We start from the raw sequence: 249,452 nt of genomic DNA, 5'->3' as shown, positions 1-249,452 counted from the left end.
ACCCAAACCTCAGACAAGAATCTCCAACCAGAGCTTTACTGTCCCAGGACTTTCCCCCTGGGACGTTACGGCATCTTCCACCTCAGCACAGCTGGAGACAATTGAAACTAATACGACTAATCCTGACAAATGAGGAACAGATTCAGTAACTGTGCTGGATTCAGGCTTTAGATTCCTTCGGTAATTGAAAAAAGAAACCACAGCATGAGATATCAAGGGTATGAAGCTTGAGTCCTAGTTGATTTTATGACCATATTCAAATGCTTGTACTATATGATATATGAAATATAACAACAGAGCAATCTACTCCCTGATTTTGTGTGATAAAGTCCATTGTTAAAACTGCTGGTGCTTTCCAATAAGCTAGCTTAAGGGGACTTTACATGATGTGACAGAATTCATATACAGCTATGACCTTTAAAAACTCTTCCAAGCGATTTTGTTCCCGCAGTTTGTCGTAATACTGCAGAATATCTGTCTCTTACTGGTGTGCACTATGTTTGGACAGCTGCTCACAGCGTTTTACTGAGATCAATGCTCATCAGATCACGGCACAGAACAACTGTTTGCGTCCTACTAACATGGATTCAATCCATCGCAGCTCAGCTAATACAACCAGACTGTCCCACTACTAACTCTCAGATGATCTAATGCACTCCCTTAATCTGTCAGATTTTAAATCATGCAAACTTGCAGAGAGGAAGATTTTTTAAAAAAAAAAAAAAGAAAAAAAAAAGGCAGACACACACTTGGATGCATCCAGACGAGCCACCGCAAAGTGTATAGAAGCGGTGGCTTGTTGTGGAGTCACAGTCTATGTTGCCACCTACAGAGCGCCTCCGTAAAGCACAGAACCTCTCGTGCTAAATCACAGCTGTGGATTTAAGTGGCTGTCCGATGGGATGACAAGTGTGTTAGGAGACAGTTTGTCAGTGTAGTTTAGATCAAAATCTGTACATACTTGTATGACAGGAAAGGTTGGTTGATCTAGGATTTTATATTTTGGTGAGGTTCAGTTCCTTCAAAAGGCAGGAATGAAGATGAGCTATAACGCATAGTAAGGCTGCAGGTTTTTTTTGGACAAGGAACGAACTAGTGACCGAAAAATAAGGATGCATGCTATGACATGCCTATCGTTTCATTATAGAAAATAGTGGGTCAATACACCCCTGATCTTGGGACACAGGCACACACTCGTGTTTTACAGGACATACCCTGACTTTAAGAAATGCCAAAAATCAAGACCTCAAGTCTTAAATGACATACTCAACTTGAAATGCAATGGTTTAAATTATGGTTTTTTTGTTTTGTTTTGTTTTTTTGTCTACAAAGGTAAGGCAAGACCCTGCAATGTGAATATGTAAACAGATTAATGATTCCACAACATGAGTAATACAAGTAAGCAGACAACTCCTGCTCCCGTCAGCTCCTGTCTCCTCCTAATCATGGTGAACCTGTGCCAAGAGATGGTGCCCCACCCACATCTGTGTAGCAGCAGCCTTGCAGCTGATTGGATGGACGGTGTGACTGCAAAGCAGGGGCCTGCTAGTAACGTTTCACCTGATAGGCTCCTGCAGGCAGCCAGTAAAGCCTGTGCTTGCATCCCTGACACAGCTGTGTCTGGATGCGCTAATGAATACTCGCAGCTGATTGGCTGCCGATCAGGAAGGTGTGTGCGAGCGTGTGGGTTTCATATTTATCTGTGAGCACACAGACGTGCTTTAAGTAACATTGCTTTGTAAATTCTTGGATCAGATGAGCGTTTCGGTCAGTGCTACAGTTGTACACGTGTAGTCTGGTTTCCATGACAACACCTCCTTGTCTCTGCAGACAGTCTCCGCGTGACACATCACAGAGCTGGAGTCAGAGATGTGAACTGGCTTCATATATAAAGCCTGATCTCTCCTTACTTCCAGCTGTGGGCATCTTAATGCGCCTCGCATCCTCTTAAAGGTCCAGAATGTGTCTGCCAACAGGTGACCTGCTCCTGTGATACACCTACTGTGCTGCGGTGTGATGCACGGCAGGGGCCTCTGACTTAAACTGCGCCTATAAAACGGACAGCATGCCCGTTCGTAGGATGCTTGACTCATCGAGCCACATCCTCTAATATCCCTGAATACGTCGCAGATGCATCACAGCAGTCTGAGCGTGTTGTGCAGCGAAGGGGCAACGCATGCTTCTGCTTACCTCATCTTCCTCCGCTGTCCGTTTGAATGAAATGCACTATTTTCTCTGAGCTCAATGTCAGAGTTCAGCCCTAATAAAAAACGATCCGGGTCCAGCGGCAGAGGTAGCAGCAGCAGCAGCAGCAGTTCTGGGTGTTTTTAAACAGAAAGCAGCAAAATCCTGCAGCCGGCTGGGTGTGCAGATGTTGAGGGTGGAAAAAGGCGACAGGGTGTGGAGAATGCTACACGGATGGTCACAGTTTTCAGGTCTGTCTCTTTAGAGAAGGAATCGCTCGTCGGTGTGTGTCGGGCGGCTGCGGTTGAGGTCGGAGCCACATCAGAGGGCTGCACGCCGCTCTCCGAGGGACAAGAAGCCGGGCGGAGTGGCTGACAGCGGCTTGTGAGGTGCCATCTTTTCCTGCCTCCAACCACTGGGAGGCTGGAAGGAGAGAGAGAGGGATAGAGAGAGAGGAGAGAGAGAGGGGGCTGCTGAAATATTCATGTCTTGCTGGTTTTCCTGCACGGCAGCGCCCTCAGTCCGGTGATGGAGCAACTGTGCAGGCAGGTGGACCAAACAAACATACATCTTCTTTGGATATTCTTCTATGCAAATGAAAGCTAGATTTGTTCTACTGTTTTAGACAATTAAACCGCACTGTCTTAAAATAACCACAGATTTTATTACACAGCAAACCTAAGCAGTTTCACCAGGAATATTAGTGATGTGAGTGGATATAAAACCACAGTCGCTGCAGATATTTTAAGCCTTTAAGACCCTGGAGAAATAATATTATATTACTGTAGGGTGGTAGGAGGAGATGGCCTGTGCCCGTGTGTGTTTGTTTGCGTGTGCTCCTCTTAATACACATTTCCACTCTTTGAAATGTGTTGCTGTCATGGCTGTTTGACCTCTTTACAGCACTGCATTTCATTTGTTTTGGGGATATCTCCTCCGTGATGAGTCTGCACGACATCAATAGGCTGCCTGACAGACAATGAAAACATGATGTGATGCATTATGCAGCGTAAAGTACAAACACAAACCTGTCAGCAGGCAGGATTGACCAGCTACAACATCTGTCTCCGTCTGCATCAGCCAGCTGCTGTTGTTTCCTAACACAGAGGACTGACAGGCTCTAATAACAGCTCCAGAGATACAGGTCCTTAGTTAGCAGTGGCCGTCCAATATGATACTAAAGCTTGAGGCGTATTATGTCAATGGAAGGCTGACACTGGGGAATCCCAGCCCATATGTTAACATGTGTTTTTCTACAGAATATTATTTTTTTATTTGCTTGAAAATCTGTAAAACCCTGTAGTGGTACAAGACAGCCCCGCTGTTGTTATGTCATTTGATTTACTGAATGATACAGCTTTTAGTTATTTTTTGATTTAATTATAAATACACTGGACTATTTTACAACTGAGACTTCTCGTGCATTAAAATCAAGAGCGGCACAGAGTGGCAGTTTTTTTTCTCAACAGCAGAGGTCCTCCTAGTTTCCACAAGAGCACAAGAATTTCCATTACAGTTCATGTGCCGGTGAGGATCCGCTTTCAGGTCACACCGACCTCGTCTGTGGACTTGGTTTTGATGACAGAGTTACATCTTTTATGAAAAGGAAGTTTTGTTTTGCTGTGTTTAAAGCCTATGTATTAATGTGTCACCCTGATTATCCACACTGCGCATTTACACCTATTGCTCCTCCTGAGGTCTCTTCCTGTTTTTTCCTCATTAAATGATTATTTGGGCAGTTTTTCTATAAAATGTTGTATAAAACGTTTTATGTGCTTTACAGCTGGTTAAACATTTTGAGGGCAAATTTTTGGTTTGGGATTTTAGAGTACATAACACTAACTTGACTATTTCATGTAGTTGAAATGGATGCACAGGTGTCACTTTAGCCCCCACGTGATATTCCCCCATTCAGTTGATGGACGCTGTTTGGGCCTGTATGTCCACCAGAGGGCGCTGAGGCTGAGCACACGTGGATCCTACTCACTTCCTCATGCCTCACCCAACTTTAAGGTCACACTGCAAGATAATCACCGCCACAGTATTTCCAGATAAGGCGGAAACGGTTTTGTCTGGACTTATTTCTGGCTGTGATCACAGGAAGCTTTTTCACACTGTATGAAAAAGTGTGCGTAGCTGTAACAACACATGGCGCTGGCTGCTGCATAAGACACCAGAACATTTTTAATGCACCCTAACATGGATTCGGCTTGGAGTGAATCATTATCTTTAAAAGGGAATTTTGCTGTGTTCACTGCAATGGTGGAAATGACTGGGCACAGATTTAGTGTTTTCCTTAAACATCCACTTTAATGTTCATTCAGCTGAAAAGGTCACTTCACCTGAATTTCAGTCATTTCCCACACACCAAAGCGTTCAGTGTGAATTTGTTCCTCGCCGTTGTAAAAGTCATCACCAGAGAAGTGCTCCAGCGTCACATTTAGGTGACTGCACTCTTCTTCTTTGCTCTCCGTGTGGCTGATTGAGCTTAACCGTGCCAGGAAAATACAGCACACGGTGTAACAGGATCTCTTTAGTCGGTTTAATGTGGCCCCAACCCCAGTCCGCCGCACACACTCTCACACATACGTAGTAGCACATACACAAACAAAAGTCATCTTTGTTAGTGATCACATTTTTATTTTTTTATTGTTTCTCCTGAATTTGAATGAGACTTTTTGGTACATGTACGGTGGAACGACTACAAAACTGAAAACATCACGGCAAACGGTTTATGAAGACACACTCAACGACATCAAACACGATTTTCCCTCGAGCACTTGACGCTCACACGCGCTGCCGAACAGACTGACTACTTCTCGTGCGGAGTGGCAGATTGAACACTAACAGTAAGCGCAGGCATTCAAGTGAGACGGTACACAGGAGTCAAACGAGGCTACAGCTAGTCTCAAGCTTTCCCACTATACTCAAAATAAATAATGATGCCATAAAACAGCATTTCTGAATTATTCAGAAATGTTGCAAGTTTCATAGGGAGAGAGTCTGTGTTTACAGTTGGAGGTGATTGATTGAGGCTTTAAATCATTCGTTTTGACTCAACATTTTGTAGTAAACAAGAGCAAATGGTTAATTTATTTAGTGGAAGAGAAGTCTGACCCCTTGCCTCTACTACTCCTGCATCAGTAACAAATCTGAAAGTACTGGCTAGGGGACTTGATGGGGCTGTAGCTGTAGGTGGACGTTTCCTGCTGCGCATTGTGGCTGGTTGAGGTTTTCTGGAGGTTCAAGGTGAAGGACGGGCTTGTTTTCCTCAACTCTGGCTTGCTGCTCCCCTTCGCCTGGGGTTGGCTCGCTGCGGCCACGGGGCCGCTCTTGGCAGGGACTGCAGACGTGGACTTGGCGGCTTCAGAAGACCCAGTCTTTTTTGCGAGGGGGCTCAGATAGATCTGCATAGTCACTAAGTGAAGTGGTGAAATGAGGTGAGGACAGTGAGAGAACAGGCAGAGCGGAGGTCGGCCAGTAGGAAAGGAGTGATTTAAGGGCAGATAGAGTGGATATTTGAAACAGAGGGGGTTGAGGAAATGCAAGGGGAGAGGAAATGCATACAAGTCATGGTGAGATGTGAAAAATGAAGGATGAAACAGGAGCTCAATCACAATTCTCTTTTCTTGAGATGTTAAAAAAAATAAATTTCCTTAATAGTCAGGGACGAAGCCTACCTTTGCAGTGCGTCACACGCCTTGACCCTGCAGAAAAACAAGAGAAGAACACACAGGTCACTCAAGTCTTTTGCTTAAACCGCTGTGCTATTTTTTTTTAGCTGTGGTTTCCCTTTCCTATAACCAACACAGCCAGTTAGAGCATTAAAACGTTGCTGCAGGCAGCTGGAGATGATGCTCTCTTACCTACACTTACTGCAGCCTCCTTGGACTTGCCACTGTTATAATGAGAAAGAAAGCAAAAATGATACAGAGGACATGAGAAGGAGCGAGAAACCAGAGAAACAAAACAGTCAATCTGAAAGAAAGATCTGTGCAGAATAAGAGCCGTTGCGCTGGTTTCAGGTTGAGTAAACGGTTAGAAGGCTGCGCTGGCGATTGTCATGTTCCTCGGTGGTTTGAGGTGTGAGTTCACTTTAAACAGGATGTTTGGTTTTTGGAAATAACCTCTGTCTGATTTCAGTGATTTGTTTGCAACTTGAGTGGTATAAATGAAAAAGAAAACTTAGGAGAAAGGGGGAGGATTCAGAAATACATACACTTGGCAGTTGATTAGGTACACTAGTGAAAACAACTGCATTCTAATATAACAATCCTGCACGAAATCTTCGAAAAGCAGGTATTCAGCATTTGTTAATAACCAAGGCTAATATTGGAGGAATATTGGTGTACTTATTGAAGAAAGACTTAAGTGTATATTTCATGATCAAACAAAGACGGACACTAATGCAACAACTGGGGCATTTTGATATAGTTGCTTACCCTTCCTGAGGTTTCTTGCAGCTAGAGGCTGCAGGGACGGGCCGTGTTTTAGTGGTCTTACATGGACTGTCCTTCACACTACCCAGAGGGCTCTTTACACCACTGAAAAGAAGGAAAAACACAGTGAGGCTTAGTTTTTTTTTTTTCTGATGTGACCACTTGAGAAAAATGGAGAAAATACAGATGGGAAACAACTGAAAGCAATAAGTAATAAAGATTAAAAAACAAAAGAAGTGGACAGCAGATGAGGAAGAGAAGACAGAAGGTACGTTGAGATTAATTAGAGCATGTGAAATGAGAGAGGAGAGATATGATGACTGTGATGGTGATTCTGCTCCTCGCTTTATCCCAATAATGAATGGACAGCCTTAAGTGAATGGAGATTTACCTCTCTCTGTGTAATTATGTCCGTGTGCTCTAGATATAGCTGCAGTGCATTAAGGTACCATAGAGACACCCTATCGTGCTCTTTGACTAATACTATCTAATGGCAGTATCATCTGAAAGGTAATTGAGAGGAAGAGATCTGCAGAAAATGGTTCGCTGCTTTATTGCTTTGAAATAAAGGCGAGCGTTTGGAATAATTATTGAGCATCCATGTGCAGTGTTTCTTAGGTAATGGAGGGAGTCTGCTGATTGCTTTTGCACCTTAGATAATGAGAAGTGAAGCTTGAGATCTAAGACTGGAGCTTGGCTGAGAGCTGCTTGATTAGAATGGTTTCCCATTAGCACTGGACGCGGTATCTCTCTCACTGAGTGTGCTTCATCGTGGGTGGTGTCGGAGACGAGAGGAATGCCATTGTGGTTTTTAATTTTTTTTTCCATAGTGAGTGATGAAGAAATCAATTAACAAGTTTTACCTTTGTACTTTGTACAATGCTGAAAAATAACATGTTTCATTTGAGTGCTTACTGTCACGTTTAAAATCAGCTTGAACGATAAACAACATCTTTTGAAATTTCCAATTAGTCTAGAAAATGAAATTAATCTTGTATGTTCCAGGTACAAAATGTCATGAAATAATATAAAGCAGACTGAGATTTCTCTCTTTTCACCTTCGGGGTGGCGTTGGGCTGTAGTTCCTGGCTACGGAGCTGGAGGGCAGCGTGGAGCTCTTCTTCAGAGAAGCAGCGCTGGAGGTCACCATGGGCGGTCTGGAGGGCAGAGCGAGAGACACTGGCCTGGCTGTGAGAACACACACACACATACACACACACACAAGAGGGAGTTTTAATCTTAATTCTGTGGACTGAGATTACTATTGTGGCTGCTTTGCTTGTTGTCTACGTAAATAAAGTCACTTGGGGATATAAAATAATTGGATTGTATGTGTGTGTTTTTTATATACATAAAGGGTTAGGCATTATACACGTAGTATCAAGACATTTAAACTAAATACGTTTTACATACATTAATCCGTGAAAGAAGAAATAGTATACTGTACTTAAGTAAAAGTTAAAAAAAAAGTATGAATGTAAAAGTATTCATTACCAAAATGTGCCCTGTCTATACTGTCATATGGTATAATTTATAACAGAGTGTTGTATTATATGTGATTTTTTTCATAACATTTAAAGTCACACTCTGGTGTAAATTAACTACAGCGGTCAGATAAATGTGGCAGAGTAAAAAGTACATGAAATATACGAGTTGAAGCAGTAGGAACTATAACACTGAGCTACAAGCACCATAAAGTATGGTACAGTTCTAGTAGTTGCCATTAAGAATAAATTATCAATACACAGCTTCAGCGCCAACAATCAACAGAAAACTCCACCAGTGCGGGCTGATATTATATCAGTCCTTCACCTGACACATGGACAATAATGAGAATTCACACAGAGATCTTTGCTCACCTTTGGTCCCCGATGTTCTCCTGCCTCCAGCAGCAGCCGCAGCAGCTGCTTGGTGCTCCTCAGAGATGTTGAGTCTCTTGAGGACATCGGCCAAGGCCATCTTCAATAGCTGGATTTCATCTTCTTGCATTTGCATCCTCTGCTCTAGATAAGTGAGCCGGTCGGCCACATCCAAGCCGCTCGCTGCTGAGCTCCGGTCATCTGAAGGAGAAACAGTTCAGAGTTCAGAAAGTGAACACAGTATCATGTGTTCTTCCAGGATGCAGATTCTGTTCAACTAAATTACATAACTGATTGCCTGCTTTAAAGGTGGTTCAACTCCATTAAAGAAACACTGAATGTTTGCTCGCTTCCACACAAGATGTTCAAATGTGCAGATTTTGTAGCACAAAAGCAAGAGCAAACTCCCCAAACAGTCATAAAGACCTGATGGTTCAGAGGATGACATGAAACACTATACACAACAGATGGGGAGGGAAAGATGACAAGAACATAATATGTATGCAGTTGACGGGGCAACAAGATCACAGAAAGCTCCTTAACATCCCTTGTATAGCAGAAATCAAGGTAATGAGGTCACAGCACAGCTGGACACTGCAGATCATAAACACTGTCATCCCATAGTAGCATGTAAACAAAGGTGTCGAAGCACATATCCAAAGCAAAACACACCAAACCACATCTACTTGACTTTTAAAAAATTATTTTACTGCAATCAAAACAGTGAAAAGTGGTGCAATGCAATGATTCAGTAGAAGGTACCATGGGAGACACTGGACGCTGATGAATAGTCAAGGTTTCTCTGCAGGCGAGTTGGGCCTTCTTCCACCACCCCGGATGTCTTCCTCCTCTTCCTCTCCTCTCGCGAGCATAGCCTTTCATTACTCTTACCTCCTCTGGCTCCGGTTGGATAGGTCAACTCTCTCTCCATCAGATTTTGATCCACTAGCTGGTGTCCACTAAGATCTCATCTCTTTTGCTCCGCTTATGTCACACTCACAGATCTCCTGTGTTGTCCGACTCCGTTTACTGCATCCAAATAGTATTACAGCATCAGCAGCGGGAGACAAAGGTACTGGTGTTTTGATTCTCTGATGGTCTGCTGGCACGTTCTGGGATGTGGTGATGTGCATGACGGAGATTAAAGCCCTTTCCTCAGGGTGTGTGTGTATAAAGGTGGGGGCGGGGTTGATAATGCTTAAAAACTCTGCGGTTGTCCAATTCAGCCTAAATTGTCCGTGCACGTGTGTGTATTTGCATGTGTGTGTGTGTGTGTGTGTGTGTGTGTGTGTGGGTGGGTGGGTGTACACTGTACAATGTTAATCCTGCAGACTGAGCCTCTTTGACCCCGCCCCCACACATAAGCCTCATGTCACTATGAGAGATGGAGAGGCACAGAGGAAGCAGCAGAAGTAAACCTGAAATGTGGCCTGTTCTCGTAAACATCTTGTGCATCCACTTAGCTGTGGAGGTTACACAGCAGGTGAGTAACAGGGACAATGAGGCAGACGCAAAATAAAAATCAATGCATGTTTGTAGCTGCACACTGAACATAAGTCTTAAAAAAACTGGTAATCAGCTGAAGTGAATGGCGCTATGAAGCGTTATTTCCCAGCAGTTTTCAGCCAAGGCCTATGAGGAGCAGTAGGCATCTGTTGCGTAATGTGTCCATGTGATCCCAAGAAAAGGTGGGTATTTGTGGAGTAGCTCAACTAATTTGATTAAACAAAAGTTTTAGTTGAATTAAAGAGTATTTTTAGTAGCGTGCATTTGAAGCTGAAACATTAAAGCTACATTTAATGCATACATGTTTAAATTAGACAGTTGACAGAACAAATGGTAAACGTAAGTGGATAAATGGTTACAACAGAAAAGCAATGCATAAAAGGCACCAAGAGTTAAAATGAAGGCATAAATAGCTGAAACTGCTTGCTGGAAGTAATGGATGGAAATATAATTTTTAATTTAAAGGTAGAAAACAAGATTAAAAATGGATATGATTAATAAATAAAGGAACTAAAATTAACAGTTTAGCTAAAACTAAAGAATGCTGATATAGCTAAAAGCAGCAAAATGTTTGAAGTAGCCAGTTAGCTAAAAGTCATAAGTGACTGAAATCTTTAGCTAAAGCTATAAAATTTGTTAACCAAAACCAAGAAATGATAAAAGCAAAATGTCTGAAATAGCTAGATAGTTAAATGTTAGCTATCTTAGTTAATCAAAAGTAACCAATAAACGCTGAAATAAAATGATTAGATAAACAATTAATATATAATCAGCTAAAGGTATTTGATCCATAGTTGATATAGCTATCTTAAAGTATCCTAATATATATTTGTTTAGTTTGATTAGGGCTAAACAAGCTAGAGCTAGTGAGTTAGCGGCTTGAGCAATACCACAAACAACACTATGAGTAGATTAAAGTTAGCATTTCAAGATGAATCACTAAATGAAACGTATAAATGGTTGAAATGGGCACATGAAAGGAATGGACAGGTGGTAAATGTAAGCAGAAGAATGGTTAAAAATTTGTTCTATGGCGCTACAAAATACATTTTGGTACATTCCGAAGGAAGACAACTGAAAAAGGAGTCTTAAGTTTCACAATGTGTCACCAACCCAGCAGTTTGTTATGAAAGTAATGCAGTTACAATTTCAAGATGCTCCAAACACTTCCAAGCAGTTTTCAAACCTTAAAAAACCACCACATTAAAATTCAGGAGTTTTAAAAGATTGAGCTAAACCATTGCTTGATCCAGTGATATTTAAAGACTTTTCTGAGTTTAGTGTCTGTAAGGCCACGAAATGTGCTGTAAATGTTCCTCAGTGTAAACACTGTTTTTTCTGCCATTTTGCTGTAACCCTTCTGAGACTTGATCTTTTCTTCCAAACAGTGATCATCTGCTGTGGCCCGAGACTCTCAGTGTAATCATTGGAGCATGCAGCCTGCAGTAATCTGTCTCTCATGGAGAGCTGTGATTCTGTGTAGGCAAGTGATCTCCTGTTTCTCCTCTTGTCCTGGCCATGACATCACCCTCGTGCCACCTCCACACCCCCATATGGGATTGGGATTAGAATAGCACATAATCCTGGTGCTGTAAAAGGGAATTAGCGACCCAAAGCTCAGTCTCTGCACTAACTCAGCTATACAAAGAACAGGCGAGCTCCCTGGATGCAGTTTGTGGGAATGTAAACACACACTTGAATACATGCATGAAGTCTTTGACTCTCTCACACGCAGTGCCAATTTTTTTTTTGGTTACAAAATTCACATAACTATTACGTCTTTGAACAAAATGGGAATGCATTAAGGTATAACTGCAGCGCAGAGAGCGAGTGGAGTGTTTAATCTCTGCTCACAGATGGTGTTTCTTCAATGAAGGAACAGCATCTGTCTGCTCATATCAGCACCCTGCACCCTGACACACACAGGCCACGTGTGCACAAGCACACATTAGTCCACTGATACTAATATCCCCTGAAGGGACAGTGCATTTCCCTAAATCTTCTCAGCTGAGGCACATTCCATAACATCCACAATTTGACTACGTGGCATGCAAGAAGTCAGGCAGATATTTGGGATTAGAGTTTATCTTGTTTGGGAACAATGTGAGCAATCTAACGGTTAGGAAATGCTATCTGTCTGTGAAAGTTCTATTTTATGGTCAGTGTATCTGACCAGAAATAAGGCTGCATATTTTGACACTGCAAAATCTCCAGCTAAAAAGTGGCATTAAAATGTTTTTGTAGGGATAAAACTCAAACCCTACAAAAAAAAAAAATCTTGTTTAAAGTTGTACATGAAAAAAGTTGAAAAAAAACTGGAGCAGACACACCTGTTGAGTATCAAGCCTTACTTTAGCCATATTTTTATATCTAACTCCTTTTGTTAAGTTTTGTTATCTGGGGACAAATCAAAAGTAAATATTTTGAAATCTGCAAAACTGCAAATCTGTCCAAACCACCCATTTTGTGACAAGTGGCACGAAGCGCATCTCATTTTGCTGGTTGCAAGTGCACACTCACTCCTTAAGTGTTCACATTTGTTACTCGCGTCGAGTCGTACCCCTCTGAGTATTGATGTATTTTAATTGCACTTGTTCAAAACAAAACTGCATAAACCACCGTACACTGTGCAAACAGACCTTTTTCAAGGCAGACATTTTGACTTCTCATAACAGGAAGAGGACAGGTGAGGTTAATTTAGTTAACAATGGCTCAGTTCCATTAAATGTCCCACTAAGCCGTGACGCTGAGTACGACTGCACGCGGTAAATGGGATGCAGTCATTTTTAATCTCACGTGTGCTTTTAAAACCTATGCGTCTATAAAAACAAAACCCTCTGCAAGGCAAGTGATGTCAGTGAGAAAATCTCCTCTGTTGACCCTTCATCATCTAAACTCACTGAACTCTACCTGTCATGAAGTCAGTGTCTGGAGCCAGCAGGCAGTCGCCGCGGTAGTTCTGCTTCAGTGAGGGTCTCCTCAGCAGGTCGTGGGCCGTCTCCTCCATCCCTAGACCGTGGTCCACCAGCTCCTCCATGTGCGCGTCTCCGTCCTCTGTGCCCGCTGCCATGGCCTCGACCGAGTGTGTCAGCGTGTCTCACCGTGTCTGCTGAACTTCACTGTGGAGCTTACTCACCTTCCCAAGCACACCAGTGGCCACCAGCTTCTGCTTTCCTACCTCCCTCCCTCCCTCCCTCTCGCCTGCTGTCCTGTGAGGAGTGTGTGGAAGCTGCAGGGAGAGGGTGATGTCACTCAGAGGACAGATTAAGGACCTGGTAAGCCTGAAGCTCAGAGGAGGATTCTTTAATGTGTGCGTGGTCTTGTTTTTATTAAGTCGTGTGGGCAAAACTCTTGTGGAATACCAACGTTGTGGCGTCATGTTGTCTTTGTGAGGCCATTTTTCTGGGCATATCAACATTTTCGGGGTTAAAATTTGTTAAGACTCGGTTTAGGGTTAGGGTTAAGTTTAGGATTAGCATATAGAGAATGCATTATGTCGATGTAAAGTCATTTCAAAGACAGAAACATGAGCTTGGGTATGTGTAGGTGATGGTCAGTGATGACCCCAGACGGGGAAAGAACTTTTATGTTAAATCTTAAAATAACTTCCTGAAAGATAAGTTGTATAACTCTTTTCTGCAAGCATACAGCTTCCAGCAGGAAAAGATGAGTATCCAACCTGTGTGCTGGGGAAAAAACACACTCCTTAAAAAACCTAAACGAACACACACAGCAGGGCAGCAGGGTTGGGCCATGCAATTTGCTGTTGCACGCAAACTTGCAGACAAGCACACAATTACACTCCCCAAAAGAGCTTACATCAGGCTACCATCCGGTGTGGCCAGCCCTGGTGTACTGTAAGGATGATGAGATTCAGAGATTAGGGAGCAGAACTTGATTAATTACAGTCATCAAGAGGACAATAAGCCGGACATGGTAATTAGACCAGCAGAGAAAGAAACGGGAGCAGATGAAAAGCTAGTTAGGCGATTGTGTCGGGGTCTTCCCCCGGTGTAAGCTGGCTTTCTGTCTATTTTGCATTTGCTGGATTGATTCCTTGGGCAGCAGATGCTTCCACTTGCTGATCTGTCAAAGCTTCAACCAGAACGTTTTGTTTTTACATTTTTTTTGGCTCTATATTTATTTCCCTAATGTTTCACAATGTTTCGCTTCTCTTCACATTTCTTTTTCGTCTTCCATCAGACTTCCTGTTTCCATTTCTGCTTGGCTATGTGTGGGAGAAATAGTGAGATAGCAGAAATACTAGGCGTTATCGCTAAAATGTATTTGGGGCATAATATTAATGTAATATTACATTAATGGATTATTACTACAGATGCTGGTTTGTACATGAGCAGGATGAGCAGGATGAGTGAGTTGTTTAATATTTAATATTACATAATATTTTATTAGTTACTCATATATTGTGATGATATAGGGTCAGAAGAAAATCATTTTCCTCTGAACTTCAGTGGATGATAAATGTCAAGTAGCATTCAATGAAAATAACCAAGCACCTAAATGTTATACTCAAGTAAATGTGCTTAGATTACATGACTTGATCATATTCACATGTAAAAGAGACAGTGTTACTTATAATGTGTTTATAGATGATTTGCCCAGAACTCGAATGATAGTATTGTGCCATGATGCTACCATAATGATCATAATTTGGATATAATTATAGTTATTACTAGGCCTGCAGCCGTTATTATGAATATGGCAACGATGGGAGGGAAAAAATAAAATCCAATAATAACCATTGAGGAAATAAACAACAGCAGGAGAAAAAGAAGAAATGTGGAAATGCTGAATGAGTGCGTCAGAGAGAATAAACACACATTTAAAGATTAGAAAATAGATTAGCAAATAAAGATTAGAATTAAAACTGTGACTTTATCGTCATTATTATCATTATCCGCAATCTATTGATTACTGTGCAAACCATGACTGTACATAAGCATCTATATATTACATAGTTGTAAATATCTGTTTACATTACATTTGCCATTTTTGATATTCACCTATGAGATATACTGTTACACAATATACTGTGTAACAGAGTTCGACTAATAATGCTCATTTATATTTCATTAGGTGCTATCATCATCTATATTTGTGTATTTGGTCATAGTTGTGGTTAATATTTAGTTCTTCACATTTCTAATAATCTACTTCACTGGATATCTAATGCTGAATTTTTCCACTGTTTATCTGTTATCCAGGTAATTTATTAACCTAACGACACAATGAGTGGGCACTGACATAAAACGTGCGATAGCGTAGGCCAGTTATACTTAAATTAAGTATGAAATACTTAATTACTAAGTATGAAATACTTAAATTGGGTTTATTGGGTTAATAAAATAGAGTGCAAAATATCATTATACGTCATTAAAAGACCAGTGGTAAGATGATAACATGTGGTAGTTATGAATAAAATGCTTTTTTATTAAGAGAAGCTATTCTGAAAAATCAGTCTTCAAGGTTCATTCATCTCGTTCACGCTGAAGTTTTAATCTACTGCCTCCTGTCGAGCAGCCAATAGACCTGGAGCAAACCAGCTCACTCGAGACGCCACTCAGGTCCAGTGCGTAGCTAGTTATATTATTATGACACGCTAATCGCCTGCGCTGGCCGCTGTTATCCTTGTGTAACAGACACTAAGGCCGTGCGCCGGTGCTTGGATGTGTGCTGAACGTTCCTAATGCCCTGCAGGCTCGAACAGGGATAGAGGCCAAAGGCAGATAATGACTCCGCTGACAGAGGGCATTGGGGGAGAGGGAAAGGAAACATGGAGGACGGACAGGAGGGGGTGGAAACCTTTCTCCTCCTGTATTCAAATGAATAGATGACCATGTACCGTGTGCCCTGATTAGTATTTAAATGTGGAGGTCAAAAAAAAAAAAAGTTTGACCCTGACCTGTACATGGTTTCTCAATACTGACCTCCTGTGGACATTAAACAGAATTACAGTTGATTGGAACTTTTACATTGTTCCTATTGATCACATGCTGTTTGAAAAATGACCCCTTGCTGAAATGATGCTTAAATGATTTACACACTTGAATTATTTGTAAGAATAAGAAGAATACATTTATAAGATGAGCTCTAAATACTATAAAGAGAATGAAAGAAAAACTCCCACACAGCTTTTCACAAAGGACTTAAAATTTATAAATATTCTCTCAATGGAACATTAATTCAGTTGGGATGTTATATAATTCTTCCAAAAAATCAGAGAGATTTTCAGAGTGCATGACAAAGTGACAATAATCCGATACACACATTTCTTCTCTACTCCAAAAATATCTAGACTTTTTTTTCTCCTAAATATATCAAAATATATGCAAACAATAAGCATCAGTACAGACCACACAGAAAGCAGAATCTCATGGGTTGGTCAAGTGCTTTTGTTTTGACTCATTGAGTGAACGCACATTTCGTGTGGCATCAGTAAATGTTACTCAGTGTCTGGACCACTGCCACCGTGGGAACACCATGAGTACGCAGAAACATTCTCTCTCCCGAGTGCCGGCCCTGCCCTGTTGTCATGGTAACAAAGGATGCAACTGCGTCCATGCAAAGCTGCTAGGAAATTGAGTAATGGAACTGGAACATACTTTCGAGCCCATGCTCTTCTGCAAGGCTGGGCCAGCACTCGGGAGAGTAAGACATGGCAGCCTCCTCACTCAGCTTTCTTCATCTCCTCCTCCAGGAAGTTCCCGCATCTTTCTCAGTAGCAAAAGAATAAGGGAGCAAGGAGGGAAAGCCGTTTAACAGATCTGGGATGAGGCCATGAGACGGTTTCCTGCCCTCTAGGGGACAAAAAGGTCAGTGCTCATCTGGGAGAAAGGCAACAGTGGCCTGCTGATTTGGATGGAGGGAGAAGCTGTGGAGCAAATCCTTAATTTGATCTGCTCATTAAATATACTGAATCCCTAAATTTCATCTGAGCTCAATGGAAACCTATATAGTTTTAATCACTCAAATAAGGGACTGTATCAAAATTACTAGTGTGAGTAGAGGTGTAATCTTGCATTTTATTTTTGTTAAATAATAAAAAATTCAGAAACCTGCAATAGCTTCCCATTAACATATCATAAAATTACAGCAAGAATGCACCCGCACTTTTTTTTTTTTTTTTTTTTTTAAAGGTAAAGCCTCTATCAGCTATCACATAAGTAAACCGGGACTTGATAGCAACTTTGTTGGTGTTTATAAACCAAACAAAATGAAAAATTTGAAGCTAAAACTAATATAGAATTTATAATAATTAACAATTACAAACACACTCACATGCTTCTCCTCCCTGATAATTTTCATACAGTCCCTAATTCTTGACCACCCTCTCTAATTAAATTCAAACGCTGAAAAACTGGTCAGCATCTGAAGGGACCTTCTATCTGACACCCGGGAGACGTCCTGTCCCCTCTGTCCTGTCTCAGATAAACCGTCTGTCTCTTCCCTATCAGGACCGATCAATAAAAGCTCAGGTGACCAAGTCGCATTCTCCCAAACGGCACACTTAAGGTCGCTCAGGTTGGACAGGAGAGCTAGAAGTCGTCTCTCAAGACTTGTATATATGTGTATATCGTGTCCACTCCTGCTCTCCTGTCTGCTGGGGTGTGCTTCTGTCTGGTCTCCACCCCATAATAACAAAACAAACTAAACAACATTTACACCTCTGTCACCGTCACTCAGTCATTTATTCTCTAAACTCTTTAAAAGTTACAACCGAACAGAAATCATTTCCATCCTGGAGCACAAAGAAACAGGATATAGTTCATCAATTAGACAACAGTATTTCCAAATAAGTTAAATTGAAATCTTAATATATTTTATTGTTTACTCCATTTAAATATTTTCTTTCTTACTTTAAATATAATTACTACAGATCTTGCAAAAATACTACACTGTGCATTGGCTGTCTGCTTGTTTAAAGAGTGCCCGGTGCTTCCTGGATTCAGATATGTACACTTCATTAGAAATTGCCCGGAGGGGAGATTCTCACTGGCTATTTATTCTACAACCTTGGGTCACATGATGGCATTGGGTCGCTCCGCTTTCTCTCATTTGGTCAAATCTCAATTAGCGTTGCGGTGATTTAACTTAAATAAATGAAATATAATGCATATTCTTTTCTTGATCTGTTCTTTTTCCAAAAATAGTTAAGTCTAAAAATATATTGCATATGCCATCTTAGGAAAATCGACATAATAAAATATTCTTAATAAGGAGAGATTGTAAAGTAGGAGAATATATATATATCTATATATTACCTCTTTGAAGAACCTGGGGGATTCATATAAATAAATGTTGGGGATTTGATTCTGCTTCAGGTTTAGAATTCATGCTGCTCAAATAGAGAAACAAGATGGCTTCTGCATGTTTTGAAGGCTCATCCAATGTCGAAGGAAGGGGTGTTTTTGCCGTGTAGGAAAGCGATCGGGTACTCTTTCTGTTTTTAAAAGGTACACACACGCACGCACGCACGCACACACACACTCCAACACAACTCGTTCTCTGAGTGACAGTAAAACACTTGCAGGTTAAAAGGCAATGAAAGAGAGCGGCTTCAAATCCACCACAACTCAGTTTAAAGTATCAGTCGAACCCCCACCCCACCCCAATCCCCTTCAGCTCAAATACACGTCTAACGTGGTGCTACGTTCGTCCGCACAGCAAGTCAGGCTTCCATCCAGGTGCCTTTTAGAGCTCTAATCACATTAACAGTGTGGATACATACATACGTGTGTGTGTGTGTGTGTGTGTGTGTATATATATATATATATATATACACACACACACACACACACACACACACACACACACACACACATATATATATATACTGTATATTTATATAAGGGCTGATCAAGCACTCAAAAGGAATGACTCGAGTAATACATATATATATACTGTATATATTCCATGAGATTCATCACGCCGACGAACACGTTGGCCGACTCCTCTACCGCTGAAATAACAGAAAGACACAGTTTGCACTGACAAAAGCAGCCATGAAGTCCTTACTGTTCCCTTCTAAAGGTACAACACACACACTCACACACACAAGCAAGGGATATACAGTGAGCCCCCACCTCGCTAAGATATTAGTAGCCGGAACTGAACCAAGTGAAAACATGTTTGATGTAATTAAGGAATGGATTAGTGCAATATAAAGAGGGAAGAAGGACAGAAGTGCTGACGAGGAGGAGGAGGAGAAGTGCGAGGGAGGAGACGGGAATTCTGGCTTGTTTGACATCCTTTGGTTTATCGTGGTGGTGGTGGGTGGGGGGGTGGGGGTGGAGGGATAAGTCTGGGTGTAGAATTGGACTGGGTAGAAAAGACATTTCCCAGACGAAAGGCTGGATCGACTTCATGAAAACTGTACTGTATTTGTGGCCAGTGTTGAGCTGCAACAATTGGTTAATCCAATTTTTTTTTTTTTTTTGGGAGAAGGCGAAAAAATGACAAATATTACTGTGTGCTGGCCTCTTAATGTGACCACTTGGCGCTTCTGTTTGTCGTAACTGTTGGTAAATTGAATATCTTTCCACTTTTGACAAGACAAGACATTCAAAATGCAAAGCCAAACTGCTTTTCAAAGCATTATTCGCAGCCCTAAACCAGCACATTCTCCATGTGCGTCTCCACTGATCGAGTTCAGTTAGTCCGCAGACAAATGAAACCTATCTTTTGGGACAACAGGTACACCCGTTCTACCACTTCCTAGTTGTATGTGGTGAGAATAGCTGCCTGAAGGTCTCCCTGCAAGTCATAAGGCAAGTCACAGAGAGCGGTAAAGGTGGTCATTCTAGGACAAAAACAACGACAACGCCTTAGCAGAGCCTTTCTAGAACAAGGCTTCTTCAAGACAGACCAATGTGGCTCAGAAGATGGTTGTTGTTGTCGTGTGTTTTATCTAATTAAATCAATTACATGCCAATTTAATGTCCTGATGTGAAGCTGAAGAAGCCCTGCTCTTGGGCCAAGTTCATAAGGAAAGCTCCGCCTCACAATCTCTCTTCAGGTACAGTGTTTTAGTTTCAGCATCACTCCAGATGAAAGCGTTTCTGTCAGTTTCAGGAGAAGGGACTTAGTAATAGAGAGAGCTCCACTTGCTCTAAAGCTGCTTGTTTGGTTTGATTGCCTGAAAGCCTCCTAAAAAACCACCACACGCGCCCACGTTTATCCGTCTGTCCTCACTGACAACCCTCCGTTCTCTCACAGAGACAAATCAGGAGAAATGAGACGACACTCTCCATTAGCTGCTCCTTCGGCTTGGCTGGTTGACCACCGTTAACATTGAGCTGACAGTGCAGGCTTGTGTTCCCCGGAAGCACCTTAGCACCGGACCATCCCTGAGCCATTGGCTTACAAATGGTACAGACATGATTGTTGTGCTGCGATGCTTCGGGGAAAACACGAAGACAAGTAGCCCAGATTAGCCTGGTGTTCAGAATTCCTGCAGGGAAAGGATCGGGGTGGAAGGAGGGGGGTACACAAGCCTCCGTTAAACTTGTGGCAGAAGCTGAAAAATCAGCCAGGAAATATTGGTGCTCTAACCGAGATGGATTTAATTATGACATTCTAACCCTTCTGTGGTCAACTAAAGGGATCTGTGCTTTAAAATGTGTCACTATGTTTGCCTCGCCAAAGACAGCCCCATCCCATCACCCTCCTTCCTTCTGACTGTGAGGTGCTCAGCAGTAAAGACAGGGGTGTTCAGTCCTTCAGCCTACCCTCCTATGTGCAGGAGGGGGAGCTACGTGATGATTAATTCATAGGTACGACAGCCCCTCCACCCTCTACTGCAGGTTCTTCAAGATGCGTCCGTAGCGGTAGTCGTAGACGTGCCGGCAGAGATACACCAACTCGGGGTCGACGTCTGTGGGCACACAGCGGTGGGAAGGGGGGGCGAAGTCAGGGCGGCAGGGCACCATGCTGGCACTGCCAGGTGGAGTGCCTTCGGCACGCCGCTTCACCAAGGCACAAAATCTAAGGGAGGACAAGAATCAAAAGGTGATACTCTTGGCTGTGAAATCAAGAATAAATCATCGATATCATCAGCCTGCTGAAACTGGATAATCACGAATTATGTCTATGCACATTTTCATGTCCTCATGTTCCCTCAAAGTCATTAACAGTTGCAGAGTCACCAATGTGTGACTAGAAAAACAGGCCTCCACGCATCTCAGTAGCTGAGGTGTTAATTAAAAGGAATGGCTCCAGACCTTCTGAAAAGACTTGCTAACAACTCTCACTGAAGTGTTTGTGTGCACGTTACTTACCTACAGTACTGGGCTAAAGGGAGAACGTAGCATCTGTCTTCAATGCAGGCCACACTATTCTCATCCTGATGCCGAGAGGCGAAAATCTCATTCTGAAACCAACAGTGGGTGTACAGTGTCACTTCATCACAAGTGTTTCCTATTGTGCTGAACAAATGACAACTCTTTTCAACTGTGAGGACAGAAGGAATTGTAACATGTTCATGTGCAACAGAACTGAGCCTGTGTGTACTAGTTTTGGTGGCGCCATACAAGGAAAACCCCAATCTTTTGGGGTTCACCCTTAAGGAAAGGGTGAACCGTTACATTCATCCTAAACACAACTCCATTTTCTAGCAGAGAAACTGTGTTTTTCCCTCATCTTGGTCTGTGTAAGACTGAGGTCGGAGAGATATCATCATTTCTGGCACTGTGGTTAGACTGAACCAACTATCAACTGCTTCAAGGCTGCTGAATGAAAGATAATGATGTCTCCAACAACAGTCTGCATCTCAATATTTGTGCACAGACAAGCACGGTCATTTTTAATGTGTTATATCCTGTATGTGAGGACATCATGTAAATATCTGTTTTAGAACACAACATTTTTTAGACAAGTAATGAAAATTTGAACACCTCGCTATAATTTACTTGTCTAATTATGGTGGCAGTTAATCAGCTGACCAAGACTTAGTGATGATCAAACTCATTTGAAATAAATAATAACTGAAATAAATACTCTACTAAATTTTATGGTTACATCACGTGTTTTGACATTTATTAACTTGGGTCGACTAATTACAACTAATTAAATGAATCAAACAGAATTGAGATTTTTCATTTTGCCTGGTTTTCTTCCTGTGAATGTTTGTTTATTTGTTTGTCGCGCGCAAACAATTGTTCGGTGTGCTACTGCTGTTTGCCTGCACAACTGGGGAAAATGTCATCTTTGCTCCGGTCCATTCCAGCCTCACCTCACAGTGTGCGCTGGGATCTCGTCCTCCCTGCGTGTGCTCAGGTCGGTAGTACCAGAAGAGACTCATCATTAGCTCTCCTGTGGCAGCACATTGACACAAACACACACACACGGGTAAACAATCTCGACCATATGTCCCTTCGACCATCCATCCATGAACATATGCCGCTGTATCTGTTCAACATCTCCCTCTCCCCTCGTTTCCGTTACCTGTTTTGGGATCTTCCCACAGCGCTGATATCTTGGCAACATATGGGAGAGATTTCTTCCTGGGGCCTGATCGTAGCAGCACCGTGTCCCTGACACGTATCACTTCACCGTCTCTCTCGACTCCTTCGTAACATTGCCGTAGGGCAGTCTCATCCTCTCCCTGAGACACAAACGCACACACACACACACACAAACAACAAGAGCAGATATAATTCTCATTATAAGGACAAAAGAAGAATGTGAGGAATCTGTCAGACGAAGCTGTATGGTCAAAACACAATTATCTTCTTCCCTCTAGAGCTGATTTTTTTTGTCCTTCTGCGAGGCAGCTGCATGCATGCTAAGGTTTCTACTAGCAGGGTGTCGTTAAGTATTGGAATACAAGAGACTAAAGAGACAACCAGACGAGACGCTCTCTGATCTCTTGCACATCCTCACTGTAAAATGTTGTGGTGACAATAACCTACCGCGATGAAGACCTCCCTCTCTGTGGGCATGCCAACAGGCCGCCAGCCGTTGGTAGCGCGCCTCCGGCTGACTCTCTTTTGTTTGGTGGTGCTGAGGCTTGGCACGGGGGGCGTCTGTTTCGTCACCAGCCGAGTGCGGCCCGTGGACAGGGAGCCGTTGGAGGCCTTGGTGCTCTGCGGGCATTCCTTGGCTAGCTTCAACCTGGGCTGGGGCTGGTCTCGCCCAGACAGGGGGTTCAGCAGGTGGGGTTTAGTCTGGGTGGAAGTGGGCACGCTGGATAGAGGGCAGCTGGAGATGGGCATGGTGGGGGGAACCAGATGGGAGGGGCTGTGGTCACCCTGAGGGGAGGAGTAACCCTCTGGGAAAGTAAAGGGTGAAAGTAATACTGAGAAAAGGCGCTTTTGAATTCATAAACAGTGAAAAGCATTTTCATATTAGCCAGGTTCAGTCGCTTTTGTTACTGGATTGCATGGTTCCCCGGTAAATCTGCTTAAAAGAAACCTCAGTCTTTTATCTTATTCATCAGTCAACTATATATAAACACATTTGCTACGGAAAACATTACAACCTGCCTGCAGCTCCTTATCAAAAATACTGTATACCTAAGTCGGCCCCTCAAGCTATAAGCACTTTGAAAGCTCATGCCCACAAAAAAGGACAACATAAAACAGAAATGTTCACACTTGTTGGCCCTCACAATTTGCTCGCGGCACATCATTTAATAACAAAGGACTCTTTGGTTCTGTACGTAATAACGTGATCCAAGTAGAACAGTGGGATAAAGGTTTCTTTCATAATGACAGCTGTACAAAGAAGGCTAAAGACGACTGAAGCAAACAAGCGACGCCACAGAGGAGAAAACATTGAGCTTGCTCCAAAGAAAAAGGCCTATTTTTTCATTAAGAAACATGGTAGCACATGGTTTTATTGCAGGTGAAACAGTTCTATCAACCAACTTTCCTCTCACCTGTTTTGATGCTGTGGGTGCATCCAGTGCATCCTGTGCTGAAAGAACAACCCCTGCTAGTGACGGGAGGCATGGCCCTGTAAGTGTAGCCACCAATCCCGCAGGCTTCGCCATAACAGGGCGAAGTCACAGAGTTGCAGCAGGCGGGGTGGCCTATCCCAGAGGCGTGGGACACCTGCTGTCCCAGCAGTTTGGAACCAGTCATACGACTAGGGCACAAACCAGAGGAGGAAAAGTTCAGAGGTCTCGAGGCCAGGGTAGCTGAAGTTGTTCCAGTGTGCGTTGGGTGGGCAATGTGAACGTAATAGCTGGAGAAGCAGTGGTCTGCGGTGCAGAGGCAGGGGTGAGGGCTGAGGGTGAGGGCTGTGTGCGGGTGGGAATGTGTCAGGGACGGTGAGGTTACTAGGCACTCGCGCTTCACAGGGGTCATAGCTGAGTTAAGAGGCTGATCATCTGATTCTCCGTAGGGCTGCTGGCCTAGGAAGAAGGCCAAGCGGTGGCAGTATTCCACTGAGCCCTCTGGAGGACAGCAGTAGTATGGGCTCAGTTCGGTCTCCAGCTGCTCTTCCTTCACTTGTTTCAGTGGGTACGCTAGCATACTGCGTGACTGGTAGCCTGGTTTGGTCAGTCGATGGGTGCAGCTGCCTGTCTCCCACTCAACCTTGGGCTCAAAGTCTGCCTTCTTCTTGCAGGCTGCACAGCCACTATGCATGGGAGGGACCTTTTTCCCATCCTGCTTTTGTGTGCGTCCCTTGTGTTGGAGTTTGACCCTGGTGTGCTGCTTTGGGGTCGAGACCGCAGCAGGAGCCTTAGAGTCTGATGTGATAGTAGCCGTGGGTGCAGCCTTAACTCTCTGTTTACTGGTGGCAGAGGTACTGGTTAACTTCAGCAGGGCCGCGGCATTGAGTCCAGCCAGTCGTCTGGGCGTGGGGGCATGTAGACATTCGAGACTCATCCCCACACTCTCGTCACCTCTGTTAACTTTGGTCTTCTTGACCGCCTTAGAGCTTTGGCACAGTTCAAGTTCGTGAGATGTTGAGACTTTACTAACGTTGCCTCGTGAAGCCTTCAGACTTCCAGGTACACCACTTCTGGATGGATCTGCATCCAGAGATGACCCTTCGTTCGTGGTTTCTTCCTGTCTCCTGGCCTGTTTGACTGCAGGCTGGGGGTCAGTGGCTCTTTCAAGAAGGAGACTGTTTACTGCCTCAGCATTGAGAGAGGCCAGTCTACGCTTCCGTGGTTGCAGGACTCCCAAACCAATACACTCGTCATAACTTAAGCAGCTTGGTTTTAATTTGGTTTTTGGTAATGACTTCTTTGTCTCTTTTCTTTCACTGTTTTTCCCTTTTTTGGATTTGGACTTGAGCACTAACTGTTTGCGGCTGTCTTTTCGCTCCCTTTCCTTAGAACTCTCCTTTTCCCGAATGCTTTCCTCCAGTCGGGTAAGGAGGACATGACAGCTGAGCCCTTCCCCATCTGAATTCCCAGCCCTCCCCCGCAAAGGATACAACTTTCTGTCCCGTTTCTTGTCGCGCCTTCGGTCCAGCTTCCGCTTCTGATCCGATCTTTCTGCTTTTCCTTTCTTGTTGTTCATCTTCCTCGAAATATCCTTCTCTTGTTTGATGATCTCATTTATCTTCTTTGTCCTGCCGAATCGTAACGTGCGCTCAGTCCAGGCGCCGCCCATGGCGCCACCATGTGGCCACAGATGCCTGTCGTCCAACCACTCAGAACTGCTGTGGCTCTGCTTTAGGGAACCTTTCTGCCTTGCGTGAGTCATCACATGCTTCTCCACAGGGCCTAGAGATAAGAAACAGACAAGTGGTCAAAAATCCAGTTTGTCCTAGTTTTAATATCTACATGCTGTACCAGTAGGCGGCTAGTAAATTACACTTCAAATTACCTACAAAGTTTTTAATTGGATCCCTGCAGAGCTGGTTTCTAAACATGTTCAAGATCTTTTTGACTTAACACAGTTTTGTCTACTTCTGGATCAGAACAGAATTGATCATCAAGCAGTCAGGAAGTGATGTCAATGATATGTATATTAACATACATGTAGGGACCATTTACGGCCATGACTTAAACCTTGACAAAGCTTGGTCATCTGTGTTGTAGTGACAAAGACACTGACCATCTTACATAAGCCTTCAGCTTGGATTTAAACATGACATCTGATTCAGCACATAAAGGAGCTTAATGATGAATAAATTCAGCTGAATGGTTTTGTAATCAGGCTTTATTTGATCATATGGGGAGCTCCAGCTATGGTACGGGATCCTCTCGCTATGATGGGTTTTATACTGCACTAGAGAAGCCGATGCACTCTGTCATTCATTCACCACACTCTTTGCCTTATCACCTAGCATGCACGCAGCATGCAAGTAACAGCTTGTTAAGGCCAATTGTGAAGTCTGAAATGTTTGGTCTGAAAAGCAAAATGCCAAAACGGCCTCACTCCAACAATGAGCTCAACAGAGGAGGAAAGAAAATACAAACAAACAAAGCTGACTAAATGCCAATTTAAAAACTTGACATTTTTAATCATTTTAGTTTAATTGCTTACATTTCTTGTCTCAGTATCGATATTATTTAGAGGAGTTTTTTATTTCTACCGTACGACATTATCACCAGAGCTCACTGTGAAATCATGGAGCAATTAAAGTCAATTAGCAGCAAACAGTCAGCTGGAGAGTATTTGTGAAAATGCTCCATTTAAATGACTCATACGGCATATGTTTAACTGTTCAGACCTTGACTTTACTGTAGTGTTTAGGGGAAAGGGGAAAGCAGTGTATTGGTACACTGGAGGTGGTTAGAGGTTTAAATACCAGTTTGCACCACAAAGATAAAAACTGCATCGAGCCCACTACACCGAATGTAAAAAGACATTCCCATCATTCAACTCTCCTTTTGAAAAATGTCCTCCGCCTTAAAAACACAAACATACACTTCTTTAAAGTATGTACTGACCTCTTTATTCTCCTCATGTTAAACTGTGAACAGATACTTTGTCATGCAAAGTTACTCTAATCATTCCCTGTATGAGCTTTAGATCAGATTGAAGATTTTAAAAAAGAAAAAAATAGTCACAGGTCTTATCACTGTAAGGTTTTCTAGTTTCTTCTCTCTGTAGCTGAACAGGCCAGGGCATCTGTTCAGACTAGTAAGGCTGCACGAAGCACCGAGAGGTCTGATGCCTGGTGCAGATTTGTCTGCAGCCTGGCGGCCTGAGACTTTAGCCCAACTGACGACTCATTAACAGTCCATGCCTGACAAGATTTTTCAAACATGTTGGATTTTGTCGGCCCCAGTCTGACTGGGCTTGCGCACCGCGAAGGCAGATCAAGGCTGCAGCGTGAGTGTTCCTGGCAATGGCCAATACGATATCAGCTCCGGGGCTCTGAGGTTCCTTTTCCATAGTGTTTAAGAGCGGTTTGCATTTCTATGCTATGCTACACCGCAGAAAACCAGAGCATATAATGCCTTGAAATAAAAGATAATGTATCAATTATCCGCGATCTGCTCACGGACAACGACAGCATGTTAATGAATGACAAACTCAGGCAGCGTCTCCCTCCGTCTTTCCAATGTCACAGGACATCTAACTCCAGGCTGTGCTTCTCAGACCAGATGTAATTAGTTTAGTGGTGCGACCTTGCTGGCTAAGACTGCAATTCAATACCTGAATGACATACTTCCTACCTAAAATCCTTTATTCATTAGAATTCAAGAAAACCACAGAATGTGCCAGTTTCATGTAAAGTACCACAATAATCAGAGAATTCATTTTTATTTTTATTTAAAGTAACTTTAAAGCCTGTATTTATCCTTAAACTAACCCCAGTTCAAAAGCTGTCTGCGCTTTTATGCTGTTTCCAAAACCACAAAGTCCACCAGCAGTCTGGGGTCACTGCTAAGGAGTGGAGGTGGGTAACCTGTGGGAAGAATAACCTGCGAGATATTATCTCGTTCGGCAGTGCACTGGACAAACGGCAATTTGGTTCTTTAAACACAGGCTGGCCGGGTGATTCTCAGGAAGTAATTTCACATTTACGGGAAGATCAATGACCCCCGCTCTGTATCTAATTGGTTAGAAAACAGATCATCAGTTCCTCTCAGAGCATCAAGCAGTGATCGCACCGGGAGACTTTTTATGATGAGACTTATGATGATTTCTCAAGACTCTTAAGACCGTCTGCGTCACGCAGCAGCCCAGATGGATTTAAACGAGGAATCGACAGCATCAGAGAGGACCCACAATTTAAAGTCGGTTATAAGTTCAAATCAGCCGTGAGTTAAAAGTCCAGTGCAGCGCAGCAAACAATAATCAAACACCACACACATCACAGTTACTACTGAGCACAAAGGTTCAATTCTAAATTCCCCACTGCTGAAAGCCATACAACTGCCACACAATTTCAAGCAGCCACTCCAAACACAGAAACGAAAACCACGCACAAATTGAGAGTCATTCTGAGACTTGCACATGAAATGCGATAACAGGCCCCGTGTTCAAAGCGATAGCCTGTGGATCCAAACGTATGGGTTACCTCCAACGGGTCCCAAGATAAAGATTAAAGGGATAACAACATCATAAAAGCAGAAGAGAAACCAAATCTGATACTGAAAGTAGATGATTAATACACAGTGGATTATCCCCTATGCAAACATGAAAAATGAACGCCGTAATGTAGTTTGAAAAGTGTTTGTTAATGTCTCTGTGCAACTCCACCTGGATCCATTCCTAACTAGTGTACAAACACGTACTGAATGCTATTAAGAAGGATACCCATATGAAATATTTCTGACAAATGACTATTATAAGACATTTACATATTTACGTATTTACAGGCATGTTTAGTAGGTTTGAACACATTCTTCATGTTTTAAGTACAGTATAGTATGTAATTAAGCATTTTTAGACCAGTGATGAATATGTTAACAATAATTATATCATGGCCACTGGAAACTCTGGATTCTGATTGGTTGGAAGGTGTGCATTAACTTTTAGTAACCGCACAGTTTAACCAGATGCAAGAGACGGTTCTGTGCTATAAATTAACGTAATCATAGATAAGTACCGCATTCAAGTGACTATCTAAGTACAGTTCAACTTAAATGAAGAGCTAGCCCGAGGCTAAGGGGCAGCTGCAGAGCGGACTCAAACTGCACAGAAAATATTAAGAGATGGAGCGAGGGAGGCACGAGTGAGAACGAGACACCGGGGGAGAGAGAGAGAAGGCAGGCTGTGCGTGTGTGACAGACAAAGAGTGCCATGTAACCTCTCCTCGGCTCTTTTAATAATTGCTGCAGAACACGCCGATGTTCGGTTGTTCAGACTGACAGCAATCAGTGTAAATTTCTCTTTTCTTGTCTTACGACTTGTCGGGATTATAACGACTCCTGGCCGAGCCTTGCAAACAGCATCCTGTTTGGTTGGATGTTGCCAAGCAACTCAGACACCGTTTGGTAGGCCCCTGGAAGTATAAAATATGACAGCTATTTGAAAGGGAGAAGCTAAATAAAAATGAGCTCACTTGTTTGTGCAAATGATGTTTTTAGTTTGATTACATGTGATATTTTCTTAGTGAAAAGTCAGATAGTACTCTTCAAGTGTGTTGCACATGCTAAACAGGAGGGTTCAAATAAAATTTTACTGTTTTATTCCCCTGTGAGGAGCCATATGAAAATTACTGATGTTTATACACTGATCAGGCATAACATTATGACCACCTTCCTAATATTGTGTAGGTCTCCCTTGTGCCTCCAAAACAGTTGTGACCCATCAGAGAATGGACATGGGCCTTCTGAGGGTGTCCTGTGGTGTCTGGCAACAGAATGTTGTTAGTGGGGTCTTTGAGTCCTATGGCTTAAGGGGAGGGGCCTCTGTGGATCATCCCACAGATACTTGATCAGTTTGGGATCTAGTGAATTTGGAGGACAGGTCAAGGCCTCATGCTAAAGCGTTTTTGTGTGTGTGTCTGTGTCAGGCTGCAACCTGCTGGGGATCAAGCAGTGTCATTGCTATGGGGTGGGGGTGCCTGGTCTGGTCTAGGTGGGCGGTACACGTCTAAGTAATATCTACATGAATGCCAGGTCCAAAAGTTTCCCAGCAGAACATTGAATTGTCAGTCAATGTCATTTACTTCACCTGTCAGTGGTTTTAATGTTGTGGCTGATCAGTGTATCTGAAAACTTTTATATTATTTAACAAAAAAAAAAAAACAAGTTCAAGGTGACCCTCCCCCTAAATCAAGCCAGCAATATCTTACAACGCAACAAAACAGCACAGAATAGCCACTTTGTTTTTGAGTAATGAGCTGCTAAACGGTTAGGCCTGTTAACAGGCTCCAGCAGCCTGAACCAGGCCCTGGTGTCAGCAACTGTAGATGCTAATGAACTTAAGCAACACAACAAAATCTTCGCTGCAGAATGAACGAAAAAACAACATCACCTAGAGATGAAAGAAGTTTAAACAACTTCTTCCGCTCAATAACAAATATACAACCCAGAAAATAGCCACATAACCCAACTACCTTTCTTTCTTTTTTTTTTTTGTACACTCCCATCTCTAATAATTTTGCACGACCCCCAGTATTTTGCATTTTCTTGTTGAACACTGTATATTTCAAGCATCCAAACATCCTTCTGAGGACGAATCACATTTTAGATGATCTCATCTCAAAATTAGACAACATGAGGTCACAAGTGCTTCAGTTTAAGCTCCAAGAAACACAGCACGGCCCTCAACTAAGCCGCATGACAAACACCTTGCAGAGTAAAACATTAGTTATGCAGGGAACCATTGTAATCACCTGTGATTATACCTCACCCACTTCATTTTTAAAAAAAAAAAAAAGGATTCTACCTCTAACTTTCAGGTGGAGCCGCTGACACCCTTAAAACACACATCAAAAATAAATAAGGGGTGGCAGCATTCGGATCAGACTCGTCGGCTCTTATTTTACATTTTCCATGTCGGGGCCGGTGGCAGGCAGGTTAAACAGGAGGCGCTGCCACGCTGAGGTTCACGGAGAACAGATAAAACACTACAAGAATTTGAAACATCGCTGTCTTTATGTTTTGTTTTGCACAGCAGCCTCGGGCTTGATCTCCAACGCGATCGGCTTGAGGTGTCGAGGATATCAAGACGCGCAAACCTAAAGGCACACATTTACACTGCGTGCGTTAATATATATATAAATATATACATACAGTGGCCGAGGAATTACAGTAGGATGGGATACAGTACGGCTTGACGTAGCTGCCCATCTGAAGTAGCCAGCCAGGCTCTAAATACGGGCTGGAGAGGGGAGGAGGGGGTGCTACCCGAATACACACGGATACACGCACACAACAAGCAAAATAAAGGGTAGTCAGCCCCTCCTGATCACATTTTCTGACCGGATTCCTTATTAGCGACTCGCTGGCTGTTCCGATCGCAGTCCTAGTTGAGCGCTGGGAGGTTACGGCACGTATAGCAGCAGCCCCAGTGTATCGCTTCTTCTGGTGCACGAAGCGAAAAATGGGTTCTGCGCTCCTCTCTGGACGGCTGGCCAGCCGGAGCAACTTCAAACATTCGGGGGCGAAATAGCAGCGGAAAACCAAGAAGGGGAGGAAAAAACATCGAGGTGCTAACTTACGGCTCGCCGCCACGCGTCCTCCTGCCAGCCGGGAGCCGTCGAAGAAATCTGCGGGGAAGGAGGGGTGTAGAGGGGGAGAGAGTCGGTCGGACTGGTGCGATGGAAGAGCTCCTTAAACTGGGAGAGCTGGGGAGGAGTGGAGAGAGGACGGTCGGTGGCGCTGCCTGCGAGATGTGTGTGTGTGTGTATGTGTGTGTGTGTGTGTGTGCTCTTCCTGGTTGGGCTTCCACCGATTTGCAGAAACTTAATCTGAACCAATTGCCACACGGACCAGCCTCGCTTGACACCCCCGTCCTCCAATGACGGACAAACAGCTGTTTATCGTGAAGAGGGGCGGGGGTGTGGGGGGGCCGAGAGAAATCAGAAACTAAATATTTGCAGTATCCGAGCTAAGTTGGTTCGAGCGCATTAAAAACACACGGCGCTACATCACGGGCGATGGATGTTATAGGGCCCCCCCACTACGGCGACGGCGGACAGCCTCACCCTGTCATCTGTCGTGACCGAACCACGACCAGCCAACCACAAGACAAGACTGTACGAAACGCGTCCAGAGAAATTCACACGACGCCCCATCGGGGCTTTAAAGACGGTGTCAGCAGTGTCCCGTGTGGTGCATGGCATATGTGGTGTTTAAATGCTCCTCCTTTACCCAAGTTTAACAAGTTCCAAGATGTACAAGACAGCAAACGCACTCAAAACTTACACTTAAAGTCACATTTTACTCATCCTTATGAATTAATGCTGATTTCATAGATGCACAAGGCTTTAAAGGGTTGCATTTCAACTCTTATTTATTTGATTCATTAAATAAATTAAGTTGAAAACATTAAGGTAATAAACTGCCTTAACAATGGTGGACAGTAACGAGATGAACCCATGAGGCTATACATCAAGTCCGTCCATCTACTGTAAATGAATAAGAGAGGTGTTCCTCCCTCCAACAGTTATACTTCCTTTCAAACTAACCCTACTGTCCATTATTGGGACATGTTCTCCAACTATGATACACATGCCAGACAAAAGGAGTTTCGTATTCTGAACACTGCTAAGTAAAACACTCATCGTGCATTGCATTACGTGGCAGTTTAGTTTAGTGTTGCAGCTGATGGAAACTACAGTAAAATCATATTTTATAGCCTCATTAGGATCTTAGAAAAACCCATCTCCACCCACATCCTCCAGCAGCCATTAAAATTCAGTCAGTGTAAATGCTAAATATATATATTTTTTAAAGTTCGTTTATAATTTTCCATGCCTTCTAAATGTTTCAAAGGCTCCACCACGCTGCTAATAAAATTCTAGTGGAGGCATTCTGAATAATCGATTTAAAATCCCACCTAGAAATGCCCATTTTGACATAAACAGTGCTTTCGTTTAATGAGAAAAGAGCTAATATTGTGCTAAGGTGAGTGGATTCATCAAGATGGACAAGTTGTGTGTGTGTGTGTCTTGCGACAACCCAGTGCCACATTACCTACACCTCTCTGTCTGAAAGCATGCTCCCTGTCTCACAATGAGTTGCTATACCTCATTAAAACTCAGTTGTGCATTGTTGGGATGTGTTGCTTAACTTTAGTACACATATTGGCAGTGGCAGGGGGAAGCAACACTGTAATAAATGACATGAGTCCTCATGATGTATTTCGTTAAGCAGAAGTTTAAGGTTGCAGCTGATGGAAACTACAGTAAGATCATATTTCATAGCCTCATTAGGGTCACAGCCAGGGCCAGAGAAAATCATGTTATCGATTTCTCAAATATGACTTTTTCAGGTTATAGTTTATTTATAATTGTCCAACATGCATTTTAAATGCTGTTTCAAAGCCTTCTCCATGCTGCTATGTATTGAGTCAGATTGGTCAAAAGATCTACATAATCAAGTTAAACGATAAACTAAAAGGCCACATAGAAATGTTTGCGCATAAACTTAAGTTTTGACATCAAGCCTTCTTTTATTATTAATAAAAGAAGATGCAGCAGCAGAGTGGAGGTTTACATTGCTGGGATCTTGCTGGTGTGAGATGGACACGTTCTGTGTGTGGCTTGCGACAATAACTGTCATAATATCCACACTTCTCTGTCAAAGGCATGCTTCCTGTATAAAAAATGAGTTGCTATGCCTCATTAAAGCTCTAGTGTACATTGTCGGGATATGTCGCTTAACTCTAGTACACATATTGAAAGTGACAGAGGAAGCACTGCAAGTGCACAAAAAAAAAAACACATGACAAAAGAGTCCAGCATGGAAAAAAAAAAAAACTGTAGGAAGTCGTTATGATGCATTTCATTAAGCAGCGGTTCTATGTTGCAACTGAAACTACGGTAATGTTACAGTCACTGAATAGATTTTACATAACTTACTTAATCACATAATTGTTCATTTAAAACTGCCCAACATACATGATAAATGCCGTTTCAAAGCCTTCTCAGCATTGCTAGGGAAGTTCTGGAGGGGGTATTCTGAATCCTTTATATATTTATTTTGTCAGATTGATCAAAAATCTGCATAATTAAAGTGTGTCTTAACCAATGAAGAAAGAGGCATCTGCACTGTAGGGGTTTACATGGCTGGGATCTTAGAAGCATCCTTTCAACAAGATGTACAGGTTGTGCTTGCTGCTTGCCACCATCCAGTGCCATTATATCCGCACTATTCCATCCAGAAGCATGCCTCATGTATTGAATGAGTTGCTGTACCTCATTAAAAAAGTCTGACAGACTTTGTCACTCCATGTCCTGCCAGTTGACAGTGTTTGGCAATGAGCACTTTCTTGATAATTAGAACTTAAGTACGTACTAACATTTAAAACTCATCAGTGGCAGTATATTTTATTTGGTTTGTCATAACGGTCAAAAAAATGGCCTCTGCAGCACCAAATCAATGTAACACATGCAGTCGCTTGATCGTTGAAACACCCGGACACAAACAGGTACATACTCTTAGCTTCTTTGCGCCTTGGAAGCATTTGTTGACTGCTTAAAAACACAGATCATCCATTTTAATTGCTTTGGGTCTGTAAAAAGCATCTGCGACAGTTTTTTTCCCCATTTCACTCAAGAAGGGTTGAAAAGACGTTTTATTCTAAAGGGTTATGCAATCTGAAAGAAAAAGAACCCGCTGTCGATAAAAGCAGCCACTTTGCCACTTAATCCAAAACCCAGTCTTTATTTAATGGCAAGAAATGGTGAAGAAAGTCAGAAAAGGTGAAAGAGCTGAATTAGACACAAAATGCAGAGTTAATGGACCTATTCAAACTCTCCAAACAATGCCTAAATGCCAAGCTGTTTGTGCAACTTAAGTGATTGTCGCATTGTGCAATGTCAAATAATCAATACCTCCACGTTTCAGGGAAGCTGATCCAATCAGCTGTATTGTTACATGAAAAACTAATCACATTTTTTTAACCACAGATGGTGGAGAGTGTAGATTTGATATGAGAACACCTGTCCGCCAAAGCTGCAAAGCTAACAAGTAAACTGGTTTGTATTGATGACTCCACTTGGGCAAAGGAGGGTGTTCATCCATTGATCCTGTACATAAGAGATAACTACGACTTTCTATTTAAAATTAAAAAAAAACAGTGAAATGTTAACATTTGAATTGAGAATAGAGACCGTAGCTTAGACCCACAGATAAAAGTAATGAAATGTTAACAGAAACTCACAGTAAAACTGCTCTGCTGGACACCCTTACACTCAGCATGTCTTTTCATTACATTCATATTCACTGGAATTACATTCACATTAGATAGCCATGCTCTGAATGATTCTAAATCTGACGCCAGTATTTTGTACCAACACAGTGTGTTTCATTTAAGCACATTTTCAGATCAATTAGTTAGTTTAGTAGTTAGTTTAAATGATCAACCATACTTCATAATCAAAAGCAACAGGTTTATATTTCTGCAAAAAGTCTACACGGAGACTACATCGTAGCCTACGCGAGTGGCCTACACCGGTATAGACATTTGTACTTGTGCACTGGTGTGTTGGCATCGCTCTGCAATTACACAGCTAAAGTGCTAGTTGTGTCGAATTTCTCTGTGTAATTCAAACAAAGGTGATTGGAACCAAGCAGCTCATGATGCCGTTGGATCAACAGTGACTTTTACTGAAATCACTGCAACGTGGGAAAGAGAGAAGACGTCCGAGAAACATAGGAGGCAAAAGGTTGGAGAATGTTCTGCACTTGTCCGGCAAGTGGTCAGCTATAAGTTCCCTGAGGTCACACCAGTCATTAAAAAAAAAAAAAAAATTCGTCTCCACATGCCTCCCCAGCCATCACTTGAGATCAGATCTCAAGCTCTGTTTGCAAATAAACACATTTGTGGAGTAGCTGATTATTAGAAGCTGTCTCTAATGGAACAGCTGTGTGTGCGTGTCATGACTTGGGGAGATTTCAATTATTTTGGAACAAGCTGTAAAGTCTCTCTCTCTCTCATTGAAAGCACTTGGATTATTATTAATTTATTGATCTTTGCCCTGACATTAGTTATTTTAGAAAGCTGCACAAATCTCAGATTATAATTTAACCCTGACAACTTCCATGCACACTGGAATATCACCGCTATGCTGTTTGAAGCTGTGAGAGATTTTCCCGGTGTCAACATAATCCCATCGATAGCTAACCACATGCCACCACGTATTTTAATGACAGAATCACACACAGTGTATTGATATGAAATGAATTAACTTGTATAAATATATCTGTCATTCAGTTAGTTAACAGCTACAAGGACAGAATATTTTTAAAGGCTCTGTCTGTTCGAACAGACCAGTCCTCAATGTGAATCCACACTACCAAAGGAATTCAGTCAAATGTTTCCCAGACCACCCCCAAATGCGGCCTGAGATCAGATCATTCAAATGTGTTCTCAACACATTCTGGATGTGTTCACACCTGTACTCGAAGATGGCCACTTGTCATCCGATTGCTCAGGAAGGGTGTTAATGCATTTCAGACCTATTACTGTTGCGACATGTAGATACATTTCTGGAAAGGTGTATGCCAGGCTACGTTGCAGGATACAGAGCTACCTAAGGCTCAGATCTGACGCAGAAGCATAAATCTAACTTAACTACAGCACAGCCGGTTATGTCTTCAAAGAGCTGCTGGAGGCGAAAACAGACCAAAGAAAAGATGTGTCCATGCGCATGAGTCCAAATCATTAACGCAACATTCACATTATAGTCTTCACTTTCTAACTATGGCGAACTAAAACAGAGTTAATCGGGCACCTAACTTCAGAGGTGTGTTAGGATTTGGGACAGCATATTTATTGAACTGGAACTTGTGGTTACAACAAATTCAACTCAGTGTAAACATATACCTTCACATGGTATTACTCCGGATACATAATACAGCTAAAGTACGTAATTAAGATTCTAATAATAATAATAATGGCTGTGATATAGCCAGAATAAAAGGACAAAAGGATCATTTGATACAGATTTCACCATGAGAAGATTTTTTATAATTAGATTATAGAAGTTATGCAAGGGATTCTGTTTAAAGAAACCCAATACAGCTTTTTACAGCCGTCGATAACTCAATTGGAGTTGAATGTTTCATGCTGGAAAGGCAAATTCTGTGAGAAGCATCACTTCAAAGTAAGTTTTAGTTTCTCTTTCGCGGATTCCCTTTGACATACTTCACAGCAGCCAGAGAGGCAAACGAAGCTTCACTACCAGCACGTGTTGCAAACATATTACCAGAAATATGCTTTCGTCAAAACATTTAGCAAAATATGCATCTTAATGTTTGATTATGTATAATGGTTCTGTCCATTCCGGTGGACCATCTTGAGACCAAAAACAAATATTCCTCAGTTAGATTACTTTCTGATCCTGTTTGAACTGTGCAATTAGTTAAACATGTGGTGTTTGCCAATTTAAAAGATGATTTTGCAAGTCACTAAAGTGCTGTAAAGACGGTAAAATATGGTATGGTTTTGTGTGAAACAGCTCGGTGATTTACATTCGTTTCACACAATATATAACACTAACATGGCCGCCATTCTGGCAAATGTCAGGTGTTACAAGAGGTAGAAGTCAGTATCTATCATCCCTCTGTCTGGATCTTCAGCAGCTCTGGACAGCTAAACTTTCTAAAGAAAGTTATCATGCCATCGCTTACACAGCTTTTGGGCGTGCTGCGCTTTACAATATTGTGTTTTACATTTTTGTTTTCAGTTTCATCCTTCATCACTTTTACTTCAAACTGCAACTTTCTTGACAAACATCATACATGTAATTCATGGACAATTTACATGGGATAAAAAACATTCATCTCACAACACTGACTATCAGGTCATGTAAATGGTGTAGTTTTTTTTCGCACATTTAGCATTCTTCAGTTATGACGTCTGCTATGTCAGGAGTTTTTTGGTCATAGGAGCATTCATTGGACATGTATACAGCGCACTCAGAATATGCATCTCACTTTTGGGTTTTTTACAGCAGTGCACAACACACAGTGTGCAAGCAGCTCTATGCATTTTACCAAAATAAACACCAGTTTGCAAGGCTGGAGCAGAATGTAAAACATTATGAAAGCCTTAGATAAAAACAGGCTTTTGGATGCATAAATATCATAACATTACACTTATCCAGAAGATGGTTAAAGGAACAAAAGAGGGAGTTCATGAGTTTGCATGAACAAGTCCACCACTTGTGGAAAAATACTGCATGTAAATGGTGTATTAGCAGAACATTTACCCTCATCAGCCATGCAGGCAGCCGAGTATGATATAGTTGTTTTTTTTGTGTGTGTGAATGAGGGCAAAAACCTGTAATATATTTGCAACATGCAGTCACTGACACAAGATCAGTCGGTGTATGATTTGGTTAACAGATTCAACAGCAAAAGTGTTTCTCTATTAGTGAGCTTCGAATACAGAAGAAGAGTCCAATTATAGAGCCTACCCAGCAAACATCCTTTCACTAGACTACAGGAAGAGAGAGTAGGTGGTGAACAGTTTTTTTTTCTTCTTCCAAAGAAAAGCAAAGATGTTCACAGACTTGAGAAAACACAAAAAGTGACACACCTTGATATTCGAACCTCTGTCCACACGTCCCTGAAGGATGACACACACACACACACTGTCCCAAGTCAAATATTTTGGTAATTAAAATTTCAAAGTGACAACGGATTTGACAGTGTCAGAGTTACCGTGGCGACCAGAGCACGATAAGGCAATAAAAAATGAATTCAACAATCAGGGCAGTGCTTTCCTAGTAAAAGGGCCAGCGTATAGGTTAATTATGAAATTATGCACATACCGTAAAAACAAAGCTGCCCCTCGTTTTGAGGCGGCATCATTCACAGCCGCCGACATTAAAAGGTAAAGATAAATATATGTACAATAAAAGGCATTAATGAGGTATGAAAACTGTTCAGCAGATGTGATTAATCTAACATAGCATATAGGTAAAAGGTTTGTTCGGGGCAATGACAGCAAATGAACATAAACAAGCCTCTCCCAATGAAACCAAGCAACCATGACAGTAATCTGGCTTCTCATCAGAAGCTGCTCCTGTATGGGGCTGTTGAAATGACAGCCAGAGTAAACACACACACACACACACACACACACGGGTGCACAAAACATTTGACTAAGTATTACACCCAAATGAAATGAAAGTTATAGTCATTCAAATATGGATTCAGACATTTTGCAAAGACTATACACGGAAATCTGCTCTAGCTCTTTGAGACATTACAGGTAAAGTTGTTAGTTGGGGTATATAGTAGCAAAGTGCACAATTAAAAATGGAATGCCCTGTAACCTCCATTACACCTTACTGGAGAGGGTAACATGTTTACGGAAGCAAAAGTAGCACAACAGCTATTTAAAATATCCTTAAATGAAACTCTGTACCTTTCAAGCGCTTCTTAAATGAGTTTATACAATGCTAATTAAGCAAATCAGTACTAGGTTAACCTCTCTGCATTTCACACTATACAGGGGTTTTAAATCTGGTGTCTGTGGTGACATTCACAAGCTGGTGCAACAAACACGAGTATGGCAGACCAAGCCATCCAACAAAGTTTGTGATGCTCCAGATAAAAAGGAATGAAGCACTGCAGTCCTCTAAAAGAGAAAGCGATAGATGGGGAGGACTTACACCAAATGGGGTTGTGTTTGCAGCGTTCACGACAAGGGTCAATATGAACGCCCCTCTCTTCTGGTATTCACAGGCTCTGAATACCACAGAGGTCGAATTTTCTGAGAGCCCACAGTATACAAGTCTCTTTGCTGAGATTTTCAGAAGTGGCGGAAGCCATGTAAGCAATTTTTTTAGTAAATGTATAGTAGCCGTACAGAGGCTTTACTCATAATTTGAGGAAAATGTTGATAATCCTAACAGCCACACCTTTTTATTAGGTCGTAGCATTTTTTTATCCGCTTGTTAGCATGACAAACTGATAGCCTTGGTTGCTTCTACATCCTGATAGTTGTCTTGCAGAAATATGATCACAATTTACGGCAGATCAACCCCAAGCATTTTGTGCGCATGAATGTGGAGCCACTTTTAGCTGCTTTACATTCTACTGTAGGGGTCTCCAATCTGAGGGTGTGACCTCCTCTAAAGGGCTACAAGATAAATCTGTTTTGGGGAGTCGTGATGTGACCCATAGGAGAGGAAATTGCAGCGCTTTTGTTTCTTCCGCAATCTGCATTTTGATTAGTTTTTTTGCAAGATATTGCATTTTGGATTGGATTTTACGTCCTGGTCCCTCAAAGAGTTGTTGAAATAAAATCACCCGAGAGGTTTAGAGGGGAAATGTTGGTCTTTTTGTTGAAAAATGCGATCTCTGCTTTTGTGTACTGTGTTTTGTAAGGTTATCATATTTTTTTTTCTTCTCTTGAAATTTAACTAGCGACACAAAATGCAATTGTAAAAGTAAATCGTTGCATGTCGAGTTATGTAAAGGCTTCAAAACTGTAGCTAAGGAAGCTCTTAGTTTTTTTTCCACTCTACAATTGTGTCATTTGTTATGGAACTATGCAGAAAATAAAACGAAGGCCAAGATATTGTAAAGGATTAGTGCTGCTGAATGATGAGGCACAGAGCTGGAATAAAATAAACAAATATAAGCACAGATTTATTAAATATCCAAAACCTGGTTAATATCCCTAATCCAGAAAGATCCTAATGGCACGTATTTCATTGATGATTTAAGCATTAGATTTGCAAGTTGGCAGAAATCCACTGCTAACTCACAGTGGATTGCCTTTACGGCCCAGTTATTAGTCCTGCATGGCTATTTAATGACGGGTCTAGGTGTGAGTCATTAAGAGACTTCTACATTAAGTTTTATGACATTTATGATGGTTTAGTGAGGCGGGGCGCGGGTGTGTCGGATCAAAGAGAAAACGTGGTGAAGAATGGGCCTCCTGAAGAAAATCCAAAGGATTAATGTTCAACCACAATAAAGGAGCGTGTCACAGAGCAGCCTGGCAGATCAGTGCTCTGCAGGACAGACTCGCGGCAGCCCTGGAAAATTAGACTTGTCAGAAAGCAGAACCCATTCAAAAACATTTATTTGTGATTGTGCAAGCAGGGGGAAAGAAAATCATAAATGCTAAAGGTCATTCCTAGCGACTACTAAACAATGTAGAAAAGGGCTTCAATGCAACTAGCAACAATCAACTAGTTGAGGAACTTCTCCTTTATCAGTGACAAAACCAAACCAAAAAACATTCTCATCACATGGTGTCATTCAAACAACTACAGTCCAAGGAAGTACAATTATGAACGATTTCAAATTAAAGATTTAATCCACAAACTATTATTAACTATTATTATTACTACTATGTTAATCATCTCACGATCCCTGAGATCTATCTGTGAGTCTTTGTGGAGATCTGACCTGGATTGGAAATGGTAAATGGCCTTGCTTTTATATAGCGCTTTTCTACCTATTGGTACTCAAAGCGCTTTACAGTCACAGACACATCTACCCATTCACTCACACAAGCACACACACATTCACACCCCAGTGGGAGCAACCGGGGGTTCAGTGTCTTGCTCAAGGACACTTCGGCATGTGGCACATTCTGGGGGTTGAACAGCTAACCCTGTGGTTCATGGACAACCCGCTCTACCTACTGAGCCACAGCCAAAGTGACGTCAATGAAGGCCACGAGCCGAACCGTGTCCGTCTAGTATAGTTGTTCTGTACACTACATGTGCTGCTGGAGTCTTGACCTTTCTACAATTTCTTTTCCTCACCCATGCACCTTGGTATCAGGTCACGCCAGATTGGGAAGTCAAATGTGGTTACACCTCATCCAGCCACACCTAATAATGTAATACATAATCATGGCCTATATTAGGAGCATGATTGATTTTTCTGCACAACCAGTATCTTCACTTTTGATTCTTTGAGTGAATTCAGTAACCCAGCTTCAGTACTTTTACTCAAATAAAAGTTTAAAGCAAGGACTTGGCACTTAAGTTTATGATCTGAACATTTATTTCACCACGGCTGATCGGGTGCTTGTCTATACAGCAGGTTTGTGAGGCGCTATTCAAAACAACCATTACTGTATGTTTCTCCAGATCTGGTTAAGAACTTGTAAAGCACTCAGTCATTCCATATGCTACGCCAGAGCAACTGTAATTTAAAGGGCTGCTATATGAAATATTTACACTCGACTGATTTCATCTTACTTTTTCAATCTATTCCTGGCAAAATTTATTCAAGTATGAAAAGACTGTGTGAAGAGAAACCTCTGCTGCCTCTCTCTGAAACAGTGCTGAGGATCATTGGTGGACAACTCGGCCTTGGGGAGCTTTATCAGTGATGTCATAACAGCAGCATCCCTTATGAGCTCACTGTCTTAACTCTTAATTGCTGTGGCATTTATTGTTTAGCCTATTCATTCATCTCAGTGAATGCTGGACCCCCCTCTCTTTTAGTTGATTATTTCTGCACAAACCCGAAGTAGATTCATATGCAACGAGCAACCTAGTGAATGCCACAGGCGTGTGAGCCATAAAGTTTGCAACCCATCATGCGCACGCACAGTGGCACTGACATCCAGGTGCGCATCCTTCCAGATAACCAGAATATTAGTGAGTTCACAAGCTCCTTGTCACTTCAGTCTGTTCACATTATCGCTTGGCATTACACTTTTGTTGCTGGAAGTGGAGGTGGTGGTGATGGTGATGGTGGAGGAGTAGAAGAAGAAGGAGGAGGAGGAGGAGGAGGAGGAGGAGGAGGAGAAGAGGGGGTAGTGGTATGATAACACACATTGCACGGCCAGTCCGACTGAGTACCACTCCCTGGGAATCTCCTCCATCATCATGGCCATTATCTGCCTCTGCAACGTCCTCCAGACATGACTAAAAAAAAAAGCGTGCACAAAAGAGTGCCGTGCAACCCTTACTCTGCCTGAATAAAAAAAAAAAAAAAAAAAACGCAAAGAAAGAAAGCTCAAAGAGGAGAGATAATGTGGAGCAGCAGCTACTTACCGTAACGCAGGTCTGTGTGGCAGGAAAGGCAAGGCACTACGTCCTCGTCTGATTTTCGCTGGTGCTGGGAGCCAGTCGGGGCACCTTATTTTTTTTTCCCCAAACGGCTAGGTAAGACAAGTCGGAATCATCCGACTGGTTAAGCGATGCGGCTCAAGTGGAGAGAAATAGAGCGCGAATTCGCCGATGTTCCGCCGCTCCACTCGAGGGGAACCCCTTTTTTGGGAAATCAGCGAGAGGAGGAGAAAAGAGACGGAGCAAACAACTCTCCTCTCTCGCAAGAAGAAGCAGCACTCCTCGTTCTCTCTCTCTCTCTCTCTCTCTCTTGCTCTCTCTCTCTCTCTCTCTTTCTCTCTCTATCCCATCCGATCGCCCAGCCACAGCACGACTGCAAACCCCGAGCCGCCTGTAGCCCGCACCGCACGTCGCTTATATCCGTCACTTGGTATTAACCCAGTACGCAGCTTTCAGTTTGCGCACCAGTCGAACAACAACATGACTGGCTGGCTGGCTGGCTGACTGACTGACTGACTGACTGCAGGGCTGACAGACTGGGTGGGCTGGGCCCCCGCCACCAACACCTCCTCCTCCGCCTGCCACGCGAAGTGAAGAAACCCTCCACGAAAGTCTCCCCACGCTTCTTTTGTAAATCTAAGTAACGAATATGCTTTACATAACGACAACGGGAACATCCACGTCCGACTTTTGTGCTGGAGCATGTGATGGCAACATGGTGAGCCTTTTAAAGGGGTATCCACGCGTTAACTGCAGGCAGGAGTTGTCTCGTCGGAGCCACTCCTCCTGAACTTTCTTCGGAGGGATGCGCCGCGGCGTTAATTGGACGCGGTGATGGGTGTCAGGCGGCCTGGGAGCACCTGTACACAAACCAGTGGGATTCAGGCCAGGAAAAGCAAATCCACTGCTTCTGGGGCTTTCACGGGCTCTCTGCCCAACACATCTGAGTAACCAGTATAACCACACATCACCCCTTAGACAAGAACCTAGGATTTACTGAGGTTTGACTTCTCTCCATGCATGTGCACAGAGCTAAATAGTAATGAACTGGTGATCATTTATTTGAAACTGATTTGTTTTTAAGATTTCATTATCCAAAGGGCAAATGGAGAAACTGTTCAAGGTCCAGAAACACTTGGATTTTCTCTTTGAAATTATCAAATTAAATTCTATTAAAATTAAAAAAGAATATGCACCATAAACATAGCATTTGCTTTGCATGTCCTTTATCTGCTTGCTGCTGCTCTCTTTTTCTCCGCTCATCCCTTCTGTTCTGTCCTACCGCCGTCTTTTTTCTGTCTCTACCCGGCCGGCCTCAAGCAGATGGGTCCACTCGCTTATAAGCTGGGTTCTGCTCAAGGTTTCTTCCCGTTAAAGAGAGTTTTTCTTGCCACTGTTGCCTCATGCTTGATCTGGGGCTTTAGGTAAAGCACCATGAGACAATTTGGGTTGTTGACCAGGATGACCAGGATTAGAAAATTGGCCCGGCAACATTTTCCCCTGAGACCTCCTAAGAGTTTAATCAAGCCATGTTTGTTTGACCAGTGATGGTAATCAAATAATAATTGGATGCCTTCGTTAACCCCCTTGTAAAATTAATTTTCCATTTAATTTTCTTTTCCACCAGGAGAGTGGAGAATCCACGTGAGAGATGTGAGAATCATTTTTAAACGACACTTGGAGTTATATTCTGTGCATATGGTAGACAAGAGTGTGCGGGAAAAGAAGCGAAACCGAAGACAGGATGATTTCCCTCTCACATTCCCCCTTGTGGAGTTTCCAAATTAGGCATTTTAGTGTTTGTCTGCCTTTTCCATAACTCTGTTTCACACGCTTAATTAACTCCACACAGATAAGTGATTTTGTTTAATAGCTAAGAGTTCACCACAAGTGTCAAACACATCTTTTATTTCCATTAACTGGTAATTAAATGTAATTCTTCCACTGAGCAATTTCTTCCTCTACTGTAGCTTAAATTGATTGGCAAGCGATGCATTTTGATTGCCGCAGCTCCTGCATATTAACATTTTAATGACATTTTTTTGCAGGATTGCAGCTGAGGCGCCACAGCTCAAATTCGGTCCTATGCGTCACATTTCACAGATTTAATTTTAAATTGTCAAGGTCATGTACAACTTCAGTATTTAGTAGGTCAAGCCCAAGTCCCGGATTCTACCTTGAATAGACAGACTCATGTGCAGCGTAAGCCGCTTTTATAGCAGACGTTTAAGTTAGAAAAACACTGGTTTCGATAATGCTGTCAAAAACAGCTGTTTTAAATGGAAATTAGCAAATGCTAGCATGCTAAGATTTGCTAAACTAAGCTGTGGAACATGGAAAATGTTCTGGTAAGCATTCTCGTTTCATGTTGCAGTGCATGCCTAAGTGTTGCAGTGCAAACAGAATTGTTCTGTATATACGTACAGCTTTATGAAGCTGCTGGTGTGACTGTGGACTTGTTGCATGCTAACGGCTAAAACTAATTCTGTGGTTCCAAACCAAAGAAATGTTTCAGTGTCCTAAAGGGGGTTATAGTTGGGGCTTTCCAGTAAATATGATCCAGTGAGTGTGTATACTAAATAAAAAAAGACAATGGACTATGATTTGTGGGAAACCCATGATACACAGTAAGTGGCAATAAAAAATACCCTCCTTGAATGCAATACTACTTCAACATAGCACAACAAAAATGGCCAGTGATCTTTCACTCATTAGGATGAACCACTGAAAGTAGTGGATGCCATTTGAGCAAGGCTCTGATCGATAATTCCATGGTGGTTATAAAAGACAACTTGCTAAGCTGTCCAGGCTCATTACGCAACACTTAGTTTACCCATTTACTGCCAGTGTAGGGCTTATCCTTAATTACATGCACACTGTGGGATTCACAATTAAGCTGAATCAGGATGCAGGGCTTGGTTAAAGAGGACGACTGCTAACTAGACAGAGCACTGACGACGAAAAGAGACAAGTTGGAACATGAACCGGTCCTGTGGCGACGGAAGAGTCCAGAACCCCACGTCCTATCCTCTGTTTGTCCACCACGCTCAAAGCATGACATGCAGTTTTAGTGCAACTTAAGTACACTTCATAAGAGAAAGAGGTTAACTGTAAGTTAAAGCATGTTGAGTTTTTATCCAAACCTCAGCACCCTGGTTTTTCCTAACTGACCACATTTGCAAGGATGTGCAGTTCTTCTTCTCTCAAAACATAACGATTATTTTACTCAGAAACAGGAAGTAGTCACCAGTATATAGAGCTTAAAGTGCGAACTCTATGGAGGTTCAGTTAAAACACCACTAATTGATTATTACACTAACACACGTACAAGATGCTTAGTATAATAGGTCAAACAATTTCTATTAATTTGTAACTCTTGCGCTGATCAGTCAAAGGTCTTACTTTCTAAGTATGCACATTAAATGTCTTAACAGCCTATCAGGAACATTTTACATCATTCCAATTCCCAATTCAGTGTGCATATAAATTTATAAGAGTTAACTGCCAACTGCTTTTTTTTTTGGTATGCCACAGTAGTGTTTTGTAGCTAAAATGATAACGGGCCAGTTGACTGCAAAATGACAGATATGAAGTGGAGAACATAATGTCTAACGATATAAATGAGCTGTTGTGATAACTGGTGCTAACCAGTGGAAAAACATGTCCCTGCTTCAAGTCAGACCCTGTGTTGGTCTCAAGATGAAGCTTTGAAAAGCTCAGAGGTAAAACTTTAATGACTCCCAGCCTTCTTGTTTTTCCTTTCTCTATAATGAGCACAGCCCGTCACCAATCGAGATTCTTTGAGAACTTGATAACAAGGGTTATCTGGTCAGTGGCGCAGTGAGGTAGTGAGCAACGAAAGACATCACAACCTTCACTGGAAAGTCGTATGCCTATTCCTGTGTGATCCGACTGACTTTGAACGATGGCTGCTTTTTCTGCAGACCTCCTGGGCGTGAGAGTCACTATTTCGTGTATAGGACTTGTGGGTAATGTATTTCTCATCATTTCCATCCTTCACAACAGGTTGTCCAGAGTTAAATCATTTGAGTTGTTTCTCCTGGGACTGGCTGCAGCTAACTTGGAGGAAATTGTCATCATAAACATTTATGATGCTATCATTCTTCAGACTTCCTCCACCATTATCGGCACATGGTCCTGTCGTTTACTGAAGTTCATGACTGTGTTTGGGGAAATTACCAGCATCCTCTTCACTGTCCTCATCAGCATCTTCCGCTACCAGAAGTTAAGAGATGTGAACAAAAGGGCCAACCTCCCAATTTACCTGGATAACCTTGGATCAGCCTGCTTAATGAGTGGGGTTTGTGTGGCGCTCTCCACTCTATTCAGTCTCCCCATTTTTGTCATGAACCTTCAAGACTCTGCGGGAAACATCACAGGAATCAGCAGCAGGTGCCCTCCAGACTTCTTTCAGTGTAGTATAGATAATTGTCCACTACTCAACCGTTTATATAAATACGTGTTCATGCTGGTGTGCCACCTGCTGCCCTTGATCATTGTCACAGTCACCGGCTGCCTCATCATCACAGTGCTGCTGGGCCAGAAGAAGACGGTGATACCAATAGATAGTGTGAGCGGGTCAAGGCAGCTCGGCAGGACGAATAAGGACACAAGGTTCCAGCGAAGCACGGTAGCTGTACTGGCAGCCATGGGGCTGTTCCAGGTGGACTGGACTTTGTACCTGATCTTCCAACTGACTTTTAGCCAAACCAGCGTTCCTTTTTGGGCTGAAATTGAGTTCTTTATCTCAACGTCCTACACATCCATCAGTCCTTATGTGTACGGGGTAGGAAATAACCTGTTCTCTCTCAAGAACTTTCTAAAGAATTAATTTAAAGCTTTTCTTCAGGCCACACGTGTTGAAACCGCGCTCATTTTTAGTCATGTAATGTAATTATGCAGAAACAAATTGCCTTTTTAGCTGTGGGTCAAATAAAAATACTTTTCATAATTACTGTTATAAACTGACAACAATATTTTTATTCTATACTCCAAGGGAAAAGAGGGTGATATTTTCAAAATTGACTTGCACTTACCTTGAACAATCTCTTATCATTGTTCTTATCATTCTTCAGTAAACAGATTGCAGCATTGTGTTGCAGTTTAATTTAAATCTTTATCCATGTCTATATAAAATTTTGAATATTGCTTTAGTGCAAGCTTTGTTTTTTCAGTTTGTTAAAAAAAAGGGAGTACCAGTGTTTAGTCAATTTTTAATTTGCTTTATTGCAAATTTTTGTATGCACTGTGGTTTGAACTGAAAATTGTTTTGCTCTTGGAGATGCCTTTCCTTATGTGGTGCAGTGTAACCTAAAATAAATTCACTCTGAAAAATGAATTTACATGTCATTTCTATATATTACAGCAGTATTTATAAGCTGAGTGAAGAAACCGTTCTGTTCCTCACAGCATTTGACATCTGTTTGGCCATAAACTGTATGGTTTTGATGAAAGAAACTTTAGCTGGCGTCTGTAAAACTGTAAAACTCTCACTGGTTTCTACTGAAAGCGAAAGTTGCCACACAGACAGTAGGTCACATATTAGTCATGGTGACAGTGTAGTTGGTTTTATTTAGATTTGGGTGACATGACATGAATATGGGATTAATCTGCCTTTGACTTGTGGCAGTTTCTATATACTTCACAGCAAATGTATGTATTGTGAAAGTACATCAAACCCCATATAAAACACTAAAGATGTGTCTGTAATGTGAAGTCATTATTCATCTCTGTCTTGACATCTTAATTTGTACCTCTAGTGTATGACAACATATGGATCACTATTCAAATGCAAGCACCATATTAGCAGTGGTTTTAAAATGGCGATGATAGACTAAATATTATGTCTCTTTAAACTGTATTTGACAGATGTAACAGAACTCACAAAGGCCTTACAAAGTATGTACACTACTTATTGTCTGTGCTGCCACTGCAGATTTAACATTAAAGTGATGTGAAGATTCAGTAGCTGTAAAAAACTAAAATAGGGAAAATGTAAAAAATTTAAATAATTTTGATCATGTGGAAAATAGGTTATTTTGGATAGACTACATTGTCATCATATCAGTAATTTCCCCACTCAAACTTCAGATATTGCATTTTACACACACCGTCATCAGTTAAGACATTTTTTCATTTTTAAACTGCATAATTAATGCATTTTTTTCCCGTTTACTGGGGAAACTGCTTCAAGGTGCAGGAAAACTGGCGATTGCGTTGCTTTCTTCCGACGGACTGTGCATCATTTTAACATTAAACGTGCAGCTATATGAAAAATCCGTCCCTGAATCCATCCCTAGCGACCCCCGTCAGTGCAGCGCTCCTCAGCAGGAACTCGTCCGCTTGCACATCACCACGAGATTTCCACGTGGAACACAAAGGACGGTAAGCTCGTGTGGGATGTTTTCCCACTTCCTAGTCCTGGTTAGCCCCGCCCTGTTTGCCCGATCGCACACCACTTGTCATATTCTACTTCTTCTTCTTCTTTTTTTAAAAAAAAAAATAATTTGCATAGGTCGAAATGTACGTCTACATTGAAAATGAAGCTTTGAAGGCAATTCGGGTTGCCTATTATTCTGTTGTTGTTTTAAAGCCACATCTTTTTTTACAATGCTGTTTGCTGTCTGTGGTATGTGTATGTATTGTTAGTTGATGCAGTAACTTCCCTTATACCCGATACAAATTTCTCCCTGGGGAGACGAAATAAAGTGACTTGACTTGACTTTGAAATATGAAATTGAAACAACCCACAACAACATGTAAGCAAACAGCTGTGATACGTAGCCTACCAATTGTATTTATTGGTATATTCATTACTTTCTAAGCATTTTCAAAAACGTATTTATTTTATTTTTTACCTACATCATTAAGTATTGGCTTTAACTCCATACTCCATTCAGAAGTGGTGCAAATGATAACCACATTTCTACTACATTTGTTATTTTACTTCAGTAAACAGTCATTCTCACTCTGGCATTTAGATATTAGTGTATGTAAGGCAAATCAATGAGTAGCCTTCACTTTTGGTAATTTATTTACAGTAGGAGGCCATTATTCGCCATATGTGTTGTAACTGACACAGATTAGCAGTTTATGAAAGACACAAGACAGTTAGCCAAAAGATGGTTAGTGCATGCTTTCTGTTTTTCGGCAAAACCTTGTCCGACATGCGTCCTCCGATTTCATATGTTAGAAAATATCTAGGTGAATCACAGATTTATTTGGGTTTGTATATATGTATTTGTTTACTGCAACGCCGCGCCGCCATCTTGTCCCGGAAACAAAGCCAATCGGCCTTCTAATGCGCCTTCTTTTGTAAATAACATAAACTCATTTATTTAAGGGTGGTGTAGAAAAATGTTGATACATTGTATCGCAAAGAAATTTAACTAATTGTTCCCACTCAAAAAAATCAACTTTTAATGGTTGTCGTTGGTTGGTATTTGTATCGGGCCACAGACACCATGATGAAACAACTAACTGGTAAAGTCGTCCAGAGGGAGCTTGCGCATTGGCTACTGGAGCTCTACCGCCATGGCGAACGTGTTACGTCACGGCCCGAGAGCGCGGATGTGTGTGTATGTGTGTGTGGGGGAGATCGAGGGACAGAGAGGAGAGTGCGTGTCTGTGTCTCACAGGGGGTGAGAATGGAAACGTGATCGAAAAGGTAGAAGAAGTAAAGGAAATAAACAGGAAGAGAGAGAAAGTCTCGCGCCTCTGCTCTCGGCTCAGGAATTACACATCTTACAAGGGGTTTCGCGCAAAACTTGCAGAGAGTTGTCCTTACCGGCGCGCGGACTGAGCTGGAGGTGGGAACAAGCGAGAGAGGAGAAAAAAAAATCTCCGGGATGGTGGACTCCCGCTTCGCTCGCGCTGGCGGCCCGGGAATCACGCGCCATTGAAGGGGGGTGTTATTGTGCATGCGCTTTGGCTCCACTGCGTGCACTCTCGGGTCGGTCGATGCGAGCACAGTGGCGTGGCTCTCGGCCTCCATTTGCCAGTTTGTGTTTATGTTCGAGGGATTCAGCAAGGCCCTTTTAGCGACGACGACGACGGCGACGTGCAACAGTTGGAGTTTCACCGCGGATGTTATTGTCACATCGCTTCCATTGGCCACGAGGCGTTCGACCGAACGTTGAAAGGTGAGGCTTCAGTGAAACCTGCAACTTTTCCAACTTGGTGAGTGGTGGAGCCTGGAGCGGACGGCCTTCCTCCCCGCGGTGTGTGAGGAAGACCCGCTGTCTAACAACTTAAATTCTTAACGTGGCTTTTTATTTTATAGGGAAATAGTCACGGCTCTGGCAGTTGGTAGTTTATGTTAACGTGCCGGTAATAACCCGTTTGATGCTCTCGCTCGGCTTATTAACACCTTTAGACTGCAGCATCTGTGGGCTGGTGTGAATGCGATAATCCGACGTGGAAGGAAGAAGGACAGGTTACATTTAAATCTTGTCGTGTGTGATTAAGACAGTTTTATTTGCATAACCAAGGCATAAAGAATTTCAACGTACGTTTAAAAACAGGCCCGTCTTTCAGCCATGTCTTCTTCTGGGTGACATCGGGCAGCCTATTGGTCAGTCAGGCCAGAGAGGTCTCACAGCCTCATGAAGGCAAAGTCCACTTTTGTCAGACTGCAAAGAAAAATTACTAAGCTAAACTTAAAAATACCCAGACGACAAGACGTTTATATGCCGCTTTTTAATAACCTTAAGTGATATAATTATCTTTTTAATGGGGTTAACCAAGGAGAATGGCAAATGATTGTTTTTCATGAAACATAATTCAAGTAGGCTAGTAGTTAAAGAGCATCACTTCAAATTTAACGTGATCTCATCCTTAAAGTCAGGTTTGACAAATATATATAAGCTTCTTCAGTTTATTGGATATTCCTGAGTCAAATCAGACTCAGAGTTATCCAATAATAATACAAATTTATAAATGATATCTGTTGTACATTTTCCAACACACTCTTAATAAAAATGTGTTGTTTGCTGACACAATTTGTGTGTTATCACCAAGCAGACACATATTGTGTTGTTTTCTACACATTATGTGTTGTCTGATTGAGATGATTAGACACACAACATGTGTTAATCCATTGACCAATCACATCGTGATGTCATCATCTCTTCTTTCACGCTTAATTTTCGAAAACTAACCGGTAATGGTCACCAGCTGGTGCCCTCAAAGTTGGAAACCCAAGGCAAATGTCTTTATTTAACTTTATTTGCTTTAGTGAAAATAAAAAGACAAATAATATAGCTTTTTATGTACATTGTCATTATGTAATGTCACTGTGTAATGCTGTAATTGCCCAGTACTTTAAGTTATTTAGTATGTCATAGGATTACATCGTGTTAAAGGCATAGACTGGCTGGAGATAGTGAGATGTGAGATAAGATGCGTGTGGAGCCCTATTTTTTCTTTATTAAATCACCAAAGACAAGCTATTTATGCCCAAACAGCGTTAGTTCTAAGAAAAGGACCCGGACCCCGTCCAGTAGAATGACTATGACTCGGTTAGCACTGAACTGAATCGAGTCTTTGCTAGCTAAAAAGGCGGACGTTAGCATAGAGGTACCAAGCTTAGCCAGCTACTGAGACCATCCGGCTAATTTCCTATTTCCTGTTTAGCACTGAGCCAGGTTGAACGTAACTTAGAGAAGTGGACCTAATGAACCTAAGTGGGCTAATGTCTTTTTACCATGCATGGCAAAAGGACATTAGCCCGAGGTTGTAAATAAATGATAATTTCCCCATCAGTCAATTTATTTTTCAGAAGGGTACGGCCTGTCCCAAAATTTGTCTGCAATGTGTTGATTATTATTGTGTACGACGCAAAGCTCTTCTGTTCTTCAAGCAGATCAGATATCTTTGAAATTTGGTCCTGGTGCTCTATGGCTTAAGAAACATTTACACAGCTAGCAACAGGAGAAACCACTGGTTGAATGTCCTTTCATTTTTTATGGTATAAAATCAATGCTTGTTGACTATGGTCATCTCACTTCTTCATTTGATTTCATAGTGGTTCCACTTTAAATTTAGGGTTTATTTGCAGCTAGATATATTGTGGAACTCACTTTTACACCTAACACAGAATGTAGCAACACTACACGCAGCTGTGTGTAGCACATAGTAGCTTTGTGGAACGTTGTTGTTGCAATCACACGTTCTCCATAAATGGAGACCTATTTGAAAATGATCCAGTCAGTATAAAAAAATCCATAACTAAATATTTTAATAAAGAATTGAGTTGTGCTAGTTGTATACCAATTTCATGCCGCCCATTTTTGGTTATAGCGATTACTGGGTGTGCTCTATTTACATTTCTCTGTGCATCTTTTCTGGCTCTTATTTCCTTTCCGTCGGTGTTCTGCTTGAATAAACTCTAACTGCAATCCTTTGTCAGCACTGCCTGTATTGTTTTTGTCCCACTTTTTATTTTCTGTCTTGTGATTCTGTCTGAATTAATTCATCTGTTTAGAATGAATCTGTGTAGTGCGCATCGTAGCTCTAAAATGTGTTGTATTATTTAAAACCTTATTATTTCATTATTTTTTTGTGTAGGTTTCGAATGCAGTCTGATGACCAGAGCCGTTGGTGATGTCAGCGTCAGACTCTAAACTCTCATCCATGGAGGACAACCAGGCTGTGGAGGATGTAGAGGGGAGCTTGCTCAACGTCCCCTCCACAGCCTCTCCTGTCTCCATGCCTTCTTTAACACCACAATTTCCAACTACTACAAGACCTGATTTCACTGGTGAGACAGTGATTGAAAGTAAAGCCGTGTCCATGGCCAGCAATGATTGTAGCACTGCTCTCTCTTCACCTGCTGAAGCTAGCCCAGCCAAGCCTACTGTAACGTCAACTTCTACTTTAGAAGGGACCACTGAAACAAGCCCAGCTACCTCACATATAGCATCTGCATCAGACTCCCTACCGTGTAGAGGGACGACCTTTGTCAACGCGACAGAATCAGCGCCCATGTTGTCATCTACCTTTGGGAGTCCAGACTTGGAACGTGACTTCCCTGCTCTACTGACCTTCAAAGGTGTCACTGTCACTTTGGAGAATAACAGTGTGTGGAAGCAGTTCTACAGCTGTGGAACTGAGATGATTCTCACTAAACCAGGGCGTCGAATGTTCCCGTACTGCCGATATCGCCTGTCTGGCCTAGATCCTGAACGGCTGTACAGTCTGGTCCTATCCATAGTTCCATCAGGTCAGTACAAGTACCGCTGGAGCACGTCCAAATGGGAGGTCAATGGACCAGCAGAACACCAAGCCCAGGGCCTTATCAGAGCTTTTTCTCACCATTACTCACCCTGTAAAGGCTCAGAGTGGATGAGTAGCTTGGTGTCTTTCTACAAGCTCAAACTGACCAATAACTGCCAAGACCAGGATGGTCATATAATCTTACACTCCATGCATCGCTACATTCCGAGGCTACATGTAATACCTGTTCCGAATGGGGTGACACCCACATCTGACAAGCCTGTAGTTATGGGACCAGAGAGCATAACCTTTACTTTTCCTCAAACTGAATTCATGGCTGTGACGACATATCAGAACTTTCGGATCACCCAACTGAAAATTAATCACAACCCGTTTGCAAAGGGCTTTAGGGAAGACGGGAACAATCCTCGTCTCAATAGAGTTACCACAGTTAGACCTGTGGTGAAGACAGACACTGAGCCGCCAGTTTTAAAACCTGAACCTGACGGAAACAAGGAGGTTGTGATGGAGCCGAGGTAAGTTTTGACTGGTTTCATATTTGTTTTGATCGCTGTATTGATGTTGAAAATATTTCAGTTAATAATAAGTGCGTTAATAACTTGAAAAAACACACGCCCTTACTTGGTATGAAAATAACAAAGCACAATCATTCAACATAGAAAAGAAGTGTGTTTTTGTTTTTTTTTGTTTGTTTTTTTGGCACATGTAACTAAATTTAGTTAAACACAATAATGCATCCTGAAGGATGCAAGCTACGTGTTACACATTATACAGGCCGGTACTGTAGACAGTAGTACACTTAGTTGGAACATTTTCTTAATTTGTCATTAAATAATTTCGCCAACCTCAAGGTTATGTCTACGCAACATAGCAACATAATAATGCTGGAATGACTCTATTAAAGTGCCTTAGCCAGTTGCCTCACCGTCACAGTTTTATGTACTGATTAATAGGGTTGCATATAAATCAGTTTTCCAATTCAAATCGGTCTTCATTTGAAAGATCCGATATTCATTCATGAAATCGTTGATTTTGTTTTTATTTTTAATATTTCACATCGGGGTGGCACAGTGGTGTGGTGGTTAGCACTGAGCACAAGAAGGTTCTGGGGCCTATCTGTGTGGTGCTGCATGTTCTCTCTGTGTCTGCATGGTTTCTCTCCGGGTACTTCGGCTTCCTCCCACCGGCCAAATACATGCTTGTAGGTTAATTGGCGATTCTACGTTGCAGTGGGTGTGCACGTGAGTGTGAATGATTGTCTCTCTCTCTGTGTTAGCCCTGCGATAGATACCCTCTCGTCCAATGACAGCTGGGATTGTCCTCCAGAGGACAAGCGTTTACAGAAAATGAATGAATGAATGAATGAAATATTTCACAGCCTGAATATTCTTGTTAGAAACCTGGCTTTGGTCTCGCAAAGCTAGTCATGAAACTTCACAATAAGATTAGTCCATGTGTGAGGGTGATCCACAACTGATGTGAGGATGACGTTTTGGATTTAAAAAGTATAGTGTACAAAAGCAAAGCCGTGCCCAAAAATGTGCCATTTAAAAGTAATTCAGTAATCATTAAATTATTTTCACTTTTTGTATGCCTATTGTCAATGAACATTATTCCCTCTTATGTGTCTTACAGTGCAAAGAATCACATTGTCCCTGCCTCTGTGTCAAATGTGCAAGAAACCAGATTGGTGCTGAAGCCCATAATGTCTAACCCTGCTGGTAAAGATGACTCCTATGTCCCCTGTATAAGAGGTAAACATGCACTTGGTGAGCTTGTGCTTGTCCAAAAACGCCCACTTATTGAACCCAAGGAAGAAAACGACAGCATCAGTGTCACCCCTGATGCGCAGCACGGCTCAAAAGTACGGACAACACCAAAAACAAAATCCACAAGCCCTGCTTCCTCAAGGTCTACCCCGGGATCGTCACCTCACAAGAAGAGGAAGAGGGTGAACAGACGTTGGGCAAATTCCCGGGGAAGAGACTGGAAAGCTACGGACTCTTCCCCCGCAGTAGTCCACAGCCCATCATTGACTGTCGCTATGCAACCAGAGCTGGATGATGTAGAAGGCCTGCTGTTCGTGTCATTTACCTCAAAGGTAAAATACTTCAAATCACTGCAAAGAATGCTCACCTCACATTGGCGCGTCTCCAAAGTCTGCATTTCCATCAACAATCCAGCTTTTATAAAGTGCCATAAGTTGAGTTTTCACTGTAGCTGCTCATGTTCTGGTAAAGTCTTTAAGCTTTAATGTTCTTTGATGTGACAGGAAGCTCTTGAGGTTCATGTCAGGGACAAGCCAGCCACTACCTCATCATCAGCTTCTCCAGTTTCAGCAACGACACTGATCCAGTCAAAGCAACCAAGTAAGCAACATAAAGATCTTTAAAATTTGTTGTGCAGCAAAAAAATGTGCATTGCTTTTTAAAGAGTAAATGAAAGAAGGGAGCAGGAAACAAACATTTCTGTGGTGTTTCAGCGGAGGTGAATTTTGAGGAGAAGCTGGCTCGCTTGGAGGCTACCCTGCTGAATGACCTCGGAGTTCTCAAGCACAGACAGGTCATCCATCCTGTCCTGCAGGCGGGTGAGTTCACACAACCACACACATATTTCACAGTGACTGAGCAGATTATACCAAGTAGAATATTTATCTCAATTTGACTCCTTTTTTTGTCTATTTCCTAGTGGGCTTGAAGTTGAGCTCACTAGACCCCTGTAAGTCCATTGACCTGCAGTATCTGGGGGTTTGTCTGCCACTTCCTCCAAAGCTAGACCAAAGCAAAGCCGCAGCTCTGTCTCCTGGTGGTAAGTTGGACAGATCTTTGGTAGTTTCTGCATGCTTTATGTTCTTGTCTCAAGGAATTTAATTGGATCTCATTGGACACAAAATTTAACAATATCAGCTTTATGCAATATGTGTAGTGTATAGGCGACCATACTTCTGAACTGTGTAGTCCTCAGTTCAGTACAGCCCGTGAGCCAAACAATTACTCAGGAGTCTATTTATGTCGACATATTTGCACTCCTTGAGCAAAAATTCTTGAGCTCCAGCTCCACCCAAATGTTTTGACAGAGCACCAGTTGTTGCCCATGCCACCAACATTATCCTTGAAAGGTGAGCGGACACTGTGCTGATGCTACTAAATAAGTATGCGTTAACTCGCACTACACACTGAGTTTGAGTTTTCATCAGCCTTCTTACGCTGCCTGTACTGTGCTTATCAGTCAATAAGCCACTATATGGAGCTCACACTGAGCGCAAATACTAAACATATTTCCAGTTTTTTATTTTTATTTTTTTTTTTCAAACAAGAGAATTGTGTCTGCAGTGTAGTGATTTATTATGGAATTTAATTATGAATATGTTGTTCTTTTCTTAATGGACATTTTTTATTTGATTAATCTTACACTCAAGAGCAAACAGCTCAGTCTTTTCTTATTGCTCTAATAGTTACTATTCAAATTACTCTGTCAGTTTAATATGTTGTCCGTTATAAATGATTGGTTACTTCAGTCTTGTTGTCATAGTGCAAAAATTAAACAGATTAAGAGATTTGGGGTTAGATGTTATGGCAGTTTGATTTGTTTTTTTTAGTCGTCTAAGCTTCTTGGAAAATGTAATCAATTAAGGAAAAGTCTGAGCCCTGATGTTTTTCAGGTGTTACAGTAGCTTAGTAGGTTGAGTGAGTTCATGCTTGACCCACTCGTGCAAACACTGCCATATACAATAAAACTAACTGTGGATGTAATCAGTAGTTAAAAGTTTTGTTATATTTTCACCTGAGGGCAGATGAGACAAAGCCTGTCTTGTCTTGCATGTGAAACCTGTGTAGTTCCTCATGTAGGATTGTGTTCAGAATGATACAGATGCTAATAACGGCGCTAATCAACCATGAGCCGAACCAATGCAGCGAGTATGTTTCCTCCATAGACACATAAGGGAAAAGCGATAAGGGCTGTGTGTAATTATACCCTGTATTTCAGTAATGAAGTTGTGATATTGAGCTTGGGTTTTTTTGCACGCTCCTTCTCCGTGGAATTACCCACCTCTCTAAATTTAGATGGCAGATTTACAAGGTAGTCTGCTGTATTTAGAAGGATAAATTACAATAGACAGAATAACAATTTCCTTCTTCCTGCAAGCCTTGTGTAGGTTGTCAGTCATGTCACATTAAAGCCTTGAATGATGTCAAGACATAGAAATTGAGGTAAAGCTGAACAGGATCTTTTACTGTCTTGAAATTGTTTTGAAATTGTCTTATGTTTCACATTAAAGTGCTCAGTCAAACCACTGAACAGACCAGCGTGTCTGGCACTGTGAGAAACACCTTTATTCTTCATACAAGATGAAAATAGTGTTGATCAGGGTTCTGTATCCGTAAAGCCTCCACAGTAATGATCTCAGCAGGTAATAGTGATCCAGATCTTGTTTCCCAGTGGAAAGCTCTTAACATTGTGTATTCTTAAAATAATCAATTTTTCTCTTCAACAAAATTATGAATGTGTATCAAATTCATTCTGAGCAGCATTGTAAAACACTGAATACAAGTGTGCTGTGCCCTTTAACTGAAGGCTAACACAGTATGTTTCCTTCACAGATGAGGGATTACCCTTCATCTCCCGAACAGGAAAGACAAGTGACATGACAAAAATAAAGGGATGGAAAAACAAGTTTATAAGAGGCAAAGAAACCTCTCCTAACTGTGACGGTAAGGTTTGCTCGTCTCGTTGTAGCTGCAGCATCCCTTTTAACATGCAATGGGATTAATATAGTCATTCCAATTAGCACAAAATGAACTCAGCTGAAACCAGCCAAATGTACCAATGACTGATTAAGTTTTCTTCCTTGATAAATTAAAATCTCCTTATTCTTTTTCTCCAAAAGGATTACAAAAGAACCTATCTGCCTTCTGCAGCAACATGTTGGATGAGTACTTGGAAAGTGAGGCTCAGCAAATCAGTGAGCGCGCTGCTGCCTTCTCCACATATCCAGAGGACTCGGTGGCCTATCAGTTGCCAGCTAAAAGTTCCAGTTACGTGAAGACACTGGACAGTGTACTTAAGCATCGAAGCGCTGCTTCCAAATTTCCAGCGGGGGTCAATAGACCGTGCCCGCTGTCCCACAAACCCCTTCTCTACTCTGCTCTGACGTCACCGCCTCCTCCACTAGCCAGCGCTGCAACTCCCAGTCAGTCAGAAGCTCCGTCCAGACACCAGTCATCATCCTCGCACACACACCCAGATTCTACTCCTCTGTCTAGTTATCCTAGTGAAGTTTCACAGAGGTAAGGATGTGTTTGTGACTTGCCGTCTTTTACGTTTAATCACATTTTCTAGTTTCTAAATAATGATGTATTTTTTGGGACGGCAGCTGTTGGTGAAACCAACATTTGAGTGATGAAGCCATTCATTGTTTGGTATATTTGTGATAAAATAATAATTTCTTGAGGTGACATTTCTGTCTTTCTTTTCTCAAATGTGCAAAACAAACCATTTTCAGTAAAAAAGCAATTTTTATTTCAAATGATTCATCAAAACGGTCGCCAATTAACTTTGAAATTGATTGACTTCTCATTTGAGCAAAATCAAAGTTACTTGTTAAATGAATCAGTCACAAATAATATTATTTTACGTTTATCTTATTTGGTATCCCTTGTTGGGTGTTAACACAACAATCAAACCTCACTCATCAAGCAAAAGAATGTGAGTGAGTGTCTGAACAAGCTAGAGTGAATGAAGAGAAGGAGCGCTCTTAGTGATAAGAGTGATTGAGTGGCATAAATCACCATTCCCCAATCATCCCTGAACTATACATCCAACCTTAACATAACATTAAAATTATAATGTACGTATGTTATTACAATTGTTGGGGCATGTTAGGATCCTGTTTCCTTTACCCTACATTTACACTTTATTGGTAGTTAATAACACCAACTTCCTTGCTCTTCTTGCTCTTTCAGATCATCTACATGCCAGCCAGAAGTCAGTCAGAGACCAGCAGGAAGCTTTGGTCACAACCACGGCGTTACTCTCAAAGTCGCAGGCCTCACCAAATTTCAGCTCCGCATGTTGAGGATGGAGTCAGAAGCCCTGAACCAGGGTCTGAACAGAACACATCTGACTCCCGACAGGCTGTCAGTGGCTCTGTCTGTTATGCTGACAAAAGAGGTATGCAGCATAATATATTAGTGTACTCTGTGTAGCTAGCTAAACTGATGTCAGTGTTGGACTGTATCAGTGCTGACTGCATTTTATGGTATGTTTCAACACTGATTTAATGTATGTATCTTGGTGTGCAGCCTTCTCATAGCAGCTTTCCCTGCTATGAGATGCATAACAAACGCACAACCTGACATGTGTTACATAGAGAAAAGACATATTATTGTTTTTTTTTGTTTTTTTTTGACTCACATTGTCTCCCTTCCTTTTAATTAGATGATGCCCCATCAGGTCTTGAAAGTAGCACCAAAAATTGCAACTGCAGGACCTGAATGTGGCCAAGAGTTCTGCAGACTGGGTTGTGTGTGTTCCAGTCTACAGCAGCTGAGCAGAGGGCCCCTCCACTGTAGGCGGCCTGAATGCATGTTTGGCTGTGCCTGCTTCAAACGAAAGATCACCAAGCAACTGAGCATTGAGGAGAGTGACCAACAGACCCATCCTGTTTACTGTAAGATCCGGTTATCATTTAGTATCGCGTGTCTTCCATACCTCTACTGAATTAGTACAGAATCACTCTTTAACATAAAAGAACGTTTTTTTTTTTTTAATAATACATTTTTTTCTGGAAGTGTTAATGAGATGCATTTATCCCTCCCCAGCTATGACTAGTATGGAACATGTGGTCCAGCCTTGCCCAGGCTCTTTTGTTAATAAACTGTGGGAGCGCAACATTCATGACGTGGATCCAGAGCCTCTTTTTGCTCCCAAAACTGCTCGTCTCCATGCGGTCTCAGCAAAGGTCCAAAAACGCTGTAGTGCACCTCGCCCAACACAACCGGTAAAATACACTGCTGTTTAATTTGGTTTGGATTCATGTAGAGTTACTGCTAATTGGGTTACTGATTATTGTGCCAATTATTTTCTCATGTATTAGTATACATGATAGTTTATTAAATGTTAGACTGTACTTTAAAAATGATCTAGGTTTTTACAGTCTAAGAGTCTGCAGTTTAGCAAGTGTAACAATTATTATTTTATTATTTATTTCCTATTATTAATTATAATTATTTAATTGTAATTGCAGATACGTGAAGAGGATAAAGACCCTGTGTATAAATATTTTGAGAGCATGATGACTTGTGCTCGTGTAAGAGAGTTCAACAGCAAGCCTCCTCCTGAAGTCATAGAGCCTAAGATCACTGCTTCCCCTGCACCAAGAGCCACAACAACACCGCTGACAACCACTGACAATCTGCTGAAAAACAACCACAGCACTACACTGACTGTTAAGAAACCAGGTAGATAATAACATGGTACAGTGGTACAATGGCTGCTTTGTAAATGTTTTACCAGCCACCAATTTTTTATTAAATTTAAAGATATTTGTTGCTGCACATAACGCCCTTGTTTCTGATTATTCTTCAGCAGATAAGACATCTCAAGGAAACGCATCTATTGAAGCACAAGCACGGAAGCAAGTACAGATCCAGTCAGAGTGCCAATGGATGAAGGATCGCACAATGGTCCTGGAAGCTTTATGTCAGCGCATGAATGACAATAGGCTATCACGCCGTTTCTGCGTAGGACCTTACTGCGTAAACCCAGTCGCCAAGGTCTTCATGCAGAAGCCCAGCGGCTCCATTGTCACCTACAGGGTAGGTCCCTGAGGAATGGTCAAACATGTTGCACATATATAAATATGTGATTTATCTTGGCCAGTTTCAATATTTATAAGACAAGGCAGGATATGTCAGTGCACCCTCTGCAAATTCTGTTATTATTACAAATGTTTGTAAGCATTTTATGAGAAAACCCTTTTAAAGAATGGACTGTTATATTCTGCTTTCTTCTTCTACTCTCTCCCTTGCTGCTTCTTTTAATGCGGTTCATTGTGATGAAATGCTGTGTGTCTGTGTGTTCCAGTTGCCTCTTTGACAAAATCTCCTGCTGCATTCTTCCCTTTTCCAGGTACTCATTACTAAACCATCAAAAGCCAGTGATTGTGATGAGGATGAGCTTGATGATAGTGAGGATGACAAGCATAGCTTTGATGGGTACTCTGATGCAGACGAGGATGATGGCAGAGTAGAAGAACCAAAGATGAAACTTGGAGTCACACCCTTCCTGAGTGGAGTGATACCTGCTGGCAGACTGAAAGCCAGGACAAAACCTGTTGGCCTCCAAGCAGCTGGACTTATACAGGTACGGCCATTTAAGAACCATTTGTTTAAGTACCACAAAAGCTGCCTTAAAGGAACAGTATGTAAGAAATGTATTTCAATTAATCATAAAATGGCCCTGATGTGTCACTAGACATGAAGAAATCATGTTCATTTCAAATACTTATATCACTGACAGCAGTGGTCCGGCCAGGATATTGCCATTTAAAAGTGAGAGTTGCAGCCCTCAACTGATGTTATTGTTGTCATGTTGTGTTTTGGCCTGAGGCGCCACCCTCCACCTATCTACTAATCACGAAGTCAGTAGAGTTTCGTCATCCGGGTTGCCAGCTCTGCTCTAGTTACCGCAGCTGCAGCTACGAACGTGTCGGATAAAACATGTATAACGTTACGAAACCTAAGACCTCGTTATGAATCCGAACTACGTCGTGACAAAGTCCGAAATAAAACAAGGATTTGTATAGGAGATGCCTTTGAAAGATGGAGACGGCTGAAAACGGAGAAGAATTTGAAGACAGACGCCAACGCTGCTAATTTTCTCCTGGCTAACTTACTTGTACATAATGTAAATGGACATTTCAAATATTCACGACAGTCGAACAAAGTTATGCATGTTCGTGCAAACTAACGTTACGTTAGCGCATACAGAGAAGGTGGGTCATCGAATTGAAAAGGTAAGGAATTGTTTGGGAAATAAAAACGGCGAGTCGTCATTGCTAACATTAGCAATGCATTATGAGCCCGTTTCTCTGTCATTATGCTGAAACGCCGAGGAAAACAACATTAGCACGTCGATTATGGCAATGTGAAACATAATTGAGACGTATTGAGTAGCCTAACATTACCTCGGTAACCTGGCAACCTCGAGTCAGGGGGGGGGTTTGGAGGGGATACACCGTTCTACAGTATTTTGAAAGTGATTGCAGTACCAGTTTTGGCCACAATCTTACATACTGTTCCTTTAAAGTAATTATTAACTGGGATGTAAATACAAATATTAGTATTTGTTAATAACTACTTTAGTAAAAGCATATACGTACAGGAAACTGACACATAATTTCCTTTACAGGTAAATGGAAAGTCTTACAATCAAGCCAGACTGCTGCTTGGAAAAATGGGGTCGCTGCATCCAGCAAACCGCCTCGCGGCCTATGTTACAGGCCGACTAAAAGTTGATATCAAAAACTTCGTAATCAAAAACAACGCTCCCAAACCTCCCCAGATAAAAGTTGCAGGAACTGTGTTCCCTTCAAATTTCACTGCAAAAAAAATCACAGCTCTGAAGCTACCAACACAACAACCAGGTAAGATTGTCTCTGTGTTCCTGCACCACCAGACAAGCACTTTTTTTTTAATATACTGATTGTCCCCGAAAGAAGGTAGAAATTTTCGCCACCTATATACTTCAATCTATTGCGGAACATTATCCAAGACTACCATCACCTAGATATGCCAATTAAACATCTCGTCAAGGAGATGACTCTAAAAAAATGGTACTGTCAGTTTGGCTGAGTAAATATGAGGTTTTCGCACAGTATACCGAAATCGTAAATCAATCAATATTTCAGTATCGCCATGGCAATTTCGCAGATTCTTCAAATTAAAAAACATATTTTGGACTTAACTCAAGCATCATATTTTAAGGCTTTGATGCATATATCGCTATCTGAGCAGTCATACAACTATTGTAATGATTGTAATTCTAGTAGACGGTTAGAGAAGCAGCTTTGGAACTGAAGGGTCACAGGTACACATCACCCACGTGTCCATGGCTGAGGTGCCTTGAGCAAGCACCTGCTCCCCGGGCGCTACCCAAGTGGCAGTCCACACTGAACGAATGGATGGGTCAAATGCAGAGATAGAATTTCCCCATGTGGGATCAATAAAAGATGAATTCTTCTTCTTCTTGATATTCTTATAATTATTATTATAGTTACTAGTGTAAACAAAAAGTGATGGTAATAATTTACAACATAAGAAACAATGTTTTCTATTCCTCAGGATTTACCTTTAAAGATTAACTTTTTTCATTGTGTAAAGATGTAATAAATGAGCAGTTATGTTTAAATATTTTTTTCTTTCTTCAGGTCAAGTTTTCGCAGAACCTTGGAGAAAGCAATCCATCAGTTTGCCACAACAATCACAAAACACCTCCACCATTAACCCTGCCCAGTCATTTCTCTCAAACCAGCTCACCTCATCAAGCTCCTTCCAGACCAGCTCCACAACCTCACCCGTCTCTCTCACTGTCTCACCGTCACTGAAGAGCCCCAGCTTCCTGGGTCAGAGTGGAACTTATTCATTCAGGATCTGCCCTCCATCCAATCAGGGAGCCAGAGACCAGAAGCTACCTGGTGTTACCCTGCCTGGGGGCTTCACCCTCATTCAACTCCCAAAGCCTGGAGCTGATGGAGCTGCACAACAGTCCGAACCTCTAAACACTACAAACAAACAAAAAGAGGGTCTCTTCAGCTTTAGTCACTTAGCAGCTCAATGGTTTGGTTTGGACAGCCTTAATAAACTTGGGAGCAAGTCAGTAGAGCCTGGTTCCCCCACTGAGTTAGTTTGTGAGGAGAAGATGCCAACGGATGAGAGTGATGAGGTCAACAAGCAAATGGAATCAAACTTAGACATTGCTTCAGATGACTTCGGCTCTGACTCATCAGACTACAGTGCAGATGGTGACGAAGATGTAAGGATTATGTTTTGTCTTTTATTACATTCATTCAGTATGGTTTTAAACACTTTTATACATTGTCAAAGGTAACATAAACCCTTTAAACGTATGTTACGTTATGAAAAATCAGTTTAATTGTGTCCTGGGATTATTGTAAGTTTGTCCGTGTTGTGTTCTTCAGGACGATCCAGTGGACATTGAGACTGTAGAAGAAGTAAAACAAGAAATGACCATTCACAAGGCATTACTGGCATCACGGTAATACATGTGCAAAAAAGCATGCGTGCGGACATATGGATACTTTCTGCTATGGAATAAGAAGTGTAATGGTTCATATGTGACCCTCAAGGTTTTCTGTTTTGTCTTTTTAGAGAATCCAGTGATGATCTTGGATCACTGAGGGAGTTTGATGTCCAGGTACGACCCATCTACCTTGCTTTATGTTAAGGCAGCATGTACCGTATGTTTTGAGTGTTGCATCTGTGTTCACGTATTTATTATGGCCACTGTCTCTCAATTCCGACGACAAACAGGATAAATCAAAAGGCAACAAGAGGCGCCAGAACCACACCGTGCTAGAAAGGCTGAGACGCAATGAACAGAGAGTCCTCTTCGACAAACTCCAGACTGTTCTTAAGTGTGACCCCAGAACCCCGAGATTCAGCCTCCTTTCAATGGTCAGTCATGCATCCTTTTCAGGCCTGAGCCACAACCTGCAAGAAAACTACTAGATGCAAATTTACAAGAAACAAGATCCGGATCTCATTATTAAATCCCTGCATGTATCCAAATGAAAAGATTTGCAGATCTATAAACAGCCTTCGAATCAGGCCCTGCACATACTTGGTATTGGCATGTGATCCAATTTGCAGTGTGAACACACCCAATCCATTCTGTTAGTCACACTGACAGACCACCCACTCAAACATCCTCTGCAAAAGCATAGTTCTGCCTCCATTTTGTCATACAGTTTCACGTTTTGATTTAAAGTATAGGAATACTTCAAATGATTGCAAAAGTACAACATGGATTGTACCCTGAGCTAGCTAAAGAGAAAACACACAGTCACCATCATGATTGATGGACCACCAGAGGAGGCAAAAGCACCATAATGCTTTTGTTGTTTAGACTTAGACTGAGATAAACTTTATTGATTCACAAGGGAAGTTGCTTGGTCACAGTAGCTTAGTTGCACATAAAAAAACACTCTTAACAACTACAGTAAAAGAAAGATTAAATAAAATAAAATATAAAAAAGTAAACTCTAGTAAAATAAAAATAGTATAAAAAATGTACAGAATTAGCATGACTCCAGCAACTTGCTGCATACATTGAAAAACTTGAGCTTCCTCAAGAAGTAGAGTACTCAGGTCCCTCCAGTCCAGTCTGCTGTTCATGTGGACTCCCAGGTATTTACAGTGGTCCACTACTTCCACCTCCAGGCCCTGGATGGTGATGAGCTCTGCTGGTGTCCTCTTCCTCCTGAAGTCAATGACCAGTTCTTGGTCTTGTCCACATTCAGGAGTAGGTGGTTTGCCTGGCACCACTCTACAAAGTCGCCGATCAGTGTCCTATACTCCACCTCCTGTCCATCTCTGATAGAGTCATCAGAGAACTTCCGCAGGTGGCAGGACCCAGAGCTGTACTGGAAATCGAGAGGCGTAAAGAGTGAACATAAATGCAGTATTGGACAGGGAGCTTCCCAGCTGCACAAACTGGGGCCTGTCAGACAATCAGTAATCAGTAATCCTGGAGACAGTATAGGAGCTGACACCCATCCTGAGCACCTTCTCACTCACTGGAAAGGGCTGAATGGTGTTAAAAGTACTGATCATCACAGAGCCCATCCCACCATCCAGGTGAGAGTGAGCGAGCTGCAGCAGATAGATGACGGCATCAGCCACGCCAACATGAGGCTGATACACAAACTGAAGTGTGTCCAGAGAGTCTCTCCATGACCTTTATGATATGTGACGTTAGTGCATCTGAGTGGTCTGAAAGTGATCTGAAGTCGTTGAGGCTTCAGACTCAGGTTGAAGATGAAGTGCAGGATGCTAGTCAGCTGTGAAGCGCAAGTCCTCCGGACCCGGGGGTTGACACGGTCCAGGCCTGCTGTCTTGCCTTGCTTGACTTTCTCCAGCTGCCTGCTCATCTGGCCAGGTATCACAGTTATAGTGGTGCGTTCTATTTGTCTTGTAAGCGCGACTTGCAACTCGGGAGTGACGTCACATCCGTGTCGGAAAACAAGTTACAGCGGATTTTTGCGTTCTGTTTTGTACACAACATGACAGGTCGGAGAAAAGATGTTTATAGTGTTTATCTCGTTTACAGTGCAACCACGGCGGATTTCACATGTTCACTACATATTACACAAACATATTTCACAGTTTGATATCTGAATATTCCGTTTTGATTAAAGTTAACGATAGGCTACTGCTCCGCTTTCTGCTCAAGACTCGGCATTGTTGTCATAGCAACATGGAGCGTCTCTAGCCAATTTAAACTGCACAAGCTACAAAATAACTTATTAAGCGGTATTTAGCTGTAGCGACATGCCTATTAGGTAACCGTATACACTGCTACGTGTACGACTTCTACATTTGGTTACAACAAAGACAAAAGTGCTTAAAATAGTAGAAAACCACAATGTTTACTACGTGTGATGCTCGTGGTAGCCATCTTGGAAACTGAACTCTGGGTCCTCTGAGCTTCGACGAGTTGACGACTTGTATATACGACCTCGGGGGCGTTCTATTTGCAACTTCCGGTTCGTAACTCGGGAAAACAACTCGGAAAACGAGTTCGGTGGACAAATAGAACGCCCCATAGGGCTGGTCTCCTCAGTGGGGGAGGGAGTTGGGGGGAGAGCAGAGGTGATCGGCAGGAAGGGGTCTGTGGTGAGTGGTGGATCGGCCGCCTGGCCGCCTGGCCGCCTGGCTGCCTGGCGGGTGTAAAGACTGGAGTGGTGGGGGGTGGAGGGCCAGCAGGGGTTTCAGTGCTGAATCTATTGAAAAAGACATTCAGCTCGTTGGCTCTATCTGGGCCGCCGTCCTGCTGCTTGGCTTTGATGTTGAAGTCGGTGATCAGCTTCATGCCTCTCTGCAGATCTCGGGGGTTGTTCTGCTGGAGCTTGGCCTCCAGCTTCCTCCTGTATGCGCCCTTACACTCCCTCAGCTTGCCCTCAAGTTGCCACTGTATCCTCTTCAACTCGTCCTTATTTGCAGATCTGAAGGCCTGCTTCTTCTTGTTCGCAGCTCCTTCAGCTGGCTGGTGATCCAGGGCTTGTTGTTAGGATAACAGCGTACAGTCCTTGTAGGGATGGCTGTATCCTTGCAGAAGTTGATACAAAAGCACCATAAGTGTTTTTTAATTAGGATTAGCGCTTTTTGATATCCTCTCTCCATGTATCTGTTAAGTAATTAAACCAAAAGTACATAATAATAGATTGGCAAATTCAATGTTTGAATGTATGTAGGCTCTATGTAAATGAGTACTGACGTGATTAATAAGCCATGTGTTCATGTTGATGTACAGTAGCGACGAGGCGTTAAGTTATTGTATTGTATTTCATCAGTAATGACCACGGTTTTTATTTATCTTCAGAGATCATCATCAGAGATTTCAGTGTAAACAGTTCAGCAGTGATGATTGCTTCTAGGGTTCGAGCTGTGAGCTTTGTGCATGTCTCTAAAATAACGCCTGGGTCAGAAATCAATAAATAATAACCTAACAGGTGAGCATCCAGTGAGGCAGAGACCTAACTGATCATTACACACTCCGACGTGTTCTGTAGCATCCTCTGGTCTACTGATGTCGGCGCGCAAAAAACTGCACCGTTAATTGTTCTGAAACAGCAGTAGTTAGGGATCTGTTGTTTTGAAACCACAGCTGTTTGCACAATATTTTACTGCCCCAAATGATGTACATGTTTATTTGCAAGACAAGATCTCAAATAGTTACTGAGACACTTGTGGAGAAAGATTGTGATGGTAGAGAGTTGCCAGTCCTGGCAACAAAGAAAACCGTCTCACTCTATTCGAAAATTACTTAGATGGAGAAGCAGCCGGAAATACTAAAGTGGAAACATGCTACTACCAAGCGGACCAATCACAGCTCTTGTGGTCTGCGTCACCATGCTGCGTAGTTGCATCTCTGGGGAGGTGCGCGTCAGGCTTCGGCATTAGGGTCTGGGCTGTAGGCGTAGCTACGCTATCAAATTGACGCAGAAGCATAAACCGCCAATCAGCCTGTAAAAGACTGGCAAAACTTCCAAATCAGTTAAAATCCAAAATTCATGCTTGATAATATAACCTAGTCAGAACCTTGTCACAGTCATCACCCTGTATGTTTTGCTCTGTTGTATTTTTAGGCCGTAAAAGAAATCCATCATCTGGTCAAGAACTCTAAATGTCTAGAGGAGAAGAAGGGGATGCTGACAAAGATGCAGTCTGCTTATGTGAAGAAGCTTTCCCGTTTGTCTGGTATGTACACTCTATGTTGTACATACTCTCATTTTGTGTTGGTTCATAACTGCCATCAGACCTGCTGTCTGTCTCCACTTGTACTGACGCTGTCTTGAATTGTCAGGAGTAATGAACATCCAAACAAATTCCAAATGTTGGCTACCTAAACATTTAAAAACAACTACTGAGATTTCACCTGCTCATAAATAGATGCTGTTTGTCGCCACCTTTACTAAAACTTGAAATGTCACCTTTTAAGGGAAGTCAGAGACGCTGATTACACACAAGCTGAAGGAGATCTGCGACAGAGAGAAGAGGAGAGAGAAGATGATGAAATGGAGGCCTGTTTTTTCTCAGCTACTACAGTCGAAAGCTGCTCTTCTGCAAGCTATCGCTCCCGAGCCTAAGCACCAGCCTCCACCCCAGCCACAGTCTGACAGCCTGACTCCAGTTCAGGCTAACTCACCCATCACTGTATCCAAAAACAATATACACAGCTTTCTATCCCTGCTTCAGGCTAGGCTTCAAAACGCTGCAGCCCATTCCCGTGTAAACACACACATACCCACGCCACAGTCTCTGCCCCAAGCAGCGTCGTCTGAGGCGGCTCCCTCCTCCTCAGCAGGTGAACATGTGGCTTCCGTCCAAGTCAGTCAACATCCATTTAAGGAAGCATGTGGGGATCCAGACAAGGTCATCATGATCAACTCCCAAACAGAGCGCCAGCCTCAAGCCCCCTCAGCATCAACTACACTTCAGGTCACTGCAGCTCAGGATGGAGCTTCACCACCCAACTGTAACGACTCCGAAGCTCGCCCTCCACTGTCCGTCACGGTTCCTCTTATTCGATCCAAGACTGGCAGAATCATACTTCCCTCATCTCTGAAACCAAGTAAGCGGCCTGTTAATACATTCAAATTTCTGTCTCATTTAAATATGTTGATATGCATCACTATAAAATTACTGTTTTTTTCTTTTCACAACTGGTCAAGGGTTCTATACACTCGTGGTCGTGAAAGCAAAGGAGATGGGAGAGGATGGTGAGGTTAGCTCTTCAGTTGACCCTGCATCCAACAAACCTTTAGAGGACAAATCTGCATGTTCAGGTGCAGAAAGCCTGGTTAAGCTTGCCTTTATAAACAAATCAATCTCCGTGCCCAAGTCTGAGTCCAAGCCTGAGCCCAGTCCTCCTGTTTCCAGGCGCCAAAGGGGCGGGCCTCAAAAGAACCCTGTTCCTTCTGTTGGTAAAGATGAAAAGCCGACTGTGGAAGAAGAGACCAGGAAAGCTGAGAAAAGTGAAGTATCTATGCTGGTTGAAGAGAGACAAGGAAGAAAAATGAGGGCGAAGAGAAAACCAGTCGACACCAGCAAAGTAGCAGATAACCCTGTGCAAGTCAAACGACGCAGAGGACGGCCTCCAAAGCAGGGTTCCCCAGTTAAGCAAGCAGCAGAAAGTCCCTCAATATCCAGTGAGGACAGCCCTGTAAGGCTTCCAGGTGGTTTAAAAGACATCAGCTCATCTCGGCCATTAACGCGTGGTGCTTTAGGAAAGGACTTCCCCAGTGCAAAGAAACGGTCGTGGATAGACGTGGAAAAGGAACTGGAACCTGATGTGGAATCTGAATAGTCCCCATATCTTCCTGCGGCTATAAAAGCCAATGCACACAGTCATTTGAGCTCAGTTAGTCTGACACTGAAACCTCACACCTCTATGAGGCAGCAGCATCCGTTCTAGCATTATCCTCTCAGTCTACTTAGAGGAGCTCCTCTGCTCTGCATTCTGCTTAGTGGTGGAAACTCAAAGTCACACAGTTCATTGAAAGCTTCACCAAACGTGCCTGCCTGTCTGAAAAGCCAAAGGACCCAGGGCCCAGTAAAGTACTTAATGCTGCTCTTTTCTGAATATGCTAGCACAAAACTCAGTGGACTGATTTTATAGTACGGAGAAAGGCTGTTTTCTGCTATAAAGAACACAAAATAGCATTAAATGACCTGTTGAATGTGTGATTGAAATTGGTGGTAAATCCCACTATCATGACTGATATAGATGATTTCTAAAGTGAATTTAATTCATGTTTTTTTTCTTGTTGTTTTTTTTTTTTCTTGTCACAAACAGATCCAGCATTTTGGAACCCTCAGGCATCATTAGGGACATTTTTGTCCATTTGGGCAATTCTTTCCTCTTCACTCAGCAGTCATTTTGGCTGTGTTAGTGCATGTGGCACAACTTTTTGTAACAAAGCCCACTCTCTACACAAAGTTTGAAATTGAAAAAAAAAATTAATTATAAAAGGTCAACAACACTGTGAAAATAAAATTAAGGTAGTAAATTAAACTGATGCCTGAGGGTTAACTCATAAGTATTAACATATCTCATTTTTATTAAGAGCTAGATTTGTGTATAATATCATTTGGATGTCTTTGCATTGTTACTGACAGTGAAAATAATCTGTAGTTGCACTTTATATTTTTGTTAGAAACCACCAATGATGTCATATACTTGCTTTACATGGACGTTATTGATCTGCGTTTGGAGATGTTAGTAACAATAGCAATACGCATATAAACCTCGTGTGTCACGAGCGCTCCAGATAAATATTAGCCATGTATTGTAACTATGAAAATAACCTCCGTGATTTTTGAAACACTGGTTGTCTTATTACTGGAGTCGAATGTATGAAAGCTTATATATAAATTACACCTATGTTTAGAATGACACCCAACAGTTTGCTCTGAAATTAAAATGTTTTAGTTTTGACACACAATGTGGCTGTTTTTGTGTAAATGGTATTAAACGCTCCTGTTTTGAAACGTAATTTCAAAAATACTTGATTTTTCTTTCATGCACACCAATCAGCCATAACATTATAATCACTAGCAAGTCAAGTGAATATCTGGTTATTATGGCACGTGTCATTTGTTTTCCCTCAAAGTGGATGTGTTATAGAAGCAGGAAATGGACAAGTGGAAGTGGTTTTTAGTAACTTAAGCAATGGCCAAATGATGATGATGATGATGATGGCTAGATGACTGGGTCAGAGCGTCTCCAGAACTGCAGCTCTTGTGGGATTCCTCTGGTCTCCAGTGGTCCAAGGAAGGAAAAGCTGTGAACCAGCGACAAGGTTAGTTGTCAGTAAAATGATTTTACATCGTCTTTGCATCACACACCAGAGTGACATATATATATATATATAATTAAAAAACGGTTAAAGCAAACTATAGCCTACACCCACTGTGATGGTTTGCATAAACAAATGGAAATGTCAACCACAGACTTGAAGTTTGCCCTGGAAACCATCAGTAAATCATCACAGCATGTTTGTGGTAAATGCGAAAAGCAATCTTGGAGAAGCTGTCACAAAAAAAAAAAAAAAAAAAAATTGATGAAGGAAGAAACTCTGGCCGGAGCTTAAAAGTGCAGACCACGGTCACACTCGCTGCGTCATTATTGCGTTTTTATTTATTGCCGTTTCCCTCACATTTAAATTAAAAGCTCCAGGAGTGTCCTCTGCTGCTTTGCATCCCTTCATGTTGGCACTTCTAACCTCTGGCTTTTGCAAGAAGCTCCAGCGTTGTCCATGTGTGCTCTCAGCACTGCATCTCTGGCTGCGGAGAAGAACAGTGCCTTCAAGATGAATGGAACCCATTTGCGTTCTGTAATTGTTTTAAGAAAAATCAAAGAAACAAATGATGCTTTTCTATCTAAGGCTGCTGTATAATGGTTACTGCTAATGAGGACAATCAGTGTGAGGAAGCATTTTCAGGAGTTAGTTTGTAAAGTTGGTCAATAATGAGTACAGGCCAGAGAAATCCTCTATAGGTCAAATTGGACAAAGCTACTGCAACCGTAAGCATAGAATCTATATAGAATCTATCAAATAAAAGTGCTCAAAAGCTCAACAAAATAAATGATGAATGTATAGACGGCCGTTTAATTCATTATTTATCAATGGACTTAATTAATGGGTGAAGCATTGAAACACCTCTTTCAATGCCTCTCAGTTTAACGCTTACAGTAATTGAGACCTCAACACACGAACGCTTACTTTCAGCACAGCTTGTGCATAATGACATTACATGGCCACGTTAAAAAAGAAAGAAGAACTGCTTTATCTTAAGCAAACAAACCCATGAGATGAATGATAAGTGAGCCTTTGTGGCCCGATCAGCTGTGCGGCACCCAAACATCCTGCCACTCAGTTTTGGCGCTTGCCACGCTCCTTCCCTCTAATCCTATTAAATCACAACAGCGATCATTGATGTAATCATGAGACCGGCGCAGGTTCAGATTAGACTGCCATCCAGGCAGCGAACAGCTGAGCGGCGGCTTTCCTCACTTATCGGCGCAAAACGCAGCGCGCAGAGACGGAGGCGTGAGCGCAGAAGCGGACAGAAGCAGAGGCACAGGAAGCAGCGCTTGATGTATAGATCGACGGAGGAGGAAGAAGAGAGAGGAGTTAACCCACTCAGGAGATTAGTTTCCACATGTCCCTGCAGCAGACGCACTGTGTGGCTGTGTGAAGCTCTGTCTCTGGAGGAGGCTTGGATCATTACGCGCGCCACTTAACTTCTTCTCTCGTCCCCGCGTGTCTCGCTCGGCTGGCTGCCTCTCCGGTGGCGTGTCACAGTGGATGGTCAGACAGCAGTCCCCCGAGCAGTGCCTCAAGGCTGCAACCAAGATGCCAGGCGATGGATTCACTATCAAAAGCCGCATTAGGAATTTGCTGCGTTCTCCATCGATCAAGATCAAGCAGAACACCAAAGAAAATCTCACCAGCAAGGTACGAGCTCATCATACATCTCTCTTTAGAAGCAGAGTCGCTTTCATGTCTGAGCAGAATAACTTGAGAATAAAAGTAGTTGTCGGCTGCAGACTATTCCTGTATGTAGGGTAATAGAAATGTTCCATCAATATTTTAGACTAATCTCTGGGAAACATATGGAAAGTGCAGAGGTACAAGAGTATACTTGATTTATCTGTAATCACTGATAAATAATTTACTAACTCTTCATAGATCTGTTGTAAGACATTGTGTAAAAATCCATTTGATTGGCTGGACTGTTTGAAAAAATGCCTTAAGCAAGTATAAATGGATTTCTAACATCAATAACATTAGAATGCCAAATACTTTTTCTTTCAACCTGGCAACCCAAACGTTGTTCTTATGATTTATAACAGATCTAGTTCTTTCTTTGTGTTTGTGTTAATAAAGTTATTAGAAAGCGTACCTGATGCTTTTTATTGTTTGCTCTTTGCCATGTGTGTTAGTAGGACACTGTTGACTCAGGTACATACTCCAGACTAATGAATGAACAGCTGTGTTATAATTCCCAAGACAGACAGACAGACAGACAGGAGGCAGGACTTGCCAAGCCATCTGTCACATCCTATTTTTGATTACTTCCCGAGTTAAACCTCATCTTAAACATTCTCATTTTTGCCCCTCAAAAACAGAAAGATAAAACAATGTGATCACTGATCATATATTTTTGTTTCAAGCTTGTTGTTTAAGATGTGGAATCAAGAACATGCCCCATGCTGTGTGCCAGCGGCCAGAGCAAACGTGTTTCTGTGCTGGTGTGCACTAACTAAATCACTCCTAAATCAGCGTTATGCGATCTGGCTGCTGTCACAAGTCACCACATTCTTGTGAGAAAATAATTTGATTATGTGTCTGTTTAAAGTGTCAGAAAAGACTGGGTTTTGGGATAACGTCTGATAATGACTTGAACCTGAGCGGTTGACCCTTAGCCGCTCTCTTGACATGTTGTAACCCCCAAATCTGTCTTAGTTGCATCACCGTTTATTCGACAGAGGCAGCCAGCTTTCCTGTGCCTATCACCGTGACAAAATCCGCCAAACTAAAGCCATGCCTTGTGTCAGTACAGGTGACTTTGGAGAAGGTGCTGGGAATCACCGCTTCAGGAAACAGCGGACTGGCCTGCGACCCTCGATCTGGACTCGTGGCCTATCCTGCAGGGTGAGAGGAGAGAGACAGATTATGCATTGTTATCTCAGCAGCTGACCTCTGACTTATCAGCACTGCCGGCTTCCTTATCATATCTGCCGTGTGCAGAGGTTTAGTGTGCAAATTTCTGTGTTTGCGTGTTATCTTTGCATCATCTCACTGGAGCCGAGGAGGGGAGCTCAATGAGCGCTCCCATCTGAGAAACTCCAAGGCTTCTTATTATCCCGTCCTAAGGGAGACATTTTTGACTCTTTCTGTGAAACACTGATGCAAAGTGTTGTGTAGTATTATTAATCCTGTGCAAATGCCAACGCTAGCTGTTTAAGTTTACTCAGTTTGGGATATTGTATCTACAGTGGGGATGCTCGAGGCCTCAGAGCTGCATCACACTAGGGTGAAAGCTTAAGTTTAAAAACAAGCACGGGGCAAAGCTGTAACACAACCCGTGCACTTGAGCTGATTTAGTGTCGCTCTCAAATCTCCTGAAAAAGCTGCATTTAGAAGGTTAGTGGCTGAAAAAACAAGAGAACAGAGCTGTTTACAGAATCACCGCAGCATGTCGAGGAGTGTGCGAGCGTGTGATTGTGTCTGTGAGTCTTTGCCAGACTTATACTTCCTAAACTGAGCGCAGTCTGGAAATCCACCTGCTGTCTCAGTTTAAGTCTGTACAAGCTGAGGTACTGGGAATGCAGTTTCCTGGCACAGAACTAGAGAACATGTAGACAAGTTGACAAAGCGGACTGCGTGCTGCTTGTGAGCCAGCAGTAAAGTGGAAGTGTTATTAACAGGAAACGGTTTGGTTATATCCGGGTTATTTGAATACGGAAAAGAATAACTGCATAAACAAGAGAGGTTATGCAAACTATACAAGCTAAAGACTGATAAAAATGATGATTTAAGTTATGTTTATTAACTCTTTACAGCACAGATTGTATTCTCATATATATACACTGCCTAGCCAAAAAATAATTTGCCACCAAAAAAAAGGTCACACACTTCGTCGGACCGCCTTTAGCTGTGATTACAGCACACATTCTCTGTGGCATTGTTTCAATAAGCTTCTGCAATGTCACAAGATTTATTTCCATCCAGTGTTGCATTAAGTTTTCACCAAGATCTTGTACTGATGATGGGACCACTGCACAAAGCCTTCTCCAGCACATCCCAAAGATTCTCAGTGGGGTTAAGGTCTGGACTCTGTGGTGGCCAATCCATGTGTGAAAATGATGTCTCATGCTCCCTGAACCACTCTTTCACAATTTGAGCCCAATGAATCCTGGCATTGTCATCTTAGAATATGCCCGTGCCATCAGGGAAGAAAAAATCCATTGATTTCCATCAATGGATTTTAACCTGGTCATTCAGTATATTCAGGTGGTCAGCTGACCTCATTCTTTGGGCACATAATGTTGTTGAACCTAGACCTGAGCAACTGCAGCAACCCCAGATCATAGCACTGTCCCCACAGGCTTGTACAGTAGACACTAGGCATGATGGGTGCATCACTTCATCTGCCTCTCTTCTTACCCTGATGCCCCCATCATCTGGACTCATCAGACCACATGACCTTCTTCCATTGCTCCAGAGCCCAATCTTTATGCTCCCTAGCAATTTGAGTCCCAATCCCTTGAGTTCCCTTCTCATTGTACGCGTGGAGATGCTCTTCCTTTCTCTATTAAACATAGCCCTGAGTTCTACTGTTGTTTTTCTTCCATTTGATTTCACCAAACGTTTAAGTGATCTCAATCAGGATTTTTTTCCAACCACATTTCTTCCTGGAAGACGATGGTTCCCCACTATCCTTCCAGTTTTTAATAATGCGTTGGACAGTTCTTAACTCAGTTTCAGTAGTTTCTCCAATCTCCTTAGATGTTTTCTCCGCTTGATGCATGCCAATGATTTGACCCTTCTCAAACAGACATCTTTTCCACAACCACGGGATGTGTCTTTCGACGTGGATGTTTCTTTTTGCCAGCTGAAAGATAATCGTCCACGCAGTAACTAGGAGGCTCATACCTATTTGCTTAGATAAATCCAGGTGGTGACTTTGTATATAGGCAGTGTGTATATAGAACCCACGCAGACACAGGGAGAACATGCAAACTCCACACAGAAAGGCCCCAGTTGGCCCATGGATTCAAACACAGAACCTTCTTGCTGTGAGGCATCAGTGTTAACCATTACCCCACTGTGCCGCCCAAAAAGTGTTTTAATGAAAAAATTATTATATTGTTTTTCTTAATTAACAAAATCCCACAAACTGTATTTCAGATACATTGTCTTATATCTGTGAAGCGTTCAACAGCGTTGGACTAAACATACAACAATATTGCAATGTCCAGCAGAAAGACTACAAGTCCTGAGGTGCCTGTGAAAAGCTGACAAACAAATAACATTCATTCATTCATTCATCTTCTATACCCGCTTAGTCCTGTTAAGGGTCGCGGGGGTCTGCTGGAGCCTATCCCAACTGTCATCGGGCGAGAGGCAGGGGTACACCCTGGACAGGTCACCAGTCCATCACAGGGCTAACATAGAGAGACAGACAACCATTCACATTCACACCTACGGACAATTTAGAATCACCAATTAACCTAATGAGCATGTCTTTGGACGGTGGGAGGAAGCTGGAGTACCTGGAGAGAACCCACACAGACACAGGGAGAACATGCAAACTCCACACAGAAAGGCCCAGCCGGCCCATGGACCTTCTCGCTGTGAGGCATCAGTGCTAACCACCTCGCCACTGTGCCGCCCCGAACAAATAACAATGAAATGAGATTGTTTTAGATAAATGATCTATCTTGAACTGTATTGACAAAATCTGTGGTGTATTAGAGTGTGTCATTTCTGGGAAAACCATTTTAAAATGTTAATGACTCATCTTGCACTAGTGGACGTGCACTAATTGTGGGGAAACAAATACCTTTCCACATTCAAACACAAACAAAGATTAGTTGTGTTAAGCTTTCTATGTAGTTGCTATTAGAACAAGGTTTTATGCATTCCAGTATTACATCACAGTTTATAGTCTGGGCGTGTAATCTGTGAGCCGTACTATAAGCTATGCCACAAGTACTCGAAATGAGAGGTGAATAATTCATTTGTTTGTGAATTTATTTCTAACACCCTGACGAAGGCTGGAACTCTTACATCATATATAATGTAACTGCAATGTTCTCAGACCCTTAAAATGAAATACGTATGTGGATTATTATATTTCTTCCCTTGTCCTCATGTAGGTGTGTGGTGGTCTTGCTGAACCCGAGAAAGAGCAGACAGCACCACATTATCAACACCTCAAGGTGAGTCGCACACGGATCCAGTCGCACAACATCAAACTGTCAAAACCACCGGTGCACCAGGACACGAGTCACACTGAGATGTTATCCTTTGTCTCTCGCACTTTCACAGAAAAACCATCACAGCCCTGTCCTTTTCCCCTGATGGCAAGTACTTGGTGACAGGAGAGGTGAGTCTCCTCGCTTACAGGTTTCTCGTTCTTTGCCTCTGCAGTTAACCCGTTTGTGCATAAATTGAAAGCCTGCCCTCATTTTTCTTTGGATCTTGTCATCTTGTCTGTTCAAACTCACGCCTACGTATTCTTCCTAGGATTTTGTTGTCGGTCTTTATTACGACAGGATTAGTGATTAGGTTTACATGCTTATTGCAGTATTTAGTGCATTAGATCCTTCCAGACTGAGGTTATCCTTTGATACAAGTAGGAGTTAGCATGTTTAACTGAAAATATCTCGCCAGGCTACAAGGTTTAGTGCAGAAAACCAATTACTTAATGGTGACTCTGTAGTCTCCATGTGTTTTATAGCCTCACCTTTGAAAGGGCTTGAGTTTTGTCGTGCCACAGTGTAACATGTCCTTTTAGTTGGGCGTCTTGACTCAGTTTTGTTGTGGTCACTGCGTGGACCTCACCACAACACACTACTTTAATCCTCCCCGGCCAATCAAAGCTGATTAAAGACTTCTCTGGGTCGTAGTTGCCATGACAGCAGAGACCAAAGTTCAAAAGACCACAGAGAATAGGCTGCCATTTAAGGGAATACCAAAAGCCATATTTTAACCCCCACCATTAATATGCTATAATTTAATGAAATGTGTTACAGGTCAAAACAGATTTATAGAGAAAATTTAGATCTACATGTCTGTAATCCAGGCCAGTGTTTCCACTGCAGTCAGCAACCAGAAATATTAAAGCTGCTGTGCTCTCACAGCTGAGAGCATCGCTCCTCCGTCAGAGGATTCCCTGTAAGCCTTTAAAGAGGTGGGGTCAAAGACATTCCCCGGAGAATCATCTGATAAGAAATGTCCCCCACATGCTCTCATTCATCAAATACCGACTAATTTACATACAAGAACAGGCTGGCAGCAGACATGCTATCCTTTCTTTATCATGTCTGTTTCTTTTTCATGCTGCTCCCTCTTCAGCTGAATGTCGTCTGTTTTCAGCGTCCTTCAGGCAGCCCCTCCTCGCACCTATTAACTCTGACCGCTGAAAGGTCGTTCTGCCTTATTATAATAAGAGACTGCACAAATAGCTCGCTGACCTTTTGATCCCTAGCAGGGAATAAAGAGAGCAGGTCGAGGGACAAGTAGCTGCATTAGAGAGGGCAGAGAGGATAATGTCTTAGAGAGCTGGATAGATCGGCCTGACATGTGTCTATTGTATGAAGCCTGTTCCAGGGGGCTTCCAGAGTGGAGTCAATAAAAGTAATACACTATATACTCAATAGATGTAGGAATGAACACATTTCTCTCAATTGACTGCTTCAATCCCTCTTTTCTTTTCGTCAGAGTGGTCACCTACCAGCAGTGAGACTATGGGACGTGGCAGAACGAAGGCAGGTGGCAGAGCTCCAGAAGCACAAATATGGCGTCTCCTGCGTGGCCTTCTCCCCCAACAGCAAATACATAGTCAGTGTGGGAAACCAGCATGACATGATGGTCAACGTCTGGGCATGGAAGGTTTGTCTTTCGTTTCGAAGGTTTTGTAAAGCCTGCTGAGGCTTATGTTATTTTAGTGGCAGGCGAACACTGGGTGCAGTGTTTGTCCTTCAAGCTGCTCTCGGTCCTTGTGCTATGCTAGGCTAACTTACTGCTGACCATCTTCATTTTTAATGTACGGCTGGAGGACTGTGAGAATAAAATATCACAATACCTGTATGTGAAATAAAACGTTCAGAAGAACTTGTCAAATTGGATGTCTTTGCAGGGATTTGTCAGAAACGAGTTGTTTTCTTGTTCTCTTGCAGAAAGATGTAGTAGTGGCTGCAAACAAGGTGTCCAGTAAGGTGACAGGTGTGTCTTTCTCTGAGGACAGCTCCTACTTTGTAACCGTCGGGAACAGGCACGTCAAGTTCTGGTACCTGGAACACTGCAAGGCCAACAAGGTATAAAAGAAGAAATGCTGTCTTGTGTCCTTTATAAAGTTTTTCCTTTTGTCATGCTTCTTCCAAACATGTTTTGACTCCATGAAACATTGCCTTAGAATAATCCTGGTACCTATTTCTTTGCTTCAGCTTCACAATTGCATGGCCAGTGCACAGTTTCTGACAGTTAAATAAATCTGTTAAAAATAGCATGGGAAATCTAAACTTTTTACAGCTACACTCATGTGCAGATTTTTAGGAAGTCCAGTGTTTTAACCACTTGAGTATGGGCTTTATCAGCTAACCCTTAGCTCTCTGTGGTATGTAGGCCAGTGCTCCTGTGCCTCTGCTGGGCCGCTCTGGGCTGCTGGGAGAGCTAAGAAACAACTTCTTCTGTGATGTGGTCTGTGGGCGGGGGTCTCAATCCGACTCCACCTTCTGCATTACCTCCTCCGGCCTGCTGTGTGAGTTTAACAGCAAGAGGATGCTGGACAAATGGGTGGACCTGCGGGTGAGTAATGGCCCAGAGGGTTGTTTGGACTCCACTGCTTTTAATCCTGCGCATTCATTTTACCTCTGTCTAACAGAGTGGGTATTGTTAGACATTATCTGTGTAAGCTGACTTGCAAGACTGCTCTGATTTGGATGAATCCGTGTGTTCAGGAACTCTACAGCATAGTCATTTAGTCATTAATGTAGGTTCAGGGAGCTGGACAGTCAGTAACGCTGCAGGTCAGTGTCCAGCTGTGGCGTTTAATCAAGAGGTGAAGATGAAGCCGTGTTGGTCCAGTTCCTGCCTCCTGTCAGAGGATCAAAGAAGAATTAGCAGCAAGAACAAGTACAGGATGTATCTGGAAGGGTTCCAGTGAGGACGCTTTTATGTTCCTCTGTAACCTTTTGGCAGGACTCCTGTGGGCTCGCCTAAGCTGTGTTACAGGAGCCAATATACAGACCTGAATGAGGATGAATAGAACTTATCATTTTATAGTTTGCTATTTGTTAATGCAAGTTTTAGTTTACCTGTGTTTGTCACTACATGTGACTTTTCCACCTAGGCCTTCAATGCCCTCCAACTTTATTCAAAACAGCTCCAGCTGCGCTACAGCTACACAGCACATATGTTAAATCCATCAGAAGCATCGATGTCAGCAATAATATACACAAAAGATGTAAATATAATTCATTTTACTCACCAGAACTTAAGAAACAATAGAGTTCTCCTTGGAGCCTGTCAACCAAGGGTAGCGCTCATAGTCGCTGTCTTGAAAGTTTCCCCGGCGGGTCAGGCTAGCTAGCTCCAGGATTGGGTGGCCTTTCCTCACAATATCCAGCTTTTCCTTCAAAGCCCACCGTGAAAATGGTTTTCTGCAACCAGATCAATAGCCTCTCCTCCTTCCGCCATCATGGGTTCAAAAAATAGCTTGAAAATGTTCAGCAGCTCACAAGAGATGAACGTGAACCGCTAGCTTAAACGCAGCGGCTCTCTGACCCTCCAGCCAGAGGACGCGAAAATGCTGACGTGACCGTGGGCCACAGAGAAGGCCTAAGACTACGAACTTGAAATGTGCAATGTATTTCAGGCTTTAGCTGCCTGCAGTTTTAATTGTGAAGGCCCAGGGCCAGCACATGTTGGCTGAAATATGATTGGATAAAAGCTCTAATGCAGAGTTACACTGCTGGAATCACCGCAGCTGAGGTGATTCCATAAAATTAAAAGAACAGACTATTGATAAATATTTAATAAGATTAATGGGAAAATATTAAAATGTAAGTCAGTGATTTTGATAAAGTTTAGGCCATCAGAGAAGGCTTTGCTGGCCCTGACGGCCCGCCACTGATTAGTTGTATGCTCCAGAGGGTTTATCATTAAATTAGAGAGCTGTGTCTGTCCTTTCTAGACTGGCGTGGCTCAGTCCCTGTCTCTCTCTGAGGATATGATCTTCTGTGGCTGCGCTGATGGGACGGTGCGAGTCTTCAGCCCAACTGACCTTCACTTTGTCTACACACTGCCGCGGCCACACCCCCTCGGGTCTGACGTCTCTGCCGTCACTGAGGCCAGGTGAGGAAGAGCTCAGGAGTAACAGAGCCTTTCCTTGGCAGTGATCCACCGCGGGATCAAATGTGCTCTATTTATAGAGCACGCTGTCTCAAGCTGCACCTTCTCACGGCTTAAATTTTGCCTAAATGTAACTTATTAAAAAAAAAAAAAAAGATTGAGTTTACATGTGTAACTGTTTTTGTTATTCCATGATCTTCTCCCTGCAGCCATTTATTTAACAACAAAGCGGACGCCTCTTACCCAGATGCCATTGCTGTTACGTATGACCCTGTCAGCCGCTGGCTCAGCTGTGTCTATAATGACCACAGCCTGTATGTGTGGGATGTGAGAGACCTACACAGGGTGGGGAAGGTGTACTCTGCCCTATTCCATGCTTCCTGTGTCTGGGACCTAGAGGTAAACATTTGCAAGAGGAAACGTTAACAAAGATAAAGATTATGAACAACAAAGCTAAAACAAATGCAAAGGTCGCCTTTGTTTTAGATTGGATTCTGGTCATTGATTAGGTTACTGATTAGTGGGACATTCTGGAATTGATCTGTTCCAAACCAATCATATCCTTAATCCATAATTGGACCTTTTCACTGTGGGAATTTAATTTCCCTACTGTACAAGACATATTGTTATTGTTACACTCTCTTATTGCTCATTAGACAGCGTAAGCTTTATAAGCTGTATTGATATTATAGAATGTCCAATTCACAACAAATGTGAAGGCCAAATATATGGTTTATTTATAATGGTAACACCTATAGGGGGATGTAGATCTATGGTAAAGTCTTTGTTTCATGTAAGTCCATACTGTCTGGCATAGTGTAATCAAAATTCCCTCTTCAGATGTTTCCAGATGTTCCCGGAGAATCGGTTGCTGGTCTGTCATCAGGCACGTTCCTTACTTGTTCAGCTGATAACACAATAAGAATGTGGCGCACAGAGGACGGGACACAAACCCGTGTTCATTCCCAGAATATCCTCAGCAGCGTGAGTTTGGCGTCGAACACCATATTCCCCCACGTTGTTCGAAAGATACAAGTACAAATTCTCCCTATAATGTGTTGTTTCTCTCTTCATCATTGCTTTGCAGGATCTCTTGAATACGGTCTACGTAGATGGAAACACCAGCGCCCTGCTGGATCCAGAATGTATAACAAATGTGCATGCAGACAAATCAGGGGATGGACAGACAGCGGAAAACAGGACAGGCATCAGGACCATCTGTGTCAGTCCAGACGGCAGACACCTTGCATCTGGGGACCGCAGCGGGATGCTGAGGTAGGACGAGATGAGTCAAACTGAGACTGTTGTTTGACTGAGGTGACCTCCACTCTAAAAGTGTGAATTTAAATTCTGCAGGGTTTATGACCTTAGCAGCAAGGAGGAGATCCTGAAGGTGGACGCTCATGATGCTGAGATCCTCTGTCTTGAATACAGTAAACCAGAAACAGGTCAGCGGGTGTGACTGTAATGATGGCCTGTTTTAAGAGTATTTGGCGCATTTGCTTAATAATTAAATGCTCTCTTTGCTGTCAGGCCTGAAGCTACTGGCTACAGCTAGCAGGGACCGCCTGATCCACGTCTTGGACGCGGACAACGACTACAGTCTGGTGCAGACGCTCGACGAGCACTCTTCATCCATAACAGCCGTACGCTTTGCTGGTAAGCCACTTGAGACACTGTCAACATTTGACGGCTAATCTTTTCCTAATCCTCGCTTTCGTCTCCACTCAGTCCCACACAAAGTCCCCCTTTTATTTTGCTCTCGCAGCACTCCTTGTTTAAATAATTGATGGCATGTGAATATGGTGGAGTTTTGTTTGGCTGAGCAAAGCCTTCTCGGTTGCTCTTCATTTTCTCTCTTTCATCGAACATATTTGCAACATTTACTCTCCCAGATTTTGAAATTTGGATTAAGTTACTGTATGATTTGTGAGTCCACTTTAATCCGTTATCTCTGGACTTTCTTCCTCTACTATACTCTGTGATAGTAGTTAAATGAGTAGCAGGACATCTACACAGTCTACAGGCCTTAATTTGTTTGTAAAGTTAGAAAAAAAGTTTGATTAAATCATTATTATTTTTTTTTAGCTAATGACAACAAGGTGAGGATGATCAGCTGTGGGGCGGACAAGAGCATCTATTTTCACACCGCGCACAAGGTAACATCTGAGCAAGATTCAGTCCATCAGTTCTCACATTTTATGTGTTGTATAATATCCAATACACAACTGTATAAACTGACATAAACCTAAATGAGAGCTACTGTAGACATGAAGCTGAAGGCAGGAGACATTTATTCTGCCTTCCAGTGGTCAGTCATGGGAAGCCGTGTACACAAAATTCTTAGCGTTCAAGTGGTAACATCAGGCGGAAAACACTGCTGCAAGGCACGCCACTGAGGCTAATGGTTTAGCAAGCTAATGACCAGGTCAGGTCACTTAGCGTAGGAAATGCAAAAGTAAAAGGATGAGGCCGTTGGAAATGCTAACTCTTTTCTTGGACATACAGTATTATAAAATTACCAATAAAACTATACAGTGCAACTGAATTACAATATGTAAATTTTCCCTTCACTTCCGCCATTTCCGAAAATGCCAGCAAGATGCCACAACTCCTGAGGTTGTGAATACCAGTGGGGGCGCTGTTCATCTGGAGTTTACTCTTGAACGCAGTCAATGCAGAAGTTAATGTTCTGAGCAGTGGCCTGAATCGTGTCTTTAGTTTAAGAAGAATGTTTTAACGTATTTGATGCCAACATTAGCTTAGCTTAACGTAAGGACTGGAAACGAGGAAAGCCTGGCTCTGTCTAAAACCTCTAAACATCACTAATAAATATATATATATATAAATATTGTACGCAATAAATAAAATAGCTAGGCAGCTGTTAGAAGGTTGTGTTGTGGTTTTACAGCCCAAATGCGCTTGCTAGCCAGGTTAGCTGTTTCTCCTCCTCCTGTTAATATACATCAGACCCTACATGTGGTAACTTTGGCTTAAAACTCGCCCTGTTTTGATCGGAAACCAGTGACATTTTCCACATACCTTACTGTAAAATAGCAGTACAAACAAAACAAAAAGAAAGACACCTGAATATTCATATTCAATCTCACAGCATCAGCCTGCTGCAATAACTCCACTCAGTGGCCAGTTGTCCTAACCAGACATCTATTATGACTGTGAGTATGACCCTATTATACAACAAAGGTTACAGGAGGCTATGAGTTTTTATTAATACAATTATTAGCTTTCTTTATACTGCAAAGCCGATTAGTGCATGCAGGCTTGTAGCCACTGTCGTGCTATTGCAATTTGTATTGTGCCTGACAAACATCTGTGCTAGTGCAAATTGTTATTAATTTAAACTGCTCTGTTGAAAATTGGATGTGGATGTTGCCTGTCTGATGCTAACAGGTTGCTGGATTCCACTATGTTTTTACCATACACATATGATAGCAGGTAATGTAGCTACTTCTAGTTTAGGATTATGATGAAACAGCAGTTACTGTATATGCTATATCAATAGCATTTATCTTTATTCTTTCTGGCCATAAAATACATAATGAGGGACTGATCCTGATTCATTGTGATTCATTGCACAACATAAAACCTATTAAGCATCTGTTTGTGAATACAGTTCTACAGCATGTACCACAAAAGGAACATTTGTACAACAAGTTGTATAACTATTGTTTCATTATTCCCTTTAGGATTGCTTCTGGGTCACTGCACCGGTTGTGCGTTCAGTCATAGTTGCATAAGTTACAACATTCTTCTGAAACTTTAGACATGATTCAGGCCACTACTGTGATTCAGAACATTTTTATAGAGCACAGTAAACAATGGCTTGTTAGTCTCAAGTAGAACTTAATCTGAGCGACTAGACATTTACGGAGCGCTCGTTTTGGAAAGTTATTGTGACAGATTTGTGCTCCCGTAGAGCATAAATGAGCATCTTAAGTGCTGCTTTTTGCCTTGATCGATGTTTCTAAGGACTCTAAATGAACTGACCACGTCAAAACTGATTTTATACGGTCTGAACCTCAAAAGGATTTGAAGTTTGGGTCTTTGCCAAGAATATTAGTTCCACATACTTATAATGAAGGCAAATACTTCTACAGAGAAAACAAAGTTATATTGATACTAAAGCAAACATATTTCTGCAACTTAAATGAAACAAAGAATTTATAGGTCACATTTACATTTACTTCCTAAACTCCATGCAAGTATGAAATACATCTTGCTGTTATGAGGTTATCTGGTATGGCATGCTAAGAATTACGCTAGTGTCTGACCAGACTGCGTATCTTTCTGCTTCACAGACCGACAGAGGAGCGGAGTTCAGGCGTTCTCACCACACGGTGAGGAAGACCACTCTTTATGACATGTGCATAGATGCCACCTGCAAGTATGCTGCCGTTGGCTGTCAGGACCGCTGCATCAGGTGAGTGTGTGGGCAGGTGTTTTTTGGTGCTTCACGAGGTGGGAAAGTTGGATCTAATTTTTAACATTTTGGTGGTTTATCTTCCATGTGACTCCAGGATTTTCAACATCAGCAGTGGCAAACAAAAAAAGGTCTACAAAGGATCACTGAGTGAAGATGGCAGTTTGCTCAGGGTAAATTTCCCTCTGCAGTTCACACTCCAGAAGCCATTGCTTTTTGTATACAGTGCACACTGTATATATAACTTATGAACTATGGAACTCTTTTGTACTTTGTCTGGCAGGTTCAGATCGATCCTTCGGGTCAATATGTGGCCACCAGCTGCTCCAATAAAAACATCAGCATCTTTGACTTCTACACTGGGGAGTGTGTCGCCACTATGTTTGGACATTCTGGTAACGGAACCAACACTTAATGCCTCGCATCTTATTTACTGTAGCCAAACTGTGATATGGATGTGGCAGTCAAGGAAGACAATATAACTAACAAGCCTTATTTTTTTGTTTTGCAGAAATCGTCACTGGGATGAAGTTTACCAATGACTGCAAGCATTTGATTTCCGTATCAGGGGACAGGTGAGAAACCGTCTTGTATGTGTGGTCACACAAGCAATCTTTAATTAAGTTTACCAGAGAAAATATTCAGATTAAAACCCTTAAGATATCAACTATAATTCCGTTCTCAACAGCAAACAGTATCTGCTACATATTTAAACATCAGACATATAAAATGATCAAATATTCAAGTGAATTTAGTAGCTGCACTAGAAAGAAATTAAGAGCAAGACCTGGATGGGAGCAGCACCCAAATTGAATTGAAATCATCTTCAGCCTCTGCAGCTGGAGGAAATGACTGTGGAAATATGTTTGCAGACAGCTTCCTCAATGGCCGCGCTGAAATGAAATCTTGAATATTTAATGCCTGAATGCTTTTATCTCCCAGCTGTATCTTTGTGTGGAGACTGGCTCCAGAACTGACAATCACTATGCGAGAGCGGCTCTGCCAACTCCGACAGAACCCAAACACGCCGCCCTGCAGGACCCCCAGTCTCAGGTGACTGCTAACTGATTACATTCATTCCACAAACCCAGCTCTGATGATAAAGAGCCCACATGGAGAAAACATACCTACGTGTAATGATATACTAATGCTCACGGAATACTCATCATCTTGACTCTATCACTGTGTTACTCTAGACGGGAGGCGTATAGCGCTCCTAGTCTTGGTGGTCTGTCCTCTGACAGTGACCGTGAGCATGAGGAGGAGGAGGAGGAAGAGGACAGAGTGGAGAATGAAGAGGCCAATGACCCAGAAGAAAACACGACCAATACTTCTTCTGACAGCAGTCAGGGAGAGGAGGACACAGGTACTATGTGATCATTAACCACACGAGAATATAAGCATCCGGTAGAGCTTCCATTGAGGGAATCAGAAGTCTGTAACAGTACCAGCCAAGTTTGTTAACATCTGCCCTGATACATTATCCCTTACTTCTGCTATATGGCGTGCACAGTACACATGATGTTAATTATTTTACTCTTTTCTGCAACAGGAGGCTCAGATGAAGGACAGGTCTGGGATCTGAAAAAGGTAGGCATTAATAAGTCTGATATTGTTTTAAATTAGAATTTAAGTCTAAATTCTGATAGAATTTTGTCCTCAAAACCATCCCATCGCTTTTACATTCTGATTTTACATTGAAATAAAATGGATACATTCAAATTTGCCAGTGTACATTTTTAACAGTGTAATAATAAAACATGTTTAATAGCAACAAGTGACTATATATATCTTGTATCTGTGAAGGTTCTCAGTCATCCAGGTCATGGTATATCCAAAAAAGTTCAAAAAAGCCAACTGGACTTGTAGAGTTTTTTGAAAAGACGTTTCACCACGTTTCACCTCTCATCCGAGTAAAACTACAAGAAAAACTCTACAAGTCCAGCTGCCTTTTTTGAACTTTTTTGGATATATGTATCCTGATCAACCACAACATCAAACAACCTGTGAAGTGAATAACACTGATGATCTCATGACGATGTAATTTTCTCCCGGGAAACCTGGCTCCTAACATTTATATGGATGAACTTTGATATGTACCACCACCAGCCAGTTGTTGCAGAATAAGCAGACGCCATGGCAACTGCAAGGGGGTGTTCCTTGCATACTGGTGCCATATGTTATCCAGATATGCACCAGGCCAGACATATGATGTGAAAGAAAATGTGCTCTGCACATGCATCAGAAGGTTTTGCCTTAGTGGCGCCAGCTCATCATTTTTCCTTCCTTGGATCACTTTTGATGGGTACTAACCACTGAAGACCGGGAGCACCACAACAGGGCTGCAGTTTTGGAAATGCTCTCTTCGTTGTCCAGCAATCAAGATTTGGACCTTTTCCCTGCCCATTTTTCTTGCCTCTAACACTTTGAGGACAAAATGTTCACTTGCCGCCTAATATATCCCACCCACTAACAAGTGCCATGATAACAAGATGATCAGTCTTATTCACTTGACCAGTGATTGTGACCAAGTGGTCATTACGTTATGGCTGATTGATGTATACCTTATTTATCTCCTGTTTTTCTTTCCCAGCATGGAGTAGTCAACCAGGTCATTCCTGACTCCTCTAAACGCCCTCGGAGGCGTTGGTCTCATCGTATGGGCTCGCTGGAACTCATGGTTAAATCCATGCTGGACCTGAGGCAACTGGAGACCTTTGCTCACAAGAAAACCCCCAACTGCCCCTCTCATGACAGAGAGAGATGGAGCACGTCCAGCCTTCAAGAGTCCCCGGTACGTGGGATTATATGTCTATGAAAGAGAAAGCGGCTCACATGGATCATGTTTGTGTAAATGCCGTTTTTTTTTTCCTGCAACAGCAGTTGGACGAGAGATCCAGGGGGCATCGGGCCCGGTCGCACGCTGACTGGATGTCCTCACATTCCTCCAAGGGCATCAAAGAGACTGATGGAGCTGTGTTGTTCCCTGAGGAAAATGAGGACGAGACAAGTCCACTGAGCAGGTACAGTATATCCCAGCCTGGTACGCAGAGTTTTACCACCCAAGTGATTGTGAAAAAGAACACAAGTGCTTTTTTTCTGTATTTCTCTCTATGTGTCCATGTTCCTCATTGCCGCCACATCTCTGTTTCTGTGCATCAGTGATTGCACGGAGAAGGAGCAGCACTGCACGATGCAAGGTCGAGGGATGCGCAGTGGGAGCCAGGACAGCCGCAGCCCGGACAGTGCTTGCTCCCTGGGCTATGACAGCATGGGGTCCAGCCTGGATGGTGTCCTGGATGGTGAGGTCTCACTTTGGATTAAAAAAAAAAGACAGAATGTACAGATTGAGACTGACTCGATTTAACATTTTGTTCAAATGAAAATTAGCATTAACTGACACTTTTTGACAAAGACAAAAAAGTCTGCTGCTCCCCCAGACTGCTCAGAATCAGCCATGATTGTACTTTAATGACAAGCAAAAACTAATACCATAAAATGATTCATAAGATTCTGAACATTTATCGGTTTAAGAGGCTAAAATCATAAGATTTCTACTCATTCAAGCTTCCCATGAGGGTTTTTCTTGCTGCAGCTTAAAGGCGGTGCAAAAGCAATGCTTGAGAAATAAAAGACTAATGTCAAAGGGATTTTACAGATATCTAAGTTACACTGGTGCACCAATTTCTGTACTTTTATCTGAGATTTCTTTTTCAAGTTACACATTTCTCCTCAAAGTGTGTCAGGTACACGATTTAAAATGAAAAGCTGGAATGTTCATGAAAGCCATGATATCTCTTCAACATGCAGTAAAGTTGGTGCCCACCGAGAGGGATTTGAGCACACTGAGTGCAAGATTTTTGATGGGAATATGCCGGATAATACTAGCACATAAGCCCCGGTGATCAGGCTGGTAATTTCTCTGGAATTATCTGGTAACCTACCTGCCTTATGCAGTGGATGTACCAAGGTCAGGTGGGGGGGTTTGAGAAAGGTTTTCACTTTCACTTTTGCTTTCAGATTCTGCAGATGTAAGTCAGGCCAGCTCTGACGTGGAGAGTGAAGAGAAGGAGGACCAAACGGCAGCAGTGACGAGTATGGACGAGGCTCTGAGGACAGTGTCTGCTGACCACAGTGAGGTGGATTTCCTTAAGCAGAACTTTGAGACCCTGGCAGAGAGCAGCAGCACAGGTAGGGCAGGAAAAATTCTCACATACAGTTTTTCCTCTGTGAAATTTAGATAAGATGCCACTCTAGAGCCTCTAGCTGTAAAACCAGTTTCCAGTCATAATGCTAAGCTAAGCTCCTTTACAGCCAGATAGAAAGAACACACCTTCTCATCTAACTCTTCACAAGAAATTAAACAATCACCTTTAAGTCAGCCTATGCTTGAAGGTTTTTATTTCTCACAATATCTCACTATGTCTTTAAATGATCTCAGACTCCAGTGCAGACAGTATTGATTTATCCTTTTAGTTTCACTTCCACTTTCTGCTTTTGCCTCCATCATCTTTGTGTGTGTGTGTGTGTGTGTGTGTGTGTGTTTGTTTGTTTTTTTTTGCCATCCATCCACAGCTGAGCAGAGCAGAGTCCCCCGGCTCAGTATGTCTTCACGCTTCCTGGCCAGAGGACATAATAACAGGTAAGGCTGACCACTTGAGACCAGTGTGGACTCACGGCTATAATTACAAACCCGTGTGGAGCCTCGCATGCTGCTCCGCTAAACCATCTGCGTACCTTCCTGATCTAGCCAAGCCTATCAGTTTAAGGTGGCGCGGCTAATGCCTGGGAGGATTTTTTTTAGCCCTGGAGGTGGGGCTTTGTATTTTTTTAATGTAGACATGCGCAGGGTTGTTTAAATGGGAATGTGGATGTTTTACATAGTGGGAAATGTGCTTGTTTGCTTTCTTGCTGTGTGTTAAAAGAGATGACTGATCCCACTTTAATGCCTGTATGTTAAATATAAAACTGCATCAAGCAGCTCTGTGCAAAGGTCACTAAATCCCCCTGCACCCCGAAAGCTGTCTGATTAACGTGGTATATCTTGTTTAAGCAATACAAAAACTGTTTACAGCCTTGATGCTAAGCTCACCAATGTCAGTCAATTCCTTCACATACCTCACAGGACTAAATCTGTCCTTTCCTCATCTGCTTCTCTACCTGTGTGATGCCTCCTCTCTGTTTAGAGCGGTGCCTTTGTTTGCCAAAGTGAATGGAAAGGAGCAAAGCAGCCGCTCTCCAAAGCCTCCGGTGTCAAAAGTACGGCCCTTGATGGAAGACAGTGAGAGCAGAAACGCAGAAGATAAGACCCCCGAGTCTCCCGGCAGGACAGAGGGTCCAAGGTAATAATGAGAAAAAAGGTCGCTACAAGTGGCGTCGGGTTTGTTTTCAGATTAGCGCAGATTGCAGATTTGAGTCAAGGGAAGTTCAAAATGCTTAAAAGGTACTCAGAGTACAAAACATCCGAGATGAATAGGATTTTGCTGCGCTCACGCAAATTCCAAAAATCCAAAAATCTAGTTTAAAAATAATCATTCTCATGCAAATGTGTAATATTAATTCACCACACTGTACCCAAGCACAAAACGAAATTTTATTTTAATTTGGCTTTCTATTTGTCGTTTTTAATGACAAAATAACGGCAACGTTTGCTCTGCTGCGTCTTCTCAGGGTTTCCGATAGAGACTGCCCTCCTGCGCTAAGACCCCTGAAGAAGAAGACTGCCGGCCCCCACCTCTGGAGGATGTCCAACCCCCCACCCAAAGCTCCGCTGCTGCTGGACACAACGTTGTGTTTGCAGAAATCACACTCAGCCCAGAACTTGGCCATGGACTGTACGTTGCATCATTATTTAGTTCATATTTGCTGCCATATCTGTTAGTTTGAATATAACTTGCATTGCCAAGCCTACATTTTCTTTTAAATACTACTTCTTTGTCTGTAAGTAACTGCTTTGAAGTAATCTAAATGAATTTCTAAAAAATATTGCCTACATAACTCAGTGTACTTCTCTTTTTTAAGTCATTCACTTCCTCATCTTTTCTCCAGCTCTTCACTCCCCTGCGCCATCTAGTGACCGAAGAGAGTTGCACAAGAGACCTCAGCAGCTCTCCCTGGATCATGACACTCCCAAACCCTCCTTCCAGATTTCTTCACCTTCCACCAGGTCCCCGCAGTCTCCCCTGCCATGGGAGAGCCCCAAACTCAAGCCCCAGCACTCCTACATGAACCCCACCGCCAGCTCCATGGCCAAAAGCAGCCGCTCCTCCTCTCTGGGAGACGGCATCCAGCTGGCCTCTCCTCCTTCCTCCCCCTGCCTCCCCAAGGGCAGGGCGTCATCTGAGGAGCTTGAGGTCGAGCCTCCTCTGCTCACCTCATCTCCTGTGACCATTTTCCCGTCATCTGCCTCCTTCCCATTGTCATCAAGCAGTCCCCTCCTCACGCCCCCTCATGCTACAGCTACAGTTTCACCAGCTCCTTTTACCCAGAATGCCCTGCCCTCTCGCATCCCGCTTCCCAAGCAGCCTCTAAGCCCCCGACGCAGCCTCTGCCTGGAGGTGAAGCCGAGCTTGAGTCTGTCTGCAGGCGCGTCGAGGGCTTCTACTCCGACAACAGACGCTGCGTGTGATGTTACACCTGCTCCAGGAATCAAACAAGGTTAGACAGCCAGTCAGCCGCACACTGTAGATGTGTCACCAGCACCACAGAGCTACATGTGTTTTATTCTGTTTTCGTCTTGTTATTTTCAGCACGAAGCAGGCCTATGTCTCTAAGTTTAGATTCTTCTCTGCCCGTGAAGCAGAAAAGGGATTCAGTGTCTGAGAGGTACGATTTTACCTCACTTGTAAACTTTTAACTAGATTTTTTACAGCAGTCACAAGCAGCTGTAAATGTTTCTTTACCAGAACTGAATAGGTTCCTCTAATCATTATTTAACTGCCTTATACACACAGTGTTATTTGTTCCTTGCTTCAATTCCAATCTGTTCATTTTATATTTCAGGATTAGTATTATTATTGTTACTAACGTCCATTTCTGACATTTTTTACCCTCAGTGCCAAGGAGCCAGGTCAGGTGGCGTTGGCTAAAGAGTGCCCTCTGGTGCCTGAACAGACGGCGAGCATCCATCCAGGTCTGGCCTCCCTGAACTCTTAAATAAGCCTCCCTGTCGCTAATGCAGCCCCTCTTCATCACTGCATCCCCTCACATTCCTCCCCTTTTTGCCTCCTGGCCTGTCAGTCAGTCTGCTTGTTTGTCTCAAACCCCGCTGTCTGTCTCGGTGCCCTTCTGCTGTGAAGACAAGGATGAGTCCACAGATGAAGGGACAGTAGAAGGTTTTGAATCCTATTTGCTGTTTTTTCCAAGGTCTGTTTGTAAAAGTGAGCTAAGAGGGCAATGCTTTTCACTCCTTTTATTCCTCTCTTTGGTGTCATTGACATACGACCTCTTTGCAACGGCCCTCTAGTATCAAATAGTATCAGATGATTTTCATTCATCCTAAAAGGATTGCCCCTTTCCATTCTGTCATCCACGTTGCATCTGCACAGAACATATTGCATTTTATAATCTAAAAGAAAGATTTCAGACTGTGCACTCATTAATGCTCCATAGTTCCAGTCTATTATTTATCGTTATGCTTTGAAATGCAGTGCAGAGTTAAAGGAGGCAACCACTGCAGAGTGTTTTCCTCACGTTGCTCACTAGTGCAGTATACAAAGGTATCTAACAGATTTAAAATTCTGTGGTGAATCCTTTCCGTCGCGCTTCTCCTCCGCTGTTTCCTGAATAATACCCACCTCTCAAAGGCAATACATTTTATTTCATTTCAGTTCAGAAAACACAGAAAGCACGAATGCCGTTAAGCGCTATCTAGTCCGCATTCGTACTCACAACTGTTTTTTGCTGGAGGATATAAACTGGGAAATCGTTTTGTTTTTTTTTCTCAGTTTCCCAGCTCACACTGTTACTTTGTGCAGCGGCCCTCTCATGTATCTTTCTGTAGTTTTGTTTCTGAAGTTTTTGTGGAGTTTTTTTTTTCTCTCTGATGCTCTTCAACCTTCTGCTCAGCGTTTATTGTGCTCCTACCCCGCTCTGTACCAGTTGGTGTGTATTTATTGTGCTCCTGTGTGCGTGCACTTAGATTTGACAGATGCTCTGCTGTGCTTGAAAGTTCTCTCTGTCACTCTCTGCAGATCACGCAGTCACCTTGGAAACTTGTAGACAGGCCATCACAGACCTTCACAGCAGTCTGAGGAAAACAGTCCTCCTTTATACTACGGTCAGTGACTGTGCCTCTGTTTGTATTTATGTACTGTTTCATCTACCATCCTGAAATGTCTTCTTATGCTACTGACAATCCATAACACATGGACTCTGTCATCAGTGCAATTTAAAAATCAAAGATTCAACAATAACAAAATAGTCATTTCACTGACAAAGACCACGCCTTCATTGATGCAAGGAACATAGGGAGCCAGGACATCAGGGAAATGGATGACGGGATGAGAGGGTTCAAGGGGAAATAATGGGAGGGGTTGAATGCATGACAGATGATAGTCTTCAGACAAAGAAGAACACAGGGAGTAAGATTCAGGGTGGGGGCACATCTCAGGAAGCTTCGACTTCTTGTCCCTCTGGTTCCTGTAATCAAAGATGAAAGAGGAAGAAAAGAAAAGAGAGAGATGGGAGGGTGGTGGTTAAGAACTGAGACGAACAGAGATGAAAATAGAATGACATGGGGCGTGGTCTTGTTCTTGAACTTGAGCTTGACTAACTTCATTAGTTGCTGCCCTTTTAGACTGTTTTTATGTTGTATTAGTTCAGGATGCAGGTGCACACAATGAATCTCTAATTGGATGGATAAAGACTAAATAAAGACTCAGACAGAAAGCCTGCACATCTCTGTCTCACTTGCTTCCTGGATGACTGCCCCACTGAATGTGTTCATTACCTACAGGTGCTACAGAGCGACCAACAGCCAGGGGAAGAGCAGCAGGAGATGAGGAGCATCTTGTCCGACGCCCTGCTCACGGTGAAGGCCGAGCTGGACTCGCTGCCTCACCCCACCCCACAGTGTGAAGGTCCCCGAGGGGGCCAGGGGCCCAAAGGTGAGGGAGAGAAGGCCCTGGCTCTGCTGGAGCAGTACGCTGAGCTGCTCCTGAAGTCTGTGGAGAGGAGACTAGATACCAAGACCTAAAGACATGGACTAGTGTTTGCCTGGCGCACACAGTATGATATGCTAGGAGGAGGTAGTCACAACAGCACTGTGGATTGCACACTTATTATTTGCACAGAGATCTTTTGGAACTTTATTTATAGATTGAAAGAAGATGGGATGTCAATATGTTTGGGAAAGATGAATAAATGAATGTTGAGTACTATGCACTGAAAAAAAAAACAATTAGTGTACGAAAAAAGGTTGCCTTATTTTTAAGTTGCCATAGCTCTTCTTTGTCTGTGCTCTTGTGTTTCTAAAATCAAATGGCATCGGTGTAACGAATCACAAAATGTTTCAAACACTACAGGGGCAAAGATGATGTAGTGTCTTAATGGTTTTTCTTATTTTCTCAGTTCATGCTCTTGGGGATGTAAATGTTCTCAACTGCCACGGTTTAATTTGTTGATTACATCCCATTTCATTAGGATAATACATATTTTCTGGTTAACATTGCTATTCTGTCCAATTTATGACAAACAAGGATAGCTGAGAAAGGTAATTTAAAAGGTTCATCCTCTAGGGAACAGAGAGAATTACGATTCTGCATATTTGGTTTTGTGAATCTTGTGTGTAGCTTAAAGTCATGGCCCAAATTAACTGTTAGTTGAAAAGGTTTGAGAACAATAAATATATTTACGCTGGGAACCATGAATATTCTTACCAGTTCTCAGTTTGACCAGACATCTTCTCTGAACAAAAGACAGAAAACATGGAGGAGAGAGCGTGCTTGAGTAGGAGGGTTGGAGGAAGGGAAGCTCAGATTCAAGAATAAGATACAGAGGTATGAGGTTACAGATGAAGTGTCAGTTGAAGGACCTAGAAATACGTATGCTAGCCACTGATGTATTAAGGCTTCCTCTGTCATCAGTGCAATTCAGATGTTTGTTCACACTTTGTTGTAAATGTAGCTTTGGTGCAATAATTATGTTATTTGTGCTGATTTTTATGTTCTATTGAAATTTTGTATTTCTCCGAAAGAGATTTTTTTTTTCTTCTTTTTACAGTTTCAAGCTGTTGCACTGTTGTCTTAAAAATAAATAGTTAAGACGCTGGATAGGATTTCTTACATTTTATTTAGGTATCACTGCAGTTAACAGAACCCATCTTATAGACATAATTTGTATTTTAATACTAAAATGCACATAATTCTTTGTTATATACATATTTCAGTTAGTAGCGTTTTAATAATAAAGAAAATATTCTACACAATAAATACAGTAGTAGCATTAGCATCTTTTTTTGTGACAAAGTAATGCATGTATGTATTAATAGATTAGGCACAGGAAGTCATTGAGCTTCTTATTATAGAATGAGCTCAGCTCATGTCTTTATTAATAACATGTAACACACCAACACTCTTACTTGTTCCTTCTTTAAGTATCATGATAAATTAATTGCAAAGTTTTAGTTCCTACAGGCTTCAGCATATCAATGGTGTATAATGTATTTTTGCTGCATTGACAACACATTGGTATACACAAAGTCACACTCTGATACATGCTCCTGTATCAGTTACGCTGTATTTCTTAAGGAAGTGTCTCCACGTTGACGTAGGTGAGGACGACGTCATGTAAGATGTTGATTCTGTCGATCCGGTTGAGCTCTCTGACGCGGTGACGGAACTCAAACAGCGGGATGTTGTTGACCGCCACCCTGAAGGCTTCAGGAGTGCACAGGATCTTCATCTGGAAGAGAGCAAACCGTAAACAGTGTAGCACTGCCATCAAGGTTGTGAGCTGACATGCATGCCATGCCCAAGTAATGTACACGATACACAGTTCAGTTGTATTATTTAAAGACAGTTATTTAGTAGGGCCAAATCTTCACCTGACATTCCATAATAACGTAATAATGTATGGGTTACAATGAAGAACAAAATCCAAGAATTTAAATTTAACATAAATTTAGAGTAAGTTAGAAAATTCTTAAGGTTACAGGGCTAATGTGATTACCCATCAAGTAGGTTGATGATTTAACTCGTGCCATATACTGCACATTATTATGGCACTATGGTATTATGATTTAGGAGAGACTATGAACACACTGCAGTGGTAATTGGAGCCAGTAAACGTAGACACAAAGACTGCTGGACATGAAGACAGGATTAGCTCTTCAGATTAGTCACCTCTTTGCGATGCATGTTAGACATGATAGTTATTGATGTTATTGAGCAACATGAGACCCCCACTGACCTCCAGGAGCCTCCCTGCAGTACAGCAGCTCCATTATCTAGGACCTGCTTGCACAAGTGGCTATCCAAGCCTTGCCATCTTTTCCAAGCGTTAGCCTGACGTTAACCATGAGAAAGTGGCCTAGAGTCAGTTAAATGCACCACGTGTAGATTTTTTTGAAACATGTCATTGTACAACTTTGACTGCACCTTTTGTAAGGTTGTTAGTTTTAGTTAGTATCACTTTATTAGTTATTATTAGCACTAATATTGTGTGGTGTTTAAATCTCTCTGCAATCTAATGAATACCTGTCCAAATAAATGTGGCAATCATTTATTGATTAGCATATTACACTAGCATCTCTACACCTATTTTCTGAATCCACTGCCCCGTGTCAGATTCCTGTTTCTTCTACTCACCTCAAAAGGGCTCCCGAGAGCAAAAGGGAACGGCCCTTTGAGGTCCCTCTCTTCCGGGCCCCAGCGCTCACCCAGTTTGTGGTTACGGACCACAACCTGTTTGCCCCCCTCACTGAAGCGGGGGTTGATGTGAAAGGCAATGTCGTTGCCTCTCAGAAAGTTCACTGTAAACCTGTGGGAGACCAAGCTGATTATTATTATTTTTTTCTTTCTGTGTATGCTACATGAAATTCAGTACTTCTGTGTAACATCTGTATCCACTACGTTATGGTAAAATATTTATTGGGTCCATATATTTAATTCAACAAAAATTCAAGTATATTAGCAACTAAAGATACATATTAATAGGAATAAGCTTACATTTTAGCATTAGGCTTCACATGGCCCAAGATAGTCATCATCATTTTGTCATACACCCCTCGGGCCAGGTTCAAGTTGTATGGCACGCTCTAAACAGCAAAGAGACAAGCACAGTTAAACAACCTAATGCACTGTGAGATGTGTACAATTCAGATTCCTCGCTTTTGACTCACTAGAGGTCCAGATGTGGGTGGGAGCCAGTGTGGAGGCATGAAAGATGGATTCTGGCCAGGCCAACCTGACTGTCCTGGGTTGTAAGGCCAACCAGGGTGGCCAGGCCAGCCTGGTGCACTTGGATGGATGCTGGTAGCAGGGGTAGGTGCTGCAACTGGAACTGCAGCTGGAGCTGGAACTTGAGCTTGAATGGGAGCTGGTGGCTGGAGAGGCTGGTATTGGGTACCAGGCCAGCATGGTTGGCAAGGCTGCACTGGAGCTGGAGCAAAAACTTGAGCTGGAACTTGAACTGGAACTTGAGCTGAAGTTGGGACCATAGTTGTGGTTGGTGCTGGAGGCGGTGTTATGACTTGAGTGGGAGCTGAAACCGCAACTGGACCAGGGACAGAGACCTGAGCTGGTTGTGTCCCAGGCCAGCAGGGTGTGTTTGGCTGGCCAGTCCAGCACGGTGCAGGCTGAGTGGGCTGTCCTGGCCACGCAGGGAACCCACCCCCTGACTGTTGCATGTTAGGCCAGAGGCCGTTAGGCTGTGGGGCAGAACCAGACGACGGGCAGGTGCCACACAGAGAGTCAGAGTGCTGAGACAGAGGAGGAGGAGATGGTGAGGATGGAGAAAGAGAAGGGTCAGGAGCCAGCAGGGACATACGTGGAAGAGAGAGGGTGGATAGGATGGAGGACACCAACTTGCAGTTGCAAACATGGCCATTCGACATAAGCAAAGAGTTACGCATTTATATTTAGATAGCAATGGTTTGTCATTCTTACCAGTGTAGAGATCTGAGAATATGGCGAAGTACTTACATCCATGCTGCCTGCCAGAACAAGATCAAGTTCACTTTTACTTATATGACATTTCCTTAAACCATAAACAAGCCTCAGAGGACTTTATTAGGACAGAAAAATAAACAACAAAACAAATAAAATGTCATTAAAGGACAAAGCTAAAACAAACTTTTAAAGTTTGTTTTTAACAAAGGTAAGGAAACGGAATGATAAAAACTGATCTGAGCACAATCTCCAGAGAAAAGAACTAGTTCACCAGGCGGCCACCAGAGGACTCTACAGCTTTTCAAGATGCCAAAGTGCCAGCTAATGTGAACACTGGAGGATTGTCCTGACTCCATATCCATTGACAGCTAAAGCTAACTGAACACCATGGGATGCTGTAATTGACTGATGACCACAGAAAACTTCCTGAGTCATGCAGAAACACAATGGCACATTTTGTCTGAGTTATATCAGTGACTTATGGGCAGGAATGTGCAACAGCAACGATTCTTTAGAATCCACTATAGACCTCTAATATATAGCTGACCTTGTGAGTAGACTCAGTTATTATGTAACTATCTAGACGCTTGTATTTCATGCTTCTTAATGTTTGCTATTGCTGAGACAATTCTACTTCCTGTATTTAATGTATAATAGTTGCTTTTCTCACAAAGTAATATGAGTGATCTAAATGGATGTTAAGGGAGAACTTTTAACATGTTATATGTAATTGTATATGTTGATCGTTTGCCTTGATTTTGATTACACACATACATACATTTGATTACATCACCTTCATAACTGACATTTTCAATTAATCAAAATCAATCTCCCCAATATGCTACATACGTATATAATATTTAAATAAATGTTTTGTTAATTTTTCATGTGCACTGCCTCGCTGTGCACACGTCTCACTTTATAGCATAAGATTTGGGGCAACATTTAAAACGTTATCCCAGGATTCAGACAGGGAATGAGTTCTTCTCCTGTTGCTCAGCGCAAATGTTTGAGTATTCAATTAAATGTACCACTTTGGCTCTGATCCACTAAACTGTTTTTTTATGAAAGCTGCGACGGATAAAAAGAAGAATAGGAGTTTACCTTTTCTTGTCTCAGTCCTCAGGTGCACACAGGAGCAGGCTGCAGGCTGGAGAGCAGTCGGTCAGTCGGCTTGGGTTGGCCAACACAAAGAAGCACTCTTTTATAGCATGAAATCCTCTCAGCAGTCGGCCCCTCCTCACTTATCACTCCGTTGTCAGGGTAACGCCACTCCCTGTGTGTCAAAAAATATGTAAAAAAACATATTGTGCGTTGCTGAGATTTTTAAGGTGCAGGAGAGGGGGATTTTAATTTTGTCCATGTTATTTTTATTATATGCATGTGACACCATGTAAGAAGTTTTGTTAAGTTTTGTTGTTGAATGGAAGACAGCAAGAAAAACTGTAATGCATCATTTTTTAAAAAAGAGTTTTGACTTTGCAAACTGTTGATGCTGATGAAAAATGTTGTGTCCGCCAGATGACATTCCCTTTATTTTACCTAAAGTAGGCCCAGAGACAGCACAATGGCTCGTTTTTGTGCTGACGTGGTTCACTTCACCGTTGAGCAGTCATGGGACTGTGCAACAGTCATGCCATGTCTCTCTAGGCCACACAGAGTAACACAATTACTGCGAATACACAAATAAGTGTCAAGGCTCAATGCGGCCCTCTGTATGGATAAATGATCCAGGCACTGACAGCTAAAAATCTGGTTCATCCCCAGGTGAATTTTATGTTTGATTCTAAGTGTTGGGAGTTTCTGAGTTTGTGAACAGTGGATTAACTAAGTGCCTGACCTCATGAGGGAATACCGATTCTGGTATTTTGATAAACAAGAAAGATCTCAGGGCACACGCCATCATCCAATAAATCCCCAAGGCAACGGCATCATAACAGAAAACACTTATATATTTGGACTCACACAACTGCTGTGGCTGTCCTGACAACATTATTAGATTACCCATCATCTGAGCAGAAAAATGTCAGACATGGCTGAACCTCTCAGAATGCAAAGACATAATGCTCCATAATGCTGGGGGAGTAGCCATCCTGGTTTTTAACCTACAAGTATAACTTACTGCTGCAGTCACTTGAAAAAGTCTGAGTAAAGTACAGCCACTTAGCACACTCTCCTCTACTCGTGCAAAAGTTGACTTTTATGCAAATGCTTACATTCATCAATGCAATGATTTATGTCCAGCCTCGGTCCACTTCGTTTCTCTCACTTTTTCCATCGGCTACATTTCTCACTGGTAGGAGTTTGGTTTTATAAATAGACGCTTCCCTGTTTGCAGGTGGTTGCATCATGGGGCATTAGAGTATACTGACTCCAAGGATCCAAGCAACAATCGCTAAACACCTATACACTTCAGCAAACATGAGTTCTTTTTAGTAAGATTTTTGTAGTTCCTCATAAAAAAAAAAAACACTGTGGAACGTTAGCTAGCTTAGACGGAATGATTTTAATTTTTTTGTGATGTCAGTGTTCCTCTCTTATGGCACATTAAAGTGATAAACCATTGCTAATGTGTAAGACTTTGCCACACTGATGTTTGTTGTTTATGATATTTTGAACAGTAAAATTCAATTGAAACTTAACATCTGTTTCTGCCGATACAAACAGCCACAACGTTGTGCAAACGCTTACAACACAAAGACACGTGTTCACACCAGCAGTCACACTCATTAATTCTTCATGAGTGTATGAGAGCACCCTTTGGCCTGACCTCGGGAGCCCAGCTGTAGCCACTGTCACCACGCATAAGAGGACTAAAGGGCGTGGCCATGTTTTCAGAAGTCAGTTTTTATGAAGTTGCAGCCTCTGGCATTGTGCGTATGTGCGTGGCAGCAGTAGGATCGGTTGAATTGAGCATGTGGGCTGATTAAATTCTAATGTCTCATCGTCTCCCATAAGCCATTACGAGGCAAATTGTGCAGCTCTTTTTCTATTGTTTTTTAATTGTTTCCAGAATTAGATAATAAACAGATGAACGTCTGTCATTTGGCCAAGCGCAACAGGACTGTCTTACAGCAAACAGTGAACAATGCAGAAAATATAACAGCAGTAATTATTTAGCTGTCAGTATCTTGGTTTATTAATATGCTATATTTGCCATCACATGAAAAAGGCAGACATATTACTTGTCATTTAGAGCAGCATATCATTTTTGCTGAGTACAACTTAAAGTTGCAAGTCCATATTTTTATATTTTTAATAACACAAAAAAAATATAATTTATATTTAAATGGATTGCTTGTCATCAGGCATACAACAACAGATATTTACTGAATTCTGCTCTGTAGCCTGGAAGTAACCTTGAAGTTCCCCTGCCCATAAAATTTTACTGGGCGAATTTTGGTCTCTTGGAGTCGCTCCGTTTGGAACTCATCATTTCTGGTTAAAGGTGAGATCTGCTGGGCCAATCAAATCGTTTGTGTGGGCCTCATCTAGGTGTAATTAAGTTGGCTTTGTTTCCATTAAATTCTGTTAGAATCTAAAAGTATTAGTTTCCTTTGTTGTGTCTGTTGTAAAAGGCATTGACAACGAAATGTAAAGCATGAAAAATTAACAGCAATTAAGACATTTGTGGAGAAGCATACGTATAATACTCCAGTGGGACGGTTCAAACACTCCCCATAATGAAATCCGAATAGCTGGCTACTGCAGGCTAGTTCTGGTATGTTTTTTTTTTTAGCATTTATTTATTTTTTTTCATTTTTTTAACCTTTTTTTTTTACTTCTTGATTTGCTCTCGCTGTTCTCATCAACCTGAAGTTGGTGGGGACCAAAACGGGAACAAGACTTAATACTGGACTGACATTAATCAGGTTGCCAGGAACACAACTCCAAATACTAGCAATTCACATGGATTGCTCGTTGTGTTAACAGGAAACTACTTCCTAGTAAATTTTTTACATCAGGTTTAGAGGGTCACCGTTCACTGCTTGTTTCGCTGCCCCTAAGTGGCTAACAAAATGGACCATAGTTAAAAGTCTGACCTCACAGTTACAAATGACTTTCTTAGGCCAAATAAAAGACTTTGCTGGTAAGTGTGTATTTCTCTATGCAAGGCACCAGATCAGTATCAATAACCTTGGATGCATCAATGAAACTGCGGCTCAAGGACACTTTTGCAGTGTGAACATTTATTGAGCCCAGACTTGGGCCATAGCTGCACACTCACCACATGTTGCTTTGTTGCCCTTATGTAATATACTCAACACACAATCAGCTGTTTGTCACACTGACCACCACAAAATGAAACATCCTGTGAGGATCGTAGGGAATTGTTTTGCTTGAGCAGCATATTGTCAGAATAGGCTTCTTGCCAAGAAATGATCCAGAAAATTTTGTTGATGGTTTGTCTCCTCTTTGGCCCGTCAAGAGCCTGAACTGGCAACACACGCTTCCTCGACCTTCAGTTTATTCAGTCCATCATAATATGATTGAAAGAAAAAAAAAGATTCAATAAAAATTCAACCCAGTATGCCGCAAATGCAGCTCAATTAGAATTTGAGAGCACATTACTGCCTTCATTTGAGTGGATGTTTACCATGTGGTCATGACATATGCTGTTTGATGGGAGAGGGAGTAATGATGTCTCTTGCAGGAGATCTCCTTCTGTAGTGTCGACCAATGAGGGAGCTGTGGAAAAAGGAGGGAAGCGTGAGGCATGCTGCTGTTAGGCAGAAGAGAACATCCTGGCAGGAGCAGGGTTTACCAAAGTGACGGTGGCATTAGCCTCTGATAAGCTCTGGGCCGTGTTCCAACACTCGTAAGCCGTGCCTCTCTTTACATGTTCCCTTAACCACTTCTTTCCTATTAAATGCACAATAACTGGATGATTGAAGTATAAAGAGACAGCTATACAAGGCAATCCCAGTGGGTAACAGTGGGTAACGTTTATACTGTAAGTGTGTGCCCGCAGTCAAAGTGGTTATTAATAAGGTGTGGCAGCTCTCACCAAGAGCTAAAGATGCTTTTGTGCCTTCAAAGAATGAGTTAAAAAGAGAGATAATATCAAAGAGTGGGTAAGAGGGAGTAAGAGTGAGGGAGATGGTTTCAGACAGTGATATTACTACAGTTGCCATGGGGACAGTAGCATGTTTTTGAAGGGACCTGAGGGTGTTTATGTGTGCATAAAAAATCATCATCATGTCGACTATCCACTGCGAGAACAGATTTATGCCACAAAGGATTGAAGTGTTTTACTCCGAGAGGCCTTGGCTTCTGTCTCAGTCATACCCAACAGCCATAAATAAAACTTACAGCCGGCTGCACTCTGGAAACCTCCCACAATCCACCACTAGATGGGGATGTCAAATTCTCCCGGGTGGTTGTAGTCATGTGGTAACTACAATCTTGTTCCATGAAAGGCCAAAAGGATTGTCTGTTTACTCTATGCAGCTGACACCTTCACAGTAATCATAACAAACCACCAGTGTACCCGAGGAGGCTGAAAGCAAAAACAATGATCAGATGACGCACTGTAATCCATAAAAAAGTGATAATGCACACCAAAATGTATTGAGACAACACCCTGTATGTGGATTGTTTGCAATGTGGTTGGTTTAGTGGTTTTCACTGGTGTCACACTATCAGCATAATCCACTTCAACTGTCTTGCTTGTTGTCTTTCTTTTGGAACTAGGATTTTTTGATAGTAACACCTCAATGGAGTGCATGAACACACTTCAGAGATGTTATGTGTGTTTAGGGCTCACATATCTCGCAAATATTTCTAATGATTTTCATTCCTGAGAGGTAAAAATAGTAACAGAAAGCAAATACTCTTCATCTCTAGCTCACCATGACAACCTGTCGATCCACCCCAAATAAAGTAGTTCAGTAGTTCATGTACACCGATCAGCCACAACATTATGACCACTGACAGGAGAAATAAATAACATGAGAAATAAACAGGAGAAATAAATAACATTTCTCATCTTGTGACAATACAATGTTCTGCTGGGAAACTTTTGGACCTGGTATTCATGTGGCTGTCACTTAGACATGTACCACCCACCTAGACCAGACCAGGCACACACATCCTATAGCAATGACACTCCTTGATGGCAGCAGCACAAGGTGTTGACCTGGCCTCCAAATTCCTTAGATCCCAAACTGATCAAGTATCTGTGGGATGTACTGGAACAAGCCTGATCCACAGAGGCCCCTCCCCTCAACCCATAGGACCCAGAAGCCCCCTACTAACAACACCACAGGACACCCTCAGAAGGCCCATGTCCATTCTCTGATGAGTCACAACTGTTTTGGAGGAACAAGGGAGACCTACACAATATTAGGAAGATGGTCATAATGTTACGCCTGATCGGTGTATGGTATGACTGAAAGCTCATTTACTGTAAAAAAACAAAAAAAAACAAAAACAAAAAAAAAACATTCATGCCCCCCCCCCCCAACCCCCCTTCACCCCCCATGTGGCTATATGAGAAGGATAGATGTGGCTGTCCATAAAGCCCATAATAAGTGTTGCTTAGCCTGGAATAGTCCCGAGCTCAAGGGGTGTTCCCACTGCTCAGAGACCAGGCTCACATTTCCCAATGGGATTTATGGGTGGCAGGGAGGCTGCATGGGAGACAGAGCAGGCAAGGGCAGTATAATCAAAAGAGGACAAATCAGTGGGGCAAGGGAGAAGGTAATATTGAGGAAGAGTGTGTACGTTTTAAAAGTTATTTTTGCAAGCATGGATCTACAGTACAGTGGTTTGACATATGTAGCACATATGTATAGTGAGAGAAGGAATGCACTTCTCATACATTCTATGCATTCTCCACCTGTATGACCTGCTGGTAAAAAATATCAGCCAATCACGCAGTGTTGAACTTCATCTAGCTCTTGAGCCAAAGGAAAAGAACCACGTATAATAACAACTCCTTCACTGATCCCAGTGTTTAACAACACAGGGACTTGTTGGCCACCTCATCCGTTTTCCTCCTCAGTTAAAAAGGACACATCAGACATTAAGGACACAAACCGACTGGTGCCCTTCCACATTTACTCACTGTCTGGGGAAGAGCCCTGCGCCACAAACAGCATGCCAGAAACCAAGATGGGAGATCAATGAGGGCTGTGACACTGTGGGAACTGGCAGAGGCTGTCACAGTCTCCTCAAAGCTCTAGGACTGCAGCCTGTGTCTACCGTCACTTGAGAAACACTTGTCTAGGATATGTTTATCAGCTGCTGAAAATGACACAACTTTTAAATCTGAGATAACAGTTATTTAAGAATTAAGACTTACAACAAAGAAATATTTAGAATGCTTTGTTACTCATTTATTTCAGTTTTGCCAAATCTGTGTAAGATCTATATTTAACACATTAAGAATGGGAGACATGTAAGAAAACTTGAAGTTATCACAAAACAAATCTGGGGCCAGGCACTTCTACATTTTGCAAAGAGACTGGAAGCCAGTGTATTTAAATAACTGAAATTGTCATAATGCATTCATTTATCAGCCCTACCCAATTCTGTCTGGGAGTGTTTTAAGATAAAGATGTCCAAAGTTGTTTGTGGCTTTCAACTTTTGTCTTCTGATGTGCCTCATTAGCATTAGTTGGGTATCAACCATTTAACATTCAGAACATTTAAAAAATTTATGTGTTCCTTTTTGCTGGTTTATCATGTATGCATTACTAATGAGCATATTTTCACTAGGTATTTATTGTTAGCATTTTTGCATTAAATACAACTCTCATTTTCCTTTATCAGTTACTCCTTTGCCTCACTATTCAGCTACATTTCTCTTATGTTTATCTATTACTATTAGCCGCTTTTCAACATTATCCATCAGCTAAAAGTAATGTTGAGCCTATTCTTGTGGGCCATCTAGGTTATTAGCTATGTACTTAATCTATTTATTAGTTATATCAATCATTTATCAATTTAAGCGAAACGTTTCAACCATTTACATTACTTTAAGCTAACTTTCAATCATGTACACTACTTTAAGCTAACTACTTCAATCATTTGTCATTATTTTAAACTGTTTCAACCATTTATATTACTTTAAGCTAACTATTTCTACAATTTGTCATTACTTTAAGCTCAACCGTTTATATTACTTTAATCTAAATTTCAACCATATAGGCTACTACTTTAAGCAAACTATTTGTCATTACTTTCAGCTAACTATTTCTACATTTGTCATTACTTTAAGCTAACTATTTCTACATTTGTCATTACTTTAAGCTACTATTTCAACTATTTGTCATTAAGCTATTTCTACCAGTTGTCATTACTTTAAGCTATTTCAACCAATTGCATTTAAGCTATTGCCTAACTATTTCAACTAAATATTTTAAGCATTTAGCTACTTTAAGCCTAATATTTCAACAGTTTATGATTACGATAAGCTAGCGATCATTTGTCATTACTTTAAGCTAAATATTCCAATCATTTATCATTACTTTAAGCTAGCTAACTATTTCAACCAACCATTTATCATGACTTTAAGCTAACAGTTCATTTATCCATTACTTTAAGCTGTTTCCACCATTTATCATTGGTTATTAAGGCAACATTTACTGTAAACCAGGCTCCCCAAGCAACTAAAGCAGTTGTATGACGGACAGTGCTTTATTGTAAATGTGTGTGTGGGTCTGGTTGAGGTGCACTGTACACCGACGTGACTGGTTGAGGTGCACAGTACACCGACGTGACTGGAAGTTGTCCCTTCTCTGCTGCACAGGTGCTCTACATATCCAGAACGCTCTCCGCCCTCTCCGCCGCCACGAACTGCGCTCATTCGCTCTCCTCAACAGCCCGGATGTAGCGCACAGGACCGCACAGTCCTCCACTTAGTGATAATAACATGGCGCTGGCAGACACATAACGGTGCCCACCATACTACCAATATCCACAATAGCAGACCAAAATAAGCCGCGGGACATGTGAGCTCTTCGACCCCGAGACAAGCAGGTAGGTGCGGAACGTTTTACTCGAAAGACGCGCTTTGACGATGCGATTTGGCGAAAATGTGGCTGCTGCCTCTTCTTGCAGGGGGGTAAAAAAAAAAAAAAAAAAAAAAAAAAAAAGCCGCCGTAGCTAGGCGAAATGCTCGTCTGAGGGTTTACTTTGTGTCTCTAGCTTTCTGTCCGAGGGTTTAATGCCTCACGCTGAAACAGCACTGTCATTCGGGGCAGGTTCGTGTCGCTGCTTACGATGCATCCGTGCAGAAATAAATCTGTCATTTTGTAGTGCATGTGTTGTCATGGCTGTCAGGCTCTCCGTGCGTCGACCGCTGTCCTTGGTATTGAACTGGGTGGGCATCACACCTTATGCATCTTGCAAACAGATTCCGAAGGCCTGTGCGTGCCTTATTTCTTTCAGTTCTGTCATTGTTGCTTAATCGAGGAGGTTTTGTTGTCAGTGGCTGGAGGTCGAAGGGAAAAAAAAAAAAAAACATGAATGTGATGCATCTTCAGCCGTACAGGGGCTCTCAGTGTGTGTGTGCTTCTCAGTGGTGAGTTAACAGCCTTTTAACTCTCACGCTGCTACATTTCTTCACTGTTACCGTGACAGCATCCCTTCTTATTGTAGCACTACTGTATTCCCTCCACTGTATGACAGTGATGATGACAGTGCAGGACGGGTATTTGCTTCCTTGCAGCCAGCCAGAGTTGGAGTGTGCTCGGGCTAATGTAGGCCAGGTGAGGGCTGGAACAGATGGCTTGTTTTCAACTTGAGAGTGGCTTTCGGATTAGAATGTGTAGACGAAAATTAAAAGTGGTGGCTTGGCCGTCTGAGCTGGGGTTCCCCTCCTAAGCTCATAATCGCCCTAACAGCAACACTCTATTAATAGGGGTAATAATAACATGTTGTACAAAACCTCTAATGCTGACTATGTTTTGTCCTAGAACAGGGGACATATACCGGTGGTGGTGGTTAATAAAGTTCAGCCTCCATGATTTGGAGGTGCAGTGGATGTGGGTTGCAGATTATCTTTGTTTTGTCACTGATACATATAAAGGATGCAACTAGCCGGTGATCAGGGTAGTGTTAACAGCTTGAGTTGGTGCATTTGTGTAGATTAATGGATTATCGTAGCAGGAAATTACTCTGCAATTATGTTGAAAGTTTTTTTTTTTTTTACTGCTGAAGATTTGCTGCTTTCTTTGTGGTTGTAACTAAACGTTTATGGGTTTTAGATGGTTGGTTGTACAAATCCTATGGCTTCGGAGGTCATAGTCAGTCATGTTGTGTGGTACGGGGGAACCATGATGGGCATTTTTCCTTTTCTTTTCCTACATTTTATTGACAAATCATTCATTATGTGCTAGATAATCTTATCAATGATAGTTTTCCAACATTTGGCATTTACTCCCCTCCTAAATCAATTGCAATAAGGCAGCAGATTGTACATCAAGGCTGGCCCTGCCAAAACATAGTTGCCATTTATCTGCACATTAATTCATAGTGAATGTAATCATTAATTTAAGTCTGATAAACAAGGAGGAAGTTACAGTGCAGTTAGCCTGCCGTAGCTAGACTCAACCTTTATCATAATATGAGTCCGGTAACATGGCCATTTGGATTTCATTATGGGTCAGTTTCAACCAGTACAGAGAAGAAAATAAATCTGCACGCAATTTGAGAGCCCTACAACCAATCAGAGCCATCGTGTTTAAAAAAAAAAAATCAGCTCCATGCTGCTCAGATTATGTGTATGACAACTATTGCTGTTACTTTGTTACTCTGCCCATCACCACACAAAATGATTTGATTAGTCAGAGCATAATCAGTTCCCAACAGAGTGACTCCAGGCCAAGTTTGTTGGATGGGGACGTTAGTTTCCTTTCAGGCTACAGTGCAATTGTACTATATAGAATAATAAGAAATAACATATCCCATGTTAAGAAAAAAATCTAATTTTCTATTGGGTCATGGTGCATTTTGATACCAGCTACCTACCCTCCCCTGCACGCTAATGGCCACTATTTGAGTCCCCATTCATCCAGTTTTTCATTTCAGGCTGTCTGTTACAAATGTGACTTCAAATTAAATCTGAGTAGTAATATTCTCAGACTTGACAAAACTCCTCCAGAACCAAAGTAGACATTCTCTCTCTATACGTACACCGATCTAAATGTGTAAAACTGATGGACTACCTCTTTAAATATCAACCTCTCCAGTCCTCTTGTCCAGATCACACATCAAGGTGAGATTAATGTTGCTCTTTGTTTGTCCTTTAGAGATGATGCTGTGTGTTATTTTAAAATCGGAAGACACTTAGGAGCTGAGTCAATGTGTTGGTCCATGTGCGCTTGCTTGCACACTCCCTGGTTATCCACTCTGTAATGTATTCAGTGCCAGCACCGAGCACAACAGCTTTACATAATGATCAAAGCTTGAGGGATGCCAGAGCATGGCTTCAGCCTGCAGTAATAATAATAATAACCTTTGAAGTTATCACAATCCCACAACCTCATTCCCCCTCTCTCTTTCTGTTTCTCGTTCTCTCCCTGTCTCGCTCGCACACACCCACACTTGCACGGACCCACTCGAAGGTCCTCTTCTCTTTAATGTTTCTGGATACGAGGTGAGCACTTAAAAGAGGATAGCGATAATGAACACATGACTAACTATTTTAGTCCCTGTGGCTGTGCATTAGACTGCTCTTGCTGTCTATGAGGAGACAGGCTTCGTTGCTTGCACAAATTGTCGATTACGTAAGAGTCCGAGTTGTACATTGAATAAAGTGGCCAGAACAAGACAATCTAGCTCTCCTTTGCTATCCACGCTGAAGTACGTCCTCTGTGCTGCTGCTGTTTCCTCAACCTTCAAGGCTGACCTCATGTGTCACTGGCCCGCATCTCTGTTTTCTCTCCCTGTGGTTAAATAGTGTTTGAAATGCAAGGGTGGGAACGTGTTATCTGTAATTGAAGAGTTGGATTCAGCCCTCTATTTACGTGGGAACCTCTTGAAAGACTCATTGGCTATTTTACCCAGTGTCTGGCAGACTCGTGCTGGTCGATCTTCCTAATCAAGAAGCAGAGTCAAGAAGCATGCAAACAAGGTTTAGATAGAGAGGGGAGATGAAGAGAGTAAAAGAGAGGGGAGGAGGAAGGCGGAATAGATGAGACAAAAGAAGAACGGATATGGGAGGAGAGCAAACGAAGGGGAGCAAAGAAAAGGTTGGCCATGGATAAGGTGTGAAAAAGATGTAGAGACACCAGAGGTGGTGGTCTAAGGCCACGTCCACACGTACGAAAACGATCTTTTCCCCCTCCGTTTTCCCTGGCATCGTTTCAAGAATATCTGCGTCCACACGGATCCGTTTCAACACGACTGAAAACGCTACTTCATAATCCAGGCCTATAGGTGGCGCTGTTTCAGTTTCAGAAATTCACCAAAAACGGAGAGGAAGAGGCGGAGCATGCGCATAAAGCTTGAGCGCTGTTTACAAATCGGCGTTAGAAGAAACCAAACTCAAGGAGAAATGATATTTTGCCCTAGTAACCATAATAGGCTCAATATCTTCTCCAGCAGGAAGATATTGATATGTAGTCCGCCATTGTTGTTGATGTTGTTATGAGACGTCTCGCGGGATATAAGAGGTGGAAGGCTGCTCGAGGGGTGTGGCGATGACATCATTGAAACGCACTTCTCAGTTTTTCCCTGTCCACACGAAAACGCAAGAGGTGCGTTTGCGAAGTGCGTTTTAGGGCAATGCGTTTACAGGATTCGTGTGGACGATCGGCCAAAACGATGCAAAACATCTGTGTTTAGACCAAAAAGCGTCTCCGTGTGGACGGCCCCTAACTGGAAATGGAGTGTCATTGCTATGGGGTGGGGGTGTCTGGTCTGGTCTAGGTGGGTGCTACATGTCTAAGTAACATCCACATTAATGCCAGGTCCAAAAGTTTCCCAGCAGAACATTGAACTGTCACAAGATGGTCAATGTTATTGCCTTCTCCCGTCAGTGGTCATAATGTTATGCCTGATTGTTGTATATATACACACATATACATATATGTTCTCTTCATTTATTGCATCCAAGTGAGCACACTTCAAGGCACCCAGTGAGCAGTTTGAGGCTTGTAGGTGCTTGCTCAAGGCGCCTCAGCCATGGACGTAGAAGGTATCGAACCAGTCCCCTCACTGTCCCAAAGCTGTTTCTCTTACCACTATTCCACAGTTCTTAAAAGGCATAGTGAAAGGGGTAGGTTCCCTCAGTACTGTCTCTTCTGTTCATTTCATCTGCAGCCTAGCAGTCCAAGCCAGCATGCCAAAGTCATCTTCAGATGTCAGCACTTTTGTCCCAGGTTATTACATTTTGCTGTTTGTGTCCCAGGATTAAAAATAAGGAATAAAAGCTTCCCTTGTGTTTTCTGCATGACTTGGTATGTCGGTAACAAAACAGGGTTTGTGTGCGAGAGCGGGAAGACAGAGGGAGAGATTGAGCGTATGAAAGAGACATTATGACAGAGGAAGAGACATGAACATAAGCACTTGAGAGAGAGAGAGCGATATAGGCAGAAGCTGTGTAGGCGTGTGTGTATATGTGTGTGCGGATAAAGGTTAGATGTTGGCGTCTTAATTCCACTATGCCGCTCTTTACATGTCACTTATGAAAATAAATGGCGCGGGTGTTGTGTCGTGCCTTTATAATGTGATTTGTAGAATAAACCCATGTTGTACAGCGGTGGTGAAATTACAGTTAAACTTTACAAATCACAGTAGATATGTACAGCATCTGGTGTTATCTGACATGCAGAAACCTGATGACTGGGATGGACAACATGGATGTAAATGTTGTGCCGACTGTTATTAGGGCTGTTATACGTGTGTCTTTTCTCTGCATGAAAACACACATAAAGAATGAGTTAACCTAGATGCTCCTATAAACCACCATAACCTACATCCTCTACAGTTTTCTCAGTCTAAGCTCAATGAGCCTGTTCTACTTCTTTCCCAATTCGTCTCTTCTCCGATGCTGGAGATGCCTGACTGTGCTGGATGTGTGTGGATGTGTGTGCTGGTCATGGGGCTAAGGCATCAGAGGGCACTGATGAAGAAGGAAGCCTCGTGAAGCTTGAATACCCAATGATGCCCCCGGGCCTCTGAATGCTGCATCTGCCTCTTCTGCTGCCCAACGCAGTGCTGGCCCTTGCAGCTCTGTCATCCACCCTCCAGGCTAAGGGAGTTGCATTATTTCTGTGCAAGTGTGTGTGGTGAATTTGTGAAGCGTTACCATGCTTTAGCTTCCCTGTACTTTAGCAAAGGGTGGTTGATTCTACGAGGTTCTAAATGTGCGATAAGTCTTTTGCACGTGTGTGTTTACATTTCAAGCTTTGTCTGTGTGTTTACTAGTACTAGCTGCGGTAACCAGTTGGAGACTAATTCCAATGTAATCGCTATTAAAGCGATACCTGTTTAGAATGGGCGGTCTCCGAAAGCCAGTTCCTGTGTCTGCACCCTTCCCTCAAAGCGCTTTTTGAAACTGTGCTTTAGGGCCAAGAGTTAGCAAAGCATCCTCATCTGTGTGGATGCAAAACAAAACTGGAGTCAATTATTTGTTTCATGTGAATTGTGTTTTTAAAGGCATATTCTGACCCTTTTGGGATTAACACATAAAGAGGCAGATAAGGAGTACCTGTTACACCTGTAAAACAAAGACTGTTTTGCTTTTGGTGATGTATGGTGGCATATAAACTTTTAAAGCTCCCTAAATGTCTTGTGTGTGTAATTTGTATGTGTAAAAATTTTTACGTGGCCTTTACATGTAAGACAGTTTATTAGCCACAACGGGACTTCCGGTGACTTCTGTAATCTTGTCATTACCATGAGGTTTTTAGGCAAAGAGTGGTATTGATCTTCTCATCTATCTCTGAGCAACAAAGCAAATAAGTACATTTTCCATGACCTCAAAACTCTTCCTTTACAGGAATTGTTACCGAAATCTAATTATTCTGAAATTATGTTTTAAGGCAGTGTATAGACCTTAGTCAACACAAAAGCTTCAATCTACTTTATTACATCCCTGTTGCTCAACTTAATTTTGACTTAATCCACTTTTTTTCACGTCGATCTTTTGAGTATAATCTTCACATAGACCTGCTTTTATTGTCCCTTTAAAGGCTGTTTTACTGCGTTGTTACAAGTCCCATTAAAAACCAAAAGTTGGATAGCAGACCTCACATAACACAACTCATATCCTGAAGCAGCAGCAGCAGCAGCAGTTGGTCTTATCCACAGCTAAATGCTTTTGGCAGTCCTTTGCACGCTTTGTCTATGACATCTCTCTCTCTATAATTACCTACTTCTTTTGTTACTCCTGGCAGTATTTTTTTTTTACCTATCTTAAACACTGTAAGCTTGCAGATGTGCCCCAGACTTCTGCAAAACATTGTGAGAGTGCATTAGCACCTCATTACATTTGAAGAGGAAAAAAGCCAAATTTTCAGGGACAACTGCAGCACACAGACTATGGCTTTACGCTCAGTTGTGTGATTGCAGCCTGTAATCTATTTATTAGTTTAGCTTTGTTGGAAGTTGCTGTTTTTTAGTGTATTTTCTTATGTTTCAGTATGTTATTTACACTGCACACTGTAGTAGTGCACTAGTGAATGGACAAGGCTCCCACTAAACTGAGTTTCTGACACACAATCCCTTTTTATGAATACAACCTCCTGCTGCCAAAAATAATTGATCAAAGAATTTTCTACATCACGACTTGATTTATGTTTTTTTTTTTAAGTAATTGAGTTGTCAAGCAGTGAGGATGGTTTTGGGGTCCTCTTACTTACTGAAAGTAGGAAAAAGAAAAAGAAGTCTTTGGGTCCAGACAGTTTTGAGAAGATGTCAAGAGCAATGACAGTTTCATCTCCTGATAAAGGAGCTTCTGAATTATCCCAATCTTCTCCATATGTCAGGACAGCCCATCGCTAGCAATACAGGAACAACATGTTAAATGAAGACAACCAATTAACGTGATTGGATTGATCCTGAATAGTAGCTGGTGGTTTCTAAAATATGACTGATTGACAATTGTTTCGGAGTCGCCGTGCAAATGTGGTTGACACAACATAAGATTGGATTTATGTTTAAGCCTGAGACAATTTTGGATGATTGATACGGGCGTAAAGGGCAAACTCCCTAATCAAGGCTATTGATGTAGTGCTTTTCTACCCATGTCAAACCAATGAGAATCTGGCCAGACAAGAACGTATTGACCCAACAATCCACCAGTCAACAGCGAGACCACAGCCCTAATTCTTACATACATGCCTCATTGTGGTGTATTAAGGAGGCGTGCCAATCGTGTTTTACTGAAGAATTTGACTTTGAAATGCAAGTGCAACTGCAGACTCACTCATCTGATTTCATCCCACTCAGTGATCATAGGGGAATGGAAGATGAAGCAAAGGGAACAAACAGAGTAAAGTATCCTGACAGGATCCTTGGAGCCACTCAATATTCTCCATCATCTTGCCAGTCTGTATAGCTTTCATAACAGTTGTCAGCAAGCGCTAACTGTTTTGTTCTGTGATTTGAGATCAGTCAGGTGGAATTTCATCAAAGCAGACTTGAATAAGGACATTCATTATGGCTCAGCTTGAGTCATTACCAACGCCCAGCTCCCACACCCCCATGGGGAGATTTCAAAGGAAACGGAGAGGTTGAAGATGCAGGCTGCTATCGCACTGAGGCTTACATCATAGCATCCTCTTCATATCCACTCTGTATCCACCATCTGGGAGGTAATTATGAGACAACGTGCAACAGTGGCTCAGTCTGACCATTGTGCATTTGAACAAGTTCAGTCCTACCGTTGAACTTGATGAACTGCACAGATGTGATAGTGTGGAGCAAAAGGCAGTTGATGTTACATAAAGAAAACACTGGAAATAAAGAGCATCGTTCTTTTATTGCAGAGTAAATATAGTCAATGGTGCCATTTAATATGCAATGGAAAAAAAATGTCTCTTTCTTGCACAATGCCCACCTGAATGTTTTCACTTTTATCATTAAAAGAGAAAAGACTTCCTGGAGGAAGAGTAAAACCGTTTTGGCATCTCAGACACCAAGTTAGGCTTCTCTACAGCAAATGGGCAGGACTCCTTACGTTGAAAACATCCAGGGCAGTGTATGTGCTGCTCGTGCTAAACCATAATTGGACTTTTGTTGTTCAAGGAAGATATATGTCAACAGGAATACAGACTGAAAATGCTATGGTCTAATTTAAAGCAACATAGCACATAGTTAGTCAAATCCATTGCTAGGACAGGACGCTGACAGAGAATTGCTCTCCCATTGACCAGAAAGTGCTTGGAATCCTATTTGTCCTGACCAAATGAGTGAAATCCATTCAATCAGCATTGCACAAGACAAATAGCGTCCTGTTGTTAAGCTAATTATACAGAATAGATTACTTTCTGATTGGACGTAGTCAGTTGACAATGATTTATATGAGGCAAGACAATCTAATCTGTCTCAACATTTGGTTTGTGGCTCTATAAAAATTGACTCCATTCAGTTCCCACAGTCACTTTTGCAGTCAGGATTCCTGCCATGCTTTTGGTCGACACAGTGGATGTGTTCACATGTCAGCTTGTTTTACAGGACAACTGTGTTGAAACAGTATTAATATTGGTATGCTGGATGAGGGATTCTGTGACTCGTGGTGATCTCTTGCACTTCTTTTCTCGCCATCTGCTCTTCTTCTTCACCCTTCTTTTTGACTGTGAAGAATGTTGTTTCTCATCCCTCGTCAGTCAAAAGCAGCAACCCGGACCTAAATTTAGTACGGCTTGGAAACTTGACCATCACATAGATTAGTGTCTGCGATGTGAAGTCTTAACGTGGCCCTGAGCCAGAAAACCCAACATAATTTTGGGGATGGCATGAAAAATTCTCTCATTAGACTCTCACATCATCTTTTGTGCCTGTGTGCGTTGCGTTTAGTGATCGCTGCATGAGACACGAGAGGGCCTACTGTATGTGTGCATGACTGAATGCATATGCACTCGCATGAATACTCACATAGCACAAAAGTGCACACTGTGAGGCGGGCATCTAATGACGTAGCATAAGACGGAGCGCACAGATGCACTAGCTGAATAGATTAAAGCATTGGTCCAATGGCACAGCTGTGCTCTCTTTGATGCCTGGCCACGAAACTGCAGGAAATGACAACAAAGGGGGATGCAAATACATAGCTGATATTTAAAAAAGGGATCCACTCTGTCGTTTATAGTATGATAATGCTGTGTAACTTGTCACAGCAGCTGCAGTTAAATGCTCTTCAAGTGTGCCTATTAGACTGATTGATATACTTTATACTCTTTGTGGAGCAGCATTACAACACTATATGAAATCTTGAACCATTTATTTTTATGCTGACCAACTATTCAAGCTATCATTCCCTTTAGTATTCTGCATTCTTGTCTACTCTTGTTCCATTCCAAAGCCAGACTTTTAATTGTATGCAGTTATACCGACTGGGCATAACATTATGACCCCCTTCCTAATATAGTGTAGGTCTCTCTTGTGCTTCCAAAACAGTTCTGATTCATCAGAGAATGGACTAGGGCCTTCTGGGGGTGTCCTGTAGTGTCTGGCAACAGAATGTTGTCAGTGGGGGTCTTATGGTGCTATGAGTTGAAGAGAGGGTCCTCTGTGGATCAGGCTTGTTCCATTGCATCCTACAGATACTTTGGGATCTTGTGAATTTGGAGGCCAGGTCAACACCTGGTGCTGTTCTTCATGTTTTTTGAGTTGTTCCTAAACTGTTTTTGTGCATCCTGCTGGGGATGGCTGGTCCCATCAGTGTCATTGCTATGGGGTGGGGGTGCCTGGTCTGGTCTAGGTGGGTGCTACATGTCTAAGTAACATCCACATGAATGCCAGGTCCAAACGTTTCCGAGCAGAACATTGAATTGTCACACAATAGTCAATGTTATTCACTTCTCCTGTCTGTGGTTTTAATGTTGTGGCTGATCGGTGTATATTCTCATGCATTGTGACTGACTTTCTAATCTGTGAGTGTGAAAAGATGCAAATATCTGCATCATGTAGGCCTGTTGGCTGTATGCACTCCACGGGGGGTTGTTCTGTTAATGCTTGCCAGGCCTTTTTTTTTCCAGAGGTGCTCCAGCAGCCTTGCATGGTTCTGATTTTAGAGCATTCACCCTGCCAGTGTAGCTCTAATTAAGCCAAGCAAGAGCTTTTTTTAAACCCCCGGTGCGTTTAAGACAACTCCTCAAGTCAGTCGTGAGATGCAGGAAAAAGAGGAATTGGAGGAGGAGGGAGCTACATGCCGCTGAAATATAAATGGGCTGCACATCTTTGTTTTACTGCAACAGAGCAAACAAAATGGTGGACCCCTTTAATGGCAACAGTTAGATTTCTATGTAGTTACCAGTTGTTTTGCCGCCCATGCGTTCCACATTGTCTTCTAAAGATAACGTGACCTCCTTCACCTAAACAGCCAGCAGCAGAAACTAGGTCCTCCACCTTTTTCAGCCCTGTAAGCACCTGTCTCATCTCTTGTGTAACGCTCCAGGAAAAAGGCAGTTCTCCTGATTGTGCAGTTATGCGGCATGCTCCAATACATTATGAACTATTTGGCTTTGTTTTTTTTTACTCTGTCATTCTATTATCCTCTCAGCTAAGCCTCTTCATTTCCTTTGCCTCGGACGTCTGTGCCACTGTACATTTCCCTCCATGTAATTTATCCATCTGCAGAAATGGATCATGCACGAGTGTGTGTATTTATATATGTGTGTGTTTGTGCACTGAGTAATAGGAAACGTTGTGTTTAAGGGTGATGATTACTCTGGCTCATGTGGTTTACAAGCAGACAAGGTAATGATGACTGGTACTTTCTCTGCTATCTCCAGTCAATCCTCCTGAAGTAAGTGAGTGTGCGAACGTGTCTGCGTGCTGATTAGTAGGAAATGGACCTGTAAGCTTGGGGGTATTGCTTTACGTGTTCATGAACAACATTGTCTCTGAATGACAATGAATCGCAACGGTCATTTAGTAGCTCTTGTGGAGCTTTGAGTCTTCTCGTTTCCAATCTGCAATTATTGATATTACTGATTGAAAGGACCAAGGTCTTATGCAGCTAACTAATTATACACATGTTGACCTTTAATTGGTTGAAAACGCTGTCTCAAGCTGTCTTTCCCTCTTAGGGAACTCATCAATAAATGCAACCTTAGCTCCACAAACTACTATGGCTGTTAATGATATCTTCCTTGGTCTTAGAAGTAAATTGCCTCTTGTAGCACTTATGCTACAGCCCTGGTTGAAAACCAAAGTTTGACTTGACTGATCAAGGATCTCTTTGTGCCATTAGTTAATCTAATCTGTCATACTTCAGTTGGGTTCAGTAAGTCTTGAGTTGGTTTGATATTGATATGAAATATAACTACATTCCTATTAGCTTTTTTTTTTGACAGACTGCCCTTGAAAAAAATAGACATGATGGCTGCTGCATCTCACTTTGATCATGCCAGTCACCGTCTCTTTCAGCACATGTGTGCGACGCGTGTGTGGTTGTGCTACAGTGTATTTATAGCCTTATTATATTGAACTGTGTGATGATCATGTTCATTTGTAATCTACAATCCTGTCTGTGTAAACCATGCAATTTACTTTGCAGTCACATACTGTGTAATCGAGACTCTAAAGCAAAACCCTTTAATGAAATGATACTTTTAATGACTTGATAAGACACAATTAGAGCAAAGTAAAGACAGAAAAACTAAATAAGAGAAATAGACGGAGGACAATGTTCTTAGTTTAACTCTGTGTTGTCAGAGACCAAGAACATACCCAGTCTCACTTGAGTTGTACGTCTGATTGTAACAGGCTGTAACAGTATTATCTGCTCCTACTATTTGTCCTGGAATACCATGATTAAAGCCAGGGTAGTGTATTCCTTTTACACTTTTGTACCAAGAAGCAAGGTTTGCATTGGCCATGGACACATTTTCAACAGAAAAGGAGTGCTTTAGTTTCAGTCTGACATCATTTTGCAGCGTAAGCACCAAGTAGTGACCCAATTGTCACTACCTGTGCGTTTTTGGCTTGTGACCCTTTAATGCAAAATAAGCAAAAGGAAGTTTTAAAATTGAGAGTATTTTATGGAGAAGAATTGTATCTTTACTGCTCCTGGTTAACATCGTGTGTCACATTAGATTTATCTGGCTACCCCTTTGGTGTAGTTTGGAAACCACTGCCACCGACTCACTGGAATCTGGTCACATACCATCTTGCTGGAGGCGTGCTGGGGGCAGGGATCAGTGCTTATACGGGGTGCGCATATCTGCGGCTTTTCCGTGGATCTTAGGCCTGAGAACAGACGCACACATTTATGTACACACTCACATCTCGACACACAGTGGTCTTAATCCCAGCACGTTATCAGCAAGCATCAGCGTGTGAAGTCATGTGGACTGGTATGAGTCTGTGGCTGAGCCTCCAACGCTGCGCAGCTGAGATCCGCTGATGAGAGCATCTCCACTGGACGCATGTCATCCTTTCACACCCCGACCCACTACTGCCTGACGGCCCACATTAGCTCAGATGCTATTTGGTGGAAAGAAAAGACAGGTTATATTTGGCGTTACATGTAGTCAAGAGACTCTATTGTCAGGAGACCAGCCTAAATTACGATGTAGCCAAAATTGTCCTCACCACTCTGCTACTGCAGTACTCCGGTGTTGTTTCCTAGCTTCCCAAATGCAAAAAGACACTTTGTTAAGTCCTCTATTGACTAGATACATCATTTTTTTTTATCCTCAGATGTTTCTTTCAGCTTGTATTGAACTTCATTTCAGTGAAGTAAACCAGAAAAATATCCGTATTGATTTGTCATTTGGATATTTATGGAGCGGTAAAGGATTTGTCCCACTCTGTTACTCAGCTGCATCTATTCAGTCTTTCAGTGTTGTTTTGATTTTAATTATTCAACACGAGATACAATAGATTAAGCTCAACCCTTTGTCTCCAGTTGTTTGGTTTTCTGGAACATGACTACATGGAACACTACAAACTAGCAAAGTAGCACCGACCACTTTATAAATTTAACCACTGGCCTCTGTGTTGATTACCTAACGGACCTTAACTTTTTTAAGTATTCATCAGTAACGTTTTCACACAAACACATTTGGTATCAATAAGTCTGTCAGCCTGCACAGCTGCCTTGAAGTACCTACACAAAGTGAATGTGCATTAACAGAAAAATTCAAGGGACAAAAGCTCTTTTAGAATAAAGTGAGGCTGCTGAAATGAAAGGGAATATTTCAAAGACAAAAATAAAGCGAACATCGGCATTATCTTTCCGAGATGAAAGGAGTCATTCAGATGTGACTTACTGACTGCTGCTGAAACTGGTGCACATTTTTGGACTGGTTTGATTGTTAGTAGTAGCGTATATTGATCAACTACTGTTTTAGAGTTGGTGTATGATACCTTTAAGTAGTGACTGATGCTTTTCCACTGCCACTGTTTTTCTTGGTCCTTTTTACTGTTTACTTTTGCCAACGCCAATGAAGTCTGTTACACAACATCTAGTGTAGATATTAGTTTCTCTAGGTAGTTTTGTATTTTCAGACTTACAGTGCGCTGCGTGTTTTGTTTGTATGCCAGCACCGAAGAAGTATATTACAGAATCCAATATTATTTGATACAGTGCAGTTTATTCAGATTGCAGATCGAGCCTTTGGGGAACATTGTTTGTGACACCAGTGAGTGAAACCAATGAGCATTGACTATTTGTCCATAAATGGCACTGGGCCTTGTTTTCATACAGCTCGTTTCTTCTCTTGTGGTAGTCAGTGAGATGTAGGTCAACATTTTTAGGGTGCTGAGCAATGTTCACTGCCATCACAACAGCTGCTGAGGCACAGAAAAAAAATAATATGTGAGAGAGCATGTGGATAACTGGTCTGGCCAATTGCATTAACTTTTTGAGTTATGTGCAAAATTAACAAAAAAAAAAAATCATAAAATAGCGAATATGGGTATATTTTCTGGGGTGATGCTTTCATTCTCTGGTTTTGTCAGATCAGATCTGTGTTTCCAGACATCACCAAACTATCTGTGCGGGTTGCTGTGGTAACAATGTAGGTGTCAGTAACTAAAAGGGACTATATGAACAGTACAGAAAGCAGAGGGTACCAGAATGCAGTGACCATCAATGGGAGGCCTTCCCCAAATGTTCTTCTGTTCAGTCAGACTACCATAGATACTTTGCTTATCAGCAGCACCTGAAACGAACCCATTCTGTAAACGTGTAGCTGCCTTTTGCCTCTGAAATAAAACCCCTTTGGTAAAATGTTCTCGTGTCTTTCTGCTGTCACCTCATGACATGCAGAACGTACTTGATTGAAACCAGATAGTTCAGCCAAAGGACTACTGCTATGCTCCAAATGGGATAGAAGCTGCCTCCTCTTTTCAGTCCTGGCAAGACAGCGGTAATGTAGGTCGACAGGTATATGCTTCCATTTACCATCTGCAGCTGAAGACAAGCGGGGTGGAAGAGACAGTAGTGGGATGTAAGTATTATACATTGAATGGATTGTAGAGGGGGAGGAGAGAGGAATGATGGCAAATGATTGGTCCACTGACTATAGTGGTGGCCTGATCAATGTTTTATAAGCATCACTACTCAGTTTGTAGGTTAGACTTATCTTTCCTCTCCCATGTGTGGGCTAATGGTGGAGCTGTGAGTCACACTGGGCTGTGTTGTTGAGATAACTCCCTGTATTGTGTGTGCGACTGTGTTGTTTATTCCAGTACAATTAACCAGCAATACAATCAAGCGACATTACTTTTAATTTAGAGAGCGCAAAACCATTTAATTTATAAAATTTGAGGCTGAACAGCAATCTTGACAGATTTGTTTATGTTGCCATGGTAGCAGTTCTGCTGTTGTGTAGAGCAGAGGCAGATGTGTTTACACACGCTTTCCTGCAGGAAGATTTTATTGTTTTAACAAAAGGTTGCAAATGACTGAAGCTCATATGTAAATTGTTTTACTTAACAAATGGTTCATATCTTTGGGAAGTAGCATTCAGTCAGACTGACATTGTTGCAAAATCGAGATCATGATGTCTGACCGACCCCATTCTTTATCTTTTCTTTCGGTCCACATGTGGATGATTAAATGACCTTTTTCTCTTTAAAATGAGGTCACACTTGTGCCCCTCTGCTGCCTATGTTTGGCTCTCTGAGGATTAATAGTCATAGTAGAAGTGATGTGGTGTAAACTGGATAGTCCTCTGCTGTTATGGTGAAAATCCCAGGCTGCATCATCTGTCAAAGCTGACGTTTTCCTGGGTGTCCTTGGTTAAAATGTGATTGACTGATATGCCGTCAGTGTCATGCTCTCCAGTTCATAAACAGTTGACCTTGCCTCACTTGTACAGAGGCATAACCCCCAGTAGCGCATCCCACACAAAGACCCTGTCCTACATCTTCACAGGTCTCAGACAGAAAGTTAAGCTACCAAATGGCTGTTGAATAACTGGATTGCTTATCAGTTAACCATTGACAAGCAGGTGCAGGTGAGCGTGAATGAATGTTTATCACTTTTTGTTAGCTCTGGTAAGGTCTGCCGACCTGTCCAGGATGTACCCAGCCTCTTCCCCAATGCCAGCTAGGATAGGCTCCAACCCAAGGCAACTCTAAACAGGAAATGCTTATAGATTATTGATGATTGATATTTTCATTAGTATTATCACCTGAAAATAAGAATTGTTGCGTTTTTGTTTCATTTTGAAAGAGGCCTTTATATCTACAGAGGGTGTAGGACAGCTTGTTCTCCACCATGTTGTAACCGAAATATTTCTGCCCTTGCCAAGAGCGCGCTATAGACTGTATAAGATGGAACAACCACACTGATGTCACATTTGTTTGTGGACTACCATTTGAACCCTAGAGTTTGGTATGTGGCTGTTGCTATTATGTTATTTTTGAATTAGCATGAAGCTAATTTTCACTTAATTAACTGGCTAACTACTGCTGAAAAATCTCCTGGCAACAGTTCAGGCATATGAGCTGACAGAATCAACCACTGCTTGGTTGAAATGAAAAGCCTGCTTTTATCTACTTCAGACTTAAATCAGACTTAAAAAAAAATAATAATTTTACTGTTTCAAACATTGGGCATTTGTGTTTGGTTGATCAATCTGACACGCTGGAGTTTGCAGCACCAAAAGAGACAACAATGGTCACTGACAGGATATAGAATTTAAAATGTAGCATGATACCTAAACATTATTTCTGATATGAAAATATTATCTTCATTCTAGTTTTCTTTATGTATTATGTTATATCACTGTAAAACACACATATATGTACTTTGTCATCTGCACATTCACACTAACATCAAGGAAAAGTGATGGGTTGTTCATTTAAAACACACCATTCATACATCGCTCACATAAACATGTCTAGTGCAGCCCTGCCCAGTCAAAAGGCTGTCCTGCTGTGCACTGGCTGACTTCACAACTCCTTAACCCACATCTTTTACATCTCCGCCTTAACCATTTTCCCATAACACCGGGAGAGAAGGCTTCGTGCCGAGCTTTCAATAATAAACGATTAAGTTGAGGGTTTAACATGCTCGTGTAGATAATGGGGTGGAAAGGAGGAGGCTTTCAAAGAACAGAGTGCTTTTAGCCCAGAAAACCACCAGCAGGAAGTACATGGTTTTTAATGGCTGGGATCTGTGGGCTCTGGGCTACATTCCAAGTGACATCTGTTATATATTGGTTAATGACTTATTTCATATTAGCATAAGACCAAAATATTTTAATGCAGTGTAATACATTTATTCAGATCAACATGTACTATTATTGATATGAAACATTAGATAACAATACTGTGAGTGAAATTGATAAACATTAAATCATAAAAAAACACTTAAAGAATATGCTTTACAAAGAGATAAGTTAATCGATACTATACCCAAAAACTGGCCAGCACATCTTTCTCCAAATCTCCAATTCAGCCACAGTTTCAAATATCTGGGATGAACTCACACTCAGGCACGCTTATTTAATTGTATTGTAGACCTAACCGCGAGCTGTTATGTAGTTAGATTTACCTCGTGATGTGATGACCAAAAATCTTTAATGTTCCTGTGGCTTATTGCAATAGCGCTTTGGAGAACTGCTAAGAAACAGAAAGAAGAAACTGAGTTCAAATACAGCGTGTTGCAGAAGCTGAAGCCTCCTCTTCTTCTGTTGTTCAGGTTATTTTCTGAAAAGTGAGAACTCTGGAAGGAAGGAAGTACTATGTGATATACAATATATGACATATCCAGCCAGAATCAACTCTCTAGGGGAAAAGAAATGGCATCCGTTATTTAAACTATATACTGTGCAGTGTGTCTTAATTCAACTAGAGCTACAACCAACTGCAAATCATATTTGAGTGGGCTTTGGTTGCATACAGATAAACAGTCCTCGTGGACAGCAAAAGAGCCATAATTTCTGTCCTGTCGGCACGAAAGCTAATGTCTTGTTTGTCAAGCAAATACCTTAAGCAAAGAAGTTGTACTAGTTTTAAACTGTTAACTGAGTGTCAACCATCTGGTCATAGGCGTTGTCTCTCTCAACTCTCCCAACACCATACGGAGAGCGAAATCAAAAAGACAAGAAGAGCACAGACAAACAGCAAAGAACAGATTGAAACAACATGAACAGAGTAAGTCAATGAATCTCCTTGGAATATTTAAAGTAGTGAGGGATTTTTTTGTAAATTTTCCCCTGACATCAGCTCTACTCCACCAATCCAAGGGGTAGTGATGTTACAGGCCACCTGCAGCCTGTAACCATCAACGGGAAGTGTATAGAGGTGGTTTCAGACCTATAACTACCTGGGTCTACATCTAGATCTCAAACTGGATTGGTCGGCTAACATAGACTCAAAAGTAGACTCATAGTATACAAAAAAGGTCAGAGCCGTCTTTATGGCCATTTCTATGTCCAGCAGCTTCTGGCATATTCATATTATTATATAATTTACAAATCTTTATTTCTATGTGATGAAGCTACTGGACACTGAATTTCCCATGGGATAAATAAAGTATCTATCTAATCTAATCTAGTCTACCAAACATGTATACATACATACACCCACATATATCTGTCATGGATACTTTTTATCTGTAATCCAGATATCGACTGGAAGCCCCGAAACATGTTGACCTCAAAGGCTAAATCATTAGACAGTGGACGGTGGGTTGTCTTCACAACCCATCGTCCAATCCTCAAATCATCCAATCCTAGGAATACAGTGCCTGGAGGGTCTGGGTTAAATCTGGAGGACTGCTGAGGACAGTTAGTTAAGCACTTAATCTCAACAATGCCAATGAAATGGCTGAGAGATTGATATATAAAATGATTCAACAGGTGTTGGATTCGTTAGGGTTGTGACTCCTCTTGCCCTCGATGCTCCCTGAGAGCAAACACGGTTGAACTCAGGAGTGTAGCTAGCCAAATGAACACACTATTTGAATCCTTGATAACCACGCGCACAAGAGTGAATAGTAATAAAACCTAAATGGACACTGCTGACTCTATGACCATAAAATAAAAACACTAAGTTCTTATTGAAAAGAGAATACAGTTGCATTGTTTTACAAGAAGCCATTTTATTGTGATTACATGCTCTGTTTTCACACATTATTTGCCCTAACGTCTTGACTAATCCAAAATCATTCTCCACTTTTGCTGTGGCGTACTGGGCATCAATAGACACACACATATACACACTCAGATGCTAACATAAACAAATAGTTGTAGTATGCCTTGCGGTGTTGCCCGTCATTCTCTTTATGTCTGACTGCTTTGCAATGGCAAGTCTATGAAAAGACTGCTCTCAGTTTTAAAAAAAACAAATAAAAAAAAACAATTAGTCTCTTCATTGTGCACGTGGACGCTGTCTGCATACAGATGTTAGCCCTGGGGCACTGAAACTAACACCATATGGCAGACCCTTCTTTTGCTGTGCTTGATAGTGTTGATTTCTGGGCTGAAAAATGATTATTCCTTCGTTCTTTATCAGTGTACAGGTTCTATTGTTCAGATAAGGAGCTTAATCTTTTCTTGTTGACACATCCAATATTAAGTCTTGTTTTTTGTTCATTTTAGATCACAGTGGAGCGTCTTGTTTTTGTTGCGTTATTATTCCACATCTCAAACCCTGCAAATTCTTTCTGGACGGACGTGTTGGAAAGGCGCATTTTTCCAAGTCTGGGCTCAGACCAGGAGGTGGGATGCAGGGAAACAATGCACCACTGGTGAACTGGAAAACTTGATCTTTCATGAATAGATGCATGTAACTGTCTAATGTTTCATCAGAGATATACTGATTAGGCAAAACATTATGACCCCCTAGCTGGTGTCTGGCAACAGAATGTTGTTAGTGGCGGCCTTTTGGTCCTATGGGTTGAGGGGAGGGGCCTCTGTGGATCATCCCACAGATACTTGACCAGTTTTGGGATCTAGTGAATTTGATGACCAGGCAACATTGCATTATCACAAGATGGTCAATGTTATTTACTTCTCCTGTCAGTGGTTTTAATGTTTTGGCAGATCGGTGTATGCACAAAGTCAAAAGAAGAGACACTATCAGAGACTTAGGTTTAGGTCACTCTTTGCTGTAATGTGCTTTTACATTTGGGACACACAACTGCGTGCACACACATGGTCACGCATGTGCACACATTTCTGTCCTCCGAAGATCTAATTTAGATAACTTTCCTGATCTCTCAGCGCCTCAAAGAGCCACCCTTCCCTGCTATATTCATCCATTATGTTACCTTTCCACACGAGCAGATAACAACTGTAGCTGATCCTTTCCCTCGATAGTGAAAGATCAGTGACAGACTTGAAGACAGTGTCTGAACTGGATACCTCCCTTTCGCAAATTGTCCATCTTTTGCAGCAACTTTGAGCGTTAACGCTGCCAAAGAATTACAGTCTGTACTTTGCTCTAAAATACTTTGCAGGAATTAGCATTTATCTCACTAACAAGTCTTCATCTTGTGACAGTTATGAGGTAACCGCCCATTAGCCACGCGGAGGGTGCTGTATTGATGCTCTTAAAGTGCGGGGTACTTAGCATAGCCAAATCAGCCTCAACTGCCATAATTCTAGTTGTCTCTTTCTCTATTTAGTCTGCAGCTCCCCTCCTCCAGAGCGCTTACACTACTCCTCTGCATGTGTGTTTGGCAGAGTATGAGAGAGAGAGAGACCCTTGGAGGTGTATTTATATCCAGTGATACTTGTGGAGGGGTGTGTCTGTCTTTTAACCATCAAACACATTCCCTCGTCTCGTTGCGCTCCAGCAACTTTGTGCAGAAAGTGGGCTGTTAACCTAAAGATTGGGATTCATGTTTTACACAATTGTAAATGCAACCATGGTTACATTTTTTGTCCATTTTCGCAAAGTCTTCTGTCTTCACCATATGTCATTACTTATTAATATATATATGATAACTCCCTTGCGCTTTTCGCTGGGTTTTTACCTCCCACAGTCCAGTAACATTCATGTCAGGTTAATGATTGCTAAATTCGCCGTAGGTGTAAGTGTGAATGACTGTTTGTCTCTTTGTGTTAGTCCTGTTATGGATTGATGACCAGTCCAGGTTGTTCCCCACCTCTTGCCTGCTGACAGCTGGGATAGTCTCTAGCCCACACGTCCCTCTAGAGGAAGCGGTTATGGATAAGTGGGTGGATTGGTTCGTCGATTTGCTCTTGTCCAACCATATTGTCATTGGTCAGGCAATCTGTGGTGTTGCATTCATAAGGAGAAATGCACTGCATTCATAGACTCCTGGAGTTAATGCCTTATTTTTGGTAGTAGGAGTGATAGAGCACCCATTGTGAAGGTCCAACTTATTTAACGTTTGCTGAACTTTCTTATTTCCTTATTGGCACTGTGAAAGAAGTCGCTGGTTTGGTGGCATTTTGTTACAACTGATGATCAAAAATTCAGGAATACTCTTTACAAACACTTTATACATGAGTTTTAGATGAAGTAAACCAAGGGTTTTTCTTGGTTTCATGAATCTAATCATATTGTGTTATTATATTGTTGAGTTGCAGTCTAAAATGGGCCTTATGGTCAACAAATCATCAGATTTGCAGATTATGGTTTGACTTTTTCTCAACGATTGACAGACAAGACTGCAAAGGGAATTCCTTCGATTAGTCTTGCAAAAATAAATGTGTTTATTAAATGACCCCCACCTTGCAAACCACCTCTACCTATATAAAAAAGGAAGAATACTCTATACTGTGATCCTGACAGCCTTGCACTGTTTCAGTGAGTGTGTGTTTGCCCTCAGCAAAGGGCCTGTCCGTGGCTGCCACCGCTGAATGTCCTCTTAGCATCGGCAAACGGCCAGGCTCTGTCACAGCCGCTGAATGGACCAGCTGTTTCATTCTCTTTCTTCCATCTTATCTCCTCCGTCACACTATCTGTCTCCCTCCCTCTGACTTGCCTTGTGAAAGAGGCAGTGATAGGACACATGGTGGAGTAGCCCTTGACACCGCCGTTGATGTCCACACATGCTGGCATCAGTGGGAGACAGTTGTGTGTGCGAGCAGGTGTGTGTTTGACCGGGACACAAACACCGCCCCGTGGATTGTACGAACATAGAGGACGCTTGCACTCTGTTGTTTGTGTTGACCGACACATATGTGGGTGGAGGACAGTGAAGGTCAGAGGGTGCAGAGTTCGGGACGTGGCTGGTCAAACCCAGTTAGGCGAACAATCAAAGTGAAATGGGATGGGTCCAGGCTTAAGCTGTCTGGCCGTGCCTCGACGCGGGCTGCTGGCGTAGGCACTTTTTCGTGTCCTGTGTATCTCACATTGGGAGTTATCAGAGCATGCAGGCAGGGTAGCAGTAGTAGTGGCAGCTCGCAGGGGACTGCATAGGGTCCTGGATCTGACCTGATTTGTCAATTTGATGACTTCACAGAAGTGTCGCCCCTCCAGGGGATCATTGGCTTACAATTCGAGCAGCAGGCTTGCTGTTTCATGTTCTTGCTGAAAGAAAATTGAGGTGCATAATGGATTTATCAGGAGCACAATTTGACATCAAAGCGCAACATCTGAGGAGGCTCTAATTGCCTCAGACTTTTTACTATGGCTTATCCCGATTTCGATTGGTTGAAGGAAACTGTCAGTTTGTTTCCAGGTAAGAGCAGTGATTCACTGAGGAGGATTGGCATAAAAATGTAAGAAGACTAAGAGGAGAAATATCCATCATCAGAGCTAAATTGAAACATACCAAAGCTCCCTGATTATCTCAAGTCTTTAAACATAATTTAAATGAAGGATGTTACAAACTTCTCTGCATGTTGTGAACAGTGTGCAAATGAGGATGCCTCTTCATCAGCAGAAGTTGTTTACCGTTCTACAAATGCATCCACGGGGAATGGAAGGTGAAATGCATGTCTGTGTAAACAGTTTTTGAGCCAATTAAATCATCTGAAAGAACAGGGTCTAGAGAGAACAAGTGAATGCAAATGGGAGAGAAATGAACAGCAGACAACAAAGCGGGGCAGGACAAAAGAGGCGAGGAGTAACAGGGCTAAGAAAGACACCACAGATGAGGACGCGGAGACAAAGTCGGTCTCACTTTGTGCTGTTTCTGTCACTCAAACCAAGTGAAGCCGCAATGAGCGAAGGATGATACCTTGAACAAAAATGCCACCACCTGTCTTTTACTCTGAAACATTTGACCTTTTAATTAAATTCAGGAATTCCTCCTCTTCCTGGTAGCGGCAAATGAAGGAGAGAACATTGCCCTTCCCTCGACTTGTTTATCAGAAGGAATTTGTGTCCTTTTCATGTTGCATTTTAAATTATGTATGAAATGTAGGTATTTGCATATTTGTGCATGAGTGAGTGCTCTGCATCTCAAAAGCAAATTACGCCTCTAAATTACAATCTAAGGGATACAAAATGAATGTGGTGTCTCGAAAAACACACAAACGCGCCGCCCTTAGACAGAATGTCAGCACGCAGTTTGGAACCAAAAATAGACATAAAATAGTGCAGATATACAAGGCACAGTCAACACAAATACCAATGCACACTCACATGTGCAGAGTCCCTGTGTCACTGCAGTGCGTGTCTATTGAGGTGTTGCTGTACAGCAAGGGAAATGCCTGTGGAGGCTCAGAGGGTGACAGATGGTTTGGAGACAAATCAGCCTGGGAGTCAGGATCTCTGCCCTGGGACCTGTAGCCCCTTTAAGTATGTTTGTGTCAGTGTATATAGTCTGTCTATGTAGAGTGCGTGTGTTCTTATGAACCCCTTGGTTTGCATTTCAGTTTAGATAAAGTGAATATTCATGCGTATGCGTGGCTGAGCATCCCTCTCTATTTTGTGTGTGCAGGATGTTATGTAATGCTTCCCCTTGCATCAAAATATATTACTTTCACAAATTTAAAGGGAACATACTCATGTAGGACAACGGTATGCATCTTTATTTGTTCCATCTTAGAGCTGAATACACTGGCTTTTTCCACTTGCACGGGTTGCCCCGCTTTAACGGTGCTGAGCCAACCCTTGATGACATGCATTTCCACGGCATCTCTGTTTGTCTCCGTGTGCTTTCAGTCGGTTTGAAGCTTCTACCTCAAGGTCTGTGCATATATTTGGATTTAAGCCTTATCTTACTGTTTACTAATCATCTTTAGCCAGATAATCACTGTTGTGTGAAGGTTCGGTAAACGCAACCCTTCCTGCTGTTGCTGCCTCACACTAAGAGGTATTGTAAAGGAGTTATAATAGTTCATCAGCTGTACACGGGAAACCGCTTCACCTTTCTGTGCAGTGATCGTGGCTGTTCACGCCACACGCTGTTGTAGCTCACTCCGGTCTCACTAGTAATGCTGGAGTCCACAATCTCCAATCACTGCCATATATTTCCCAGTGCAATATCTCATCAGAGTGACATTGTTACTCACTGGTAGAATAACCTTGCAGGCATTAGTCTGAAACTTCACAAAGTGCTTTACAATCCGCCCGTGATTTACAGCACAAGAGGTGCTTATGTGGCAGCCAGGAGAATTGAACAGTAAGTAGTTCCTCAGGGCTCTGCTTGGAAGTAATTCTCTACATCTCAGTCCAAACTTGTTTGGAGAGAGCCTGCTAAAAGCTCTGCAGGAGTACGTTTGGACCATGCAAGTGCGCAAACATGTGTCTCCATCTGCTGGCTTACATGCATTCAGTGGTGTCCATGTGTGTCTGCATGTGCTGCTGTGTCTGTTTACAGTTGAGCTTGGCCTAGACGACTTAAGCTCCGCTAGCCTTTAATAATCTCATTCCCGAGACATACCATGTAGGTCAGGAGTTTTTTTATCCTTACTATGGCTGCTTAAAGACCACAGGTGCAAGACGGTGCATCACAGACGCTTTGTCTGTCATAAAATGAATGCTCTTTAAAAGCTCTTGTTGGGCTACAACATGTGGCAGATTCACCTCTCAGAATCCACAGTCATTTTTGAATCAACTGGTCTCTAATTTCACACAGAAAAACAAATAAAAGTGCACTTCTCATTTCTAGCTGATGAATGTGGATGTTGTCTGTTGCTTGCTAATTTCCTCAGCAATAGCGATAGCAGTTGCTAATTGCTCCCATTGTTAGTGGGTTGAAAACGCTGTCTGTCAAGGACTTTTGTGCTCAGTTTCAAGGTAGACAGCAGCTGCATACATGATGTAATGATAAAGCACTGTCTTTTTTTTTTTCTTTTTTTTTTTTTTTTTTTGATCAAATTTTTATTTAACAAGAATACAAGTTACAACCAAGAAACATGACTCATTAATGACAATAGAGACAGTACAAAAATTGACTGTAACAACTAAATCAAGTAAAGTAAAAAAAAAAAAAAAAAATAGACAGAAAAAAAAAAAAAAAAAGGAAAAGGAAAAGGAAAATGGGCACCACCCACCCCCCACCCCCCACCCCAACAGCACACTCACAGTGGTACGCTCTCTAGCACCCTATGGAGTATAGATCTGACGTGACACACACGCAAACAAACCCATTCAGGAAAAACAAGGTTAGAGTCTCATTGAGCTTATCTTATAAGTTCTTTCAGTGCGTCAGCTGCTGCACGCCAGTTGTTTATGGAAGCCTCACTAGCGCCATTAATTCTAGCAGTTGACAGTTCTAGATAAATTACATCTAGGAAAGTAAGTGCCCAGTGTCTGATGGTGAGAGAATGGGGAGGTTTCCATCTTAAGGCTATCAACTTCTTGGCAGCTGTTAAGCCAGCTAGTACAGTGCGCTTTTTAAGTTTAGTAATATTAACTTGTGACAGATCAATTAGCAAAAGGACAGGTATAGTCACTGGTATGGTCACTGATACTAATTCAGAAAGCTTGGCTGCCACCTTGGACCAGAACTGTGAAACCGGAGGGCAGTTCCACATCATATGCAAAAAAGTTCCAGAGGCCTTCATAGAACATAGGCCACACAAGGGATCAGGTATCAACTTCATACAATGGAGTTTGCGAGGGGTCAAATACGTTCTGTGTACATAGTTAAAGTGGATCTGCTGGTGGTCGGGGTTACGGGAAGCCTCTCTAATATTTGCCCAGACCTGTGACCAATCAAAATCAGAGTCCAAATTAGGGCAATCATACCTCCATATTCTGTCAAGTGGTAGTTCATTATAGGAGGCCTCCAGGAAGAAATGATAAAGTGCGGATACTAACCCTCTCTTTTTAATTCGAGTGGCAAGTACTTTGTATAGTGGGTGAATGGGCAATGGTTGTTGTACCGGAGCACCATGCGCCTGTAAAGATGATCTAAGTTGCAGATAGAAGAAGAACGAGTTTGCAGGCAAATTGTGCCTGTCTCTAATATCTTGAAAGGTGCGCAGCCCCGTGTCACTATATACCTTGTCTAAAGTGCGAATATTACTGTTATACCAGGCAGCACAAGAGATCGGTCTCCCTCCGATTAATAGGCCATTGTTTTTAAAGATCGGTGTAAGTGTATGCCACTTACAGGAGATTTTACACTGAAGCTCAGCCGCACGCCATGTCTGAATGAGTTGCGAGACTATTGGACCAAAACGTAATTGGCATTGTTTATTGGATATGTTAGCAAAAAGAACCTCCTGCAAGTTCCAGGGTCTCACACAGTTTTCTTCTAGCCTGCGCCAGGAAACTGAGGCATCAGAGTCACGCCACACAAGTAATGGTCTAAGTACGAATGACCAGAAATAAAACTTAAAATTTGGTACAGATAAGCCACCACTGGCCACTCCTCTTTGTGTGATGGACAGTTTAAGGCGGGGGCGCTTTCTGTTCCAAATAAATTGAGACACACAAGAATGTATTTTGTTCCAATAATTGACAGGAGGAGAGAGGGGAATCATTGAGCTGGTAAAATTAATCCTGGGTAAAATGTTCATTTTGACTATAGAGACACGGGCTCTAAGAGAGTTAGGGAGATTCATCCACCTATCCAAGTCTGCTTTAACTTTATTAAATGTTTTTGAGTAGTTGTGCGTTACAATACGGTTCAAGGACGGAAAAATTTGTATTCCGAGGTATTTAAAATCCTGGACAACTGGGATGCCAACTGGAAATTGCAACCCTTTAGCCGAATCATTAAGGGGGAGTAACGCAGATTTGGTCCAGTTGATCTTAAAACCTGAGAGACAGCTAAATTCTTCACAAATGGACAGTAAGTTTGGAATAGATTGTAGTGGCTTCTCCATGAAGACCAACACGTCATCAGCATACAATGATACGTGGTGATCTGAATCCCGAACTGAAATAGGATGCACATTGGGGGACTGACGAATCATCTGAGCTAGTGGCTCGAGAGAAAGTGCAAAAAGTGCCGGTGACAGGGGACAGCCCTGTCGGGACGATCTGGTGACAGGGAACAGCACAGAGGATAGTTGCCCGGTGAGTACCAGAGCTGAGGGATTTGAATACAGGACCTTTATCATATGAATAAAGTTATTTCCGAAACCCATTTTTCCTAAGACCGCCCACAAAAAGGACCACTCCAGCCTATCAAAGGCTTTCATAGCGTCAAGGGATAGCACTGCAGCTGGTGCTGTTTTGTCTACTGCTGCATCGACTATATGGAGAAGTCGTCTGACATTGTCTGCAGCTAGCCTAGACTTTATAAATCCAGTCTGATCACAACTGACTAATGTCGGCATGTGATTCTGAATGCGTCTGGCTAGCACCTTTGCATATATTTTAAGATCTGCGTTTAATAAACTGAGAGGTCTATAACTACTGCAGTCTACAGGGTCCTTATCTTTCTTTAAGAGTAAGGATATTAGAGCTATATTGACATCTCGTGAAAAACTTCCTTTGTCTATAGATGTCATGATCATGTCTAGAAGTAGCGGACTCAGCATGTCCCAGAATTCCACATATACCTCTGGAGGTATTCCATCAAACCCTGGAGATTTGTTTCTTTGCATGTCGAGAGCTGCTGCCTTAAGTTCTTCCAGTGATATGGGTGCGTCCAGATGCGTAGAGTCAGCCACTGCCAATTGTGGTAGATCTAGTTGGCCAAGGAAGTTCTGACACTTATCTCTATCCAACTGTATCTCTGATTGGTATAAATTAGAATAATATGTGCGAAAGGTCTCATTCACCTGCTTAGGATCAGTTAGAATTTGGCCTGTTGTTGACCTGACAGAAGGAATGTCAGCAAAGTATTCGTTGGTCCTTATTTTGGAAGCTAAGAGATGGCTGGGTCTAGACCCCTGAAAATAGTAACGCTGTCTAGTCCTATGTATCAGGAATTCTGACTGTTGTTTTAAAATATTATTAATTTCCTTTTTAATGATTTCCCGTTGTAATTCAACCTGTTGGGAATAGTTATTTTGTAAAGTCAATTCTATTCTAGCCAAGTCAGCTTCCAAAGCTTGTAATTTGGCTGTTCTATCCTTACGCAGATTTGAGGCAAAACGGATGGCGTTACTTCGTATAAACCCTTTGACTGCATCCCATAAAATCCTGGGGTCATTGACTGAGCCTAAATTAAAGTCCAAAAATTCCTTTAGATGGGACAAAAACTGAGATTTATAATCATCATTTTTTAACAAAGTGGTATTAAAGCGCCACCTAGCAGCACGTTTGGATAAGCAGCCCAAGGTCGCACAGCAAAATACTCCTTTATGGTCTGATAATGCAATAGGTAGTAAGGCAGCATCATTTACTTTTTGAAAAAGTTGTGGTGAAGTGAAAAGAAAATCTATCCGTGAAAATGATTTATGTCTGGCTGAAAAAAAGGAGTAATCTTTCATGGTTGGATTGAAGGAACGCCATACATCTGTCAGGCCAAGGGTCTTGGCCCATGACTGTAAAGCTGCAGTTGCTAGCTGTTGATCTTTGGAGGCGCTCAAGCTAGATCGATCATCTGTATGCCACACCGCATTCATATCTGCCCCCACAATGAGAGAATATTCAGATAGTTCTAACAACTTCTGTGTAAGCATGTCATAGAAAGTCTTGTCAAATTTGTTTGGAGCGTAAGCAGAAATAACAGCTACCTTCCTCCCATACAATTCCACCTTGGCTACTGCTATCCTTCCTGCGGTGTCCGCCCATACGTCCAACACCTTAATATTTAGATTACGTTTACAAACAATAGCTACTCCTTTACTTTTCGCTTCAGCTGAAGAGGAAGCAATTGTGTGGTAAAATCTGTTGGCCATCCGACCAGAGTCTCTGCTTAACAAGTGCGTCTCCTGTAGGAGAGCCAGGTCAATTTTCCGCCGACGCAAAAGAGTAAGGACGCTGGTCCTCTTGTGTGGTGTATTTAACCCATCACAGTTCCAAACCAAAACGGATAAATCACCCATTACTGCATGCTGAACTCAAAGTTAACGACCATGTACCCAAAGATAAAATATAGAGCCAGCAGATAAAGCACTGTCATGCTAAGGCTAAATGTCCTTGAGGACCAAATAGCCTCCTCACAATTTCCATATGGAAGATCATTTTACTATTATTTGTGAAGGTGAAACAGCCCAATTTGTCCAATATACACAAAATGGGAAGAAGTTAAAGTTATAAGTTAAAGTTATGCATTTCCGCTTTGAGTGACAGGTGGCAAGCTGTCTGACTAGGTTTGACCTTTTTTGGATTATCTGGGTGTAAGGTGAAGTCGGGTTGTGTCAAGATGGCTACCACACTGAGCTTCAAAACTTCATGTGTGTGTGCAGTCAATGATAGATATACAGTTCATACTAGTATGATTATTTTTATTCTACTGCATTTCAAATCTGGTTCTTTGGATGTGGCTTTATGGGATGTGTTTTTGTTTTTGTTTATGTGTAGCTCTACGGTAACGTGGGCTTTGGCTGCTTTATAAGTCAACTAATGATTCAGTACAACTGCCATCAAGCCCCGTTTAGTCACTGTGGTGACTGCAGAAGGCCACTTTGAAGAGGAGTCCTCCTCTCCTTGGAGCTTATTTTCACCTCCATCCTTGATGTTGTCTTTATCGACTTTATCTTGTGCGTGTCACTTCTAATCAGCATAATGTTTAGCGTGAAACAGACTCCACTTTCTGCAGAGGCTCTAAAAATAGTAACGAGTTTGGAAACCTTGGGTCGATTTGCGGAGGTTTAAGTGGACATCAGCCAAAAGTGGAAAGGGTTGCTGACATGTACTCATTACATAAGAGATTTGTAGCTCAGCACAAAATGAAAAAGATGAAGGTTGGGGATTGTTTGGCGTTTGTCAGGGATTTTGTGAACCAGGCAACGTGATAGACCAGGAGATAGTCAAAGAGCAATCCTTTGTGACCTGCCTCTCTGATAAACGTTTCCACCAGTTAAATATATTCACTAGATGAGGTTATTGTATCTGATAGTTGCATAAAAAGTTCCCTATAAGCTAGTGTATTTGTCCCTTCAGGACTCTAATGTAATATGCCGCTGTGGAAGTTCTTGATGGATGCATCCTGCACTTTGATGTAATTTTCCTGTGACTCACACGGCTCACAGTTTTAGAGTTAAACGTTAAGCCTCAGTGTTTTGCAAATTTGAATCCTAATAGCATCATAATAAATATAAAATGATATCCTGTGGCTTTGCATAAACTCTGTCTGTGTGTTCTTTTTACTGAAAATAGCATATTTTTACTCACAAATGATTCAGTACGTCCTTGATCCGAGGCTTACAGTGAATGCAGCGTAGAAGGCAGAGTTGTGTAAACATGCCTGTGGGACGAGGTTTCTATGACTTAAAACCCTTTTGATCCAGCATTGAGTTTTCTAAAGGCAGCTGTGTGCTGCATAATAATCTCTTGTGCTGCATTTGTGCTGCGCTGCATGCATCACAAAAGCCTTAAGGTTTCCTTCCTCTTTCCACAACTCTTTAGGTTTTTTGCCCGTTTCTCTTTTTTTGTATCCTCTGTTTGTTATTTTTTTAGATCTCTCCTTAACCTCCTCTCTCTGCTTCCTTTCTGCTCTCATGTTCTGCTCCCATCTGCCCCCGCCCCACCCACCACCGCCCATCTCCCTCTCCCATCAATCTATCTCTCCATCTTTCCTGTTTGAGGCCACTAATTTGGTCTGTCTGGCTCTCCTGCTGGGCAGCAAAGGAAATGACTGAGAAAGATTTCCATGATTAAATTTTTTTGCCTTGTCTGTTTAAACTTACGTTTGGAAATAGACTCTTTGTAGACTTCTGCCACTGTATCTGAAGAGGCTCTGCCTAGTCAATAGACTTCACAACAAACACTGATTTAACATACTGCTGTGCAAATCATTTGACACCTTTCTGGAAGTAACCCGCAATGTTTGCAGTATCTTGAACTGCTTATTCTACATGTGTTGAAGCACGGGCACTAATTATAACAACACTATAGTGTTTTAGAGGGTGTTTTCTTTTTTTTAGCTCTCGTCCAAAACCAAAAACACTGTATTTAAAGTGAGAGGGATAAATCAAACAGTGTGTTTATCAGCTATAAATAAGCTCCACATGTCATTATGCCTACTCAGGTTGCTACCTGAAGTAGAGACTTAGCATTTATTTTGCATATCGTTAGCTAACCAAATTATTCTGTGGAGTTTCAGGTTTAGAAAAATGCCTGAAACAGCATTAGTGTTAGTTAGTTGTTCTTTGTTTGGTTTAAGGACATTTGTATTCAAGCAAATCCAGCCAAACTGTAACCACTGCACTTGCTTAAAGACCAGAATTGAATTAAATTCCATATTTTGTCTGCTGTTATTCACTTGTCTGATGTTTGATGGAACACCATTTTGAAAACCTTACGCTGAGAGCCACAGACTTTAAACATCTTACACCAGGTTTCCTGCTAAAGTCTTCTTCTTATCTAACACAGCATACAATTTGTCTTTCATCTTAACTTGTTGAATGACCCAGGAAGCAAACATTTACTGTGGAAAATTGCACTGCTGTTGTCAGTCTACATGCTGAGAACATTAGAGAGCAAGGGAAACATACATGCATGTGTCCGGCATGATGCTGATGTGATCCTTACTCTTCAGCACTCGTAACAGTATGCTGTCCGGCCATGACACATAGGCCACAGCACAATTTGTTTACTTAGTCTCTTGCTCCCGACAGTGTAACACCAGCCCTCAGGCAGCCTGCCAGTTCTAGCCAATCAAATGTAGACAACAACAGTTTTGAATCTTACAGTTTTTCTTTCCTTTTAACAATACAAGACTTTTACCACATTAAAAATAAGTGCTTGTTAAAAGTAAGCAAACAGCCAAATCATCCAAGGGCTATGCTGGAACAAATCATGTTACCCCTATTTCCATGCCATCAAAATGGATTAAGTGGAAAGAGTTGTGATTTTTTTTTTCTGCAGCTTCACTCATTCATCTTTGTATCATATGCATATCATCTTGTGCATATTTAATGTGGTGATCTCTAAGATCCATGTTTTGTTCTAATGTGCAGTAATTGCAGGTGTGTCTATGAGGGATCTCAGTCACCCAGGTCATGGTATATCCCAAAAAACCAAGCTAAGACAAGGGCAACTAGACTTGTTGAGTTTCTTGAAGGAGCCAAGGAGCTTCTTCAGTTCTAAAAGACTGGTGTGGAGTTGGGATCTAAATAATTTGAACGGGATGGGATTTAATAATGTTAACAACCAGATACGTCCCTGTAGTTGGAGGAAACAGTTCTGATCCTGTTTTCTTGCAGGTGTGTTTTTGAGCCTCACTTCCCAGAGATCCAAACTGTGTTGCCTGTGTGATGTGTTCAGTCAGTTAAAACATTAGCTCCGTCCACCCGCTCTGGCAGAAAGATGACTTCTGATTGATGGACCACGAGTCTGACTGTTTGTGACATGTGATTTAGCACAGGAATGTCTCTACAGACGCCCAGTTTGTAATACTGTAGATGTCAGGACTTTCTTATACAATACTTTCATCAGTAGTTTATGGACTTGTTCACCGGTTTGCTACCCTGTTCCATGACTGATAGTGATTTTACAGACAGTTATTCAAATGAAAATCTTCAAAACTGCCCTTTCAAGGCAGTTTTATTATTATCATTTTCATGAAAATTAAAGCATTGAAATCTCAGAGAGACATGTTATCAAAGTTACATGTTACTATTGACTTATGCTAGTTTGCTGTTATATTTTGCAAATAGCAGTTGTAATTTCAGTTCTTAAAGAGTGTCAGTTACATGTGCTTACTAGAGTGAACAGAGGCACCGGGTGCTTTTTTCCTTAAGAAGATCAATCCTCAAATACTTGTGTTGCGCATAATGCACATGTACTGTATAATACATGCCTGTAAAACCATGAATGTGTGGCATGAACTGGCACAACAAACATTGCCATAACAGAGCGGGAGAGAGAAAACTAGAGGTCGAGAGAGAAAACTAGGGTGTTTTTCTCAGAGGACAATGTCTTCTAGAGAGGACTCACACAATAGACTCCATTCACAGCCACGCCAACAACATTATGACATTTTGTTCCGATGACTGGACATTATGCATACACCCAAACCACCAGTATCGCAGTGAGATTTCCAAACCGCTCCAAAAAGCTCAGACAGGAGCTTCTATGTGTGCCTCTGAAAGTAGCTCCTTACTATCAAACATCCCAGCTTGGCATCTTCTTCCTTCTTTTCCTCTTCACCATAGCGCATCAGTTATTTATTCCCCCGTTGTTGATGTTACATAACCAAAGTGGACACTTGGTTTTTGTAGCATGTTTGGACATTTTTGCTTGTTCATTCCTTGTTTGTATCCTGCAGCGTTGTGCTATTACAGAGCAGAGTGCATAAATGCCCAGCACAATATAAAGCATCAGCAAACACTGATAGTCACAGTCAGATTCATACTTCAACCCTGCCATGTGAAGAGAAACAAATAAAGCACATGCTGCTCTATATTTATTTAGTCCTCATTTTAATTAGTGCCTGCTTTTAATGTCACAGTTTGCTGTAGTATAAAAGAATTCATTGTCGGATTGAAAGGCTTGCGAGACATAGGCAGTTATTGGAAGATCCTGAGGCATCTACTTCGGGTGTTGCTGCACACCAAAGCTCTACAAATAATTCTTTACTTTAGCATGATGTACGTTTTATGTATTTCAGTTGAGAGGGATCGAACAAACCTTTGACAACAATGCAGCCTATGTCTACTTATGGATGACAAAAAATTACATAAACCATTATATGGTTCATGCATGACAAATGTTCACCACACAGCTGAAGCGCACCACTAAAGATAATTGAACAGCATGTGCTGTATAAATGTAAAAACTTGTCTTGTTCTGTATTTTCAGAGTAACAGTGCACATTTAATTATGCAATGATATTAATTAGATCAATTTTACGTATGTGTGTATCCACTCAACATGATGTAGTTTCACACCGCTCATATACGATCAAATGCATAAATGAATATATGCAAGATTATACAGGACAACTGATAAGTCAACCAACAGTACACATTAATGTTTTATACCTATGTGTATTTAATTAAAGTCAATCAATCTGACCTGAGAATGTTAATCAGGCGCTGTCTCCTTTGGGTTGCCAGGTTTGCCAGGGTTTTCCAGCATGTTTGGGAAGAAGAAGAAACGGCTGGAGATCTCAGCTCCGTCTAACTTCGAGCACCGGGTCCACACGGGCTTCGACCCGCGGGAGCAGAAGTTCACCGGGCTGCCGCAGCAATGGCAGAGCCTCCTGGCGGACACTGCCAACCGTCCCAAGCCCATGGTGGACCCCTCCTACATTACCCCCATCCAGCTGGCACCAATGAAGGTAGAGCGATAACAGACAGAGGGTGTCGCGCCTCAGTACCGAGGACGGACCTTTGTCATTTCCAGTCCCTCACTCACCTCACTTTTCTCGCACCTTTCTCCTGCTCATCGTTCCTCACTTCGTCCTCCGCTTTCTCCAACACCCCTACTCTAACTCTGTATGCACTTACTTAGGAACAGGCCTTTATTTCTTTCAGCCTGTTCTTTTTGTTTTCCCGTCTTTGCATTTTCACTCTATGTAGGCGTCTGTCATTTCTGTGTTGTTGTCTCTCACTGCTTCTCTCTCCACCTGTTACACTCTTTCCTCTGAGGCAACATCGATAATTCTGCATACCATCTGGACACTTCGCACTATTCAAATGTCCCCATCGTGTCTGAAATTAAAGTCATATTTGTGTACATTGTTTTGCTTTAAACCTGCATTAAGCAATTTTGTAATGAATGACTCTTTTGCCAGACTGTTAAACAACCAGTTTAAATAAACTTTATAAAATTTAGCAGGGAAAAATCACATAGAAACATTGCATTTGTAAGCCATAGATTGTAAAACACACAATTTTGTCTTACTTGGTCAGATGTGAGCAGTAGATTTAAGTGAAGTAAGTAAAACAGTACTAACACCCTACTGAATATAAAACCAATAGAGTTCAACTATTTCTACCTCTTGATGTGAATGAGCTGATTGATAGAAGGTTGCTGGTCAGATTTTAGACAATGAAATTATATAGTTTGACATGCCTCCTTTGTTGGTGTTATTAACTAATGAAGAGAAGCAAACCTTTTTCTGAGCAGCTGAGACTAAACCAGAGGGCAGAGATTATGATTTGCATGCAGGCGTACAGTGTGTATAAGTCTGAAAACCCCCTTAAAAATGACCACCTATGCAGTGCCATGAAATACCAATGTGATGCATTTCAGAGAAAAAGTCAAAAATAAAGAGCCTAACTGCGTGAGTTCATCCTAATTTGGAGCTGTTGTTCGACAGATAGAACTGGGGCCTCAGTGAATGTGGAGGGAATCATGAGTAGCCCCAGGTACCAGTCAGTTTTGGAACAGAACCTCCTGTTGACTGCCAGAAAGCTGGAAATAAAGAGAACTTTTACCTATCAGCGTGACAGACATCCAAAGTATGCATCGAAATCAGCGAAAGAACAGCTTCAGCAAAAAAAAAGATAAAAAAAGATTAGCGTTTCAGAATGACGCAGCCAGAGGCCTGACCTGAATCCTATAGAAAAACTGTGGGGAGGGGGATCTAAAGAGACATGTTCAGAGGAGATGCCTTCAAAATTTGATAGATCAGGACCTTATCCTACTTCTAATTCAGGGTTGTGTTCACGCTTATGCAGCTACTTTATTCTGCGATTTTTTTTTATTCCTATATTTTTTCTCTAAAATGTGTCATATTGGTTTTAGCTGCATTGCACAGGTTGTGATTGTGATTTTTAAAATAAAGTACAAAACTGTTTATATAAATTAAATTTCCTTGCTTAGTTTATATCAGAAAAATCTTTCTGATTTCACAGCGGTGTTCTTTTTATATGCCCATTGCAGAATTTACTGCATTGGCTAAATATGTGCACATTTCCACCACTGCTGTCCGCCCCTGGAGTCCATCAACTTCTTGCTTGTCCTAAATTGTTTAATGTAGCTTCAAAGCCTTTCAGTAATTTTACAGCCGTCAGAAAGCATACTGAAAACAGATGTTTCTCTATCATTCTGCCGTGTGACTTCTCCTCTGTGAATGTGATTGTGTGTCTCCTCTTCTCTCTGAGTGTCTCCTCTGATGTGTTGTTGTTCATTGGTTCTTCTTAACATTTCACACTGACACATTTGATCAACTAGAAAAGGGCTGTTTATAGTTATAACCACCTACAGACCTGAACATTTGATAAGTTGCTTCTTAATATGTCTCTGCACCTGTCTCTGGGTGGTAGCAGAACATAGCAATAGAATAGTTTGTATGCCGAGGGCCTTACCTAGCCCTCTGTATGATGTATTGGGCTGAATGGGTCTTTGCAGGGTCACTGCTTAAAATGTGACATTTATTCTTCTTCAGTGCACATGTGTGGTCCCTGCATGCTGCAAGTGTGACCCAAACTATGACCCCCAAAGGACCAGGGCCCTTCAGTTTTTAAATCTGCGACCCTTTTTCTCATGTGTGTTGCAGTACAACACCTGCTTCTGTTGACCGTGATAAAATATGCTAAGAATGATCACACAAGAAACGTGTCAACTGAAAGCTCATATATAACACCGCAGTTCTTGGGCGGATTTGAATACATCTACGAAAAGTTAGACTAAATGTACTGTTAGTGTCTGAGGAACCGCTTACAGCTCCTGCTGACAGTGAAATCTGTGATCAGACAAACTTCTGTAATAGAGAACAGCAATATGCCACAGGAGATATCTCTGAAGAGGGGGAAACAAGAAAAATAATTCTCTTGCTCTCTTCACAGATATCTCCCAAGAAAGCCCGGTCATCCGAAACGCCGTTGCCCAAAGTATGACTTCCTCTTCCCTTCTGTTTTCACCCCCCTCCCTTTCTTTTGTAATGGTTGCTCTCACACAATCACAGCGCCGCTGCCTGCTGCCATGCATTCAGGTGGAGGTGGCGTGTCAGCAGGAACAGGCAGAAACGCAGAGAATGACTCCACACATGACATAACTACATCGCCCCGCCACGTATTTCCTGAGATCTCATCTCCACTCTTCTTTTGTTTCATTCGCATGAGTCCCCCTAGAATAGATGAGATTAACTGCCGTGGCATGTTCCCCTTGTTTCTCCCCTTGCTATGGAGCGCCATTGATAATGATGACGATGATAATCATAATGATGATAATGATGATGGGCTCCGAGATGTGAAGTGCATGTTGCCATGACAGCTGATTCTGCTCTGCTGGAGGCCACCACGAAAGTAGGTCATCAAGGGTTTGCATGTGTTTGAAGAACCCTTCAATCCACGATTTGATTTGACCTAAACCAACTTCTCCTCTCCTCTCCTCTCCTCTCCTCTCCTCTCCTCTCCTCTCCTATCCTCTCCTCTCTGTTAACAACATGAATCAAAATGAATGAATTAAAAATATATTATATATATTCAGATGAAGCTGAAGTAGATTTTGGAGTAGAGCTCAGAGTCTTCATTCAGTATATTCCTGTTTTGGAAGTGTCTGTGCTCTTAAGAAAGTTACTTTGTGTTTTCTTTAATTAACCATCTGCAACAGTTTATGTCCGACTCTCCCACCTCTTGTTGTAGCTCAGTACTGAAGACCTAAAAATCAAGGAAATGGACAGTAACACGTTTTCCTTGATCCTCCTCAGTCTCTAAACATATAGGTATTCAGACAAGCTTTTAGCCATTGGCTGCTGGTAGGTGTTAATTTGTAATACACAAGGATATTTTAGGGGAAACCTTTGTCACACACTCAAAAGACAAATTAAAAATGCTGACAGACTTATCATATCCAAAGCATTTTAAATTGCTTTCACTCTCAGGGTCCATGGACACACATCTAGTTTAAATTCTGTGATGCAGATGAAGGAAGCAACGTTGTCAAATTTTGCAACATCAGTGACTCAAACAATTCGACTTTCAGATTGCCACTGTGGTACTTGTGTTGCGGTGACTTCTTTTGGGTACATAAATCCAGTCCTCATAACATAAATCATTAAATGATGGGATGAAGATGTTGGTTCAGGGTTAGCATTTGGCATCTAGTGTTGTTCCTTTGTTTAGACTAAGTCTCCAGGAAACAAATGCAAAATCATTGTCCTCTGAAGTGATGGAAACATGACTGTGTGGGTGTGTGTATGTGTGCATATGTATGTGTGTGTGTTTGTGACCCTGACTCCCAAGGTGGGCTGGGTTATTTATAGTGTCTCACCCATGGCCTGATATCCTTCTCCCCTGGTTGCCCTGACACTTGATTGACATACGGCTTCCTCTGCATGGCAGACTCCCCCAGCTCTGTCGACTGTGTATGTGTGTGTGCGTGTGTGTTTATGCACACACACCAGGTGGGCATGGATGAAGCGGTCTCCTGTCTGGCAGAAGTCCAGTCCTGTCCTGGCCAAACAGAGGGTCAGGACATGAGGAATGCTAATACAATCGCCTGCCTGCGCTTGTATTGGCATTCATATTTTTGTGTGACTGTGTGCGTGTTAAGCAGTTAGAGAGGTCGGCTCAGTCATCGCGCTGAAATAACTGCTACCTCTGCCCCCTGGCTTGTGTGCTCATCGTTTATTCACAAGGCTTGTAGCCTTGTTGTCAGACTGCTCATCTCAGCTGAGCATTAGTATTGCTCAAAGCGTTGACTCTCATCTCTGTTCTCCCCCTCCTCCTCCAGCCCTTAGAACACATGCTAATCCAGAAGTATAGGCTAACACTGTGCCCTAACAGCATTTCCATGTTTTAAACATTGTGCTCTTAAAGCTTCTGCAGTCTGAGAGAGTTTGAAGTGTGTGGTGGTGCATGGGTAAGTGCACTATAACTACCTCTCTGCAAAACGTCTTCACAGTTATATTGTATTTCTTGTTCTGATGTTGAGGGTTTAAGCGTGTGCGTATGCATATGTGTGTGTGTGTGTGATGCGAGGTCATGTGTGTGTTAATGTGTTGCATTCATTAGCGCTAGCAGGGCCAGTGTGTTGGCTATTATTAATGTCAGGCTCATATTACACCTTGACTTTGACACCCTCAAATTGCAGACCCTCATGGGACTACGGGGGTAATTTACCGTAATGGCGTGCGTTTGTGCGTGTTAGTGTGGGTATTTGTGTGCATTTGTGTGGGCCAATATTAGATGTCTTGTTTCATGTGAATCTGGCCTGTGTAGGAAAGTTGACACAGGATGTTAGTGTGGGCAGATTCTTCTTAAAGCGTGACTCTTGAGCTACCTTAGCTTACAGGAGGCCGCCTTCTTAGTGTTGCATCGGGTTTTTAGATGATCCAGAAAACTTAGAATATGTTCAGCAAAAGAATGAAACATCTGAATGACAAGTCCATATTTATCGTATTGATTTTTTGAGATTCGTCATCAAATAAAAATCGCTAGACACAAAAACCCTGCGCATTGAATCCGAGGGGTTTTATTATTTCTGTCTGTTGCCAAAATTCGCAGTACAAGACAAAGTCATCAAGCTGCGATTTAGTTGTTTGCATTCTTCCTTAAAGTCCACAATTTCCTCAATATGACTGATCTAGAATGGCGACTAGCAGTAAGTGCCCACTTCATAATGGTCAAAAAGAGCTTCTCACAGGAGCAGAAAAACAATGAAAAAGAAACAATTGAAAATGTTTCTAAGGTCGCTGTGTAAAAAGGAATGGACGTGCAACGTTTGAGTATGAAGAATTAAGCTGTTCCAGTGACAGAGAGGCAAAGCTTTAACATCTCAGACTTTGTCAAAGTAAATCTATCTCCTGATATCCTGTATAAGTATCCCAGAACTGAAGGCTGGTCTGTGAGTGGTCCCCCTGACTTTTCCCAGAATCAGTTATTATAACGGTAGGGAAACTACTTTTAAAATGACCTTAGAATCATTGCAGACAAGATTATTCATGGTCGCCTTTGTGTCTTCATATATTTAAATCCCAGTATTGGATATCTATCCGTAGAGATTAACATAAGAAATGAAACGCACTAAAACCGCTTGGTACCTGGATAGGCCGCACGCTATTTAAGTGTTGTTCAAACCTACTGTAAATGAAAGCTGGCTTTATTTAGATGACACACTTACATCTTGTGGCTATTCTTACTCGTGGTGACGGTCAGCGGAAATAGCATGACGGATCGTGTTGGTACAAATGAATAAAGTGGCATTTTGAGAGAGGATGTTGTGTAGTGTGACTGCTGCTGCTGCTGGAGGTGCAGGAGGAGAGCCACGTTGTCATGAGCCTGTGACGTGTCAGGTGTGAACTGCACTGGTTTGCATAAAAAGTACATCTCTACTTTGGTTCACCACTGAATACTGCCACGCATATGACTAAGATCTGTGCTGAAGGATATTTTCTGTAATGAAGACTAACAGGTAAAAATTGGACACATCAATCCCTGATGAACATTGTATTCTAGGAGCTATTATGCAATGAAAGTGTACTTTACATTTTTTCTTCTCTTCAGCCCTTTTTGTCATCCTCTTCTCTTGTTTCTAGTTTCCCAGTATGACTACTGCCACTCCAGGCCCAAACTTGCATTTCAGCTGTGGGTTACTTGAACTATAGGTGGTGTAGGTGGACCTTTCCCAGAACGATTTCTCCCTCCAGTGATGTAGAGAATGCAGACGTGACTGTTAATGCCTCCTCAGTGGCATGTGTTGCAATCACTGACAGTACGGTTGCAATGCTTCATCTACCCACAGCGAGATGCCGTGAGGCGGCTACGGAAGCCTAAACGGTTTACTGCCATGAAAGCGCCAATAGATGTCACATTCACAGAGCTGCATGAAAAATGATGGGTGTGTGTGAGCATGGGTGTGTGCCTACAGCAACTGTGCAGCTCAGCTGTTGTTAACAATGCATAGTGTAGAAAGTTATGTAATAAGTTGCACATGTATATCTGTCTATATATGGAATTGAACCTCTGACAATACAATTTTTGTACACAGTGCATTCAAAAACATGCAAAATAAACAACTTAAGTAAAGTTTAGCCAACATTTTAAACATGAATTTTCCATTCCTGCGTTTGAGTGTGTGATTTGGCTCGGTATGAATTCCTGTCATTATTTCGCCAGACACGGCAGAGCGCTGCTTGCCTGTTTCCTAAAAATAAAACATTAGAGTACTTTGTATTTTCACCCAAGGTAGTTAATTTTCGCCCTGAATTATGTACACGTGTGACACTTACAGTACGGCCTCATATCGCTGTCGCTCTCACGCCATGTGAGTGGAATGTTAATGTGGTACGTAGCTTAATGGCTCGAGTTGATCCACAGATTTTTCACAGATGAATCACACGAGGGCAGCGATGAATGGAGACATTTGAAGGCATGCAGACAGTACTGAATCAGCGAGGGAGCTTCATAGTTGTTTTAACGCTTAAAGCCTGAGAGTGTTTTGTCTGTGTCTGCATTGCTCTGTTTGTCGAAGACCAGTACAGTACAACCTAATCATCACAATTAAATAATCATTTTCTGAATTCTAATCCACTATACTGACTAAACCGAAGCTAAAACAAACTAAAACCAGAAAATACTGAACGTTATATTGATGCCAAACTTCCAAACACACATATTAAAACTGACACACACTCTATATACTGTTGAAGCAAATGAGACTAACACTAGCTACATACAGTTCTTTATCTTTGAAAACTGGTCTAAATGAAGTATTTGTCATTTCTTTCTTTTGATAAACATAAAGATTCTATTAGATTCAAATGACACAACACACCTACATGTAGTAAAATTAATTATATGGTCTAACAATCCAACTACACATCCATCCATACAGTTTCTGTCCAAGTATAAGCACTTTCAGGGAGTTGTGTCACATACACACAGTTCTGTCAACGTCTGCACCCCTTTTCAAAGTCCCTTTAGAGCACTATTTTTAAAATCCTGTAAATGGAAACATGAATACTTACAGTGTTTTCCCTAGAATTCTTTTCTGCTGTGTTGCTGGATGTCCACAAACATGCCACATCAGGCCATAGTCACGTGTGTTAGAATAGCTTAGAAGTTCAGCCCTCTCTCAGAAAGGAGGGGAGAGAGTGTCCTCCCTCGAGAAAATGTTACATATTTAAATAAATAAATAGGCATTTTCACGTCACATTGCAACGTTATTGCTATAACGATAGCTGTGGACAAAATGTTGGAAAAGTTGGAGCAGATAATACATTAGAAAAAATAAAAAAGCTTTAAGACAAAACTTTCTGAAGAAGTCAACTGGGGATAAACGACAACCAGTAGATCTGGGAAAGGTCATTTAGTTCATTTTGTTTCTCTCACATTGATTTTTACATTCATTCTGTTTAGACGGTGCCCTTTCAGCTTCAGCCTCATAACTGTAGGAAAACCCCTTTTAAAATGACCTCAGAATCATTACAGACAGGGTTACTCATGGTTGCCTTTGTGTACTGAAAACATGAAATGCACTAAAACAGCTTGGTACCTGGATAGGCCGCATGTTATTTAAGTGTTGTTCAAACCTACTGTAAACAAAAGCTGGCTTTATTTAGATGACACACTCACATCTTGTGACTGTTTTCTTATTCGTGGTGAAGGTCAGGGGAAATAGCATGACGGATTGTGTTGATAAAGTGGCATTTTGAGAGAGGATGTTGTGTAGTGTGACTGCTGCTGCTGCTGGAGGTGCAGGAAGAGAACCACTCTGTCATGAGTCTGTGACGTGTCAGGTGTGAACTGCACTGGTTTACATTAGAAGTAACATTTACATCTCTACTTTGGTTCGCTACTGAATGCTACCACGCATATGAAGAATATTTCCTGTAATGAAGACTAACAGGTAAAAATTGGACGGATCAATCCCTGATGAACAGTGTGTTTGAGGATCTATTATGCAATGAAAGTGTACTTTACATTTTTTTTCTCTTCAGCCTGTTTTTGTCTTCCTCTTCTTCAGTTTTTCAGCTTTTAACGGTTCCCAGAATGACGGCTGACACTCTCCAGAGTCCACACCTAAACTTCTTGCATTTCAGCTGAGGGCTCCATGTACTGTAGGTAGTGTAGGTGGAGAGGACTCTGGTGATATTTTAGGTAGCTGAACATCTCCCTGCTGTCAAACCCATTATAGCTGCGCTGAAAATATCTCAGCCTTACATCACACTGTAACACTGGAAATATGCGACAAAATGCACCATGAATTCAAAGGTAAATGTGTTATTTAAGAGTGCGTTCTGTTTTGCTTGATTTGTTCAGTGATTCAACTTTATTAGAAAGGTGATAGTGTAGAGAGACAGGAAATGATTAGGTGGCAGAAAGGCAACGACATGCAGCAAAAGGTGCAGACTGTGACTGAAGCTGCACCACTGCAGTGAAAACTATGGCCTTAATTTATAGGGGCTTCAGCTCGACCAGGAGAGCTATTGGGAGAACCCTGAATCTTAATTCTATCAGTATGCTCATTTAGTCTGAATCAGAAAGATCCAAGGGCATTGCAGTGTGTGTAAAACCAAGACAAAGGGCTGACTGGCATAGTCAACCGCACGTGACATCGGGCATGACTGTAAATGTCACTGGGTCAGTGATCGCAGTGCACAGCCGCCCACCTTCCCCCACCAGCTTATTGGCAGTTGACAGAGGGGGAAACTTGATCATTAAGTCTCTCAGTGGTTGGCTTTGCTGGGTGCAGAGTCAGACTTACAGTCTGTTGGGCTGCATCCGGGCAGAGCTACTTATTAGGATTGGCAGACCTCTGGGCCGGAGCGAGCGGGCAGATTGAGGTGTTTGAAGAAGCCAGGGAAACTGAGACAGGTCGCTGTAGTGATGAAGACTGAGGAGGCAGTGGTGCTTAAACCCCAGGCGCAGACGATTCATAAACAGTTACAGGTGGGGTGTTCAACTCTTTCTGTTTCTGGTGAGCCAAGACTGCATGCTGGTATGCTAGCTATGCATATTTGTCTGTGCAACAGGTCTGTGTTGACTGCCAGCAGTTCCAGGCACTTAGTGAAAACATATCAAACTAAACAGTGATGGTAGGAGTCTTTTTTTTATTGCTGACATTACAGAGACCACTTGTATAAAATGTCACATATTGGGGCATGTCTTCTTGTTGCATTTTTAACCTGAACTATTCTAGCTGCTCAGAGTGCAGGTTGTTTTCTCATGTTTCTTGAGAGAGTGCAGGCTTGCGCTCTATAAGCACTCCATGGCAGCTGTTTTTGTAGCTTTGCTGGGTTTGCTGTGTGCTTGTATACATATAGATCTCAGAGAGATAGTGTTTCTGTTTAAGCAGGCTCACCCGGTCCTTGCCTCGGGGGTCGACACACAAACCTGTGTCCTTATTGAAAAGGGAAGCCGGTGATTATGGTTCTGACATGAGCTCCAAGAGAGCTGCTAATTTGAGGAGGTGTTTTATTGCAGCGGCTATAAATGATACTGGGTGAGCTCCAAGGAAGTAGACGGTCCAGACTGAGAGTGAATGAGGTCCAGACAAGGTCTTAGATGTGGAGCAAGCCCAGAAACTCTTAGCATCTCTTGTCCCCTTGCTGCAAGTCTACTGTTTAGTGGAGTGGAGTATTTCTTTGCTCATATCAAAGAAGCTGCATCAACAAGTAGATTGTCATGCACAATAATGTTCATGCAACGTTTTAACAAACAGAACAGAAAGTTAAGTGTTGCAATCCATATGCATTTCATTTCAAGTTTAATTTGCTTTTGACTTAGTATGCATCACATCTTATATTGATTAAACTGGTCAAAGCAGAAATAGACTAGAGGGAAAAATAACTCCTGATTGATGTGTGTCTTGTCAGCCATGCACCCTCACACAGATAGAGAGAGCATCTGTCTTTCTTGGCACCGATCTGAAGTGGATGGCATTGATTTAGACCTCTCTCGTTCCTTCCTCCACTCTGTTCCTCATCCTCCTCCTCCTCCTCCTCCTCCTCTGCTTTCTCACTTTGTCTTCTCGTGCGGCTGCCATTCACAGTCACACTCTGCAAATCACCTCTCAGAGCCACAGTCAGCATGGGGAATTTTGGCTTTCAGCAACATGCGCTCTACTCTGCCAGGGCAGCTCAAAATGTCCTGGCTAACAACCATCCTTCAGTGTCTGAATGTGGGTTTTCTGGAAGGACATTTAGGCTGTGAATTTTAAACAGGGAAGGATTGTTGCAGGGTGTAATAAAATGATTTGAGGCGACTGGTGTCGTATGCTTTAAAAGTTAATAGTGGATTAAAAATGCTTCCCAATTTCTTGATGAAGTGACTTTTTAAAATCCTAATCTTCTCAAGCACATAAGATTATTTTTTTACTGCTTCTCAGTAGTAAAAATAATCAGCAGCAGCTTCTCAATCAGCATGTGCTGCTTTACACTTGATGTGAGGTTATTTAATGACTGGACTTGTAGTATCCTCGTGTGGCCAGATAACAAACTGCAACTCACAGCTGAAATCCTGCAATGTGGAAGATTACTGAATGAAAATCCTTTTTGGATCCGTCCATCAGCATTAGAGGGGCATCATTTTTATTATTTGATAAGTCTACTCTTATTCTGACTCTATTTTGATGAAGCGGACCTGATTGCTCATAAATGCTCTTACATAACCAAAATATAATAAGCAGTCAAGTTTATTTTCTGATCATATTTATATTTATAAAAATGAGTTAACTGAAGAATTTAAACTGGCTGTACTCTGATAACATGTCAGAATAGATCTGTGTTGCAGAGACAGAAGTGAAACTGAACTATTAGCTGGGGTCTGATTTTGATGCTTAATACTGATTGTGTTACTTTCACGATATCAATCTGGGATCTAATTCTGGGATTCAATTTAATTTTTATATCTTCTACAACAACACAAATTGTGTCAAGAATCTTTACAAAACCCAGCCTGAGACCCCAGAGCAGGCATTAAGGTGACGGTGGCTTTAACAGGAAGAAACCTTTAGCAGAACCCAGCTCATATGAGGAGTCGAATCTGACTGAGTCCAGCTGGGTAGAGATAGAAAAAGAGAGAGGAAAGGATGAGAGGAGATCAGCAGGAGGAACGAGATAAACTACACCTGTCATACATACACCAATCAGCCACAACATTAAAACCACTGACAGGAGAAGTAAATAACATTGACCATCTTGTGACAGTTCAGTGTTCTGCTGGGAAACTTTTGGACCTGGCATTCATGTGGATGTTACTTAGACATGTAGCACCCACCTAGACCAGACCAGGAACCCCCACCCCATAGCAATGACACTCCTTGATGGCAGCAGCCATCCCCAGCCGGATGCAGCCTGACACAGGCACACACACAAAAACGATTTAGGAACAACTCAAAAAAACATGAAGAACAGCACAAGGTGTTGACCTGGCCTCCAAATTCACTAGATCCCAAACTGATCAAGTGTCTGTGGGATGATCCACAGAGGCTCCACCCATAGGACCCAAAGGCCCTCGCCCTCAGAGGGCCCATGTCCATTCTCTGATGAGTCACAACTGTTTTTGAAGGCACAAGGTAGACCTACACAATATTAGGAAGGTGGTCATGCCTGATCAGGATAAAGTATGATTGTAAACAAGTTCACCTTCATGATATAATGTCTCTTCAGTGTGTCTTTTAATAGCAATCTTGATGATGCCAATTGTAAAAATATAGGTTGAAAGCATGCATGTGTGGGGAATAGAGGGGTAAAAGTGACAAGAGTTGAACAGACATGAGGGGATAAACAGTCTAACGAGAAGAAACTGAAGGAGGATGGAAGGGGGCGGCAGTGTGTTGTAGGGGCCTATAACTGGCTGACAGGGCTCAGATTAATGAGCACTGGTGTGTAATTAATCTATAGCGGGCAGCTGTCTGTTTATCTGTCTCCAAATTGACAAGAAGATAACTGGGACATCAGATTGATCTCCTCCTCCTCCTCCACTAGCTCTCTGCCTCCTCTCCCCTCTCCTCTTTTATATCAGAAAGTTTCTCAGACAGTGACAGACTCACTCGCGAACTCTCTGAAAAGGACAGGCGCACCGAAAACCATTTAGATCAAATGAATGGTTCCTCTTGCAAAGGCAGTTTATCGACCGTGTCCTCTTCATATTATATTTTCTAGACATTTCTGCTGTCTCTGAATCCGCCTTAATCTGCCAGTGCTTAGAGGGATGGATAATAACGAAGGGTGTCCAGGCTTTACTGCATTAATATGCTTAAGGTCAGGGGATTTGCTCTGACTGTATGTTTGTATTTCATTATGCCTATACCACTAATCCATTTTGCTGGAAATCATTCCTGATTCCATGCATTACACACTGTGTAAGTCATGGATCCTGGAGCTTGTAGCTGAGCCTTTAAGGTCAAAGGTCACTGGGTCACGCTGGTCTGAGCCGCCGTATGGGGAGTTGTGGGGGTCGGCGGTATAATTTCACTGGTGGACAACAGAGCTTGACAATAACATTTTTCTTTAACTGATGTGTGTACGCTAAATACAACGTGCACATATCATTACCTTGGACTGAGGAATCACAGTCCTAGGTCTATGTGGGATAAGGGTACTGTATACGAATGTATATGTTATCCTACTGACATATAAAGTAGTTCCCAATCTTATTTTGCTTATGACTTCAAATAATTCAATGCTATTCTTGCTTTCACCATTCTCCACTTTAAAGAAAAATGCTTTGCTGCTCAATCTGCATTCAGATGACATTCCAAGCCTGTTATGTTGCAAGAAGAGGTTGCTCTTCAACAGTAAAGTCTTATATGGAGTTGTAAACTAAAAATGATTTCAAACAAAGTGGCACATCTCAAACTTCCAAATAACTAAGGCCAAAATACAAACATTGATAGATGTTGGAGATGTGCTCCAAGCCAGCTATCAGCACAATGAATTTGGTACTAAGTGCCATAGTTGTGGAGGGTATTTTCTTGCAGTAAATGTTTGAAGTTTGACATCATCATATGTCAATCAGCTGTATTAGTCGCTCCTTTTAGTCATCACCTCAGTTATGTTGCCTGGTTTAAATAATTTGGTACTTGCCCATTTCTGGCTATCATTACTACAACTCGCTTAATATTATTAATAATCCACAGTCTTAGTTGATGGTTCTAGTCAGCTTTCATTATTACATATTGCATGATGCTATCTACTTATTTAATGAAACCCTCCGTCAACAGGCTCTCCTCAGCAGGATGAGATGATGATTATTAGCCACTGTAACTAACAGGCAGCAGGATGGCCTGAGGAAACAGGTCAGCTCATAGCCTATTAATCATGGAAATGCTCCAAAATCCACTCCTTGAATAATCCTGTTCATATTTGCTGCAGCCTCGTCTGTAGTTCTGCTAATAACGTGTCAAAATCTTCCACTAAATAATACAGGTGTGTTAACCTGTCAGGCTGCATACCAATCTGAGGTCAGATTTGACTGGGTTTTGAGGTCAGAGTTAGTCGTTCTAATTAATAGCTGACATACAAGATACTTGCCTCAGGGAATTCTATTACCAGAAGCCTCACTGTACTTTGTTCCTTTATCAGTGAAATTAACATCCACATCATTTTAATTCACGGTTGACACAGTTCGCGATTAATATGCTTGTTCAGACTAGACATACAGAGTCTGACCAGCAGAGAGCAGCAGAGCACAGAGCGACTCTTCCTGCTTCATTTCTGACTCATTTTGAGGTTCCTTGATGTAACATAACAACTTCTTGTCTAAGGAAACACATGAAAATGTAATTTCATTCATCCATCTAAGTTTTTTCTTGCATATTTGTAAGTGTAAAGTAATGTGAGGATGGTAGTAATGAGACATTTTCTTGGTAATCAACAAAAACAGATCAGCTAGCTAAACAGAAAGATTAAAAATGTGTTCCTGTTTTAACTATTTTACTTAGTACCAAATAGAAAACTTCCCTCCACTAAATGTCCAAGGAAATTTGGGGAAAATAGCAACATTTACTCTATAATAAAGTGTTAACATACTTCTTGATTAAATAATCTGCTTTGAAATAGCTATTAAGAAATTAGAGTAGGACTTAACTTAAAACCTGATTTAATGTCGATCATTTTAAATCAATTATTCATTTATTTTTTTCTGCCAGTGTTAACACATACAATTACACAATTCAAGGATACATTTACATTTAAGATATTCCCTGAATAAATTTAGGAGCTCCTTGATGATATTTACACATTTACTGTATATTTAACTGTATTCTACAATGAGGTGTTTGAATAGTACATTAACTAAATAAAATAGTTAGACTAGATTATTTTTATTTTTTAACATAAAAACACCGCTAGAACGTGTTTTTTATAGGCAGACCACAGTGCCGTGGTGGTTAGCACTGATGCCTCACGACAAGAAGTTTCTGGATTCGAATCCAGGCCGACTGGGGCCTTTCTGTGTGGAGTTTGCATGTTCTCACCCTGTCTGCATGGGTTCTTTCCAGGTACCCCCCCACCCAATTTCTTACCGTCCAAAGACTTGGTTTTAGGTTAATTGGTGATTCTAAATTAGCTGTATGTAAGTGTGAATGGTTGTCTGTCTCTCCGCGTTAGCCCTGCGATAGACTGGTGACCTGTCCAGGGTGTACCCCGCCTCTCGCCCAATGACAGCTTGGAAATGATCCAGCCCCCCTGCAATTCTCCAGAGGACAAGTGGTTATAGAAAATGAATGAATATGTTTTTTGCTGGAGCATTTTGTGCTCTAGTACCTTGTTGCTTTTACCACTTCCATCCAGCAGATGGAGCTGAAGGATAAGAAAAAGTTAATCTCAGCATTTACCTGAACTGAGTGAGATGATCTATTTAAATTCCAGTTTATTGAGGATTTGTGCTTTGTTGTTAAAGATAGGAACCTTTGTCTTGTGTACAAAAAGATACTGTGAATGATGGATGCTTGATCTTATACAAACAATATCTTCACCCCGTTTATGTGTCAAGTGTGGTAGTAAATTTGATCATTCATTAATCAGGGCTGTAGGTCGTTTGGTCCTTCTCAAGACAGTCAAAGGAGAGTCGTGAGCAGTCTCTTTATCTGCTGTCTCAAGGGCTCTTGGATATTATCTTTCTCACGCAGCAGTGAATAAGCTTCTGTTCACGAATTGGTCACTGACGCAGAAGGATACTGCACTTCAGCAACAGCAGCAGCAGTAGTAGTAGTAGAAGTGCGTGTGCGTGTCTGTGTATAAATACCCATGCATGCTCACCCTCCGCAGTGTGAGTCGTGACAGAGCTTCACAGAGTGGAGATGGTGCCTTAGATTTAATATACACGGCAGAGAGAGAGAGAGAGAGCACAGAGATGAGGATGAAAAATGTTTCCATTCACACGTTCTCTCATTCTACTTAATTATATTACTACATATCAGCAATTACATCCACGTCAAAAAAAAAAAAGAAAAAAAAACACAGTTTGGATGGTTATGTTCTGGCAGGAGAGCCAGGTGTGGGTGTGCTGAGTAGGTGATGTTCTGCAGCGCGTGTGTTCTGTGAAGCTGAAAGATAGCTTGTGAACTTTAATGGACTGAAACGTGCAGCATGTCATCTGTCACTTCAAACATCCAAATATACGCACAATATAAAGTGAACGGCTGTAGGTTAGGTCTGTTGGTAGGGCTAGGAAAAGTTATTTTGGAGATGTCACCTTGTGCTGTTGGAATTTGTGCACATCAGCACGTTCACTATTAGTGATGATGATGTTTGTTAGTTGCAGTCCACTGCCTTCTCCTCATTTGGCAAAAGGCTATCAGTCCATATACAGGAGTAACAACACTGATGACGTCGTGCTGAAGTGTTTTTGAGCTAACCGGGTGGCTTAGACCTTACTCACCAACTGGGGTAATCATGAGCGCAAATCATTTTAAGCAGTTTCTCCTGTACCTATGTGTGTGGCAGTCGCGTCTGTATGATTATGAAGAAAGTCACCAGAGCAGACGATCTAAAAATGAGTCATATTTGACTTTTTCAACACTTACCCAAGGCTTTTATTCATTTAAAACACAACTAACTTTCAACATAAAAAATAACTAAATTCACCTTATACAGCAGTTTTAGAAGCAAACCCAAGTGTAGCAGTCGTGCAAAGGAGCCATGCAGTTGAGGAACTGAGACACTCCTCCTCCTTTTCCTTTTCCTCTTCCTCCGGTCCCTCAGTCGTCCCGGGACCCTGCTGGCCAGTGAAGCGCAGCCTCCAAACCAGGGTTCTAGCAAGGAGTCACAGGAAGGGCAAGCTCATTAATTATCTCTCCCTCTCTTCCTCCCTCCGTCCGCCCATCACACCCTCCCTTCATTACCAGCAAGGTTAATCCCCCCTTATCTCCCAATGAGCCTCATTTTTCACTGCTCCTTTTCTACGACACTCCCTCCCTTGCCCCTTCTCCGTCCTCCCTTTTATGGGATTCTTCTTCTTTCTTCACAGCTGCTTCTTGGGTTCTCATTCTGCTTTACTGTTTCCCACCATACTTTACTGTTTGCTCACTGCCCCAGTACTCATTTCCATTTTTCTTACATCCTGTCATCCTGTTCTTTTGTATCATTTCTTATTAATTTTCTCTTCTGGTTTCCTTTGCTTTATATTTCTTTGCTCTCTTTCCTTCTCCCTTTTCCTCTCCCCTCTCCCGTGCTTACCTTGAACAGGCCGTGGTGAGTTGAGAGAGTAGATCTATTACAGCTTATCACTAAAGGACAGGCCAACGCTGCACGCTGGTGAAATATGGCTGCTGTCACAGACGCCGCCGAACGCGACCCGTGCACAAGGCTCACAGAGCAGTAAGGACAGAGGGGGAAGGGGGGAGAGGAAGGGGATGGTGAGGTGAGAATGCCGGTATCAGCCCCCTAATTCAAATTAATGGGAAGATTTCCAGGCTTGATGCCGGCCGCTTGACAGTGATTTGGCACACAATTAACCTTGTCTCCCTCTCCCCTCTGCACCCTCGTCACCTCCTCAGCTTCACCCTCCGCCTTGCTCTCCCTGACTCTCTCTATCCCCTGTACCTGTCACGCTCCTTGACACAGTCTTATTGATTAGGAACCAAATGGAGATGATGATGTTTTATGAGATAACTGACACTCCCTACTGTTGTATGCCAATTGAATTAGTTCTGAATCACCAACATCCGCGGAGCATAACGCGATGTGACTCGGCCTCATTTTAGGTTGCGCACAAACCATTCACAAATTCATAGCACAGTTTAGGTGAGGTGTGGGGAAAATCCTGATGAGAGTAATGGCTGCAGTGATGATGAAGCAGCAGTTTTATTGGTTTCTTTTTAAAAAGAAAAACGCACCTTACTAATGTGAAAAGCCGACACGTGTGGTGTTACTCATGAGTATGTCTTGCAGATTTTATTATTTTTTTTAACGTGAACCCAGACCTGCTCTGTGAACTGCAACATCTGTCCAGAGCGTGATTGATTTCCATTCACCGACCTCTTTAAAAGACCATCCGTCCTGGAGCCTCAGCCCTTCAGCTGGATTTTACTCACTGCTTTTATAGGCCATTTCACCTTGGGTTCCAGTTCACGGCACCAAACAGCCTATAGCTTTCTAACAGAGGAGAACAACTGGAGTGTTAAAGGGAGAGAGGGGAAGTGTACCAAAATAGGAAGGAGAGACCGTGTGAGAGGACCACCCTCAGTAAGACATGAAGCATCTGAAGATTTAAGACTTTAAGAGGCATAGTAGGTATCTATTTGCTAGATAAAACTATGGTGGCTGAGAGAGCTCAATGCACTACAAGACAAAACCCACGCAAAGTAAGAAAATATCTTTATCATATTGACGCTACATGTGCTGCAAATACCTGCAACACCACAAATGTTTCAGGGCACCGGAAACGTTTTGTAACTTGCAGTTGCTGACATTTGCTAATCGTCACTAGTGTTGGAAGTGTTGTTGGGCTGTATTTGTTCTTTGTTTTAAGATCCTGATTGCATGATTCCATATAAGCGTTTTGCTTTATATTAGCTTGTAAATTCAATTAATCTGACGACATATACAATTCACTGGTAGGTTCACAGCATTAGTACCATTTATTCTGAGCCTTTTCATAATTTCTTGGGGTCTCCTAGAAACGTTTCCATTGTCGTTTGTGCAGGTATTTGCAAGTGTTGAGAATATTTGTCGTGAGTATTTCCTGTCGAGGTGTTTTCTTTGTTTCTATTCGCATGTGTTTTCTTAAGTTGCAGTGCGTTGAACTCCTGTTTAAAATACCTCAGCAGTTATTAGCAGAGTCCCGGTTAAGATCACCAGTGTGAAGGCTGGAACAGGAGAGATAATAGTATTTTGTAGTAGTCGTGTAGAAGAATGACGTAACTATACAGAGGGTGTTTGCAGGTAGCTAAGAGAAGCAGTCTGGACGTATCCCTGCGTCTGCACAATGCTGCTGCGAGCTGACGATTATCCGGGGTTTTCTAACAGCCTCAGCACATGTGACATGGACAAACCAGAGCAGGGACAAGTATGACAGTTATGTGACAGACAGCAAGGCGTGAGCGCTGTCAAAGGGTCTGAGAACTTGCTGACGTGACACTGTTGGGTTTAAAAGGGTTCGACAAACACTTACAGAGGTGGAATGCAAACCGTGTTGTCAGGTTGGCTGCTGTAATCCTTTGCAAATTTAAAGATATACGATTTTTAGCTCTGAATGGTAAGTTAACATTGCATACCAAATACCATACAGTCAATTCTACCCCAGTGAGAAGAACATCTGTTGGTCATGGGAAAACTGAAACCCTGAACACCATAAATGACTAAACTATGATGGGCACATACTAGTAAAACGCCACTGACATGCTGTCAGATGTAGATTTGTTTGATCATCTCCAATAGCTCTCCAATACATTATGCAAGAGTTTGAAATTCTAATAATCCCTGCAGCTCAGCCTCCTTTCAGCACTCAGTGGTCACGCAACATGTTTCCATTGTTCTAACTCACTGTTTCGTGATATGTTCAAGTGGCGGGGAGGCCGGCATATAAAAGGTGTGTGTCTGGCTTTTGCCATCATGCGCATAATTTGGAGGTGGTCCACACTACACACAACACGCAGCAAGCACGCTCACAGACTGTAGTTTAAAGAAGTACTACTGTAGCAGCAGCTCCCTGTGACTCACGACACAGCCATATAAAGGGCTTAACACAAGGTGGGAGGGGATAAGCAGCATCCCTGATGTTTAAGCTGCCTTCGCTTTGAAGCAGATGTGAGAATGTGTGTGTTTCACTCCTGTGTGTGTGTGTAAGAGCACGTCGGTGTGCTCGTGCGCCTCGCGAGCACTAAACCAAACTTCACGACTATTAATGTATCCTGATCAGCCCACTGAAAATGAAGCTAATCTGTTGCGAGGGAAATGGGGCAGGAATTAGCTTGCTCAATCCACCACTGGTTTCCTTTTAGCATCTGAGGTATGCCGTCATTTATCTCCATGCATTTTCTTTCATCTCACAACAACTAGTGTTTGTGTAGACCGATGCCTGCCGTTCTTTCAGAGGACTAATACCGACGTTCATTTACTGCAAGTGATGATTAATTTCATACTTGTTCCAAAGCCCTGATATGCATGAATTGAAATTCCTGCTTGAAAATGTTTGTGATGGCAGTTAATTGAAGCTGATTCAACAGGAATTTTAATTCATCTCATTCAGTTTTCAACCAGGAATGATTAAACTGAAATTGAATGTACTGCAACCCAAGTATCAGGGAAATTTCCATCAAGTCTCGACATGAGACTGTCATGTATGTTAAGTGTAAATGTGTTTGTTCTTCTCGTAGACCATTGTTCGAGGGAACCGGCCACCCAAAGATGCCTCCATCAACGGCCTGCTGGAGGAGTTTGACAACATCTCGGTAACTCGTTCCAACTCCCTTCGTAAAGAGAGCCCACCGGGCCCTCATCAGGCTGGAAGCAGCTCCAAACCCTTGGGCAGTGGTCATCCCGCTGCTCCAGAGGAGAATGGATTTCACCACTATTACTCCCGCTACTCCTGTGACCTGGACACCTCCAGCAGGGACTTTTCTCTGGATCCCAGCAAGCCAGGATTCTCCATAGATGGGGACTGGGCAGTTGGGAGGCACTATCGATTCACCAAGCAGAACGGCCACTCACACCCCATACGCAGCCCCTTCTACCCAGATGCCATGCCTCAAAAATCAGACTATGGCAAGCTTCCCCCAGACTATCACACCTACCTAGAGAGCAAAGGGCGCTCAGCTGATGAGGTGGCCTCTACGGTAGGGAGTGGAGTGGGCTCCAGTGGCTACTACCGGGCGTCAGTGGGCGGCTCATCCAGCCAGGACTATCGGGACACATCCGTAGGCACACCATCTCGTGCCTCACTACACAGCGAGCAGATCAACTACCCAGACAGTGAGTGGAGCTACGGCGGCCTGCGGGACGAATACGAAAAGCGGCCCAAGAGTTCATATGTGACCCAGACCAGCCCCACACCAGCTATCAGGCAGCGATCTCGGTCAGGCTCTGGGCTGCAGGAGCCAAATGTCCCCTATGCGGCCAGTGGGGCTTTCAAGAACCCTCCACAGGCCCACCCATACAGCTCCTACACCTACCCTCGGCTGTCAGAGAGTCTCGCTAACTCACAGACCTTAGCCAAGGTAACTAAAACACAAAAGCTATCCATTCTAGGAACCACCTCTAATAACAAAAACATTTGTTTATGAAAATAATTGTGACAGGGGCGTAGACTGTGTTTGCACGCATATTGTACAAGCTATCCAATTACAGTGGCTGTCCAGGAAGTACTCCACAGTCACACCTGACAAGCCTGTAGAAACATTTCAGAGAAAATTACACAGATTTGTCTTCGCATTTAGTCCAACCTCCTCTTCATCTGCTCTCCCTTTCAAATGTTTTGTCCTTTTCCTTTTTCCTCTTTTTCTCCTTCACCATCAGTTTCTAGTTCTTTCTGATCCTTGATCTATTTGTCTTTTTTTCCGGCCACTGTGCCAGATAGATGGTGTCAGCTGTTAATCTACTCTTCCTTGAGGGAGGCAGGCGCTGCCACATACAGAATTACCCCTCTGCAGTGGCCACTGTCTCTGCACACAGATCAATTATTGCCCATGCTGACCATTGACCGGAAAGCTGTGGATCAAAGAAAGAGTTACAGAGACCAGACAAAGAGAGGAACAAAGGAATGCAGTGATTAAAAAAAGTCAGAGGTGCTGACATGTCAGGAAGAAAGCGAAAATGAAATCGCCTGTGCTGGAGGAAGTAGACATGAATAAACCAGAGTAGAAATGGCAATAATGATAATATAACATGTGATGCTCTTGAGATTTTTTTGCATGAGGACGAGATTAGTCACTGATATGACTCAATATTAACATTAGTTTATTTTATATGAAGGACATAAACACATATTAGTATGAACTGCAATCTCAGTGAAATATTATAAGACAGATGTGATTGTAGCAAAGCAGTATGATTATAAATTTACATATAATTATAACTACAAACACTGTAGGCAGCTACAACTGCTGTAATGTATGAGTTTAGCTTAATAGCTCAAGGGAAAACAGGCAAGCTTTATTTCAGGTTAAATAGTCTGCTTACATTTGCACAAATGTGTATCATCTGTATAGAAGCTGAATTAAGATGACACCCACAAGCTACACACGGTATTAAGTGCTTGGCAAACAACACTGGCAACATGTAGTCATATTAAACACTTCCAGAAACAAGCGTACTAGCCCATTATTTTATGTAAAGATGCCACACACGCAAAATCAAACAAAGCAGCTTGTGGTAAATGTAACTTGATATCGATGTAATGTGTCATAGCTTATAGATTTCCATAGTACATGAAACAGCTGCACTGTATATTTGTTGGCTCCAGGATAGATGTGCAGCCTATGTCGTGCTCCACTGGAGCATTGGTTAGAGACACCCAAGAGACTTCTCCATACAATAAGAGCAAACAAACCATCCATGCCTTACTGGCCATATGTTTTCAGTATAAGTTACCTGTAGTGAATCTTTTGTACCAACATTATTCTTGTAAAGAGCTGCACCTGCCACAGATGCCAAGAGAATAGAATTGTAGAAACTAGCAAAAGATGATATTGGCAAGTGATTAGCCGGGGCAAGTCAGAGTGGTCATTCTATAAGGTGTTCACGCGTTCATACTGTGACTTTATATAGGCTGCATACGATTCTTCAAAGCTTTCAGAGCATCATTAAGCCCATTATGCGGTGAGTACCACTATCACGGCCCTCCGCCATCCCTCCTTCACACACAGTAAGTCTGGTAGCTCTGAGGAAAACTGGGTTTGCTGATGTAGATCCCAGGGTGCCTTGATGAAAAACCATTTAACCTGCACGCCTCAGTAAATTGCCACTCGCAGAAAAAAACAGCCACGGAGAATGCAAGAGTAGCAGGAAATCAAAGTGATGCAGGAAAAGGTCATTTTTCTTTTATATTGTTTATTATAGCCACCTTCTCAATTGTTGTGCTTGAAGAGGCACATTTGCTTTTCTAAAAGTGAACAGTATGTGTAGGGAACGTAGAGAGTCGAGGTAGTGGATCTGAGCAGCAAGCAAGCTGTGGTTGAAGTATATTAGATGATGTATTGCATTTATTTCTTATTTGAATCTAAAATCTAGTCTTAGTCATGTTTGGTGCGCTGATAAAATGGTTATTGTTTAGTCAATTGATGCCATAGGAATCAGTGAACCACATTTCTTCCTTGCAGTGTTTGAAGATGTTGTAGTAGTAGTTAAAACAAAACAAAAAAAAAAGATATTTGGAGTCATCTGACAGCTTAAGAATCACCATTCTTCTGGACTCATGGACGATGTAACAAACCCACCCCTCTCTCTCGTTGTTCATTCTCTGCCTTTTCTTCTCTTTCCCTCATTCAGCCCACTCACACCACTGAAGCAAATCCTTCTTTCCCCCCACACTGTTGTCGGGAGCCGGTGGGGATGTAACAGTAGACATCACGGAGACTTGGCCACACACACAGACAAAGACACAAACGCACACACTTCCCCTCTCTCACTGCCTTCTTCCCTCTTTCTCTTTCTCTCTCTGTGTTCTGTGGCGGGTGTGAGCTCAGTGCCGCAGCTCTCAGTGACAAATTGATGTTGCGGCACTTTCCCTTTCTGCAGCCTTAGCATAAAACTGGCCGAACGATGTTCCACCACGGAATTCAATTTCACAGTTGAGTTAGGTTGTTGATTACCCTGCCAAACTCAGATTAATGCGCGTTTAACCAACATGGATCAGGAGACCCTTGGCTGACAGCCAGCTAGCGGCGCCGGCCAACGATAGAGGGGCACGAGACTGGGCCTCCCAGCACCCCCACACGCACCTGCCTGAGAGTGATTGATTAAAAGAGTTCACACCATGTAATTATACAACATCCCAACACATCAGGGCTCCTCCTCCTACCCTGTCTATACACGCGCGTGTGTGTATGTGAGAGAGTGTGTGTGTCTTTTTGTGTAAGTGGAAAAAGAATAAGGCGTGCAGAAAGAAACTGATAAAAGGGCGGAGAAACTGTTTTTTAATATACTCTCAGTCTCTTGAGAATTTGAAGATCATTTTTGGGAGGCGTGGCAAAGGTAGTTTAATAGTCCCTGCAAGGTGAAGGCAGCTTTATCTTCTAATGTTTGTATATTTTGGGGGGATGTTCTGTTTAGTTCACTCTTGATTTCATTGATATTTACCCATTACAATGATAGATGAATTTAAACAAAGTAAACTTCATGAAAGCCGTCATCCCTCTAATAACGTAAAAGTGAGACTGATAATATGACAGTTAAACATTTCTTGCTGTTATGCACGTAAGACACATCAATGAAGATCAAATACCACATGATTTTTTATAAACTGACTGTATGAATACACCACTACTACACTCATTTGTGCTTCGACATTCTCCTCAAAGTTTGCGTTTGTACGTTTGTGTGTTTACACCATGTCTATTATGAGTCATGTCGTATAAGTGGAGTAATGCTGAGCTTTTAATAGGTCTCTCCGAGTTAAGTTCTGTTTCACCGTGTGTGTTGCGCACGCTCCAGCACAACTTTGCTCCCCTGGCTCTTGGTTGATAAATGGAATAGCTGAGGAGCATTGTAGGATGATAATGATAAAGTACGGTGCCTGTCGTGTGGACTAAATGTTCTCCGTTGGGTTTGTTCAAGGCTACCAGCAGACATAGCGTACTGCACGGCTATGCTAGTACATTTTGACAGCTAACACAATAAAATCCTTCAGTAGAAAATATATAGAATAAAACTGCTGTGATATACAGGAACATGAGACTTATGTCCATAAATCTATTGCCTCAGTGCATACTGGTAGCTGGTACAATCACATAATCACCTCTAAGCCAATCACAAAAAAACCTGAGCATGATTTCCCTCATTTCATTTCAAGTTCTTCCAATTCTCAAATTTAGCTTGGAGAGATTTTACAGTATCAGTTTCATTTCATATTAGCATGTTAGCCTGGATTAGTTAAGCAACATTTGAAGATCCCAGGTTAATGTTCATTTGGATTATCTCCTGCATTAACTTCTGTCACATTTTCTGCTCTTGCGTCTGTCCTCACTCTTTCAGGGCGACTACGAGCGTCCGTCACGTGATGACAGTCCCCAGGTCACAGGGGGTGACACTTACCCCCGAGGGCCTCTTAAGCTACCTCAGAGCCACACCAAGCCCCCTGGCTACCCCCCAGCACACCTGCCGTACCCGCCTATCTTTCACCATTACAAACCCTCGCCCTACCATCATCCCCCCTCTCAGCCCAGCCCACCATACACCCCTCAGGTACAGTATATTCATTGTCTCCCAGTATAAATATTTAATTACTGAAATGCCTCAGTCTGAGTTTTTGGCACCAATCATGATCAGATGAATGGCATCGGCTGCATATAGCAGGCAGAAAGTTACCGCGCTGAGAAGTTGTAAGTGTGCTGCCTGCCATTTGCAGCTCTTCATCTGACAGATCATTGTGGTTGCTCCTTCTTGTTTTATTACTCCCTGGAATATTTCAATAAAGTAATTTACTGTCAAAAACAACAAAAACATAAAAATGAATATCCATTGTCCTGTTTTGTAGAAGCATTTTTAATGAATAATAGCAGTAAGTGCTAAGTTTATGGACAAACACGTTGCATTTCCTGTGACTGCTTAATAATAAAAGCCAGCTTGTGTCTTTCCAACTAAATGCGTTCAATGTGGAGCTGCAGCAGTAGGAAATGTTTGGTTTGCAATATCAGCAGTCTCTGAACCCACCGCCTGTTGTCTGATGACAATTTAGAAATCTATTTATAGTGATGACATTAGCTGTATCTTCATACAGCATTTTTACAGGATTGGAACCACAGACACCTATTCAATAAAACATTAAATATATAAATACTGCAGTACTTTCTTCAGTGGGCCATATGCTCAGTCACCGCATTGTTATCTCATTCACCAATGGGTAGTGATTAAGAGTCTTCATTTCAAGCTCTCACTTGTATCCCTATGTGTTTGATTTTCATACAGGGGGCCTACTCACAGCCTTCATCACCCTACATCCCTCCGGGGGCTTATCCGCCTCCTTCCTGGGGTTCAAGCTCTGACACTCAACCTTCCAGAGTCTCCCACGAGCAGTTCAGAGCTGCACTTCAACTGGTGGTCAACCCAGGTAAATAATGCGGGAACCTGAAAACTGACACGAGAACGTGTATTTTGTGGTGCTGCGTCAAATTTGAGAAAGGTATGTTTGCCATAGGTGACCCTCGGGAATACTTGGACAGCTTTATCAAGATCGGAGAGGGCTCCACTGGTATCGTGTGCATCGCCAGCGAGAAACACAGTGGCAAGCAGGTGGCCGTAAAGAAGATGGACCTCAGGAAACAGCAGAGGAGAGAGCTACTCTTTAATGAGGTGTGCTGGGCATAACTGCACTACATTTGTCTCGAGAAACGTCTCGCCTGAAGGACTGCATGTTTACTGATGTTCATAGCTTACACAATAATCCAGGTAGCTTTGTTGGTGTTGCATTCACTTGGCTGTTGTAAATTAGGCTGCCTGCAGAGCTAACATTTGTAACATACTGTTGATAGCTGAAACAAACAGAAGCAGAGATGACATTTATTTAAATAGCATCATTAAACAAGCCACTTTATTTAAATCTTAGTTGCAAATTAATGAAAAAACACGAGTTCAGCTTGCCTCTGGATCCCTGACATATATCCATTTTATTGCATTCATTTTCTAAATTTAAGATGTGTTCACAGTGAAAACCCAAGGCAAGAAATTTATTCATAGCTGTTGATATTCACGGTGTGCTAACCATGAGAAATGAGCTACATATCATTTGCAGGCAAACTGCTTGTGTAGCACAAACATGCGAATTGAGTAAAGGTTGATCCTTGGATTGTGTTTTTGCTGTGATTTCTATTTTGGGTCTGTGTGTTTGTGCAGGAGAGAGAAAGAGAAAGTGAGTGTATGTTGCATGTGTGTGTGTGTGTGTGTGGTGAACACAGATGTGAAGCAGTGGGCGTTCAGTTGGGAACTAATTTGCTGCATATAATCCTATTAATTTCTGAATGTAATCCTTTTATAGTTAAGCCTCTAGAACATGTTCACATTAGACAAAGAAAAGTTAAATTAATAATAAAAGAAATGAAATAACATGAATACATTTAATAAATCACTAAAATAGTAGATTACTTTTTGTAACACATTTAACAGGCATACCTAAATACTGTATTGAATCCAGCAGTCAATAATAATGGTGTTTTATATTAGAGGAGTGCAACCCCATTTTGTGGATGAAAATATTTTGATTAGGACCTGGGGTTTTATAGAGTAAAATACACATTGTGTATCATGTGCTATCCCAGTAAAATCATCACATCATTATACAAATATATGATAAAAGCTCTTTAATTCTCTTCTAGGTGGTCATCATGAGGGACTACCATCATGAAAATGTTGTGGACATGTACAACAGTTACCTGGTGGGAGACGAGCTGTGGGTCGTCATGGAGTTCCTCGAGGGCGGAGCGCTCACTGACATTGTGACTCACACCAGGTAGCCATTAATTTTTCTTGAATATAATTTTACACCATATGAATGTTGAAGCATAACAAATTGCGTTAAGTGTATGTTAAAAGGAACAAAAAAAAGCTCTGATGATGTAAAAATGCTAGCTTATATATCTTATTATATATTAGACACCAATGTCTAATATACTGTAGCAATTATATTTAAATGCTTATATTTGAAAAAGGCAGTGCTGCATGAAAGTATTGCAATATTTATGTACACCAATCAGGCATAACCAATATTGTGTAGGTCTCCCTTGTGCCTCCAAAACAGTTGTGACTCATCAGAGAATGGACATGGGCCTTCTGAGGGTGTCCTGTGGTGTCTGGCAGCACAGTGTTGTTAGTGGGGGCCTTTGGGTCCTATGGGTTGAGGGGAGGGGCCTCTGTGGATCATCCCACAGATACTTGATCAGTTTGGGATCTAGTGAATTTGGAGGCCAGATCAACACCTTGTGCTGTTCTTCATGTTTTTTGAGTTGTTCCGACGATAGCAGAGGGGTTCAGAGATTATCGCTAATGCAAACACTTGCTATCGAGGCAGCTTCGTAATTAAAGCATGTAACTGGCAATACACGAGCTGACTTTTATTATGAAAGTAAAAGCAGCAAATGTGATGTGCTTGTCCGAGCTTAGAAACGCCATTTTTGTCATTTGTGGATTAGATTTAAATATTTCAGGGAATAATGGAACAAGAAGGAGCTGTCTCTATCTGTAGACATGAGAGTGTCATTCATGAGTGAATCTCATCAAATGCTTTAAAGAAATGGAATAATCATATTTCCTAAATTGACAAACTAGTCCTTTAAAACCTCAACAGCCATGTTTTAAGTGTCTGTCTGCATTGTGACCCAAAAGGATGATAAGACATTACATATAAAGATTAAATAACAAATGTGCCAGAAATCAGGTCACGGTTTTGTGTGTGTCTGTGTGTGTGCTAGTAGAATAAACTGGCCTCCAGTATGTATTTGACCACTGAAACAGACAAAGGGAGCAGCCATATGGAGAAAGATTCATGTCCTCCATTGTTGTTGAATGTGCTGCGATGGCGCCGACATCAAATTAATTTAAATGGTAACTACCAAGAAAATATGTGATATTATGATTTCCGAGGACAACCAGACAGATGGGCTGTAATCCAGCCTTGGCTTTGTTACATTCAGGATTATTTTCCTCCAACTTTTTCAAATTGCTGCTGCGTCGTCGAGTCGTGTTCCTAAGCTGCCGCCTCATTGTTTTAAGCTTACTTTGTGCTTGGTGTTTAATTACAGTCATTTGCGTGGAGTGTCAGCATTAGCGCTGCGCGGTGTCGGGTGCTAATAACACGCTTTGGTGAGGCTGAGCACCGCTGCTGCCGTGAAGTATTTTGAACAGTCTCCCACACAGATGTTTGGCCGTTTGTGTGTTCAGTGTGTGTGTGTTTCGGAGAAAGTTTCATTTTGCACGAGTGCGTTTAGATGTACTAACTCAGAAATCTCAATAAACAGGATATTATTGGACATGTTTTCTTTTTAATTCCAGCCAGTCACCCTACGTGGCGTTGTTGAATTTTAAGCGGAATGATGTTTGATTATTATCCACACAAACTGATCACTTGATTAGGCATTACTGAGAAAATCTAAGGAATACCAATATATTTTCTTCCTCCGTAATTTCAGCCATATTTGCCCAGGTGAAAGCTTTGTGCTATTTCTGTTGAGCCTTTTGTTGTGGAAATAACTGCTGCCTGCCTCGCATTGTGCGAGCCTCATCAGCTTGCTGTGCTCTTGGCAGCAAACGCACACACTGAGATATATATGAACACACACTCAATTCTAAGACACACACACACAGGCGAGTCAGCAGTGGCAGAATGGGCGTCTCCACACCTCAGCCGCATTCAGATTTCAATTATACTTTAGAAGTTGGTTAATGAGCTGCACTTCACGGGGATTTTATCCAGTGTAACCGCATACACATATGTATTTGTGTGTGTAAATGCCTGCAGGGTTTTGTGTGTGCGTAGGTTCCTGGGTAATTTGCCTCCCTTTGACAACCTCTACAGGTTCATTAAAATTGTATTTCAGTGATCATGTTTTCCATTCAGTCGTGTGTGTTTATTTGTGTATGTATGAAGGGCTAAAGATATTGTGAGGTAAGGGGCGGTGCTAAGAGGTGAATTGTTTCGCGTGCACGTCTCCACCCCGTTCACTTTACGTTAGCCAGTTGTTTTTCCATTAGCAGAAAGCTCATTTATCTCTCGTGATTGTAAAAGCATACATGTGTGACAATAAAATCTGCTGCAATCTGCAGTGTGGAATGTGTGTGTGTCTGATATGTGTGTGTGTGTGTGTAGCTCAGGGCTCATTTCTTATAATACAAGTTTGAAAGTGACTGCTCAACAGTGGCATTTATCAGATTGAGCAATAAAGTGAAGTGCATGCCAAGTGAGAAAGAGAGTTTGTGTGTAACCATGTGCTCATATACTTTATATACATGAACATGTACATGTACTACATGTATGTTGTTTTTCCTTGTAGCTTAGAATGAGTGTGTCTACTGTACGTGATGGGAGGGCACACATGCACATACTCATAAACACAGCATGGCCTGGCCAGCTGGGTCTAGATGTTGATGTTCAGTGGAGCCGTGAGTTTCTGTGTGAGCTCAGTCAGACGCACTGCATCGCCCCATCTCTCCATATGGGACCCTCCTGCCTGATCTGCACATCACATCTACAGCCGCTGCAGGCTACTAGAGGATATTTTCAAACCGGATTTCTACTCCATCTCTGTTATGTTGGACTGTAATCTCTTTAGGATGACACCAAAATGTAAAACTGGAGTGCAGCTTGATAAGCAATAATCATTTCTACCAACAACAAAATGTATCATTAGTGGAAATTTAATATATGTCTATTAAGTTGCTATCTGTTGCCAAATTGGATAACAATTGGTGTTTGAGCATATGGATCGCTGACCGCTGAAATTCCATAAAAGTCCTTGCATTCACCGTATTCAGATCTGGGTGTCTGTGGAGACACTCCACTGTAAAATTACAAGTCATCTACAGTTTAGGCACAGACAAACCGACATCACAAAACAATGCCAAGGAGGCCAACTAACATCACCTCATGACGTCTCAGACGAACACCGGCACTCGAACAAACCTCAAAGACTACAGCTAACTAGCACACACATTCCATGTCAGCTTGAGATAAAAAAAAAAAAAACTCACTGTACCTGCAGGTGGAAGTAGTCTGTAATCACCATTCAAAACAGGAAACCAGAAGAAGGAGGGAAGCAAGGAAGAATTACAGGCCATAGTACAGAACAGAGATGAACGTGTCATTGTGAAACTATCTGCATATTGAAATGTTTAGTTGAGAGGAAGATGAAAAATGACAAGAACTCTCTGTGCATGTACTTAAGTTAAGGCATTTACTTGCTTTCATCATTTCAGTTTCTCTGCTTATACACTGGTTGTCTAATCTGAACAGCCAGTCAGAGTAATCTCTCTCACCAGTGCTTGAACACTTCAGCAGCGTTTCCACAAAAATGTATGTTGATAAACACCTATAGTGTCTCTGAGGATGGATGTAATTTCTTTAGAAACAGGTCTGCTTTTACAGACACAATTCTACAGAAATACAAATGTGTTTTAACATATTTTTTCCACAATGCACCACACAGAAAGAAAGCACACATAAAAATAATAAATAGGACAAATCAAGTGTTGAGGATAGCTCATTCAGTCTTTTTATGAGGTCACCAAATTTAAAATGACCATTATTGTTGACGCGTGTTTGTGTTCTGTGTCCTTACAGGATGAATGAGGAGCAGATTGCTACGGTGTGTCTGTCGGTGCTGAGGGCTCTGTCCTACCTGCACACACAGGGCGTCATTCACCGTGACATTAAGAGTGACTCCATTCTCCTGACCAGCGACGGCAGGGTAAGTTCTGATGAATGTGTGTCTGTATGTGTGTTTAGATCCATTATTCTGCCATTAAAACAGTGAACTGACTTATACGCCAGGTATTAATAACCAGCGCTGCCGCCTTTGTTCCTGTCACTGGTGATTTCACACTTACTCTCACACACTCTCTGACCTTCTCCACGAGTGCCACTCCTGCCACTTGTCAACAGCCAGTGCCAGAAACTCATCATCATCAATTACCACTCGTGCCCCAGTAATTAAATCCTGCCTAATGCCTCCTAACGAGTTGATAAGACATGATTAATTGAAGCATAATTAACTGCTAATATGGGAGATTAGTGTCTTCTGTAAAAGCTCTTCATCACAAGGGGTCAGTGCACTTCTGAACTAATGTATTCTACTGTACGTCTACACGCTTCCATGATAGAGAGTAGAACCTGATCATGGTGTATGTGTGTGTCTGCAGATCAAGCTATCAGACTTTGGCTTTTGTGCCCAAGTTTCCAAAGAGGTGCCCAAGAGGAAGTCCCTCGTGGGAACGCCCTACTGGATGGCTCCCGAGGTCATCTCAAGACTACCTTATGGGACTGAGGTGAGGATGATGCACTCACACAGGTTAACATTCCTCTACACTTGTCCCACTGCACAGTGTGTTTATCTTCTCAATGCTTTACCACTCTGACATGAGTTCCAGCTGACAGAATGACTGTTTTTTTTGGGGGGTTTTTTGTGTGTGTGTGTGACTCCAGGTGGACATCTGGTCTTTAGGCATCATGGTGATTGAGATGGTGGACGGAGAGCCCCCTTACTTCAACGAGCCCCCTCTGCAGGCCATGAGGAGGATACGAGACAACCTGCCACCGAGGCTAAAAGAGTCACACAAGGTAACAAAGTTTTTAATGTAAGGCAACCGTAGTCTGCAGCCAAATTGTCAAGAAAATAAACTATAAATTAATATTTTGACTATCGTTTTTTATTTTATCTTTGCTGACATCACCAATCACTGTTGCATCAAGGCTTCTCTTTTAATTCGGATTTTAAAAAGATTGCATTTGCTAAATGCAGAATGCTAGACTTGCTGGGGTCCACATTTACAAAAACATGTTCTGTACATATATCAGCTAATAAATAACATAGATTAAATCCATACACAATGAATACATTTAAACACACATATCTGACATCAGTCAAAATACATTTCAAATCTAAGACATATTCTTCACAAATTGCAATGTTTATCCACCGTTAGCAGGGTACCAGACAGAACAAAAACCTCAGTGATGGTATAATGTTTAGCATGTTCACTGTCTAAGCTTAGCATGTTAGCATGCACATTTTCTAATTAGCACAAAACACAACGTACAGCTGAGGCTGAGGGTAATTTCATTAGTTTTAGTCATAAAGTACTGGATAGTTAACGTTTAGCATAGATGGTGGTGATAGATTGGAAGTAAAGGGATCACCAAAGCTAAGAGTTCATCCTAAGGGCGACAGGAAGGCGTTCCATCCAACATTTGAATGTCAACCTCATGTTGGTGTTCGTTTATGAATATCACAGTCATTCAAAGTTAAACTCACTAGGTTTCATCCTCTGGATACCATGAATGAAATTAGATCAAAAGATCAATACTGTCACTATAAATGTGTGTACTGTATTCTTTATGCTAGGCATTAATTTGGCTGATAAATCTAACAGTTTAATGATACATTTAATGGTGTAACATTTTTTGTTTTAATCCAAAATCTTTATTGCATGTCCCTAGCAAAATCCTTTACAATCAATAGTCAAATATTAAATGCATTAATGCATTTCTGTCCTTCCTCCAGGTATCATCTGTGCTTCGCTCCTTCCTGGACTTGATGCTGGTGAGGGAGCCGTCACAGAGAGCCACAGCCCAGGAACTCCTCCAGCACCCCTTCCTCAAGATGTCGGGACCCCCTTCCTGCATCGTCCCTCTCATGAGACACTACCGCCATCGCTGACCTGCTGGCCTGAACCCCGCCCTCTTCTTCACTAAAAACACACATATACCCACACCACCAGGGTGGCACTGCCCTCACCCAGCCAAAACACCCCCACCGCTTGGTGGCACGCCACTAACACTCACACCTGTAACCGTGAAGTAGATTAGCTAGAGGAATATCTAAGAAATACATTTTAAAAAAAAATACACAACAGAGAAAATAAGAAAAAAATCATCTACTATTTTGACACTACGAACTGGAGTAGAAGAGCGTCACGTGTTGGAGGAACTCGTTAGACGTCCAGTAGAAACATGTGGGCTGGCTCGCCCCGCTGCAGTCTTCTTCCTTCCTAGACTTTAAAGTCTCCATGTAGACTTGTAGTAGCCATCAGCCTTCAAGAGCTTCAGAGGAGTGTGGCGAGTGGCTGACGAGTTGGAGGCACCCAGGTGACCAGCGCAATGCTCCAGAGCAGAGCAGCGGCGTGTGCAGAGAGGCTTTTGACTGGTAATGACTGTCATATGGTCAATAGTCCGTCATGAGGACAGGCTGCTGCTGCTCAAGCTGGTCAAACAGAGACAAGCTCTCCTGCATCTCACACACTAACAGTGAAAATGTATTTTAGAGAAACTTGTAAGTTTTTCTGTACAGTTTTGATAATTTGCAGTATTTTATCGTGTCGTAACCATTGTGATATGAGCAGTATTAAATAGAGTTTCTGCAGAGATCTTTCCTACTGTTTATAATCCAGTTTTTGCTTAAAGATATAAGAGATATCCCAAATAAACCCACCTAAACTTAACTGTTACTAAAAATACTAAATATATTTATTATCTCACATTTGTAGACAGAACTTCCATTAAATGTTGGAAAAAAAGGGTAATGTCAGAATTTTGTATGACGTTTTAAAGTATTTATTTATTTATTGCAATTGAGGTATATATTTTTTTTTGGTAGTGTGGCCTTTTTTGGTTTATTTCGTTCTGTTTTTTTTTTTTTGTTTTTTTTTGTTGGGTTTTGATTTACATTTTAAAGGCAGACAGTGACATCATCCAAGCAATACCCCAAACCTGTTTATGAAACCATGAAGCCGTGTATTTATGATACTGTAAAACCACCATTTAAATGTAGCACAGACTGAGTGGATTTGACAGAAGACGGAAAAAAAAAAATCTTCGCAGACCTGTATTCTTTTATATTAACAGTCTCGCTGTGTTTCATCAAAATGCTAAGAGGCGCCCATCCAGGACGCCTCCCTACCGCGTGGAGTTTAGGATGCTGATAAAAGGTCTCGTTTTCTACTCACATCCTCACTGTCATCATCTCACTCCTTATCCCACCTCAGTCAGACACACACTCGCTATCACCGGAACTGTGCTGCCATTCTCATCTCTAGTTGGACCAGGAGAACAGTGTAATCCTCCTCCCCGCATCGTTTTTACCCATCATTCACTGTGATATGTAAATATGACGTGTGCGCGTGAGTGTCTGTGTATGTCAAAGGGCAAAAGAGGTGGAGCGTGTTTATCTCTGTACAGCATCTGAAAGTGTGTGTTTGTGTGTGCGTGTGCAGTGTGCCGCTGGCTAATCCTTGACAACGTGTCAAGATTTGAATGAGTAACACTTATCTGTGGTGTTGGCTTGTACAGTGATATTGCATGTTTGTTATCGGTGGAGCTGGTTTCAATTAAAAAACGCCCATAAAAACATTGAGATGTGTTGCATGGATTTTTCCTTCATCACCCTCTACAGTCTTTCTCTCAGTGTCTCATATCAAGCAGTTTATTTATTTATTTATTTTTTTAAACAGCACAATGTCGATTCTTCCAGGGAGGTCTTTTCAATCATCAACAGTTTATTTTCTCTTTGTTGTTTGGGTCTTCCATATTCTCTAAATTCAACAGCTCTCATTTTCAACAATCTCACCCTAACTTCACCTCCAAACAAAGAAGCAAAAAAACATATCCATGGATCCGTGTTACCATAATATATTGGGTTATTTCTCTTTCTTTCCTCTAAGCCATTTTCCTCTGAAACACTATAATGGAATATTGATTTGGCTTGGACAGACAGCGGAGCATCTTTCTCAGAGAAAGACACCTCTGGCAATGGCCCAGTAAATAAAAACTCGACTGCTGGAGCCAGTGGGACTGCGGGGCATTGGCGAGTAGGAATTGGAAGACAGTGTTGGAGTTGAAGGCCATTAATATAATAAATCCACACATTCGTACACACTCAACTGCGAATACAACAAGTCAGTGCTGTGTTAAGGGTGCAGGTGACGCCAAATTGCAAATCTGTACGTAAGTGGGTGTGTCATTTGTGTTGTTTTTAAGTTTAACAACCAAGAAAATCTCTTTAAATGTGGCAGTTTTAGGCAAATTAATGAATAAATTGATTTAAAATAATAAAAAAAAAAAAATAAAACATGAGAAAATTTAGTAAGCCTACCTCAAATTCTGATCAATTCTTTGATCTAAGATTTAGAGCTAACTACTTAAGGGTAAGGTCAAACAGGTGTATTCTTGCCATTTGGCCCTGGCTGCGTTCAATTAAGCTGTATATGGTCAAAGGCCCAGGTATAGGGTACACTGGTCACCTGATGTTTCTCACTGGGACAGAAATGGAATGGAGCCTTAATTAATGGTATTTATCACACCTGTGCGTCCCTTTCTATGATGACACTGCATTTCAGAGGCAAATAAAAACATTTTAAAAGATAACCGAAGCGTCAAAATATGAATTATGTTGATTACGTTGTGTTTACTTTGAGTTTACGGATGGGTCATTAGCCCCATTAGCCACATTGGCTATAGTTTGTGGTAAAGGAAATGGCGACTAGCCGATTTTGTGTTTACGGTTGAACAGTGAAAGGAATAGCAACTTCTGCTGGAGGAACTCCAAGAAGAAGACGGGTATCTGTCTTTCCTTCTTTTGGACCACAACGAAAGGAAACACAACATTGTTGGGACCCTGAAGCTCACCAACAGGTGAGTTTACCTGTAATACTATATTTGTTCCTTTAGCTAATGTAATTTTGGCTGCACATGTATGCTAACTTGTTGGCAGCTAGTTAGCATCCCTAAATAAGGCTCAACCCGTTTTTTTTTTTTTTTTTTTTTTTTTTTTTTTCTGGGCTACACAAGCGCTCACTCAGCCTGCCTTTTGTTGTCAGCCATGCGTTGGTTGTACTGATGTAGAGTGTGTAAGCATACAAAGTGCCACTTGTCTGTATGGTCTATATAGATGCTGCTTTGTTGTATGTTTGTTTCATTGTGCTAGCTGGCTAAACCTGCAGCCGTGAGTTTGCGTTCCCCTTTACGTATTGCCATGGCAACCTCAGTCACGTCAGGTGTGGCGATTTGCTGCCAGCTCTCTGATTTTGTGGACTATGTGCTTTGGCTTATGTGCCAGCCTTTCCATATTTGTTACAGTGCACAACCTGTGTGCCACCTCCAATATTCACCACCCATGTGACATTGCTGATTTTTAGACATTCTGGTGGACAAAGAGGACAATCAGGTGATGATATAGGTTCAAATAAACATTGCAGCACACTGTGAATCACTATTAGGGTTAGAGGAGTAGCACAGTTAGCTGGAGGGTAGTCTGTCTATATATCAGAAATTTGTAGTATTTTTTATGTATAATTTAATAATAATAACGTATTTTGTAACAATAAAGATAAATCCTTATTACCTTGTATCTAAAACAAAAGGAAAAAGTGTAACAAAGAAATCTGTTACAGCCTTTTGCACTACACACAGTACTGAAAAATGTGTCATGTACACAAATGTGCACGTGCTTACATGTCAGTGCTCGGTGTGATTTTTAATAAGGCAGTTAAACAGGAGCGCAGGAATAGTGTAGATCTTGTCTCAGGTCTTTTATAACAGCCAGTCTGAATGGAAAACGGGATTAGGAGGCTCAGTCATTGATGTGTTACGACTGAGGATGATGAATGACGTCCATGCCGCCGAAGCGAATAGGTGTAAGAGACACAAATGTTCTATTTATTTTCAATTAGACTTGTTCATATTGTGTTTTCTTTTACGACCCAGAGTCTGCAGAACAAAATCAATACTTCATCTCAACAGTGTCTCCTCTGACAGGTGTATCAGTCACCTTTTTTTTCCCTAGTTACCCTGTCCCATTCATTTTTTTCCCCCTTATTTCCAATATTTATCCCACATGTAGGAAATAAAATAGTGCTTCTATCCCATTAGGGTTGAAAAATGTCTGAGGTGTATTCAAGTACTGTGATTAATAGTAGAAATAAATTGACAAGCGTGTATGGATGATTCCAGCAATTTATTTCAAACAGAACAGACAATACTGCACAGGATTGCATCAGCAGAGGTTTATGCATAGACTTTGATTCTGAAAATATTTTACACATTGTTTTTTTGTGTGTGTGTTTTGTTTAATAGCCGCTCTGCATTCTCATAAACACTCAAAACACACCTTTATGGCATTCTGATAGATTATTCACAAATGTCAGATGTTTGTTTCGTCCTTATGATATGTTCCATACATTGAAAAGATTTGTTGAAGCAAAAACACTGCTACTCTGAATGCCACTGCACTGCACACTACAAGACTGTCCACTGTCGACACGATGGTTGCATTCAAATGTATAAATAAAAGGACTGAAAAGAAAAGGTTAGCAAATACCCAACCAATGAAAGGAAAAATTTCAGCAGCAATTTCTGAGAGAAAGAGAGGCAGAGGGGAGTAGACGGCAAAATGTTGGCAAGTGAAAGCAGAAGCTCAGGGTTTTCAGAAATTTCTTTCAGAGACAAGTTTGATAAACTGGTTCAGGTGGATTTATGGGGAAAAACAGGTAAATTAGAAATTTTCAGAAGACTAACCCGAACAGAAATCTTTTCATATTATTTTCATTAAAATTCTAAACACTTTAATGCAGACTATTTAGGGCAATAAGATTCATTTCAGCAGGTAATGTAGGTTTTGGTGGGTTTACCCTCCAACTGCATCCATGCTAGGCCCCAAGCTGTCCCATTAACTTGTGTTTTAGCTGTTCAGGAATTCCAGTGGGCAGTACAGCACAGGCTACACACATTTGTCAATCAGGGATTCAGTCCAGCGCAGGGCACAATCCTCTCTGGTGTTAGAGGCCCGCAACATTGAGCAGTCTTTTATCAGGTTAGTTTTGGAGAGGGCCGAGGGAGCCGTCGCCGCTGCTCACTACATGTTCTTGTACATGGAGCGATCTCTGGGAAGCTGGGGCTGAGTCGCTGTCAGCTTGAGGTGGAAGTGGTAGACCGTGAGTGTGATGACAATTATTAGGCCCAAAATGAAACCCAGAACGAGGGGGAGGGTCTCCTCTAGGCGCTCCCGCTGGTCGGTGATGCACTTGTAAGCTGTGAAAAGTGGAATGATAAACACAGTCAGCGTGCACAGGTGACTGAACATGACTGACAAAGGTGCCTAAAGGCCTAAGATAGTGTGTAGATTTATTCTGAAATAAAGTTTTATCAGGCTGATAATTATCTTTCCGTATTGTAATATTTGTTTCCTTTCCTCAGTTTATTTCCTGTAGCCTGTAGGGGTTGTCTACAGATTTTCATATTTGTTTTGCTTGGTCAAAACTCCAAAACTTAAATATATTCAGTTTAATGTGAGATGTGAAATATCGCTAAGTCGTATAGTTGTTGATTAATTTTCCATTTAATTTAGTGACTCCAGATAAACTGATATGTTACTAAGTGAATTGTTAAAGTTTATGTTACACGTATAAAATGTTTTGGTGTTTTTTTCCTCATGCAATACATATATTTGCATATATTTGAATGTGGCCCCACGCATGTTTCCTCAAATTGCTTTCAGCTGCTGGTGCTAATGCATTCCTTATGTGTGTGGAAAAGTGGCAGTAGACTTTTTGTGTTTGTTTTTTCAGCTTATATTTGCTAAATGGCACAGATTACACACAGATATTCTGTAAACAGCATTTTTATCTGTGCTCAGTTTAATGCAGATTAGTATGCACAACATATTGGGAGAAATAGGACTCCTAATTCAGAGCTGGCTGCATATGTACTGTATAGTGTGAAGGCTTTTCTCCCAGTGGACAGCAATAATACACACTAGGAGGAATGCAGAGGAGCATAGTACAGCCTAGTCTACAGCAGCTCATGGCGAATGATTCTTCCAAGGTGATTGGACTTCCAGGTACGTTGAGTGTGTCTATAAAAGCTGTATTCAGGGAGATATGACTACACTCATAAAGTCCTAATGACCCCCACCCCTTCTCTTTGTGTCTCACTCTCTGCATTGCTGCATTTGTCACCCTGTCTTCCTCTTCGCAGCCTTATGTACTCCTTATACTGCAGCAATAACCCCCCAAGAGAGCTGTGTGTGTCACAAAGAGAGAGTTGACAGCCTCGTCCCCAGGATTTCTCATTATCATCATCTTATGTATAGAGTGCGACCGGGAAAATGTGGCTGTGTGAGGGAAAGATTGGTCAGTTTTTTATGGCAGTGCTCAGAAAGGCGTCTTCTGTTGTTGCTCTTACGTTCACTGAACATGAAGTCAGAGGCGATGTCAAAGGGCTGGATCTGAATGTCATACATGGAGACGGTGATGGGCTTCTGGTGGTCACTGGAGATGAGGGTCAAGGTCTGCTGTGCTGTGCACACAAAAGAGTGCCCGGCTGGGGTCACCAGGGCCGACAGGCGGTGGGTGCTGGCTGTGTGCTTCCCCGCTGTATAGAAAGGAAGAGGGTGGTTCTGACTGAATTGTGATGTGAAGGTGCTTGTGTGTGGCTGTATGTAATTGTGTAATAATTTATGGGAGGCTACAATTTAGTCTATGTTAAATAGAAATAACTAAATGATAGAAAACATCCACCGCAATAAATTAATAAATTGATAAATAGTACACATAACTGAAGCCAAAAGGCACATGGATAAAAATCTAAAACCTATAAAAAATTTTGCTTAAAACTGTGAGATCATTGGTGGGCGAATCTCGTAAAGCTCTGCATGAATCATCCCTCTGATTCCAGCTGAAGGCTGATGTGAAATGAACAGGACAAGTTGCGTTCAAAGCAGGCGGGATGGAAATGTGCTGAGTAGCTACTGTACACAGTCTCAGCGGGAGACTCACGGTTGTATGCGTTCATGAAATGCGATGTCTCCGAGGTGTCGTAGACAAACTGGACCTTGCTGATCTTCCACACTTCAATGTCCTTGTCACGGAACTCCTGCAACACGCAGAGAGACACTAACCGTAAAACCAGACTGTCCCGGCATGGAGAGGGCGCGTCGGCCTACACTCCCGTTGACATTTTTGGAAAATGTTTACATTTTTTTTCCATGACTGTAGTAATTCTTTCAACATAAATGCTTCCTGTAAGTCTGGACAATAAAGGAAATTCGACGGTTTATATAATAGCATCGAAGGTAAAATGTCAGGATTTGAAATATACTTGACACACCGCAGACTACATTTCCTTGTGTAAAAATATGACTTTGTGATATTCCCAGAGAATTCAGTGAATTTGATTGCAGATAATAATACTAAATTTGCACTATTTCGGATTACTCGCCCACCTTAGAGAAGTAGATGCGGAGCGTGTAGGCGTTGTTCTTCCAGGAGATGTGGATCTCTGACTCCATGCTCCCACATTTCCCCTCGATTTCTGCACTACGGGGCAGAGTGAACGACGCCTGCTCTGTGATCAGCTACAAAAAAAATCAGCAATGTGGGAAAAGTTGACAGATTAATGACTGGATTGTAAAAGGAAGCAGCTTTTTGCGGCACGCCACGATTTTTACGCGTAAGCGTACAGTGTAACCAAATATATAATACCAATGGATAATACGAAATAGTTTTAAAACTACTCTTGCAGTTCATAACAGCTGGCTGTCCGATTTAATTAATAAGAAAAGTTTGATAAGGAACATGTTTTACCGTTTTGTATCGTTTATTTTTATCATAATGGAACGTCAGTGGTTTACGCACCACCACAAATTGTAGCCTCAGATTTAAAGTATTCGATTTGAAGAAGACGTCTTTTCTTAATAAGATGTTTATTTAAGAAAGGTGTTTAAATAGTTTAATAAATAATTAAAATTTTAAACTCTCGTTTTGCACGGCTTCAGTCCGTTTTACGCACAGCGATTTGGTCCAATGTAAGTCTTGTCCAATTTTACGCAGCCGAATTTCATTTTAAAGCATCGCATGTATTAAAATGCACCGGGGATTCCTTACGTCTATCCCGTTGAGCGCCAGCACGTCATATGGCACAAGGAATTTCACGGCGAACTCCACCATCAGGCATGTTGTACCGTTCTCCCGGACCGCGAAGATGGCTTTGTCTGGGTTGTTGGAGAGACCGGACAGGTTCTCCCCCTCCTGCTCCGCCGACACCGCGGACAGCGCCAGTACACCTGACAACAGACAGGAACAGGATGTGAGATGAAAAGTCCAAGGTGAAGGCTCTCACACAGACACACCGCCAAAACATGCAGAATCAGCAGAACCAGCCACGTACGGGACCAATTAAGAGTTTAGCTGAAGGCCTCTCGCGTCTTTAGACCACTCATATCACCTCTGTTCCTTAAGGCAAAGTCAAAATCAGGTGAAAACACTGGAGAGTAAAATCTGCAGTATCAGGGGAAACGGCGCTGACTGCAGAATGAACAGCAGCAGAAAGTGATCTACGAACTCTGATCATGGTGAACGACTTTAATGTTTCATGAGGAGAAATCAGGGAATATGCCAACTCATGGAAAATGAAACTCGACACACACACACACACACACACACACAATGCCTAGGCACTCGCAGTAGATGCACACACGCGCACGCCCGTACACGTATACACACTGCAGTAAGGAGTCACGACACTTCACATACACACTCTCTCTCTCTTACCGAACACACATAGCAGCAAAAGTCGGGCGCTCTCCGTGGTGCTGAAACTGAGTCGTATCATCTCTATCGGCTTCCCCGGTGCTGAAAAAAGGGACTAAGTGACTGGACAGCTTGTGTTCAATCCAGCAAAAGAAAAAGGAGACAGAAAGACAGGGAGGAAATTCGGGAGAGAAAGAAAGGGAAGAGAGGGAGGGGATTGCCTCTACTCAGCGACAAGAAGTCACGCTCAGATCATCGTGAATGCAGCAAAATATGTCTCCAGGTTGGACGTGAGATCCGGATTGCGCTGCAAGAGCAGCCGGCACACAGGAGTTCTGTCTGTCCGAACCGACCTCCGCCTTCAAGGTTGACAGGTTTTAACGCAGTGACAGCTGCAAGATTGGGCTCCTTCTGCGCATATTATCACTAATGACTAAAGAAAAAGTCAGGTAACTGAACTGATCCCCTGTATGGAGGACTCGACACGTAGGTTCTGTTATCCCCGCAATGCTGTAGTCTCCATCTCTGTGGTCGCAGCTGCAGGTTGGGCTGAAATGATGTATGTCTGGAGGGAACCGCCGACAACTCCTCCCTCCCTCTCTCAAACTCCACTTCTGCAAGGCTGCAGCTGAGTGTGTGCGAGGGAAAGCTTTAAAACACGTAATCTCACACCGAGCTTAAAATAAACGCTTCATCCTGTGGTACATGAATGTAAATTAAAGTATAGTTCCTACTTTTACTTATGAATTTGTTGTGTTGGGTAAAGATATCTTTGTACCTGAGTCAACATACAAGAAAACGTCTTTAGAAGTTGTGACTGAAGTGAAGCTGGCGCTGGAAGCACAAGTGCATGTTTGTTTCAAGATCAAACCAAAGTCAGCACTTACTGAGGTTTTAGATCAACTAACCTGCAGACTGACACAGTGACCCCTTTAAAATGTACTGCAAATGCTGCACACTGATGTCATCTGCTTGAGTACCTTTCTCCCACACACACTCATCCAACACAGGACATCATCTTCAGTTCAGATTTTATTCGCTGTTATCGACTTTTAAAGTAACTGAAGATGCAGACCAATAGAATAGGCTGTTGTGTTTAAAGATACAGACACGCAAAACCTTTTTACATTGCACATCACACATAAATGCGATAGATAATATTAAATCATTACTTGCGCATCACCTCTCCATCCATGATCAGCCCACCCACCCCAAAAGGAGTGGCAAATGCCGTTGAACATAGAAGCGACCATATATAGTGAAACCAAAGTTACACATTGCGTTTAGTCTTGTAGCTGCAGCATGAAACTGTTAGGTCCTCATCTACGCACATAGCGATGGATATTTTCTGGATGATCTGGTCACTTGCACACAGGGAGGTTTAAAGGTCAATGGGGACCACGAAAAGCACATTTAAGATGGAATGAGACAGAGCGCGAACGAGTCTAAAATATTATCTCTTTGTGAAGTTGTATTGGACTGGTTTTACGCACGGCCCATCCTGGCTTTTATGAGTTTTGTTGTCTGAAATGAAAATCAAACTCGCATTTCACGGAGCTGATGCTGTCGATGCTGGGTTTACTGTCGACTTGGGGATGTTTCATGCTCTGGGGAAAAGTTTCTGATCGCGGAATCCGCCCTGAAATCAGTACCGGATCCTGTCCCAGCTCTTTCGTGTCCTTTTTAAATTCGGGGGAGGTAAATCTGCGTAAGAGTTTGTTGCTTAACACTGAGAACGTTGTGGCTGCAGAGGGGCCAGCCGGTGGGTTAAACTGAAGAGGTTCAGTCTTGCTGGGAGACGCTTCACGCATCCTCACGGTTCTGGATGTACGCAAAGGCACCAGAGTGCGCTCCGGAGGTGTGGGGCTGAGCATGCTAGTCGGTAAACTACATCTTTTCTTATAATAGCTATCGTGAAATCTTTGCGCACCAAAGTCTAACACTTTCGATCTTTCGGTTCCAAACTCGTTCTCACTTTTGTTGGTAAGAATGGGAGTCAGCAAGATGCCCAGGGCAGAGGGCGCGCTGAGATTGTGTGTGTTTCTGCTGGGCCTGGGTGAGCAGAAAATAGATTTCTGGACCTCACCGCTCTGTGTAAGAGGGGGGAGGTGATCACCAGAGACGCTCAGCCTTTGTCGGGGTTTTAGATGCTTAGAGTTGGGAAGATGGTTGTAAGTCAGCGGAATAGGATCAGGGTTTGGCACTCTAGATGAGACCAGATCCTGTGGTGCAGAGGAAGCATCATTCTCCCGTTCAAACTCCTCTATAGAGTCCATCGAAGGCAACCGGCTCTGCTTCAACCGAGGTCTTGTTTGCCAGGTGCAATTTTGAAGCAGTGCGCAGCGTGCATGGTCACACGGTCGGATGACTTCAAGTTTATCCACTAAATGCCCAACTTTTTTCTCAAACTCATTTTCCAAACTGGCTGGCGACTGCGCATTTCCCTGAGCGCCTCCGTCCTCCGTCCTGGGAGCCTCGCGGCCCTTCTTGGAGTTGTTAGTGAGCGCAGAAATGCACTCCGTGTGGCCCAGAAACTTTGCCACCCCGATAGCAGAGTTTCCAACTTTATTTTGCCTGTCTATCTGAAGACCCAGCCTCTTGAAAGCTCGCACCAAAAACTCGACAACGGGGGAGTGACCTGCTACTGCGGCGTACATCAGCCCGGTGTTTCCCCAAGAGTCCACAATCTCCGGGTCCGCGTTGTTTCGGACCAGAATCTTCACAGCATCCAGGTATCCTTTCTCACAGGCGTAACTGAGCGCGGTGCGCCCATTCACGTCCTGACAGTTGACACTGGCCCCTCTCTGCAGCAGAAGCTCTACAAACTTACACCGAGTCTGGCCATCAGGTAACAGCACAGAAGAGATGAGAGGAGTCTGTGCGTCCTCCGTTTTGGAGTCCACGATTTCCCCATCCAGTGCGTCCAGAACAAACCTGGCCAGGTGGACTTTATCCTTGGACATCGCCTCCAGGAGGATCCTGGTGCCTGTTCGACCGTTAGACTTCCCTGGAGGTTTGAGCATGTCTCTGAAATGGCTCATGAATTTATCCTAGAATACTCATCTTTCTCTGTTAGCTGGAGCAGGTTTGAAAACCCTCGGAACAAGTGCTGGCGAACAAACCCTACATCCTTGTTTTATACTGTAAGGGGAACTACAGTGTTGCCGGGCAACGCAAACTAAATTACGGCGCTTTGTTCACCTTTCTAATGGAAATCGGCTGCTTTGCTTATAATAACAACAAAGAGCTGCCTGTGTCCAAGGGGGGATCTGGAATATGAATTCATCCCGCACTTGTTGAATGTGATGAGACAGCAGTGGCCATTGTTTGGAAAATAAGTGCGTGGGGTGTGTGTGTGTGTGTGTTCTCCTTGTTTACAATAAATCATACTTAGGCCCCAGGGATCAAATCTCAGAAGATATGGAACATTTCCAAAGACATTACTGTTAAAGTACAAAACAATGCAAGCACTTTTTTAAATACCTAGTTGACATTTCAGTATCCCAACTAATGAAATCTCACCCTTTTTTTAATTGAAAATGTCATGCCATGATTTCCCCTAATTTAACAAAGCTCAGCCACAAGTCAACCACAGTCTGAGAAATAAGATAATGATGTTGGAAGAAACACAAATGAGCCACATAATCATTTCCCGTTTTACACCTGGATTTATTGATACACATACTATAAAACAGTATTAAAGGAGCTGGATAACAACAGTATTTTCATTGCTATAAGTCCAACAGTACAATATAAATACAAAAACACGCACAGAATGTCTGTTGACAAGCTACAATTCAAATAGAAAACAAAGAGGAGATACAGTAGAAACCGAGGAAATGAAATCAGTGATGTTGCTCTGCAAAAATAATCTGCTTTTTCTGACAAACCCAAGAGCCAATACATGTAATCACACAACAGAAACATTCAACTAGTGCAAAAAAGCCTCTAACAGAATAATCTTAAACTACACGTTATCTAATATATATAATATATATTCATTTATTTATATATACCTTCATATAAATAACCCCTTAATTTGGCATTTTATCATTCATAAAATAATTTAAACGTCCTAACAGACACTGAGTGGCACATTTTAAAGCAATGGAATAAATTTAAAAGCACTTTTACTCATTTATCTCTGCACTAGATATGTGGTGAGATCTTTATATTGTGTTGTGTGGTGCAGTAAGGGCAGACTGGAGAACAGAAAAGCAATGAATAAACAAGAAAAACCCCAGTGGTTGATAAATATCTTTCCCCAAAATCCAACAAGACCCTCTCTATCCCCAAGCCCTTGATGACAGAACACAACTGGTCAAAAAGTAAACTACATACATTTCAGTATATACAAGAACACCCCGTCTACCCTTTACATGTAATACAGCAGAAAACAAAAACAGAAAAGAAGTATTTTTAAAAAGGCCAAAATACCAACAGGTGCTTTTATCCCCATGTTTTTGACTTCATTAATATGACTTTTTGGTCAATCTTTGTCATCATCCACGCTGGATTTTGTCCAGCACTGACAATGCTTCTTCAAACCATCTGAAGGCCTGTAACATTTAGAGGGACACATAGTGACATGAGTGTTCTGTGAAATCCTTGGTGTGTATACCGTGCAGAAGCCATGTCTCAGAATTCTTTTGTTAGAGATCTGCTGTAATTATTCAGTCTGATCTCCCCTCTCTGACCAAAACTGAACAGGCAGGATTACAAGCTGAGGTTGCTAAGGTGCAGTCAAGAACCTATTAAGGGAGCACTTAACTTCAACAGTGCCTTAATGAGTGTATTACTGAAGAGATGGGTTCAGCTTCTGTCAATTAAAAAAAGTTTAGTACAGATTTGGCTCTCAAGAGTTTTAAGTGTATGACCTCTCAATGCCGAATACATTTAAATCTCACTTTGACTTACTAGTAGATGTCCAGTTGATCAGATTTTCACGTAGGTACCTACTAAATGTTATTGCCTCTGGTTGTCACAGTACAAAAAAAAAATTTAACTGTAATATTTTCACGTATTTTTTTAGTTACTATTACAGCAAAGTTGAGAACCTTAAACCTATCTTTTTTGCATAGTCCACATAATTTGGAGTTTCAATTTGGAAGTCTTGATAGTTTTGCAGTTTGAATCCTGAATCATGGAAACTGATAATAATCTATTACAAACCAAGTGTGTAATCTTCAGAGGAAACAGTGAATACACCGTCTCTTGGGGGTTTTTTTCTCCTCGTAATTAAAACTAAATTTAACTGAGACGTTGGCTGTAACAATCAAAGTCAACGTCCTTGTGATCCCTTTATAGTATTCTGACTGACTGTAACATTGTTGGGACAATCAAAAAAGGGTGTTTTGCCACTCTTTCATACAGTGATTTTATATATTTTTAAAATACATTCTTACTGAAAAACAGAAATTCTACAGTAGTGCACCGCTACATTTTCCACGTTTTTTTGACGGCCTATCACATACAAAGTGCTCAGGACAGGACTGGTGTGTAGCGTACAGTGTATTTCACAAAGTTTATTCATTTGTGCTGAGACAACACTAAATCTTATACATACTCTTCTCCCCTCTTACACACTGAGTGATTAACTGGGTACTGTTTTAAATAAAAAGTCAAAAAGGGAACAAATCTCTTTATCTGAACGTGTGTATGTGTGCTTGGATCCACCAATAGCTGCAGCTTTTGTTGCCCATAAAATGCAGAGAACATTGAAAGTGACAGTTTAGATCTACGTACAGTGGAGGAGGGGATGCGTTTGACTCCGTGTTGCTTCATCTCTGAGGTAATTTCCTGTCTCTTTAAGTGGTTAAGCCCCCTGTCAAACAGTGACAAGCACCAATGGCTCAGTGGTATCAAGTTAGTGGGTGGGTGGGATAAAGGTGCAGAGAACGCAAGGAGGAAAGGAGTGAGGAGAGCTACGCTACTTTGCATTTGTGAGTGAACATAACATGAATAATAGTGAGACAGACAGAGATGTAGGCAGGGGCTCTTCTCTGGATTGTACAGGGCGTCCTGTGGTGGAGTGTTTCTGTGTATACGAGTGTAAGTGTATGCGTTTGTGTCTCGGTCTCAGTCGCTCACACCACCGTGGCAGGTCTGCGGTCCATCTCCTCCTCCAACTTCACCATCTGCTGCATGTCCTTGGCCTTCGAGGAGATGGAAGAGAGTCAAACTCACAAGCACAACTGAAACTCATGCTAAATGTACATGAAGTTTGAATGCTTTATTACGAAGAGACAACATCTGTGTCTAATTCTCTAGTGAATTGAATACTTAAGCAGGTAATATCAACCACACGCTCAGAGTGATAGTTGCCACAAAATATCATATACTACTACATACTATGAAAGCCAATGAGTTGGAGTGAAAGCACAGTGGGGCAGGTTTGGAGCTGGCTGTTTTTGCTTAGTAATAGCTGGTGAGTCATGCTGATAAATGACTCAAGCTGCTAGTTGGCACTCCTGAAACCAGAGCTGCAGGCTGAGAATGTGGGAGTGGAAATGAAACAATACAGTGGAAACAATTACTTTCTTCTTCAAACTGTAATGGTGTAAAAAGACAGCGTAACATTTGCTTGCTTTATTCAGTGATGAGTCACTTTAAATGCTCATTATAGTGGTAAACTAAGCAGTAGACCAGTCAGCAGAAAACTGAGGTGATGAAAACATGACTAAGAGGTCAAAGACATGGACGAAAACATGAGTGATGCACTGACAGAAAGGTGGTACCAGATGTAGAGGGAGATGGAGATGCCTACCTTGAACCTGTTTGTTTGCATGGTGTGATTTCAAAAGCTGTGCCGGAAGAAGCAAATCATATTAAAAACTAATGAAAATGTACATACATGTAAGACATGTACAGGTACTATGACAGATGGTAAAGTAAAATGCAAAGATGGGGACACGTGGTGTTCACAGACAAACCTTTACTATTTGACTTGTAGGCTTTAAATGTGCAGAGCTATGCAACTATAAGAAGAAAGGAACTGATATGAATTCAAATATGAACTTTGTATTTATTCTTCAGAGTCCCTTGAGATGTCCTGCAAAAACTAATTACAGTTTACATCACCAAGTGATACAAACTGCAGTCATTATCTAAAGATGGAATCATTCAGAGAACTGCACTATTCCCCAGCCTAGTTTCATCAATCACACTGACAAAGTAGAGTAAGATGGGATGCTGTCAGTTGTGCAGGAAGTGGGTCTAATAAATGCTTAAATGTTAAACATTTTAGCAGTTCAGACGGAGAACCATGACCCTGTTATTTTCCTCTAAAAGCTGCAGTGTATCTGACTCTGAAGTTCATATTTAGTGGAATACCTGCTCATTGAACTTCTCCAGTTTCTCCAACTGTTCTCTCTGGTTTTTCTCCAGCTGTTCCATCTCCTTCTGATGCTTCATGGCCAACTGCGGACATACCAAGACAAACACTATCCAGTTAGTGTCTAATACTAGACATAATTGCTAACTTCTATGATACTGATATTACTCTCTGGACCACTGCTGTCAAAAATGCAAAACTAAATCAATACAAAGAAGATTATGTTTGGTTAGACAAGAAATTTCTGTAAAATTCAACTACCATCATCAGCATTCAAAACATCTGCATGCCAATAGTGCATGTATAGGCAAAAAATGAGAATGCTTTGTATATTTTTTATCTGAGTAATACAAATGAATTGTAAAACCTACCCTCTTCCTCTCATCCAGGAACTTTTTGGTGTTGCTGCTGTTTAACTCCCGCACTCTCCTTATGAAAGGTACAAGACAATCACATTAGTCAACAATAATTAAACATTTAACAGCCAACTCAACTACTGAATAATCACATCATATACATGGGACTTACCTCTCTCTCTCAGCCTTGTTTTTGATAGTCTTGTCCTGGCTGATGGCTTTACTGTTTTCCATGGACATTTTGGCCTGGTTGGCACGCATCTCTTTGCTCTGCCTAAATTGTAGAACAAGCAGCCACATGAAGGACACTTCCAACAACAGCAACACATGATTCTCAAGCAGCATTATGCCAACCAAGGCTCCAGTTTAGTAGTACAAATCTGTATTTCTGCCCCTCCAGTAGTGGGTGTAGGATTGGCCTCTCACCGTTCATGTATGAGTTTGAGCTGCATGGTCTGCTGCTCCTGGACAGAGGTCAGCAGCTTCTTGAGGTGTTCACACTGCTGGGTGACATGGCTGTCCTTCATCTCCTGTTCCTCGCTGCTGTGACTGCTGATCAGCTCTGACCACTCTTTAGTGTGCTGTGCTGTGATGTCCTTTACCTGCAGACACACAGCATACATTCACACCTTGGTCAGTTATTCATAGTCATCCTCACAGCTATAACATAAGAGAAAACCATGTTCCTTTTGTGTTACCTTGGCTTTATGATCAGCGATTAGTGTTTGGATTTTATCCTCTGTCTCTTTTTTCAGCTCTTGGCAGTTGTTTTCCCTGTAAGGAAATCAAATGTGACGGTCAAAGCCAATGTCTGCAATGTGCTTTCATGTCATAAGAAAAAAAAGTATTTTTAAGAGGAATGTCTTAAGGTTGACTTATGGCTCTGCTTTGGTGTCTTTCTGAGTAGCTGTCGGTCTACACACAGTGAAGGATTATGAGAATTCAACCAATGAAGAGGCTACAGAGACATGCTTGTGTGCAGTGAATCAAATGCTAATTGGTGGAAAGGCTGTCTTGAACCAGAAAGGAAACATCCAGAGGAGAGTTTACAAACGAGAGAGGCACAGACTTTGTCTACATATTAAATTTTGATTTCACTCCACTGGAAAGAAATCCTTTCTCTAGTCTTTTCCATGGAAAGCTCCGTGTAAGTAGCCGGAAGCCCAACTTCCTGTCTGGGGCATATACGATAAAGATCTAGAGTCGCTCCATTAAGAAGTGACTACGCTCTGGCAAACATCTGCCAAATCATTTGGGCTGGGCTATATGTTGTGATGGACAGCAGCATAGTCATTCACATCATCTGAGTGCCGTGGATCTGAATTTGTTATCAACAAAACGGGTATTTTTTTTCTCTGTATTGGTTGAAAATCGCCCCATAATAGAATCAAAATGACGTGTTACCAGACTCATATTCTGAGAATTTTGAGAATATGAGTCTGGCTACACCAGGCCACTGCATAGCACCAATAAAGTAACAAAGTATTAACACAGAACCATGCTGGAGTCTTTTACATGGAAAAGTCTAAGGGCAAAACCCAAATGCAAATACAGACCTAACACTGCGTCAGAAATAAAGAACTTCTATAATGCAGTTGCAGTATAATGCAACTCAAAAAAAAAGTGTATCCTCTTTGAAGGTGTAAAAGTTAGTGACTTTAACATGTTTGGTTTTCCTTTTATTTCCACTTACCCTCGTTTCTTAATGGCTTTCTCTAGTAGTTTCTCCACGGTTGTCTTCTCCTTGTCGTGCTGCGACACCATCTTATCCACCTGGGTGCAGTGGGCTTTCTGCATTACATTTTGATCCTATTAGAAAAAAAACATGTATTATTTAAGTATTTATTGATACTGTACAACTGCAATTTTAAAGCCAATCTTTAAAACCTAAAACTAATTTTGAAATTAGTGAAACAGGCAACAGCAATACACAACTGTGTAATTCAAATACATTCATATGATGATTTGTCTACACTGAGTAATGAGCCAGCAGCCATTTTTATTCAGTCAACAGATGGGTCTGGATGGTATTAATATACATGTGCAGCACAATAGGACTTAATGCTGTGATAATTAATTAACCTCTATGAATGAGCCAGCACCCACCGTTGTCTCTATGGTGATCTCTGGTCAAAGGAAAAGGAACTTTAGCAAGTCTAATTTCTTTCAAACATGGATTCAGTGGCTGCATCTATGTGTGTTTGCAACAGACAGATGTGTTTCTGTGTGAGTGTGTGTGCATGCGTATATAATGATGAAGTAGTGGTCTGTTGAAGATGAAAGGTGCAACCGCCCTCCCTCGCTCTGTTTCTGTCCCTCTGAGCATCATTGACTGTCGAGCATAAGCAGCAGCCTCTTTGCATTACCAACAGACAAGCTCGCACCCACCTTTGAGTGTTTTTTCTTTAAAGTGTTGAGCTCCTTCTGTTGCTTTTTAATCAGTTTAAGGTAGGTCTGCAGAGGGAAAGGTACATGTTTAGATATCTTGTACAGTCATTTTGACAAGAGGACTTGAATATATCCAGACTATCCAGAAAAGAGCTGGCTAGAGGTGTTTTCTGCATACATATAGTACAGTAGTTACTTCAATTAACTCAATGTAAGTTAGGCATCGTGAGACAAGTAGTGACACAGAGTAGTTGGTACTTTTTAGTCCAAGCATGAAACCCTGACAATCACTGTGGGCTACTTGCTAATCCTTCCACATCCATCTTTACAGACTGAAATACAGACTGCCTTGCTAATGGAGAGTCAGGAGTTAAAATACCAACCTTCATTTGTTTTAAGTCTTCAATGCTGACATTAGGCACAAGTGCATTATCTAAAACATCAGCAAAAAAAAGACATTCAGCTGCGTTAACATAGTGTATGTACAGCATGCATAACATTTTTTTATTGAATTCTGTAAATACCCTTCTTAGTCTCTGTTGTGTTATTTTGAGCAGAGTTGGAGGTCTGGGCCATGTCTGAACTGGCTTGTGGCGTCACACTGGCTTTCACTGTGTCTCCTTTCCCCTTTCCCTTTTTGTCGTTTTTTGAGCTTCCACTAGGAACATCTGCTATGTCATTCTACAACAGAGAGAGAATGGATTTAATTTGTTTTATTGTATGAAAGAAGCTTTCTATGCATACAGAGTTAACACTACGACATTTACAGCAGTATTTCATTAATAATCAGAACAACAGCTCATTCAAAACACAAATGCTTAATGTAACCACCTCAATGAGAACAGACTGGGCCAATACAATTAAACTGAATGTTTCAATGAGTGTGTACATACCAATTGGATGTTGAAAAAGTTGGAGGAAAATGGCCGTAACTGAATGACTGACTGTGTGTGTGTGTGTGTCAAAAATGTTATAGTTTTAATAATTTTAATTTTATTTAGCATCCAAATAAACAGTCAGTGATAATTCTGATCAGAGATCGCTTGGGTTGAAGAAATATTGTCCACGTAAATATAACCACTGACTGACCTGTAATCCAGCACTGTTTATCGATCTACTATTGTAATACAGAGTGTTTGTCATCCATACCGTGTCAATGCCCAGTGCCTTCATCTGGTCAGCCCTCTTTTCTGCTATGGTCAAAAACTTCTTTGGGTCCGATAGAGCATCCACGATCGCTGTAACATCACAAGATTGAGTCGTACATTAAAGGAAAAAGCAATAAGCCCAGTGGGTTGAATTTAAAGCTACAGTGGAGAAGTCAACACTAAAACGTATCATTCAGTTCCAACTTTGTATGAAACATCTCCATCTGACTCCCCTTCTTGCTTAAATAAGTGTTACTAAAGGACGGACTAGCTCTCCCTACAGAGCTATGTGTCTGCTGGGGAAGTGATTTTGGGCCAACAGATCTTCCAGAAGAAAGCTAATGGTTACAGTAATGGTTCCTCAGCGTAGGCCCCTTGGCTTTATTTAATGGCAACTCCAATTGTCCTGCTCATTTGTATTCTTGTGCTGGTTTTAAACTGTCTATAACTGCAGATTCACTGTCATCATCATTTGCACCATGCCATTACAGTCAATGTTAAACCAAGGCAGAAAACAAGTGAGCGGGAGAGAGTTGCTTTCTTTTTTCCTCTCCTCTGCCTCGAGGCTACAGAAGCCACTTTATTATCAGAAATAAATAATCTGAGAGCAGTAAAATTAAGCATGTCAGTAAAAAATAAACCTGTTATTCTCTTTTCTAGACATTACAGAACATTCGGCAGTAAATATAAAGCTGTGTGTGTGTGCGTTTCTGCTCCCCTCACCTCCAAAGCCGTCGGGCACGTAGGTCTTGAGGATGATTTGGCAGAAGATGGTGGGCAACGACAGGGGTTTGTTGCCTTCGTTCCTCAGAGAGATATGACGGTAGCCAGCCTGTAGGCCGTCTAAAGGCAGGAGGCGCTGCCCAATCAGCTTGTTGTTGTCGTCGTAGACTCCAATGCGCAACACTGCCAGATCCGGTAAGATCACCTACAAGGGAGGGATGAAGTGAAAAGGGAGGAGACAGGGAGAAGGTACCAGAATTTATCAGAAAAAAAAGTTGAAGTGAGGGACAAAGGAGGCCAAAAAGTGTGGGGACCGAAGGACAGGAAAGAAAAGTCACAGAAGTTAGTCTTCAGTCCTGGGAAATTGTGGGAAGTCTACTTAATTTATTCTGGTATGAAAAAAAGGTAAACTATCAGTAAGACATTGCAGCAAAATGGCTTCTTTTTTAGCTAAAGTAGAAACAGCATCATTGAAGGGGAAGGTCAAGGATGAAACTGCAGGGGACATTATCAGGGGACAGTCACTGTGTGATAGAGGAAAAGGTATGATAGCAGAGCAACACACAGCATATCTGACCACTGACAAGGCCATCTCCGCAGCTAGTGCGCATCCAGGGAGTGGAGTATATCTTGTGTATATATGTATGTATGTGTAACTTGTAGATGCGCTTATGTGTGCACTCCCTTTGGAGAAGCAGTGAGAATCTTAACTGGCCGTGCGTGTGGAGATAAGTGAACAGAGAGAGGAGGAGATTAATATAAAGACGAAGGGGAAGGTAAGAGATAAGACTGAAGAATACTCACTGGAGATGAATGGGTAGCAGCGCAGCGTGTGCTGATGTGCCGTGTGTGAGTTCTGCTGATGTCTATTGTTCGCTCTGAGTCATCTTGATAGTGGTATGTATGCATGCAGTAAGTGTGGCAGTATTTGAGGGCATTTGCGTGTAAGTCTTGCCAGCAGCTCTGCTCATGATGCCCCTCTTAGATAGCACCGTGTAAGCTTATGCGTGCGTGTGTGTGAGCAGAGCAGCACTGCGGCAGGCTGTGATTGATGGTGTGTGTTAGGAAGCTGGAGTCACAGTCATGGCTGAGAGACTTCTTATTCTGCTGAGAGCAGCACTATTACACGTTTCTCTCTCCAATCTCTTTCATTCTTCCTTTATTTTTCTCCTCCACTTTGTTTTTTTTTTTTGTTTGTCCTTTCTCTGGTTCCTTTCTTCTTTTCCAAAACACAACTGATTGTAGATTGCCTGTTCTCGTTCGATTTTCTTGATTTATTTAGAGCGTATTCCAAATCACCAGCAGTTAGTGTATTCTTTGTTGGCCTCTAGATTAAAAAAAAACCCTCTTGCTACTACTGCTACCTTATGTTTTGTCTTTTCTCAAGGACGATTAGCTCCTATTTTCACTGAGATCTTTCTTTCAACCCAAATCCTCACTTTTTTTTCCATCTGGTTCCTCAGACTATTGCAATGCAGAATGTGAATCTTCTCACTACCTTTCTGAAAACGAAGGGCTCCTCGTTGTATGCAGGGTTCAGTCCATTGTTCATCACCATGCGTGTGCGGAACTCCTTCCGAATGGTGTCGGTCGGCAGCCCGTACATGTCTACCTCAACATAGGTGCCAATTTTCTTGTCAGAGAGAAACTGTCCTGAGAACACCTTAAATGAAGAGGAGACCCTTGTGTAAACAGGGCATCGTATTCACCATAATGGATGAGCTTCATGCTAAAATCATGTTAGGCTGCTTGTGTTTGATGGATTTGAACAGTTTTCCCAGAAGGGTGAAGTGTTACATGATCTAACCTGTACACTGCAGGTAGCAGCGATGACGCCATCCACTGGTGTCTCTGAGAAAGGGTCAAACATCCTGTCTGACCGCCGCATAAAGTCAGGCTTCAGTAGGTACCTGAATCACACATGCACAGGAAATGATGAATATGATTAAAATGCTCACACAGCTAGACCAGATGATGGAACGATCATGTTTTGTAATATCATTTCAGATTTTGTTTTACATTTTTCTAGTAATTTTTCTACTGAGATGCAGCATAAGAAGGTACTTTCTGTGTGTGTGCTAGACAGGAAGGCCATCAGAGCAACATTAGTAATGATGGTCGTCTCCAAAAGCCCTGATCTCTCCTCACATGATATTTCCCGCATTAGCAGTAAAATCTCTGCCCTCAGGGACTGTATTAGAGCTGAGGGACGGAGACAACGATGGAGGGAGGAAGAGACAGATGACTGCAGAGAGAGACGAGTGGTGAGGAGCCACCCTCTCCAAAGCACTCATTGGCTCTTAGGGCAGATAGTAGCTACAGTCGCTTCTGGCAACCACTAATGAGATGTGACAAGCTATAATTGATTAGCTTCAGAGAGGGGCGGAGAAGGGAGGGGTGAGAATGAGCTAAGGACAGGAGTGAGAAGCTCTTCTCACCCGCAGGAGCCGTTGTACTCAAACTTTCCCTGGTTCAACTGCATGGCCAGATCTGAGAGACAGAAACAGTGAGAATAAGAGGTAGTTAGTAACTGCAACACAGGTTTTACAATTAACATCGCATAAAAACAAAGCAGTTAGCACTCACAACAATTTACACGTAATGGGTTGATGTTTTGTTGATTTCTTTCTTGTCTGAAAGCAAGATATGTTTTTCATTCTCCCTAACATCTCTCGTCTTCCTCCCTTCAAACCACGTATCCCACAGAAGCTCCACCTTTACTCGCTGCCTCCAGCTGTGCACATGTCCCACACACAGCAGACCATATGGACCAGCCCCTCTCGCCTCTGGACATAGGGCAGCAGCTGTTTTACAACAGGCATCACTCACTGTGTGTGTGCGTACGTGTGTGGCAGCGACAGTTTGAAAATGAGTGCATAAGTCTGATGCTGAAAATGAACTAAACAAACATTCTCAACAGGCTGGGTGGGAGCTTCATAAATAAAATCAATAAACAATTAGACCTCTGCACATCTTCTAAATGGAAAGTTCGTCCAAATCAAGCCTGATACATTTGTACAATTAGATAATTCACTCAAGACATATAGAACTTCCTTTCTACGACTGAATATTTGCTGGGAAATTGTTGCTGTCAATAATTTAACGTTCCACTCACCCGCAGTGTAATGGAGTTTCAGGATTCAGTTCATATATTCAAAACCCCACAAAAGCCATGCTATCAGCACCGCTAAACACTGACAGTAAGTGATTAAATGTGCTGACCCTTAAAACACACACTGCTGTCCAGACTTGATCATTGTCAAATAAAAATGCCTTTCTTATTGTTGTTCTTGTCATGTGTATATCTGGATGTGTGCAGGTACATGGTGGTGCTGATTAGTAGGTCCATGTTCAGCCACACAGCACATGCAGAAAATATTTACTGAATGAAGTGACTTAATGAGATCGGAGGTTCTGTCTTTGATCAGATGGTAAACTTGGGGCTTGCAGTGAGATGCATGTGTGTTTGTAATATATATGTATATACAGTATGTGGAGATGCTGGGTGTGTGTGTGTGAGGTCAGAGGTCCCATGTTGCATGCTGTGGTACCTGGGGTCTGGAAGTTGAGCGAGACCATCTGGCAGCCTGCGTTCCAGAAGATCTGAGGCATGTAATTACTGGAGTCCACCCGACCCCCTTTGGGGTAGATACGGCTCATCTGACGCTTGTTGTAGCTGTGCTGACGCTCAGGAAAATTTGAAAAAAAGAGGGAGAGCATGTGTGTTCCAGCACATGTGTGTTTGTGTGTGTGTGTGCGCATTTGAGTGCTTGTGTGTATCAAACAGGCTGGCGGACTATTTTTAGTGTGAACAGCTTGGGTCAAGCAGTCCCACTAGAGAGAGATAGGCAAAGTGTATGTGAATGTCAAGCCAAGCTACAGAGTCCAAAAGCACACGAGGCTCTAGAGGCCTCCAGTTCTTTTCCGAGAGCAGAGCGGAAACAAACATGGCGGAAAACATCAGCACTGACCTGTCATTCAGCTCTCATTTAAATGACCTCAATCTGCTATGGTATAACTGTATAACTCAGATTTTATAGAAACTACATATTGCAGCTGTGCTCTAACACAGTGTAGATGTGCTCTATGTGGAACAGATGAACTCTCATTAATGATGGGCCTGACAAAACATCCAGAGTGTTTTCCTTGTAAATGAAAACAACTTGTTAAGTCTCCAGTAAATAGGACAGTATCCAGTATACGTTTCTCTGGATTAGCTGAGACAGGGTGGTAATTAAGATTTTCTAAAAAACAAGCTACACTTTCCTTACTGTGGTCTGAATTTAAAAGTTTTACTTAAAGCCGATGCAACTGACTATAAATTCACAACAGCTCAAAGGATACTTGACAAACTCGATGGCATTAGTCTTCAGGTAACCCAGGCCAACTGACTCATTGAAAGATGACATGTTATGGTGGATATTCCTCTCTGGAAGACAGGAGTGAAAAGAAGTCAATTAAAGCAGTACTCTTCATTGTGACAGTGTCTTTTGTGTCTTTTATACAGAGCAACACACACGATACAACTAACATCTGAATTAAACTACTCAGCTGAGAGATAAAACTAAATGAGGAGGAACTCGAGGCTCACCCTCTGCCACATCAAAGCTTTGGAACTTGACAGGCTGTGCATAGTTGACCATGGCAGAGAGATACGGGTGGATGTTAGTGGTGGCTCCCACGTAGGTGTACTGAGCTATCAGAGCTTCTTCAAGGTCTTCTGCCACCTCTCCTCCCTGCACAGCACAGGTACATTTACACAGATGTGTTATAAGCACATGTAGATTAGTCTTATGCATCACTGCTCAGCTGACTTTTCTTATTTACTAAGAAGTGAGAGTAGGCAGGTGTGTACTTGCCTTCTTGTTGTTGTCTTGGTCAGATGCTTCGGAGATATCTGTGGCATCTGTTGCTTCAGTAGCTTCAGACATCTCTGTCACTTCATCATCAGGTACCTGGACACATAGATAACGTGAGCCAGTGGTTGAGTGGTTAGAATGGACTGGTTTGATCCCAGCCAGCTTCAGCCTTTTATCCCTGCTGAAAAATATTCTTTGACATTTTAACTTGAACGTTTTCCATTCGTCTTTATATTTCCGTGTCACTTAAAAACAGGAGGTTTTTGTTTGTATAGCTGAAGGTGAAGATGCTATGCTCCTACCATACCACTGACCTCCACATTACTGTCCACTTTTTCAGCTATTTTACATTAAAGGACCCAAACATTAAGGCAATTCTTCAAAGTCCTACAGAAGGACGGGGGACAAGACATATTTTAGGAATCTTCAAAGTGCCAGCCCACCTTCTTGATGCTGTTGCTACGTTCCTCTTCTTTCCTTGAGCTGACAGCGTTACTCTGGGAAACACTGTTGGCTTCTTTCTCACTGGTTGCTTCTGACAGACTGCTGGGTGCCTCTGAATTTAAATCCTTCTCCTCAGCCTCTTTTTCTCCTGTACACATATACACAGAAAACAGACAAAAGGACTGTTTAACATTTTTGCCATGTTTTGTACTTGTCAGCATAAACTCAGGCATCTCAGATCTAAGAGTGCTGATACACTCACATATTACATATAAAAAAAATATAGAGTTTCAGGCAGCTGACCGTTCTCTGTCTCGTCTTCATTTTCCTCCCCCATAATGATGGCAGGGGTGTTGGTCTCTCCTGCTTCCATGTGTTTCTTAAAGGCTTCAAGCTGCTCTGTGTTGCACACACACATACACATGTTTAACACAAAATGGTTTCCCCTCATAGATGCATACATAAAAGAAATGTACAGGCTCAGCTATGTACATACTCTGTTCAACTTCCGGTTTCAAACGTTTGTTTTTGATGAGGATTTTCCTTTTCAGGTCAGTTGGAGAAGGTAATGGACGTCCAGCTTCAATCTGCACATGAGAATATAATTACATTAAATATTTATGGCTTTCATCAAATTGTAATAAACGCTGAGAGTCACTCTGCTACTGAAAGAGAGGATTCACCGGGTAGTTCTCCAGAGGCTGTTTGAGGAGGAAGTCGCCAAAGGTCTCCTCACAGTACTTGGCCATCTTGTACTGCTGTGGTTTACTAGTGATACACAGAATGCATTGTGTTTACGTACTGGATATGCACATCACATTTCTGCACATCATCGCACAAGAAAAATAATTGTGCATTAAGCTTTTTACTGACTGAAGATATACCTGCAATGATTTTCAAAGGACAAAATAACAGGGTAGTCTGATGTGACAAATGCAGTCTCCTTGATAGCTTGGATGACATCCTGTGGTGAAAGAAAGGAGACAAAAAAACAGGATGGAAGATAAAAATGTGAAACGTGAGCAAGAGCTGATAGATGCAATACCACAGCCTCAACACAAGGGGGCAGGTGAACATTATGAAATAAAATTGAGACCGATAGAGAAAGGCTCCTGCAACTGTTGCAGTGACGAGAGCAGCCTGTTGTGGACTGCTGTGTGCATTCACCTTGAACAGGATATCTGTGCACATGGCTTTGCCATGAGTAATGATGGGTTCCTGGTCCTCTCCTTTCCCATCCCAGCAGTCCAGCTCCACACATCTGATGGAAAGCACACAGAAACCTCACTGGAGTGTCCAAAACCGTGAATGTTGGCATCCACAGATGTACAGACAGATCTCAACAGATGATGAAGCATTTGTGTACCTGCATCCAGACAGCAGGACTTGGCGGTACATCTCTACCGAAGACTTCCCTCCAAACTGTCGGCCTGTCAGGTAGGTGTTGTGGGAGGAGCTGATGAAATAGTGGGCCAGCGGCTGGTCCATGTCTTGGTACAGCTCCAGACGGTCCAGGAACACAGGGGCATTTTCGTCTGACATTAGGTACCGGCAGAACCCATCACTGGACATGTGCCCTGGAAAAGAAGGACAAGGGGGGTGGAACTTAAAGACAATGACGTTATCTAACTTAAAAAATAAACTCCATCAGTTCTCAGGTTGCCTAATAATTGGACTGCTCCATTTAATGGATTCAGTTCTATATGTACTAATTTTATCACCTACTAATACAATAATTAACAGTTAATAAAGCTGTACATGAACATAATATGAAGGCTTTCCGACAGTACATATCTGAAAATCACTTGCTGGCAGATCTCTGTGTGGCTTTGTCCTGCTTTGGCCTGCATTGACTGTTGTGGCCTCCTGAGTGTGTACTTTGTCTGGTACAGCGCTTTGTAAACTTGTCAAGATAATGAGAACAGGGAAAATAACCATGAATACCTATTTCAGGAGAAAACCTTGCCAGCAGTTTGGTCTGATACCTTGCAGTGGCAGGTTGACACAGGCAGATGGCAGCACAGCTTAAAATATCTCTCCTGTGCCTGTTTCCCTTCAAACCTCTTCTTTACCTTTCTTTTTCAGATCTTCATCTCTCTCGTATTTGTCGATAATCTGCATGGCTCTCTTTGGGTCGTAGAACGGAAACAGAATCTCATTTAACCTTGGGTCACGCTGGTTCTGTGAAGCAACATGCAAATAGTGTCACACACACACACACGTACTGTACACAGTTCTGTCCAAACAAAAACCGGTTCTAGTACAAACACTTCTTGCACTCACACACGGGATGGGAGTAAAGTTACAGCAATATGTTTCTACACTTTTATCATTTGTTACCTGCTAGCAGGAGGATTATGTGAATGGCGTCTATCATGATTACCAAAATATATTATATTTACAAATACATAAAAGGTTCTAAAAGCATTCATTTTAAAAATTGCCATTTTATTCCTACTATGTCTTTAAAAGTCAGTTATTCTCTGGTTTTAAATAGCTTAATTACTGCTGGATTATATAGTGGTATGTATTATATAGTGCTATAGGTATGTTTCAGTCTACTGTAAATTTACAAAAAGAACTCGTGCAGTGTCTAAATGTGGCTTAAAAGCAAAGGACGTTATGTGTGTTGGAGGGGTTCAAGACAGCTTTAACAAAACAACAGCATCAAAACATCGTTACAGTGTCACTGCCCACTCACAAAGCCAGGTGGGAATTAATCTGATTGGCGAGTCCAGAGCACGAAGCGGCACACACGTGACTGCACAGTAGCAGGACTAAGCAGGTAGTCAGCCACACACAAGAGCAGGGCCGTACAACAAAGACACACAGGAGGAAGCGAGATGTACCAAGCAGGAAGCAACAGGACGGAAACCTCTACCCTCCCGTTGCTATGGCAACACCAATCAGACACGGGGAGGCAAGCCACGGTAGGGAGAACATGGGGAATGGGATGAGGGCGAGCATGCAGAATTGGGATGGTTGAAGTTGCCCTTGCAGGCCGACTGAAAGTTAAGCATCTTATCCGTCTCATTAATGGAGTTTTAATGAGAGTGGTGTAACCTGCAGTCAGGGCTGGAGGGCAACTTCTACCCAGAGCAGGATGGGAGTAAAAGTTGGGGAGGGGAGCACGCAAGCCAAATACACAGAAGTTAATGAATGATAAAGAGCTTACTTCATTCAGAAAGCTGACTAACTGGTCTACAGTTAAATAATCAGTTTTGTTCCCATTGCTGCAAAGGAATTAATTAGAAAAACAAAACAAAATGTTATGTTTCTTAAAATAGACACCCTCACAGTCATTCACACAGTCAGTCAGTTAAATTAGGAAGCAGTCTGTACAAGGGCTCATACTTTTAACACTTTTAGTAATACCATGTTAATCATCCGTCTGTTTTAAAATGTTGTCATTAGGTTGAATATAATTAATGTTGAACTGTGGAAGCAGGTTAGGCTGTCCAGACATAGTTAGTGCAGCAGGCGCAGAAACATTTGTCCTGATTACATCCAACAAGATGCAGCGGCTCACACTCTGGGAATGTTTTAACAGTGGATATCATTGCTCTATTTAGGCATGAGAAAACACAAGTACAATATAGTTCGGAGGTTATGTTATTTATCTGAAGGATGTATTATGTTCTGTTTTTCTTTCTGGAGCACTAAATCAGTAAGCAATTACAAAGCAAGAGAGCAGGCAGGTTTAAAAAAGGAAACTTACATTTTCTTGAAGAGTTCCTCTATGTCTGTGCGAGGGCAGATCTTCTGTGTGAGTGCGTAGAAAATGTCGAAAGTGAAGTCTGAATGTTCAATCTCATCGTTCTGTGGATGACAAAATAAGACAGGCTTTTACTTATAGTTTTCTTTTACAGTAGCAAATTGGATTATTGCATCTGACTGCATGTTTACATGCACGCTAATGTTCCACTATTATTCAATTTATGACAATATTCTTAATTTAATAGGGTTTTAGGAGAATCATACGGATGCACTCGGCATATGTGTCTTAGTCTGAGTTGTTCACTGTATGTAAAGATGGACACATTCTCGGTTACGTGTAGGATTTCCAAACAGCGGTTTTGAATAGCGTGGCCATCGCCATATTGGATTGACTCCATCAAACTCCTGCTACTTGAAGCAGACGGCTAGCAATGTGTGAGTTCGCCAAACTGTCACTCAAGACAGTTACAGTCCTAAATGATTCACAATTTAAACCATGGTATTTAAACAGCTCAATTACATAAAAATTCTAAAATAGCCTGAAGCTTCACTTGTTTAGAAGGTTAATGAAAGAATGGCAGAATGTGTTTGCCCAGTCAAACAAGTCTCTTACCAGTCGAAAAACTGCTACATGTAAATATGAATATTAGCAGTGTCAACAGCTCAGTAGGAATATTGTCTTTTTTCAGAATAAATAAGTTGTACATGTGAACGTAGTGAACGCTGTCGCACCTTTCCACTAGGAAGGCCCAGATCCTTCAGAGCCTGAAAGATCCCCTTCTCTGTCTTCCCTGATGCAAACGTTCGAGTAATGCTACAAAAGAGGAGACAAAGACAAGAGGATCAGGGGAGTGAATCATACTAGTATAAACTGGGTTCAGGTACATTTACTCATGCACTTACCCTCTCACAGGGATCTTCCCATTCACATTAGTCAGGAAGCACATTCTCATCCAACTAAACAGGAAAAGAACGTAAAAAAAAAAAAAACAGACCAGAGAATGGTTAATAAAGAGTAGTGATAGTGCTAACTGGTGAAATAGAAACTAGAAGCATATTTTTGAACTTCAGACCACTATACATTGCAGATGTAGGTACATACAGCATGCTGTCCATGTGCCGTAGAAATGTACTCACTGTTTCTTGAGGCATGTCATTGGACAGACGTTGTTGGCCTTAAAGTTGTGAATCACTGACCTCAAACCCTCGATCCATTTCTGCAAACAAACAGACACAAGTATTCAGGACACATTCACCAACACCGACCTACATATACACAGCAGCCACAAGACTCTCAGCTTTACATAGTGTTTAAAAGTGAGTGTCTTTGGGGAAATAAACACAAGCAAATGAATTGCATCTTAATGCACACACATGGGCAAAAGCCTTGACAGGATATTCGGACACACACATGAAAACATACACACAGCGATAAATACAGCGAGCTGCCTCGAGGCTATGAGCAGTAGTGATAAACAAGAGACGGCCTTGTGGGAAACATGACGCATCAACACAAACATAATAACGTGAACAGTTTTGAACCTCCTGTCTTTTCATCTGTGAATGTTGGTGCTGTCCCTCCTTGTGCTTTGCCTCCTCAGCTTCCACGGCAAATTATTACTGACGTTATTATAAAAACATTAAACAGGATAACTGGTGCAGCAGGGGTAGTCTGTTTGGGCATGTGGTCTGTCTGATGTAAATAAATCTGTCATCTCCCGTGGTCTGCTACTTAGGGCCACCTGCATGCGAGGAGGTGCTGATGGAGTCATGGTGTGTGTGTGTGTGTGTGTGTGTGTGTGTGTGTGTGTGTGTGTGTGTGAGAGAGAGAGAGAGAGAGAGAGAGAGAGAGAGAAATAACAGGAATGAATGTGTTTTAAACAGAGAGGTGGGTGTGTGTGTGGGTGTGGGGTATACCTGAATATGTGTGTGTTTCAAACATCAGGCCTCCCTGCTGAAGGTAGTTGCCTTAATATTGTTGGCAGCCCTGTGGCAGCGAGCTCTCTGGAGCACAAACAGCATTTATAACACCCATCACACCCCCCATGGGAAATGAATGAACACCAACACCGCAGTGCCAAACAATAGATTCATGCTGAGATAAAAGTGCTGGTGAATTCTCTGCCCAGCTCTTTAAATGTATTGTATAAAATCTTTTCCATCACGACTAGATGTGACCTGCCATGCTTGTAGCTGTATTTTAATTTTTCTCAGCACTTCATCATTTTCACTGGCACCAAACAGAGGACTCTCTCCATAGTTTTTTGTCTGCCTTTAATCTCATGCAGCCATCCTAACCTTTGCTGAAATCAAAATGGATTCTACATCTCCCTCACTGTCAAGAGAGAATAAAACAAAGTCAATAAAAAAAAATGATCTGACAAACACATATTATCTGTGCAGAGTACGCCTATAGGACCTTACTCCTCTATGCTATAGGCCTAGCACACACTGGTTTAGGTCTTCAGGCTAAACAAAAGAACACACAGGACACATCACCACCTTTGAAATAATAATAAACACCGACTTTAATGTCTGTTAGTGTGAAGCATTGATATTATGGAACCAATAATAGTGTAATTTTGGCAGCATCTAAGAATGAAACAAAAAGAGAAAAACAACTGCAAAGCAGGAGTGCAGGAGATACACGGGAGGATAGAGACGAGATGAGACAGAGAAAATGAGTCATTCCAAATGTGTTTATTTATCAGAATGAAACAAGGCCTTGTGCAAGAGCTGGCAAATAAACCATTCTCCTGGCTATTTCTTTTATAAATATTTCTTGTGCTGGGTGATCTTTTAGTCTTTATATAGTGTATAATGTTGTGGAAATTGATTTAGGGGCCGTGACACATTTTGTTGTGTAGCATAATTATAAAAAGCGTCCTATTATACAGATCAAGAGGAAGCCAACTAGTGCATTTAGCTACTGCAACAATGGACAGAATGTGTGCTAAGACAAGTTCTACTTATCTCAGTGGCATATTAGTATACACAGATACATAGCACTGGGTTAAGTTTGTCCTAGTCTCTATAAACAGATATCTGCATATGAACATACAGAATCTCTAGGCAAGGGGCAAGCTTTTGGTTCAATAAGTTTTATGGTTTCAATTTGTAGCTTTGAGTAGTATTGACCAACCACAGTTGAGCCATCTTTGGCTGCCTCTGGGTAAACACACATGGAGCGCAAAAGAGGTGGGAACACTACATCAAACTGTGTCTGCAAGCAAGCTAACACGGCGCGTTTATTGAAGAAATACCTCTGAACAAAGACATTGTACTGGTTTTAAGCTGTTGCTAGTCACACCAAAAAGGAAGACTAAATTACCACTTGACACTCATAAGGTTCCCAGCTATCTTATTAGAATATGAAATACTTTTAAAACATTTTAAAGTGCACTTGAAAACTCATAAAATTCGAACTCAAGGTCAGCACTCCATCTCGATCCCTAGGCAATTTCACATCCTCAGCCATACTTACCCTAGCTGTGTCTGGGTTCTCTGCCACCATGAACATGAAGTTGAGGTTGACCAGGTCTGTGCCACTGCAGATGCAGATGATGCATCCTTCCAGGTCGGCCTCTGTCTTTCCAGCGGCCTCGAACGACGACAATATCTTCGGGTCCTTAGGAAAGAGGGTTAAAGAAAGAAGGTAAGAGATGAATAGGGAAAATGATGGACGAATAGTGATTAAAAAACACACTGGGACAAACACAAAGAAATTAAAAAGAAAAAGGCTCACAGAGAAATGAAATGTGGGCTGAGACAAAGCAGTGAGGCAACCATTTTAGACATTTTCAATTTAAGGCTAAATGACATGTAACAGACTATTTCAATGACATTTCTGTCTTCTAAGGAACCACGGTTACAATAGGTACTTACCTCGGTATAATCTACAGCTTCCAACACAAGACTACTAACTCCTGTTTAATAAGTGCAACAGAAAATCCACAAAAATTATATTGATCCACATATGACTATTAAAAATCACTCTTTCAGTGTGCCACCACCGTCACCATGGAAGACAGTAATGCATGTCTGCTTGTGCTGAATTATCAGCAACAGACTATGTTGTTGGAAAATCCCAGGCAGCAATCATCCAATCCCATTCATCTTTTCTCACTCATTGGATTATTTGAAACAGCTCTCAGGGCTCGTGTAATGACGTTAGCCTCTGAGGAGAAGCCCTGCTATCGGTCGTCTGCTACTTACAAAGCAGCATCTGAACAAACAGGTGGAGCTGCTACCAACCTGCAGTATCTGTATACGTGCCCCTATACATGTACGTATACAAACCATTCTGCTGTCAACAGTACTTGAAACCACCCAGGACTGCCTATGTACACAGCACTCAACACAGTCTCCTGTCAGGTTTCTGACTTTTAGTGGTTTGATGATTTTACATCCTAATTAGAATTCAGCAACCACACAGGCATTGCTTTAATAATTCATATGGGCGGCATGAAGTCAAATACTACGAAATATCGTGCCACTACTCTGCACCAATCAATAGAGACCATACAGGTTTGTGTTTGTGTGCATCAGACCCCTATCTGCTAAAAAGAGAATGTGTGGTCGATACACTATTTCAAAAACCAGCTCCCTATTACAGGATAGTCATTCTGACAGAGACAGAACGTCTTATACCTGTGAGCTTTTGATCCTGTAGTGTGAACTCTGTAACTCAGTGGCTCTCTGAGAGCCCATCTTCACAGGGCTGAAAGCACAATTTTCAATATTGCTATCTGGGTCAAAAGCACAAGCAACGGCTTAAAAGAAAAAAACAAAACAAAAAACCCTGGTTCAGACACAACCTGCAGCTAAACCCGTTCATAAATATAAATACTGGTCATTTAAATATTCCATGTTTATCCAGCATCCATAGTGAATCTGGTCATTTATAAATTGAGAATAAAAGCTCATCAGTGAGAACTCAACTAGGTGTCCTAGATCAGTCACTGCATTGATAGAATACATGCCGTCAGCCTTGGCTGATATGAGCATGAATAACATGCCATTTTAGCAGAAAGTCTCTGTGGGAGTAAAGGTCTCAGTGTGGTTTGAGATGAGCTGAGGGTATGAATTCTGTGAAAGCAGAAGTGAGGAAATTGTCTTTCCCGAGGTCTCACCTTTGGGACGGCACCAACACGGATACTGTTGATGAGAGAACACTCAAGAACCTGGCCTTCCTGCAGGAGACATAAACAAGAGTAAAAGATGATCAAAGACAGATAGGTGGAGAAAAGACTGACCGGTCAAGATTGGATCAACTTTTGAATGAATCTCCAGAATACACAGGATGAACAAGCTAACAGGATTTGTTCTACAAGTTCATTCACCAGCCATGAGAATGTTAAACATGGTATAAAGACATTTTTTTTTTCTTTTTGTGAAAAGCTTTAGTCATAGCAACACATCAAGTCTGACAAAAGCAAAATGAAGCAGACTCCTGTAAGCGTTGACTGTGATAGAGACATATCTTGGTTGATTTGAATTGTATATATTGTTACTTAAAAACAGTGGCTGCCTTAATGTAGGAAATCAATCTAGAAGTCTGTTTTATGCTTTAGAAAATGCCAGCTGAAGGGTGAATGGCATTCCAGTGTTATGGAGGTTGAGATTATTTGCACTTTCACATGTTTTTCTGTGAGTTTACAGACACCAAGCAATAAAAAGTATTTTTGAAAAACACCCTTTTCCCTCCTGACTACTAAATAAGAATATGTTTTTCTTTGAAGGAGCCCCTGACAGAGGTGGAAATTGTACCTTTCCCTCACTCTTCCAGGTGATGAAAAAGCCATACTCGTCCACTTTCACATGACAGTTGGGCTCGAAGATGTACGGGTCCTGCAGAGAGTAAAAAAAATATTTTTGTAAAAGAGGGGGCTTCATCAATCACAGGCTCTTATTTGACAAGGCCAGACATCAAATAGTAAACCCTCTGAAAGTAACAGACACACAGAGATTACGCAATCAGAACCAGATGTACCTCTAATTCATTTTATAAGATATACCTACCTGCTCAAAAACACACAGGCAAAAACACACACATAAAGTGTGTGCAAACACATTTAGTATGTACACACATGTTGCGTGCAGAAGGGATGAAACCTATTGCTAAGGTAAACACAGAGTGATATAAATGTTTCTACCATTAACTGCTGAATGCAAACACAATTTGGCTGGAACACAGTGCTGTGCTGTAGAGACAGGACGACCCCGACGGAAGTGTGCGTCTGTGCATGAACTACATGGGTCTAAGAAGGACCCAAGTACTGCACTCACGTACTGTAGCTCCTCATCTACCAGCTGGTGTGCCACATGCAGCCGTCGAGGCAGCAAAACTACTAACGTCAGCCTGCATACTCAAACATGTTTCGCTCAGTTCACTCAGCTGGAAGGTGACAAATGACTGCGTCAAAGTGTGTGTGGTTTTTTTTTCTATAAAAATCACACATTAGAGAAGTCTAAAATAATAAGAGAGAAAAAAAAAAAGAATAGGAGATGGCAGCTAGGTCACTCCAACTCTAATATTAGCAATAGGGAACAGGGTGACACACTCGCACACACACCAGAGTATAATTTATTATTTCAGGATGTTGCTGCCATGAGATACACAGCTGCAAATAGGACTGAGCTGGGTTGTTATTTGGCTCCATCCTGACATCTAAAGCCACTATAAAAACCAGGAGAACAATCCTATTTTCCATTTAGGAAAAAGTGAGACTGCTCTAAGTGCAGTTAAAAGCTTGTCTCTCTTTCATCCAAATTAGGACTGGCAAAGGTTTCAGTTATACATAGTGTGGCCGGCTCTATGAAGGAGATGGTCTCAAATGAGCCCTGACTGTTGGGAACATACAACAGGCTACTGTTACACTATCAGACAGCCTGTTAGTGTGCAGCTAAAAGCAAGGGAACGTTCAGCCAAGCCTCTGTCAGCGGATGGCCGGAGACGGACACCCCTACAGTCCCAGCTCCACCTCAGCATTTTTGCATTCTTTCTAAGCGCCAGTCTAAGAGCAGCTGTGTGTGTGTTGTGTGCGTGCTGCCTGTTGATCCTCTTTTTTATTTTGAACCACCCATCACAAAGCAAGTTCATATTATGCATGTATAATGTGACTTGTAATCTAGTTTTGTCGTTCTTGCTGAAGCAGTTCCTTTGTCAAGGAGAGAGTAATTACAGTCACACCGTACAACATGCATAATCGTTTCATGTTGTCTCACAGTATTACTCTTTAGTAATCTTTCCATCAACAAGGACGCAAAGCTTTATCCACGAGGTAAGAATATTTCATGAATGGAACAGATCATTTTGGGTATTTTACCCTCTGTCTTTGGAGAGGTTATAGCTGTGCTGTGTTCCCTGCTGAAACATGAAGAAGGCAACAGAAATGCTTATATGTTTTCTCTGACTGCCTATTCTCTGCCTCCATCAGCTGTCGGTATGGGGCTGCTTAGTCCCCATGGTAACCAAACACCAACCAGATCTTAATTGATTGATTTCCAGTCAGTGAGATAATGAATGAAACACACACACTGCAAATTGATTGCAAGTTTTTTTTTCATAGTATTAATTATTAAATAGTAAAGGGTAAAGAAAAACAAGCATACAAAAAACAAAATTGGAAAGTTCCTGCTTCTATTCAAAGAGAGGATTATAACCAAAGCATTCTGGGATTTGAGGCTGCATTTACAAACTAGTCATGTTTTTATTTTAGACAGCTCAGTATTAACTACATGTGGCACTGGCACACTCTGTGTAATGATAGCCATTGCCTGTTAAGCTTTGAAATGCACTGTACGCACATGCACACGCATTAACACACATCACCTGCCTCTACCATCTGTCACTCAGTGGGGTTTCCGTCAGTGGAGAATGTTTTGTGGAAAAAATCCATGCTGTTTAGCATATCTGCCTGGGGCTGCTGCAGAGCATGTCTATGTCATTTCAGTCGATGCCAATCTGCCCTGTAGCCTTTGGAAACAGAGCTATTCAAGCACACAAACATGCACAAAGTGATACAAAGTAGGATTTTTAAAAAGGAGACTTGTTTACAATGACAACACAAGCAACAGGTTGGAGGGCAGTGGTTCGCTCCAAAGGACATCATTAATTCTAAGCTTCTAGGCTACTGAAGAAGTTGACCTTATTACCATCAAGGCCAGTCCTAACCTTGTCCTGCCTGAGCTTGGCTCACATTCACAGCAGCAACACACTGAGGACTTTCTTCAGAAGCATGCCGGCCCACTTTCATTGCTCTTTACTCTGACACGGCTGCGGATTTGATGATGCCTTTCCGTGTGCTCTGTCAAGTTTTCCTCTCTGCCTATGAAGGATCCTCCTCCCTCCACCGATGCCCACATAAACGGAGAGGGCTGAGGGGATTTCCTGATGTGTGCAGGGGTACGTGTCTGTCTGTGTGTGTGCCTGTGGGTGACACACTTTGCTTTCGCTCGTCAAATGTCCTAGCTAAGTGTCCTGATTAGGTCTGTCAGAAGAAGTGTGGGCAAACAGCCAGGAAGATATACACGGGGGTCATATATATAGATCTTGACGTATTATGCACCCGAGGCCAGAAAAATATTTGGTGACACTAATAATGATATTGGTAAATATTTTCTAAATCTATTTATGTATACAAGCACTTGATAGATATGAAATAAACTTGCTTGTGACAGAATCTAAGCAATGACTGATATTATTGTGTTTTAAATCAGATTTTCCTCAAAAAGCTCACAGGCATTCATATTTTCTATTTAATGTTTTGTTACAGTAAAGCACTTTGTAATAGTTAAATCATGGATATGGTCATACATTTCATAAACATTCCAACAACAGCGTCATTGCTAGCTTTTCAGCGTGCTGGTTAAGACCCTCAATGGATGTGTTGCAGACGGACAGTCGCCATGTCGAAGCTTCTTAATGAGCCTGATCAATGTGGCCAGCCTACAGCTAGCACTCTGACTACAACAGTGACGCATCGGGTTATAAAGGAGACGCCTCTGCTCTGTGTGTGCATGCGTGTGTGTAATTGTATTACTCATTCTGTGGGTAATACAACATGAGTACACACTGGGGACCCACCTCGCTGTAGGGGACAAAAAGCTAATGTGAATCCATACATTTTAATATGAACGTGCAACTGCGTGTACATGTGCACGTGTGCTCCAGAGCCCACTACATATTTGGGAACTTTAAATTAGGGTTGAGACTTGGTTATGGGGTTAGAGTTAGATTTAGATTTGGCCTGCAGCTGTGATGGTTAGCATAAGGACGAAGGGAGGGCATTATGTCAAAGCAGTGTCCTCGCAAAGACAGTAAAGCAGGGATGCATGCGTGTTTGTGTAGGAACGGCTAATGAGCCAAGCACAGTCATTAAGATAAAGGATGGCAACAGGGATAATAAATAATCTATATCAGTATCAGCAGGGTTATTGACAGTCTCAGACAGCTTGCAAAATAGGCTGAAGCTTCATCTCCCTACCAATGATATTAAACTCAAGAGGCTCTTTATTATTTATTGGTGGACTGATTACCCGGTGTAGAAATGCGTCATATTTACCTCATCAAACCTGTCGAAGGAGGCACCTTCCTGCATGAACTCAGGCAGGTGCTTCTGCCAGTTGAACTCGTAGGACTTTGTCATGGCTGCTCACAAGCCTGACACACAAATGAAGGAGGGATAAAGAAAGAGACAGAAAGGAGAAAATTAGTGACAATCTGCTTGAAAGCTCCAATATTGATTCTAAAAATCCTTGGATCGATTTTTTAAATACATTCCATTTCCTGCATCCTCTTATTAGAAATCTCGCTGTCGTTTCCCGACACTGGTTTCGCATGACTAGCCTTGTGAGACCACACAACAAGAAAAATCCACATGTCAGGGAGATCTAAAATATGACAGAACTACGACCCTAAGTGCATCAACATTCCTGAAAGCTGATTGGATTTGCCAAGTATGACGACAGAGAGGAGCTGGATAAAAGCAAAGCCATAATCAAGATGTGAAATTAGAGGTAAAATATTGTGGAAATACCACAATAAAAACCTCGTTCCTAAGTAAGCCTTTTCTCAAAACTGAAATATCTCTAAATCAAACGATACTGAATGAAAACAGGACCTTGTGAATCAGAATCAGCTTAGAAAATCAGTAGCATTACAGAGCCTTAATAAGCAGTGTGATTCCACGTCCAGTCTGACATCAGTAAACAGGTTGTAAAAATAGAAACAAATCAATCACTGCTCGAGTCAGAAAATCTCATTTCTCTTGTCTTGTAATCGCAGTCATTTGGTTAAGCAGCTGTTGACAATGCAGCAGCAGAAGTGATAAATGCAGACGCAGATTCACTGGCAGCAGCCTCGCCATGGGAGACTGCACTGGAGCTGTAACATGTACAATATAAGTAGCGAGACAGGGCAGCCTGAGGGAACGTAGGGGCATCACATCTTCACAGGACAACCCCAGGGTGGGACAGAACAATGCAGGTTGAGCGTATCTGACAGCTGAAAGGTATCTGAGGGTGGAATTTTCCATTTGGGCTACTTTAATCTTGCACTTGGCTTGAAACCGTCTGGATGTACACCCCGTTCTCCTCTTCAAACACAAATGGCAAGTCAGGCTTGTTTCATGTGACACACCTGCACGTGTATGATCACGCGACAGATCCAGCTCAGGCAGGGGAGGGGGTCCTGACAGGAAACTGTAATATTACTGATGACACTACCCAAATATAGGCTCCCTTTACGTCAGTCTCAAATGTGTCAAGCAAAACTGAGAGGGAGAAGTGCACTTGAGAACGTGATTATACTATGTATAGTCTAAGAGCTCAGTAGGTATGTAGTCTTCAGCCTTTACAGCTACAGAATATATTTTGTCTTATATATAGAAAATCAACTGCAACCATGCATTAAAATACAGAACAATCACCTACACTCCAGATAGCATGTCTGTATCTTCTGTATCTTCACCATAAGTAATACTAGTGTAACTCTCCACCTGCAGGAGTGAGTATATCTGTGTGTCTAACTACCCTGCAGAGCATGCAGCAATTGAAGTCCTACATTTCAGGCAGAAACCACCCATTTTCCTCCCAGGGATAAACAAAGAGAAACTGACAGTGAGATGACAAAGATGGAAACAGAGGGGGGTTGATAGAAACAGAGCAAAAAATAGGGACAAGCAGAAAGAGAGTGATAGAGGGAGATGGGAGGAGATGAAGATGAAGGCGCAGGGTAAAGTGAATGAAAGGGAAAAGTAAAATCGCTGAACTAAAAGTGAGAGCCAGTGAGAGGTAAGAAGAGGCGAGAGACAGAAAGATGTGAGAGAGATGTGAGGTGAGGAGACTGTGACATGAGAAGCACAGAGATAAAACGGAGCAGTGGTGGGCAGGGTGAGATGGAAGAGTGAAACAGCTGTGCGTGACAGAAGCTCGCTTGAGAGGCTGGGGGTACAGTGTGGGGAGTACAGCAGGGGGATGTCTGCTTTTGATGTGAGGAACACAGATCAGAGACAACATCAACAGGGGTTAGAGAAAACTACTGGCTAGGTGGGCTCCAGTCCATTCCTGGAATGACAAATCCAGACGAGGCATTGCTTCTCAGATGTCTGAAGGCTGTCATTACAGAATTACAGCGTGGTTCAGAAAGGCAACACAATTATACAGAGGTCAATACCAGCTAATTTCACCTCTAAATACACAGTCAATGAAAGATATACAATTACAGAATACAGCAGCAACGCCCATCATAAAGTTACAAAATGTACTCCTTGCACTACTACTATGGGTGATGTCTGTGACTAGTGGATACCTGAGGAACAGTTTTGAAGCTCAGAGTGGGCGGCTCTGGCTGTTGCCAACTTGGCAGCAACTGATTCTGCTAAGCTCCCTAAATAAATAAAATAAAAATGGTCTATGAGGTGGCGTGTGAGTTGAAGCACTTGGGTGACACTGTGGCAAACAGTTGGCAATTTGTGAATAAAAACGCTGAACTAAAAGTAAGAACCAGTGAGAGGTTAACATGCTTTTTTTTTTTCTGTAAACTTGTGCATTTTAACATAGAAGTCTATGGGTATTAACTGCCTTTAAGGGCTGCCTCAAGAGGTCATTCCAGGAACTGCGTTTTTTTTCCACTACCAATATGGATTGGGCTCATTTTTCAGGCCTGCAAGTCATTTTGGTCCTACCATAGATCAAAACATCATACTGCTACATACCATGCTGCATTCAGGCCCAGACGATAAACCGACTGATGTTCAACAAAAGGGACAACCTCATCAAACCCAACAAATCACCATCTGTGGTGTCCAGCAGAGGACAGTACTGCAGATACACACACCCTGTCAAGGAAATTAAACTACAAATGCACACTTCCAGGGTAAATTAAATTAAGAACCAAGGCTGTCCACGTGGTTTAATAATACTACCACCAAAGCTCAAAGACATGTTCTATACATGTCAGATCAGATTCAGATAGGACTCATCTCTAATTTGGACTAACTAGGTTGTTCGGTGCTGTCTGATGTTAGCCTAGATCTTTCCACCGTATGCATTAGATAACATTTTCCTCAGTGGGATGAAAGCTGTCCAATAGCAGTGCAGCAGCTGAGGTTCTGTAAGGCCAAGCCGGCGTGCACACCGGGCCTCTGAGCTCCTGGATGTGTGAGTGTGCACGTGAGGAGCTGAGGGAAGCAAAAGGAAGTCAGTGAGGTCCGAGCCCCTTGTCCAACCCCTGACAACGAGATAATTACGATAGATAGGAGCCCCGTGAGGAACACTGTTCCCAGCCTCCTCATCTAAAATGGCAGCTAGGGTAACACCCAGCGGTCCCACACCTCATAAACTAAAATTAGGCTACAGCTACATCAGTCAGCCAGTGGTGGAAGGGTTGACTGGGGACACACTCAAATGGACACAAGTGAATAACAGAGAGAGAGAGGCACATGTTACGTGGCTGTCACAATAACCAAAGCTCTTGTTTATTGTGTAATCCTTGACAGGTACTAACTATGGGCTATAACATTAGAAATGACCATGACTCATGTGATCTATCAGCACATCATCACTTCATGTTTTTGGTGTTTTTTACATGTAACCATGCATATATTTTGCCATCATGCATTCATTTAAAAATACATGCTTCAGTGGTAGAAAACAAACCATCTGTTGCTATTATAGCAGAGTTAGAGCGAGAGGTAAATGGTGTGTATACATTGGTCTTCATCGTGCAGTTTGACAAGTGCTCACTGATTATATAAAGTCCTACTAAAATTCCTAAAGATATGTCTTTAGGAGTTGTGGCTTTGTGTGATTTGGTGTTGAGAGACAATTGTACATCATAGACTTTTGCCACGCATATAAAACCTGTGACAGTTTTGCATCCTGTAAGTCCATAATTTGCCATAAGCATAGTATTCTTGTCTGTGGTGGTCAAGTATTGAAGGCTTTAAAAATGACATGTCTGGAAATCTGAATGTCCTTTCCTTTTGGGACTGATGGACAGCAGTTTGTGGTTTACCAAATGCTGAGCCCAACTGCGAGTGACATTAATGAATGAGTGAAATGCGTCGTCTCTAATAGATCTCAGATTGTAAATGTATTGAAGGAATGAAAAGTATGTGTGGATTAGATGTATGTACACTGGCTAATGTCAATCTTGAACTTTTCAGGCCTGGTTGAACTTTTCAGTCCTGGTTGAATTGGCAACACCTGTAAGCACTTTGCATGCATAGTTCACAATAAAGCACATATAGAAATGTTGCCATGCTTTCATCAGTGGACCATAGGCTCAGTCACCATTGTGTATTCAGCGATAGATATTTATATAAATGAGAATCTTTGATTAGAGAATACAGTACAGACATTTTCAGTATTTCATTACACCCCCTTTCAGTCTGCATGTGGGTGGACTTGGCTGCTTAAAAGAGAAAAAAACATATCCTACCATAATTGTCGACGTAGAGCCATGTGTAGATAACCACACAGTCACGGGAGAAGATGTAATTAGCTAAAGCACAAACAGCTGTGTCAGCGTGTATATGCCGAGGTCATGTGATTATTGCTACTTAAAAGCAATGTTGAAAAAAAGCAGCACTGAAAACAGGAATCTGTTCATGAAACGGAGGCCTAACCTCATCCTCTTATCCTCACATTACTAAAAACCACCACCTGCTCTGGAAAGAACGGAGTCCCATAGATTAACAAATAACAAAAAAGTTTTAATTTATTATTTCTCAGTTACTGCTGAGTAGAGACTTTACTGATGGACATTCACACCCACTCTTTTACTATCTCTGATTAACAAGTGTCGGCCCCACCGCAGCAGGCCTCACAGATCTCAACGGGGTAAAACGTTCTGTATGTTCGGTTATTCATTGGATCTGAAGAAATTGGATCAAAGAAATAAACAAACTATTTGAAACTACCAACTAAAATGAATGCCTTCACGTTCACACACAAACTGTTAATGTTGGCAAACAACCCACTAAAAAGGAAGCAGATTTTTCAAAAATTTAAGAGCTGCTCGTTGAAACTTAGGAGTGTCAAGAGAATTAAGTTTGTTTAAACACCAGCTAAGCTTTGTGTACACACCAAGTCTGCACACACAGTAATGCAGTGTATTTTTCACTGTTCTGCAGTCACACTGCTTGGTTAGTGTTTGTGGAAGTCAAACATGACATAACAACAATGTTGGGTTTTATAGCAGCATATGGTCCTTATTTTAGGCTTGGACTGTGTACAAACTGTTTAAATGCATTTCTACATACAGTCATATTACCGTCTCAATGTGTCGCCCCAGTGTTTAAGCTAAATGGTACATATGACAAAGTGTCATCATGTCCTTTTATGTGTTTGTCTTGGTATTTGCCTTGCCTTGAGGCTATGATACTGTGAAAGTTAAGGCATGAAGGTAGTTTTGTAGGGTTCCGGTATTTTGGATCCGGCTCACAGCTTTAAAGAAGACATGCAGGCAATGTTAGCTCCTCCGGTTTACAGCCAGAACTGACCATACAGAGAAAAAAATACCTCTGCACACAATTGGATAGTCCTACAATCAACCACAGCAACAAATTATGGGACTTAAATGCGTTAATCACTGGTAACTTAGAGTTATTTCACTGTCAATATGTTTTACAACAGACACAATAAAACATCTAGCTTCTCTGACATTAGCCATTTTGTCAATAATAAAATCAACTCAAGGGTGCTCGGATGACGTCTATGACTATGTCACTGTTACTCTTCTGCATAAACCCCACCCAAACCATTTGATTGGCTCGGCAGATCTTTGTCACCAGGCAAAACGAATTACAAACAGACTGGCTCCAAACGTAAACTCTTTAGGTAAAATTTTGTGGGCGCGGGAAAGACAGACTGTCTTTCTGGCTGAAGGTGTAAAAGGTGTAAAAGTCCAGACTAAGGTAAAGTCCAATTGCTCTATAAAAAAAACAATATCAATCAATAAGCAACATTTCATATCTGCTTTGGGGTTGGATCTACAGATTGTGATGACTAACATAATTAATGTATATGTTGATTAATAAAGCAGCTAACACTAGGGCTTCTTGCTCAGCAGCAGCTGATTTAAAGTGAACCTTTGAACTGTTATTTATTCCTCAGATTATCTGGTAATGATAAAAAAAAAAAAAACTAAACTTAATGAAACTGTACAAGGGATTTGAAAAGATTGATGTCCAAACCTAAATCACATAACATTACTCTAATATTTTTACATACATAATAGCACAAACTACTGACAAACTGCAAGAGCTTGTGAATTTAGCTTTTGTTTGTGACCAACACAGAGATAAAAAGTGATATTAAAAATCATCACCCTCAAATGTGCATATCTACTGGAAGGTCCATTATGACGCCTCTTTTTCAATAATATCCTCAATTTTCCTCTCACTATTAGGGTCATGACTGCCCTTGAGGCTGAACCCATCTCAGGACACACACACACACATTTACAAACTCACCTACACTGTCTCTCTGCAAAACAAATCCCCTGTCACTAAGAACAATTTTCTTCATGCCCATTATGTCCAAATCCCTGTATTATGAAAAAGCCAAGATGGGAACCTTCATCTTTTTAATAGCACTGACAAAAACGTTCATAGACAGTATACCACAGAGTTTACAGTCCAACACAGCATCAAAAGAAACTACTCCACAATCACAGAACACTGTAAATGATAAGACAATTAACTGCAACGCAATTTTAACCTTAATTTTAACCTACTAAAGCAACTAACTGTGGTTGTCGATCCACTGATGACTTTTCCTTTTTCGGCAAAAATACATATAACAATACGAATGTAGATGAATTGGCCGTAGGTGTGCATGTGAGTGTGAATGGCTGTCTGTCTTTGTGTTAGCCCTGCGATAGACTGGGGACCTGTCCAGGGTGTACCCCGCCTCTCACCTGATGACAGCTGGGATAGGCTCCAGGAGACCCCGCGACCCTTAACAGGAATAAGCGGTTACAGAAGATGAATGAATGAATGAATACGAACGTACATGTACAGTACATCTATAAATATCATTATACAAGTACCCTGTCAGATGTTTTGAATACACCAGGATCCTCTGGAGACCTCAGTCATAACTCAGTACGTTTGCCTTGCATTTCTTTACTCTCATAGCCCCAACTGACATCAGGGCAGGGAGCACAAGACTAACAATGTTCCAGGCCCACGGTTCCCAACATGGGTTTTGAGGCCCCCCAGAAGTAGAGCACCAATCGCACAAACTAAATCATAACGACACATTTGCTGGACAGTCAAAACTATGTATGTAGTGTAGTATTTTATAAAATAAGCTTTTGGTTCTACACCAAAAGCTAATAGGCTATTTGGTATGCCACTGTGACTCCTTAAACTCCGTGACACAACTCTCAGTCAGTTTTATCAGGTCAGCTAGGAACAGGCTGACAAGTTCATCCCAGTTAGCAAATGACAGTTGGAGACCAAAACGCACACGCATCAGACATCACACAGTGCAAATGCTATGGTTTTGGGCGCAAACTGGAGTGTTTTTGTGTCAAATGAGGGGTGCTCAGCTGTTATTAGATACTTGTAAGGGGGCTCCAAGGACAAAAAGGTAGATCCACTGTTCTAAGCTACCTTTTGATCTTCAGAACAAACATCCTTTATTTTATTTTTTTGTAATTTATAATTAATAAATTACCTTCAGCCAGAAAGTAATTTATATTTTTTCTCAAATATTACTTGCTACAGTACAGAATTAAAACAGAGGAAAATATTCATAATTTGGCTGCATCACATCATATTGTAAATAAAGCTGTATCTTCAGAACAAAGATATGAACAGCACTTTGGCAGGGAAGGTCTTCTTCCTCCCTTTATTTTAATGAACAGTGAAAGAGGACAGCAGAGTGAGGCTTGGAGAGCATGAGATCCAGGATGAAAGGGGAGCACACTTTGAAATGTCTTAGAGCTTTTATTGGATTACAGCTATGGATGTTGGGCATACATTAGGAGAACATCAAGTTATAAACTAGTCTAACACATGCAGAAACACTGATGTCTGTGTACTTATTTAACAACAGTCTGGTGTTTGGTGCAAACTACTTAAGTGTGACTACTGAGCCACGATTCTGAGCCAGTTTCCACCAAGTTGTGAACACCCTGTCTCGAACTACCTCCTCTGCAACAAAGTCCCTTTCATTCTACCTTTATACATGCATGCATGACAAATCCCATTTAATAAGCCTGAAGAAGATTAACTTTACAAAGTCCCTAGAGTCCCTATAGTGTCCACATACAGTGAACACCTGCATGCGTGCCAGACAGAGTTAACTCCTATAGACACAGAAGAGTTTATGGTGTTACTGAGAAAAAAAATAACATGAACAACTTTTACAATATTCCAGTCTGCTATACTATTGCTATACTATTGCCTCAGAATGTGTTGTTTTGTTGGAATGGATTAAATAACAATAATTATAAGTAGTATTTATACACTAAGATAAAAATCAAGTGGAGAAATAAAAAACCCTCAGCTCACCTGATTTAGTCAAGCAAGATTTCTAACAGAAGAAAAACACAATGCACAATGTCCAGGGGAAGCATTGCAATAGGTTGCTGCTCTGAGACATTCCTGCAACATTCATTCAATATCACAACCAGACCACAACATTCTGTTGGCGGCAGGTTTGTTCAACTGCATGACCGTCTACTAGATTAAACCTTACCGTATGAGATAGTATCCACTTAGCAGTTCATGTTTATGTCAGCCACACAGCACTCATGCTGAGATACAGAGCAGTATCACAAAGAGAGGGAAATGTGTCTAATAACAAAGATAAATAGCCTACATGCTTGTGTACGAGTGTGCATGATTTCTGATTTTACTGACTGTCACACCTCCTCATTTCTAACTGCACCTCAGTATACCATGTCAACTTTGATCTATATGCTATTATACAAAACCTAGAAAACCAGGGAACAGATTCCTGAACATTTTCAGTCCGAAAAGCTGCACAACTGAAGGAAGAGCATAGAGGAGGGAGTGGAAAACAAACGGCTAATCAGAACTGAAGTTCTATGAAATACCCTTTTTGCTTGTGCCAACTGATCGATATTTGGGTGCCACTTTGCTCAGTGAGTGAGAGTCAACTGAGTGCCCCTCCAGCAGTGTTACTTTGTCTGTGTATGCGAGTGGCTGTGTAGTGTATGCCTGTGTCTGCATTTATGTAAATGTCCATATTTTTCTATGTCCAGACTTGTGGCAACCTTATTTCACTTTGACTTCTTATCCCAAAAAGTTACTAATAGGAACATACTGTATTTAACACATACTGTACACTTCAGACAACAGAGTCTGATAAAATAAGTAGGATCGTGATGAGAAGATAACAATTTTGAATCAGCAGGCTGTCTTGGAAAAACAGGGTGTTCAAAATATAAATGTACAACATTTTTTCCTAATTCTACAATCAAGAACTGTTGGCAACCTCCATGGCTGAAATATTGAGCCTATCCTGGCCACTTGAGGCTGACTCCAAAATGCCCAACCAAACACCAAAAATAAACAGTTTTTACAGCCAGGTTAAAAAAAAAAAAGTTTGGTCTCTAGAGCTAATTTCCCCTTTCTTGGCCATTTAAATTATATCAAGGCTTAAAGTTCTGCATAACTAAAGGCATGGTTGCTTTGAGTAACAGGTGGGTGCCCTCACAGGTTGCTAGCTGTCTGCTAGGCGTCGGCCACCGGCCTCAGCTCCCCTCATGGTCTTAATGAATCCTATGGCTGATGTCACCGAAGGTTCATCCTTACATACAGTTGCATCCTGCATGTGTCCTTCAAAAACCAACCATAGATATTCCCTTGAGCAAGACACACAACCCACAGTAAACAACTGCTCATGTGAAAGTGGTAATTAGTAGATTATGTCTCACTCCCAGGTGTGAATGTGTCCAAGAGAGGGAAAACAAGAAGTGAATACTGTGGTATTGCGATGAACTATATACAATAATTTACATTTATTGCTGACATACCATTTTCAATTAAAAAATCCAATGTAACACTGTGAATATATTGATTGTCCCTACATTATTGTGCAATTGATAAAAAAAACAGATAGGAAGAAAAGGTTCAAATGTCAGCCGACTGATATATGCTCTTCTGTGGATGTACAGTATGTACAGAATTCTGTAATCCCAATTTATTTCTCTGGGACTGCAGCTGTTTTGCTGTAGAAGGGAAGAATGTCTTTTTCCGAGGCAAATGACTCTTCTACCCTCTTCTTTGCCTTTTATAGTCGAGGATCATCCAGCTCCTTGGTCCCGGGTTACATAATTAGCTGACTGTCTTTCAGTCACACACACTGCCGTCCAATTGTGGTCAAACACACCATATGCGCACATGTACTAATACAAAAATCACACATAAGGAACACAGCTGTCAGTACAAATATGATGAATAATACAAATACAGCAAATAGGATCGTACTCACTTTCAAGCAGAAACACTTTTTTGTCCATACTAAATCAGTTCAGAAAACACTCATGCTAGGACACATACATCCACATAGTCAATGAGTTCTATATATAGTCATCCACATCACCCTCCTGCCAAACTGAGTTATACAAAGAATTTAACACATGTCCTAATGGACAGAGCTTCCACCTAATAAATGATGGCCTAAAGCCTGTGCCAAATTGCTGATATTACTGTGTGTGTGTGTGCGTGACAAGGAGAGACTGTTGACCTGAGGGCCAATAATTACCCTCACTGAGAGAACACTGAGGCCCTTCAAAGGGAGAGAAAGAGAGGAAGGGAAGGCCAAGAGGAGGAAAAAAGGGAGGGAAGGCCATAGAGGGCTATCCCCGGGTTATCAGCAATGTTCATCAGAGGTATTTAGACTATTGCGTGTTTGACTGTGTGTACATGCATTTGTGTGTCTGTTTCAAACAGGGAGTCACTCAGGGAGTTCCCTGAATGCAGTGAGGACGGGGCCAAGATGACGCATCAACACACTTAATCCAATCCTGAGACTGGGACACAGTCACACATCTACTTTTGTTTGTGCAAGAAATCTGACAAGGAAGTTAATTGAGGGCAGATAAATTACAAGAGAATGAAACAAAGCCAGGCCAACAACTGAGGCAGAAATAAAACGCAGAAAAGACTTTCACATTCCTTGGGAAATCCTTATTTCTGTGATACTTCAAGAAGCTTTGCATCGGAAAAATGTTGAATAACATAACTAGAAATCCTGCAGTCTTTGTGCAACGACGAATAAGTGTGACTGAAGCCACCAAATGGAAGATGGAAAAGACCATTTTTCACAAGGTGATAGTGAAGAGCTGGTGTCCGTGTCTGGTTAATAATAGAAACATCACCGGAAGACGGGTATTAGAAGGAGAACTCTACGCAATTGATTTTAAATGCCATTATTGCAGAAACAAAGACAAAATATTTAAAAATGTCAAAAGAAAGATGACTTCAGTGACTTCTGAAGTAAACTTTCTCTGGCTTCACATCTGTTTTCGTTCTAAGAGCTGCTGGGAACGATGCTGAAAATGTTGGTTCTGTTATTAGCAGAAATCAGGTTTCTATTTTTTAATGTAGAGCTGTGTCTGCCACAAACAGAATACAAACGTTGCTGACTAGATACTTTAGGTATGGTATCCATACTACTGAAGGCATGTAAGGACATAACCAAACACAAGGCTTAGTCTAATTTTAAATGTATTGATGTTTCACTTTGTGATGAAGGTAGGTGCAGCCTGTTTGGGGATGAAAAGTTAGGTAACTGGCCTTTGCAGGGAGATGCCTGCAGAGTGAAAATACCAAATTATTTCAAAAGGACTATGTTACATCACAGACTCAGTGCTGCTCTGCACTGCGCACCACTGTGTTGTGTGCACGAAGTTCTCATTTAGACCAGATTAGGAGGTCAGAGGTTTGGTTTGCCCTGTTACACATACACTGCAAGGGGCACTTGTGGGCCAGGTTTCTCCAAATATGGTCAAAAATACAGAGGATACACATCCACACAACATATTCCGGGTGACCTATGAGAAGAGTTTGAGGGCTGCTGAATTTCATTTGAAAAAGACTCAATTTTACTCAGATAATCTCAAGCCTGTTGGACTTTCATCACAGTAAACATTAGAACCCGTTGTGCTGACTACTGCAAAGCAGCACCATACGGAGGCAGAGACAATACTTTGAGGGGATGAAAAGGTTCCATGTTAATGAATACTGAAAAGACGAAATTCAATTTGGGGAGTGCTATGTCACATCTGGCATGTTTGCCAAAGACGCAGGCTTCCACCCACTCTCCTTTTTGCTCGCCATCTGAAAGGGTTACAGGAAAATGAAGGATAACCTAGCAAGAGAAAATGTGTAATAAATAGAAGCTTGAGGGTTTGAGACAACGAGAAATGAACAGGAGGACGGGGGGAGAGAGTGGGGGTTGCTCATAAATATGGGACTTCTCCTATTGCCCAAATAAGTACCTATTAAAAGAGAATTTGTGCCCTGCTGAGCTGCCGATAAGGCAGCCAGTAGAAAGACGCTGTGGAAATAGAACATGTCCATATAGAGAGGGGAGCTGTGGAGTGAGGGAGCAGGAAGGGGCATGGGTTAAATGCTTCCCCAGAATGTGAGCTTTTCACTGGCGTAAACCCAGTGAAGAGTCCCCCGTAGTCCCTGCTGACTGACAGCCTGAGGGCCTACTGTGAGCATGATTGAGCATAGGGAGCTGAACTATGTCCCAAGGAAATAGAGATTACAAATCAGTTTCATATTCAAGTGCCATGTTTACCAAAACACTAATGACGGGAGACTGGGGATTCTGCGTGAGACTTTATAGCTTCAGTCAGCATTAGGCTTTCCCTGGCAGTGACAGTGAGTTTTTGACTGAGGAAAAGTGAAAGGCGAGACAGAAAGAGGAAAACCTGTCTTGACAAACAAACACCCCACAGATGTTGCTCTTCTCTGACACCACTGGTCTCCATAGCAACCCTGCTGGCCAGTAATAGCCTCTAGCTTGCCTGGCTGCAGCGGCGTCATGCAGACGCACACACAAATAGGCACATTTCAGCCTCTGAATGGGATCCCAGTGTGTATTTATAGAGACACAGGGACTCACTAGCCCATCCAGCCTAACCAACTCCCCTCAGGCATTACCAGAGAACACACATCTCTTAACAGAGGCCATCTACTCCTATCATTAAAAGCTGCAGTCACACACATACACACACCCATAAGAACAGATTCACCAAGTCCCTCAATTCTAGTAAACAAGCCCCGTAATTGGCGATAACAGATAGCTGGGATTTATACATTAAGGCTGGCTTGTGTTGTTGCTTTCCTGGCCACATGTACAAAGCACTGGCTGAGTTGTCTGCTTAATATTAGGACACACAATGATTCTAATATTTCTCTATATTTGGTTAGGATGCACCATGACACAGAAGATACTGTACCTTATCCTAACCACTGCTAGGGTGTTCCCATATTCAGATTCTGCACAGGACAGTTTTCAGTCTAAACAACATGTTGAATGCATAGCAGATTATTTCCCAAACTATTATAACATAGATCTAATGACCATTTCTTGTTATGTCATCTTTGTCACTGAGGTGTAAGACAGGCCTCGATGGGTGATGGAAAACTCTTCCATGTTTGTTATTTATTTGTAGATCAAGTCTGTAACAACTGTCGCTCTAGTGCTCCAACAGAAGACCTTGACTAGCTTTTATTACCTTCACATGAAACACGTGTAACTCTGTTTTGGTCAGAATAATACAAACATATAATTGAGTTGAAATGTATTAGTCATGATGCTGTTGTCAGGCCAGCTGGCATTTTAATGAAAAGCCTACTGTTATGTCTTCTGTGGCAAAATTACCTGTGTGTGACAGGGATTTGAAAACAGCTACGTGTGCTATAATATAGAGAGACACTTTGTGATAATGATGTGAAATTTTATCTGAAAAAATAATGCGCTTTCACTGAACGGAGAGGCGGATCCTGCCCCTTCCAGTGGACCACCATGGGAATTTAATTTGAAAAAAAAAAAAAATTGTACAGTCAATGGCGAGAGACAAATAATTTTTTAACCAGTTTATGATGATGTTTGTCAATTTAAAGTTTCACAAGTCAAAGAAGTTGCAGTTTATTGTTGTTTCTAATAAATCTGAAAGACACAGCCAATGTTGCTTATGTGCCTTCTATAACTTTCTACCTCCACAAGTTCCACAGAGCTGCCGAATATCTAGATAGATAGCAATGTTGGGGTTGATGATATATTATATTATTATATACAAAATGAGCAGTCACACACAAATCTAAATGGCTCTTTACAATCTTCTCAACAAACTGCAACATCTTTGATTTAATAATAATATTTTAAAATGACAAAACATCACATGTGTAATTCATGGCATGGTCAAACAGGACCAAAAAAAGAATTTGTCCTGTACTTTTTTTCCTGAAATATGGTCCCACGATAGTCCACCAGAAAATATGTCCATTTTGTTTTCCTCTTATGTCTTTCTTGTATACACTGTAGCAGACTCTCACGCATTATTTTAGAATATGTCTTTTTATTTTGACTCTTCAAGAGTGTCGTCTTTCAGGAAAACATTGGTTAGTTTTGTTGGGAAAAAGGGAAACTGTGTCTGTTTTCTAGTAAGTTTGACATTATTCTAATTAAACTAATACTCATCACACTCATGTAAACCAGCATGCATGTCATGTGCTACAGGAAGTGGTGACTTCACACAATGCCTTTTCATATACAGTACATTAACAAGAAATTATGGCCTGTTCTGTAAAGGTGACAGCAATTTGCAGTTCAATAAGCTGGTGATTACGTAAAGGATTGAAAAACACTGAAGGTCTCTGTACTGAATATGTGGGAGGTGAGTCTGAGTGTACTTACCAGGTGACAGACAGAGGGACAGAAAACTGAGGGAAGGGGAAACACTGGAAGATAGCACTGGACCTCTCTGAAAAGAGAAAGCAGACACAAAAAAAGAATGAAAAAGTGTAATTTGCATATATTCAATGTGCTAAGTAACACTATTCAGCTTGTACACTTACAGTAATGCTACAGATGCATGCGATGCCTTCAGGGGAGACACAGACACACAGACTAAGCACGCGCAACACACTACCTACTGAGGTGTAATCACTCGTTCCCCACAATGCTCTTCATCCTGTTTGGTTAGTGCAGAATTTTAATCATTCCTCTGGCTTCTGCTAAATAAACTTTTAATAGGAAGCCGCTTCCCTAAAGGAAGGCTGCGTTCGTCAGAGAGTGGTGGAAATGAGCTGGCAAATTAGACAAACGGCACCACCTCCACATCTGCTCTGCTGTAGCCTTTGAATGGCAGGTATGTCAGCGCGAATGAGCTAAAAGCTTATAATGCAGATGTAAAGTACAGAACGGGTCAAAGAGATAGAGGCCGAGAGACAATGTGAGGGAGTGGAACAGGAACAAAACTATAGATGGAAAGGACGATAATCCTCCTCTTGGCAAGGCATCTTATATCCTTATGTCTGCACCAAAGACAAGACAAATTCCTCAGCGTTTCCTGTACTTAGCAGTGACTGTGATTCTGCTGGTGTCTCCCCTCACCTCATCATCATAGCTCCGTCTTGCTTTGCCCAGAGCAGGACAGGAACAGGGCAGTAATGGTTTCTTTATACAATCACTTTGGAAGATAAACTTTGCCAGATAAGTGTAGACAGCTCAGGAAAGATTTCAGCAACTAAGTGAGGAAAAGTTGCTGTTCCGCACACAGTATTTACATCTGGGATTTTCTTTGCTTATTAAGGCTGAAATTCTGAAAGCGGTGAAAAAAATGTATCCTGTGACGGGCCCTTCTGTTTCAGTTTTGCAGAAGACATATTATACAGTGTATTTCTGGGAGGGTACACTCTTAAGAGAATTAAAGGCTATTAACTACTCTGCATCAACCACTCATTCACTTTGTTTATATGGAAATCAATACTGTAACATTAACCTAATGACTGAACATATTGTATGTTCTAATTTTAATATACTTTCAGGCCAAATTACATTTACACATGCAACAATCACAGCCATCAAACACTGACCATTTGAATTAATGCACATCTGAGACATTACTCTGGAACAATCTGCCACTTCATTTGATTGTTGGTAGTTTACACAAGCTCTCTGCCCATTAACTCCAATGTGGCCATTTCCTGAACAATGAGTGTTTCCCAGGAAAGAGACCTCTCATTAGTTATGCTCAACTATCTGAATCTCACGTATACCAGTAAAAGAATGTTTCATTGTTGTTTTGCAAACATGGGACAAATACCATAGTAATAGAAAAATGCACATTTTCAGGCCAACTGATGAGAGGAAATCCTGAAACCTTAATGTACAACAAAGGAGGAAATCCATGACTTTGAACAAGGCTACAGGATTATGAAAGATATGGCTTTGTGAATAGCACGTTTATATGCAAGGACTGTCTATGTCTCTCTCGAACCATCCTCTCCGTGTGACTGGGCTTTTCCCACAGTGGCAGCTTTTGTGGATCTACTATTCCACATGTCAAGTGGCCTCACTGGACAAGAGTTGTTCACAGGCCTCTTCAACCAGGGGAGAGGATTAGGGGGTACACTCTGCACCAAAAAAGGAAAGCCTTGTCTCACATACAGAGACCAATATTTATGTTCTGCTCAGCATTTCGGTAAGAACACAACAGCAGGACATACACAAAGGACAATGTTTTGGTCATACTTTTTCATCCTCTGTCTATCAAAACGAGAGGGAACTAGCCCCAGTAAAGACAGCTGTTTCTGAGATGCTACTGAGTACATATGTCAGAATTTCTATCGGTTTATTTAAAAAGAAAGTTTAGTTCAGTTCTTACACAGAAATCTTGCAAACGGGAGCTCAAAAGTGCTACCATGGAAACCCAAGCACCACAGCAAGGATGGTTCAGTGGAAAATACACAACATCAAACAAAGGAGAAATGTACTTTGCTAACTGAAAGGCTCTCTCCTCCTGCACCTTCTGTGTGTATGTGTTGTGAGTATGCATGTATTTTAAGAAGGTACTATTTCAAGTAACATCCAGCAGTGCTGTAATAATTCCTTTGATTAGGGCATCAGGTAAGGGGCTGGTAATCTCACTCCTGCCTGTCACAGGATTTAAACGGGGCAAACAGTGGCGGTTCCATCGTCATCTCTCAACAAATGACAGCTCTACAGGGGAAACACACAGGGGTGCTGATTAAAAGGACAACACTGTTAACACAGCCAACCCAAAGCAATCCCACAGGTATCACAAGATGGAATATGGCAGGGGGAATGACATTATCCATGTTACCTGGAATAGCCTAAAGTAGATCTATACATTGGAGATATGTTGTATATATTTTCAAATCTTTCATAAAACCACAAGGGCTGGTAGGGTGACAACAAGGTCTCTTATGAGCTGGTTTAGAAGTGAAGAGAACGACTACAGTTCAAGTGATAACTTGTCCCCACCTCAGGAAATCGACCCAACCCAAAGCCTTGCATGCAGCTCTCTGTGGGGACTCACTCTTGGCTGCTTTGCTGGCACGAACAGCACCTGTCACAGCATTGTGAAATAACTCTCATTTTGTTCCTGATGTCAGTTATGTTCCTCTTCAATATTGTTCTTTTGAGAGTCACTGTGAGAGGACATCAAACAACATCATCTATCTGGCCCGAGGAGCATTGTGAGTTAAAAAAAAAAAAAAAAAAAAGTCCTCCCTGTTTATCATGCAGCTGTGTCCCACAGGGAGGCGGGGTTTCTGAGAAGACTGAAGCAGGGTTACCAGACTGGAAAATAAAAGATAGAAAATATCTGGACAGACAGGAACATTAAACTGATTGAACTGCATGAATGAAATTTGATTCCTCCTAATGCAGTACAACTTGAGAAAATGAGACAATTCTGTACACAGCAATTAAGAAGCTGCAATTGGCAGCTAATTAGCAAAATGGCTAAAAGATGGGAAAGAGCTTGACAGCAAGCTCAGTGTAAAAGTCACACCCTGTTTATAGACCTTATGCTGAGCTAACTGGCAATAGATTGATGTTTAACATACAGAGAGACTGCGATGACAGTGAAAGTGTCAAACCGTTATTTAAAACATACAACTTTACATCTAGTGATATCCAAAAAACAATGATATGAAATGAAGTATCTGACCATTACAGACAAATTAAGAAGAGGAAATAGAGGAGTAGCTGTAGATTTAGCTAATGTGAACATGGAGAATTTGATGAAGGGTGTTTTTCAGTTTGTGGGAACAGGTTGTTAACCCATTAGCTAGCTATCATTACTTACATCACTTAACTGAGCACTGAAGGGAGAAGTGTGTTTGTTTTGCTGATGAGTTCAAATATGAACAGTCTCTCAGGAATGACTAACTCCACCATTAAATAAAAACTACGGACAAAGAACAATGATGCTGTTTCTGCCATTAAGTGCGCCCCACACACAACTTAACGAATATATCAACAATCACCAGTTGTCAGACAGACGGTGGCCACTTAACATATCGACCAAGCCTATGAGGAATCAAAACACTTGCCCATGCACTTTGACGTTTCAATTTTATCCTTTCTGTGTGATGCTGTCAGGAGCCAGCTCCCTGAGGGCCAAAGAGAGAGAGGCAGCCAGAGGGAGTGAAATCCAGGCAGAGAGAAAAGGTGAGAGGGATTTGACTGCTAAATGAGTCAGCGACACGACACAGAGAGAACATCACTCCTTTTGCTTTGGAGAATGATGGACGACTGTCTTTAACAAGGACAAAATTAGGTCTGGGTCGCTCAGCCCGAACATATCACACACACACAAGGAGGGCACTTTTCCCCTTCCAACATTGTGCTCGCTAATTGGTGGATTACAATAGAGGCACCAATGACAGGAAGCTATTCAACCTGAGCTAATACTGACAGCTATTATAGTATAATTTGTACCAGTATGACATGACATACTGTGGGGATAAATACTCTCTGCAAAGCTGAAAACATGCAGCACTTTAGTGTTTCTTTAACATGTGTTAGACCAAGAATCTCTAACACTGGATTTATCTATCTACGTAATAACCGTTTTGGTATTAAAACATAGGTCTCTGTCAAATAAATAGTCCATTAGGATGCAGCTCAGACATGACATGTTCATTGCAGATGGAGCAGTTATTTATAAACGATATTTAGTTCATGGTACACAAAAAGGTGTGTGGCACTGCTCTGGTGACTCTGGTGAGATGAAAAAAATTAAAGATGGCTAATTGTTTGTGACTGAAATTTGCACTTGCTAACGTAAAATCATAATGTCATGTAAGCCAATACCGTTTTTCATAATACTTAGTTTTTTGAAATTCTTGTTGAGCGCTCACGTCAACCACATATGGAGTCAAGGGTCCCAAACCTGAATCTCTTAGCACCACAGTCCCCAGACCCAACAAATAAGTTCCCATACCGGGAGTTGAACCCGGGCCGCCTGGGTGAAAACCAGGAATCCTAACCGCTAGACCATATGTGACTGCTGCAATATCAAATAAAGCTTGTGTACAAAATACCCGGTGAACTTTATATTTGTTTTTGGGTCGATTGTGGTGAAATTCTTCAACTATATCGTCCCATTTTAAGAAATGCATTGTTAAGCTTTTTGAATTCGGTGATTCCTGCCTTTTGCTAGCCGCCTTTCCATGAAAACGGCAGCTAACGTATATGATATCAGCAGTCATGCTAAAAATTTTGTTTAAATACTAGTGGTAGTTGTCTGGTAGAATCTTATCTTTGTATATTAAGCAACAGGGAAGACATTATGAAAAGAATACAAAATAAATGTACACAGGAAAAAACACCCCTGTAATTTGCAACTCCTCCCACTTCACAAATGTTTTACAATTCCAAATATTTGTTTTTATTCTTAGAGGTGGTGTTGGCCATTCCTGGGTTGGATTACATTTCTTATTTTGACAAAGGGGATTTACAAGAAACAATGTATGCATGGGAATCCAGCATGTTTTAACTCACTGGTATCTGCTGAACTCTCCCACAGTTGTCATATCCACGCTGTATTACAAGCTAATGGCACTAAAACATTAAAAGAGCTCAACCGACAGTGGGTTGCCTTTTAATGTGAAATAAATGATCATTTTTAAATTTAACAAGGGAATAGAGAGCATGATCAACCACAGTGAGCTGTTAGATTAAAACTCGGAGGCTGCAACCCCAACTCCTCAGCAAGGTATCCATACTGTGCTCTGCTGTTGAACAGAAAATTCTTCACGCTGTGTGCAGCATGAAATCAGATTGCAGTTGCAATTACTTTTGACTACTGACTACATAATTACAGTAACATGCATTTGGCACCGCTATAAAAAAAGATCCCCCAGTTGCTCTGCAAGGGTATATATGACAGAGTATTTGCTTGTCTAATATTCACTGTGTATTGAACTGAACTTGATGTTGCCACAGTAAATGTGTGCGCTACCAAATTGAACAGGACTGCAATCGTATGGATTTCCTCTCCTTGATGTTCAAACTCTAAGCTGCCGTTGAGGAGGAAAGTTTAGGAATACGTACCTAAGATGTTAACATCATTGTGGCTTTTTAAAAAGAAAGAATAATTACGTTTATATTATGTTTACAGACTTTAGTTTACACACTTTTGCAGAAATTTGACGAGGCTTATTTAAACCTGATAATTACATAAAATTGGCAGTACAACTGTAAGAGATATACAGGTCTGAAAGAGGAAACATCTAAGAGGAAAATAACTACAACAATTCCTTTCGGTGTTTTCTACTACAATGAAGCAAGTCATACAGGTTTTTCTTCTCATTGTAAATGAAAACTACGGAAACTCAACTGATAATATTTTAAACAGCAGAGGCTGACATTTACAAAATGACTGATTCAAGAAAGACAAACTTTGTTAAGAAACCACCTCAGCATTTGACATCAAAGCTTGCCCAAGGGAAGCAAACCCTATGAGTGGAAGGCTTCATGCTGTTCTGTGCTGAAAACCGTTATTGTTGTTGCTAGCAGTCCACTAGCTGTCTATGATGCCTTGGGGTTGAGTCTGTGTCAGAGGCTGTGTTGCTGACTGAATTATTTTGGAGCGTATCAGTTGAAGAATGTAACGTTGACGTAAAGCTATGGCGGCATTACAATGTGAACATCCGATTGCTAGAATGTTAAGAAGCACTAGCAACAAGAACATCACAGTTTTCTGTATAATCGTCATCTGTCATTTTTAAATTTTGAGTATTACTTGCTTTCTAACAACCCCTGCAGTGACCCCTAAGTTTCAACTAGATAAAAAAAATAAAAAAAATGTCTCCATTGTTCACTATTTTTAAATCTCAGTCACATAACAGTAGTTGATAGATATCATTTTCATTCAATGTTTTGATAGGTCTGTATTTTCTGTTCCAAGTAAGTTGTTGTAAAATATCTCAGCCACTTGCCTTCGGGCAGATGTCTGAAAAAGCTAAATGTGAAGCCTTGCAACTTTTGGTGAAACACAAAAAATATTGTTTTTATGCCAGACACACACAACTCTCCTACTTTGTTTCAGTCATCATATTTTCATGTCATTGCTGTCTTGATGGGATTTCTCAGTCAACTTATTCTAAATACAGCTTATCATTTTCATGTAGCAGATCAAAAGTAGTCACTAGAGGGATACAGAAGCAAAACATGTCGAAGCTGCTATTCTTTGTCATGTGGTATAATATTGTCACTGAGGAAAAAATGTCCCCCAGCCTAGGCCAAAAATAAGATTTACAATACTCCTCTCATGATGTGCTTTGATTATGACACTTTTCTAAACTTTACATTACTTCCACAGTTTGTTATGATAGCCATCTAAAGGAGTTATGTGCTAACCCCAGAGGTTTGTTTAAAAGACATGTGAGAAGTGGCTAATGAAAAATGGATATGGTCCATTGACCAATATCTGGCAGAGGTTGGACATCCATGTGCAGGAACCATTTGCCTGTTATACTGTGTGTTTATACTCTGTTTAAAATTAGTTTGTTTCTCTGCCAGTGCTTCTTATTGTACAAGTTGAAAAATTCAAAGAACGCCTGACAAAAATGCCATTAAAACCCACTTTGTCTTTCAAATCATAAAACAAATAAAGTCATAAATTAGGACCGTATTAAATACTTCATGCTGTTCCACTTGGGGATGTCGGCATAAAACCAGGCATTCCCTTCCAGCCATTAGATTATGCAAGTCAATAACAAAATAGACACAATCGTGTCATGCTCTGCAGTCGGCTTTTTAACTTAGCTGAGCAGGGTTTGTGATAAGCTCAGCTGTTAAATGTTACATAATTGCTTGGACTTGTTATCTTGTACAGTAGTGGGCTGATTAAAGACGCTCTTCTGACACACACTCACACACACAGTAATGTTTTCATCTCTCGAGAGAACTTTACGTTGACTTACATCCACTTCCTGGATGGAACCATAATTTGAACTTATACTTTCCTTAAACTAGTCCTTTTCCCAACTGTCACCTAAACAGATTTTTGTCCCCACAGCTTACTTAATACAACTACACATACACACACACACACACACCCCAACTCTCTCTGCCATCCCAGACAGAACAGCAGCACTGTACAAAGAGGAAGAAGCAACATTCCTGCTGTTTATCTAGTCATCTGATCTGGCCAGCAAGTCATGTGTTGGAGCTGTGTTAGAGGCTCGGCAGGATGCTTTAGGCTAACTCTAGCCTAATGTATTCTGCTATGTCTTCAGCATCTTAACTCATTCTTTCACAGTGTTCTCTGTCCTCAGAAAACACGTTCTTCTTGCACCAGACAAAAGCTAAATAAGTTTTCTTATAACACAAGTTCAAAATACTACATACATAAATCCCAATTGATCAATGTCTCAAATGTCTCTTAATTTCCCACCTCAAATATTGACAGTGTGATATTTGCAATAATTTTGCTGACTTCAATGATCTTCGTCAGTGTGTTGTAAAGCCTTATTCTCTCTATTATTGGCCTGGCTGGGTAATAATAGCTATCCAGGAGAGGATGGTACGAAATCAAGTTCTGCATTCTGGAGCGAAGGTCGACAGTTTAATTGGAAGTGCAAATTGCGTTCACGTGTATCCCCATAGTGGATCGAGCCATGGGTAAAGTGAATGTGCACATTGCAGTCGTGTGTGCATTTAACAGAAGCAATGGGAGGGTTAGCTCCAATGTATTTTTAGACCCACGCGCGTAGCCAAGCTACAATCATTATCACTGAAGTGTTGATTTTACTCCTTAAAGCGTATTTCACACAAACTATGCCACTCCTGTCGCCGGCTACTGAATCAGCTAAGCTAATGCTGCCAATTTTTTGTTAAGAAAGAGTAAATATTGACTTGATGACTGCAGCTCCCATCTGTTGGCGTGAGAGTCTCCCTCGCTTTCTGTCCGGCTTGCTTTCACTCGCCATTTCCCTCCCTCTATGTCTGCTGCTGGCAGAGAATCTGCAGAGAATACCCCGTCATTATATTCGCCCTCCAGTCACACTTACCCTTGTAGTGAAGACACCCTCTAATCACTAATCTTTCTTTCTTTAAGCTACAAACAGTGCTCCAGCATATCTTTAAAATCTACAGCATCTGCACCAGTAAGGGGCTGAGGCCAGATTTTGATCTGCAATCCAGCATTTGAAGCCTAAAGAGTGGACTTGAGTGGTTTAAAAGAGGAGGGTGACGCTTGGATATACTGAGCCTTTCAGCAGCGGCACGGGCCAGTAGAACTGAACATCCATGATGATTAAGTGTCTCTTGAAGTATCTTAGAAATTGTCTCCACCAGTGCACAACCTGAATGACCTTGTTGTAGTTATGTCAGATCTTAAAAACACAAAGTTCTTTAAATGAAGTCACTGCAAATAGAAGATTTATACATCCAGCGCAGGGGTGCCCATTACGTCGATCGTGATCGACGGTAGATTGCGAAGCCAGTGCGGGTAGATTGCGTGCCATTGAAAAAAAATTTTTGGATGATAGTCTAATCATCTAATCAAAATAAACAGCAAGACAAACATTCATCTTTATTTATTTTTACTTGCAACATGCCCTCAGTTCAGCGGCACACATCCACAGCCACGCACAACTTCAACAACTCAAGACTATCGTCTTTCTTAAAGAGACAGCGCTATTTTTCAAAAGGTGCAGTGCACCAATTTTTCTTGATAAAAATAAAAACAAAGATGGATAGAGCTTTTAACACTGATGGATAGAGCTTTTAACACTGATGGATAGAGCTTTTAACACTGATGGATAGAGCTTTTAACACTGTAGCAACAATTTATATGACTTAGGATATATATATACGGGTAGATCACTTTGACTTGGTCATTGTAAAAGTAGCTTGCAAGCCAAAAAAGTGTGGGCACCCCTGATCTAGCGTGTCAGTGCGGCTGAAGTTGATGTCGACATTTTAATTTAATTTTGATCACATCATCATCCGTTCTCTTTCAATAATGAATAACATATTATTAACAGCGAAAAAGCAATATCCTTGACACTGTTCCTAACACTTTGCACATTACAGAGCAAGCTGCTTCACCACATTTAAAAGTACATTACGCTACTTTAAGAGGGCCCATATCTAATTGGATTACGTTTAAAGATGTTGTTCCTTAAAGCGACACTTCCCCCGCCTGGGTGCAGCCTTAAGTGACTGTCACATCCATATTTTCAATGAATGTCAAGGTCTGAAAATGCAGCAGAGGGTAGGACAAGGTTCCACGGTGCAGGATCCATGCACACTTTTGCGAGGGGATTTTAGGTGTGCTGACACTGCTGATGCTAAACCTAATAGCACTGGAGTTTTCTCTATTTAGAACGAATGAAAGAACACTGACTTCTATTATTTCTAGTATTCTTTTTTTTTTTCCATAGAAGGGACAATATTATGCAGGAATGCTCTGTAATGTTTTGACGGTGTTCTCTTCTTTCATATCTGTGCTACCATGCAACCAAAATGGAGGAACTGCAAACATAAGGCCAGACTGCTCCTTCCTTTTATGCTGAGTGGTTCAATCTATCAGTGAATTTGAGAACATGTTTTCAGAAATCATAACAAGAGCAAACAGTGATCAGAGTTTGTCAGGCCCTATGACCTGCTAATGTTAAAGTAATATAAAGTCCCATGATACGATATTAGGTACAAAACAAAAAATGGGCAAAAATAAATTGTACTAAAAATACATTATGGGTAATGATGCACTAACTTGCACAGGATTTAAAAGGAATTGTTAGAGTTATATCATTCTCCCCTCAGCACATAGAGCACCATATCGCTACACTGCGCAGTTATTTGAATATTAATGTAAACTATAATGTAAATGTGGTGTAAATATATGGGTTCCAGTTAGAGTGGCCAACACAGACATTTCAAGAGTATGTTAGAGAACCCCAGAGTATTTATGAATGGCAGTGAAATGAGTTTATAGAGTGTATGATGTTTGGTTTTTTCTTCCTTCATTTTTTCTACTGTATTTAATGCTTTGCCCCTGTATTGCTGTATTTCTCATGATATAAATAATAATGCTATTTCTGGGACATCTGTGAGATTTAAGCAATTGCGATTTATTATATCTTTAAAACTAAACAAAAGATATGTCCTTTTTTTAAATTAAAAACAACTTAACAGTATTATAGTAGTGTTTTTCCTATTAATCGTCTCATCATTTTCAAAAGGTGTTTCCGTGAGCAATTATAATTGAGGGATAATGAAAATGTAAACCTCTCTATTCTATAAAAGCAAAGCTCGAAGCATATGAAGCTTAATCAGGCACAGCCAACAGGCAGCCTTCATGCCACACTTTACATTATTAATGCAAATTTCATCATTAATACAGAGAATATTACACAGAGCAATCACATCTCAGCTCCATTACAGTGCGCTTGGCACGAGGGAGCATAGAGCAGCAGCAGCAGCAGCAACAGCGGCAGCAGCAGCAACGCAACCTACTTATCAATGAGTGATGTCTGGCAGTGGACGATTGAACGCTGCACATCAGTCTCATATGCAAGTTACTGTGAAAAATTAGACCTCTTGCTTTCATCATTCAGCACAAATACAATAAAACGTCAGCCGTTCCCAGCTCTCAATGCAACATGTTTGCAATGCTGAAATCTATATTCACTAACGTGGCTTCTAAGACAAAGCAGGTGAATATCTCTGATCAGCGGTAGATGGCAGGGAAACCCTCATTATTGCTTGACATCTTATTGGCTTGGATTCAGAAACACATTAGATTAAACAGGGAGATTGCGTAACATGTCAGGTAGTCCTACGGGCAGGATGAGCTCGTATGTTTTCTATATATTATTCATACATTTTCATTAGCTGCTTTAATGCAGCCTAGGTTATTAATATGCAATCATGAACCAGATGCTCTTGAGAGAAGAAACTAATATTAAAGAGGTAGTTGCTGTTAAACTGAATTCTGTGAACAGAACCTTTCCAGCAACTGCCACCAGACGGTTACTAGCCAGCAGTGTGGTTAGACAAAACCTAACGAGGGGTGAATTAATATAACACAAGAGAAAGAAACGTGTGTTGCTGCTGGGGTCACCGGCAGCAAACAAGCCCAAAACTCACCAGTTCAGCATCAATAATGTTCAGCGGGAGAAACTCATGTCTCGGCCTGCAGAGACAAAAAAGGACATACGGTAAGAAGGGGAGAGAATTTCATAAATCAAAAAAGCCTGAATCTCTGCTTATTTGGCTGAGGTCTAAAGCCCCGCTATACGGCAGGAAGGGCAGGAGCTGATATAGAACCACACAGAGAGATGAGCACATACCACATCCCGCACATACTCCCCTGCCAAGGAAAACACAAAGGGCAGACGTGCCGAGGGCTGCGATTCAACACGTTTCCAACAAACTACAACAACACTGGGCCTGTCAGTCGGTGTGACAGGATGCTCGTCTCTCGGCCTATCAATCCATCTGGCTGACGGAGCTTGCACTTTTGCAGATCGGTGATAAAACATCCACCGACAACTTTGTCAAGGACACTGTGACACACGAGAGTGCACCGTCATAAACATGCGGAGCTATCTCGACCCTAAATATACTGTAAAAAATAAACTGCAAAATAAGTACGAGAAGAAATGAGAGAGGGAGCAAGCCAGCCTTGAGAAAAACACAAATACAAGCAATCATGATGTAAAGTAAACCGGCATGGGATGGATTCCAACTTAAGTCCCGCTAGAATAAACCTCCGACCTTCGAGCAAATCAATACAGTGTTGGCAAGTACACCACTGTGAAAACACACTGAGAAAAGCAGATTTTTCCATTTGGACCGAGCCCTACAGCTACACTCAATCTCCCCACAGAAATACAAGCATCCCAAAAGGCAACACTGAGTAATGTGCGCCTCAGACACATTTCATCCCATAATCCCGCTAACATCTATGGCTGAAACACAGTCACATCTGAAAACTGAAACTGTAAAAGCAATGCTAGGCTTGACATGCGTGTGCCAGGACTGTGAGATGTGGTTTCACTCTCCTCCTTCTATCATATGCTGTCTTATTCATCAATCAACAATAGAAATCGAGTTTTGTCATTTTGACTGTCTAAATTCAATACTGCATCTATTCCAGTTCTGTTAATTAAGGTATTTTTAGTATTAAGTATATACAAGTATGCAGATAAACTTACCAGATGGGAACTGACAAGTCTGAGCTAAAACATTAGAACCTACTGTACATTAAAACAGTCTGGAGGCTGGAGGCGGGTGCTTAACAGTGGTACCAAAATGACAGGGTACAGACGTTTTCCCCAACACGACGCTCAACAGAATACCATAAGTTGTAAAAGCGTAGTCTATTTATGTTCTTCAAATCAGCTAAACTAATAATAATAATTGGTAATAGCCTATATCACAAAACTGTATTTTCAAAAATAACAGGGATCAACCATGCTATGCTTGCGCAGACATCCTGTTTCCAAAAAAAAATAAATGATACAGCGGGGTGGCTCTGTGCTCTAAAGTGCCTCCAAACAAAATCCTAAAATTTCCCTCAAAGGAACAGATCACCAAGTGCATTAAAGACACAACACTTACAAAGTCATCTGGTCCAAAAAAAAGAAAATAATAAAGCACCTGCTCGCCCTCAGTTAGCCTTTAAGCTTCTTATTTCACCTCTATTCATCAAAATGCTTTGCAGTTTGGGTTTAAGCCACAGGTGAGGGATTGTTATTGTGCGAGAGAGGGTAATGTTTGCCTCTGTAATCACCAGTGAAACGTTTATGTGGCAGTGTCAATAAGCCCGGGCAGAATTTGTTTTTCTTTACATAATGGGGGACGATCTTTCACAGGCAGCAGAGGACACGGTTTGGAAGGAGGAGCAGGAGACCGCATTTCGTGGCGTTACGAGAAGCGGACACCGGACCGCTCTGTGGTCCCTGACGAAAAGACACGCTGAGAAAACGGCATCTTATGATGCACACGGCCTGTGCTGCGATTCACACAAAAAACAGCGTTCCTCTCCAAATAACGCGCAGGTGTGCAGAACAAGTTGGTGAGGAACAGGTGGAATATGAGATGCGGCGTATGCATTAAGGCGCTGTCTACACCCATTCATCAATTAATTTTAGGGGCTGCCGAGTCAGGTGGAAATAACACATTATGGGCTATTTGCACTGCAAATAGGCCTACGGAGTTCCCCACCAGTTATTCCTGAACAAATATCACGCTGCCTCCAGGGTGTGTGTGATAAGACAGGTTTCGAAGGCAGGAGCCTGCTATGTCAAACTAAACATGTTCTCTCCTGTACTTGACTCAAAGGAGTACACTTGAAAACACACCTTCCAATCAATAAAAATGGTTGAGAAACAGCAAAACGGACATCGATTCAGGCCGGGGTCAGTGTCAAGGTATCATCACTGAAATGTAATCGTTCATTTGTTGCTGGTGGACAGAGTGAACTGAAAATCCAGCAATTATTTTTGGTAAAATCTTAATTATTTTAGAATCTTGGCGGGGGCTGATTAAATACTGACATAGAAGACACAGCCATAAAAATAGAAACCAATTAAAAAAGCGCTTAGTGACAAACTATTACTGAATCAATGACACCTTGCAGTCTGGGATGTATACATGGCAGCTGCAGCTCCCACATTCACTTAGCTTCCCCTACTACTAGCAGCAGCAGCAGCAGCAGCGGACTACTGATGCACCAGCTCTACAGATTAAATTAACATTGTAACAAAATCCTTAAGAGGTCAACAGTCTGCAAATATTGTAGGGCAGCCAACCACGAGGTACACATCTGTGTAAATATAAGATATAAAAAGCCCGGGTATGTCGGTTAATCAGTTGACTTTTATGGCCACTGTGTGCAGTGTGCACTGAGTGCTTGTCATCGGCCGGCTGGCTCGCGCTCTGTCCCGCTACAGCTAGCTCCACTGGCTAGCCTCCCAGCCGTTGGAAACATCAATAACCCCTGCATTTCATCAACTTTTCACGCCGCCGCGGCTCCCTGTCGCACCCCGTTTATCCGGGAGAGAAGCCACGGCGCCGAGCAAAGAAAAAACGCAAATTCGATATTAAAATTGCTAAAGGTCCGTTTTTATTTTTAACGTGGCTAGCTAGCTAGCGAATGCTACTGCCTCCAGCTGTGTGTGTGTGTGTGTGTGTGTGTGTGTGTGACAGGGAGACTGAGAGGATGTGTGATGTCCGAATGATGGGAGCAGGATTTGGAGTGAGCCTCTGAAAGCTGCCGCGACGGAGTTTAAACGAAGGGCTCCGTCATCCTCTAACAGCAAAACTAACATGTTCAGTTGAGTGAGCACGGTGCAGGAGGCGTTTAACAGAGCAGTCGGACACGTTAACTCTGAATATACAATTGTCGGCTATGAGAGACATTTTAAAAAAAACAACAACAACAAAAAAAAAAGATTTGTTTCTTACGTGGTGTCGGTTGTTGGAGATGGGGACGGGTTTAATCCGACGGCGGAAAGAAATGATGCTTTGCAGAGTCCTTGGTCGGGGTTTTCCTCTCTCTCCCTCTGTGTGTGTGTGTGTGTGTGTGTGTGTGAGGGGGGGCTGTCTGTCTGTGTCTTCCAGCTGCTGCCGCTGCTGCTCTATCCCGTCTCCCTCCAGCCGGAGTGTCCCGGTGCTCTTGTACCACTCGCCCTCCAGTGGAGAATGAACGGCCCTGATGCGCCTCGATTAGGAACCCCTCTCCGGTTAGGCGGCGCGCGCGCCCACCCCACTCTCCACCTAACGTGCCCGCGCGAGAATGTTTTGCGTTCGTGCGCGCGCGGTTTTGTGTACGTGCGTGCGTGTGTGTGCGAGCGTGTGAGAGAATGAGTGAATGAGTGCGCCTTCCTTGGGTTGACAGAGTGAGTCATCCAGCAGAACCAGATCCAGCTCCTCCCCCCTTTACTAACAGCTGACTACTGTAGCCGCCATGCGTTGAAAAGACAAACAGTGCCTCCCCCTCCTCCCTTTGTAAAGTCACAGTTAATGCGGGCCTATCTCCCCCCAGATACTGTGATGACTGACGTGCACAATATATGCCACTTTGTTTTTTAATTGTTTAAATTTATGGCACCAACACTTCATCAGTTGTAGCAGGGGATCCCTTTTTAGGCTGATCACCACAGTTATGTTAACCTGAATCGAACTAGTTGTGTTTCTCTATACTGTATGCAAAAGTGTATTTAACACATTTTGCATTGCTTTATAACTTTTTATGTGATCATGTTTAAGATCATTACCATTCTTTTCCAAAAATGGGAAAAAAAATGGTAATTTAAAAGACATTTTGTGCAATTTTCCTGCAAAGTCTGGAACAAAAAAAACAGGTGCAGCACAGGACGAGATTTCATGTCAACCTAATGTGGCTTTAGCTCCAAACAGACGCTACAATTTCCACAATACATTCCCACTGTATGTAGTGCAGGCTTTCTGCTAAAGCAGGTAACATAAAGGCTATATACACTTACCGTCCACTTCATTAAGTACACAAGTGGAAATGAATGCGTGCTCACATAACAGCCCTGTGTTATGTTCCAGCTATGTTCGTGAAGGCTATGGTATTCAGCATTTGTTTTAAATACCTGAGAGAGCTGTTGATTCAACTGTGTTTTGATTTTGGAGGCTGTGGTTTGTAGGACTATTGAACTGCATTGTGTTATACCGACCCGTGTTTCTATTATTTTGACAGCCCTATAGTCAGTAGGCTGGGCTAAATAACCGAAACACTTTTGTGTTCATTCTTTTTAATCCAGTTTAAGAGCACCACAAATGAGATCCTCCACAATGTAGTACAGTTGAATCACCACGTTTTTTTTTGTTTTTTTTTTTCAACTTAACTGAATATGAAGGGAGGACTGTTAGAATGGATTCACTTCCTCTTCTGTACTGAAGTACCTAAGTGGCAGAGTGCGTAAGTGCTTACAAAGCCACAGAAAATATTACAAAAGTGTTTTGGCAGGCTGAGAACCACCTACGATTAGGCTTGGAAACTAATACGTGTGCGTAAAACCAGTGCATTCCTCAAAGGAATTCAAAAAGCAACAATAACCACTGACAACAGTGATGCTGCTCAAATAACGCCCTAATGTTTCTCAGCTTTGGGTACCATTTTGTTTAAAAATGGGTTAATAGATTGTGGAGGAAAACCCTACAAGGCAAGGGCACTGTGCCTTTCCTCATCCCTCCAAATGGCACATTTTTAGATTTCAGGAGACAACGTCTAATGGTGTGACGTGGTCAGGGATAATATTAGAATTACAATCAGAATTTGATTCAGCCTAGATTAAGGTTAGGTTTAGTGTTATCATTACATACTTAGGTTTAGGATTAAGGTTGGATTAGGGTGGCTGAGGCAAAGTGAGGAGGGTTAGGATTAGAATTAAAGGCGAAGGACTGGGAGGGAATATCCTTTCCAAAAGTGCTCAACTTCGTCGTATGTCCGCGAGTGTCTCTGTACGTATGTGCGTGTGTGCACGGTGTACCTGCCAAGCCGCATCCTGTGGTCCTCTTGTCCCTTGCTGTCCTGGCGTGCCTCATTAAAGCCCAGTTACAGGACACCTCCTCCTCCTCCTCCTCCTCCTCCTCCTCCTCATCCGCGCACCAGATGGACACACAGGGCGACAATATTCCTGGGAGTTCGGAGGGGCGTCTCTGTTTATATAACCCAGAGAATCTTATTAAAAAGCTGCTCTCCTTCCGTCCTGAACTCGGGGTTAATTAGCTCACTTCCTAGTTGCCGGCATGCACCGAGGCCTCTGAATGGTCACAGTGGTTGTTATGGGCGACTAGGCTCGTCTTATCTCCCGCTGCCTGTTGGGATTCTGCTGAGGCCGAGAAGGACACAGTGTTTATGCAGCCTGGAAAACACACACCAGCAGCGCACAGATGATACAAAGACGCTCACGCAACGGGCACGCACAGTGTACCACACTTTGACGTTATTTAGCACGAAACGCGAAATCCTTCATTTGACCTTTTA

The 249,452-nt window shown here is 41.9% G+C and overlaps 9 protein-coding genes across 12 annotated transcripts; 5 read left to right on the top strand and 4 right to left on the bottom strand.

The window, feature by feature from the left end:
- Positions 1 to 18,811: 18,811 nt before the first annotated feature.
- On the bottom strand, positions 18,812 to 43,519 carry LOC311499686 (bromo adjacent homology domain-containing 1 protein). Of its 2 annotated transcripts, none has more exons than XM_084560772.1 (7): positions 43,022 to 43,519; positions 23,886 to 25,688; positions 22,918 to 23,276; positions 22,451 to 22,610; positions 22,239 to 22,318; positions 21,286 to 21,377; positions 18,812 to 20,992 (listed from the first exon to the last, which is right to left on the bottom strand). In XM_084560772.1, the coding sequence occupies exons 2-7, from the start codon at positions 25,666 to 25,668 to the stop codon at positions 20,803 to 20,805; spliced, it is 2,664 nt and encodes an 887-aa protein (XP_084416898.1). In that variant the 5' UTR covers positions 25,669 to 25,688; positions 43,022 to 43,519; the 3' UTR covers positions 18,812 to 20,802. The 2 variants fall into 2 exon arrangements, with proteins under 2 accessions (XP_084416898.1, XP_084416897.1); XM_084560771.1 differs by lacking the exon at positions 43,022 to 43,519 and adding an exon at positions 31,535 to 31,714.
- A 2,629-nt stretch (positions 43,520 to 46,148) lies between these two features.
- ora6 (olfactory receptor class A related 6) lies at positions 46,149 to 47,898 on the top strand. The gene has a single exon (XM_084561056.1). It carries the CDS (start codon positions 46,962 to 46,964, stop codon positions 47,886 to 47,888), a length of 927 nt encoding a protein of 308 aa, XP_084417182.1. The 5' UTR covers positions 46,149 to 46,961; the 3' UTR covers positions 47,889 to 47,898.
- Positions 47,899 to 50,638: 2,740 nt separating this feature from the next.
- LOC311499886 (MAX gene-associated protein-like) lies at positions 50,639 to 60,692 on the top strand. 2 transcript variants are annotated; one of them, XM_084561022.1, is made up of 9 exons: positions 50,639 to 51,198; positions 53,624 to 54,807; positions 55,928 to 56,393; positions 56,565 to 56,661; positions 56,775 to 56,879; positions 56,981 to 57,100; positions 58,894 to 59,004; positions 59,181 to 59,580; positions 60,256 to 60,692. In XM_084561022.1, exons 2-9 carry the CDS (start codon positions 53,660 to 53,662, stop codon positions 60,482 to 60,484), a joined length of 2,676 nt encoding a protein of 891 aa, XP_084417148.1. In that variant the 5' UTR covers positions 50,639 to 51,198; positions 53,624 to 53,659; the 3' UTR covers positions 60,485 to 60,692. The 2 variants fall into 2 exon arrangements, with proteins under 2 accessions (XP_084417148.1, XP_084417149.1); XM_084561023.1 differs by lacking the exon at positions 50,639 to 51,198 and having other exon boundaries at positions 53,452 to 54,807.
- Positions 60,693 to 60,697: 5 nt separating this feature from the next.
- LOC311499885 (uncharacterized protein) lies at positions 60,698 to 72,809 on the top strand. The gene is made up of 13 exons (XM_084561021.1): positions 60,698 to 60,962; positions 61,114 to 61,292; positions 61,539 to 61,752; positions 61,880 to 62,109; positions 62,423 to 62,656; positions 63,704 to 63,938; positions 64,722 to 65,326; positions 65,493 to 65,569; positions 65,683 to 65,728; positions 65,845 to 65,988; positions 69,681 to 69,792; positions 70,034 to 70,666; positions 70,767 to 72,809. The coding sequence occupies exons 1-13, from the start codon at positions 60,731 to 60,733 to the stop codon at positions 71,399 to 71,401; spliced, it is 3,576 nt and encodes a 1,191-aa protein (XP_084417147.1). The 5' UTR covers positions 60,698 to 60,730; the 3' UTR covers positions 71,402 to 72,809.
- Positions 72,810 to 72,996: 187 nt separating this feature from the next.
- On the top strand, positions 72,997 to 97,006 carry LOC311499499 (mitogen-activated protein kinase-binding protein 1-like). The gene is made up of 33 exons (XM_084560493.1): positions 72,997 to 74,555; positions 75,664 to 75,755; positions 78,986 to 79,048; positions 79,158 to 79,215; positions 80,553 to 80,723; positions 81,011 to 81,148; positions 81,456 to 81,638; positions 83,026 to 83,186; positions 83,393 to 83,582; positions 84,024 to 84,167; positions 84,271 to 84,458; positions 84,540 to 84,631; positions 84,717 to 84,842; positions 85,272 to 85,342; positions 87,503 to 87,624; positions 87,722 to 87,797; positions 87,908 to 88,019; positions 88,136 to 88,199; positions 88,567 to 88,677; positions 88,821 to 88,990; positions 89,177 to 89,214; positions 90,218 to 90,418; positions 90,505 to 90,647; positions 90,787 to 90,926; positions 91,645 to 91,815; positions 92,200 to 92,266; positions 92,811 to 92,966; positions 93,295 to 93,458; positions 93,673 to 94,281; positions 94,374 to 94,449; positions 94,680 to 94,756; positions 95,817 to 95,902; positions 96,581 to 97,006. The coding sequence occupies exons 1-33, from the start codon at positions 74,406 to 74,408 to the stop codon at positions 96,818 to 96,820; spliced, it is 4,650 nt and encodes a 1,549-aa protein (XP_084416619.1). The 5' UTR covers positions 72,997 to 74,405; the 3' UTR covers positions 96,821 to 97,006.
- A 1,019-nt stretch (positions 97,007 to 98,025) lies between these two features.
- Positions 98,026 to 100,772, bottom strand: LOC311498882 (uncharacterized protein; the record flags this gene model as incomplete). Its single annotated transcript, XM_084559654.1, has 5 exons — positions 98,026 to 98,526; positions 99,432 to 99,603; positions 99,792 to 99,880; positions 99,965 to 100,543; positions 100,731 to 100,772. The coding sequence occupies 5 exons, from the start codon at positions 100,770 to 100,772 to the stop codon at positions 98,368 to 98,370; spliced, it is 1,041 nt and encodes a 346-aa protein (XP_084415780.1). The 3' UTR covers positions 98,026 to 98,367.
- An 8,854-nt stretch (positions 100,773 to 109,626) lies between these two features.
- pak5 (p21 protein (Cdc42/Rac)-activated kinase 5) lies at positions 109,627 to 179,294 on the top strand. The gene is made up of 11 exons (XM_084559839.1): positions 109,627 to 109,718; positions 143,810 to 144,033; positions 164,409 to 165,248; positions 169,222 to 169,431; positions 170,155 to 170,296; positions 170,384 to 170,538; positions 171,558 to 171,691; positions 175,514 to 175,640; positions 176,092 to 176,217; positions 176,375 to 176,509; positions 177,453 to 179,294. Exons 2-11 carry the CDS (start codon positions 143,830 to 143,832, stop codon positions 177,606 to 177,608), a joined length of 2,229 nt encoding a protein of 742 aa, XP_084415965.1. The 5' UTR covers positions 109,627 to 109,718; positions 143,810 to 143,829; the 3' UTR covers positions 177,609 to 179,294.
- Positions 179,295 to 182,524: 3,230 nt separating this feature from the next.
- Positions 182,525 to 186,550, bottom strand: lamp5 (lysosomal associated membrane protein family member 5; the record flags this gene model as incomplete). Its single annotated transcript, XM_084560040.1, has 6 exons — positions 182,525 to 182,971; positions 184,124 to 184,312; positions 184,717 to 184,813; positions 185,163 to 185,294; positions 185,824 to 186,002; positions 186,490 to 186,550. 6 exons carry the CDS (start codon positions 186,548 to 186,550, stop codon positions 182,796 to 182,798), a joined length of 834 nt encoding a protein of 277 aa, XP_084416166.1. The 3' UTR covers positions 182,525 to 182,795.
- A 3,562-nt stretch (positions 186,551 to 190,112) lies between these two features.
- plcb4b (phospholipase C, beta 4b) lies at positions 190,113 to 247,112 on the bottom strand. 2 transcript variants are annotated; one of them, XM_084560184.1, is made up of 40 exons: positions 246,902 to 247,112; positions 243,578 to 243,623; positions 231,857 to 231,923; positions 217,003 to 217,100; positions 213,206 to 213,286; positions 212,569 to 212,628; positions 210,921 to 211,064; positions 208,574 to 208,653; positions 208,340 to 208,393; positions 208,169 to 208,250; positions 207,438 to 207,538; positions 206,895 to 206,952; positions 205,792 to 205,900; positions 205,086 to 205,296; positions 204,887 to 204,980; positions 204,604 to 204,683; positions 204,403 to 204,487; positions 204,216 to 204,306; positions 204,023 to 204,118; positions 203,719 to 203,867; positions 203,272 to 203,371; positions 203,008 to 203,148; positions 202,761 to 202,845; positions 201,968 to 202,092; positions 200,855 to 200,906; positions 200,224 to 200,326; positions 199,915 to 200,079; positions 198,417 to 198,621; positions 197,695 to 197,783; positions 197,070 to 197,226; positions 196,929 to 196,978; positions 196,546 to 196,611; positions 195,851 to 195,966; positions 194,856 to 194,931; positions 194,584 to 194,759; positions 194,330 to 194,431; positions 194,173 to 194,230; positions 193,801 to 193,887; positions 193,235 to 193,271; positions 190,113 to 192,623 (listed from the first exon to the last, which is right to left on the bottom strand). In XM_084560184.1, the coding sequence occupies exons 4-40, from the start codon at positions 217,084 to 217,086 to the stop codon at positions 192,547 to 192,549; spliced, it is 3,726 nt and encodes a 1,241-aa protein (XP_084416310.1). In that variant the 5' UTR covers positions 217,087 to 217,100; positions 231,857 to 231,923; positions 243,578 to 243,623; positions 246,902 to 247,112; the 3' UTR covers positions 190,113 to 192,546. The 2 variants fall into 2 exon arrangements, with proteins under 2 accessions (XP_084416310.1, XP_084416311.1); XM_084560185.1 differs by lacking the exon at positions 246,902 to 247,112 and having other exon boundaries at positions 243,578 to 244,607.
- Between the last annotated feature and the right edge of the window lie 2,340 nt (positions 247,113 to 249,452).

This window comes from Chelon labrosus (genome assembly GCF_963514085.1).
Source record: "Chelon labrosus genome assembly, chromosome: 14".
NCBI classification, from domain to species: domain Eukaryota; kingdom Metazoa; phylum Chordata; class Actinopteri; order Mugiliformes; family Mugilidae; genus Chelon; species Chelon labrosus.
This window is presented reverse-complemented; position numbering and strand designations above follow the sequence as displayed.

Bases quoted from the DNA above. Each gene is read 5' to 3' on its own strand.
- LOC311499686 (XM_084560772.1), bottom strand. From the start codon at position 25,668: ATGACTCACGCAAGGCAGAAAGGTTCCCTAAAGCAGAGCCACAGCAGT. The intron at 23,277-23,885 runs GTGAGAGGAAAG...TTACTTTCCCAG, and splicing joins CACCCACAGCATCAAAACAG to AGGGTTACTCCTCCCCTCAG. The intron at 22,611-22,917 runs GTAGGTTATTGT...TTTGTGTCTCAG, and splicing joins AGAGGGAGGTCTTCATCGCG to GGAGAGGATGAGACTGCCCT.
- ora6 (XM_084561056.1), top strand. From the start codon at position 46,962: ATGGCTGCTTTTTCTGCAGACCTCCTGGGCGTGAGAGTCACTATTTCG.
- LOC311499886 (XM_084561022.1), top strand. From the start codon at position 53,660: ATGTCAGCGTCAGACTCTAAACTCTCATCCATGGAGGACAACCAGGCT. The intron at 56,394-56,564 runs GTAAAATACTTC...TTGATGTGACAG, and splicing joins TCGTGTCATTTACCTCAAAG to GAAGCTCTTGAGGTTCATGT. The intron at 59,581-60,255 runs GTAAGGATGTGT...TTGCTCTTTCAG, and splicing joins CCTAGTGAAGTTTCACAGAG to ATCATCTACATGCCAGCCAG.
- LOC311499885 (XM_084561021.1), top strand. From the start codon at position 60,731: ATGATGCCCCATCAGGTCTTGAAAGTAGCACCAAAAATTGCAACTGCA. The intron at 61,753-61,879 runs GTAGATAATAAC...ATTATTCTTCAG, and splicing joins ACTGACTGTTAAGAAACCAG to CAGATAAGACATCTCAAGGA. The intron at 65,989-69,680 runs GTCAGTCATGCA...TTGTATTTTTAG, and splicing joins GATTCAGCCTCCTTTCAATG to GCCGTAAAAGAAATCCATCA.
- LOC311499499 (XM_084560493.1), top strand. From the start codon at position 74,406: ATGGTCAGACAGCAGTCCCCCGAGCAGTGCCTCAAGGCTGCAACCAAG. The intron at 84,168-84,270 runs GTGAGTTTGGCG...ATTGCTTTGCAG, and splicing joins CCCAGAATATCCTCAGCAGC to GATCTCTTGAATACGGTCTA. The intron at 87,798-87,907 runs GTAAATTTCCCT...TTTGTCTGGCAG, and splicing joins AAGATGGCAGTTTGCTCAGG to GTTCAGATCGATCCTTCGGG.
- pak5 (XM_084559839.1), top strand. From the start codon at position 143,830: ATGTTTGGGAAGAAGAAGAAACGGCTGGAGATCTCAGCTCCGTCTAAC. The intron at 165,249-169,221 runs GTAACTAAAACA...TCACTCTTTCAG, and splicing joins ACTCACAGACCTTAGCCAAG to GGCGACTACGAGCGTCCGTC. The intron at 175,641-176,091 runs GTAAGTTCTGAT...GTGTGTCTGCAG, and splicing joins TCCTGACCAGCGACGGCAGG to ATCAAGCTATCAGACTTTGG.
- plcb4b (XM_084560184.1), bottom strand. From the start codon at position 217,086: ATGACAAAGTCCTACGAGTTCAACTGGCAGAAGCACCTGCCTGAGTTC. The intron at 206,953-207,437 runs GTAAGTTTCCTT...ATTCCTTTGCAG, and splicing joins GAGGAACTCTTCAAGAAAAT to CAATGGGAACAAAACTGATT. The intron at 204,307-204,402 runs GTGAATCCTCTC...TCTCATGTGCAG, and splicing joins AGCCTCTGGAGAACTACCCG to ATTGAAGCTGGACGTCCATT.